This window comes from Haliotis cracherodii, unplaced genomic scaffold, assembly GCF_022045235.1.
Source record: "Haliotis cracherodii isolate W230 unplaced genomic scaffold, xgHalCrac1.p SCAF_27, whole genome shotgun sequence".
In the NCBI taxonomy this organism is placed as follows: Eukaryota; Metazoa; Mollusca; class Gastropoda; order Lepetellida; family Haliotidae; genus Haliotis; species Haliotis cracherodii.
In genome coordinates this window covers 336,515-575,409 of record NW_027266283.1, presented here as the reverse complement: position 1 = coordinate 575,409, position 238,895 = coordinate 336,515, and the positions used below count along the sequence as shown (strand labels likewise).

At 39.4% G+C, this 238,895-nt stretch overlaps 7 protein-coding genes, 1 long non-coding RNA gene and 2 pseudogenes across 9 annotated transcripts in view; 9 read left to right on the top strand and 1 right to left on the bottom strand.

Moving 5' to 3' along the window:
* Nucleotides 1–54,133: 54,133 nt before the first annotated feature.
* Nucleotides 54,134–61,505, top strand: LOC139473121 (uncharacterized). The gene is made up of 3 exons (XM_071255641.1): nt 54,134–54,290; nt 59,689–59,730; nt 60,222–61,505. The coding sequence occupies exons 1-3, from the start codon at nt 54,134–54,136 to the stop codon at nt 61,304–61,306; spliced, it is 1,284 nt and encodes a 427-aa protein (XP_071111742.1). The 3' UTR covers nt 61,307–61,505.
* A 285-nt stretch (nt 61,506–61,790) lies between these two features.
* LOC139473120 (serine/threonine-protein phosphatase 6 regulatory ankyrin repeat subunit B-like) lies at nt 61,791–82,704 on the top strand. Its single transcript, XM_071255639.1, has 13 exons — nt 61,791–61,982; nt 64,996–65,039; nt 65,203–65,272; nt 66,576–66,619; nt 67,729–67,918; nt 76,583–77,234; nt 77,507–77,543; nt 77,964–78,758; nt 79,051–79,111; nt 80,084–80,735; nt 81,008–81,044; nt 81,467–82,052; nt 82,676–82,704. Exons 1-13 carry the CDS (start codon nt 61,883–61,885, stop codon nt 82,702–82,704), a joined length of 3,297 nt encoding a protein of 1,098 aa, XP_071111740.1. The 5' UTR covers nt 61,791–61,882.
* A 180-nt stretch (nt 82,705–82,884) lies between these two features.
* On the top strand, nt 82,885–83,958 carry LOC139473119 (ankyrin repeat domain-containing protein 50-like). The gene is made up of 2 exons (XM_071255638.1): nt 82,885–83,589; nt 83,881–83,958. The coding sequence occupies exons 1-2, from the start codon at nt 82,963–82,965 to the stop codon at nt 83,956–83,958; spliced, it is 705 nt and encodes a 234-aa protein (XP_071111739.1). The 5' UTR covers nt 82,885–82,962.
* Nucleotides 83,959–83,960: 2 nt separating this feature from the next.
* On the top strand, nt 83,961–160,714 carry LOC139473118 (serine/threonine-protein phosphatase 6 regulatory ankyrin repeat subunit A-like; annotated as a pseudogene).
* On the top strand, nt 120,261–148,608 carry LOC139473219 (uncharacterized). 2 transcript variants are annotated; one of them, XM_071255745.1, is made up of 4 exons: nt 120,261–120,501; nt 144,216–144,268; nt 146,375–146,416; nt 147,026–148,608. In XM_071255745.1, exons 2-4 carry the CDS (start codon nt 144,250–144,252, stop codon nt 148,111–148,113), a joined length of 1,149 nt encoding a protein of 382 aa, XP_071111846.1. In that variant the 5' UTR covers nt 120,261–120,501; nt 144,216–144,249; the 3' UTR covers nt 148,114–148,608. The 2 variants fall into 2 exon arrangements, with proteins under 2 accessions (XP_071111846.1, XP_071111844.1); XM_071255743.1 differs by lacking the exon at nt 120,261–120,501 and adding an exon at nt 127,125–127,253.
* Nucleotides 160,715–167,636: 6,922 nt separating the features above from the next.
* On the top strand, nt 167,637–169,790 carry LOC139473104 (uncharacterized; annotated as a pseudogene).
* A 2,886-nt stretch (nt 169,791–172,676) lies between these two features.
* LOC139473116 (paraneoplastic antigen Ma2-like) lies at nt 172,677–173,354 on the top strand. Its single transcript, XM_071255637.1, has one exon. The coding sequence runs from the start codon at nt 172,677–172,679 to the stop codon at nt 173,352–173,354; it is 678 nt and encodes a 225-aa protein (XP_071111738.1).
* A 39,591-nt stretch (nt 173,355–212,945) lies between these two features.
* Nucleotides 212,946–218,430, bottom strand: LOC139473278 (uncharacterized). Its single transcript, XR_011653927.1, has 3 exons — nt 218,343–218,430; nt 218,007–218,088; nt 212,946–213,365 (listed from the first exon to the last, which is right to left on the bottom strand). It is a non-coding gene; the product is annotated as an uncharacterized lncRNA (long non-coding RNA).
* A 14,799-nt stretch (nt 218,431–233,229) lies between these two features.
* Nucleotides 233,230–235,813, top strand: LOC139473283 (uncharacterized). Its single transcript, XM_071255817.1, has 3 exons — nt 233,230–233,250; nt 234,055–234,096; nt 234,696–235,813. Exons 1-3 carry the CDS (start codon nt 233,232–233,234, stop codon nt 235,811–235,813), a joined length of 1,179 nt encoding a protein of 392 aa, XP_071111918.1. The 5' UTR covers nt 233,230–233,231.
* Nucleotides 235,814–237,357: 1,544 nt separating this feature from the next.
* Nucleotides 237,358–238,895, top strand: part of LOC139473115 (serine/threonine-protein phosphatase 6 regulatory ankyrin repeat subunit B-like) — a 15,458-nt gene continuing 13,920 nt past the window's right edge. Inside the window, exon 1 of the mRNA XM_071255636.1 lies at nt 237,358–237,457. Coding sequence (XP_071111737.1) covers nt 237,358–237,457 — 100 coding nt within the window. The remainder of the gene's footprint in view (nt 237,458–238,895) is intronic.

The following is a 238,895-nucleotide window of genomic DNA, read 5'->3' as shown; positions in this document are numbered from 1 at the left end:
ATTAGTATTAGTTTGCAGTATGGGTTTTAGGGATTTTAATGAAGATTTGATACAACTCCTTTTAACTTAGTTATGCTTGGGTCAGTCACTACCCTATCAGCTCCTTTGTGTCAGCCAGGGCAAATGTTCTGGTTGAGTGGTTGACCCTATTGTTTTCCTTAGGGTCAGCTTTGCATGCTTTTTAACCCTCACTTGCACCTCAGTCACTACACAGACAAGTCACTGACAGGCGACAGCAAGTGGGCACATTTTAAAGATTTTGTAAAGTCAAGGTATGTTTCCAATTTAATACTCAATCATATATAAATCTATCTTTTCATAAATAAGATTATATAAATAGGTGTATGTTAAATAAGGTATTTGTTATGATGTGTGTGAGATTTAGTCAATGTCTGATTCTCCTGGACAGAGTGTTGTTTGACTATGTTTATGAGGCTATTTTCATATATGTGTTAAATGTATTGTAAGTGTGTGGACATTTATGATAGTTTTAGGATGTTTAGTAATTTATTGTGTTTTATGGTAGTGCTGTGTTCAGATCTGTAAATATGTATAAACATTAGCACTGATTTGATAATAATGTCCACACGCGCAAGAGCATTGTGTAAGGAAGCTAGTTTTATTGTACATTTAGAATAACTTCCATATTTATAGGTACTTTGATGTCACTGTAGCCCTGACCATGTAGTCGTGACAGACTAAAGTGTCACCTACACCTAGAAGCCATACTTCTGGTATGTTTACTAATCACCACATGTAAATGTATATTATTATTATTATGTTTATCTATTGATCACGTTTTACACCACCTAAGAAGTATTTTGATTTGATGTATGCATATACTATATGTATGTATAATGTAATTGTAATGATGCATCATGTTCTGACGTATACATATCCTCTATAATATGTATAAGGTAATTCTAATGATGTATCATGTCCTCATTTTAATTGTCATAATTTACAAGATTCTTATTGAGTGTTATTGTGCATTTCAGGGTGTGAAAGAAAGGGTATACCACTCGTCATCTAATAAACGAATCACACCCGTAGCTGTGTTTTTTGACATCATTTACCGATGCACACACATAATTCTGCTACAAAATGGAGCCCCCAGTGAGGAGTACAGTATCATATTCATTCAGTATTATTGGTGTTATGTTTAACCTTGTAGTAGTTAGCCATGAAGTAACTTAGTCACATTAAGTAATTAAAGTTACTTATTCCTATACAGTTACTTAGTACTACTAATACCTACCTTAGATTGTGTTTCCGTTTCAGGTATCATACAATAAGTACAATGTGTTGCTGTCACAGGTATAACTGCATTACACTTCCTTAACCACAAGAGGGTGGTGAGGTGAAGTAATTGCTGTTATTAAGTGACAGTGTAATGGTGTGATAGTTCATTAAGAGGTGGTATTATCGGGTCAGAAAAGGTAACTTTTGAAACTGCTTTCACCTAAACTGTTCTATACTTACACTGTACAATGTACTTTGCTGTATAGTTGGACGACAACTATATTTACTTAAACCAATTTAAACCAAAATTAAACCATCTAATCCAATTTAAACCCAAACCGTACACACATACACACCGTGTGTCAACAAAACGACAGTTGTAACTGTTTTTCACTGTACGTTTATAAAACGACAGTTGTATCCGTTCTACACTTAGAATGGTTTTCAGTTTGTTTTAGTTGTTTACTCTGATAGTCATTGTGAACAATTCATTCTGAGTCTTGGACGAATATTTATTTATAAGGATGGAACTCACCGGTGATGAATTGAAGAATATTGTCCTGGCTTTCAAGAAGTTAGGTGTTAAACCCAAAGCAAACACCCCAGAGGACTTTGCAACATGGATGAATGAATACTCTGCAGTCGAATCAGAGAAGGAATCCAAGGAGGGAATAGCCCAAGCTACAGCTCCACAGCCACCATCAGGCATGCCTACCTACATGTATCAGAAGTTCCCCAGACTTCCAAATTTCAGCGGTGACAAATCCGGCAAAGATACATCTTATGAAGTCTGGAGATACCATGTAGATTGTCTCATTAACAACAAGGTTTATTCCTCTGAAGCTAAGGACCAAGCTATAAGGGATTCTTTAAAGGGGGAGGCGGCCAAGATTGCCGTTCACATGCAACCAGACGCCAGCACCACTGACTTACTTAGGAAGTTCAAAAGCGTGTTTGGTGTTGTGGAGAGGAGAGAGTGCAGTATGGCACTCTTCTACAGCGCTCGGCAGCAAGAGTGAGTGAGTGAGTGAGTCAATATTAAGCGTCACATCGGCAATATTACAGCCATACCGTGACGAGAAGTTATACACTAAATATACATATATTTATACTTTTTTTAAAAAAAAACCTGTCATCGAAGGACAGTATGATAACTAGAATATCACAGAAAAGGTTTAAAACTAGTTGAGGAATATCTAAAAGCAACAAACATAAGTTAACAACACAATATAAAAATGGGCTATAGATCGTCAGTAACTAAAGGGAGATCACCATACCAGGGACCAAGGGGACTTACAGTACCTTCGCTTCCTGCATGGACCCTGGCAGGATTTATATCAACCCTTCAGTCACTGACGATAGTTTACCAGTTAAGCCTTTTGTTAAAAATGACAAAAATACTACGTTTTAAAATTCTGGCATGCATAAAAATACTATGAATGATGTGGGACTTACATACCCTCTTAGAGGGACAATAATTTTACACTACTTCAACCCCCCTCGAGGGTACAGCCACTAACCATCTAAGTTATGAATGTGCACTACCAATTTATAAAATAATACATTAATACATTCAAAATTTATGAACAAGTTCAATTTCTTTTAAAAAACATAATATTAAACGAGAATTAACATCATTAAAAAGGTCCTTAATTGTTTTAACATTGAAATATTTATCCCTTGTGATGGAAAAATCAATACAGTCAAGCAGGACATGCTTGACCGTGATTCTTTCATCACAAGGGATACAAAACGGAGGATCCTCACCTTTTAACAAATATTCATGTGTATATCTCGCATGGCCAATACGGCATCGTCGCAAAATGACCTCTTCAAATCTGGACTGACAGCCCAAGTAGGTGTAACCGATATTTGGTTTAATTTCATGTAATTTATTGATACCTACCTGGGTGTCCCACTTCTTTTGCATCAGATCACGGATGTAACATCTGATGAGAGGTTTCATATCAGTGTATGGGAAACGAAGTGGTGTCACAGATTTGTTGAGTGCTGCTTTAGCAGCAGCATCGGCCATTGTGTTCCCAGTGATTCCAACATGGCTGGGTAACCAACAGAAAACGATGTCGCATTGGCCAGTGGCAAGATCATTCAACAATTCAACAATTTCTAATATAAGTGGATGTGTGGCTGAGATTCTTTTAATAGCCTGGAGGCAAGAAAGAGAATCGGAAAAAATTATGAACTGGTTATGTGTAGATTGTCGGTTGATGTATTTAAGTGCTGTTAAGATAGCATTAGCTTCTGCTGTAAAAATTGAACAGTTGTCTGGTAATCGGGATGAGATAATCCTGGATCCAATGACGGTGGCGCTGGCAACAGCGTCACCATCCTTGGAACCATCTGTAAATATAGATTTGTAAGTATCATATGTGCTTCGTAATTCGTTATATTGTTGTTGATAGATTAGTTGGTTTGTGTCAGATTTCTTTAGATTAGTTAATGTTAGGTCCACCTGTGGCTGCACAAACTGCCAGGGTGGAGACGAGAAAAGCTGAGTTGGGGCAATGTTTTCAAGATTTAATTTCGCAGCAGAAAGGTGAGATTGTATTCTTATTCCAAGAGGTGGAATAAGAGATGATTTCGTATGGTAGAGAGTACCATAAAGTGGATTAAAAACACAGTCATAAGCTGGATTGGATTTCGAAGAACGTAATTTAGATATATATTGCAAAGATAATTTAATTCGACGTTGATGAAGGGACGGTTCATCAGCCTCCACGTACAGACTTTGTATTGGTGAAGTTCGGAAGGTTCCAAGGCAAAGCCTCAGGCCCTGATGGTGAATAGGATCTAGAATTTTTAAATTGCTTGTACAAGCTCCACCATAAATGATGGAGCCATAATCTAGTTTGGAGCGGATAAGTGCTCTGTATAGTTGAAGGAGGGTTTTCTGATCTCCTCCCCACTTAGAGTTTGAGACAACTTTTAGTAAGTCCAGGGCTTTCAGACATTTATTCTTCAAATATTTAATGTGAGGCAGAAAAGTCAAATGGTGATCAAAAATTATACCTAGGAACTTGGCTTCTTTGACAACCTTAATAGGAGTGTTATCTAAAAATAGTTCCGGATCTTTGTGCGGTTTATATTTTCTACAAAAATGAATACAATTTGTTTTAGATTTTGAGAACTTAAATCCATTTTCCAAAGACCATTTTTGGATTTTATTTAAACAAAGTTGAAGTTGCCTTTCAATTGTATGCATGTTTTTGCCACGACAGGACATATTGAAATCATCCACAAAAAGTGATCCATCAATTGAATCATTTAAAACTTTAGAGAGACTATTTATTTTAATACTAAACAATGTGACAGACAAAATACTGCCTTGTGGGACACCCTGATCCTGACTATAATGATCAGACAGGGTAGAACCCACGCGGACTTGAAATTGTCTGTCAGTTAAAAACCTGGATATAAATTGAGGCAAACGGCCTCGCAATCCAAACTCATGTAAATCTTTTAAAATACCGTGCTTCCATGTAGTGTCATATGCTTTTTCTAGATCGAAAAAGATAGACACTGCATGTTGCTTGCTTATTATTGCATTCTTAACGAATGACTCTAATCGAACTAAATGGTCAATGGTACTGCGATTTTTACGAAACCCACATTGAATATTTGTGATTAAATTATTGGATTCTAAGTACCATGTCAGTCTATTATTGACCATGCGTTCCATGGTTTTGCAAACGCAGCTAGTCAATGAAATGGGTCTATAATTTGAGGGATTGGTATGATCCCGTCCCGGTTTTGGTATGGGAATAACTATGGCATCACGCCATGATGAAGGAAACTTATCAGATATCCAGATATCGTCAAATAGTAGCAAAAGAGTTTCTAAACAAGGTTCCGGTAAATGTTTCAAGAGTTCATAATGTATGTTATCAGCTCCTGAAGCAGTATCATGAGCTTGCCCAAGGGCAGTATGGAGCTCATGAATGGAGAATATTTCATTGTAGTCTTCCCCATTATCGGATTTAAAATTAATGTTTGTCTTTTCCTGTCGACGCTGGTATTCTTGAAATTTAGGTACATAGTTAGTCGAGGAAGAATGTGTTGCCAAAGTTTCTCCCAGTTTATTAGCAATATCTGAACTATCAGTAAGCAATTCATCCCCATTTTTAAGGTGGTGAATGCTGGATTTGGAACCCTTACCTTTGATCTTTTGGATCATGTTCCATACTTTAGACATTGGAGTCCGTGAATTGATTTTTGTAACATAGTTCTGCCAAGATTGTCGTTTATTTTGTTTAAAAGTTCGTCTGGCCTTAGCATTTAAGATTTTATATTTATTCAAATTATGGACCATAGGATGGCGACGGAAATAGTGTTCAGCTTTTTTCCTTGCCTTCCTAGCTTGTTTGCAGTCATTAGTAAACCATGGTTTACGGATGTGAGGATTTGCAGAGGACTTAGGAATACAGGTATCAGCTATTTTATTCAATTCATCAGAAAAAACTTGTATTGGATCAGATAAGTCAGTAAAAAGTGCAGGTGTTAATTTGTTTGAAGCAAGTATTTCAAACAATGGCCAGTTGGCTTTTGAAAAGTTCCATCTTGTTGAAGGAGGAACGTCAGATGGGATAACAGGTTTTAATATTGTCGGGAAATGGTCACTGCCACATAAGTCATCGTGAACGGACCATTCGAATTCATTAAGCAGATCAGAGTTTGTAATAGAGAGATCAAGCGATGAGTACGTACCTGTTCCAGGATGTAAATAGGTTTTAGAATTGTCATTGAAAATACATAAATCATTGTTAGAAATGAAATCTTCAACTGTCTTCCCTTTATTGTTTGTATTGACACATCCCCAAAGTGGATTGTGTCCATTTAAATCACCCATAACAATACAGGGCTTTGGGAGCTGGTCATACAGGGCTTGAAGATCAGCTTGACGTAGATTTGAAGATGGAGGAACATAAAGAGAGCATAAAGTAAAAACAATATGCATAGTGACACGTACTGCAACAGCCTGAAGTGGGGTATTAAGAGATACAGGACTGTGAATGATGCCCTGCCTCACTACAACAGAAGATCCCCCCGTAGCCTTATCACCTGGAGGGGAAAAGCTGTGATATGAATCATAAGATCGTAAATCTAATTTATCTGTTGTCTTCAGGAAAGTTTCCTGCAAGCAAAATGCTGATGGTTTAAAGTCTTGAATTAATACCTGTAAATCATTAAAATTATTCCTAAGTCCTCTACAATTCCACTGTATGATGTGATTAAAATTCATGGTGGTTCAATAGGTGTTCTGGAACGGGAAGGAAGTTGACTCCCATAATCCGTGCGAGAAGGAGTAACCTCCATCTCAAGAGGTTCAAAGGGATTGTGAACCTCAACAGTGATTGGCGGAGGAGGCACCTCCAGATGTTGGAGAGCCTTGGTCTTTTTCTTTTTCTGTTTTTGTTGCTTTTTTGGCACATGGGCATCGCCCTGAAGTGGTTCAGCTTGTTTCACTGACGTTTGGTCATCTTGTAGGGTCTCTGTTTGAGAAGAAGTAGACATAGAAAGAGGAGTTTTAGGCTGGCTGACTTTGATGGACTCATCTGAAATGATACGTTGACTCTGTATCCACGTTATATCTGTTTGACAGTGAGTTGAGCGAGTGAGAACTTTCGTAACTGGAGAAGAGACTGTGGCGGAATACGTTTTGGCAACAGTTGTTTGAGACAGGGGCTGAACTAATTTTTTTGCCTCGAGATAAGAGATGTTTTGTGTATATTTTATTTTTAGAATTTTGGTTTCATTTTGAAATATGGAGCATAATTTAGAAGAAGAAATATGCTCGCCATCACAGTTGCTACATTTGAGTGTGTCATTTGTGCACTCAGAGCTCTCATGAGCTCCTGCACAACGGACGCATACATTTTTGCGAGTGCATGATTTTGCACCGTGACCAAACTTTTGACACTGAAAGCATCGGAGTGGGTTAGGCACATAAACCTCCACTCCGATGTTAAAGTATCCAGCTTTAATTGAATGTGGCAATGTTTGAAGTTCAAAAGTGACAAGATAAGTGTTAGTTTTAACTATTGCGTCATCTTGTTTTCTGGTGAAACGCTTGACAGCAGTTACACCTTGGGATTTTAGTTCCACCACAATCTCCTCTTCACTCATGTCAGCAAGACAACGAGCATAATCTCTGATGATGCCTCGACACGAATTTAGTGTCCTGTGCACCGAGACAACAACCTTGGCGTTAACAAACTGCTGTAAACCCAGCAGATTAACAGATTGCTGCCTCCGTGCACATTCAACAAGTAGTGAACCGCTTCGAAGGCGAGTGACATTCTTAACTGTTCCACAAACGCTTTCAATGCCTTTGGAAATAGCAAATGGATTCATTTTCAAGGGGTTACCATCAGCAGATGTAATAACCAAAAACCTCGGCCAAGAATCATCATTTTGAGGAACTGCCTCTTCATCAGAAGAAACAGAGTCTACATGTCGACGTTTGTAATTCTTTGATGAACCAGATTGAGTTTGGTGAGCCATGGTGTAAATTATAAGATTCAGCATCCCTGCTCCCCACCCGCCATCGAGTGTCAACAAGGACGATGTTGTAGTGGAAGCCAGTCTGCAACATCAGGGCTACAAGGGTGCTATACTCCAGAAAATACAGACTTGAAAAGCTGTGATATCTTAAAGAAAGCATGCCAGGCTGGTTCGGCCCATGACACATTTCTAAAGAATACAGAAAACAGACACTGCAAACACGAAAACGTCGTTTTTTTCCGTATATGGTCATTGGACGGAAAAACGACGTTATTTGGACGTTTTCAAACCATCGTTTTTCCGTCCAAATAACGTCGTTATTTGACATCGAAATTTACTGGGAGAGAACGATAGCGTTAAGCTCCTCCCTTTCTTGATTGACATTGTCAATCAAGCAACAGCGTCTACCGGTATTTCTACTTCTCAGTTTTCATTGGTCAGTCCCCGCGTGTTAGATTACAGGCCCACGTTTGACGCTGCACTCGAAGCGCTTAGCGGAAGTACTGAAATCAATCGTTCTGCGCATGCGGATTACTTAATGCCTTGACCAAATTTTCCGTTCTGTGCATGCGCGATTTCGCGTATTGTTTCCTAGAATTAATGTCACCACTATTTTTACAATGGTTCATAAACACAGTCACGTGAAGGTTCGGAATCGTAACGAGTAACTCCATTTAAATTGAAGAGTATCCCCAGTGATATGGGAGATTCCAAGATGAAACTATTCTATGGCTATCTAGGCTGCCACCCAAACCGATCTAAACGGGACCCGATAGCTTATTGTATGCTATATAGTCATATGGAAGTGGACAAGAACTATACATTGTATTCCGGCCGATTGTTCTTGCATTTACTTATAAGTCAGGAAAATGGACTTAAAAGGGGAGTTGTTGAATGTAAATTTTTTAATTATTAAATGTTGCCTATACACTAATCTGGACGAACTTCTCATTGTTCTGTTTATGTCATCCTATATACTATTAGTATGTTACCGTTCTAAAGTCATCCTCTCACATAACATTATATTGTTCATAGTATCAAAGTTTAATCAACAATATCAAGAGCAGCGATTTAAACCACTGAAACACCCAAACACAAGGCTGTTATCAAGCGCTAGTGCAGACGTGATGCATCGTAAAACTGTATCGTGATGTCTTCAGAAATACAATTATACTACGAGATAGTACGGCTAACGCGTGACTCACCGGTGGAACAAAGACAATATCGCTAATACAGATATAACGTATTTGAATGTTAATACTAAAGACAAACAATCATTATTTTTGCAGTGACGATATAACACGTATACACGTTTATTGTTAACTTTCATCAGTTTTGCTCTTCATTTTAATAACTTTGTTTTCACATATATATGTAGCAATACCCGACAAGCATGTCATACATAATTATGGGGCAGTTTTCAATCTTGCACTGACTTACTCTGGTGTTAATGAGCGAAGTTTATTGGCTTGTGTGTAAAACCCCGTTTTTCTGGTAATCCTATTATTACTTAGTTTATTTCTATCTAATGACACCCTGTACTCTGGATCATGGCTCCGTGACTATCCATAACAATTAAGATGAACATTCAGTTCAAGTAAATGAATGAGTTTGTTTTGACGCTACAGTCAGTCAAAAAACCAATGCTGTGAGGTTTGATAACACACTTCCACCAGGTCGAACATCGTGGATCCTCATTTTCTGCCTAAAGAGAATCATAGTTCATATGCTAATCCATCTGCGAATACCCTCCCACTCAAGATGACCTTACTTGTTGCTGAATCTATCATCTATCCCCCCAATCTCACCCCCCCCCCCCCCCGCACGCACGCACACGCACACACGCACACGCACACGCACACGCACACACACACACACACACACACAAACAACTGACCTAAATAACCTGGACAGGAAATACTGCTGATAGCCTCTGGTCAACTCAGCCGCGCCACCGCAGAATGTCCGTCCAACTCTGCAGGGGGCATTCTCAGTGGCTTCAAACGCGCTGAAATGTTTTCGCCTTGCATCCACGATGGTGGACAAGTGAAATCGTATGAAATTTGGCTATTTTAGGTCTTATCTCTTTTTTGATTACCCAATAAAGTCAATTCATAGTTACACGGTTGTGAAGCTTACAACTTTATAAGACTTATTCATCTCATTCCAAAAAAGCTACTCGCGCTCACATAAAGTTGTAGTTATTATGTCACTGTTTTATTTCTTTAAAAATATATTACATGTTCAACAATAACAATTAAGATGAACATTCAATTTCCGATATTAGTAAATGAATAAGACATTAGTGTGTTTTACGCCACAATCAGTCAAAGACCAACGTTGTCCGGTCTGATGACACACAATCTACCAGGTAGCACATTGTGTACACCCTATCCCCATTGAAGTCTCCACTGTGGGTATTCCTGGGGACGAAAAGGTCCCATGTACCTAGGAATTTCATCAATACATTCATGCGCGGCATTCTCTGCCTAAAGAAGATCATATAGTTAACATGCTAATCCAACTCGAACTACCATCCCGCTCAAGATGAACATCCAACAGGCCCATATTTACGCACGCACGCACGCACGCGCACACACATATTTGGATTTACCAATCCCTGAATTGAGAAGACGTGCGTTACGAAGCTCCTCCAAGTCATCATCAATATCCGTATATGTCTGTGATATCATTACCCATCCAAAGCCGAATATACATTTATTGTGTTTTCTTGACAACAAATGTTATAATTGGGATAACACTTTCTGAGTTAAGTACAGATTCTCGTACTTTCTTTGGTTGAGTCCCGTCCGGGATTTGAACCCACACTGTGAGTGAGGCACCCAATCGCCAGAACACAATGTTGGCGATCTAACCCAGCCACCGAACCAAAAATGTTAGTCCAGATGACGTATACTTTGTGTACTCCTCTGACAAGAGGAAAATGGCACGGCTTCTATGACCGAAAGCTTTGAACCAACAATGCCTTTAAGAAAGTGGTCAACAGTAACACACATTATATTTGGATACCACTTTCTCAGTAAACTACATATTTTTAGGGTGGAGATAATAGACGTTGATGGTTGATTATCATGGACAAATTAAAGCCAAAACTTAACTTATGAATGATTGGTAATGGGAAATGGACAATGGGCAAACGGGAGGCGGGGTAATCAGCGCCATGCCAGTTATCTGTTGGCTTCCCTTGTTGCGTTCCCATCTTTGATATCTTTTTACTTTTGTTGTTCTTACAGGTACAAATATATGTTCTCTGCCTCATAGCATTTAATAATATGCACCTGATGAAGGAGAAAGTATATATTCCGAAACGCAGTGTTCCTCCGTTGACATCCATAAATATTTTTCCTTGTGTGTATCAGTTCTTAATGCCCTTCAAAGACTCAATCTAGCTTTGTTTTTAAATGTGGTGATATTTGGGTAGAATATAATATGGTCATGCCTATATACATTTGGGTCTTTGTCTACATAAGCATTTAGACATACAATTTAAAGCTAAGGACATTGCTAATTCTGCAGGCATGAAGTACACGCCATAGCAAGCTGTGATCTTTATTCATACTTTAGATATTCGTAATGGAGATCTGTAACTGAAGTTTACCGTAATCTTCCGCAACTCTCACCTCCTGACCAGTTGAACGTCTTAGTGCATTCAGATGCCATTGTAAAATTCCAGGCTGCCCCTCTTTCTGTGATGTTTTGACGGATGAAATCTATTGCGTTAATCTCTGTTTGCTGATATATAATATGTACATGTTGTAAAATATTTACGATATTTTAAACGTGTAATTCGATGCATATGCAATGCAGTGTGAACATAAGTGCGGATGCACGAAGGCGGTTATAGTCATAGTTATACTGCGATGGTTGTAGGGGAATGGTAGGGGGGTGTATGTATGTATGAAAGCACGAATACCGATACATGAGGGCGGATATAGTTATAGTTCGATGGATGTTGGGGAATGGTGGGAGGATGGATTATGTATGAAAGCATGCGCATGGATCCATGATGGCTGACGTAGACATAATGGTGGGTAAAGAAGAATGTGGTGTGTGTGTGTGTGTGTGTGTGTGTGTGTGTGTGTGTGTGTGTGTGTGTGTGTGTGTGTGTGTGTGTGTGTGTGTGTGTGTGTGTGTGTGCGTGCATGCGTTGTGATACGAGGGTTGGCGAACATGTTGTCAGATGATTGTGTGAGTAAGTTAAGTGGTTGAGGATGTGGCGGGTATGAGTATTCGTACATGCAGACTTGGGGTTTGTGGGACTGGGTGTGCCTGTACTGAGGTCTTTTGTTTCACTCACTTATAGTGTTTTCTTTCACTCAAATACTGTTTTACGCATTTTAATGACTGAAACTGTAGTGACTCAAAGGTCATACTGGCCAGGCATTCAACATATCTACCCCAACTATATACGTAGCCATTTTTATGGTGTACAATTCTTCTTCTACCTCTCACACACACAAACACACACACACACACACACACATACACACACACACACACACACACACACACACACACACACACACACACACACACACGCATTAATTGTTTTATTAAATGTATCTTCGAGAGTCAGTAAGAAACTAGAAATAACTGCCTTTGTTCTGTAAACCTCACCAAGTTTCAGCTTTCGCCTCTTCCTTTGTGGACTGAGGTTTCACATTTGTAAAATGATCTCTCTTATCTGTCTGTACCATCAACTTAACCGCCCTCACCCCCTGCAGTTTTCCCGTCCCATATTGCCAAGCAGGTGACCCACAAGGAGGAATACCGCCCTCCCTCAGTCCAGTGATACTGTTCCTAGCACAATATGTTGGGGATACGAAGCCTTGCTGTGGGCAAACATTTTGTAAAAATTTGGCAAACTTTGATATGTAAATAGCAAATATTATTCAGTTTTATTTCAACAAAAACGGAAAAAATCGGATCCTACTTATTTTGTGGATACCATAACAATAAATCAAGCCAATAGATCGTTTGAGCTGGCATGAATATAAAAAATAATTAGCAAGTCGATAGTCATAATTCCCTCTGTTGGTCCCACGTGAAATGTTCTTCACGAATAGAATAGATGGCTGATAGACGTTCGACCGAATAATATCATTTGCTAACTTCAACTGTTCATCTAATTTCCATGAATGTATGTTACATAGTTCATATGTTCATGGGCTTCTACACTGAATGTATAATGTGGAGGACTACTTCGCTTGAGGATAAGTAACATAAATAATGATGATAATTATGATAGTATTGCCATTATTATTCCTTCAGATTATTAAAAAAAAAGTTATTATGTTTTCATAGAGAGAAAGAGGTATGGAGATTGTGAGATTATTTTTAGCATCGGAATTGTTAACATAATTCTTAAAGATATTATGTTTTGTTTGTTTGTTGTTAAATGCTGCACTCAGCAACGTAAGGATATTAAAACATTACATTTAGGTTCAGTTGTATTTTTATATTTGTATCATTTTGCAAATGTTACAGAGACCTGATAAGGGATATATAATAATGTATAGTCGCTATTCTTAAAGTAAGAATATGTTAGATTTATCAACCAGAAATATTGCACACAAGAGGATAATCATATTTCATGACACTATTCAACGTCGAAGTCAACGATATTTGTGTATGTTATTGCTACATGACACGGATACGTCATGATAAAGCAATTAGAAATTGGCATTTGATGATATAAGATAGCTACGCGATAAATCACAAAGAACAAAGAAGGAAGCGATATTTATTTCACGATAAAACATTGTTCTATCATGACGTCATTTTTTGAGATTCGAACATGCACTCGCAACTTGAAAAGCAAAATTTGTAAATTTGACCTTATTTTTGAGAGGTATGTGTCTAGTGAGTTGTTCCCAATAAATGTTGCTGGAGAATCCGAAAGTGAGAGTGATATGACAATCGGTATTGGGAGAAAAGGTACAGATGATTGACGAGAAAATTGTGAGAATATGCGGGACCAAACTCAAATCCTAAAATGGATTTATCTAGCATGGCCGCTGTCGGATTCTATTCAAGGAATCATCATTATTTAAGTACGGGTAAATATTGTAAAGCGTGTATTTTTTCCTAATTTAACACCCTAAAAGAGGCTTACGTAATGTTGATATCTCATATAGAAATAAACGAGTCTCGGTCGTTGTTTATCGTACAATAAACAACTCCCACTCGTCGTTTGTTTCTTAATTACATGACCATATACACTAACTTTATATCTTTTCATGTTTATCGGTCAACAAAAGCGACATAAGCATTTCCATTATCATGAGAAACCCTTGCCAAAAGTAGCGCCAACTGCACCATTGCGACAACATCAGGAGCATGTTTCATGATTCACCATAATAAATGATGACACTGGATGCTCGCAAAAACGCGAGCTCATTCCGATCCACTAGTGGCACCCGCCACAAACACATCCAAAGGCAAGCCAATTGTTCACCCGAAAAGGCAGAGAATTGCATCTGACATCATTTTTGTCATTGATACGTCAAACCTGGAAATGCCGTCTACACGTCCAACACAAAGCCCTAGCCAGGACCCACATCCTTCAAACCGGGCCAAAGTTTAATTAATTACATACATTTCCCCCTAACCTTAAATAATCTCTACTAGTTCTGCCGTAATAATTCGTATTTACCCGTATGAATCGTCTTATGTAACAGTTATTTATTGCCGATAAACAGAATATGCACACTTTCTGAAAGTACTGTGTGATAAGTCACGCACCAAACCTATACTCTCGATATACATGCTGCTCTTACTTAAAAAAGAATAACAAGGGTTAACAGGATACGTATATTAAAGTACCATGCTTTCCTGATGTGCTCTCATTCTAATTTGAAATAATGGCATAAATAGTTACCACTCATCTTTCAATATTTTTCAAGGTTGGGTTAATCACGAACATATTTGAATATGTACAACATCTATACTTACTTATCTTTATACTTAAAGGCATCAGGTTTGTCTGTCATAAGACCCCGAAACAAATATGTTCAACACAGCCCAATATTTGGCTCTTGGCTCCTTGTTCTTATATTTTATAAGTATTGTTAAGTATTGTCCTTTTTCTGTAAAATATGTTCATTTCAGAAATTAGATGTTATTCTAGCATCAGGTCTGTGGTACGTTTACTGCATCAGCATTACATTAAAACGATATTACATTATATAAATTCATACAGAGGAAATGCTTAACATTTATCTTTTAGGGAAGAGTGCAGGACGACTTGCTTTATACATATAAATGTGGACATATATGTATGGACATTTGGATGATACAGATATACCTCCTTAAAGATAGTACAGTGTTCGTAGATGACTGTAGACAATGGAATAATTATGTGAGTAATCGGGTTAATACCACGTTCAGCAATATTTAGCCACATTGCGATATTGGTTTCCAACATACAAGACGGACCATGAAATTATGACTTGAATTTGGACCTGGCTTTCTGGTGTGATGTAACACCCCAGAATCTCCGGTAGAAAAAGGGCTCAAAGCACGAATTAAGATCACGAGATGATACTGATGTATGCATCTGGACACATATTTGCGTAGTATTACTACCTTAATTCATCAGTATATATGTATTATGCATAAAAGGATATTATAGGATCGACGCTGACGCGCATATAACCTATTCACCAGTGCTGTAATATTTCATTTCTTCTGACACATATCGACACGAGAAATTATATTTAAATTTAAAAGGAGCCCAAGTGGGATAGAAATTTGAGTCTGAACCTGTTGAACAAGGCTTGTTTCATTTTGGGCTATAGCATTGCCGCAAGGCCTGGGCGGAAGGGAACACCTGTTTGCACCCATCAGATACCAATCACAACTTCTCTCTCCAAACGAAAACAAAATACGAAAAATGTCGGAAGTGTATCCTTCTAATTTTCTATTTAGATACATGTTTTAACTTTAAAGTAATTATATGTATCTCATGTATTATTGGTATCTGTGATGCTGGTACCGTTTTGTTGCCATTGTGTAGCTTTTGTGGAGTTATTATGAATATCAAATACATGCCTTGAAATATGGACTTCCATGACGAAAGAATACAGAGTATACATAACTCGCAATTCTATATATTCAGCAAACAGCCCAAAACCGAAAATCCACAACATATCTGATTACACTGATTAAGGCTGTCCCAGTTCTCAATGCGATACTGACGCCTGTTCGTCTCCCAGACCATACAGAATAAATTTAAAAGGAATCCAGCTCAAGTCTAGAACGATTTGGCAAGCCTAGATTGCCTTAATTCTATCCATGAAAGTAAGCATTAATAAAAAAATATTGTTCTTGTCTGCTTCAGATTATATTTTGTAGATACTTATTTTAACTAGGAAAATTGTACTGACACCGGCGCTGTCCCTATTGAAGCTATCCATAAGAATTTCGAATTGCCGTCCATTGTTCGATGTCAATACATCAATGACAAGTGAGGATATCATAAAGTAATCGTTGATGCCGCGCTACACTTTGATAAAAATTATAATCAAGTTGACTGGTGTGTACATTACTACAGTGAACATGTACATGATCATGCCCTAATAATCAAATGCCGTAATGTCAAATACTAATTTATTATTGTGTGATGAATTTAACTGGATCAGTGGTAACATGTGATATTAATATTCCATCAATTTCTTTCCTGGTTGGTCCATCCATGTCTACAAAATGAAAATAATACAATTAAAATGGAGCATAGAACAATCCTTAATTTCAGGCTAGAGCTGTGGAAATCTAGACTTTCCCAATCATTATAGACTTGAGTTGGTCTCATGTTTTATATTATTCTCTTGGGTCAACGTCACAGCTCATACCATACACTAACAAGACCAGCTTGCCCCCGCCGGAGCTCCCGGATTTTGGTTATATCATCTAACATGGCCAACTCTGCTCTTAAGTAAACAAGAACCTAATCAGCGAGGGGTCCTTTATCATCCCTATGTGGCTGCTTATGAAAATCTGATATCTTTTCCCAAAGACCTGGTTAATAATATATTTTCTGCTGAATATTCGAAACAAATAGAGTGAGTTGGTATGTACATATGTATACGGTTCTATTTTAAATGACTGCAGCGCTCCATTATGAAAACAATTTGTTTTAACGCCCCTCTCAGCAGTATTCCAGTGATATATGACGGCGGTCTGTTGTATATGAAATATATGCAAACTGAATCTTGAATCTTGAAAGTTGTAACATTTCCGCAAATAAGTATCACATGCAGTATACAGTATATCAACTGCAATATACTGTATACATCAGTATACAGTGTGTCGCGAGCTCTGCGCTGGGCTGGAGCACACATTTCCTACACCTCTCCCTTCGGCAAACACATCACGAGGGTTGCAACGAGGTCACAGGTCAGGCGTGCACTCGTCAGTTGTCTAATACGGTCAAGAGTAAGATCTTCCGGAAGACCACTGCACTGGAGGTATGTGGATTATTGAGGAGGTACTACGTGTTTGGAACTGGGAGTTGAACACTAAGCACTTTTAGAGAAGAGCTCATAATAAAACGTTATGGACTCGCGGACGGACTTGTGTTTTCATTTCAAGACGTACATTTATCAGGTTGAACTTCCTAACTGTAACAATAACTGAACTTTACGCCTTTTATACACATTTGTGATAGGGCAACAATGCGACAACGAGACATATTTTGACCTTGAAAATGTCGCGTTACGGCATCGTCGCCCTTTTGTAAAATAAAGAAAAGGATTATCAAAGAGCGACAATGCGAACACGCGACAATGCGACAAATGGCCAATTGTCGCGCTTTTGTTAATTTTGACAGGTTTTGCTTGTTGTTGTAAAGGCGTCAATGCGACAATGCGACAACGAGACAATGTCCCTTCCATAGTAATCCGTGCAAATAAAACTGAGTAATGAAATAGAAGTCTGACATGCCAGTTAAAAGATAGAGTGTTGCAGCTTCTGATTTCATAGATCTTCAAGAAGGGGTTATCAATAATGGGATGGGTGATGAGTTCAACTGCATACTCTGTGATTAACAATAATGCTCCGAGTCAATACATTTTGTCAAATGTATGACATGTATTACGTGAATGAACATATTGTTTATACTCGTCCATGTTTTTGACGGACAAAATAATTTACATGCTCGGTAAAACTGAGGACGGGCATCATTGTGTGTTTCCGTGCTTTGTTCAGGTGAACAATTGACTTGTCCTTGCATGTGTTTGTGACGGGGGCCACTTGTGTGGCAGGATACGCTCACCTTTTCCCGAACACCCATTGGATGACCTGAACCACTTCGGATTTTTATCCCACAGCAGTCTGATACACCATGATATAACTGAAATACTGAAATACTGTACAGTTGAAAATGATGTTTAATGCGATTAACGTAGTGTGTTACTGCAACTGTTCATATTTTGTGCAGTGATGTTATGTAATATGTAAAAGAAAGCATATTCAATTATCCAATTGATTTGAATAGAATATACTTGCGTCAGTGTATTTTATTAACGACCCAAATCGTAATTTAAACACATAAAATAACAGATCATGCATGGTGCCTTGACTTACTACTAGATTTAATGGGCCACCCCGGAATAAAATAGTTCCCCCCCAAAGCGAGGAACATATGTTTTAGTATGTTTACAAGAAATATATTCCAAACAATATCCTCATAAGATGAGAAGATCTTTTGCAGAATTACCTCAGTAAGTCAATTACAATGACAGCGTCGTAATACATTTACATCAAGTACAATACGTCAAAATGGCCGACACGATAAACGTGACGGGAGATATTTTCGAAGTTGTTAATTAACCTGTGGCTATTTCAAGCCTTTGGCATCACTGATCAATTGGCCGATCATTGAAATGTGATTGTGAAGATGTGTCAAATAGATACTAAGGTAAATTCATTTTTCGTGTTTTTTTTCTCTCTGGGATGGGTTGTAGCGAGGGTATCCTTAAATGGGCTTGCAACCACGCTTCTGTATGAATTCGTACCAGGGAATTCCAAGGGTTTTCCCCAGGAATGTGGAAGTAGTCAGTGTTTACGTCTTTTCAAGAATACAGTCACGTGAAGAACGTCATGTGACCGACCTCGCGTCCAAGTCGTATATCTTGTAAACTTCACATTAAAAAATTAGTTATTGTTATAACCAAATGAAACACAACCCATTATCCGATAGGGGTAACTGTACATAGCCGTTACCACAATAAACTTAGTAACATTGTTTGGTTTGACTTCTTGGCGCGTGTCTGAATTCCATTAACATGTAACATATCCTAAAACTAGCTTATCAGCAAATCTCGCTGCACTGCGCGCGAGAGATACTAGAGCAAGGCATGCCAGAAATACGAAACCTAAAGCTTCCGAAAGGAAGCCTTGGACATCACGTGCGTCGGGGGACCAGCGCCATCTGATTGGCCGTTAACAGTTGTACAAGGCGGAGCAAAAAGCATCGTTTTTCCGTCCATTTTACGCTTGAAAAACTCGACCCTTTTCTGGACACTTTCTAGACGCTGACCAATTAATCAATTTTAATGAATTTTTAGTCGTTTTTCCGTCCAATGACCATATACGGAAAAAAACGACGTTTTCGTGTTTGCAGTGAGAGGTCCATATCACCAGATTGGCCCATGAGCCACCGCCTTCAGGCATAGGACTCTAGGCAAAAAGTCATTATATCATAATTCAGATGAAAAGATCCCCGACTAAAAGCTATTTGGGATATTAATGGTCTTGTGAAAATCAAATTTCCATGCACAGGGCATGACGTGACCAGCCGATTGATAGAATCGGGCCAATTCTACCACCCGTCTAGGCGAAGTAAGGGTCGAAGTGGTGTGTTGGGCAAAAGGAACACCGGTTCCTGGCTCCAATGCCCTCAACCACCAGAATTCCGTCCTCCGCCGACACAGGGGCGCAACCCACGGCAAACAGGTTGCCCACTTTGATCGCCTCTTACGACCAGCAATGGGGTGCTGTGGAAATATTCTACCCCGGTTCCACACGGGGGAAGAGCGATTAGCGTTACCCAGCACTCACCACGAGGAGGTTGCTCTTCACGAGTGCCTCGGCAGCAAGAGAAAGAGGATGTATCTGTATGGAGTTGTAGACTAGAGGAACTTCTTTCAAGGGCCATGAGGGATAACTCCATCACGTATGAGACACGGGATGAGATGCTCCATAATATGCTGTGGACTGGGCTTAAACCCTCTTTGAAAAATATATCTGGCCACAAGTTTGACAGCATCCATAACTTTGTGGACTTACTGGAAGCACTACGTGAAATCGAGGCAGATCAACATAGCGCCACATCAGCTCGCCAAGAGAAACAGGCTTGTACCGTCAAGAGAGCCATGGAGTCTGAACCAGAGTGGAAGAAGGAAATGTCTGATATGAAGACTATCCTACACCAACTTACTACAGACATGGCCGACATGAAAAACCAAAGAGGACAGAGTTGGAGAACATCCCAGGACTATCGACAAGCGCCAAGGGGAGATAACCAGTGGAGGAGTCGACAGCCCTCCAACTATTCTAACCCAAGACCAGAAGGCCATTCTGAATATTCGCCTTATTCATCCCAACGAGCAGGAAGTGAAGCAGCTGATCCAGAGTGTTGGCGATGTGGACAGAGAGGCCATTACCAGTATGGATGCCGAGTGAGACTCGAACACAGTCGTCGTGGGAGGACTTTAAACTCATGCAGGCCTATGGGCAGGGGCAAGCCATAGGTCCTTCAAGACAGCCCAGGAACAGAGTTCCTGAGGGATTAGTTGGGAATACGAATGAGGTTGATTTATATATGGGAGATACACAGGTCAGATCATTGTTGGATACAGGAGCATCAGTATCTTTGGTGTCTAGGTCCTTCTACAATTCTCATCTCTCAAGTATTCCTATTGAGCCCTTAGGAGATCTACTGGATATCGAATGTGCGGATGGCGAAACATTACCTTACGATGGTTTCATTGAGGTCAAGGTCAATGCAATAGGTTCTGGTACTAGTGAAGCTATTCCTTGTTTGTTACTGGTGGTACCAGATACACAGTACAATGGGAAAGTGCCTGTGCTATTAGGAACCAATGTGCTTACCCACTTCTTGAAGGATTGCAAGGTACGACATGGTGCCAGATTCTTGCAGCATGCCAACCTAATAACGCCTTGGTACCTTGCTTTTAGAACCATTACTTTATGTGAGAAGAACTTGGAGAAGAATGACTGGAGACTTGGACTAGTATACAACGCTGAAGGTTCCAGAGTTATCATACCAGCCAACAGCCGTGCGGTGCTTAGAGGCCACGTTACCAAAGGAGTCAGATGTCCAAGAGTTTGTGCCCTTTTACAGCCAACAAACAGTTCATCCATTCCTACAGATTTGGACATAGCCCCTACGATTATTGATTATGACAGCAGTTATCCTGGATACATAGACGTGCATATTGCTAATGTTACCACACGAACTGTTGTGATACAACCGAGAGCGATTCTTTGTGAACTCCAACCAGTTACTTTACAACATCTGTCCATTGGCAAGCCATTTGAAGGAGTTGCATTGACAGAGCAAGTTGAAATTGAACACAGTACCCTAACACCAGAAGAGTTTGAGAGAGGGATACAAGTCATCATGAAGTTTCGTGATATATTCTCAAAAGGTGAAGAGGACATAGGCCATTCAGATGCTGTCAAGCATAGGATAGATCTGGTTGATGATGTCCCATTTAAACAGCGACACCGGCGTATACCACCTGCCATGTATGATGAAGTCCGGACACACCTTCAACAACTCTTATCTGCTGGAGTGATAGGACATTCTCATAGCCCATGGGCATCGAATGTTGTATTAGCACGGAAGAAGTCAGGCCAGCTGAGGATGTGTGTCGACTTCAGACAGCTGAATCGTAAGACCATCAAGTATTCCTATGCTCTTCCCCGGATTGAAGAACTCTTGGATTGTCTCAGAGGGATGAAATATTACAGTGTCCTGGACATGAAGAGTGGTTACCACCAGGTTGAGTTGGAGGAGGACCATAAGCAGCGTACAGCATTCACAGTTGGACCGCTTGGATTCTTTGAATACCATCGTATGCCATTTGGTTTGTGCAATGCACCGGCGACTTACCAACGTCTAATGGAACAGTGTCTCGTTGGATTACATCTTGATATATGTTTAATCTATCTTGACGATCTGATTATCTTTTCAAGAACATTTGAGGAACATCTGGAGCGACTGGAACGTGTCCTACAGAGATTGAGGGAATGTGGTTTGAAGCTGGCCCCAAAGAAATGCCAATTCTTCAAAAGACGAGTGAAATATGTGGGATATATAGTATCTGAAGATGGCATTGAGGCAGATCCAGAAAAGATAAACAAGATTCAGGACTGGCCCACACCTTGCACACCAGAAGACGTCAGAAAATTCCTTGGATTTGCTGGTTACTATAGGAAGTTTGTGAGGAACTTTTCCACAATTGCCAAGCCTCTTTCAGAACTAATGCCAAAGATTCATCGAAAGAAATATCACATTCCTAAGAAGGAGCAAGTTCAGTGGCAGTGGGGACCGACTCAAGAGAGTGCCTTTCAAGAACTCAAGACGTGTCTATCTACACCTCCGGTTCTTGGTTATGTGGATTATTCTCTCCCCTTTGAACTGCACACAGATGCCAGCAGTCATGGTCTTGGAGCAGTGCTATACCAGCAACAGAATGGACAGCCAAGAGTGCTTGCTTATGCCAGCAGGGGACTTAGCAAGTCGGAGCGCCACTATTCTGCCCACAAGCTTGAGTTTTTGTGCTTGAAATGGTCCATTTGTGAGAAGTTCCATGATTATCTTTATGGACAGAACTTCACTGTACTGACGGATAACAATCCACTCACTTATATCCTCACTAGTGCCAAGCTGGATGCCACCGGACACAGATGGTTAGCTGCCCTTGCATCGTACAACTTTGACATCAAATACAGAGCAGGAAAAGCCAATGTCGATGCTGACATACTATCTAGGCTGCCAGAGTCCAGTGAAGTAAACGAGAAAGTGGATGTGATTTCTCAAGACTCCGTACATGCTATTTGTGGCACGATTTTACCTACAAATCTGTTGGAATGTGTTTGTTTTTCAGCAGATGCTCTGCCTGATGAAGAACTAAACATCACTGAAGAAACCTGTTCCATCAATGCTACAGACTGGCGGAGAGCCCAAACAAGAGATCCAGCTCTAGACATTATTATGACCCATCTCAGGAATCAGACAAGACCACATTACACAGACTACACTGGAAACACAGAGATGATTACTTTATTGAAGAGCTTTGACCACTTCAAGCTGAAGAGAGGTGTGCTCTACCGAGTAATCCAAGACAATGGAGAGGTACAAGAACAGTTAGTGCTACCAACAAGATGCCGTAAAGGAGCGCTGCATAGTCTTCATGACAGTGTTGGTCACCCTGGTCGAGATCGAACATCTTCATTGATAAAAGCAAGATTCTACTGGCCAGGGATGACAAAGGATATAGAGGGACATGTACAGAATTGTGAACGGTGTACTAGACGCAAGACTACCCCAGGAAGAGCCCCATTAGTGAACATACAAACATCACAACCTCTGGAATTAGTCTGTATGGACTTTTTGACACTGGAACCATCCAAGGGCGGACAACAACATATTCTTGTAGTCACCGATCACTTCACCAGATATGCACAGGCGTATCCAACCAGAAATATGACTGCCAAGACCACTGCTGATGTATTCTTTCACAACTTTGTGGTACATTATGGATTACCTGTGCGTATTCATTCAGATCAAGGTGCCAACTTTGAAGGAGCTCTTATGAAAGAACTGTGTATGTTGACCAACATGCAGAAGTCTCGCACTACGCCCTATCATGCCATGGGTAATGGCATGTGCGAACGGTTCAACAGGACACTTCTCAACATGCTTGGGACACTTGACCCAGAGAGTAAGAAGGATTGGAAGAGCCACGTTGGACCTTTGGTACATGCGTACAACAGCACCAGGCATGAGGCTACAAATTATTCACCATTCTATCTGATGTTTGGGAGAGCTCCAAGATTACCAGTAGACTTGGCATTTGGTTTAGACATTGAGCCAGAGAAGTCGAGATCCATGTCTAAATACATCAGGAACCTCAAGGACAATCTACAACAGGCTTATGAACTGGCATCTGCCAATGCTAAGAGGTCTCAGACAAGGCACAAGTCAAATTACGACTACCGAGCGAGAGCAACCCAACTGGAAATTGCAGATAGGGTATTGGTGAAAAAGGTGGCATTTGATGGGAAACATAAACTGTCAGACAAGTGGGAGGAGGATGTGTATATAGTAATTAAACAGCCAAATCCCAGCATTCCAGTTTATGTTGTACAGAAAGAGCGTGGAGATGGAAAAACCCGTACACTCCATAGGAATCTGCTTTTGCCCATCAGTTCCTTACCATTGGAAACACCGATTCCTAAGCCAAGACACTCAGACAGGACACTGCTTGGACCATCCCCCAAGGAAGACAGGAGCCCCTTGTCTGACGAAGATCAGGACCAGGAAGAAGAAACAGATGACATCACCATTGTTGTTTCTCTTGACCCATCAGACCCGTCAGTGTCAACTGATAATCCAGATGACAGGCCGACTGAGGGAGAAGCACAAGACAGTGCTGTTCTGGATGAGGTCGTGACAGGAGAAGAGGAAGTGGTAGATGCTGCTGAAGATGTCCACAGCTCTGATGCTCAAGGAATGGAGCAGGATGCAGACTCTTCACAGAACGAACCACAGACTCCTGAAGACGGTCCTGGTGACACACAGACCCAACCCAAGGTCGCAGTCCCACCTATACCAGCACCAAGGAGATCTACCAGAGAGAGAACAAGACCAGCATGGCAGACCAGAGGAGATTATGTAATGTCTGCATTATCTCCATCATCATCATCACCATCACCATCATCAGACTGGCTTGGTCGTGCAGAGTACCTCAGCTCCCTAATGGCTAAGGGTGTATTTGCAGGCAGATCAGAGAAGGCACTGGATGCGTTGGTCAACTTGGTAGCTGGTAAGCAAGAATGACGAGGACGTCATTAAACAGGGAAGGGAAGTGTGTGGCAGTTACAGGTTTTGTTTAACTGTCAACTAACCAGTAATATACCAGTAGTATATAGTGTATATAATACATAGTGTAGTTACTATTTAGTATTAGTATTTATCATTAATATTAGTATTTAGTATTAGTATTTAATATTAGCATTTAGTATTAGTATTTATTATTAATATTAGTATTTAATATTAGTATTTAATATTAGTATTTGGTATTAGTATTAGTTTGCAGTATGGGTTTTAGGGATTTTAATGAAGAGTTGATACAACTCCTTTTAACTTAGTTATGCTTGGGTCAGTCACTACCCTATCAGCTCCTTTGTGTCAGCCAGGGCAAATGTTCTGGTTGAGTGGTTGACCCTATTGTTTTCCTTAGGGTCAGCTTTGCATGCTTTTTAACCCTCACTTGCACCTCAGTCACTACACAGACAAGTCACTGACAGGCGACAGCAAGTGGGCACATTTTAAAGATTTTGTAAAGTCAAGGTATGTTTCCAATTTAATACTCAATCATATATAAATCTATCTTTTCATAAATAAGATTATATAAATAGGTGTATGTTAAATAAGGTATTTGTTATGATGTGTGTGAGATTTAGTCAATGTCTGATTCTCCTGGACAGAGTGTTGTTTGACTATGTTTATGAGGCTATTTTCATATATGTGTTAAATGTATTGTAAGTGTGTGGACATTTATGATAGTTTTAGGATGTTTAGTAATTTATTGTGTTTTATGGTAGTGCTGTGTTCAGATCTGTAAATATGTATAAACATTAGCACTGATTTGATAATAATGTCCACACGCGCAAGAGCATTGTGTAAGGAAGCTAGTTTTATTGTACATTTAGAATAACTTCCATATTTATAGGTACTTTGATGTCACTGTAGCCCTGACCATGTAGTCGTGACAGACTAAAGTGTCACCTACACCTAGAAGCCATACTTCTGGTATGTTTACTAATCACCACATGTAAATGTATATTATTATTATTATGTTTATCTATTGATCACGTTTTACACCACCTAAGAAGTATTTTGATTTGATGTATGCATATACTATATGTATGTATAATGTAATTGTAATGATGCATCATGTTCTGACGTATACATATCCTCTATAATATGTATAAGGTAATTCTAATGATGTATCATGTCCTCATTTTAATTGTCATAATTTACAAGATTCTTATTGAGTGTTATTGTGCATTTCAGGGTGTGAAAGAAAGGGTATACCACTCGTCATCTAATAAACGAATCACACCCGTAGCTGTGTTTTTTTGACATCATTTACCGATGCACACACATAATTCTGCTACATTAATAGTAGCAGACATTAGTTTAGTTGTTGTGTTGTAGTAGAAGCAGTGGCTGTGGGACAGTGTTACAGTTTACTGGTGGAGAAAGGTAGCATTAGTAAGAGTAGTCAGTAAATATTTATGTAAATATCTTTTCTCTTTGTAATAAATGATGTTTTAAAATTTTAAGTTTTCTGATTTCATTTCTACTTCCTCTTGTGCATATCGTGTGACACTACCCTCTAACGATACTATAATAGCACCAGCCCAAGCATGTCGACACTGACATTTATAGATTGTTTTCAGTGGTCCATTCATAAAAAGTTTACAGATATGTTGTCCTTTACGCAAAGTGGAATCTGTTTTGATGAATAATCTTAACTGGTTTTCTCTATGTTACCTCTTCTCCCCCAACACCCAAACCTTGAACAACAGGGACACACGTGCCTCACTCAGATAAGCACTGACACATTTATCCATTTGTGGTGGATAAGGTGAGTGAGTGAGTTGGCTTTGACGCCACTTTTAACAGTATTCCAGTTATATCAAGACGTGTCAGGTTAATGTGGGAGGAAAGCCCGAAGTGATGCAGGTCTCAGACGTTTACCACTTCGGTGAAACCCACGAGCACGGATATGGTGCGGACAAACCTAGAAACATAATCGGGGCGGACCGGGATTCGAACCCATAATCATAGGTTTCTGGCGTGCCCAATGGATGCAACTCTGCACAGCAAATCGGGGCGCCCTAGACGACCGTGCCACCTTATGGTGAATAAGGCTTTACTCAAACGTTGTTGCAGTGGAACCAAGAAGTGTCGGACAAACAGATGCAAGTGTCAAAACCTGAAACGCAACAGCTGTTGTCACAGTAGTTTGAACTCCCAACAACAAATAACTATTTGATTTGATCACCATATCCTGAATTGTTCCAATAGAAGATGTGAAACTTACTGATCTCAATAATTTTTCTACAATCCTTACACTGTAGATGTCATACAGGCAGAACACTCCTTCCTACCCTGGGGACAACTTGGTACGCACCCAGATGTGCAGCTGGGAGAACGTCTGAAGGGAGGCAGGCATGACCTACAACACGGTTGCTGTGGTCAGTGTAGATGTCATACAGGCAGGACATTCATTCCTACCCTGGGGACAACTTGGTACGCAACTAGATGTGTAGCTGGGAGAACGTTTGAAGGGAGGCAGGTATGATCTCAATACTTTTCACAATGGTTTTTAAATGTTTTTTTAGTCATTTCATGAACTGTTTGCCTTTAATTTTAGCCATTTCATGAAATGGCTAGAATGTTTATTTATATCATGAAACGATTGTCCCTTTCAAGCAGTTCATGAAATGACGGAACTTTTCATGCATTTCACGAAATGACTGGTTTCTCAATCTGTCTGTAACAATTAACAAATACACATTAATGAATTCATGAAAATAAACATTCGACGAATGATGTAACCCTAAAACGTATAAGAAAGATGTTCTTATTAATATTTCTCCTGTCACGATCCTTCTTATGGTCCGACATTATTTCATTATATAATCATCTCTCAATTGTGGTTTCCACTTATTCTCTAAACCCGCTCAGGTCCGGGTTAGAATTGATCTTCCGCAACCCATGCTTGCCGTAAGAGGCGACTAACGGGATCGGATCCGGATGTCAGGCTCGATCGCATGGTTGATGCATGTCATCGTTCCCAATTGCGTGGATCGATACTTATGATGTCAATCACTGGATTTTCTGGTCCAGTCTCTATTGTGTGACGGGTCTCCGCCCTCGAAGAACATGGCTGTTCTGTAGTTTGTTCGAAAGGGCCTTTGGACGCACTTTCCCACCCAGCTTCTGATGTATGTGCTTGTTTGATGTGCTTATTTCTTCTTTCAATACGATAAATCTCTATAGTCAAAAGCATATTTAATTGGCTTTAAATTTAAGTTTATAGTGTTAGCATTGAAGTTATACTGTATTTTAGGGTCGTCACGTTTCAACGCGATATCTTTCTCAGATTTAATTATCTGCAGTTCCAATGATTTGTTTGTTTGTTTTTTAACGTCACAATCAGCTTTATGACGGCGGTCTGTAAAAGAGCGAGTCTGGACCAGACAATCCTGTGAATAAAGTCCTTCCATGATTGTGTTTCGGATTATGGTTAATCTCTGAGGCAGAATTTATTGGGCTATGTGCTGGACCCAGCAATATATCTCTCTTTGCACGGATTATTAAGGAGGTGAATCAGGGTGAATTACGGACAGCGAGTATGGGACGCAATCGCTGAAAGGCCGGCATCTGAAACCGGTCCACACTTCTACACACACACACTCACAGCACCGGTATCTCAAATTGTCGAAACAAGAGGCGCACATAAAATATCTTCCTGCAGAGGAACTCTCCCAGTGGCATCCACCAGCTGCAGCAGCAGCCCAACACTCGCCAAAATTCTCAATCAAGTAATTAAAAGTGTTAAATCTAATCACACTCTAGTTTCTCTTTTGTTGTATCTTGTGTGCACAATATACTGAAACCGAGCCCACTAGTCCTTGCTTCATCGCTGGAGCAGGTCGCTTCACAAGGGAGAAACGTAAACAATGGCTCTTTGAATGACAGGGAAGCCGGACTTGCACAATGTCTAAACGTTACCATAGCAACAACCAATTCAATCTGAACTCTACATGAACAACGAATGCTGATCCTTGCAGTGGCAGACGATGACTCCAAACACATCACAGGATCTTGACACAACTAAGGGACGCAACTCCTTATAATGATGAGTGGAGCATGGGCAGCTGTCCCCGATTTTAGGGCTTAATATGTTACACAAACTTCACAATCATTCGTGTTGGATGGTATATCCAATCCAGGAAGAAGCATCATTGTTGTGGCTGGCATATCCAGATGGAGGGAAGCATCATCATGTGGACTGGTATATCATTATAGTGTGAGCTGGCATTCTGACTGGGGGAGTATGAATCACAGTGTGAGCTGGTATATATGTTACAGTCAATGTCTGACCCGTGAAGATCCGGGGTAGAATAGGTCTTCAGCAACCCATGCTTGCCGTAAAAGGCGACTATGCTTGTCGTGAGAGGTGACTGACGGGATCGGGTGGTCAGGTTCGCTGACTTGTTTGATGCATGTCATCGATCCCAATTGCGTGGATCCACATGCAGGGTAGGTACTGACTCAAGAGTATGGTGTCAATATGTGTTAAGAATCATATGTAACAGTACCTTCCTTTCATTCAGGACGTAAGAGGCGACTTTCGAAATCAGGTTGTCAGGCTCGCTGACTTGGTTGATTCATGTCATCGTATCCCAATTGTTCGGATCAATGCTCATGATACCAATCACTGGATTGTCTGGTCCAAACTCGATTATTTACGGACCGCCGTCATATAGCTGGAATATTGCTGAGTGCGGCGTTCAACAACAAACCAACCAACCAACAGTCAATGTCTATTATCAAGCAATATGTATATTGACTGAGAATGTAGTGACTACTTATGTATGTACAACTTGTAAATCACGGCTATATCCTACAATCGATACATGCTGCAGCTAAACTAAGTACACCATCTTAATAATTCCAATCTCATTTAAAACCATACTGGAAAGTTAAAAAAGTTGCATCGTACAATGCGAGTGAGTGAGTGAGTGAGTTAAGATTTATAGTCACATCGGCAATATTTCAGCCATATGGTGACTAAATCAAGTTATATATTAATACATAGAGACATTAAAATCTGTCGACAAAGGACAGTAAAAACACTAGACTATCACAGATGTAGATTTAAAACTAGCATATCATGATAAAATTCATAACAATTCAGAACAGTACACAATAAAAATGGGCTATAGATCACCAATAGCCAAAGGTAGGTCACCATACTAGGTACCATGGGGACTTACGATACTTCTGCTACCTACATGGTACTCCAGCTGGATTTACACCATCGCTCCGGCTACTGGTGATTGTCAGCAAGTTTAAGCCAAATCAGTTAAAAACAACAAGAATTCTACGATTAAAAACATGGAAAATGAAAAATACTTTGAATGAAATAGGACTTATGTACCCTCTCAGGGGGACAATTATTTTACGCTACTTCAACCCCCTTTGAAGGTACAGCCACTAACAAGCACAGTCATATAATCATTTTACCAAATTAAAAGCACATACTTTATACAATACATATCAAAATTTATCAATCAATTCTATTTCTTTTAAAAAAGCAATAATTAAATGAGAACTTACCTTAAAAAGATCCTTCATAGATGAAACCTTGAAATAATTGTCCCTTGTGATGGAAAAATCAACACAGTCAAGCAGGACATGCTTGACTGTGATTCTCTCATCACAAGGGATACAGAATGGAGGATCCTCACCTTTTAACAAATATTCATGAGTATAACGAGAATGGCCAATACGACATCGTCTTAATACGACTTCTTCAAATCTGGACTGACAGCCCAAGTAGGTATAACCAATATCTGCTTTAATTGCATGTAATTTATTTATACCCACTTGAGTGTCCCACCTCTTCTGCATTAGGTCTTTGATATAGGATCTAATAACAGGTTTATAGTCACTGTATGGTAGTAGAAGTGGTGTCACAGATTTGTTGAGAGCTGCCTTTGCTGCAGCATCAGCCATAGTGTTACCCGTGATTCCAACATGACTGGGCAACCAGCAAAAGACGATGTCGTATTGGCCAGTAGCAAGGTCATTATACAATTCTAAAATATCTAAAATGAATGGATGATGCGAAGAGCTAGATTTGATTGCCTGTAGACACGATAATGAATCTGAAAAGATGATGAACCGTTTACAACTGTACTGTTTTGGGATATATTCTAAAGCAGTTAATATTGCCTTGGCTTCAGCAGTGAAAATGGAGCTATGGTCTGGTAAGCGAGATGAGACGGTTTTGGATCCAATGACAGCAGCACTGGAGACTGTGCTGCCGTCCTTGGATCCATCTGTAAAAATAGAACGGTGGGATTCGTATTTAGCTCTAACTTGTAAATATTCTTGCTGATATACTAATTGATTTGTGTCTTGTTTTTTAAATTGTGTGAGAGTCAAGTCCACCTCCGGTCTGATAAGTTGCCAAGGAGGGGAAGACAGAAGCCTGAAAGGAGAAATATTATCTAAATCAATATGTGCAGCTGTAATGTGGGGTTTAATCCGAATGCCTAGTGGTGGGACCAGCTTAGGCTTACTATGAAAAAGGTCTCCGTAATGGGGTTGAAATATACAGTTATATGCAGGGTTTAACGGGTTAGAACGTAATTTTGCAATATATTGAAGCGATAATTTGATACGCCGCTGCTTTAACGATGGTTCATCAGCTTCTACATATAAGCTTTCTACAGGAGACGTTCGAAAGGCGCCAAGACATAGTCTTAGGCCCTGATGGTGAATAGAATCTAATTTTTGTAAATTGCTCTTACAGGCTCCACCATAAACGATGGAGCCATAATCTAATTTAGAGCGGATTAGAGACCTATACAAGTGTAGGAGAGTTGATTGATCACCTCCCCACTTCGTATTGGCAACAACTTTCAACAAATCTAGAGCCTTCAGGCATTTAGTTTTAAGATAGTTAATATGCGGTTTAAAAGTTAAATGGTGATCGAAAATGAGACCCAGGAACTTGGCCTCCTTTACAACCTTGATAGGAGTGCCATGTAAAACTAGTTCTGGATCTTTGTGGTGCTTGTATTTTCTACAAAAATGAATACAATTGGTCTTAGCTTTTGAAAACCTAAAACCATTTTCAAGACACCATTTTTCGATTTTGTTGAGACATAGCTGTAACTGTCTCTCGATGGTACGCATATTTTTACCACGACATGAAATATTAAAATCGTCCACAAAAAGTGAACCATCAACTGAATCATTTAAAACTTTTGACAAACTGTTAATTTTGATACTGAATAAAGTGACAGACAAAATACTGCCTTGTGGGACACCCTGATCCTGATTATAATGATCAGACAGGGTTGTACCCACTCGGACTTGAAATTGCCTGTCTGTTAAAAACTGGAATATAAAATGAGGCAGACGGCCTCTTAATCCAAAATCATGAAGATCTTTTAAAATACCATGTTTCCATGTTGTATCGTAAGCTTTTTCTAAATCGAAAAAGATCGATACAGCATGTTGTCTATTTACAATGGAATTTTTAATGAACGATTCTAAACGCACTAAATGATCGATAGTACTTCTGTTCTTCCGGAAACCACATTGTATATTGGTAAGAAGATTATTTGTTTCCAAGTACCACACTAATCGATTATTTACCATGCGTTCCATCGTTTTACAAACACAGCTAGTTAGTGAGATAGGTCGGTAATTTGATGGATCAGAATGATCCCGCCCAGGTTTGGGTATTGGTATAACAATTGCATTATGCCATGAAGGTGGAAACGTCCCAGATGTCCAAATGTCATCAAATATAGTCAACAAAGTTGCAAGGCATGATTCGGGCAAGTGTTTCTGTAGCTGATAATGAATATTATCAGCGCCTGCTGCTGTATCATGAGCTTGCCCTAAGGCAGTATATAGCTCATGTAGTGAAAATACCTCATTGTAATCTTCACCATTATCAGATGTAAAATTTACTTTTTTCTTTTCCTGTTGGAGCTGATATTTTTGAAATTCAGGAACGTAATTTGATGAAGACGAATGTTGAGATAACGTTTTCCCAAGGCTATTGGCAATATCAGACTTATTCGTTAGCAAAGTATCGCCATCCTTTAGATGGTTTACTGTAGAATTTGATCCCTTGCCTTTGATCTTTTTGATCATGTTCCATACCTTGGACATGGGGGTACGAGAGTTAATTTTTGAGACATAATTCTGCCAGGATTGACGTTTATTTTGTTTGAATAGACGCCTCGCCTTAGCATTTGAAATTTTGACAGTGTTTAAATTATGGACAGTGGGATGTTTACGGAAGTATTTCTCCGCCTTCTTACGACATTTCCTAGCTTGTTTGCAAGAGTCATCAAACCATGGTTTACGAACATGTGGGTTGACGGAGGACTTAGGAATTGATTCATCAGCAATTTTATTCAGTTGATCTGAGAACAACTGAATCGGGTCATTAACATTCTGAAAGGACGTAGGTTGTAATTTATCTTTGCATAAAGATTGAAATAAAGGCCAATCAGCCTTCACAAAATTCCATCGAGGTGAAGGTGGATCATCAGCGGGATTAATGGGTTTAAGCACCGTGGGGAAATGGTCACTCCCACATAGGTCATCATGGACAAACCATGAAAATTCATTCAACAAAACTGAATCCGTCAATGACAGATCTAATGATGAATACGTACCAGTTGCAGGGTGTAAGTAGGTGTCCGAGTCATCGTTAAAGATGCAGAGGTCATTATCAGAAACAAAATCCTCAATGACTTTACCCTTTTGATTAATGATAGAGCCTCCCCATAAAGTATTATGCCCATTTAGATCACCCATGATGAGACAGGGCTTTGGGAGCTGGTCGTACAGTTTTTGGAGATCATTACGCTGAAGATTTGAGGATGGAGGAATGTATAAGGAGCAAAGTGTGAAGGCAATATGCAGTGTAAGTCTAACTGCAACTGCTTGCAAATTCGTGTCAAGCGGAACAGGACTGTGAACAACGCCCCGCCGCACCAAAATAGAAGCACCTCCAGTAGCTTTATCTCCCGGAGGAGAAAAAGAATGATAGGAACTATACTGCCTTAATTCAAATTTATCAGTATTTTTCAGGTACGTCTCTTGTAAACAAATTGCTGATGGAATAAAATCAGTTGTTAATAACTGTAGTTCGTTAAAATTGTGCCTAAGCCCTCTGCAATTCCATTGAACTACATTTGAATGATTCATGGCGGTTCCACAGGAGATCGCTCACGTGAACGTGAAGAGGAGTCACAACTGTTGGTGTGATGTGAGGATGGAGTAACATCCATCTCTAAAGGTTCAAAGAAGTTGTGAACATCTACAGATGTTTCAGTAGGAGTCGGGATCTTTGTTGTAATTTTCCTGTTTTGTTTTTTCTTTTGTTTTCTTGACGTGTCAGCTGATGTTTGTACAGTAGCTGACATTTCTGGAGCTGCTAAAGATTGAGTCAAAGTTTCACTCATAATCTTAGATGGTGGAGAATTGTCACATGCTGTAGTAGCTAATTGAGGTGTCTGGCTTTCAGATGTTGTCGTAATAGGCATTGGATGGTCTGAATTTGTCCATGTCAAATCTGTTTGACATTCTATTGATCTAGTTGTGGAAGGGCGAGAGACAGCTGCAGCATAGGTTTGTGTTGATGGAGGAGACCGGCTGGCAACAAGTTTTTTAGCATCTAGATAAGACAAATTATTTTGACATTTGACAGTCAAAATATCCTTTTCCAGTTTCCACAGTGGACAGAATTTGGAAGAAGCAACATGTCGGCCATTACAATTAACACATTTGAGTTCAGCTGTACAATCAGAACCGTCATGATTGCTACCACAGCGGAAACAAACAGACGATCGATTGCATGTCTTGGACCCATGTCCAAACTTCTGACACTTATAACATCGGAGTGGATTGGGGACATACACCTCCACTCCGATGTTGAAATAGCCTGCCTTTATTGATTGGGGTATGGTTGAAAGGGAGAAGGTGAACAAATATGTGTTCGTAGGAACGAAGGTCTCACCGTCTTTTCTTGAGAAACGTTTCACTGACGTGACATGTTGTTCCTGTAATTCATCAAGTATCTCGTCCTCTGACATCTCAGCCAGACAACGGGCTCTGTCGCGGATGATACCTCGACTTGAATTTAGCGTTCTGTGCTCAGAGACAACTACTGCAGTGTTTGCAAACATTGTACACTTCAAAAGATTGATAGCTTGCTGTCTCCGTGCACACTCCACCAAAAGAGAGCCGCCCCGGAGCCGTGAAACATTTTTTACCTCTCCGCAAATACCTTCAATGGCTTTGCAAATTGCAAATGGATTCATTTTTAAAGGATGATCAGTTCCAGATTCAACTACAAGAAATCGTGACCAATTAGAATTTTGTTGAACAGAAGCAGCGTCAGATGAGAAAGTCTCAGCTTCTAAACGTCTTTTCTTTTCGTTGCGGTTTGAACCAGAGAGATTGTTTGCCATGGTGAAAGTAAATTATTCATCACCTCTGCTCCCCACCCACCATGGAGTGCTACAAAGAGCGATGTTATATTGCACCGGATCTCCAACATGCAAACATCAGGGATACAGAGGTGGTATACTCCAGTAAGAACAACATGAATAGCTGTATTTGTCTATCAAATAAAATGCCAGGCTGGTTCGGCCCATGACAGGAAATTGAAGACATACAGAACTCAGAGGTCGAAAGTACCAGATTGGCCCATGAGCCACCGCCTTCTGGCGTAAGACTCTAGGCAATTTATTCAATCCAAAATTGATAATATACACAAGATATGCACGGCCAAGACCGAAATATACATTAGAATACAACACATGTGTGCACATACATTATTACGCACAGGGCCTGGCATGACCAGCCGATTGATAAGACCGGGCCCATCTTACCACCCGTCTAGGCGAAGTAAGGGTCGAAGTAGTGTGTTGGGCAAAGGAACACAGTTCCAGGAACCAGTGCCCTCAACTACCAGACTCCCGTCCTCCGCCGACACAGGGATGCAACCCACGGCAAACGGGCTGCCCACTTTGGTCGCCTCTTACGACCAGCAATGGGGTGCTGTGGAAATATTCTACCCCGGTTCCACACGGGGGAAGAGCTATTAGCGCTACCCAGCACTCACCACGAGGAGGTTGCTCTTCACGAGTGCCTCGTACAATGCGACAACGCCGTAATGAATGGATCTATTATGGTATATCCCATGATAAAGAGGATGAAAATTACATTGAGTATAAAAGAGCAAAACATATCTTTAGGAAGCAGCATCGTCATTCCAGACAAAAACTGAAAGACGAAAAGTTTCAGGAAATATATGAAGCAGCAGAGAACCTGCGCCTCTTTGAGGTGAGTGGTTACGCTGACATTTTACATGGACGTTAAAGTCATCATCCAAGTCATAGAGTAAAGATTCACGTGTGTCGTCTAGCCAGTGTTCGGTAATAACCATAATGTCATCAAATCACACAAACCATCGGTTACATTTACTTGCGTTGTCAATCCAGATTTGAAGAGGTCATTAGCCGACGATGTCGTACTGGCCACAGCAGATACACTCATGAATAGTTATTGAAAGGTGGGGATCTATTATGGTATATCCCATGATACAGTAGAGTAACCAAGAGATAAAAAAGAAAGTAGGAACAAAACCAGATGCTTGCGTATAATGAGAAGTCCTGTAATACACAGGAAGAAATTTGTAATCTGTTTTCCAAATATTTCAAGGATTCGTCAATTCCAAATTATGATGTAAATTGTAGCTCAGATTTTACTGATTATGTTTATAGTCACATGGAACAGATTGAAAATGATTCGTGTAATGACCAAGGGGACAGTGACGTAAGTTCCGAGCTGTTATGTCCTTTCACATGTAATGAGTTATTGACAACTATAAAACGTCTAAAAAGCGGAAAGTCGCCTGGTCCCGATGGCATAGTTAATAAACATATCAAATACTCTGGTAGATCTATCACTCAAAACCTTGTTACATTCTATAATGAACACAAGACCAAATAGCGTCCATTCCAATTTGGAATGAACGTTGGAATGCTTTGGAAAGATCGCTCATTCCAAACTTTCCAAAGCTTGGAATGATCGATCTTTCCACAAAATCCAAAATTGGAATGGCAACATTTCCAAACATATTTCAAACACAGGAAATGTTTGGAATGACTTGGAATGGTTTGGAATGGTTTGGAATTTGTATGGAAATATGGTTAGAAGGAACAAATTAAAATATGTTTTATCAGAAATTTGAACAATAAAAAGACTATGAATTATTTATTGAGTTTAAACTATATATAATAAATAATAAATTTATCTCAGACATTCACTACTTGTCTGTCTAGTGAAGGGCTTTTACAGTCGCATTCTCCCTAAGGTGAGAGAGAGACCCGCACATAAGCTGTGTGTGTTTGGTGGTTGTTAGGTAAGGTAGTTTTGGTTTTATTATTTTATTTGGGGTTTAAATGCGACTGATTAGTCCTGTTTTAATTAGGTATAAACCTAAGGCTTTGAATTTTTCACATTTATTTTGTGGATTTAGGATTGATTCTAGTGTAAGTCTGGTGTTAAGATTTAGGGTGGTCTGTAGTGTTGATCGGTGTGTTTGGTAGTGTGTGCAGTGAATGAGTACGTGTTCTGGTGTTTCTTATTGTTTGCAATATGGGCAGTTTCCTTTTGTGTGTAGATTAGCTATTTTACGGTGATTATTTAGTTTGGTGTGGCCTGTTTGTAGTTTAGTAATTATTCTGTCGATTTTTTGGATGGGTGTAGTATTTTTGGTTTATTTAGTGTTTTTTTTAGTACTTTCCTGATTTGGCTATTTAAGTTTTGGTATATATTTTGCCATTTTTTGTTGATTTTTTGTTTAGTGAGACTTTTGATTTCTGATTTTGAGCTGGGTAAGTTTAAGCTTATTTCTGGGAGTTTAAAGGATAATTTAGCTGCTTTATCTGCTTTTTCATTTCCAAAGATTCCATGGTTGTTTTTATAGAAAACTTACGGTTTAAAAACACAATTGTTCTTATATAATGTTTTTAGGTTTGGTTTATAAATCCCGGCTCATAAGCAGAATACAGACAAATGAGGCCCCGTGATCAGCGGAGCGTGAACAACATGGATGCCGCCTTTCGGCCGTACCGAACAGTCAAGCTGCGATCACGGAACTAAATCCAATTGCAAGCGGAGACAAGATTACTTCCCTTACCCAAACATGATCGTTGCTCAGAAATGTTCAAATCTATCTTCAGTAAATCATGAAATTAATGCGAGCATGACATCTATGCGAAAAATGCGATCGTCAGTCCCTCTGATTATTTTGATATGTTTCATTTCATCATGATAAAAAAGTTAGCCTATAGATTTGATTGTCCAACCTTTAATTCTATTCAACAGGAGTCTTTTGAACAGTTTACTCCTGTTGAATAGAATTAAAGGTTGGACAATCAAATCTATAGGCTCCTCCCACCCCTTTCAATTTGGATTTAGGAGACGGCCTGGGGCAGAAACTGCCCTCTTTACATTAATGGAAAAGCATAGCTTATTATAACGAAAGACAGCCTCCAGTTGCCACGGAGGCGAATCATTAACACGTTAATCCAGACCAACCAGTGACTCATTATGTGAGCAACGTCCAAAGCCAATGGGGTAGGATGACACGCAATCAAACAAGTCACTGGGCCTGACAACCTGATCCATTTTACAGGGATCCAAGTTACAACATACAACAGGCACTGATTTCTGGAGACCAGTTCTAACCCTGGGACTGTATATGATGCTTATCTTTGTGTATTGATATCAGTTGATTGTATAATACGTGTCATTCAAAGAAATATTTATGTATTTTTACACCTTTAATTTAATTAAACAGTTTGCTTATGACCAACAACGTCCGATTGTACTGTGGTCTTGGCCATGATATCGTTCCAGTGTTCCGTTGGTAGTAGTCCCAGGTGATGATACGAGTCACATAGTTCCACGTGCCCACACATGAAGAGAGATTCAGTCCTGGGATCTGTTGCTACCTTAGACTTCTCTTGACTGATACTCATTTTATTGTATCCACACCAAGTGTTTAATAAGTCTAGTAGAGTCATAAGGTCCTCTTCATTTTCAGTCAGTATAATAATGTCATCCGCATAAGCTAAAACACCATCGTACAGTCAGCGCCTTTGATCTTTTAGCAGAGCATCTTAGTATGTACAAATGACGAGTCTTTTATTTCTTGTATGAGATATCAACAAGTTGCCTAGCCTCTTTATTGATGTAAATAAAATGTACACGCTCAACACGTATTTACCAGTATGTAAATAATGATGATTCCTTGGAGACAATTTGTGTAAAGTCGGACAAGTCCATTTCATGAACATGTTGGGTTTCGTTTGGTATTTCCCAGATATTCTCAGGGTATGTATCTGTACCTTTTCTCCCAATACCGATTGTCATATCTCTCCTACGTTTAGATCGGATCGTTCGGCAATGGCTTTTTCGGTGTTGCCCAGCTACATCTATGAGGAACGATTCACTCGACACTTCCCTCTAAAAAAATAATGTTATCCAATCTACGACGTCATCAGTTGCGAAGGCATGTTCGAATGACAGAACAATGTTTTTTTGTAGATAAACCACGCTTCGATCTTCAATGTTCTTTGCGATTTATCACGGAGCGATCTTATATTTGGATATAAATTGGTTTTCTGCCAAAATTCCCCGTATATCATATGGGAAGCCTTAAGTTTTAATTCTGTGAAAGCCTTATCCCTAAGCCTTTTTTCGCCAATATCAAATCCTTCAGGAGATGTACGAGTTGCCATTCGCCTTGTCTCAGAATGACACTAGTTAGTCACGAATGCGTAGCGTAGATTTGGTTAGCAACCAAACCCCATCCATGTTAACACTCTGAATCTTGTGATGTATACATGAAGCGTGATATAGCCCTGACATCTAATCTATCAATGAGTCTGAATAGCAATGAAGCGTGAAACCAAAACACCACATATTAACACATGTACAGCACCTCATGTGTCTGATCTGGAGATTCGCGGGCTATGCACGCCGAAACCCGGGTTTGACAATCTACATTGGTTTGTTTGTTTGTTTGTTGTTACTCGCCGCACTCAGCAATACTCCAGCTGTATGACGGCGGTCTGCAAATAACCGTCTGGACCAGACAATCCAGTGATTGACATCATGAGCATCGATCAACGCAATTGGGATACGATGATATGCATCAACCAAGTCAGCGAGCCTAACCACTCAATCCCATTAGTTGCCTCTTACGCCAAGCATAGTCGCCTTTTACAGCAAGCATGGGTTGCTGAAGACCTATTCTATACCGGATCTTCACGGGTCCCATACCTTGGTATCCGATGCCGTGGTTTTATGTGAATATTGATAACAGCGACGTAAAACCATATTCACCATTGAAATTTAGTGTGACTTTTGCAGAGTAAAAAATAAGGGATGATCTGCTTTCAGATGGGAGGAGCCTGTGAAATCTCCACATTTTACGCATGGTTTCTTCCGTGACGCTTGCAAACAAGTGTTTATTACTCGTGGGTCATGCAGAGTTGAGCTAAATTATATGTAAACGATCATGTACACAAAAAGACCGGGTATACACGAACGTTCGGTTTTCTAATGGCCAAATTCAGACACTTGAAATGTATTTAGTGTGACTAGTTCACAAGTTATAAAGGCATATAATCGGTGACATATTTCTGTTAAACAATTAGATCTAACTTGTGACCACCCTAAGACTTTGAGTAATCCAAAGCGAGGTCGGGATCATTTGTGACATGACAAGCAAGTGTCCGTACAGACAGCTTGATGTTTTGACGAGTTATGACAGTATGAATTGCAGCTGTGAGCAGCTGTGTGTACTGGATTGTACCAGATTGTACGAATGGATCCTTTTACAAAGTATTGGTTAATAAAGTTTTCCCTTACTGCTCTTCAGTAACATCCACTGTTCAACAATATATCATTTCAACATTGATACACCAGGGGAACATTTTCTTTCTATTCATATATCCTGAATTGCCATGTATCTGTCGACAATATATGCATGTAAAGTTGATCTAACATTTAAGAAATAAACGACGAATGGTACTGGTTTATCTTACAATAAAACACTGCAGGGAGAATAAACCATGAGGGGCGCATACGTTATGTGAGACATCAACATTTTGTATAGCCTTTTTAAGGATGTCAATAAATTGTACAAGGTTTACAAACATTTACCCGTAATGATGACTCCCTGAATACCTCGGCTCTTTTTAATGTACAGGGGGAGTAAGTTTGGTATTCTAACAACTTTCACGTCGATTATCTGCACCTTTTCTTCCAGTACCGATTGTCATATCTCTCCAACTTTTGGGGATGCGATCGTTCGTTCACTACGCTTTCCAGCTACATCTATGTGGGATAACTCAATAGACACTTCCCTCTCAAGACCCGTGAAGATCAGGGGTAGAATAGGTTCAGCAAACCAATGCTTGCCATAAAAGGAGACTATGCTTGTCGTACGAGGCGTCTAATGGGATCGGGTGGTCAGGCTCACTGACTTGGTTGATGCATGTCATCGTATCCCAATTGCGTGGATCGATGCTCATGATATCAATCACTGGATTGTCTGGTCCAGACTGGATTATTTACAGCCCGCCGTCATATAGCTGTAATAATGCTGAGTGTGGGGTTTAACAACAAACAAACAAACAAACAAAACAAAACAAAACTTCCCTCTCAACAATAACGTCGTCCTATTTACGACGTCATCAAGTTGCGAGGGCATGTTCGAATCTCCAGAAATGACGTCATGATAGAACAATTGTGAAATGAACCACGCTTCGTTCTTCATTGCTTGTAGTAGATTTTGTCTGTAATGGTGAGAACAAAGGGATTGTCCTGCCGCAGATAAGAGTTACTATAGGAATGAATGGGTCTGGCACAAACATCAGTGGCAAGAATATACCTTATGGGTTAAGTAAAAGAGAAGGCAAATCACAGCGTGGGGAGTTATGCGGTGTATATACATTGCAACCGTGAGTGGTAATGAAGATAATGACGGATGAAAATACCCTGCTTGAAGGTGAGTAAATAACAGAAGGAAAATCATTACGTGGGTTTCACATCAGTAACAACATCCTAACCATAAACACGTACTTGTGGAGTTGCTAAAGATCCTGTTTTGAATTAACGGATCTGACTGTTTAAAGAGGGTGAGAAAGAACATAATTATTAAAAAAACGTTGTTGTGTACATGAAGATAGAAAATGTACTATATGAGAAAATAACATATACTACTTTTCAATATCTGTTTATAGTTTGTATTTAGAAACCATGTCGAAGATGAATTTCTTCCGATGGAAGTACGTGATGTGAGCTAAAACAGGATTGACTGAAACAGTTATTCAACGTTCAAGTCAATGGGTTAAAGATAGAGACACTTGTGTTTAACATGCTAACTCTTCATTCACAGACTCGACTGGAAGCAGTAAAGGGATTATTGTGAAAAAGATCATCCCTATTATGGTTCATGAAATCGATGTGGTAACTCGAAATACCAACCTTGAGAATATGTTAACTGTGTGTTATGCTGTGCGGCTGACCAAAACGACTTACTGCTGGACTGGTCTGGGGTGTTTGTTCGATAGAATGGAAACCCCTCACACATGTAACACTTTAACAATAGATGTGAGGTGAGGTGAAATGGGGTTTAACGTCGCGTCCAAGATTATTGCACTTATATAGCAACTTGCATGCACGTGTATGTGTGTGTGTGTGGCTGCTTGTACTCGTCCGAACTGATGCCGATTTATAGTGCTAGCCCACTGAGATACCATGCCACAGTTTAACATGAATACCCCACTCAGACACAGCATACTGACTCCAAGCCGACCAGTCCTTGTTTGAGCCCCTAGATGGCGAGCGCCAGACAGGGTAACAACAAGTACCATATTTTAACGTCTTTAGGTATGACACGGCTGGGAATCAAACCCCGGACCTTCTGCTCTCCGGGTGGACGCTCTACCATTAGACCACGGAGGCGGTCACTTTAACAACAGAAGAAATGATATCAAGATATATATTGATACAGCTGGGCAAGAATTAAATGAAGATCACGTGATCTCTCAGTGTCTTGTCAGTATCAGTGTACAGACTTCCTTACAGATCAATGGAAAAATATTGTAACGAATCTAATTGTCAGACTATTTTACTTGCAAACTCGATTTGAATAAATCAAAGTTATTAACACTATACTGTCTTATGTATGTTTATCATAGAATATAAAGCATAGGTTCGATACAGTCTTTATCATTTGCATTTCTAGTGTGAGAAAGTGTGACAGTAAACTGCTGGAGGATGAAGCATATTACGGACGATCTAAGTTTCGATCAGTTTGACAGAAACGAGGTGATGATTATGATTTAAAGAAAATGAAGGATTTTTTTTAAAGGATGCTTACTCTCTACATAAACCAAAGAAACATCGTTTTCCCAGACTACGCGTACGAGTGAAAGTGTTATGACGAAATGTGGGACAGTGACCAAGTCGATGTCACTTGCTAGTCATGGGCAAACAATGGGGTACGTTGTTTATTGATAGTGATAGACATACTGCGTCGATATTTGTGGGTATCCCCCCTAAAGAACAATTAAACGACACAGTGGAAGAGGAAATGAAAACTATCTTGGGGAAGGACGAGTACCCAAAAGGAGTAATGTCGACAAAGGTAAAGAATTTGAGGGAAGTTTTATAAAATATATTGAAAAGATGGAAGAGTGAGTGAGTGAGTGAGTATGGTTTTACGCCGCTTTTAGCAATATTCCAGCAATATCACGGCGGGGGACACCAGAAATGGGCTTCACACATTGTACCCATGTCGGGAATCGAACCCGGGTCTTCGGCGTGACGAGCGAACGCTTTAACCACTAGGCTACCCGACCGCCCCGAAAAGATGGAAGACCTGAAAGCCAATGAGGCAGAAAGGATCATTCTCACACTGAGATCACTCATGACTAGATACTTGACACATAATAACACGCACAATTATATTATTATCAGAATAGGAACATAATTATTATCACATAACGCGTAGGAGTCTCAAAACATGGGCTCCACCTGATGTTACAAAAACTAATCAACTCAAAATTTGGTTTCATTTGTACATGAAACCTGATCTAACTAAGATTCAAAGGAAAAAGGAGTTTCTCAAATTCCATTCTAAAGCGGAGGATCTAGTGAGAATAAGTTATTTGTAGAAAACATTCAGTAAGGAACACAACTTACATTGGACCGAGGAGCTGTGTAAGGTTGCAGCACGAACTCGACGTCAGGGTTTACTCACTGCAAGATTTCCATGGAGAGTTTTTAAAGGGATGTTTTTACGAACAAAAGCTTCAAAAAGTAAACCTAGATTTAGAATATGAAAAGGTGCTAGGGAAAAAGCGAGAAAAAGGAAGAGAGTATAATTTAGTTCGATGGGCTGGGTGGCCTCCTAGTTTCGATTTATGGGTGGAAAAAAGTCAAGTACATAACATAAAGATAGTTTCAAAAAATAAACAAACCAATCACAATGGATAAGTACATAGTATTCAGCGATTCATATTCCAAAGCGTATTTTCCTAACAGCACTCCATATAGATTCCATAGTAAAGTTGATCTGAAAGATATCGACAATACTAACATTGACATATTGTGCAATCTGTGCAACAGTTCTCAAGTAGGTGAAAGTTTCATTCCGCTGCTGTGACGAATTGACTTGAGGGGTGCATCCAACTATCGTTTCAACCCATTGTGGTACATGCCTCTGATTGTGAAAGATATCAGTAATATAGAGATCTACATTAAGTGTGTCACAGGGGTTCACCACGCATTTCTCAAGGAGGACACGAACGTTAAACTTCTCTCATGACGCTATCCTTTCCTTGACTAACATCAATGGAACGAAAACTATACATTGCTGATCCCAAGAGGTTTATCCAGTAATTTGAGAATCAAAGTCAATTCCACCCTCCATGAAAAAGACACATAGGAACATACATGATGCCCATGTTATCAGATGAGAAGTAGTACTCCTAAAATAGAAGTGATGACATAAACTCAAGATGTAGAGTCATTGCTTCACAAAAACGAACCAAGGCTATAAAACGAAAAGCTGGAGATAAGATCGTCACAACTATTAAGTCTATCGTCAGAGTAAGACGGAAGGACCATATCTTCAGTTCAAGAACTCCCCTGAAGTCGGAAGGAAATATAGAATATACTTATCAAATAAAACATGTCCGTTTTAACAGAGAAGGTTTTTACCGAGGCGTTATCGAAATGCCTCCGTATCAAACGAGCAGATTGCAACCCTACTACGTGAATGTGCGCCCCCCTTTCCGTCATCACTGACTCGAGCCAGTTGGAATTTCTCATCTCTAACGGTGGAAGTGATTATACAGATCTTAGACGTACACGTTTCCATGTCAAACTGAGAGTCACTCATGGAGATGGAAGTGTTTTAGACGCTAAGGAATCCATAGGTCCAGTTAACCTGTTTCTACAATCTCTAGTGTACCTACAGGGGACAGCTGGTTAGTTCCAGTAGTGGAGGTTATCCTCGCAAAGCCCTGATTCAAACTTTGCTTGGATACGGTAATGAAGCCAAAACTAGTCAACTCCAATCACAGTTGTTTTACAAAGATACTGGTGACAGTTCGATTCAACTGATAAAAGTGGGGAGAGGTAATGATGGTCTCATCAATCAAGTACCTTTCATCACTCAAAGCGAGACCCTAACTGTGTCTCGTCCACTTTTGGAAGTTGTGTTTAATCTCAATTGTCACTCAGTCAATTGCGTCGATATCAGTATCAAACTCTACAGACCCCCCCCCCCCCCCCCCCCCCCCCCCCACCCCCCCATCCCAACTAAATTTGCATTTATGTGTGAGGCTAGTAGGAAAGAGAACACAATCATTCTAAATATGTGCACTCAAAAGTTTGTAAGCTGAAAATTAACAATGCGTTGATTCTTGATCTTACAGCTATGATAACCTGTTTCTGGACCAATGCCCCACCCGCCTCGTTGTTTGATTTGTGCGTGGAGAGGAAGTGAATAGTTCCTATACTAAAAACCCTTTCAACGTCCAAGGATCCAACATTAGAACAGTAGGACTGTACTTGGATGGTGTTAGTGTCCCGGCTCATCCTGTGGAGGCAGATGGCATTGAAGGTTATTTGAATGTACCAACACCTGGGGAGAAGATGAAGGCAGGTCTATTGAAGGAAATGAATATCAGTGTGGCGACGCCCTGTTCGTGTTCAGTTTAGAACCACAGTCTATTGATGGTCAGTTCCCTGAGCTTAGTCAATACAGGGAACCTCAGATGCAAGGTTGAATTCAAGACATAGAATTCCCGCCTCACAAATCTTTTTTGGACAAGGGACATAGTTTACAGATTCATACATTTGAAAAGGGGAAGATTAATTATCTCATAGTACATGTTTCTCCTAATTCGCATCCTGAGTATGGTCGTCTCCAAACAGGTATTTTACCTCATGAACTTTGTACCATTTATTTACTTACAGAAAATAGTTATGAAGAGCAGAGTTCAACATTGATATCCTTCAGTTAAGTAACAGCTGCGATATGAGCAAGATCAACTCCTGGAAGATTGTCAGCTTCATTCCTCAAATTGTGTCTGCCAGAGCTCACAAGAATATTTCAGAAGAATAAATACTGATAGAGTTTTTTACTAAAGAAGCATGCATAAACTCCTTCCAAGAAGCGCTAACCCATGCAGGTAATCTCCCAGACACATCATGCGCTTTTATCTATAAAAGGACTGAAATAATAGTGAAAATATGACTTTCAAAAGTTACTACATGAAACTGCAACGTCGAAAGCTTAAAAGTCATTTAACAAAGTCACAGTTTAAGGGTATCATAACTCTTCTTCACAATGTACTCATTGGACACATACTGCTAGAAGACGGATTTAAAAAGAGACCCCATCGTCATTGACACGTCATTCGAACACTGACGAGCAAACTGGAAAGTAACAGATAGTTCTAGCAGTGACAATAATTCAGATGATGAAACCTTTGATACTATCGTCTCGAGAGACCTGTCAGAGACTGGTACAGATTAGGGACCCCTCTCCGTCCACCATCGAGAATATACATCAAGTCCTACAGGAGGAGATGAAACCTCTACTTCTCACTCTGCATTAGACATAAAACAAAAACCATATTGTATGTATATATGCGTTGTTAGGCGCATGTTGGAACTGTCTACAACTATGGCGTACCGCCAGATATTAAGTCACACATCTTCTGCTGTGGGAAGCTAATGACTATAAATACCATCCTATTCTCCATGTATCTTCAGGCACAGGATGTTTATCATTAAGAAACGTCATGAATCACGAATGCTCATAAATGTTGAATTCTCTCAAGATTAACGTAGTTTGCTGATGTTATACATGTCTTTGAACTTTTGGCTAATTACCAGATGCAATAAATCTTTCAAACTATTGGAAAGTTTGAAATATAACCAGGTGAAAATTGAGTCATACATTGATCACAACACGCTGATTGGTCTTCAATACCAATGCCAATCAAGAGGTTCATTTTCATACTCCTGAAGATTGTGTGGCTGTCTATAAGCATATAACCTAAATGCTAACCTTCGTCTCACAGTTCAGGTATCTTTCCCAAAACAGTCAGGTTTGTTTTTGCAACAACTATTCACTGCACCATGTGCATCCTCATCTATACGATGTGAGTATCAAAAGAGTATGTGTGTTCACTAGGGAGTCACAACATTGCACTGTGCTTGTGACAACTGGTCCTATCAACTGCAACGTCAGGTCTCTTTCCGTGTTTCCTCCAATAGATGCTCATCTCTAATACATATCAGGGTTCAATAATCTTTGAGGGTGTAACGAGTGGTTGAAAATGTTATTGACTAGTGCCAGTTTTTGTAGCATTGTCATCTTGAAATATAAACACTGTTTCTCTATTAGCTTCAGGATTGAAACACAATTTACTAGCAAAGAGAAAGTTGATTGCAGTTAAGTCTCTAAGGATCTCTATTGAGAGGAAATATGGTAACTCGTCCTCCAGTGCATACTCCGCATACCTCCCCTTTGCCTTCTTCTAACTTACTCAACCGACAAGGGTATTTTCTTACCACTGACTTTTCATTCCTGCACTAAGGCAGGACAATCCCTTTTGTTCTCACCATTGCAGACAAAATCTACTACTATTGTTCTTTGCGATTTGTCGCATAACCATCTTATATATAAATATCCAAGTTACTACCGGTACGTCCTGATGAGTTAGTACACAACCACTGTACGTTACTCCAGATGATCACAATACTGGGTCGTATACAAAGAAACAGAAGAATCAATTGACAGAGTACTCAAAAAAGTATTGTTGTGACGAAATCGCATTATCGGTTACTTAAATTGGGGGGTGGTAAGAGGCTACTAACGGGAACAGGTGGTCAGGCCCGCTGACTTGGTTGATGCAAGTCATCGATCCCAATTGTGTGGATCAATGCTCATAATATTAATCACTGGATTGTCTGGTCCAGATTCGATTATTTACAGACCGCCGTCATTTTGCTGGAATACTGCTGAGTGCGGCGTTAAACAACAAACAAACATAAAATCCCAAATTATTCCCCTTTTTACCCATCTTTTTCAGCCCTCCCAGACCAAATCCAGACCTTAACTCCTTACTACTTCGATATATTTGGTTTCGAAAATGTGATAGAATTAAAAGGAAAAGGATAATTAATAATTATAAGAGTGGCATATTACAAATGATTGATATGAAATACTTCTGTAAATATATGAAAATGAAATGGATAAAAAAAAGTATAGACCAAAAACGGTTTATGTCAGCAATGAGCACATTACACAATCTACAAATTTGGCCACATCGCCATTGTCATCTTTCAAAAAGAATACCACCCAAAAATGGTAAAGGTAATAAGAAATATGTGCTTTCAAATTGAAACAGTTTAAAATTACCAGAAATACAAAGTATTAATGAACTCTTGTCCCTTCCTATATTAAATATATTAAATGGTATACCAGCCAGGGATATTGAACACGTTCTTATATGGTTTCAAAGTGGTGTTAGATATATGAAAGGTATTTTTACAAATACTGGGCGCTTTAAATTGAAATGAACATGTCTTTTCAAACAAATTAACCATACTCCACAGTAATGGATCACATGTTTAAAGGGTGAGTTTGTAGAAAGAAATGATGAAGATATACATTATCAGACATTCTCAGATATGTTGTTATCTAACGATTGTAAATTTATATATAAATAAATAAGTCAATTACCAGCCAACTCACTCGATATCCTTTGTGCAAAGTGGGAGTCGAAGCTAACTGGGACATAACACGAGACTATCTGTCAGATTGCTTTGATATGATTCAGAAATCCACTGTGGCTAATAAATCAAGAAATCAAATATCCGCAGAATGATAACAACTAACTCTTTAGGAGATGAATATTGGAACAAGTGAAGATGAATTATGTTCGTTTTGCAATAAAGGATGTGGAACCATACAATATCTTTTCATTTATTGTAATGAGATTAGAAACCTTATTTAAATGTCATTTCCTGGTATGAAGAAAATACTACTTAGACCCAGCATCTCGAGGGGTACGGGTGGCACAGTCGTCTAAGGCCCCGCGATTCGCTGTGGAGAGTTGCGTCCCTTGCGCCAGAAACCTATGATTGTGGGTTCGAATCCCGGTTCGCCCCGATTATGTTTCTTTGTTTGTCAGCACCATACCCGTTCTCGTGGGTTTCACCGAAGTGGTAAACGTCTTAATCACTTAATCACTTCTGGCTTTCGTCCCACATTAAGCTGACACGCCGTGATATGACTGGAATACTGTTAAAAGCGGCGTTAAACCCACTCACTCACTCACCCAGCATCTCGATAACGTGCAATTCCTACTTGAAGACCCCAACCTGAGCAGTCTCGAAAACCACCTCTGTATTATTTTGAAAACATATATAAACACTTAGATTAGATATTGCTATCTTAACATCCCAGCAACCCACATGCGTATGTAAGGGGTTGTGTCAATCGTGTTTTTATATTTTCAATGAAGGTGGTCAATCAGTGATAGCACTCACGTAAGTGTCATCAAGCTTGTTTGGTAAGGAGTTTATGAAACATGTACTGCGCAAGCTTGTACGGTTTTCAATCAATCAACTATATTTCTATGAGAGACCTGGGGCCTATATACAAAAATATACAAAACAAGAGGTTTTCCACTTTAGTGATTGGCAAACATTCACCATACTTAAGCATACCCGTGTGACATTTAGTGGTGAGAAAACGCACAGCTTATGTTACTATTATTTATCTTAAGTTACCAGATTTCAAGAGATAGTCCCGTTTTTTCTCATGAAGGGATATATTTCAGATATTTTTTTACGTAATTCTGCTTAGGCTTTGTCACTATAGGACACACTACCTGACAATACACCTGCATCAAGGAGACCCTTGAACATAAATGTACTGGAGCATAGAGCTGCTACTGTTCAACCAATTCAGAATATACACACTTAATAATGCAGACAGGGGTTTCTCGTGTGGCAGATAACATTCAGTGCAGATCTTACACAACACTGGACTCAAATAGAACCTGTAAACCTGCCGTGGCTCATACGTGGAATAAAAAGGTGTGGTGGTGTGTGTGCTGGCGTTGAGGCTGTGGCGTTGTACAGTGCTTTACTGGAGACAACGGAATAATTGTTTGAGTACGATTTGGGTAAGTTTAATCAAAATGTTCAAACTTATTCAACTACCCTGATCACTTCATCAGAAGCAGGAAGATTTCACTAGCTGCAAAGATCGTATCAGTCAGGCTAGTGTAAGGATCCTTGGTGGTTACTTGACAAAATAATCAAAAATCCCCTGATCAAACTTAGGTATTTTGTTATCTCATTAATTGGTCAAAAGAAGGTGAGGTGAGGTGAAATGGGGGTTTAGCGTCGCGTCCATGATTATTGCACTTATATAGCGACGTGCATGCACGTGTGTGTGTGTGTGTGCTTGTACTTGTCCGAATAATGCCGATTTCATTGTGCTAGCCCACTGAGATACCATGCGGCAGTTCAACCTGAACATCCCATTCAGACACAGTATACTGACCCCAAATCCTTGTTTTAGCCCCTTTAGGCCAGGCAGGGTAAAAACATGTACCGTTTTTTTTAACGTCTTTTGGTATGACGCGGCCGGGATCGAACCACAAACCTTCCGCTCTCTGGGCAGACGCTCTGCTACTAGACCATGGAGGCGGTCGTCAAAGTAAGTATGTCTTCAAAAGTATACAAGTAATAATCAGCATTGTATACCTTTTCAATGTTTTCCCTACCACTGGATTGTCTGTCAAGACTTGGTTATTTAAAGGATGTTGCGTATGGCAAGAATACTACTTTGCTGCGTTAGGCATCAAACTAATGCTTACGTTTTTGTGCAAATTGTGTGATTGGCGGTTGCCACCAGTAGAACAGGACATGCCTACCTTTTTCCACAAATACCTGGTGTCATCACTGATTTTCAGTGATCCATTCATATAGCTTACACCACTGCTTTGCCTTTGACGTCCAGTGGAATCGGCACATAATCGAGACTGATAATTCTCTCTTGCGTTGACGTTTAATTTACTCTTTCAAAAAGGAAACCTCACACAGACAACAATAAAAATTGGGTAAAACGTTAAAACACCGCAAACACGAAAAAGTCGGGTTTTTTCATATAAGGTTTTCTTAAAAGCGTCTACCGGTATTTCTATTTCTCAGCAGTCCATTGGTCAGCTCTCGCGTGTTAGAATACAGGCCGGAGTTTGACGAGCTGCTCGTAGCTGTTTCCGGAAGTGCTGTATGTTACCTTTCTGCTCCTGCATTGTTGAATATTTTGTTCAATATTTTTGAATATTTTTGTGGGTGTGCGATTTCGCGGATTGTTTACTTCACGTAATTGATGTAGCGCGTCGCAAATGCTGGAACCTGACACGCGCAATTCTCATAAACTGACGCAATGGATAATGATGAGAAAATTAGTCAAGAAAATTAGGAAAGCGCAAACCTAGGGACGGCTATAGAATAAAGTATAAACAACGGATATTACTTTTGCTGTCAAATATAACAAACAAATACACAAACTAATATATAACTGAAACTGAATAATTTGCAAGGATTCACAGCTTATCTGAATAAAATGACTTGCCAGAAAATATATGCAGATATTGGTTTCTAAAATTGCTTTCAAGTGAGAAAACTGTGTTTATTGGTTTTTATTGGTTTCTTCTGCCCTCTACTTGTCATCTGACCTGAGCACATTGACTTGGGATTCTCCTTTTCCATTTGCATACGCCACTTACCTAAAACCTAATACAGTGATCTGCGTAATATTAAAATGTAGTCGACTATGTATAACAGATAACGTCACAATCCCAAATGGCTGTTCTAGCAATATCAAGGCTGCCTGACAAACCGATCCAAGCAGAGATGCCAATGTTAGTCGTATGCATATGGTAGTGTTCCAGAATTTTAAAGACTGTATTCTGCAAGATTGTGTACCTACATTTACATCAGGATAAAATTACTTAAAAGGAGAATTGTTTATCACATATTACATACTTGTTGTTTCACACTTTTTTCTACTAATGTCATCGTGGCTATATATAAACGCCTGTTACCGTTCCAAAGTTTCTTCTAATATTGCATCTTTGTTGTTGTGTCAAATTTAATCAACAATATCAAGAGCAGCTCCTATTTTTCCAGGTTTTTTTTTTCTCTCTCTCTCTCTCTCTCTCTCTCTCTCTCTCTCTCTCTCTCTCGATAAGGGTTTACACTTGTAAAATGATCTCTCTTATCTGTCTTTACCGTCAACGTAACTGTTCTCAGCATGGGTCTCCCACTTTGCCAGTCGCTATTGTTCAGATATAGAAATCACGCAGGTGTAATGATTTATCTGTGAATCTATGAAGTCTCAAATTTCTTATACTTTGGGGAATATGGGTTTGCACTTGTAAAATGATCTCTCTTAACTGTCTTTACTATCAACTTAACTGTCCTCAGCACTCCCACTTTGCGAGTCGCCATTGTTCAGCTATAGAAATCACTCAGACGTGATAATCCCATAAACACTAGGATATCAGGTTATAGTCTGTTTCGGCCCATAGTCTATAGTCTTTGGCCATCTAAAAATAACTAGTAATTGTAAATGTCATAGTGATTTTCTTTATTCACATCGACCCGTGAAGATCCGGGGTAGAATACGTCTTCAGCAACCCATGCTTGTCGTATAAGGCGACTATGCTTGTCTTTCAAGGCGGCTAACGAGATCGGGTGGTCAGTTTCGCTGACTTGGTTGAAGCATGTCATCGTATCCCAATGGCGTGGATCGATGCTCATAATAGTAATCACTGGATTGTCTGGTCCAGACTCGATTATTTACAGACCGCCGTCACATAGCTGGAATATTGCTGAGTGCGGCGTTAAACAACAAACCAACCAACCAACTTTATTCACATCGCATAATTCTGGTGATGATATTTATATATCATTATAAATTCGTGCAATTATTTTATATTTCATTAACAAAATATCATTCGGTATTCATATTTTGTTCACAAATGCAGTAGCCAGCTAATCAATAATGCACGATACATTTTCTTTTTGGGACGGATGGAACTGCCCGAACGTAACTGGTACAGGGAAATTTCAACATTGGATTGTTCTTTCTTTTACAATTTTGGAATGTCATCCTTTTACGCCGTTGGTCGTACGTTGCCCTTGGGTTTCCAAGTGGTTCCACATGGAACGTTCGCCACGTTCGACCCACTGTTCTGTCACGTAATCATCAAAGTTTATCGGGTCGGGAGTGTCCCTTTTTGCATTTGCATGAATCCAAACGTCTCAACTGAGGTTATGCAAAGGCTCGATTGATGAAGGTGTGCATCCTAGTTTCGTTCTTAAAGGCATCTGTAGATGGTAGGATATCGCGTTCTTTCATATGGCTTGCTGGATATGGAAAAGGCAACCCTTTAGTTGACATTGGAAGACGATGCGTGCAGCGTTCTGAGATGCAGTCTGTGAAGGTGGTGGTTAGCTGAAGGTTGGTGTTAATGTATCTGCCCTTCTGTTGGATAGGGGTGAAGAACTCTTATCAGGCAATAAGGCGTACAGCAGAGGGCACATCTCTCCATCTAAAGCATGGAATGTGTAGATCTGGTAGAGGAGGATTGGGCACATGCTGAAGGTGCCATCGCAATCGTAGACATCAGCAGCAGCAAGTACACGGAGATGGTCTTCGGTGGCAATTACGAGTACTTTACAGCTGTCAGCAGAATGCAACAGGAAGTTTTGTCTGGTGCGTGTCTTTCTGTAAATTTCAGGAAGGATGGTTTCTTGTGATTTGACCAATAACAACATCACACACTGACTAAACCCACTCTGAAAGACGTTCAGCAGGTTCCTCTTTTCTTTTGGTGCCATTTTTGGCATATGCTTCGACAGCATCATTATGCTTTAGTCCCTATTTGAACAACTGTCGAAGTCATATGTGATTATATGACTTACAGCTTGATAGCAGTATGATACTGCTGAGTCTTGGCGGTCACAAGTAGTGAATTTTTTTCATCATGAGCTGCCAAGTCCATTTTCTGCAACACGTTCCTATGAATTGGTGTTCGTATAGGAAAATGAAATTGTTGGTGGTTCTAGAATTCATGACGTTTGTTAATAAGGTATTTCTATATACATTGTGATTACGTTTTTGAATTCTTGTGCTCTGTAATCCGTGCAAATAAAACCGAGTTATGAAAAAGAAACCTAACATAACCAGACACAATGTTAAAACACACTGTTACAGCTTCTAATTTCATCGCACATCATTATAAAGTTTATCAGTAACGGAATGGGTGATGGGTTCACACATATGCCGATGTGAGAATCTAAACGTTCTGATTCAAAATAATGTCGATACATTTTGCCAAAAGTTTGCAATATAAACTGACGTCCAACAGAGACTTTACCGGTGTTTGAAATCACTCTTGCTCAAAAACAACAAAACATACATGCATGAAGTATAGTGTATTCAGAAGGTCAACATATCAACATAATCAACACTGAAAATGACAATCATACCGCGACAGAGAATGACGTCAGAGCCCCCTAAATTTGGGTGTGGTACAAAACTCGAGCTTTCAGAATCATGGACAATAGGCGGAGTACATAAACAATCGCTCACGTTCAATAACAAGTCATTAGTCGCGAGTGTGACCACCAAATGCCTCAATACACGCACAAACTCTTCGACGCGCAGAAAAAGTCAGTCGTCTGATGAGGTCACGTGGGATTTGACGCCATTCTTCTTGGAGTGCCAAGATCAGTTCTTGCCGGTTGGCTGGAGAGTGTGGTCGTTGTCGAAAACGACGATCCATCAAGTCCCAGAAATGTTCTATGGGGGACATGTCGGGTGAGCGTGCAGGCCACGGCAGGACGTTGACGTTGTTGGCTGTGAGGAAGTTAGTGACAATTCTGGCTGTATGGGCTCTAGCGTTGTCATGCTGATTAATCACATCACGTGGCTGCTGTTGGACAACTGGACGAAGAATGTTATCCATGTAACGCTGAGCTGTCAAGTTTCCGTCAACGATGACCAGCGGTGTCCTCTCCTGCCCACAGATCCCTCCCCACACCATGACACGCCCTCCACCATATGGTATGACCCCCTGCACGCAACACGCCGCCGTTCGTTCACCCCTTCGGTGGTAAACACGATGTTTTCCATCAGCCCTAAACATACAGAATTGACTTTCGTCAGTGAAGTCACCCCTCTGCCAGTCACGTCGTTGACAACGTCGTACAGTCCGTTCCCATCTCAATCGCAGACGACAATGTTGCGCTCTCAATAACTGTTCTCTGTATGTTCTAAAAGCCCTGATTCCATGAGCCCTGGGTCTCCTGGCCACTGTCTGTCGACTAACCCTGTAACCTAAGGCATTTATCGCCGATGATGTCACTGTCAGGAAGCGATTTCGGAGGTGCAAGGTACGCAAGTACCGGTCATCATGGGGCGTGGTCACCCTGGGTCTGCCTGTTCTTGGCCTGTCAGCGGTCCGCCCTGTCTTTCTGTAACGTTGCATCAAGTTGGTAACGGCAACACGGGATCAACCGAAGGTTCGTGCAATATGGGCGTGGCTCCCATCTGTACCATACCCAAGACTGTGAGTTGTGGTCTTTCTTTTGTTTTGTTTTTATCACTGTGGATGTCTGACTTGCCGTTGCAATCGTTTTATACCCTTATACCCGCACGTGCATTTGCAGTTGTCCGTGGTGCACGTGTTTTTCACTTTTTCGCGTGTTATCTCGCAAACATTTTCTGCATACTCTATTGCTGTATTTAGGTTATGTGTTTTAGATAGACTTCATCGAAAAAAAATTATACTTTGTCTGAAATTTATATTTTCAGTTGGTAAAGATTCTTTTGGAGGTCAGTTTATTAACTGAAGGAACTAGAATATATTATTGGCACACGTCCATGTATTTGGTCGACCTTTCATGCTCGTCAATAATGAGTGTTGGTACCATAATGTTTCTGTGGTTTATTCAGGTGAACAGTAGACTTGTCTTGGTATCTATTTATGACGGGAATAAATGTTAACCATGTGAAGCCAGCAAAGGTTGAGTACCTTGTGATTCGAAACAAACACGTTTTGGGGAATGTTTTTGTTTGTATGATCGCTGTCTCATGTGTTCGTCTGCTAGCGATACGAGTCAGATGGAAGTTTCGTATTTTTCATACTAATTGTTTAGCAAATGTATGGTTGAAGAAATGATCATTTAAAGTTTTATTGATATTCAATAGCATATCTAATTACTACACACGTTAGAATTACTGGTATTTTGAGGGGTGTATGTACACAGCAATATCTGTATACCATCAAATATCGTATATCATGTTTTGTCTGGTCGATTTTGGCTGTCGCATTGGCTCTCACCAAGTAGCCTATGTCAACAGCCTACTTGCTACTTTGGATTTTTTATCTAAAACAAATGTTGAATCTTATAATCTTCTTTTTGATACAACTTCAAGGAAAAGGTTCACGAGCACATAATATATTTTAAGTATTTAAATTATGCAGCATGGATAGCATTGTCAGCAAATGTACAGTATGTATTGATTTTTTACACAGGCAATGACAGACACGTACTGTCTGATGGGAGTATTCCAGTTCATTACACACTTGAACGCATTTTCTGCACATAAAACGTCATCTTCAACGCTTTGACCTTCGTTTGCGACACACGTTATTGCTGAATCGATCAACAAATTCAGATTGGTATGCTTGAAAGGGATGTAAAGTCTCACGAAAGATAATTAACCCTGGAGTCCGAAGCAGTGGAATCCAGAGTTCTGAATACAGTGATTCCACGCCACACAATTACAGAGCCTCCGACATAGCGATTTCTCTTCACAAAACATGCATATACATAGCGCTCCTTTTGGTACCGATAGACGGCTTTCTGGTCATGAAAGGTTTAAAGGAGACTTGTCAGTAAATTGCGCACGTCTACAACAGTACAGAGGATGCCTTAGATGGTGTCTGCACCACGAGCCTGGAGATGACGTTGAATAAAAAATAGAGTGCATTGCAGGTATGCGTGGACCTAAACCGTAATTTATCAAGCGGTTTTTGATGGTCTGGTGATGTATCCGCCTATAGTTGGGAATGCTTCCGGCTGTTGTGGCAGTTTGAAGCCGATTGCGCAGATGAGTTAGTCGGATCCACCGGTCTTGAGCAGGGGTAAAGTGTAGACCAATATTTTGATATGCATATCAACAGGATAACGCTGATATCGTGTACGATGGCAACTAAACGGTTGTGCAGCCTTGGGATGAGTGGTACCAGATCGCAACATACCTAGTGCCATGTGACATTCATCGGAAATCAATCTTGACATGACGTCGTAGTCCGTGGAGTCGTGTAAAGCAAGTGGAAATGTGAACGTTTTGAATGCCCCTGCGTAGGCTTTATCTTTTCATCTCATTCAAAGACCTGATCAGGTCATTGATTACTTCAATCAGCGAATGAGAAACATGGCTAAAAAGTTAACCGTTTTTGTACGAGTGATTAAGCTTGTTCTAAACATGGTTCAGAATGTATTCACAGTTATAGATATTATAGTTATAAATTCAGAGTGTTTTTTGGGCCACCTTTATTTAACATTTGGACATTTGACATATTAAGTTTAATTTGGCATCACTGTCTAATTGTTCAAAACACCAAGAGGGTCACATATCATTTTGCTCGCAGAACTCTATTTGCGAAGGGGTGGTCGGGTAGCCAAGTGGTTAAAAGTGTTCGCTCGTCAGGCCTAAGACCCGGGTTCGATTCCCAACATTGGTACAATGTGTGAAGCCCATTTCTGGTGTCCCCCGCCATGAATTTGCTGGAATATTGCTAAAAGCGGTGTAAAACCATACTCACTCATTCACTCACTATTTCCAAAGTGACTGTGGTCTTCCTCCTCTTTTGTATGGGAGTGAATGTCTTCTTCATACCATATTCATCAACATTCCATATTCATCACTGCAGTCTGTACATAACCATGTGATTGATATAATGAGCAACGCCCTACGCCACCGGGTAGGATTACTTGCACTCAACCAAGTCACCGTAGCCTGACAAGCACATATAGGTTTCTGCGGAAATTTTTTTCTTGTTCGAATTAAATGAACATAATAAGTCAGTAATTGATGTAAACAATTTGGTTGCTACCATTCTTGGTGAAATGTCTGTCGAAATATATAACAGTAAATCAGTTTAAGTAAGTGCAAGTTGTTGATCAATTTAAGGATAACGCTCACCTGAAAAGCAAATGTATTATAAGCTTGTTGACACGCAATTAATTACTGTAATATGAATTACATTTCAGGGCGTGGTGAGGTGAAACAACACAATGCACAAGAATGAAAAGTGCTTATCATGGTGAGATCATTCTAATAGACAATATGGTTATTTGGATGTAAAAGTGACAAACAAAAGAACTCATATGTTCTTTTCAGTATTCATACTTGAAAATTGGTAACATGCATGAATATACTAAAGGTTCTTCTTTGCAATCAAACAGATGCTAGCATGTGTCTATTTAGCCTTCCGGTAGCACTTGTCGTGAGTCGTCTACCTCCAATTAGCCATATGGGTTTCCGGTAACACCTGTCGTGACTTGACTGCAACCTTTTATCCATATGGCCGACCGGTAGCACCTGTCGTGGGTTGATTGCCTTCATGTGTCCATATGGCCATCCGGCATTACCTGTCGTCAGTTGACTGCATCATTTTACCCATATAGCCTTCCGGTAGCACCTGTCGTTAGTTGACTGCCACCATGTGTCCATATGGCCTTCCGGTAGCACCTGTGCGTTGCCTGCATCTGTTGGAAACAGTACACGGATGTTTCTATTTTCTACCCTTTTCTGATATAGTTTCCAAACAAATATGTACTTTCGAGCTTGATGAATGCCAATGCATTGCCGCACATACCAGACTTCTTCAGGTTAAACGTCCACGAAAACAGGAACGTCCAGTTAACAATATGCGTGTTCTTGAGCTGGAAATGATTATGCAAGGCTCCCTGGAAGATTATTTGATCAAAGCATTATGATCGGCAACGTTTCGACTTTGGTCATCTACTTATGAAAAACAGCTAAACGGATTATACTTCATGGCGATGTTTAAGTTGCATCTCTTGTTTGTTCACAGATGGCATGTACAACGTTGAGAGTGAAACAGAAGAGTTGACAGGTATTAACCCTTACAATACTGGTTGTAGATGATATGTATGAATTGTGTTGAGGCATGAATACACAAGGCCGTGGTTCTACACAACTTTTATTGTCTTGTGAGACATATAGTCTGGTTATTTTATATAAAAGTAAATATGATCAAGTAAAATGTGAAGTGATTACCAAAAATATAGTGGATGTGAAAACCGTCAAGTCTGAATTAGACAAAAGCATGAGTATACAATTCACATATTCGCTGTTAGATGACTTCGCTCCCCTACAGGTCGCCTTGGTGGACAATGAAGTCCAATGGTGACTTCTAATTACTGCCCTGTGTGTACGGTCATTTTCAAATGCAAAATTTGCAGCATGTTTTCATGTTGAAATATTCTACTTCATTATGTATTGTATGACTGGGTGAATAGGACTGAATTCTTTGATCAACTAGTTCCTGGTACCAGTTCCAGTTCGAAGTAGAATATGATGAATATGTTTGGTATTCTGTTGCAGTTGGATGCCAAGTCTGCGCGTCAATAGGACACAGGTACGAAGACGAACACAATGGAGGTCCTCGACTCGCTAAGATACAACTACATGCAGAATACAGCATCATCAGGGGAAAGAAAAGCAAAGAAAAGTCGTCATTTCTGGGAAAAGTAGCAAAAACAGTGTCGGCGTTACGTAACAGTGGCGGGGGAGTGTTGCTTGTACACGTGGAGGGGATATCATCAGAAGATAAGTGTCTCGAATACTTTGATGAGTTTGTAGTAAAGACATTTACAAATCTACTGGAAGGTGGTGAACTTTATACTGACTCATACGAACGTTATTTTCTTAGCGATGTGCCGAAATTCACAGACGCAAGTGACGTCCTTGTAGTTAAAGTTAACGAGACTGCTGGTGTTGTTACGGTTGATTTCAACACTAAGGCAAACAACGATAATGAGAACCTGGTAATAAATTCATTGACCCTTTTGGAAGTATTGAATAAAACGGAAACAAATCCGAAGGACCAAGCTATTCTAAGGAACCTTCCCTGTAATGTTCACACTTTTCATGAGGATCGACATATACAGTTGAAAGGATTTAAAGACAACACTGAACAGATTCAGCGGAAACAAGCTGATGTGGGAAAACTGACTGATCATATCTGGCACACTCTTAAGCTGAAAGACAATATAACTTCTATGTCAAAGCTGGTTCAAGGCGGGTCATACTACTTGGGTGTTAACGAAAAGAAAGTTCTCACAGAAAGAGGTTATCAAACAAAAGTATCAGACATTGTTGGTTTCAAGCTACATGTGAATCAAGCATCCTTGATAGATAATATCTACAGGAAGGTTGAGACTGATCTGTGTGTACTGACAAAGCATGGAAAGTTTACCGACGCTCCTAGAAACCTGATAAACATAGCGTTTCATTCTACCCAAAGACAACATTTTGTTATGGAAGTAGCTATTCGATATTGCGATGGAGTTGTGTTTTATGATAGAGATGGGCCGAGATCCTACATTCTCGATGAAAAACTCAACACGGTAAGACGAATGAACAATGTTGAATGGCTTGAGAAATTCCGTAGCACACATGAATTCTAACTTGAAAGTAGTATTTCCTAAATAGTATATGATTTTGTGGAAAGCATTATCAAAACATACTGTTGAGTAGACATCAGCTGTACTCAGAAAGCACCAATCAGGAAGCACAAATAACACCATCAGCTGTACTCAAGTAGCACCACCAGCTGTATGCTCAAGTAGCACCATCAGCTGTACTCAAGTAGCACCATCATCTGTGCTCAAGTAGCACCACCAGTTGTACTCAAGCAGCACCAACAGCTGTATGCTCAAGTAGCACCATCATCTGTACTCAAGTAGCACCTTCAGCTGTACTCAAGCAGCAACAACAGCTGTACTTAAGTAGCACCATCATCTGTACTCAAGTAGCACCACCAGCTGTACTCAAGTAGCACCACCAGCTGTACTTAAGCAGCACCAACAGCTGTACTCAAGTAGCATCACCAGCTGTACTCAAGCACCACCACCAGCTGTACTCAAGCACCACCAGCTGTACTCAAGCACCAACAGCTGTACTCAAGCAGCACCAACAGCTGTACTCAAGCAGCACCATCAGCTGTACTCAAGCAGCACCAACAGCTGTACTCAAGCAGCACCATGTCCGACAGCAGTAGTGACACCTCAGTCGGGTCCAGCCCATACCAGTCTGACCAGGAAGAAATAACATTCGTCATGGTTGGAGAAGACACAAATACAGGTAGGAAATTAATTGTATGTGTTAATCAATCCTATGAATCATGCCCCCCAGGGATACAGGTAGGAAATCAATTGTCAATCCAAAGAATCATGCCCCCAGGGATACAGGTAGGAAATTAATTGTCAATCTTATGAATCATGCCCCCCAGGGATACAGGTAGGAAATCAATTGTCAACCCTATGAATCATGCCCCCAGGGATACAGATAGGAACTTAATTGTCAATCCTATGAATCATACCCCCCAGGGATACAGGTAGGAAATTAATTGTCAATCCTATGAATCATGTCCCCAAGGGATACATGTAGGAATTCAATTGTCAATACTATGAATCATGCCGATTGGGAATTATCAGTCAAAGGTGGAACCCGAAAAGATAAGGCGAGCCAGTTGGAATCCAGCCTTCAGGGAACAGCCAATCAATTCGCATTCAATCACACTATCATATGATTTAGATCAAAATATAATAATTATACAGTTGACAGAATATCACACAATATATGTGATTTATCCATTTGACAAGCGTATATATACTGAGCAACAAAAGTTCCTGTGACATTGAATAAGATTTAATGCAAAGTTTTGTTTTTTTGCCAAATCTGAAACAATTTTGGTTTGCGACAGATAAAAGACTCCTGTAAGTGTTCAAATGGTTTAATTTGCCATACTTACTTACAAAAATGAGTCATTACTTAAAAAGCCATGAACATGCAAAAATGTCAATTTACAAATCAATAGCGTGTGTGTCAACCTCTGGTTGCGATGCAAGCAACACATCTTAGTCTCATGGAATGGACCAGGCGTCGCACAAAGTCCTGTGGGATATCTGTCCATGTCTGCTGGAGCATGTTTCGAAGTTCCTGGAGTGTCTGTTGAACACGTGGTTGACGTCGAAGGCGCAGATCCATCTCATCCCACATGTGCTCGATTGGTGAGAGATCAGGGGAGCGAGCCGGCCAGGGGATGACATTCACGTTGTTTTGTTGAAGAGAATCCTGAACAAGCTGAGCAATATGAGGCCTGGCGTTGTCATGTTGAAAGGTAATGCCTTGGCCATGACAACGCAAAAACGGTATAACAACAGGGCCGATGATCACGTTGCGGTAGCGCTGTCCATTGAGGTTTCCCTCTACCAGTATGAAACGGGTCCTCTGTCCGCTGTAATCCCAACCCATACCATGACGCTGCCGCCCACGAACCGATTTTCTTCCATGACAAAAATGATTGACGTAACATTCATCTCGACGTCGGTACTCTCGAATCCGTCCATCGCTGTGGCTTAGGTGAAAACGAGACTCGTCAATGAATAGAACTTGTCCCCACTGCATGGCCGACCAGCGTAGATGCTGTCTCCACCACTGTAGATGTGCTTGACGGTGGGTCAAGATGAGATGGTCTGGCGGGTCCTCTGGCGACAATCCCTGCACATCTGAGGCGGCGACGTACGGTTTGTGAAGATATTCGTCGAAGACCAGGGATGCTTCTTGCAGTCACTGTTGCTTGCTGGAATCGATTTCGTAGGTGTGTTGTTCGAATCCAGTTGTTGTGTTTTTGTGACTTGATTCCATACATGTACTACAATGTTGAAAACCAAACTTTACTTGTTTGAAAAATACACTAAAATATTGGTGTCACAGGAACTTTTGTTGTTGAGTATACATCAACACATTTCATAGTATATAATTCCTATTTGTATGTGTTACCTACTGGCAGGGTAATTCCCAACAGTTTGCCCTTACTCAGGAGGATTTATAATATATATCAATCGTGTCTTAATTAACGGTATTTTGCCTGGTCTTTTGCGATTATCGGAATTACAAAGGTGATATTTTCCTTATTAATAAGCACGAGTGGTGTGTCATTTCCACCCCGAACCTTTCCCCAATTAGAAACACGTATGCCCAAATTGTTCAAAACTTATGGCGACACTTTTATATATTTCTTGGCAATGTGAAGCCAAACAAATCACCCCATATCTTCTTTTGGGAACATTGTTCGCCGAGAAATAAGTTCCCGGAAATCTACGATATGCGTTAAGAATATCTCAAACCATATGAGGGTATGTACAACAAAAACGAGTGTTGTATTTCATTATAAAGGTGGTGTAATTTTCACTTGTGGAACGGCTGATATATCCTAATAACATATTTTAGTTGGTGTCGCTGTCACTTTCGATGAACATTTAGGCGTCGTTTGACTGACACTGGAGGTCTAACAAGATTAATCGTTATGTTACACATACAAAACCAGCAAAAACAGCGCAAGCTTGGATGTTACTGTGTCTAATGTAAATGTAAATGTCTTGAATAGATACAAATTAAAAGTACAGACGTTGACAAGAAGAAAATCTGTCAGGCACCGCTTTCACATAAATCAAATACAAAAGTAATATTTCAAAACAAACAAATAATTATATTTTTTAACATTGGATATGTATTTGTTCATGCTTATGTGTGTACATGACACATTTTTATATATTTTTCATAGTTCTTCAACAACAAAATAAACATATTCCCTGATTACAATATATAAAAGGGGTGAAACAACTGACTATATTGTACAAAACGCACAACCAGAAAATCGTTAAATAAATCCGTACTTGATTAAAATGTAAACCTAGCAAAATTCAGATTTTACAGTGTTTCTCCTATTTCGAGAGATCCATCGTCTACTAGTTGCATACATTGGCATCTATCATATGCATGGAAATGGAATCGTAGTTATGATTAGGGAATTAAAAATAGAAACTTTTTACATTGATTTTGTAAAGTGAAAATTTTTAGGGTTTCCGTTCTGCTTGACGCCATGACTGACACAAAATCAAGACGACGGTAGTTATCTGCATTTCTGACCAGTTCTCTTGGTAAAAATGAAAAACTTTAAAAGCAAACGCAGGGTTGTCAGATTAGTTTCTGATTAGTTACATGATACATTATGTTGATACGATTCCTGAATAAACGAAATTCCTTCTCTGAAAATCCCGCGTACTAATGTCAATGATGACATTATTTACAGATTCAGGGGACACATGTGCAAGACACAGTGATGACAGTAACACGGTAAGGCAATACTAATAGACAGATAAAGATGTGCAGCTCGAACAAAGTTTAACTTTAAATGTGAATAATATTAACGAAACGCAATCTGTATATTCAGCACATCCTGCTTCCGTATAATTGTTATGTAAATATATGCAAACAGTTTGGATTTTTGTCATCACAGGTAAGACTTGAAGAGGAGGATAACAATACAAGTCTTGACGGAGCAGGATGTTCAACAGACAAACTTCAAGGTGCGAACGTTTCCATCATAAGTGTTTTGATAATAAGTCATCTTAATAAGTTCAGAATATACTTGTCACTAGATATACCACATACCAGTATTTACAATTGGAAACTCCAATCTTTGCAGCTGACAAAAATGCAAAAGGTTTAGGTAAGATTCAGATATTCTAATGCAGCATAGGGATAGTTGTATTCCGTCAATAATCCAATACCCGCAGACAAACTGAAACTGCTGCAACTGTTGCCAATTGGCGCTGAAGGTGTCGACAACAACAGAAATGTAGCTAGGTACCTTAGGGTATACCGAAATGAACCCTGAGCAATTTCGTGGGACCAGCGGTAAAGCAGGTTACGTTAGTCTGTTCGTGAACACTTGCTATCATTACTAGTTGATAATCATTCATGGACACATGCTCATGATATTGTCGAAATCGTACTTGGACTCGTTGATCACTTAGAGATCAATTTAAAATTTAATAACATCAACATGGCTTGACCTTTGCTGCTACCGTATCAGGTACTTTGAGGTACACGCTGTTTTGACTATTTGACATCATAATAGTGGTGTGTACTTTACAAGTCAACGTCCTGCAACCTGTTCGGGATGAGTTGGTGTCGTAAAGTTTGATTCGGTTTGTTGTTGTTTAACGCCGCACATAGCAATATTCCAGCTATATGACGGCGGTCTGTAAATAATCGAGTCTTGTCCAGACAATCCAGTGATTAATATCATGAGCATCGATCCCAATTGCGTGGATCGATGCTCATGATATTAATCACTGGATTGTCTGCGAGCCTGACCACCCGAACCCGTTTGTCGCCTTTTACGACAAGTATAGTCGCCTTTTACAGCAAGCATGGGTTGCTGAAGACCTATTCTACCCGGGAATCTGGTGTCGTAAAGGGAAAGGTTAGATGGTTTCTAATATGTGAAATATTGTGGAACTTTTAGAGAAACTGATTTCTTTCTGAGAATGTTACTTATGTTTAAAGCATCTATTCCGATATTTACAAAGTACAAATTCAGGAACATTTAGAGATTTAGTGGATCTTGTTTCAGGCTTGTGGGATGAAGGAACTGCAACGCGTTATTTAGCAACTTTAAAGATATAAGATCCGTATTTGAAATTGGCAAAAGGAACAGTTTGCGAATAAAGTCCAAAATCTGAATACATATTTTTTGTTTCGGTAAAGCGGTAATCAGAACGATCATGGTCTAACATATATTCGATACTTCTTGATGACCAATCAAAACGAAGGAATCTCTGTCAGAATATTACATGTTTCACGGAATGACTATTTTTTTCTCAGGTAGCATCATCAGACTTGAGGAAGAAAACATTCAACTGAAAAAGGTAACTGTTGATCAGAAATACAATGTTGAGGTGACGTGTGGTGAAATAGGGTTAAACGCTGCGTTCAAGATTATTTCAATCACATAGCGACGTGAATGAATGTGTGTGTGGATGCTCATACTAGTCTCGACTTGTGTCCGGGTTTATTGTGTCGAGACAATACCAATCGCCAGCAGGATAACAAGTGTCATCTTTCCATGTGATTTGGCACGCTGGCAGGGTCTCGAACCATCAACCATCCGCTTTCCAGTGAGATTCTGTATCCACTACCCCAGCAACACATTGATCAATCAGTCTTCAATAAATACTGAAAAAATTCAAAAATTCAGTCTAAAGATAACGCATCTTTGGAAAATAACCTTCGAGATAGTAATGAGTATAACAATCTTTAAATGAAAATAAAGAAAACATTTTGAACAAAAAAGGTAAACTTCAAAAAAATATTTTGAAAGAATAAATTTCAGTTCCTGTGAACCAAGATGATGGTAACTTAATACACACATCTGAAAGTAGTCCTGCACCATGACCGTGGAATATATTTATTTTATGAAAAAATAATATAGGTAATTTTATTATTTTTAGAGTCAAGAAGGATATTGTGTAATATAAGATTTCAGAGACTAAATGTTAGTCTAATCTGAAAGTAAAACCGAATAACAGGCACCTGGTTCATAGCAGAGTAATAAAGCAATAAAATATGCAAGTATCCCATTTTGTGAACGTATTTCCATATTTCTTCTCATTCAGTATATCATATTCTTAAGATCATATTTTCCTGGATAGCTGATTAGAGAGCAATATAGCTCTTCTTGGGAAATTGTTTATTTTCATTATCAAATAATATGTGGGGCCGACCATTGGAAATTCTCGTATGACCTGAAGATTTGGTTTTAAGAAGTAATCTCTTTTTGAAAGCACTCGAGAAAAGAGTTCTAGGGTTTTACAGAAAACATATTTTACTGGATGTGCTTGATCTTCTGCATAACATGTGTTTTTTGTAAAAAAAACTGTTTGGCTTCTTTCCAACAGGGATGTTACCCCCTTTTCTACATTTCTGACATTGATATTTACTCCTGATTTTGCACTGTTTGCATCCATAGAGAATAGAGGAGCTGGAGTACTTCAACCGACTGTTTCTTGCTTCTGGGGACAGTGGGTTCCGCAGTGAAACAAGCAGTCTGGCATCCTGGGGCAGGGGTCCGAAAACTCACAGACGTCAAGAGGTTAAAGTAGGCCATGTTGGCAAGATAAAAGACAACCTAAAGAGGCGTTTCAATCCTAGACCACAAAAACAGACAGGTTAGTGAATATGTGAGGTTAATATATCACCGCTTGTATCCCTCTTCAAGCAATATAACAACAGAAGAACCTCAAACTACTACGCAGGTGGAATGTCGAGGCTTCCTGTGCGTAGGCACCAGAGTGTGCCTTTACATTTCTAGTATGCATACCATTTCCTGGAGACCTGAATGTTTTGTTTCTAACCAATAACACAGAACTTATTAATTTTTAATGGTGGAAGTGGCAAAACATTAGTGGAGGTATGAGGACACGTCAGCTATCGGACTGAACTGGCAATACATGAGAGGGCGATACTGGGCTATGACCTTGTGTTAATAATGCCGAGGGGGACAGGATTGACTTATAATAAATATGCTTTGATATGTCATGTAGAAGGTTACTGTGATACGAAGGGGGAGCTTATCCCTAGGATGGTGGTGAGATGAAAACTGGGAAACACCGACTACACTGGGAGCTTATCTATTTTCGTTTTTCCATTGAAGATGAAGTTTTCCGCCCAACTTCAGTCTTGCGTGTTGGAAATGAAGGCGAGCAACGGATGCCAAATGCTACACAGATGGTGGCTGAACCAGTTCATGGTAAAGCTGGGAAACAAATAACTAAATGGACATTCAAAATCATCATGTATAAATTTGCTTCACTTGATAGGGGGAGGTAATTGTTACGACGTAAATCGTAATAACCCGATAAATTGTAATAAACTGAGGTAAAATGTAATACTGCGGTAAATTGTAATACAAACTGTGGTAAATTGTAATATTTTCACTGTGGTAAATTGTAATAAAAACTGCGGCAAATTGTAATAACTTAAACTGCGATAAGTTGTAATAAAAGATTATTCATTTGCAAACGTACAAAGAAAACTACATGAAGTTTAAAATGTTCGACTAAGCTGTTTGGAAATCAAAATCCGGACTTAGAAACGACTGTTGTACATTAAATTCTTGATATGTTTATTTACTCAGAACGGAATTGGAGTTGCAGTGTTTGTTTTACCTCAACAAAATCAATTCCAACCCCCAGCATGTTTAAGGAAATGAAAAAAACGATTTTCCTTCAATTGAAAGACACGTGCGGCAAATTGTAACAAACTGCGGCAGATTGTAATACCAAGTGCGGTAAATTGTAATAACATCTCGTAATCCTTCCGATTTCAAACTGATTTGAAGTTCCAGTGTGTGTTCGACCTTAACCAGATCAATTCCAACCTCCAGCATGTTTAATGAAATAAAAAAATGCGATTTTACTTCAATTTATGATATTCATATAGAAAGGCGTGTGCGGCAAATTGTAACAAACTACGGCAAATTGCAATGCCAAGTGCGGTAAATTGTAAAAAACATTTCTTAATCCTTCTGATTTCAAACTTGATGCGAGTTCCGGTGTTTGTTCGACTTTAACAAGATCAATTCCAACCTCCAGCATGTTTAATGAAATCAAAAAAGCGATTTTACTTTAATTTTCATCATTTCTATTGAAAGACAGGTGCGGCAAAAGTAACAAACTGCGGCAAATTGTAATGCTAAGAGCGGTAAATTGTAAAAACATTTCTTAATCCTTCTGATTTCAAACTTGATGCGAGTTCCAGTGTTCCAGAACAAGATCGATTCCAACCTCAGCATGTTTAAGGAAATCAAAAAAGCGATTTTGTTTCAATCTCCAGTGTTATTCCTATTAAGATGCAGGTGGATCAATTGCAAATAAAAATGTATTGGAAAACACATGTCTGTTGTTTTGTATAAATTGTATTATACTGTTACGGGTAAAACCCATTTCTTGAAACGCCAGTATTGTGAATTGTCCGAGTGGGGAAATGTCCTTCCTCAACACATAATAAAGCAAAGATAAATATTTACTGGAAGAGAAATTTATTTTCTATCCATACCGGTCATTAACGACATCGTCATAGGTAATGTCTCAATTCTACTCTCAACTCTACTTAACATTGCCCACTCTTACGATTCGTAATTTCATTTGTGTAAACAGATGTAACAATATAAACACGCTTTTGCAATACACATTCAAGAACGATGCAGTTATTATTTGTTTGAAAACCCGAGCTTTTAGTGATACCATATATAATTATGTATGTTGAATTAGTGGCCTATATCACATAGTGTTACAACAGAGAGACAGTGTTATTTTGTTCCATGACAGCTTTTCTTAGTTTTGCAGACTTATATACAATGCAATATTCTTTAAAATATCTTCATGTTTACTGGACATGAGGGTATAACATGCATTTATTGAAGGATTGACACAGACGTTTGTTGGAATGTAATAGTTCACAAACTAGGATAAAATGGTTATCAATGTATACACTTTGTTACACAGTAAATAGTACTCTCTCACATCTTGGTTGTTTGCATTGTTGTCCAGTGTCAATTCCTAACTGATGTTTTCAACATCTTAGTTTTGCAAGACAGTTTCTAAACTTAGAGATACTGATTACATTTAGATACATTTCAAGACCAAATGACGTTTTATGCAAAGAATGACTATACGTTTTAACCGTTTTGGAGGGCGTTAAGCCAGTTTTGTTCGTAGGAAGACTTGTAAATTCTGAAAGCAATACCGACAGATTGATGTTCCCAAGTAAAGCCAACATTTTCTAACGCTTGCATGCCGATAAATGAATCACCTCAATTTCTTTACAACGTTTTGAAATATGTCTCATATGGCAGGTGTTGTATTGCTGACAATATCTTGAATAAACCACACATAACCTTTTTTGTTTGCAACGTGGCATTTGCAACATTCTTATTCCATGACAAAGATTTAGAAAATATGATTCCAAGGTACGAATATAATGTAACACATTCTATTTGTAGGTTATGATAAAGTTCATCAATAAACGTTGAGAACAATAGTTGAATTAGAACGCACCCTCCTCTACATTTTATAAACATACCATAGTTTATTTCTGTGAACTAAATCGAACGCCTTTGTTAAAAACACAAGGCCACGCATAGCTTGCCGCATTCTTTTACATGTACCTCTGTATTATAGAGAGCAAAATAAGAAATTTGTCTGTGGTGCTGTAACCCTTTTGGAATGTTCCTTGGGATTCAAATATTCTATCATATGCCTCCGACCAAAATGTCCATTGCTTATTTAATATTGATGTGTATAATTTGCTTTAAATTATGAAGAAATGAGTCCTTATTGTGTTGGCGCAAAATGAACCTCTTCTTTACATTCCCTGCGGCGAAAGTCGCAAACGAATAGGTAATGGATATTCCTTGATGTACAGATCACAAATGAAGCTTTCCACTGTAGAAATAGTGCTTTTTTAATATCCATGTTTAATTATACTGCTAGTTTCTAACGTCTAGCACTAGCACAGTGCTATATGAATGATGTGAGGTTTTTCATATTGATGTTTTAATTAAACTAAACGCTGCAATCATTCCACTTAACCATACATCATATCCATAGGTCTTCTGATATTATCTTATGGAACTATATGTAACTGAAAACAGAAGTAACCAATGCAACACTGCCGCTGGTTTACTATGTAATGAAAAACATAACATCTTCAAGAGACTAATGTGGCCAATCCCAAAACTGGGTCAACAGACGAATGTATTGCAATATTCCTTAGCTTTGTAAAATCGTATAAAATAATGATATTTTGTATCATTAAACTATGTGCCCTACATCAAGAAAAATAGTGATAGACTGCATTAGATGATCCATGTACATAAAATGCATTTTTCTTTTAGTGATGCATTAATATTTTAAACTTACAAATTTCTTTTGTCATTTTACATTCACATTTACATCGTTTGTATATGATTGCTACAAACGTGTACTGAAATTTTTTGCATTTTATAAACGTTAATGCATAATCATTGGTGTGTTCATTAGTGACCATTATGAAATAATACGTTTGTTCATGTATATTGGCAGTGGTAGGTGTCCTGCATCACCGTACAAGACCGGAGTGTTAGATTAAGGATTAGCATTAAGAGCACTTTTCAAAATCAGAAAATGTACCACTACCATACAACGTAGCGGGAGACAAAGATATCTGTTCATGATCCAAAAGTGATATAAATGCAACGAATAAGTGTGTATTTTAGATTTTTTCCATGAAACACAAATATGTGAATATGCTACATGTACTTCAAGAAATATTTATATACGCATCTGATCTAAATATGTCAATATTTTAGCGACATTAACACTTCCATCTGTTGGAGCAGAATATGGTCACAGTGATGGTCACCACAATTGCCTTTTATGCATGTTTGATCGCATGATAATCCTGATTATTCTCTGACGTTAACGTTCAGTAACTACAATATTCCTGAAATCATCGATTCTGAACTGCAGATCTTTAAGCGTATCCGACAGTAAAAGTGCCATCAGAGTATGTTAAAGCTAGAATGTGTATGCAACCACCAACTGTTTTAACGTTTACACCTTTACAATAAAAAAACCCGTCTTTATGGGACTAGACATCATTAACGAACAATGACAAGACAACAGAGGCATATTTTTTACCCCGAATGATTGAACCTGGATTACTACCATTGTATCCAGTGCTCATTACCCAAGTGGTAAAACAGATTAATCCCGATCATACACCATCTGTCAGATAACTTATGAGAATATAAGACTTGTTGATCCTACTTCTCATTTTGGATGTAATTAGTTCAAAGTTCATTTTGCATTAAACACACGTTTAATTATTTAATTATATAAAACAGAATAAAGTATGTGACCAAGCTCTATATTAGCAAATTTTAAATAACCACATTGCACCTAATTCTGTAGATTAACTCTGAGTAATTCAACTAATTAGAACTAGTTAGATGTATTTGTTCATGACATTAAATGTTGATTTCATATATCATTTTTTATGAATTAATATCGTGCAAACTTCAAAATTCATGCCAAAACAATGAGTTTATTTACTCAGTTTGTGATCAAAGCATGTGTCAATACTGTCACTTATTAGATTCACACAATCTGGCTTTAGAGGTGTTGTTGAAAGTGAACCTGGGGCTTCCTTATTTGTGATTAACATCAACATCAACTGTCTGCAAACCTGACATGATTGAAAATCTTTGATTATTTATGGGTAGAAAACAACATATATATATAAAACGCTGTTGTGTCAGAGTAGAGAAATTTTCCCATTAACTTCGAATGTCTTTATTTATTTAATATTAAATATTCATTTTTTTAATAAATCAATGAGTTTAACGCCGCTTTTAACAATATTTAACACACGACTTGGCATTCGGGGAACATCTTTCCAGTGGATCCAGACCTACCTGTCCATGATCGTCATTCTGCAACATGCAAAAGTCACTATGGTGTACCACAGGGTTCAGTCCTTGGACCTCTGCTGTTCACAATTTACATCCTGCCAATTGGAGATATCATCCAGAAACATGCTCTTAACTTCCACCTCTATGCGGACGATAAGCAGATCTACATTTCCTTTTCGATTTCTCTGAACCTCGCCGCCCTTGAGCGCAGTATTGATGACATACGATCTTGGATGAGCTTCAATTATCTCAAACTCAATGAAGAGAAGACTGAGTTTTTAATCCTTGGTTCGCGACAGCAAGTAAGAAAGCTTCACCCTGACTCTGTATACCTTCATATTGGTGATACCACTGTAAACCCAACTGCCAGTGCCCGTAATCTGGGAATCACCTTTGATTCAACAATGGCCATGGACACTCATATTTCACTAACCAGCAGATCATGCTACCATAGCATCTATAACATCAGTAAAGTCCGCCATCTACTTGGTACTCCAAAAGTTTAAATGTTGATGCAATGTTTTGCTACTTCCAAACTGGATTACCGCAATGCATTGTATGCTAATCTTCCCATGAAAGCCATACAACGCATTCAGAACTCTGCAGCTAGATGCATCTGTAAAGTTCCAAGATCCAATCACACCAGTCCTGTCCTCAAAGCACTACACTGGCTTCCAGTCTCCTTTCGTATAAACTATAAGATATGTATCATCACTCACGACTGCCTCAACAATAGCGACTATCCAGACTATCTCAAAGATCTTATATCGCTGTACTCTCCAGAGCGTGCTCTCCTATCCTCTGATGGAACTGTACTGTATCAGCCTCTGTCTACTTCTGCTATGTCTGACCGTGCCTTCTCCTTTTGCAGTCCACAGTTATCGAACTCTTTGCCTTTGAATCTGAGAAACTCTGCTTCTAAGGAAACGTTTAAGTCTCTCCTCAAAACCCACTTCTTCACCTCAGCTTTTCAATATATCTCCTGATTGTTGGCATATGTACACAGACATTACTTTTTAACCTTGTCACAGCACCAGTGAGCAACTGTCGATGGATATTAGGCACTTTACAAATCAATTATTATTATTATTATTATTATTATTATTATTTCAGTTATACCAGAACTGGTCCATTACCACAGCGGGTAAAATTCATGTTTTAAAACCATCTCTACCCCACTGTCTAACAACTCGGAATTGGAAACTGGGAACTAGGGATTATTACATTTCAGCAAACGTCTGTGACAATCCTTCAATAAATAAATGTTATACCCTCATGTCCAGTAAACATGAAGGTAGTTTAAAGAATCATGCATTGTAGATAAGTCTGCAAAACTAAAAGAGCTGTCATGGAACAAAATAACACTGTCTCTCTGTTGTAACACTATGTGATATAGGCCACTAATTCAACATACATAATAATATGTGGTATCATTAAAAGTTCAGGTTATTAAAAAAATAATAACTGCATCGTTCTTGAATGTGTATTGCAAAAGCGTGTTTATATTACTACTTCTGTTTTCACAAATGTAATTACGAATGGTAAGACTGGGGAATGTTAGGTTCAAGATTTGAGAGTGTTTTATACATTACCTATGATGATCTCTGTCGTTAATGACCAGTATGGATAGACAATTTCTCTTCTCGTAAATATATATCTTTGCTTGAATATGATGTTTTGATCACGAGCCGAGGACATTTACCCACTCGGACAATTCACCATACTGGCTTTTCAACAAATGGGCTTTCCCCCAAACTAAATAATGCAAATGATATAAAACGGACATGTAATTTTCAACACATCTTTATTTGCAATTTGCTGCACCAGCCTCTCAACAGGAATGACAGAAATTGAAACTAAATCACTTTTTTGATTCCTTAAACATGGTGGAGGTTGGTATTGATCATGTTACGGTCGAACAAACACTGGAAATCGAATTCAGTTTGAAATCGGAAGGATTAAGAAATGTTATTACAATTTGCCGCAGTTTTGGTGCAATGTGCCGCACCAGCCTATCAATAGGAATGACAGTAGTTGAAGTAAAATCGTTGTTTGTGATTTCCTTAAACATGCTGGAGTTGGCAATTGATCTGATTTAGGTCCAACAAACACTGTAACTCGTATATAGTTTGAAATCGGAAGGATTACGAGCTGTTATTACAATTAACCGCACTTGGCATTACAATCTGCTGCAGTTTGTTACAATTTGCCGCACCTGTCTTTCAATAGAAATGATAGTAATGATCGGAAGGATTAAGAGATGCTATTACAATTTACCGTTCTTGGCATTACAATTTGCCGCAGTTTGTTACAATTTGTCGCACCTGCCTTTCAATAGAAATGATAGAAATTGAAGCAAAATCACTTTATTTATTTTTTTAAACATGCTGGGGGTTGGAGTTGATCTGGTTTAGGTTGAAGAAACACTGGAACTTGAATTCAAATTGAAATCGGAAGGATTAAGAAATGTTATTTCAATTTACCGCACCTGTCTTTCAATAGGAATGACAGAAATTGAAACAAAATCGCTGTTTGTAATTTCCTTAAACATGATGGAGGTTGCAATTGATCTGATTTAGGTCCAGCAAACACTGAAACTCGAATATAGTTTGAAATCGGAAGGATTAAGAGATGTTATTACAATTTACTGCACTTGGCATTACATTTTGCCGCAGTTTCTTGCAATTTGCCGCACCTGTCTTTCAATAGAAATGATAGAAATTTAAACAAATTCGCTTTTTATATTTCCTTAAAGATGCTGGAGGTTGGAATTGATCTGGTTAAGGTCGAAGAAACACTTAACTCGAATTTAGTTTTAAATTTGGAATGATTAAGAGATGCTATTACAATTTGTATGTTCTTTGTATCTTTGCAAATGAATAACCTTTTATTACAAGTTGCCGCAGTGGTTAATACAATATGCCGCAGTTTAAGTTATTACAATTTCCCGCAGTCTTTATTACAGTTTACCGCAGTGAAGTTATTACAATTTAACACAGTGGTTATTACAATATGCCGCAGTTTAAGTTTTTACAATTTGCCGCAGTTATTACAATTTACCGCAGTGAAGTTATGACAATTTTTCACAGCATGTATTACAATTTACTGTAGTATTACATTTTACAGCAGTGTTATTACATTTTACCACAGTTTATTTCAATTTACAGCGTTATTACAATTTACATCGTAATAATGATATTCACTATTTAGACTGACGGTGACAGGGTTCAAAGTCCTATATTGGGAGTAGATCTCATGTGTGAGGTAACATGTAAGTGGGTAACATTCGACCTTCTTACTATGTGGGCAACTGATGTACAGGGGAGACGTTGGCTTTGATGTTATTCTCTGTTGTGACAAATTAATCCTTTTCTTTTAGTGACACAGAACCACCTACATGCTGATACAGAGCTCTATCATGCCTGCAAGAAGGGATACCTGGACTGGCTTAGACGCATCTTCTATAAGTATCAGGTAGACGTTAAAAGTATCTTGAAGTACGGGAGGACACCTGTGATGGATGATGACGGAGACACCATCCTTCATGTTGCCTGTCTTGGGGGACATGTGGACAAGGTGAGGTATGTCCTGTTACAGATGGATGTAGACATCAACAGTAGGGGGAAGTACAGGCGGACACCCCTGATGGAGGCAGCAGAGAAGGGACATAGACAAGTGTTTGACTTACTTGTGAGAAAAGGAGCTGATGTATCATTAGTGGATGATGACGGAAACAACATCCTCCATGTGGCCAGTCTTGGAGGACATGTGGACATAGTGAAGTATGTCCTCTCACAGAAGATTGCAGACATCAACAGTAGGGGGCAGTACGGGCGGACACCCCTGATGATGGCAGCAGAGAAGGGACACAGACAAGTGTTTGACTTACTTGTGAGAAAAGGAGCTGATGTATCATTAGTGGATGATGACAGAAACAACATCCTCAATGTTGCCTGTATTGGAGGACATGTGGACATAGTGAAGTATGTCCTCTCACAGAAGATTGCAAACATGAACGGTAGGGTTGGTTGGTTGGTTGGTTGTTTAACGCCGCACTCAGCAATATTCCAGCTATAAGACGGCAGTCTGTAAATAATCGAGTCTGGACCACATAGTCCAGTGATTGATATCATGAGCATCGATCCACGCAATTTGGATCGATGACATGTATCAAACAAGTCAGTGAGCCTGACCACCCGATCCCGTTAGTCGTCTTTTACGACAAGCATAGTCGCCTTTTATGGCAAGCATGGGTTGCTGAAGACCTATTCTACCCCGGAATCTTAACGGGTCTGAACGGTAGGGGGCAGTACGGGCGGACCCCCCTGATGGTGGCAGTAGTTATTACAATTTAACGCAGTGGTTATTACAATATGCCGCAGTTTAAATTTTTACAATTTTCCGCAGTGAAGTTATTACAGCATGTATTACAATTTACCGTAGTATTACATTTTACAGCAGTGTTATTACATTTTATCACAGTTGATTTCAATTTACAGCGATATTACAATTTACGTCGTAACAGTGATCTTCACTATTTAGACTGACGGTGACAGGGTTCGAAGTCCTATATTGGGAGTAGTTCTCATGTGTGAGGTTACATGTAAGTGGGTAACAATCGACCTTCTTCTATGTGGGCAGCTGATGTACAGGGGAGACGTTGGCTCTGATGTTATTCACTGTTGTGACAAATTAATCCTTTTCTTTTAGTGACACAGAACCACCTACATGCTGATACAGACCTCTATCTTGCCTACAAGAAGGGATACCTGGACTGGCTTAGACGCATCTTATTTCAGTATCTTGTAGACGTTAAAAGTAGGTTGAAGTACGGGAGGACACCTGTGATGGATGATGACGGAGACACCATCCTTCATGTTGCCTGTCTTGGGGGACATGTGGACAAGGTGAGGTATGTCCTGTTACAGATGGATGTAGACATCAACAGTAGGGGAAAGTACAGGCGGACACCCCTGATGGAGGCAGCAGAGAAGGGACACAGACAAGCGTTTGACTTACTTGTGAGAAAAGGAGCTGATGTATCATTAGTGGATGATGTCGGAAACAACATCCTCCATATGGCCTGTCTTGGAGGACATGTGGACATAGTGAAGTATGTCCTCTCACAGAAGGTTGCAGACATCAACAGTAGGGGGCAGTACAGGCGGACACCCGTAATGATGGCAGCAGAGAAGGGACACAGACAAGTGTTTGACTTACTTGTGAGAGAAGGAGCTGATGTATCATTAGTGGATGATAACGGAAGCAACATCCTCCATGTGGCCTGTCTTGGAGGACATGTTGACATAGTGAAGTATGTCCTCTCACAGAAGGTTGCAGACATGAACGGTAGGGGGCAGTACGGGCGGACACCCCTGATGATGGCAGCAGAGAAGGGACACAGACAAGTGTTTGACTTACTTTCGACACAAGGAGCGGATTTATCATTAGTGGATGATGACAGAAACAACATCCTCCATGTGGCCTGTCTTGGAGGACATGTGGACATGGAGAAGTATGTCCTCTCACAGAAGGTTGCAGACATGAACGGTAGGGTTGGTTGGTTGGTTGGTTTGTTGTTTAACGCCGCACTCAGCAATATTCCAGCTATATGACGGCGGTCTGTAAATAATCGAGTCTGGACCAGACAATCCAATGATTGATATCATGAGCATCGATCCACGCAATTGGGATCGATGCTCATGTATCAACCAAGTCAGCGAACCTGACCACCCGATCCCGTTAATCGCCTTTTACGACAAGCATAGTCGCCTTTTATGGCAAGCATGGGTTGCTGAAGACCTATTCTATCCCGGAATCTTCACGGGTCTGAACGGTAGGTGGCAGTACGGGCGGACCCCCCTGATGGTGGCAGTAGTGAAGGGACACAGACAAGTGTTTGACTTACTTCTGACACAATTATAGAGATGATAGAAATTGAAGCAAAATCGTTTTTTTATATCCTTAAACATGCTGGAGGTTGGAATTGATCTGGTTAAGGTCGAAGAAACACTTAACTCGAATTAAGTTGTAAATTTGGAATGATTAAAAGATGTTATTACAATATGCCGCACCTGTTTTTCAATAGGAATGACAGAAATTGAAGCAAAATCGCTTTTTTGTATTTCTTGAACATGCTGGAGGTTGGAATTGATCTTGTAAAATTCGAACAAACACTGGAACTCGAATTCCGTTCTGAGTAAATACAAATATCAAGAATTTAATGTAGATTAGAATTGATCATTCAGTCGTTTCAAAGTCCGGATTTTGATTTCCAAAGACCTTAGTCGCACATTTTAAATTTTTATGCAGGTTTCTTTGTATGTTTGCAAATGAATAACCTTTTATTACAAGTGACCACAGGGGTTATAGTTATTACAATTTGAGCACATTTTATTATCATTTACCGCAGTGAAGTTATAACAATTTACCGCAGTGGTTATTACAATATGCCGCAGTTTAAGTTATTACAATTTGCCGCAGTTTTTATTTCAATTAACCACAGTGAAATTATTACAATTTAACGCAGTGGTTATTACGATATGCCGCAGTCTAATATTTTACAATTTTCCGCAGTGAAGTTATTACAGCCTGTATTACAGTTTACCGTAGTATTACATTTTACAGCAGTGTTATTACATTTTATCACAGTTGATTTCAATTTACAGCGATATTACAATTTACGTCGTAACAGTGATCTTCACTATTTAGACTGACGGTGACAGGGTTCAAAGTCCTATATTGGGAGTAGATCTCATGTGTAAGGTAACATGTAAGTGGGTAACATTCGACCCTCTTACTATGTGGGCAACTGATGTACAGGGGAGACGTTGGCTTTGATGTCATTCCCTGTTGTGACAAATTAATCCTTTTCTTTTAGTGACACAGAACCACCTACATGCTGATACAGACCTCTATCTTGCCTACAAGAAGGGATACCTGGACTGGCTTAGACGCATCTTATTTAAGTATCTTGTAGACGTTAAAAGTAGATTGAAGTACGGGAGGACACCTGTGATGGATGATGACGGAGACACCATCCTTCATGTTGCCTGTCTTGGGGGAGATGTGGACAAGGTGAGGTATGTCCTGTTACAGATGGATGTAGACATCAACAGTAGGGGGAAGTACAGGCGGACACCCCTGATGGAGGCAGCAGAGAAGGGACATAGACAAGTGTTTGACTTACTTGTGAGAAAAGGAGCTGATGTATCATTATTGGATGATGACGGAAACAACATCCTCCATGTGACCTGTCTTGGAGGACATGTGGACATAGTGAAGTATGTCCTCTCACAGAAGATTGCAGACATCAACAGTAGGGGGCAGTACGGGCGGACACCCCTGATGATGGCAGCAGAGAAGGGACACAGACAAGTGTTTGACTTACTTGTGAGAAAAGGAGCTGATGTATCATTAGTGGATGATGACAGAAACAACATCCTCAATGTTGCCTGTATTGGAGGACATGTGGACATAGTGAAGTATGTCCTCTCACAGAAGATTGCAAACATGAACGGTAGGGTTGGTTGGTTGGTTGGTTGTTTAACGCCGCACTCAGCAATATTCCAGCTATAAGACGGCAGTCTGTAAATAATCGAGTCTGGACCACATAGTCCAGTGATTGATATCATGAGCATCGATCCACGCAATTTGGATCGATGACATGTATCAAACAAGTCAGTGAGCCTGACCACCCGATCCCGTTAGTCGTCTTTTACGACAAGCATAGTCGCCTTTTATGGCAAGCATGGGTTGCTGAAGACCTATTCTATCCCGGAATCTTAACGGGTCTGAACGGTAGGGGGCAGTACGGGCGGACCCCCCTGATGGTGGCAGTAGTTATTACAATTTAACGCAGTGGTTATTACAATATGCCGCAGTTTAAATTTTTACAATTTTCCGCAGTGAAGTTATTACAGCATGTATTACAATTTACCGTAGTATTACATTTTACAGCAGTGTTATTACATTTTATCACAGTTGATTTCAATTTACAGCGATATTACAATTTACGTCGTAACAGTGATCTTCACTATTTAGACTGACGGTGACAGGGTTCAAAGTCCTATATTGGGAGTAGTTCTCATGTGTGAGGTTACATGTAAGTGGGTAACAATCGACCTTCTTCTATGTGGGCAGCTGATGTACAGGGAGACGTTGGCTCTGATGTTATTCACTGTTGTGACAAATTAATCCTTTTCTTTTAGTGACACAGAACCACCTACATGCTGATACAGACCTCTATCTTGCCTACAAGAAGGGATACCTGGACTGGCTTAGACGCATCTTATTTCAGTATCTTGTAGACGTTAAAAGTAGATTGAAGTACGGGAGGACACCTGTGATGGATGATGACGGAGACACCATCCTTCATGTTGCCTGTCTTGGGGGACATGTGGACAAGGTGAGGTATGTCCTGTTACAGATGGATGTAGACATCAACAGTAGGGGGAAGTACAGGCGGACACCCCTGATGGAGGCAGCAGAGAAGGGACATAGACAAGTGTTTGACTTACTTGTGAGAAAAGGAGCTGATGTATCATTAGTGGATGATGACGGAAACAACATCCTCCATGTGGCCAGTCTTGGAGGACATGTGGACATAGTGAAGTATGTCCTCTCACAGAAGATTGCAGACATCAACAGTAGGGGGCAGTACGGGCGGACACCCCTGATGATGGCAGCAGAGAAGGGACACAGACAAGTGTTTGACTTACTTGTGAGAAAAGGAGCTGATGTATCATTAGTGGATGATGACAGAAACAACATCCTCAATGTTGCCTGTATTGGAGGACATGTGGACATAGTGAAGTATGTCCTCTCACAGAAGATTGCAAACATGAACGGTAGGGTTGGTTGGTTGGTTGGTTGTTTAACGCCGCACTCAGCAATATTCCAGCTATAAGACGGCAGTCTGTAAATAATCGAGTCTGGACCACATAGTCCAGTGATTGATATCATGAGCATCGATCCACGCAATTTGGATCGATGACATGTATCAAACAAGTCAGTGAGCCTGACCACCCGATCCCGTTAGTCGTCTTTTACGACAAGCATAGTCGCCTTTTATGGCAAGCATGGGTTGCTGAAGACCTATTCTACCCCGGAATCTTAACGGGTCTGAACGGTAGGGGGCAGTACGGGCGGACCCCCCTGATGGTGGCAGTAGTTATTACAATTTAACGCAGTGGTTATTACAATATGCCGCAGTTTAAATTTTTACAATTTTCCGCAGTGAAGTTATTACAGCATGTATTACAATTTACCGTAGTATTACATTTTACAGCAGTGTTATTACATTTTATCACAGTTGATTTCAATTTACAGCGATATTACAATTTACGTCGTAACAGTGATCTTCACTATTTAGACTGACGGTGACAGGGTTCGAAGTCCTATATTGGGAGTAGTTCTCATGTGTGAGGTTACATGTAAGTGGGTAACAATCGACCTTCTTCTATGTGGGCAGCTGATGTACAGGGGAGACGTTGGCTCTGATGTTATTCACTGTTGTGACAAATTAATCCTTTTCTTTTAGTGACACAGAACCACCTACATGCTGATACAGACCTCTATCTTGCCTACAAGAAGGGATACCTGGACTGGCTTAGACGCATCTTATTTCAGTATCTTGTAGACGTTAAAAGTAGATTGAAGTACGGGAGGACACCTGTGATGGATGATGACGGAGACACCATCCTTCATGTTGCCTGTCTTGGGGGACATGTGGACAAGGTGAGGTATGTCCTGTTACAGATGGATGTAGACATCAACAGTAGGGGAAAGTACAGGCGGACACCCCTGATGGAGGCAGCAGAGAAGGGACACAGACAAGCGTTTGACTTACTTGTGAGAAAAGGAGCTGATGTATCATTAGTGGATGATGTCGGAAACAACATCCTCCATATGGCCTGTCTTGGAGGACATGTGGACATAGTGAAGTATGTCCTCTCACAGAAGGTTGCAGACATCAACAGTAGGGGGCAGTACAGGCGGACACCCGTAATGATGGCAGCAGAGAAGGGACACAGACAAGTGTTTGACTTACTTGTGAGAGAAGGAGCTGATGTATCATTAGTGGATGATAACGGAAGCAACATCCTCCATGTGGCCTGTCTTGGAGGACATGTTGACATAGTGAAGTATGTCCTCTCACAGAAGGTTGCAGACATGAACGGTAGGGGGCAGTACGGGCGGACACCCCTGATGGTGGCAGCAGAGAAGGGACACAGACAAGTGTTTGACTTACTTGTGACACAAGGAGCGGATTTATCATTAGTGGATGATGACAGAAACAACATCCTCCATGTGGCCTGTCTTGGAGGACATGTGGACATGGAGAAGTATGTCCTCTCACAGAAGGTTGCAGACATGAACGGTAGGGTTGGTTGGTTGGTTGGTTTGTTGTTTAACGCCGCACTCAGCAATATTCCAGCTATATGACGGCGGTCTGTAAATAATCGAGTCTGGACCAGACAATCCAATGATTGATATCATGAGCATCGATCCACGCAATTGGGATCGATGCCATGTATCAACCAAGTCAGCGAACCTGACCACCCGATCCCGTTAATCGCCTTTTACGACAAGCATAGTCGCCTTTTATGGCAAGCATGGGTTGCTGAAGACCTATTCTATCCCGGAATCTTCACGGGTCTGAACGGTAGGTGGCAGTACGGGCGGACCCCCCTGATGGTGGCAGTAGTGAAGGGACACAGACAAGTGTTTGACTTACTTCTGACACAATTATAGAGATGATAGAAATTGAAGCAAAATCGTTTTTTTATATCCTTAAACATGCTGGAGGTTGGAATTGATCTGGTTAAGGTCGAAGAAACACTTAACTCGAATTTAGTTGTAAATTTGGAATGATTAAAAGATGTTATTACAATATGCCGCACCTGTTTTTCAATAGGAATGACAGAAATTGAAGCAAAATCGCTTTTTTGTATTTCTTGAACATGCTGGAGGTTGGAATTGATCTTGTAAAATTCGAACAAACACTGGAACTCGAATTCCGTTCTGAGTAAATACAAATATCAAGAATTTAATGTAGATTAGAATTGATCATTCAGTCGTTTCAAAGTCCGGATTTTGATTTCCAAAGACCTTAGTCGCACATTTTAAATTTTTATGCAGGTTTCTTTGTATGTTTGCAAATGAATAACCTTTTATTACAAGTGACCACAGGGGTTATAGTTATTACAATTTGAGCACATTTTATTATCATTTACCGCAGTGAAGTTATAACAATTTACAGCAGTGGTTATTACAATATGCCGCAGTTTAAGTTATTACAATTTGCCGCAGTTTTTATTTCAATTAACCACAGTGAAATTATTACAATTTAACGCAGTGGTTATTACGATATGCCGCAGTCTAATATTTTACAATTTTCCGCAGTGAAGTTATTACAGCCTGTATTACAGTTTACCGTAGTATTACATTTTACAGCAGTGTTATTACATTTTATCACAGTTGATTTCAATTTACAGCGATATTACAATTTACGTCGTAACAGTGATCTTCACTATTTAGACTGACGGTGACAGGGTTCAAAGTCCTATATTGGGAGTAGATCTCATGTGTAAGGTAACATGTAAGTGGGTAACATTCGACCCTCTTACTATGTGGGCAACTGATGTACAGGGGAGACGTTGGCTTTGATGTCATTCCCTGTTGTGACAAATTAATCCTTTTCTTTTAGTGACACAGAACCACCTACATGCTGATACAGACCTCTATCTTGCCTACAAGAAGGGATACCTGGACTGGCTTAGACGCATCTTATTTAAGTATCTTGTAGACGTTAAAAGTAGATTGAAGTACGAGAGGACACCTGTGATGGATGATGACGGAGACACCATCCTTCATGTTGCCTGTCTTGGGGGAGATGTGGACAAGGTGAGGTATGTCCTGTTACAGATGGATGTAGACATCAACAGTAGGGGGAAGTACAGGCGGACACCCCTGATGATGGCAGCAGAGAAGGGACACAGACAAGTGTTTGACTTACTTGTGAGAAAAGGAGCTGATGTATCATTAGTGGATGATGACAGAAACAACATCCTCAATGTTGCCTGTATTGGAGGACATGTGGACATAGTGAAGTATGTCCTCTCACAGAAGATTGCAAACATGAACGGTAGGGTTGGTTGGTTGGTTGGTTGTTTAACGCCGCACTCAGCAATATTCCAGCTATAAGACGGCAGTCTGTAAATAATCGAGTCTGGACCACATAGTCCAGTGATTGATATCATGAGCATCGATCCACGCAATTTGGATCGATGACATGTATCAAACAAGTCAGTGAGCCTGACCACCCGATCCCGTTAGTCGTCTTTTACGACAAGCATAGTCGCCTTTTATGGCAAGCATGGGTTGCTGAAGACCTATTCTACCCCGGAATCTTAACGGGTCTGAACGGTAGGGGGCAGTACGGGCGGACCCCCCTGATGGTGGCAGTAGTTATTACAATTTAACGCAGTGGTTATTACAATATGCCGCAGTTTAAATTTTTACAATTTTCCGCAGTGAAGTTATTACAGCATGTATTACAATTTACCGTAGTATTACATTTTACAGCAGTGTTATTACATTTTATCACAGTTGATTTCAATTTACAGCGATATTACAATTTACGTCGTAACAGTGATCTTCACTATTTAGACTGACGGTGACAGGGTTCAAAGTCCTATATTGGGAGTAGTTCTCATGTGTGAGGTTACATGTAAGTGGGTAACAATCGACCTTCTTCTATGTGGGCAGCTGATGTACAGGGGAGACGTTGGCTCTGATGTTATTCACTGTTGTGACAAATTAATCCTTTTCTTTTAGTGACACAGAACCACCTACATGCTGATACAGACCTCTATCTTGCCTACAAGAAGGGATACCTGGACTGGCTTAGACGCATCTTATTTCAGTATCTTGTAGACGTTAAAAGTAGATTGAAGTACGGGAGGACACCTGTGATGGATGATGACGGAGACACCATCCTTCATGTTGCCTGTCTTGGGGGACATGTGGACAAGGTGAGGTATGTCCTGTTACAGATGGATGTAGACATCAACAGTAGGGGGAAGTACAGGCGGACACCCCTGATGGAGGCAGCAGAGAAGGGACATAGACAAGTGTTTGACTTACTTGTGAGAAAAGGAGCTGATGTATCATTAGTGGATGATGACGGAAACAACATCCTCCATGTGGCCAGTCTTGGAGGACATGTGGACATAGTGAAGTATGTCCTCTCACAGAAGATTGCAGACATCAACAGTAGGGGGCAGTACGGGCGGACACCCCTGATGATGGCAGCAGAGAAGGGACACAGACAAGTGTTTGACTTACTTGTGAGAAAAGGAGCTGATGTATCATTAGTGGATGATGACAGAAACAACATCCTCAATGTTGCCTGTATTGGAGGACATGTGGACATAGTGAAGTATGTCCTCTCACAGAAGATTGCAAACATGAACGGTAGGGTTGGTTGGTTGGTTGGTTGTTTAACGCCGCACTCAGCAATATTCCAGCTATAAGACGGCAGTCTGTAAATAATCGAGTCTGGACCACATAGTCCAGTGATTGATATCATGAGCATCGATCCACGCAATTTGGATCGATGACATGTATCAAACAAGTCAGTGAGCCTGACCACCCGATCCCGTTAGTCGTCTTTTACGACAAGCATAGTCGCCTTTTATGGCAAGCATGGGTTGCTGAAGACCTATTCTACCCCGGAATCTTAACGGGTCTGAACGGTAGGGGGCAGTACGGGCGGACCCCCCTGATGGTGGCAGTAGTTATTACAATTTAACGCAGTGGTTATTACAATATGCCGCAGTTTAAATTTTTACAATTTTCCGCAGTGAAGTTATTACAGCATGTATTACAATTTACCGTAGTATTACATTTTACAGCAGTGTTATTACATTTTATCACAGTTGATTTCAATTTACAGCGATATTACAATTTACGTCGTAACAGTGATCTTCACTATTTAGACTGACGGTGACAGGGTTCGAAGTCCTATATTGGGAGTAGTTCTCATGTGTGAGGTTACATGTAAGTGGGTAACAATCGACCTTCTTCTATGTGGGCAGCTGATGTACAGGGGAGACGTTGGCTCTGATGTCATTCCCTGTTGTGACAAATTAATCCTTTTCTTTTAGTGACACAGAACCACCTACATGCTGATACAGACCTCTATCTTGCCTACAAGAAGGGATACCTGGACTGGCTTAGACGCATCTTATTTAAGTATCTTGTAGACGTTAAAAGTAGATTGAAGTACGGGAGGACACCTGTGATGGATGATGACGGAGACACCATCCTTCATGTTGCCTGTCTTGGGGGAGATGTGGACAAGGTGAGGTATGTCCTGTTACAGATGGATGTAGACATCAACAGTAGGGGGAAGTACAGGCGGACACCCCTGATGGAGGCAGCAGAGAAGGGACATAGACAAGTGTTTGACTTACTTGTGAGAAAAGGAGCTGATGTATCATTAGTGGATGATGACGGAAACAACATCCTCCATGTGGCCAGTCTTGGAGGACATGTGGACATAGTGAAGTATGTCCTCTCACAGAAGATTGCAGACATCAACAGTAGGGGGCAGTACGGGCGGACACCCCTGATGATGGCAGCAGAGAAGGGACACAGACAAGTGTTTGACTTACTTGTGAGAAAAGGAGCTGATGTATCATTAGTGGATGATGACAGAAACAACATCCTCAATGTTGCCTGTATTGGAGGACATGTGGACATAGTGAAGTATGTCCTCTCACAGAAGATTGCAAACATGAACGGTAGGGTTGGTTGGTTGGTTGGTTGTTTAACGCCGCACTCAGCAATATTCCAGCTATAAGACGGCAGTCTGTAAATAATCGAGTCTGGACCACATAGTCCAGTGATTGATATCATGAGCATCGATCCACGCAATTTGGATCGATGACATGTATCAAACAAGTCAGTGAGCCTGACCACCCGATCCCGTTAGTCGTCTTTTACGACAAGCATAGTCGCCTTTTATGGCAAGCATGGGTTGCTGAAGACCTATTCTACCCCGGAATCTTAACGGGTCTGAACGGTAGGGGGCAGTACGGGCGGACCCCCCTGATGGTGGCAGTAGTTATTACAATTTAACGCAGTGGTTATTACAATATGCCGCAGTTTAAATTTTTACAATTTTCCGCAGTGAAGTTATTACAGCATGTATTACAATTTACCGTAGTGTTACATTTTACAGCAGTGTTATTACATTTTATCACAGTTGATTTCAATTTACAGCGATATTACAATTTACGTCGTAACAGTGATCTTCACTATTTAGACTGACGGTGACAGGGTTCAAAGTCCTATATTGGGAGTAGTTCTCATGTGTGAGGTTACATGTAAGTGGGTAACAATCGACCTTCTTCTATGTGGGCAGCTGATGTACAGGGGAGACGTTGGCTCTGATGTTATTCACTGTTGTGACAAATTAATCCTTTTCTTTTAGTGACACAGAACCACCTACATGCTGATACAGACCTCTATCTTGCCTACAAGAAGGGATACCTGGACTGGCTTAGACACATCTTATTTAAGTATCTTGTAGACGTTAAAAGTAGACTGAAGTACGGGAGGACACCTGTGATGGATGATGACGGAGACACCATCCTTCATGTTGCCTGTCTTGGGGGACATGTGGACAAGGTGAGGTATGTCCTGTTACAGATGGATGTAGACATCAACAGTAGGGGAAAGTACAGGCGGACACCCCTGATGGAGGCAGCAGAGAAGGGACACAGACAAGCGTTTGACTTACTTGTGAGAGAAGGAGCTGATGTATCATTAGTGGATGATGTCGGAAACAACATCCTCCATATGGCCTGTCTTGGAGGACATGTGGACATAGTGAAGTATGTCCTCTCACAGAAGGTTGCAGACATCAACAGTAGGGGGCAGTACAGGCGGACACCCGTAATGATGGCAGCAGAGAAGGGACACAGACAAGTGTTTGACTTACTTGTGAGAGAAGGAGCTGATGTATCATTAGTGGATGATGACGGAAGCAACATCCTCCATGTGGCCTGTGTTGGAGGACATGTTGACATAGTGAAGTATGTCCTCTCACAGAAGGTTGCAGACATGAACGGTAGGGGGCAGTACGGGCGGACACCCCTGATGGTGGCAGCAGAGAAGGGACACAGACAAGTGTTTGACTTACTTGTGACACAAGGAGCGGATTTATCATTAGTAGATGATGACAGAAACAACATCCTCCATGTGGCCTGTCTTGGAGGACATGTGGACATGGAGAAGTATGTCCTCTCACAGAAGGTTGCAGACATGAACGGTAGGGTTGGTTGGTTGGTTGGTTTGTTGTTTAACGCCGCACTCAGCAATATTCCAGCTATATGACGGCGGTCTGTAAATAATCGAGTCTGGACCAGACAATCTAATGATTGATATCATGAGCATCGATCCACGCAATTGGGATCGATGCTCATGTATCAACCAAGTCAGCGAACCTGACCACCCGATCCCGTTAGTCGCCTTTTACGACAAGCATAGTCGCCTTTTATGGCAAGCATGGGTTGCTGAAGACCTATTCTATCCCGGAATCTTCACGGGTCTGAACGGTAGGGGGCAGTACGGGCGGACCCCCCTGATGGTGGCAGTAGTGAAGGGACACAGACAAGTGATTGACTTACTTCTGACACAATTATAGAGATGATAGAAATTGAAGCAAAATCGTTTTTTTATATCCTTAAACATGCTGGAGGTTGGAATTGATCTGGTTAAGGTCGAAGAAACACTTAACTCGAATTTAGTTGTAAATTTGGAATGATTAAAAGATGTTATTACAATATGCCGCACCTGTTTTTCAATAGGAATGACAGAAATTGAAGCAAAATCGCTTTTTTGTATTTCTTGAACATGCTGGAGGTTGGAATTGATCTTGTAAAGGTCGAACAAACACTGGAACTCGAATTCCGTTCTGAGTAAATACAAATATCAAGAATTTAATGTAGATTAGAATTGATCATTCAGTCGTTTCAAAGTCCGGATTTTGATTTCCAAAGACCTTAGTCGCACATTTTAAATTTTTATGCAGGTTTCTTTGTATGTTTGCAAATGAATAACCTTTTATTACAAGTGACCACAGGGGTTATAATTATTACAATTTGAGCACATTTTATAATCATTTACCGCAGTGAAGTTATAACAATTTACCGCAGTGGTTATTACAATATGCCGCAGTTTAAGTTATTACAATTTGCCGCAGTTTTTATTTCAATTAACCACAGTGAAGTTATTACAATTTAACGCAGTGGTTATTACAATATGCCGCAGTCTAATATTTTACAATTTTCCGCAGTGAAGTTATTACAGCCTGTATTACAGTTTACCGTAGTATTACATTTTACAGCAGTGTTATTACATTTTATCACAGTTGATTTCAATTTACAGCGATATTACAATTTACGTCGTAACAGTGATCTTCACTATTTAGACTGACGGTGACAGGGTTCGAAGTCCTATATTGGGAGTAGATCTGTTGTGTAAGGTAACATGTAAGTGGGTAACAATCGACCTTCTTACTATGTGGGCAACTTACGTACAGGGGAGACGTTGGCTTTGATGTTATTCACTGTTGTGACAAATTAATCCTTTTCTTTAGTGACACAGAACCACCTACATGCTGATACAGACCTCTATCATGCCTACAAGAAGGGATACCTGGGACAGCTTAGACGCATCTTATTTAAGAATCTTGTAGACGTTAAAAGTAGATTGAAGTACGGGAGGACACCTATGATGGATGATGACGGAGACACCATCCTTCATGTTGCCTGTCTTGGGGGACATGTTGACATGGTAAAATATGTCCTCTCACAGAAGGTTGCAGACATCAACTGTAGGGGGAAGTACAGGCGGACACCCGCGATGATGGCAGCAGAGAAGGGACACAGACAAGTTTTTGACTTACTTGTGAGAAAAGGAGCTGATGTATCATTAGTTGATGATGACGGAAACAACATTCTCCATATGGCCTGTCATGGAGGACATGTGGACATGGTGAAGTATGTCCTCTCACAGAAGGTTGCAGACATCAACTGTAGGGGGAAGTACGGGCGGACACCCGCGATGATGGCAGCAGAGAAGGGACACAGACAAGTGTTTGACTTACTTGTGAGAGAAGGAGCTGATGTATCATTAGTTGATGATGACGGAAACAACATTCTCCATATGGCCTGTCATGGAGGACATGTGGACATGGTGTAGTATGTCCTGTCACAGGAGGTTGCAGACATCAACAGTAGGGGGCAGTACGGGCGGACACCCCTGATGATGGCAGCAGAGAAGGGACATTTGGGCATGGTGGAGCATGTCCTCTCACAGAAGGTTGCAGACATCTACAGTAGGGGGCAGTACGCATCGACACCCGTGATGAAGGCATCAAGGTAGGACCACAGACAAGAGTTTGACATACTAGCGAGAGGAGGAGCTGATGTATCATTAGTGGTTGATAACGGAACCAACATCCTCCATATGGCCTGTCTTGGAGGACATATGGATATGGTGAAGTATGTCCTGTCACAGAAGGTTGCAGACATCAACCGTAGGAGGCAGTACGGGCGGACACCCGTAATGATGGCAGCAGAGAAGGGACACAGACAAGTGTTTGACTTACTTGTGAGAGAAGGAGCTGATGTATCATTAGTAGATGATGACAGAAAGAACATCCTCCATGTGGCCTGTCTTGGAGGACATGTGGACATGGTGAAGTATGTCCTTTCACAGAAAGTTGCAGACATGAACGGTAGGGGGCAGTGCGGGCGGACACCCCTGATGATGGCAGCAGAGAAGGGACACAGACAAGTGTTTGACTTACTTGTGAGAGAAGGAGCTGATGTATTATTAGTCGATGATAACAGAAACAACATTATTCATGTGGCCTCTCTTGGAGGAGATGCAGATAGGTGAGGCATGTCCAAGCATTTGTGAACATCGAATGTGGTGAACATCGACGACAGAAATGACCATGATGATATAGTGTTTGGCCTCATGGTTGCAACACAGGGCAGTAGTCATGTCTGACAGGGAAGAATAAATCGTGACATAGTACTAGTTTGTGTGTTTGATTTCCTGTCAAAGCAAAAATATCTTGCATCGTTCTATCATGACGTCATTTCTGCACATTCGAACATACGCTCGAATCATAAATTGGACAACGTTATTTGTTTAAGGAAGTGTCTCGTGCGTTGTTCCCCATAGATGCTGTTGGACAACGCAGATAAACGCTATGACCAAACGATTGCAAATATGGGCGAGACATCTAAAGGGACTTATCGGGCCAGTCCAATGTCCATCTGCCTCCTCGTCGGAGATAATCGGTGAAGACCTTGGTATGATGTGGCTTGACATTGCCATCTAGTAGTTCAGACTTTTTGCAGATGATTCCAGCTAATAGTACAACATCGTTGGCGAGGGAAATATCCATTGACAATAATCAAATCTGTTCCCAATCCATGTGTGATACCGTCCCACACCATGCCACTACCATCCCCATGCCAATCAAATGTCTTGTAGTGCGAATGAATAGTTATGTAAAGGGATACACGTCTAGTGTCAGATGTGTATCTTGTAGTGGAGCGCGAGAACGCCACAGACCACCATTACACCTTAGGCCAAGGTTGGGCGCAACTACATGTACTTCATACTTTTTAACATTCGTGAATTGTAAAACTGTGTAGTTTATTAAAAATGTGAATGAATTATACATATTTGTTTAATGTTGTTTAGCATATTGTATATTGTAGATGTAAATATGGAGTAAAATTGCCAAAAAGGGTTTTTAAAAATATGATTTAGCCATTACTATTATTATTAGTGGTAGTTGTATGTACATATACACCAGTATGTATACAGTGTATTTAGACGAGTTCTAATTACTTTGAAGTAGTAGTGTTTGATGTGACTCCCAGCGACATCTGAACCATCTGATCCGGTGACAACTAGATGTGTAGCTTGGAGAACGTCTGAAGGGAGGCAGGCAGGACCTACCACAAGGTTGCTGTGATCAGTGTAGATGTCATACAGGCAGGACATTCCTTCCTACCCTGGGGACAAGTTGGTTCGCACCTAGATGTGTAGCTGGGAAAACGTATGAAGGGAGGCAGGCATGACCTACCACAAGGTTGCTGTGGTCAGAGTAGATGTCATACAGGCAGGACATTCCTTTCTACCCTGGGGACAACTTGGTACGCACCTAGATGTGTAGCTGGGAGAACGTCTGAAGGGAGGCAAGCATGACCTACCACAAGGTTGCTGTGGTCAGTGTAGATGTCATACATGCAGGACATTGCTTTCTACCCCGGGACAACTTGGTACGCACCTAGATGTGTAGCTGGGAGAACGTCTGAAGGGAGGCAGGCATGACCTACCACACGGTTGCTGTGGTCAGTGTAGATGTTGCCTTCAAAGTGTTGTATCAGAGTGTAGTGAGCGAATGTAGCATTCAGAGTTTATTGTTTGTTTTGTTCTTGTTTAATGCCGCTCTCAGCAGTAATCCAGCTATATGAGGGCGGTCTGTAAATAATCGAGTCTGGACCAGAGAATCCAGTGATTGACATCATGATCATTGATCTGTTGGGATAAGATGACATGCATCAACCAAGTCACAGGTCCAGAGTATAGTGAGTGAATGCAGTGTTCACTAATGAAATGTGGTCTTCAAAGATAATACATTGACCGAGGTCAATTCAACATTCCCATTGTTCGTCGTGGAGGACAATTTTCAAGTGACTATCCGTTATCTTTAACATTCCAAGTGTGTCGTGATAGACCGGAACTATATTTTGTTGTTGGACACTGCCCTTACACATGTCTGTTATCACTATATGATTGTGATGTGATATAAGATGTGATAGGTTTTATACCTGAACCTTTGAAATTGCATTGTGTGCATATGTAATTGTATTTGATTTGCTGTGGTATAGCACAACGATGGCTGTTGTACCAAGCTTGTATGTGTAGACAGGTAGTAGTGGTATTAGTATTAATAGTAGTAGACATAAGTTTAGTTGTTGTGTTGTAGTAGAAGCAGTGGTTGTGGGACAGTGTTACAGTTTACTGGTAGAGTAAGGTAGCATTAGTAGGAGTAGTTAGTAGATATATATTTATATATCTTTTCTCTTTGTAATAAATGATGTTTTAAAATTGTAAGTTTTCTGATTTCCTTTCTACTTCCTCTCGTGCATATCGTGCATACCCTCTAACGATAAAATCATAGCACCAGCCCAAGCATGTCGACACTGACCTTTATAGATTGTTTTCAGTGGTCCATTCATAAAAAGTTTACAAATATGTTGCCCTGTACACCAATGGAGACGAACTGAACATTTTATATGTGCAGTCTTATCCAATGTGAAAAGCTTTCACCAACATATTTACAGCGTTATCAATATCATAATGTCAAGAGTGCCAAAAGAAGCTAAAGCGACCCATGACCAAAAGGACTTGACTGGTGAGTTCTCGTATCGGGAACAAGTAAATCTAATCGACATACAGTCCATGTGTCAGGGTAGTGGATAATGGTTTACTTAGACCATCTCATCAAGCTCTGCATCATACGTCCCCTGATCTCAAAGTCAGCAGGAGAAGTAACATTTCAGCTTGTTGCCACTTACCTGACGTTGGGGGCTCAGCAAGCACCTTCATCTGCGACCACTGAACCATGTGAATCCTGGGACAACTGAACCATCTGATCCTGTGACAACTGAACCATCTGATCCAGTGACAACTGAACCATCTGATCAAGTGACAACTGAACCATCTGATCAAGTGACAACTGAACCATCTGATTCTGAGACAACTGAACCTTCTTATCCAGAACCTTCTTGACCAGAGACAAGATGCAGCTATCTGGTGCCAAAGCAGGGCTCAGGTGTTACATGGAGTGGCCATGACGAAGAGTTTCATTACATTAGTTGCGGTGAAACAGGGGAAACTGTTCCTGTACCTATACCACAGGTGGCAGAGGAGACCTTAGACGTTCGAACTATCATGGGCAGGAATGAAAATGATCACTACAGCTTTGGAACAAAAGGTTGTATCCTGAATGGCAGCTTATCAAGAAATCAATTTGGCATTTGTCCTTGAACAACAGGGACACACGTGCCTCACTCAGATAAGCTCTGACACATTTATCCATTTGTGGTGGATAAGATGAGTGAGTGAGTAAGTTGGGTTTGACGCCGTTTTAACAGTATTCCAGTTATATCAAGACGTGTCAGGTTAATGTGGGAGGAAAGCCCGAAGTGATGCAAGTCTCACACGTTTACCACTTCGGTGAAACCCACGAGCACGGATATGGTGCTGACAAACCTAGAAACATCATCGGAGTGAACCGGGATTCAAACCCACAATCATAGGTTTCTGGCGTGCCCAAGGGACGCAACTCTGCACAGCAAATCGCAGCGCCCAAGACGACCCTGCCCCTTTGTGGTGGATAAGGCTTTTTTCAAACGTTGCTGCAGTGGAATCAAGAACTGTCGGACAAACAGATGCAAGTGTCACAAAGCAAACATGAAACGCAACAGCCGTTGTCACTGTAGTTTGAACTCCAATACAAATAACTATTTGATACCTCTCTGATCACCATCTCCTGAATTGTTCCAACAGAAGATGTGAAACTTACTGATCTTACTAATTTTTCACATAATGGTTCAAGATAACAGTTTTAGTCATTTAATGAACTGTTTGCCTTTTATTTTAGCTATTTCATGAAATGTCTAGAATGTTTATTTATTTAATGAAACGATTGTCCCTTTCAAGTAGTTCATGAAAAGACGGAACTTTTCATGCATTTCACGAAATGACTGGTTTCTCAAACAAATACACATCAATGAATTCATTCACCGAATGATGTAACCCTAAAACGTATAATAAAGATGTTCTTATTCATATTTCTCCTGTCACAATCCTTCTTATGGTCAGACATTATTTCATTATATAATCATCTCTCCATTGTGGATTCCACTTATTCTCTAAACCCGTTCAGGTCCGGGTTAGAATTGATCTTCAGCAACCCATGCTTGCCGTAAGAGGCTCGATGGCATGGTTGATGCATGTCATCGTATGCCAATTACGTGGATCGATACTCATGATGCCAATCACTGGATTGTCTGGTCCAGACTCGATTGGTTGACGGGTCTCCGCCCGCGAAGCACGTGCCTGTTCTATAGTTTGTTCGAAAGAGCCGCTGGGACAAGGCATGCTGAGTTGGAGTGGGTAACAGTCGCTGTAGATTTCCATTACGAAAAAAACCTGGAAAAACCTGGATCACTTCTTCTCAATTTTCTTAGCGACTCTGGCTTCAGCTCGGAACATCCTTCTTTCATCGTCAGAATTGTAGCCAGCTCATTGTTCTAACATTGACGCACTTTTCCACTCAGCTTCTGACGTATGTGCTTGTTCGATGGGCTTATTTCTTCGTTCAGCGCGTGAAGATACTCCCCTTTTCTATAGTCAAAAACATATTTAGTTCGCTTCAAATTGTTTATAGTGTCAGCATTGAAGTAACACTGTATTTCTTCAGCAACCCATACAGGCCGAATAAGGCGACTATGCTTGTCGTAAAAGGCGACTAACGGGATCGCGTGGTCAGGCTCGCTGACTTGGTTGATACATGTCATCGATCCCAATTGCGTAGATCGATGCTCATGATGTCAATCACTGAATTGTCTTGTCCAGAATCGATTAATTTACAGACCGCCGTCATATTCCTGAGTGCGGCGTATACAACAAACAAACAAATACACTGTATTTTATGGCCATCACGTTTCCACGCGATATCTTTCTTAGATCCTAGATGGCTGGCCTCTGAGACCGGTCCACACATCTCCACACACACACACACACACACACACACACACGCACACACACACACACACACACACACACACACACAAAGCACCGGTATCTCAAATTGTCGAAACAAGAGGCGCACATAAAATATCTTCCTGCAGAGAAACTTTCCCAGTGGCATCCATCAGCTGCAGCAGCAAAGCAGCCCAACACTCGCCAAAAAGATCTTTCAAGTAATTAAAAGTGTTTAATCTAATCACACTCTAGTTTCTCTCTCTGTGTGCACAATATACTTAAACCGAGCCGACTAGTCCTTGTTTTATCGCTGGAGCAGGTCGCTTCACAAGGGAGAAACGTAAACAACAGCTCTTTGGTTGACAGAGAAGCCGGACTTGCACAATGTTTAAACGTTACCTTAGCAACAACCCATACAATCTGAACTCTACGGGAAGAACTTATGTTGATCCTTTCAGTAGCAGACATTGACTCGAACCAACACATCACAGGATCTTGACACAGTTTAGGGACGCAACTCCTTAGAGTGATGTGTGGAGCCTGGGCAGCTGTACCCCGATTTTAGGGCTTAATATGTTACACAAAAAACACAATCAATCAAGGAAGAAGAATCATTGTTTTGGCTGTCATATTCAGTTGGGAGGGAAGCATCATAATGTGGACTGGTATATATATTACAGTCAATGTCTGATCCGTGAAGATCCGGGTAGAATAGGTCTTCAGCAACAAATGCTTGCCGTAAAAGGCTACTGACGGGATCGGGTGGTCAGGCTCACTGACTTGGTTGATGCATGTCATCGATCCCAATTGCGTGGATCGATGCTCATGAAACTAATCACTGGATTTTCGGTCCAGACTCGATTATTTACAGACAGCCGTCATATAGCTGGAATATTGCTGAGGGCGGCGTTCAACAACAAACCAACCAACCAACAGTCAATGTCTATAATCAAGCAATATGTATATTGACTGACAATTTCAGTCAATACGTTTGACACACATCTTCCTGAGTGGCCCTGAAATACAATGTCCCAAAAGTGGCCCCGCCACTGCCACACTTGGCACTGAATACCTTTGAAACCAATACAAAATCACCATCAGTGGCTCTGTGAATTATTAAATATAGGCCTAAGTGGCCCTGAAATGTTTCAACAATAGCCCTGAGGGTCCCTCAGGTGAACAGAAAAAGGCCCAACATGCCTCCGGCAATAGAAGAACATACCCTACAACCAATTTGAATAGGCCTCAAAGTCTCCATCACTTATACACATGGCCCTCAAATTAAATGCCCTTTCATATTTCCAAATAGCCTTAGTGCCCCCATCACTACTACAATTTCCTGGGGACTCGAAAACGCATGGCCCTCAAAGGCCCTTTCACTGTATACATGTATGCATACAAACTGATCTTCCCATGTAACTGTAGTGACTACTTATGTATGTATACATGTATGCATGCAAACTGATCTTCCCATGTAACTGTAGTGACTATTTATGAATGTATACATGCAAACTGATCTTCCCATGTTACTGTAGTGACTATTTATGTATGTATACATGCACACTGATCTTCCCATGTAACTGTAGTGACTACTTATGTATGTATACATGTATACATACACACTGATCTTCCCATGTAACTGTAGTGACTATTTATGTATGTATACATGCAAACTGATCTTCCCATGTAACTGCAGTGCTGTCACACTAGCACCAGTCATGGAAGTAGCTTAAGACTGAAACTGAATGTGATGTTAGAAGGAAAAAAAGTGGTACCGGAATAGTTATTAATATTGAAATGCCACATCTTTTCGCAATGTTAACGACGGATGATGTCTCTTCAATTGCCTTTAAAATGACAATAATTAAATGATTAAATAATTAACTAAATTATTAAAAAGATCCCTGATTGATGATGATTTGAAATCACCTTGTGATGGTAAAATCAACGCAGTCAAGCAGGAGATGCTTGACGATGCTTCTCTCATTACAAGGGATACAAAATGGAGGATCCTCACCTTTCAATAACTATTCATGTGTGTATCTGCTGTGGCCAATACGACATCATCGCATAATGACCTCTTCAAATACTGGACTGACAACGCAAGTAAATGTAACCGATGTTTGGTTTAATTTGGTTATTTCCGAACACTTGCTAGACGACACACGTGAATCATTACTCCATGACGTGGATGATGACTTTAACGTCTATGTAAAATGTCAGCGTATCCACTCATCTCATAGAGGCGCAGGGTGTACAGTCATATTTATTCGTAAAAGTACATGTTTACAAGAAAAAGTAAAATAATAAGAAGTATGATAGAGTATGTGTTCAATCATCTCCAGCATGTTAGTAACGTTGTTGGTTTTACATCAGATACTGGAGTTCAATACTCAGTATCTGACCATTGTCCAATATTCCTATGTTGAGAACTGATCACCAGCCACGCCACTATGGCGGTGAACATCTTAACTGGCGTAAAGCTAATGACGTAGACTTGACGTTATTCCTATATGAAACTGAAAATTATTTTAAATGTGCTCTGTTTGACGAGACTTAGTACGCACCTGCTCATGAATACATTGAAATTTATCACGGCTATATCCTACAATCGATACATGCTGCAGCTAAACTAAGTACACCATCTTAATAATTGCAGACTCATTGAAAACCATACTGGAAAAAAGATAATTTAAATAAGTTGCATCGTACAATTCGACAACGCCGTAATGAACGGATCTATTATGGTATATCCCATGATAAAGAGGATGAAAAGAACATTGAGTATAAAAGAGCCAAACATATCTTTAGGAAGCAGCATCGTCTTACCAGACAAAAGCTGAAAGACGAAAGGTTTCAGGAAATATATGAAGCAGCAGAGGACTTTAGAGTAACCAAAAGAAAGAAGGAACAAACCCAGACGCTTGCTTGTAATGAGTCATGTAACACACATGAAGGAATTTGTAATCTGTTTTCCAAATATTTCAAGGATTCGTCAATTCCAAATTATGATGCAAATTGTAACTCAGATTTTACTGATTATGTTTATAGTCACATGGAACAGATTGAAAATGATTCGTGTAATGACCAAGGGGATAGTGACGTTAGTTCCAAGCTGTTATGTCCTTTCACATCTGATGAGTTATTGACGACTATAAAACGACTAAATAGCGGAACCCTCGCCTGGTCCCGATGGCATAGTTAATTAACATTTCAAATACTCTGGTAGATCTATTATTCAAAAAATTGTTACATTCTATAATGAAATTGTTTCTCATGTGTAAGTACTAAAAAGTTTAATGTTGGTAAGAGGTTCACCCATCCATAAAGGCCATGGTAAATGTAAAGACGGCCTCTCTTACAACAGAGGTATTACCCTCATTCCTGCATTAAGTAAACTGTTCGAAAGATTCCTGTTGAATAGAATTGAAGGGTGGACAATCAAATCTATAGGCTCCTCCCACCCCTTTCAATTTTGATTTAGGACAGGGGCTGGGGCAGAAACTGCCTTGTTTACATTAATGGAAAGCATAGCTTATTATAACGAAAGACAGTCTCCGGTTGCAACGGAGGTGAATCATTGACACGTTAATCCAGACCAACCAGTGACTCCTTATGTGAACAACGTCCTAAGCCAATCGGGCAGGATGACACGCAATCAAGCAAGTCACTGGGCCTGACAACCTGACCCATTTAGTTACCTCTTACAACAGGCATAGATTGCTGGAGACCAATTCTAACCCTGGGATCGACATGTTGCTGTTTTTTGTGAAAAGACATCAGTTGATTGTATACTGCGTGTCATTCAAAGAAATATTTAATATGTATGTATATTTTTCACCTTAAATTCAATTAAACAGCTACGTCCTATTTTACTGTGGTCTTGGCCATGATATCGTTCCAGTGTTCCGTTAGTAGTTGTCCCAGGTGATGATACGAGTCACATAGTTCCAAGTGCCCACACATGAAGAGAGATTCAGTCCTGGGATCTGTTGCTACCTTAGGCTTCTCTTGACTGATACTCATTTTATTGTACCCACAGTGCTTAATAAGTCGTGTACAGTCTTAAGGTCTTCTTCATTTTCAGTCAGTATAACAATGTCATCCGCATAAGCTAAAACACCATCGTACATTCGGCGCCTTTGATCTGTTAGTGAAGCATCTTAGTTTGTACGAGAAACAACGACCATGAGCTGTTTATTTCTTGTATGAGATATCAACATGATGCACAGCCTCTTTGAGGATGTCAGTAAAATGTATTTAATTGCTGGCGATCCCTAGCCCCGTTTTTATACTATATTGTTATTTATGTTGATATTTTTTTATGGTTCAATACTAGTTTTAAAATATACATCTATGATAATCTAATTATTTTACTGTCCTTTCACGACAGGTTTTATAATAACATTGTATGTATTTTTGCTGTCTCGATTTAGTCACGATATGGCTGAAATATCGCCGATGTGATTCACTCACTCACCCAGTAAAATGTACACGCTCAACAAATATTTACCGGTATGTAAACAATGATGTTTCCTTGAAGACAATTTGAAGGTAATGTCGGCCAAGTCAATTTTATGAACATGTTGGGTTTTGTTTGGTATTTCAAGGATATTCTCACGGTAGGTATCTGTACCTTTTCTCCCAATACCCATTGTCATATCTCTCCCATGTTTAGATGGGAACGTTCGGCCATGGCTTTTTTCGGCGTTGCCCAGCTACAGTTATGGGGAACAACTCACTCGACACTTCCCTCTCTAAAAATCACGTCGTCCAATCTACGACGTCAGTAGTTGCGAGGGCATGTTCGAATCTCTAAAAATGACGTCATGACGTTTTATCGAAGATAAACCACGCTTCGTTCTTCAATGTTCTTTGCCATTTATCACGTAGTGATCTTATATTTGGATATAAAGGGTTTTTTAGTCACGAATGCGTAGCGTAGATATGTTTAGCAACCAAACCCCATCCATGTTAACACTCCGAATCTTATGATGTATACATGAGGCGTGATATAGCCCTGACATCTAATCTATCAATGAGTCTGAATAGCAATGAAGCGTGAAACCAAAACACCACATATTAACACATGCACGGCACCTCATGTGTCTGATCTGGAGATTTGCGGGCTATGCAGTGCCTTGGACGGAAAATCTATCGTCACGCCGATACCCGGGTTTGACAACCTACATTGGTTTGTTTGTTTGTTTGTTGTTACTCGCCGCACTCAGCAATACTCCAGCTACGGCGGTCTGCAAATAACCGTCTGGACAAGACAATCCAGTGATTGACATGAGCATCGATCAACGCAATTAGGATATGATGACATGCATCAACCAAGTCAGCGAGCCTAACCACTCAATCCCATTAGTTGCATCTTACGTCAAGCATAGTCGCCTTTTGCAGCAAGCATGGGTTGCTGAAGATCTTCACGCGTCCCCTACCTTCGTGTCCGATGCCGTGGTGTAATGTGAATATTGATAAAAGCGACGTAAAACCATATTCACTATTGAGATTTCGTGTGACTTTTGCAGAGTTAAAAATAAGGGATGATCTCCTTTCAGGTGGGAGGAGCCTGTAAAATCTCCACATTTTACGCATGGTTTCTTCCGTGACGCTTGCAAACAAGTGTTTATTACTCGTGGGTCATGCAGAGATGACGAGCTGAATTATATATAAACGATCATGTACACAAAAAGACCGGGTGTACACGAACGTTCAGTTTTCTAACGGTCAAATTCAGACACTTGTAATGTATTTAGTGTGACAAGTTCACAAGTTATAAAGGCGTATTATCGGTGACATATTTGTGTTAAACAATTAGATCTACCTTGTGACCTCCCTAAGACTTTGAGTGATCCAAAGCGAGGTCGGGATCATTTGTGACATGACAAGCAAGTGACGTCATAATGTCCGTACAGATAGCTTGATGTTTTGACGAGTTATGACAGTATGAATTGCAGCTGTGAGCAGCTGTGTGTACTGGATTGTAACGGATTGTACGAATGGATCCTTTTACAAAGGATTTGTTAAATAAAGTTTTCCCTTACTGCTCTTCAGTAACATCCATCAATTCAACATTGATACACCAGGGGAAATTTTCTTTCTATTCATATATCGTGAATTGACATGTATCTGTCGAAAATATATACACATGTAAAATTGATCTAATATTTAAGAAATAAACGACGAGTGGGAGTTGTTTATCTTACAATAAAACACTACAGGGAGAATAAACCATGAGGGGCGCATACCTTATATGAGACATCGAACATTTTGTATAGCCTTTTTAAGGATGTCAATAAATTGTAAAGCTTTAAAAGCATTTACCCGTATTTAAATAATAATGACTGCCTGAATACCTCGACTCTATTTAATGTACAGGGGGAGTAAGTTTGGTATTCTAACAACTTTCACGACGATTATCTGCATCTTTTCTTCCAGTACCGATTGTCATATCTCTCCAACTTTTGGGGGTGCGATCGTTTGTTCATCTACGCTGTCCAGCTACATCTATGTGGGACAACTCAATAGACACTTCCCTCTCAAGACCCGTCAAGATCTGGGGTAGAATAGGTCTTCAGCGAGGTCTTGCGATGGCATGTTCGAATCTCCAGTAATGACGTCAGTAGAGGAAAACTTAGTAGTTCATGACAACTATAGCATTTACCTCCCAATTTCAAAGGAAAGCGATGAAGCGCGAGCCAGTGTACAATGGAGAGGGGTACTTGGATGTGCGTTAGATCGTTGCAACCTCCCTAAAGATGTGGTAACAATGGGGACAAAGGATGGTATTGATACAAGCGGAGTGAAGGTGTTGACACAGGTGCTCGTCGTCTGCTAGCGGTTCCCTCGTCTTCAACGGCTTAGATGCGAATAAGAAAAAAGTTCGTCTGCTTTAGGATAGTCGTCTGTTGGTTTTTGAGACTAAGGATGGTTGTTGTAAGTGTCTTCCTGAAAGTGAAGAAGTTAGACGGTGGGGATGAACCACATACCGCATCTCATCGTTTCAAGCATATTTTGATGGTGAATACAAATGTATCGGCAAACATATCGGTATTCATAAAAATCATATGTGCCCCAGTGTCATATCACGTCACGAGACAACAGTGTATTGTTTCAGTGGGGGAAGGCTCCTATGTGCCGTGTGCCGGGAGCCACAAAGAGGTGCCAGTAAGCGTGAACCCAGGGGAGAGTTAAGTTACATAGACTGGCGGCAAGTCTCCCTCGCCAGATCCCTTATTACGAGGCTGTAGAAATACGGGACGCCCCCAGCTCACCATCTGTCTCCAGAACTCTCACGCCGACTTCTTGATATTTTTTCAGTGTTCAGTACATTTTAATATCAAAATACATTTAGTGTTTGTCAGAAGAGTTAGTTACATATTTAATCAATTCTAAGTCGATTAAATGGTTCGTTTACGGTTGACGAAATTACATAACCATAGTGTCATTGCCAAACCCTTTAGTTCAATTCTAATTGATCAAGACTGCACAATATCGGGGGAAATCATCATTACATCACCAGTTTTTTGGTACCGTTAACGAAGGCAAAAAATATTGCATTAGTGTGTCACATCATGTATGACGAACAATACCCAATACATTACTAAAAATACAACATCTGGCCGATTCAAATGACGGTAATTGCTAATTGAACAACCTGTAAATACCTCCTATGGTCGTTGAGACGCCAATTATGCATTTCATATCGACGTGCGGCGAGGGGGTTAAGAAAAGTAGAACTTGACATTAAATCTTCAACAGTATCACAATCACAGAATTCACAAAAATCGTTTTTTAAGTGGACTTTTTATTTATATTTTTGTTTATGTATTTTTAACAATCCTGTTTCGTAAAAATGATTTCTTAGGTATGTTTTTTTAAACCTACATTAGTACGTTTATGGGTAGGTAGGCTGTCAGATCAAGACAGTGCCTTCTCACGTCAGCAATTTCCGACCCTCTTTGATGTTATTGTTAGAAATCGGGGAATTCGTAATTCGAATTGATAACGCAATCACGCGGCATGCGGACGTTCATTAGGAAATGAAGGACTATTGGCTTGGTGGTGTTCATGCAGGAGTGGTCACCCGCTACTAACAATATTAACCCGTGAAGCGCCGTGTTATAATTGGTCGTCAGCAACCCATGCATGTCGTAAGAGGCGACTAACGGGATCGGGTGGTCAGCCACGCTGACTTAGTTGATGTATGTCATCGTATCCCAATTGTGTAGATCGATTCTCATTATGTTAATCACTGGATTGTCTGGTGCAGGTTCGATCATTTATAGACGCCGTCATATAGCTAGAATACTGGTGAGTCTGGCGTTAAACAACAAACAAACAAATGCAGATCTCCAATCATCATTTATCACCATGCATTTAGCGTAGTCTACCGTGAGGACGAGCGCAGAATTCTCTGGAATGCCGAGAACACCGCAATCTATAAGTACAAAGCTTTGAAATTCATTTTGCCTCCAACATTTGAGAGAATTACCTATCGCATCCGCATTGTGCATTCATGCAAGGGGCTCTTGACGTTCAATGTGTATTGTGTAGTGCAGTGGAAGATCTGCTTTAGACTTCATTAAGTCATTGTTTTGACATCCAGGCTTAATGAACGTTTTACTTTTTGTGGGGTCAAAAGTTAGTCTTATTTATACAGAGGTCCGTATTAGGAATATTATAACAGATGATAACACATGTAAATGGAAACAAAGTTCAAAGAAGTGTTATTATTAATCGTAGTACATTCGGCACAACTTATATCGCCTTGTATTACAAATGCTGATTAGTGTGCGCGGTAATATTTGTAAATGCAATATGTGTGAACAAAATATGTCCATATTAGGTATAAGGTAGCTCAGTGTCTCAATCAAGTTTTGGCACCTCACGCCGAAACTGCCGAGCTCGATTCCTTTCATCAGGGTAATGTTTCGAATGAAGCCCATTCCTGCAGCCAGCCGACGCCGTGATGTAGCCGTTGAAGCGTATAACACCATACACGTGTATTAAGTGCACTTATAAACTTATTTCAAAAAATATTTTCACCTTCCTTAACTATTTAGGCAGAAAATAACGTAAAAGGAATCGCTCTGTACCCCGTTTGGATAACTATATAGCTTCCCTTTAAGACGGGAAGCTGTCTATGCAAACGTCTCTTTGGAAATAGCCTGAAAACTTAGTGGCACATCTGTGAGCCTAGCATTTTTCGCAATGAGAAGAAACTGTATGTGGTATTCAATAAACCCAAGTCAACATTTTTTAACAAAATACATTATTTTTTTAATTTAATACAAATACCATTGAGAAATTCAAAATAGTAAATTGTGAGTAACCCGGGCAAACATAGATAAAATACAAATATATATTTAAAAGAAAGTAATGTTAATAATTACAATGTACGTTTTTAATACCGAGGCAATTCTTCATAGTAATAAAAAGTATACATGTATGTCTAATTATTGCCACTTGCAACATGGACGCTAACAACTATATTTAGTACTGAATTAATGCAGTATATATTGCAAATGTATCCTTATAATTTGGCCTGAACATTTTGTAATGTTTGATATTTTTCTAACATATTTGGTAGGAACTATTCGGAAGCCAATCCGGCATATATACAATCGCAACATTGAGGCTCTTGATACTACATAAAGGAAGTGAGCAGAAAAATCCGCACGGCTTTATTCATTTAAGACACTAAAAATCCACATCAGTTTCTATGTAAAGGCGGTTTATTACGTCCAGAAGTGACACATCGACATTACCGGACCCTGTTTTTCGTTCTCTCGCCCACTTCACGGGCAGCACGTGCACGATGTGGTCGACAGATGGCCCCGCAAGCGGCGGTCAGCCAAGTGAGGTTGAGCGCTACGTACTTGGAGTTAAGTCCTTAATTAATTTTCTATTCTGTTTAATAATTACAGCTATTATGATATCAGTAAACAATAACAGTGTTTACAGAACTTGTCTCCCACGAACCTGGTGGATTAAATAGCGTTACACGTATGCAAATTAGAGAGAGGGCGAGAATGGACTATCTCACACAGATGGTCGCGTATTTTCTTCTTTCGCACAACGCTGCCTACTGAAAATTAAACTACCCAGTTGTCTTTTCACAATTTGAATTGATATTACATGAGATTACACTGATTAACTTTCTTTACAAATTCGAAATAAGTGTTTATTCGTTAGTTAATGTAAGCAATAACGTGATTTGATGTAAATCGTTCGTAACATTGCTCAAGGAAACCCTCAGTTCTAGAAATAGATAGTACTGATGTAAAATACAAACACACATAAATATTTATATCAGGATTCAATTATTATTTAAAACCCTAACTACATTTTTGACACAATGAAAGTGTAAAGCCTGTATGTTTGTTAATGTCCTCATTTGGGGGTATTCGTTCCGTTTATTTCAACCGACAACAGGTCTTTAAGTAACAATGTTTCTGAATGTTTGAAACCATTATGAAAAGAAAGCCATGATTCATATTCATATTCACTGAAGTTATCACAAATATATTTTGAAGTCTTCTTTCTCAATCTAACAAAATCCCAATTTGCTCATATTTCACGATAAAGAAAGAACAGTTTTGTTTAGATCATGCTTCAGTTATGACCACGGATAACTTCAGCAATACCGGTCAGTTTCAAGGAAAAAGCGGTTCTAGTGTACATTTGTCATATCAGTAAGTAACCGAACTGACAAATAAATCGCTTTTCACATACCGCGAGAGACAATAGCTTCATTACAGCACAACATTATACATTTATTCAATAGTGTAAGTGATAAAACTTTTAGAATTATCGATACATTTGTGGAAATATTATTTCGTTTGATCCGAGACAAATATCACAGACGGACTATGAACGATTTGTTTGTACTCTTATGACCTTGTATTCGTCTTACAATTATTTCAATATTTTTTTTCTTCCATAAACTTGCAGATTGAGAGCAACTTACTCGTATATGCATTCAAGATTATTTTTGGTACTATTAACGACAGTGCATGATATGAAAACGCTTCGAAGTTGTATTACAAACTATTTGTCATTCCAGATTTTTTTCATTGTACTTGTGACATTTTATGTGCATTCAGATAACAATGTTTTATATGTCAATTAATAGTAGCGAAGATTAATGTTTTAATAATATAAAAGTGCACAGCAATTAAAAAAGGCGAGTTTTAGTGGTCAGACAAAACACCTGATAGTGTAGATACTACTATTTTCATTTTTCAATATATAATTGTTATATATTAAGAGTCGGCTCAGAAATTTAATATCTCTGAAAAGGCGTCATATGACACATTAAATATATAAAAATATCTTCATGTTCAGAATTAATACCCTAAAATTATGTCCTTTTTCATTTCTGTAAAAAGCAGTAATGAAAATCCGAATTGAAATCCCCGCGTGTGCCGCCACAGCTGTAGCAGGGTTAAACAAGCCCGCGTTCTCAAGACCTATATTTTATTTACCTAGTCTCTCTCTCCAACAACGTGCTCGTTTCTCTGTAAATCACACCATTGACGAGTAAAAAATATCCCACATTGTAATTTAATTTTACCTCAACAACTGAGGAATGCAATTACTCAATTTAACCATGTAATTGAACAATGCTCCGTGTTCTTATTTGTTTATAGTACGTTTAGTTAAGTCAATGACAAACACGCGACGTGAACATTGTGCTGAACATGGTATAATAATGCTTTCGGGTATGAAATTTACAAATCCAAACGATTATTAAGTAAAAAATACCAAAAATATTAACAACTTACACAGGCCTGTTAAAAATGTTTGATATTAGAGAAAAATATATAAACCATTAGTTTAAATTTCCGAGCCGACTCTTAATTCCTGTGAATTCCTGTACGGTTCAAATTAAAATTCTTTTCATAACAATTATATATTGAAAAATGGAAATAGTAGTATCTACACTATCAGGTGTTTTGTCTGACCACTAAAACTCGCCTTTTATAATTGCTGTGCACTTTTATATTATTAAAACATTAATCTTCGCTACTGTTAATTGACATATAAAACATTGTTATCTGAATGCACATAATATGTAACAAGTACAATGAAAAAAATCTGGAATGACAAATAGTTTGTAATACAACTTCGAAGCGTTTTCATATCATGCACGGTCGTTAATAGTACCAAAAATAATCTTGAATGCATATACGAGTAAGTTGCTCTCAATCTGCAAGTTTATGGAAGAAAAAAAATATTGAAATAATTGTAAGACGAATACAAGGTCATAAAAGTACAAACAAATCGTTCATAGTCCGTCTGTGATATTTGTCTCGGATCAAACGAAATAATATTTCCACAAATGTATCGATAATTCTAAAAGTTTTATCACTTACACTATTGAATAAATGTATAATGTTGTGCTGTAATGAAGCTATTGTCTCTCGCGGTATGTGAAAAGCGATTTATTTGTCAGTTCGGTTACGTACTGATATGAAAAATGTCCACTAGAACCGCTTTTTCCTTGAAACTGACCGGTATTGCTGAAGTTATCCGTGGTCATAACTGAAGCACGATCTAAACAAAACTGTTCTTTCTTTATCGTGAAATATGAGCAAATTGGGATTTTGTTAGTTTTAGAAAGAAGACTTCAAAATATATTTGTGATAACTTCAGTTACTAAAATAATGAATATGAATCATGGCTTTCTTTTCATAATGGTTTCAAACATTCAGAAACATTGTTACTTAAAGACCTGTTGTCGGTTGAAATAAACGGAACGAATACCCCCAAATGAGGACATTAACAAACATACAGGTTTACACTTTCATTGTGCCAAAAATGTAGTTAGGGTTTTAAATAATAATTGAATCCTGATATAAATATTTATGTGTGTTTGTATTTTACATCAGTACTATCTATTTCTAGAACTGAGGGTAATTCGTTTCCTTGAGCAATGTTACGAACGATTTACATCAAATCACGTTATTGCTTACATTAACTATCGAATAAACACTTATTTCGAATTTGTAAAGAAAGTTAATCAGTATAATCGCCCTCTCTCTAATCTGCATACGTGTAACGCTATTTAATCCACCAGGTTCGTGGGAGACAAGTTCTGTAAACACTGTTATTTTTTACTGATATCGTAATAGCTGTAATTATTAAACAGAATAGAAAATTAATTAAGGACTTAACTCCAAGTACATAGCGCTCAACCTCGCTTGGCTGACCGCCGCTTGCGGGGCCATCTGTCGACCACATCGTGCACGTGCTGCCCGTGAAGTGGGCGAGAGAACGAAAAACAGGGTCCGGTAATGTCGATGTGTCACTTCTGGACGTAATAAACCGCCTTTACATAGAAACTAATGTGGATTTTTAGTGTCTTAAATGAATAAAGCCGTGCGGATTTTTCTGCTCACTTCCTTTATGTAGTATCAAGAGCCTCAATGTTGCGATTGTACATATGCCGGATTGGCTTTCGAATAATTCCTACCAAATATGTTAGAAAAATATCAAACATTACAAAATGTTCAGGCCAAATTATAAGGATACATTTGCAATATATACTGCATTAATTCAGTACTAAATATAGTTGTTAGCGTCCATGTTACAAGTGGCAATAATTAGACATACTCCTTGATATACTTTTTATTACTATGAAGAATTGCCTCGGTATTAAAAACGTACATTGTAATTATTAACATTACTTTCTCTTAAATATATGTGTGTATTTTATCCATGTTTGCCCGGGTTACTCACAATTTACTATTTTGAATTTCTCAATGGTATTTGTATTAAATTTAAAAAATAATGTATTTTGTTAAAAAATGTTGACTTGGGTTTATTGTATACCACATACAGTTTCTTCTCATTGCGAAAAATGCCAGGCTCACAGTTGTGCTACTAAGTTTTCAGGCTATTTCCAAAGAGACATTTGCATAGACAGCTCCCCGTCTTAAAGGGAAGCTATATAATTATCCAAACAGGGTACAGAGCGATTCCTTTTACGTTATTTTCTGCCTAAATAGTTAAGGAAGGTGAAAATATTTTTTGAAATAAGTTTATAAGTGCACTTAATACACGTGTATGGTGTTATACGCTTCAACGGCTACATCACGGCGTCGGCTGGCTGCAGGAATGGGCTTCATTCGAAACATTACCCTGATGAAAGGAATCGAGCTCGGCAGTTTCGGCGTGAGGTGCCAAAACTTGATTGAGACACTGAGCTACCTTATACCTAATATGGACATATTTTGTTCACACATATTGCATTTACAAATATTACCGGGCACACTGGAATCTGTCGAGACAGGACTTTAACTAATCAGCATTTGTAATACAAGGCGATATAAGTTGTGCCGAATGTACTACGATTAATAATAACACTTCTTTGAACTTTGTTTCCATTTACATGTGTTATCATCTGTTATAATATTCCTAATACGGACCTCTGTATAAATAAGACTAACTTTTGACCCCACAAAAAGTAAAACGTTCATTAAGCCTGGATGTCAAAACAATGACTTAATGAAGTCTAAAGCAGATCTTCCACAGCACTACACAATACACATTGAACGTCAAGAGCCCCTTGCATGAATGCGCAATGCGGATGCGATAGGGTAATTCACTCAAATGTTGGAGGCAAAATGAATTTCAAAGCTTTGTACTTATAGATTGCGGTGTTCTCGGCATTCCAGAGAATTCTGCGCTCGTCCTCACGGTAGACTACGCTAAATGCATGGTGATAAATGATGATTGGAGATCTACTTTGTTTGTTTGTTGTTTAACGCCAGACTCACCAGTATTCTAGCTATATGTAAATAATCGAACCTGCACCAGACAATCCAGTGATTAACATAATGAGAATCGATCTACACAACTGGGATACGATGACATACATCAACAAAGTCAGCGAGGCTGACCACCCGATCCCGTTAGTCGCCTCTTATGACATGCATGGGTTGCTGACGACCAATTATAACACGGCGCTTCACGGGTTAATATTGTTTTTTGGGGGTTTTTAAATTTTTATTCAGTCATTACACAGGATACATAAGCACTCGGGAAGCAATACAGCTTTATGAATATCGGTCTTTCTCAAAAGGATATGGTACAGAGGAGGCCCAAGGCATAATCCACATCATGGTACAGAAGAAGGCATAATCCACATCATGGTACAGATATAAGGCATATTTATGTATACAATTAAGAAGATGCGGTATTTATGGTACATCAAATTATGTTGCAAACATCAAGTGAATAAGTTATTTTGCAGTTTGAGGAAACAAAGCCCATTTTCTATTAAAGGCAGAGAAGTCGTTTTTTCTACGTGCAATATGATATTCAACGTCATAGATACTTCTTATTGTGTTCTTAAAAGCAACAAAGTCAACATTTTCATTCTTAATACACTGGACAAAGATAAATCTTTTAGCAGCTACAATCAAATGGTTAATTAATACATCAGAGGTACCAAAGAGGAGCTCGTTGTCAGTTATAAGGATTTTTCTATGCAAGATATGAGTCAAGTAAATACAGAAATCTGACCAAAAATTCTTAACAACATGACATTCGATATAAACATGAAAAATATTTTCTTTGTGAGTATGTCACATAGAACACTCATCGTTATCAATAAGTTTCATTCTTAATAACTCACGTTTAGTAAATATTACTGTATGAATAAATTGTTAATATTGTTAGTAGCGGGTGACCACGCCTGTATGAACACCACCAAGCCAATAGTCCTTCATTTCCTAATGAACGTCCGCATGCTGCGTGATTGCGTTATCAATTCGAATTACGAATTCCCCGATTTCTAACAATAACATCAAAGAGGGTCGGAATTTGCTGACGTGAGAAGGCACTGTCTTGATCTGACAGCCTACCTACCCACAAACCTACAAATGTAGGTTTAAAAAAACATACCTAAGAAATCATTTTTACGAAATAGGATTGTTAAAAATACTTAAACAGAAATATAAATAAAAAGTCCACTTAAAAAACGATTTTTGTAAATTCTGTTATTGTGATACTGTTGAAGATATTCAATCTTACTCTGGTCTTAGATTTTTGGAAAGATGTAGCTTCCATATATCTAATTTTATATACGTAGTAGTTGAAAAGCTTGTACATTAATTTAATGTCAAGTTCTACTTTTCTTAACCCCCTCGTCGCACGTCGATATGAAATGCATAATTGGCGTCTCAACGACCATAGGAGGTATTTACAGGTTGTTACAATTAGCAATCCCGTCATTTGAATCGGCCAGATGTTGTATTTTTAGTAATGTATTGGGTATTGTTCGTCATACATGGTGTGACACACTAATGCAATATTTTTTGCCTTCGTTAACGGTACCAAAAAAATGGTGATGTAATGATGATTTCCCCCGATATTGTGCAGTCTTGATCAATTAGAATTGAACTAAAGGGTTTGGCAATGACACTATGGTTATGTAATTTCGTCAACCGTAAACGAACCATTTAATCGACTTAGAATTGATTAAATATGTAACTAACTCTTCTGACAAACACTAAATGTATTTTGATATTAAAATGTACTGAACACTGAAAAAATATCAAGAAGTCGGCGTGAGAGTTCTGGAGACAGATGGTGAGCTGGGGGCGTCCCGTATTTCTACAGCCTCGTAATAAGGGATCTGGCGAGGGAGACTTGCCGCAAGTCTATGTAACTTAACTCTCCCCTGGGTTCACGCTTACTGGCACCTCTTTGTGGCTCCCGGCACACGGCACATAGGAGCCTTCCCCCACTGAAACAATACACTGTTGTCTCGTGACGTGATATGACACTGGGGCACATATGATTTTTATGAATATCGATATGTTTGCCCTCATAGGGAATAACATAACGTTTCGCAAATCGACATTTCTGTTACCTGACCAGGTAGCATTCTTTCGCGTTTAACAGCGGTCTCGTAGCTTTAAAGTGAGTGAGTGAGTGAGTGAGTTAACATTTAACGTCACATCGGCAATATTGCAGCCATATCGTGACGAGAAGTTGGTCATAAATAATGCATATATTTAAACTGTATAAAAACCTGTCATCGAAGGACAGTACGATAACTAGCATATCACAGATTAGATTTAAAACTAGTCGAGGCACATTAAAAAGAAGAAAGATTGAGTTAGATATAAAAATGGGCTTGAGATCGTCAGTAACTAAAGGGAGATCACCATACCAGGGACCATGTGGACTTACAGCGCCTTTGCTTCCTGCATGGACCCCGGCAGGATTTATATCATCCCTTCAGTCACTGGTGATTGTATACCAGTTAAGCCTGAAGTTAAAATGACGAAAATACTACTCTTTAAAATTCTGGCATGCATACAAATACTTCGAATGATGTGGGACTTACATACCCTTTTAGGGGGACAATAATTTTACGTTACTTCAACCCCCCTCAAGGGTACAGCCACTAACAATCTCAAATAAGCACTACCAATTTATAAAAGAATATCCTAAATACATCAAAATTTATGAAACAGTTCTATTTCTTTTAAAAAGCATAATATTAAACGATAATTAACGTCATTAAAAAGGTCCTTGACCGTTTTAACACTGAAATATTTATCCCTTGTGATGAAAAAATCAATACAGTCAAGCAGGACATGCTTGACCGTGATTCTTTCATCACAAGGGATACAATACGGAGGATCCTCACCTTTCAATAAATATTCCTGCGTATATCTTGAATGGCCAATACGAAATCGTCGCATAATGACCTCTTCAAATCTGGACTGACAGCCCCAGTAGGTATAACCGATATTTGGTTTAATTTCATGTAATTTATTGATACCTACTTGGGCGTCCCACTTCTGCTGCATTAAATCTCGGATGTAAGATCTGATTACAGGTTTATAATCAGTATATGGGATGAGAAGTGGTGTCACAGATTTGTTGAGTGCTTCTTTTGCAGCAGCATCGGCCATTGTGTTACCAAAGATACAAACATGGCTGGGTAACCAACAAATGACGATGTCATACTGGCTAGTAGCAAGATCATTAAATAATTCTATAATTATAAACTGTCATTTGGTAATCTGGATGATAGGGTTCTGGATCCAAGGGGTGGAACAAGCGACGGTTTCTTATGATAGAGGTCTACATGGTGAGGATGAAAAACGCAGTCATATGCAGGATTTGATTGATTTGAATATAGTTTTGTGATGTATTGTAAAGATAATTTTAGGCGGCGGTCTTTAAGGGATGGCTCATCAGCTTCAACATACAGACTAGATACAGGAGATGTTCGGAAGGCACCCAGGCAAAGCCTGAGTCCTTGATGGTGGATAGAATCAAGCAGTTTTAAGTTACTTTTGCAAGCTCCACCATAAATGATGGAGCCATAATCCAGTTTAGAGCGTATGAGAGCTCTGTACAGTTGGAGGAGAGTTTTCTGATCCCCTCCCCACTTTGCATTGGAGACAACTTTCAACAGGTCAAGTGCCTTCAGGCATTTATTCTTTAAATATTTGATATGTGGCAAAAAGGTTAAATGATGGTCAAAAATAATGCCTGAGAACTTGGCCTCCTTTACAACTTGAATAGGAGTGCCATCTAAAACTAGATTTGGGTCCTTGTGAGGCTTGTACTGTCTACAAAAATGTATACAATTAGTTTTAGATTTTGAAAATCTAAAACCATGTTCTAATGACCACTTTTGGATTTTGTTTAGGCATAATTGTAGTTGCCTTTCAATAGTATTCATATTTTTACCACGACAGGAACTATTAAAATCATCCACGAATAAAGATCCATCAATGGAATCGTTTAAAACCTTAGACAGGCTATTTATTTTTATACTAAACAGTGTGACAGACAGAATACTGCCTTGTGGGACACCCTGATCCTGAGTATAATGATCAGACAGGGTAGAACCCACACGGACCTGAAATTGTCTGTCGGATAAAAACTTGGATATAAATTGAGGCAAACGGCCTCGCAATCCAAAGTCATGTAAATCTTTTAAAATGCCATGCTTCAATGTAGTGTCATATGCTTTTTCCAGATCGAAAAAGATAGACACTGCATGCTGTTTGTTAACAATGGCATTCTTAACGAATGACTCCAATCTAACTAAATGGTCAATGGTACTACGATTTTTACGGAATCCACATTGCATATTTGTAATTAAATTATTGGATTCTAAGTACCATGTTAATCTATTATTGACCATGCGTTCCATGGTTTTGCAAACGCAACTAGTTCATGAAATTGGTCTATAATTTGATGGATCGGTATGATCCTGTCGAGGTTTCGGTATAGGAACAACAATGGCATCACGCCACGAAGAAGGAAATTTTCAAGAGGTACATATATCATCAAATATGAAAAGTAAGGTTTTCAAACATGATTCTGGTAAATGTTTCAGGAGTTGATAATGTATGTTATCAGCCCCTGAAGCAGTATCATGAGCTTGCCCAAGGGCAGTATGGAGCTCATGAATGGAAAAGACTTCATTATAATCTTCCCCGTTATCTGAATTAAGTTTAATAGGTTTCTGTTCCTGCTGCTTTTTATATTTTTGAAATTTAGGTACATAGTTAGACGAGGAAGAATGCTCAGCTACAGTTTCACCCAGTTTGTTTGCAATATCTGAATTATCAGTTAACAACTGATCGCCATTTTTAAGATGATGAATGCTTGATTTATTACCCGTACCCCTAATTATCTGAATCATGTTCCACACCTTGGACATCGGCGTACGTGAATTAATTTTGGAAACATAAATTTGCCAAGATTGGCGTTTGTTTTGTTTAAAAGTACGCCTGGTTTTAGCATTTACAATTTTGAATTTATTTAGATTATGGACCATAGGATGGCGGCGGAAGTACTTTTCAGCCTTTTTCCTTGCCTTCCTAGCTTGTTTGCAGTCGTTGGTAAACCATGGTTTTCGAATGTGAGGATTTGCGGAGGACTTCGGGATACATTCTTCAGCTATTTTATTCAGTTCGCCAGAGAAAAGTTGTATAGGGTCAGGAACATTGAGAAACTTTTCAGGTTTTAGTGTGTTAGTACAAAGTATTTCATATGAAGCCCAGTTGGCCTTAGTAAAATTCCATCTCGATGACGGAGATACATCAGATGGTGTCACAGATTTTAAGACAGTAGGAAAATGGTCACTCCCACAAAGGTCATCGTGGACTGACCATTCAAATTCACTTAGTAAATCAGAATCAACAACTGACAAGTCCAGACAAGAATACGTTCCAGTTGCAGGATGGAGATACGTTTCAGAACCATCATTGAAAATACATAAGTCGTTATCAATGAAAAAATCCTCCAATAATTTACCTTTGGAATTGCTGTCATTACTACCCCAAAGTGGGTTATGGCCATTCAGATCTCCCATGAGAACACAGGGCTTAGGGAGTTGGTCATACAGTGCCTGAAGATCAGACTGTCGGAGAGAGTACGTTGGAGGGACATACAAAGAACACAAAGTAAAAACAATATTCAATGTTATACGTACTGCTACAGCCTGAAGAGGGGTATGGAGAGGAACAGGACTGTGAATGATGCCTTGCCTCACCATAACAGAAGATCCCCCAGTTGCTTTATCCCCTGGTAGGAATCATATTGTCGTAAATCAAAATTATCTGTAGTTTTAAGGAACGTTTCTTGCAAACAAAAGGCCGATGGTTTAAAATCTTGAACTAAGAGCTGAAGGTCATTAAAATTGGTCCGAAGTCCTCTACAATTCCACTGGATTAAATTGGGAGAGCAACTCATGGCGGCTCAATTGGAGATCGTGAGCGTGGAGAAGGTCCTTTACGCTGTAATGACAGCAATGGAGTGACCTCCTGGGTGCTATACTCCAGCAAAAAGGACGCAGGTAGCTAAAAATGTCAAACAGGGTAAAAGTCAGGCTGGTTCTGCCCTAGACAGAAACCTGAAGACAAAAAGAACCCGGAGGTCAATAATGCCAGATTGGCCCATAAGCTACCGCCTTAAGGCATAGGACTCTAGGCAAAACATAGTACAGAACATGATATTTAAGATTTGTAGATGTCCTGATCAAAACCATTGCATAACATTGGAACTAAGTTATCCATGCACAGGGCATGGCGTGACCAGCCGATTGATAGAATCGGGCCCATTCTACCACCCGTCTAGGTGAAGTTAGGGTCAAAGTGGTGTGTTGGGCAAAAGGATCACTGATCCTGGCTCCAGTGCCCTCAACCACCAGACTCCCTTCCTCCACCGACACAGGGGCGCAACCTACGGCAAACAGGCTGCCCACTTTGGTCGCCTCTTACGACCAGCAATGGGGTGCTGTGGAAATATTCTACCCCGGTTCCACACGGGGGAAGAGCTATTAGCGCTACCCAGCACTCACCACGAGGAGGTTGCTCTTCACGAGTGCCGTAGCCTTAAAGAATATGCTTTGTTAATGTTGATTTTTTGTATATAATCATATCTAAATGTGTGATAAAGAATTGACCCTAAATGTTTCTCTATACCTTTGTTTATTTATTTTAAGATTTTGCAAACACGAAACTACTTTTTATGTTTCAAATGCAAGGGGCGGTGAACCGTCCCTGTGCGTTTGGTAGGGAGCATTTACATTTCAAAGCATATGATATTTCACGCAGCGCGGGTGATTCAAAATCCGGCTGCCTTCAGCGTTATAGTCAATGCAGGGTGACGTGACTACCTCGTTCTTGCGCGCTAAATGTAATTAAAGACACTGCTAGCTTACTGATTGTACAGTCTTATCTATTTCTTCTATGTTTTTTTATTTTTTGGGTTTTTTTTCATACAGGTTGTCTAACGTTCATGGTGTACAACGTGTAGACCGTACAAGATGGATTTGATCCAGCTAGACGTACATTTTTTCCCCCTATATTATCCGGCGTTTATAAAATTGACACAACCCGTCTCTATTGTGGTATGATGTACTTTCAACACACACCCTGTATTCATCAAACCAGGTCGCACGCTCTAGCGAGCGCGGTTTTTTTAATATAGGGCCACGTGAGTTGTCAAGCGCGCTCAAGTCAAACTGGGCTGCTTGTTTATTTAGGGCAGCACGCCATACATATAGCTCTATTGAATACCCTTTGCTTTTGTTTTCTTATAAAGGGTTTGTCGCCTTAAAACACACACAACTTTCATTCCCCCTCACCTGTGACGTGCTGTTGATGCATGAGTCATCCTATCTGACCACGTGACTTGGATCAGCCAATCACCTTCCCTATTTTCCCTCAACCTAAATCAACCAAAATGGCCTTCTGGCGACCCGTTATATACAGTCATATAGGCCTCGTATAAAGTGCGTATTCCAATAAAAATATTTAACTAACGCTAAATTTTCTGCTATTTATTTATTATACTCAGATACGTATGATCGATAAAGGGATACTGTTCCCTTCAACCGCAGTTTGGCAGTGTTTTACAAAACCGTACGTTTACTGACACTTCTACCATAGTAGAAAGGAGCATGTGTCTTGAAATTAACACTGTACATATAATTACTCCATTTACACAAACAACATTGATACCGGCTATATGTATCTACTAAACACATTGCTTTTTAAATCGCCTTACAATACACCGGGGCACTAGAGCCCTGCACGCGAGCCAGACACGAACCACGCACACATTTATACACTGCTAACCGCCTTACTGCCGAGAACTCGCGACAGGTACCCATGTTCACAAAGAATAAAAAAACACATTACAGAAAAATCAACATTTGTATTCACCATCAAACTATGCTTGAAATGATGAGATGCGGTATGTGGTTCATCCCAAAGGTCTAACTTCTTCAATTTCAGGAAGACACTTACAACAACCATCCTTAGTCTCAAAAACCAACAGACGACTATCCTAAAGCAGGCGAACTTTTTTCTTATTCGCATCTAACCCGTTGAAGACGGGGGAACCGCTAGCAGACGACGAACGGGAAACCGCTAGCAGACGACGAGCACCTGTGTCAACACCTTCACTCCGCTTGTATCAATACCATCCTTTGTCCCCATTGTTACCACATCTTTAGGGAGGTTGCAACGATCTAACGCACATTCAAGTACCCCCTCCAGTGTACACTGGCTCGCGCTTCATCGCTTTTCTTTGAAACTGGGAGGTAAATGCTATTGTTGTCATGAACTACTAAGTTTTCCTCTACTGACGTCATGATAGAACAACTGTGAAATAAACTTCGTTCTTCATTGCTAGTAGTAAATTTTGTCTGTAATGGTGAGAACAAAGGGATTGTCCAGTTGCAGATAAGAGTTAGTATAGGAATGAATGGGGCTGGCACAAAGGTCAGTGGTAAGAATATACCTTATCGGTTAAGTAAAGAAGAAGGCAAATCACAGCGTGGGGAGTTATGCGGAGTGTACACACTGCAACCGTGAGTGGGAATGAAGATAATGACAGATGAAAATACACCGCTTGAAGGTGAGTAAATAACAGAAGGAAAATCATTACGGGGGTTTCACATTAGTAACAACATCCTAACCATAAAGATGTACTTGTGGAGTTGCTAAAGATCCTGTTTTGAATTAACTGTTCTGACTGTTTAAAGAGGGTGAGAAGGAAAATAATTATTAAATAACAACGTTGTTATGTATATGAAGAGAGAAAATGTACCACCATGTCGAAGATGAATTTCTTTAGATGGAAGTACGTGATGCGAGGTAAAACAGGATTGACAGAAACAGTTATTCAACGTTCAAGTCAATGGGTTAAAGATAGAGACACTTGCGTTTAACATGCTAACTCTTCATTCACAGACTCGACTGGAAGCAGTAAAGGGATTATTGTGAAAAAGATCATCCCTATTATGGTTAATGAAATCGATGTGGTAACTCAAAATAACAACCTTGAGAATATGTTAACTGTGTGTTATGCTGTACGGCTGACCAAGACGACTTACTGCTGAACTTGGTCTGGGGTGTTTGTTTGATAGAATGGAAACCCTTCACACATGTAACACTTTAACAATAGATGTGACGTGAGGTGAAATGGGGTTTAACGTCGCGTCCAAGATTATTGCACTTATATAGCGACGTGCATGCACGTGTATGTGCGTGTGTGTGGCTGCCTGTACTCGTCCGGACTGATGCCGATTCATAGTGCTAGCCCACTGAGATACCATGCCACAGTTTATCATGAATACCCCACTCAGACACAGTATACTGACTCCGAGCCGACCAGTCCTTGTTTGAACCCCGTTAATGCCGAGCGCCAGACAGGGTAACAACAAGTACCATCTTTTAACGTCTTTTGGTTGCCTGGGAATCGAAACCCGGACCTCCCGCTCTCCGGGTGGACGCTCTGCCATTAGACCACGGAGGCGGTCACTTTAACAATAGAAGAACTGACATCAAGATATATTGATACAGCTGGGCAAGAATTAAATGAAGATACATGATCTCCCAGTGTCTTGTCAGTATCAGTGTACAGACTTCCTGCATGCACAACTTAATACAGAGCAATGAGATCACTCATGGCTAGATACTTGACACATAATAACACAAACAATTATATTATCATCGGAATAGGTACATAATTAGTATCACACAACACGTTAGAGTTTCAAAACATGGGCTCCAGCCAACGTAACAACAACTAATCTACTCAAAATTTGGTCTCATTTGTACATGAAACCTGCCCTAACTAAGATTCAAAGTAAAAAGAAGTCTCTCAAATTCCATTTTAAAGCGGGGGATCTAGTGAGAATAAGTTATTTGAAGAAAACATTCAGTAAGGAACACAACTTACATTGGACCGAGGAGCTGTTGAAGGTCGTCAGGGTATAACATGTACTCACTGAAAGATTTCCATGGAGAGCTTTTAAAGGGACGTTTTTATGAACAAAAGCTTCCAAAAGTAAACCGAGATTTAGAATATGAAAAGGTGCTAAACAAAAAGCAAGAAAAAAGGAAGAGAGTATTATTTTGTTCGATGGGATGGGTGGCCTTCTACTTTCGATTTATGGGCGGAAAAATGACAAGTACATAACATATAGATAGTTTCAAAATATATATAAACAAATCACAATGGATAAGTACATAGTATTCAGCGATTCATATTCCAAAGCGTATTTTTTCCTAACAGCACGTCATATAGATTCCATAGTAAAGTTGATCTGAAAGATATCGACAATACTAACATTGACATATTGTGCAATCTGTGCAACAGTTCTCAAGTAGGTGATAATTTCATTCCGCTGCTGAAACGAATTGACTTGAGGGGTGCATCCAACTATCGTTTCAACCCATTGTGGTACATGCCTCTGATTGTGAAAGATATCAGTAATATAGAGATCTACATTAAGTGTGTCACCGGGGTTCACCACTCATTTCTCAAGGAGGACACAAACGTTACACTTCTCTCATGACGCTATCCTTTCCTTGACTATCAACAATGGGACGAAAACTATACATTGCTGATCCCAAGAAGTTTATCCAGTATTTTGAGAATCAAAGTCAATTCAACTCTCCATGAAAAAGACACATAATAACATACATGATACCCATGTTATCAGGAGAGAAGCAGTACTCCCAAAATAGAAGTGACAACATAAACTCAAGATGTGGTCATTGCTTCACAAAAACGAACCAAGGCTATAAAACGAAAAGCTGGAGATAAGATCGTCACAACTATTAAGTCTACCGTCAGAGTAAGACGGAAGGACCATATCTTCAGTTCAAGAACTCCCCTGAAGTCGGAAGGAAATATAGAATATACTTATCAAATAAAACATGTCCGTTTTAACAGAGAAGGGTTTTACCGAGGCGTTATCGAAATGCCTCCGTATCAAACGAGCAGATTGAAACCCTACTACGTGAATGTGCGCGCCCCTTTCCGTCATCACTGACTCGAGCCAGTTGGAATTTCTCATCTCTAACGGTGGAAGTGATTATACAGATCTTAGACGTACACGTTTCCATGTCAAACTGAGAGTCACTCATGGAGATGGAAGTGTTTTAGACGCAAAGGAGTCCATAGGTCCAGTTAACCTGTTTCTACAATCTCTATTGTCCCAAATATCAGTGTACCTACAGGGGACAGCTGGTTTGTTCCAGTAGTGGAGGTTATCCTCGCAAAGCCCTGATTCAAACTTTGCTTGGATACGGTAATGAAGCAAAAACTAGTCAACTCCAATCACAGTTGTTTTACAAAGATACTGGTGACAGTTCGATTCAACTGATAAAAGTGGGGAGAGGTAATGATGGTCTCATCAATCAAGTACCTTTCATCACTCAAAGCGAGACCCTAACTGTGTCTCGTCCACTTTTGGAAGATGTGTTTAATCTCAATTGTCACTCAGTCAATTGCGTCGATATCAGTATCAAACTCTACAAATACCCTCCCCTCCCCCATCCCAACTAAATTTGCATTTATGTGTGAGGCTAATAGAAAGAGAACACAATTATTCTAAATATGTGCACTCAAAAGTTTGTGAGCTGAAAATTAACAATGCATAGATTCTTGATCTTACAGCTATGATAACCTGTTTCTGGACCAATGCCCCACCCGCCTCGTTGTTGGATTTGTGCGTGGAGAGGTAGTGAATAGTTCCTATACTAAAAACCCTTTCAACGTCCAAGGATCCAACATTAGAACAGTAGGACTGTACCTGGATGGTGTTAGTGTCCCGGCTCATCCTGTGGAGGCAGATGACATTGAAGGTTATTTGAATGTACCAACACCTGGGGAGAAGATGAAGGCAGGTCTATTGAAGGAAATGAATATCAGTGTGGCGACGCCCTGTTCGTGTTCAGTTTAGAACCACAGTCTATTGATGGTCAGTTCCCTGAGCTTAGTCAATACAGGGAACCTCAGATGCAAGGTTGAATTCAAGACATAGAATTCCCGCCTCACAAATATTTTTTGGACAAGGGACATAGTTTACAGATTCATACATTTGAAAAGGGGAAGATTAATTATCTCATAGTACATATTTCTCCTAATTCGCATCCTGAGTATGGTCGTCTCCAAACAGGTATTTTACCTCATGAACTTTGTACCATCTATTTACTTACAGAAAATAGGTATGAAGAGCAGAGTTCAACATTGATATCCTTCAGTTAAGTAACAGCTGTGATATGAGCAAGATCAACTCCTGGAAGATTGTCAGCTTCATTCCTCACATTGTGTCTGCCAGAGCTCACAAGAATATATCAGAAGAATAAATACTGATAGAGTTTTTTACTAAAGAAGCATGCATAAACTCCTTACAAGAAGCACTAACCCATGCAGTTGATCTCCCAGACACATCATGCGCTTTTATCTATAAGAGGACTGAAATAATAGTGAAAATATGCTTTTCTAAAGTTACTACATGAAACTGCAACGTCGAACGCTTAAAAGTCATTTAACAAAGTCACAGTTTAAGGGTATCATAACTCTTCTTCACAATGTACTCATTGGACACATACCGCTAGAAGACGGATTTAAAAAGAGACCCCATCGTCATTGACACGTCATTCGAACACTGACGAGCAAACTGGAAAGTAACAGATAGTTCTAGCAGTGACAATAATTCAGATGATGAAACCTATGATACTATCGTCTCGAGAGACCTGTCAGAAACTGATACAGATTAGGGGCCCCTCTCCGTCCACCATCGAGAATATACATCAAGTCCTACAGGAGGAGATGTAACCTCTACTTCTCACTCTGCATTAGACAAAAAACAAAAACTATATTGTATGTATATATGCGTTGTGAGTTGCATGTTGGAACTGTCTACAACTATGGAGTACCGCTAGATATTAAGTCACACATCTTCTGCTGTGGGAAGCTAATGACTATAAATACCATCCTATTCTCCATGTATCTTCAGGCACAGGATGTTTATAATTAAGAAATGTCAGGAATCACGAATGCTCATAAATGTTGAATTTTCTCAAGATTAACGTAGTTTGCTGATGTTATACATGTCTTTGAACTTTTGGCTAATTACCAGATGCAATACATCTTTCAAACTATAGGAAAGTTTGAAATATAACCAGGTGAAAATTGAGTAATACATTGGTCTTCATACCAATGCCAATCAAGAGGTTCATTTTCATACTTCTGAAGATTGTGTGGCCGTCTATCAGCATATAACCTAAATGCTAACCTTCGTCTCTCAGTTCAGGTATCTTTCCCAAAACAGTCAGGTTTCTAAATATGATAGAATTAAAAGGAAAATGATAATTAATAATTATAAGAGTGGCGTATTACAAATGATTGATATGAAATCCTTCTGTAAATATGTGAAAATGAAATGGATAAAAAAGTATAGACCAAAAACGGTTTATGTCAGCAATGAGCACATTACACAATCTACAAATTCCACATCACCATTGTCATCTTTCAAAAAGGATACCACCTAAAAATAGTAGAGGTAATAAGAAATATGTGCTTTCAAATTGTAACAGTTTAAAATTACCGGAAATACAAAGTATTAATGAGTTCTGGTCCCTTCCTATATTACATATATTGAATGTTATACCACCCAGAGATATTGAACACATTCTTATATGGTTTCGAAGTGGTGTTAGATATATGAAAGATATTTTTACAAATACTGGGTGCTTTAAATTGAAAGGAAGATAGCTTTTATATTTCAAACTAATTAACCATACCCCACAGTTATGGATTTATGTGTAAAGGGTGAGTTTGTCGAAAGAAATAATGAAGATATACATTATCAAAAATTCTCAGATATGTTGTTATCTAACGATTGTAAATTTATATATAAATAAATAAGTCAATTACAAGCCAACTCACTCGATATCCTTTGTGCAAAGTGGGAGTCGAAGCTAACTGGGACATAACTAGAGACTATCTGTCAGATTGCTTTGATATGATTCAGAAATCAGGTTTGGATAATAAATCAAGAAATCAAACTTATCCACAGAATTATAACAACTACTTTTTTTGGAAATGAATATTGCAAAAAGTGAAGATGAATTATGCTCGTTTTGCAATAAAGGATCTGAAACCATAGCATATCTTTTCATTTATTGCAATGAGATTAGAAACCTAATTTAAAAATCATTTCCTGGTATGAAGAAAGAACTACTAAGACCCAGCATCTCAATAACGTGCCATTCCTACTTGGAGACCCCAACCTGAGCAGTCTCGTAACCCACCTCTGTATTATTCTGAAAACATGTTTAAACACTTGTCTTTATATAGATAGTATTCCTGATTTTAGCCAAGTATTATATTTGATAAACAAATTATTACAACAAAGAAATATCTATCTATCTATCTATCTATCTATCTATCTATCTATCTATATATATATATATACAAAAATGAGGTAAATGTTCACTCGGTGTACATGTAATATATAATAAAATAATAAAGTCCACGTTAGTCTATCATCTTCTTTATATCAGTTTCAGACAACTGATATAAAGAAGATGATGGACTAACATGGACTTTATTATTTTATTTTATATACATATATATACCTCAGAAAGTTCTTAAATTCTTAACATCCCAGTAACCCACATGGGTATGTGAGGGGTTGTGTCAATCGTGTTTTTTTATCTATTTTTTATAAAGGTGGTCAATCAGTGATAGCACTCACGTAAGTGTCATCAAGCTTGTTTGGTAAGTAGTGTATGAAACATGTACTGCGCAAGCTTGTACGGTTTTCAATCAATCAACTATATTTCTATGAGAGACCTGGGGCATATGTACAAAATATACAAAACAAGAGGTTTTCCACTTTAGTGATTGTCAAACATTCACCATACTTAAGGACACCCGTGTGAGATTTAGTGGTTAGAAAACGCACAGCTTATGTTACTATTATTTATCATAAGTTACCAGATTTCATTAGATAGTCCCGTTTTTTCTCATGAAGGGATATATTTCAGATATTTGTTACCTAACTCTGCTTATGCTTTGTCACTATGGGACACACTACCTGACAATACAACTACATCAAGGAGACCCTGACACATAAAAGTACTGGAGCATAAAGCCGTTACTGTTCAACCACTTGGGAATATACACACTTCACACTTCACACATTCAGTGCAGATCTTACACAACGCTGCATTGAAATAGACCGGTAAACCTGCCGTGGCTCATATGTGGGATAAGAAGGTGTGGTGGTCTATGTGCTGGAGTTGAGGCTGTGGCGTTGTACAGTGCTATACTGAAGAAAATGGATTACCTTTCCTCGTACGATTAGGGTAAGTTTAATCAAAATGTTCAAACTTACTCAACTACCCTGATCACTTCATCAAGACTTCACTAGCTGCAAATATCGTATCAGTCAGATCCTTTGCGATTACTTGACAGAATAATAAAAAATCCCAAGATCAAACTAATGTATTTGTTATTCCATTAACAGGTCAAAGGAAGCTTAGGTTAGGTGAAATGGGGTTTAACGTCGCGTCCAAGATTATTGCACTTACATGTATATATTCGCTGTCAAATATAACAAACAAATACACAAACTAATATATAACTGAAACTGAATAATTTGCCGGCAATCACAGCTTATCTGAATATAATGACTGGTGACTTATTCAAATATGTTGCCGGAAAACATATACAGATATTGGTTTCTAAAATTGCTTGCAAGTGAGAAAACTGTGTTTATTGATTTTTTTTTTAAGTTTCTCCCGCCCTCTCCTTATCATCTCTGACTTGAGCACATTGACATGGGATTCTCCTTTTTCATTTGCATACGCTACTTAGCTAAAACCTAATACAGTGATCTGCGTAATATTATAATGTAGTCGACTATGTATAACAGATAAGGTCACAATCCAAAATGGCTGCTCTAGCAATATCTTGGCTGATACCCAAACCTATCCAAGCATGACAAAATTTACTTAAAAGGAGAACTGTTTAATGTTTCCATTACATATTACATACTTGATGTTTCATACTTTGTTCTACTTAGGTCATCTTGGCTATATATTAACTCCTGTTACCGTTCCAAAGCCTTCTTCTAATATTGCATCTTTATTCAACAATATCAAGAGCAGCTCCTCTTTTTCCTCTCTCTCGCTCTCTCTTTGCCAGTCGCCATTGTTCAGTTACAGAAGTCACTCAGACGTGATAAACACATATACAATAGGAAATGAGGTTATAGTCTGTTTCGGAGCATAGTCTATAGTCTATAGCCATCCAAAAATAACACGTAATTGTAAATGTCACAGTGATTTTCTTTATTCACATCGCATAATTCTGGTGATGATATGTATGAATCATTATAAATTCGTGCAAATATTTTATATTTCATTAAAAAATTACATTTTCTTTTTGGGACGGATGGAACTACCCGAACGTATCTGTTACTTACGGGTAATTTCAACATTGGGTTGTTCTTTCTTTATCAAGTCAGTTAAGTTGCTGACAATTTCACAATTTTGACATCACTGATATAATATATAACTTGTGGTAATTCTCGCCATTTGATAATTTTGTCCTGGAGCATAAATGTTGTTGACATTATTATATATTAAGCATTCGTCTCAATTATTTTAGTGTTGTCCAACGTGATCAAGCAATCTATTTTTAATCTCCAACCAGTTCTTTGGTTTTGGCACAGAATAATTGACAAGCTTGTTGCCTCCCCTGTACTATGAAGTTTTTTTCTCGTCTTCGCTAATACCACTGGTCTTTGATCGAATCTCCTGCTTTATTACGTTGTATTTGCTGAGATCTGACAACACTAAACGAAACTCATCCTTGGATATCTTACAATCAGCCAGTGCTGTTGAAATATGATCTTCAATGCTGTTGAACTTTGCTTCAGCGAGTAGCCGAATATTATCATGTTTTAATGCTTTCTTTTGCAACTTACGAGAAATAAATATTATTGCTATTCCTGCCAGTCCTGAGACTCGGGTGGCTACTTCAATACAAAGTATGATAGGCGTGGCGATTATAGTTGATAATAAACCAACACCAGCTACACCCAGTCCCATGCCAGCTGTTTCAAGCGCAGTGTCAACTCCGTCGAGAGCATTCACAGCTCTGCAATTCTTTTTATACGAAACCCCCTCAACTCCCTCTCCTTCTCTGTTCGATGTTTTATGTCGCGTATTTGATGTAATCGAAATCCATCAACAGTATCCATCTTTTCAAATGCTTCATCGAACCCGGATATAAACCCATAGGGTATATTATACACATGCACAAAAGTTAAGCGCCACCAACCATATTTGTGAGCTGTTACTTTTGGCACTTAATGATGACTATTATAACAAGATGTACGATCGTTATAAGCCGTATATGTAAACCTCATGTGATGCAAAAGTTGTCCCAAAGCAAGTTTATCTTGTGTTCCAAAAGAATGTGAGCAGAAAGGAATTTTACCAAAGACCAGAAATTGAAGGATTAGAAAACATTGAAAAACTTTTTATGTCATGATATCAGCAGACCATATCAGGTGTCACATAGACACCCTAGGGTGTGCAGAATCTATTGCAAGACAGAAACGTCAGTAACGTGTGTATGATCCATGGACAGTGACCACAGCTTCAACCCTACCCCTCATACTCATTACAAGTCGTTGAATGCTTCTCTGAGGCAAACAGATCCATTCTTCCTGAAGTGCGGCTTCAAGTCCAGCGAGATTTTGAACTGGGGGATCACGATGTCCGGTTTTCAGGCCAAGAATGTCCGAGAGATGCTCAGTCGGATTAAGATCCGGACTACAGACCGGCCAGGGAAGAGTGGCAATAGCTTCTTGACGCAAATAAGCCAAAACTGCCCGAGATCTGTGTGGTCTAGCATTGTCGTCCATGTAAACAGGTCTTGTCTGAAGAGGATGGTTGTCAAAATGAGCGACTACCACTGGATGAAGAACGGCATCTTGGTATTGTTGTCCATTCAGGTTTCCACGAATTGTCACCAGCAGAAGTTTGAAGCCAAAGGAAACACAACCCCATATCATGACAGACCCCCCGCCACATGCTAAGGTCTTCTGGATGTTCCTTGGTGCAAAAAGAGTGTTACGTTGCCTCCAAACATGTATTTGACCATCAACAGTTTGTAGCAGCATTCGACACTCGTCAGACCAATGGATCCTTCTCCAGTTGGCCAAGTTCCATCCACTATGGGCATGACACCATATCAGACGATTCCGCATGTGCCTCCCAGTCAGTTGAGGACGTTTTACTGGTCTCCTGGCGTTATAACCAGCCCCTCTGAGGCTACACCTTACGGTCATCGTCGAGAGTCTCTGATGGGTAATCCACTGCAGTCTTAAATCTGTTGAAATGGCAAATGGATTTCGTCTGAATATCCTGAAAAGACATCTATCTCACACAGGAGCAAAATGCAACCACGTGTCTGAAACTTGAATTTCGCTATTAATAGGGTAGGGGAACTGAAGCAACACGTAAAGCACGCTTTCCTTGTGGTATCTGGACAAATTTGGGTTCATGAAACTATGGAAGCCTAATTCAGTCATACATCATCATATTTCGTATTTCTGATTCCCACACATGAAATCAAGAGACTATGAATATGGTGGCGCTTAACTTTTGTGCATGCGTATATTATATCATTTAATAGTCTTTAATTGGTCTTGCTTCAATGTTTTGAGTGAATACATCAACCTTATTAAATGTATATTATACGGCATAAATATCTGAGTAAGAGAAATGCTATCACCTTTAATAATTTGGACCCCCTCAAGGGTTGCAACAGGTGACACTCCCATATAAATAATACTGCAACGTCGACGCTCGTGTTTCTTAAGCCATTTAATTGATAGACCTGGTAATATTCTGATGTACTCCAAACAAGACTTCAATAATAATTGTAGAATGATCAGGTATAACATTCAAGTTATCTTTTATATCATTGAATTCAGTAACCAAATTTAAACTAACATTTTTTTATGCCGGACGAATCAATAACATATCACCTCGGTTTTCTGACAGGGAGACTAACACACTTTTTCGTTTTAATGGGATATAAGCCCCGAGTACGATCCCACTATTTATTATCTTATTTAAATAATGTGCCTTACCCATCATCACATATGGTGGGGTAATGATGATATTCAATAGCCACTCGATTTTTTCTTCATCCATAGTCCATTTATTATCATGGTTGCGAGTAAGATTGTATGAAGTGTTTTTATTGAGTCTACTAACGTCGACATCGCTAACATCCCCTAGATTACCTGTGAATGTAACTTCTTTCTGCCTGTTTACATTATCTTGTAAGTGTAAAGCATATAACTTGCCGGGTGTACCGGGTTTACCGAATCCTGTGTCTCTGAGATCGGAAATCTCAATTGTATTACATTGGCTAAGGTTATACGATCCAGGGCCTAATGAATCAACCATTATTTATAATACGGAGTGTTACACTTAAGTATCCTATATGTACAGGTTGATGTTTCAAATCTAATACAGAAATGTTGAGATCCTGTTTTAATTTTTTATATTGTAATGTTGAGAAAGATTCCGTTCTACCGCAATTATATTTTTCTTCCTTGACTGGAATAGCTCTCAGCAGAGTTAAAGGACTTTCGATTTGAATAGTATCCGTTGTACTGATCTGATCAAGATGGATGCACAACTCTTTATAGGGAACTAAATCTGGTAATTTAACTCCCTGCTGTGTTTCGTTGGGTTGTATTACCGTCGTTGAGCTTCCAAGTCCAAGTGTATCTGCTATCTTCGGGGCAGGAAATATTTGATTTCTCCAGTGTTTAATTTCAGCTTCCCATTCGACTCATTTTGTGAGAGACTAACTCCCAAAGGCTTAAAAAATTCACCATTGAGTGAGCATACGCTGTAATACCCATCACATATAGTATAAATGTTATTGACATCTAATATATTTAGCACTATCTGATTATTTCTTCTCCCAGCACCTATATTGATCCACCGCGGGTAATACGTTACATTGCAGATTGCGACTTCAAGTTGACCAGCCGAGTTATTGATAGTATGAAGCAGTTGAATAGACAGACCATTTGTTATTCCTGGGAGTGTAACATACATATTAAATATACAAAGATATTATATCATAACTTAAATATGAAATTGACTTACATTACGAATCAGTCGATTTTAGTAAGTGTCTCTGGTGCTAATTTTTGTGTTAAATTCCCTGATATCTTTGAAAAATACAGGGTCACGGCAACTAGCGATAAAATGGTGCATGATTGGTTCCACAATCCGATGCAATTTTGGCCGAACCAGTTAAACTTTGCCATATGGTGTTCCACAACAGAATGTGGTGTATCTCTTTATGCCCCAGGATTTGAACTAAATAAGTCTGTTTTATCATTTCACATGTACTATCACATTAGACGTATTCTTAAAGAAATTAGTGCCCCATTACCGCATGATCGAGCATGGAATTCCACAAATAATCCATACGATAAGAGGGCCTTCGAACGTATTTGTCAGAAATGCCATGTTTCTACGAGTAAAGATTGGCGTATTAAAGGAATTAACCATGGTTTAGGCGTTCTTTACATAGGGAAAATAACCATCAAAGAAGAAAGCGATGATTTATTTAAAGAAGTTAACAAAGGTCCGTTAAATGCTTTTAAGTTGTTGCATACGAGTAAACTTTATATAAGAATGTATCATATTTTTTTTAAAAACCCATCATTGGTATACAAACTGGGAACTTTCAAATAATGATTGGAGAGGACATATTATGAGATTTAAGAGTGGTTTAATTCATATCATTACAAAATTTCTACAACTGAATGATACCACAAACCCTGGGAATATATTTCTTAATGATAAAACAGAAAATAAATTTACTAACCCAGGAGTTGTAAGAGTTAATGAATCAATAAGAACTTATGTATGGGCAATTCTTGGTGCACAATCGCAAACACGAACGGGAATAATTGGTTCTGGGACGGAGCTCGATGCACAAAAACAGTTTGTCGCAAACGTAGATGATGCTATTAATTCACCAGTTGACATACCATATTGTATAAAGCGTTATCAAGATGTATTACTGTGCGCTCAATCCAAAGTAGTCTACGTTTATGCGCTGGGACTATACATGTCTCCGAGTAATATGGAACTTTAGATCAGTCAAGTGATCGGTTATAATAATAAAATTATTATTGCTTCCGATCAACAAAAAAACAGGTATAAATTCAGATATTAATACCGAATTAATAACGCAAACAAACACAGGCATAACGGGAATAGTCAAGCCACAGTCATCCCAATAGCCATCTACTGACGCACAACCACAAGTGCCACCACATATTACAGATACAAATCAACAACATATCGATGAAAAACAGCGCTTATCGTAGGTGGAGTCGCGGCTGGTTTACTCGTGATTTGGATAAGTAGTTCTTAACAGATAAGTACAACAGCCCGGCAATTTTGACTAAGCCAAGTGGCAGTCTTAGCTAATAAATTCAATAGCCAGGAAACAATACTCCCTATTATACCTGGAAGTGCAGACGCAGCTTTCCAAGTGCTTCTCCTAATGCTTTTAAATGCTTTTTAATCCACTCTTTTACACCATTTTTATCACTAGGTGGTGTGGATGGTGTGGGTGGTCCGCTGCCACCGGTTAATGCGAGAGTCAAAGTCGATATAATAAATCCCAATGCGGTTAAAATACTTGCAATGGTTATCCCTTGTTCTCTGAACAATGTTTTAATTTTATCAGCCAGTGTAGTGTCATCGTTGAGGACTTGATCGATAGTTTCTCGAATTCGACTGATTTGTGAACGAAATGCCTTTCGAAGCCAGCTTCGAGCTTTCTTCCAAATCATCTTTATCTATGGCACTGAGTTCAGCAGGCACTGTCTTAAGAACCTTAATAGTCTTCTTAGAAAGTTTTCTCGTGGGTAGTCTACAAAACCTAATTTACTAGCTATTGTAGACAAGGCTAGGGGCTTACGAGTACGAGAATTCATAAGATCAAAATCTGGAGAGCCACACAGTCGCAATATTCCTTTACTATCAATCGTAAACTTTGAATAGTGACGACTTATTGGAATTTCTTTTAAGGCATCGTAATAATCAGTAACGGCTGGTTTCAAAAGTTCATCGTTAAGATTCATAAAGCTGGTTTCATTGGTACCCTCTTCGATTGTACTCGGATTATAAAAGTTATCTAGATTAAAATCATCAATTTTTATCCCCCTGGCATATAATGTGGGGGATATAGCGATCAGCCAGGCTGTCTGTCCGTCCGTCTGTCCGTCTTTCCGTCCGTAATCATTTCCTTTTCCGTGGGAGAATTCGAAAACCATTCGGTGTATTTGATCGAATCTTGGCAAATCTATCAGGCACATACTGAAGTGGTGCCTTTTGATATTTTGAGATTTTTCTAAAAAAAATTTTTTTCAATTTTTATAGAATGAAGTTGGACATTGACTCAACTGGGGATGGGGTTCGTTTCCGGGGCAGACTTCGAAAACCATTCGGTGTATTTGATCGAAACTTGGCAAATCTATCAGGCACATACTGAAGTGGTGCCTTTTGATATTTTGAGATTTTTCTGATTTTTATTTTTGCAATTTTTATGGAATGAAGTTGGACATAGACTCAATTGGGGATGGGGTTTGTTTCCAGGGCAGACTTCGAAAACCATTCAGTGTATTTGATCGAAACTTGGCAAATCTATCAGGCACATACTGAAGTGGTACCTTTTGATATTTTGGAATTTTTCTCATTTTTATTTTTTACAATTTTTATGGAAAGAAGTTTGGCCTAGACTCCATTGGGGAACGGGTTCGTTTCCGGGGCAGACTTTGAAAACCATTCAGTGTATTTGATCGAAACTTGGCAAATCTATCAGGCACATACTGAAGTGATGCCTTTTGATATCTATTTTTTTACGAATTTTTATTTTTTACAATTTTTATGGAAAGAAGTTTGGCCTAGACTCCATTGGGGAACAGGTTCGGTTCCGGGACAGAATTCGAAAACCATTCAGTTGGTAAACAATGTATGCTTCTAAAAGAATATTCAACTGTTGACTCATTACACACAGAATTGCACATTTACTAGTAGTTACTTTACTGACAGCTGCCGGTGGGATATGTCATCTTTCTGATGACTCTTGTTATATTAAACATAAGGTTACATGATTTCAATATAACAATGTCTTCGCAATATGGACGCAAGTTAAACCCACAACGCAGACTTCGGGATCCGTTAGGGGTCAAAGCAATTCGTCAGTCTGTAACTATAACTAATAACCCAAGTACCATCGATCAGAATCAAACACTACTGGTTCGCTTTCCTAATCTCGGCGCACACGATGTCTTAGTTCCAGGAACCGCCCGACTATTATTTACAATTAGTTTGAATTCTACCGACGCTAGCAGAGAGCTTGTTCAGAACATAGTTCGTGCAATTGTTGAGAAAATCGTCATTAAAATTAGCGGTAATGAGATTTTGAGTATTGACGACAGCGATGTATATATCTGTTACATGGATCTCTGGAGAACGGCTAAGGAATGGGAAAACTTACAGTACCAAGGCATTTGTAATCAGAACACATTGAGACTGCGTGTGGGTGCTGATAGTGGTGATAATACCGTTGTAGGAGATAAGGCTGTTGCTGATGCATTAGGTAACCGATTCTATATTCCGCTAGACTGAATTACTAGATAGTCACATGCCCGTTTATCAAGCATCACTAGGCGATAGGCTAGAATACGAACTCACTTTTAATGACTACAGCAATGTAATCAAAGCTACTGAAGATCCTACTAGCTATTCTATTGGCAATATCTCACTGGAGTATGATATGATAACAGATCCTGAATTAGCCAGACAAATTCGTAACCAGTATACCGGAAGTTAAGCCATTTTGTACGATCGCGTGCTTCCGACACCGAAAGATCACAAGGAACAAAAGAGAATACGACGTGGAATATCAATCTAAACGTCCCTGCTAGATCGTTGAAGGGAATTTCAATGTTGTCCGAGGACCCCTCTGAAGCATTTGCCAGAGATACCGAGAAGTTCTACAATCCCAAGATTACAAAAGTAGAATTGACTATCGTGGGTGTGCCTAATCAACTATATAGTCAAGGCATGCGAGCATATCAACAGTGGGATGAGATTAAAAAACTCCCTTCTATAAAACGAAGCCCAGAAGTAAACGCGGTCATGAAAGATCTGGGATGTATCGATGGCTGAATTCCTTACCACGAAGTATGCACTATGGTAGTAGGCGGAGAATAGAAAATGCCAGTGAGGGTGTTACTATACAGATAACGAACCTCTTCTTAAACATATATTTGTACGTGATTATGGACGCGCAACTTAATTTACAGAATGGAAGATTTGTGCAAGCGATCTATTAATAAGCTTTTACCTAAAGAACCTCAATCAAGAAGAACTTATATATTCATTATGCCTCTTCAGTGCGCTTAACATACGATTAGTCATATTCACCAAACTAATTATCAAACACTTTGAGAATACGTTCATCGTCGCCCTCACCTGGTTCATTATTCTCTCCAAATTAGGCAATGATTGACTTCATGTCGTACAGGGCGACGATTGGATTATTTTATGATAAATGTATGCCAACTTACCTCAGGCGTCACACTTTTACCAAAGAAGTATATATCCATTTCAAAATGCATTCCACGATGTACATACTGCACCTTTGTTTTGTCATGACGAATGGCCTATGCGTAGATATGAAATTAATCTCCCTCCTTCTATTGTTCATTGCTGGTGATATTCATCCAAATCCCGGCCCAAAAGAATATAACACAACCAATGATATAGGCATATGCCACTTGAATATTAGAAGTATCCGGCATAAATTGACTAAAATCTACGATGATATCTGCGATTTCGATGTGTTATGCTTCACTGAATCTCACCTGGACGCCAACATTCAGTCAGCCGACCTGCTCCTTGATCTCTTCCATGAACCTCACAGGAGGGACAGGGATTGTTTCGGAGGTGGTATAATTGTATATTTTTCTAATTCACTTAGTGTCAAGCATAGAACAGACTTGGAAGTAATTAATTCTGAATCTATGTGGTTTCAAGTTTATTCACCACAGCACAGTTTTCTGCTTTGTGTCACCTATCGCGCACCCAACACCCCTACCGCATATTGGACTGTTCTTGAGCACATGATAGAAACTGCACTTGATGTTTCCCGCGATATCGTCCTTGTTGGTGACCTAAATGAAGATCTTTTCAATACGAATATCCACCATTTACGTGACATAATAACACGCAAGAACTTACGCAGTATTATAAATGAAGCAACACGAATTACAACACATTCAGCTAAACTTATTGACCCTATTTTAGTAAGTAATGATTGTAATTGTTCCTTATCTAGTGTACTAGATTTTAGTTCCGATGTATCGGATCACAGGGGAGTTTTCGTGTCTATTAATGTATATCTTGATATAAAAAAGTCATATAGCAGAAACGTATTGCTCTACAAACAAGCTAACTTTGCAAAAATGAAAATACAAATTAAGAATAAAAATTGGAACGAGTTTTTTAAAGAATGTCTGGACGTTAATGAAATGTGTGACAAATTCCACTCCCAACTAAAAAATTACATGCACGACTATATACCCAATAAGTGTGTAACTATTCGCCCAACGGACAAACCATGGTTCGATAATGACCTCAGAAGGGAGCGTCGCTCCAGAGACCGCTATCGAAAAAAGGCATTACGAACTGGTAAACTAAGCGATCTTGTCAACTACAAAAAGCAAAGAAACAAATTTAATAATATGAAAAAGATAGCCAAAGAAAAATACTATAGCAACATTAACGGCTTGTTGGAAACACATCTGAACTCAAACAGTACCAACTACTGGAAATTATTGAGATTCATCATCAAAAATGCTAATTCACCAGCATGTATCCCCCGTCTGTGTACCGACCTTAGTAAACCCACAGCATTTACCGATGTCGAAAAGGCTGATGTACTCAATAATTATTTTGTTTCTATTTGTGATGTTGATGACGGAAATCAACCGCTTCCGGATTTCAGTCAACGTTGTGAAACCTCTCTCTCGGATATCACAGTTACTGAATTTGAAATAAGCGATCTCATAAAGTCACTACCATGCAATAAATCAAGCGGACCAGATAATATAAACCCTAGACTCGTAAAACCCTTGGCTGACAGTATTGCCATCCCATTATGTATAATTTTCAATCGATCTTTAAAAGAAGCAATCTTTCCAGAAAACTGGAAACTTGCTCACGTCATGCCATTATACAAGAAAGGTGACAAAGCATTACCTTCAAACTACAGACCAATTAGCTTATTATCTATTCTTGGAAAACTACAGGAGAGATAACCTATGCCCATCGTATTTACATGACATGTTACCACCCAAAGTATCAACTTTTAGTAGATATGAGTTACGAAATCAGAATAATCTGAATTTGCCGCAAGCACGAACAGTTACATACCAACAATCATTTATACCTTCTTCAATCAAATTATGGAATGAGTTACCCCCTGAATACAGAAGTGCAACATCATTATCAAATTTTAAACATATGATTAAAACAACCATTACAGCTCCACCTCCATACTTCTCAATCGGCAACCGTAGAGCTAATATTTTACATACACGCCTAAGGCATTCTTGCAGTTCCCTAAATGCAGACCTCTTTAAAATAAATGTATCTGATACTTTGTCCTTGTCTTGTGGAAACCCATGTGAAAACAACATACACTTTTTTCTTGAATGTCCCAGAAATATCATGTTCGCTAACATTATAAAAGCTGGAACTACATGTACAATACAAAATATTCTCTACGGTGATGTATCCCTATCTGAAAGTCACAATAACCTCATCTTCAACAGTGTTCAAAAGTATATACTGTCGACTAATAGATTCGAGTAACCCTTTATCATTAATACAGAATATCGCTCTGCGACCATGTATTATTAATTACGCCACCAGTGAATAAACTGCATGCATGTATATGAATACATGTGTATCTCTACCTCCTTCTGTAAACATAATGTTTACAGGTATGTATATCCTGGTGTATGTGTGTAAATATGTGTATGTGTATGTATATATATGTATGCATGCGTATTCAAGGGTATATGTGTATGTATGTACATGTAGTGTGCGTATGTAAGTATATGTGTACATGTACATAAGTGTATGTATGATTGTGTAATTATATATGTAGTCTTGCATGTATGTTGGATTAATGTGTATATACAAGTAAACTGTGTCTATAGGCAATTCTTATGCATGTCTATGTTAATCTTGCAAACATTATGTTTATGTTCTTGTGTAAAAATATTTCTCTTTCTTACTATAAATGTAATATGTGCATGTGTATTTGAGTATGTGTATGTATGTATGAGTATGTATGATTGTGTGTATGCATGATTGTGTGTAAAATGTATGTATTTCTGTATACGTATGTTTATGTATGTGTGTATGTATATGTGTATATATATGTATAATCAATGTCTGTACATATAGAGTAGGGAAAGGGCCACCTAAGTTGGATAACTTTTGCCCAATCCCGTTGACCATATATGTCAATAAAATATGTTTAAAACAACCTCACTGCGCCATCATCTGCCGGCAAACGGGTTGTGGAAAAACAGATTTTATTCTAGATATTTTACAAAGTCATCATCGAGATGTTTTCGACCACATTATTATTCTGTGCCCGACTATAAACATTAATAAAACATACATATTGAGAGATTGGGTAATGAATGATCCCGGGGTGTACAAAGTTGATCCGGGCGATCGTTTACAAGACTGTTTATGAGTATGTCACGAAAAATACAAAGGAGAATCAACCCTTTTCAAAATAGATGACTGCAGTGCGAGTAAAGAACTTGCTAAAAAGAAAGATATGCTTATATATTCTCCGGGAGACAAACTCAGCATAGCATTTGGTACTTACTCAAAAATACAACTCTGTCCTGAAAGGTCTCAGAGAGCAGACCAAATGGGTAGCCCTGTTTCATTGCAAAGACCGAGATTCATTTGAGGAATGTCTACGCGAAAATGATGTTATTTATACCTAGCTCTAACAAGATAAGTCAGAAAACTGTTAGCAGAAATGAAGCATTGTAAACTCGTAGAAAAAAACAATCAACCAGCTGCTTATGCAATTGCTTAGCAAAAATATAGCAAATGTAATGTGGAATGTCTACGCGAAAATGATGTTATTTATACCTAGCTCGAACAAGATATGTCAGAAAACTGTTAGCAGAAATGAAGCATTGTAAACTCGTAGAAAAAAACAATCAACCAGCTGCTTATGCAATTGCTTAGCAAAAATATAGCAAATTTAGCAACTGCTGAGCAAAAATATAGCACATATAGCAACTGCTAAGCAAACATATAGCAACAATATATAAACAATATAGCAAAAATTATGATAAATTGAACATTAGCGGTTATTATGTATTGTAACATAAATGTAGGTATGTTCCCTGATCTGATTGGTTAAAAAGTGTTGTCGAATGAGCATAACATCGCTGAATTTTTGGGGTCTCATCACCGTGTATGTATACATTAATTAATGGAACTATTTTTGAAATCATCAACATGGAGGAACAGATGGAAATTTACCCTGACTTCCACATCGGAGATTTCGATGAAATATTGAGTGAATGGGGCGACGAGACATTTTCTGAGATAATACAAGAATTTGAAGGTAAATGAAATTTACCTTTTTCCATTAATTACAAAATCATAATCATAAATAATGTAATTTTCTTGGGCTTGGCCAAAGGAAAAAACAAAACAAAATCAATTTTTAACAGAGTAAAAAACATTTATTGCAACTCTATAATGACTTTCTTACATCCACCTAATTTTGTTCTTATTATAACCTACAAAAAGCTGTTGAAGCTGAAAACCATTCTGAGATGGCCCCCGAACTAGGAAATACAGCCAGCGTTTCCGTAGAGCCCAAAGTTCAAGCGTCCAGTCACCGCTTCGCGTCCCTTGATACAAAAGCAGTACAGGACATCGTGTATAGGAACCTCTCCAAATCTACTGGGAGTTAAAATATTTCGACGTAAGCCATTGAAACATAAAAGAATACATAAACAAATAAAAAAAAATTCCTACGCAGATTCGATCAACATCAGCGAGAGTTACCTCCCTTACACCATTGCCATAATAGCAATGTAAAGCGTGACCAATGTGTCATCGCAAAAATTGGCAATAATATAACGAGATTGACCAAAATCTTAACATAAATTAAATATTTCGTTTTATAAGATTTGAGATATGTTATACTAAATGGATATACGGAAATTTCATTTAAACACGACACCGTAATAATAACGAAATACTCCCACTTACCGTCACATTTGTACCCTGAACACGGCAATCTTTTCACTTCCAGAATGGCTTGGTTTCCGAGGTTTTGAACCCACGTTCGAAGAGCTTCCTGCTTTTCAACTGAATGAGCGACTGAGGTTCTTTTATGCCGAAGTCAGAAATGCTGAGGGAGAACTTTACTCAAAATCGAGTTTTGTTGGGTTGCGTGCTGCCATACACAGGCACATCAGGGGGCCGCCATTTGAGCGCAGCATAAACATTATCCAAGACCGGGAATTTCACACTGCAAACTGCCGTCACTTTACTGTCAAACGCAGGTATTGAATCGCGAGATTTGCAGAATTACCGGCCACAAATCCGATGAATCGTTGAAGTCGTATTCCATTGACTCGTGCTCGTCTCAAAAACGACATTATTCGAACATTTTTCAGAGACAGGAGCAGCTCGCTAACGAACGTAATTTGGTACCTGTCATAGATACAAATATCCTGCCACTGTCCACTGCTCCCGTGAGTAATTTCCAGGTTAATTCTTCTGCTAATTTCCACGGCCTCTCTCACATATGTTATTCCACTGTAACAGTAAACAACTTTTTCAATCCCAGCTAAGCTGCATGTCTGAAATTTCGCACGTTTGACGTCTCTTGTCACCACCTCAGTTTCAGGCGAGTTGACACTATCTTGTACAGGGGCCAAACAGTATGTACGTCTTTTCTAATTTTGATTATTTGTATTTCATAGTTACGCATAACTACAAATTACAAGTAAGATGAGGAACTGTGATAAAGAATTGAATTTGTGATATTTCCTGTTGTTTGTTTATTTTCTGAGAAATGAGCTTGAACATGTGACCACCCCTTTCGTAAAATGGACCCTCATTATTGGAGTACCTCGAAACCATTGATCGGTTTCGCGGCACCCCATATCATGCATCTTTTCGAAGGTGAGCACGAGGAGACGTATTACTAACGACAGTTTTGTTGTGTCATGCGCTCAGTAAATTAGTTCCTCCTAAATATCGATTTAATTAACGTTCATGTTACAATGTCGATAAATATTTCGTTTTGTAAGATTTGCGTGATGTTATGCTGAATGGATGTACGGAAATTTTTCATTTGAACACTCCGCCTTACGGCGTCGTGTTCAAATGAAATTTCCGTACATCCATTCAGCATAACATCACGCAAATCTTACAAAACGAAATATTTATCTCCTAAATAATGTGGCTTGAAATCCTCATTCTTTCGCAACAGTTTATTATTTCGGGCTGTATTGGATATGTCATTTTTTATTTTGTTAAACTTAAATATCTCCTTAGGTATTACATTATGGAATGCGACGAACTTACCAAACAAATGCTTAAAGAACCTGATCAACATGTAGATCAACATGTAGATCAACATGTAGAGTAACATGTAGATCAACATACATATAAACATAGAGAAAGACTCGCGGCTTTGGTAGCCGTTGGAAAATATTCCCAATATTTGGGGGAAAATGATACCACTGTAAAAATTGATAACATGACCGATGAAGAAATTACAAAACTGTATGTGCGTTACGAGTCTAGACTGGGAGCTACCATGACTAACACAATAGGTTCAGTTATGTTACAACTATACACAGTCGTAGCTAGTACGTTTCTTCCATCCCAGCAGAACATCGGCCGTATTTATGCGAATCTCTAGAGAACGACCCATTCATCGAACACGCTATAAGCGCAGTAAGCTGTGAGTTTTATCATAGATACGGGATGTAAATTCATACACATGGGCCAATCACAAAATTGTGGAAAAAGTTGTAATGCAGATTTATGTGGAATCCATGGTAGTCAATCTTGGCATGGCGTCGTAGTCTGTGGAGTCGAATAAAGCAAGTGGGAATGTGAACGTTTTGAAAGCCTAAGTGTAGGCTGTATGCTATCATCTCATTCACAGACCTGCATGCATCGCACGTCTTCCAACGTCGAAACATGTCAATGGGCAAGGTCCTCCACTCACAAGTGTCTGGGTTTGAATCTCATGTTAATATGATTTATGATTTGTTAGTTGTATTCATATTTCCAATACACAGTTTCTCTTTTGGGATAGTACATAAGTCAATAATGTTCTAGAGCTGATCAGGTCATTGTTACTTCCATCAGCGAACGAGAAACATGTCTTTTGTTTTTGTACGAGTGATTAACCTTGTTCCAAACATGCTTTAGAATGTATTTACAGTTATAAATATTATAGTTATAAATTCAAAGTGTTTGTTGGGCCACCTATATTAAACATTTGGACATTTGACTTAAAAAGTTTAATTTGGCATTACTGTCTAATTGTTCAAAACACCAAGCGGGTTGCATAGCATTTTGCGGGTTCGATTCCTGACATGGGTACAAAGTGTGAAGCCCATTTCTGGTGTCCCCCTGAATATTGCTAAAAGCGGCGTAAAACCATACTCACTCACTCACTATTTCCAAAGTGACTGTGGTCTTGTTCCTCTTTTGTATTGGGGTGAATGTCTTCTTCATACCTTAGTCATCAATATTCCATATTCATCACTGCAGTCTGTACATAACCATGTTTTGACCAAATAAACCAGTGATTGATGTAATGAGCAACGCCCCACGCAACCGGGTACGATGCACTCAACCAAGTCACCTTAGCCTGACAAGCACATATAGGTTTCTGCTGACCAGTTTTAGCCCTCCAGGAGTAAATTCAGTCGGTTTGCTGTTCGAATTCAATGAACATAATAAGTCAATAATTGATGTAAACAAATACATGTGTAAGTTGATACTATTCTGTTTGAAATATCGAACAGTTAGCTGTTGATCAATTTAAGGATAAAGCTCACCTGAAAAGCAAATGTATTTAAATTCATTACTGTAATATGAATTACATTTCAGGGCGCGGTGAGGTAAAACAACACAATGCACAAGAATGAATAGAGCGAATCATGGTAAGATTTTTGTAATAGACAAAATGGTTATTTGGTAGTAAAATTGACAAACAAAAGAACTCATATGTTCTTTTCAGTATTCATACTTGTAAATTTGTAACACGCATGAATCAACTAAAGGTTATTCTTTGCCATCAAACGGTTGCCAGCATGTGTCCATGTAGCCTTGTCGTGAGTCGATTACATCCAATTATCCATATGGCTTTACGGTAACACCTGTCTTGACTTGACTGCAACCTTTAATCAATATGGCCGACCGGTAGCACCTGTCGTGACTTGACTGCAACCTTTTATCCACATGGTCTTCCAGTAGCACCTGTCGTGAGATGACTGCAACATTTTGGTTGCGGTAGAACCTGTCGTTAGTTGACTGCTACATGTGTCCATATGGCCTACCGGTAGTACCTGTCGTGAGTTGACTGCCACCATGTGTCCATAAGGCCTTCCGGTAGTTCCTTTCGTGAGGTGACTGCCACCGTGTGTCCATAAGGCCTTCCGGTAGTACCTGTCGTGATTTGACTGCCACCATGTGTCCATAAGGCCTTCCGGTAGTACCTGTCGTGAGTTGACTGCCACCATGTGTCCATAAGGCCTTCCGGTAGTACCTGTCGTGAGGTGACTGCCACCGTGTGTCCATTAGGCCCTCCGGTAGTATCTGTCGTGAGTTGACTGCCACCATGTGTCCATATGGCCTTCCGGTAGCACCTGTCGTCAGTTGACTGCAACATTTTACCCATATGGCCTTGTTGTAGCACCTGTCGTTAGTTGACTGCTACCATGTGTCCATATGGCCTTCCGGTAGTACCTGTCGCGAGTTGACTGCCACCATGTGCCCATAAGGCCTTCCGGTAGTACCTTTCGTGAGGTGACTGCCACCATGTGTCCATATGGCCTTCCGGGAGCACCTGTCGTCAGTTGACTGCAACATTTTACCCATATGGCCTTGCTGTAGCACCTGTCGTTAGTTGACTGCTACCATGTGTCCATATGGCCTTCCGGTAGTACCTGTCGCGAGTTGACTGCCACCATGTGCCCATAAGGCCTTCCGGTACTACCTTTCGTGAGGTGACTGCCACCATGTGTCCATATGGCCTTCCGGTAGCACCTGTCGTCAGTTGACTGCCACAATTTACCCATATGGCCTTGCTGTAGCACCTGTCGTTAGTTGACTGCTACCATGTGTCCATATGGCCTTCCGGTAGTACCTGTCGCGAGTTGACTGACACCATGTGCCCATAAGGCCTTCCGGTAGTACCTTTTGTGAGGTGACTGCCACCATGTGTCCATATGGCCTTACGTTAGTACCTGTCGTGAGTTGACTGCCACCATGTTTTCCATAAGGGCCTCCGGTAGTATCTGTCGTGAGTTGACTGCCACGATGTGTCCATTAGGCCTTCCGGTAGTACCTGTCGTCAGTTGACTGCAATATTTTACGCATATGGCCGGCCTTGCGGTAGCACCTGCCGTTAGTTGACTGCTACCATGTGTCCATACGGCCTTCCGGTAGTACCTGTCGTGAGTTGACTACAACATTTTACCCATATGGCCTTGGGGTAGCACCTGTCGTTAGCTGACTGCCACCATGTGTCCATATGGCCTTTTGGTAGTACCTGTCGTCAGTTGACTGCTGCCATGTGTTCATATGTCTTTCCGGTAGCACTTATCGTGAGTTGACTGCCACCATGTGTCCATATGGCCTACCGGTAGTACCTGTCGTGAGTTGACTGCCACCATTTGTCCATATGTCTTTCCGGTAGCACTTGTGCGTTCCCTGCATCTGTTGGAAAACATAGTACATGGATGTTTCTATTTTCTACCCTTTGTCATAGTTACCAAATAAATATGTATTTTCGAGCTTGATGAATGCCAATGCATTGCCGCACATACCAGGCTTCTTCAGGTTAAACGTCCAAGAAAACAGGAACGTCACATTACCAATATGCGTGTTCTTGAGCTGGAAATGATTATGCACGGCTCCCTGGAAGTTTATTTGATCAAAGGATTATGATTGGCAACGTATTGACTTTGGTCATCTACTTATGAAATACAGCTAAACGGATTATTGTTCATGGCGATGTTTAAGTTGCACCTCTTGTTTGTTCACAGATGGCACGTACAACGTTAAGAGTGAAACAGAAGAGTGGACAGGTATTAACCCTTACAATCTTGGTTGTAGATGATATGTATGAATTATGTTAAGGTATGAATATGCCAGGAGTTGGTTCTACAAAACTTTTATTGTTTTGTGAGACATATAGTCTGGTTATTGTATTAAAAAGTAAATATGATCAAATAAAATGTGAAGTGATTACCACAAATATAGTGGATGAGAAAAACCGTCAAGTCTGGATTAGACAAAAGCATGAGTATACAATTTACATATTCGCTGTTAGATGATATGCAATGTGGAAGTCCTTACCACCAGATCGAATGTATTCGCCCCTTACCGCAAGCACTTGGATCGGTTCTGACAACTTATTCTTAATCTGGATCTACGTGTACATGTTTTTGTAATCACTAGTGTTCTATAATAATTTATTGTTTTAAACTGCTAATTAAATTTGCTATATGTTTCTGTCAGTTATATCATCTCCGTTTTATGATCAGGTTAAGGGCTAACATATTCAGGACTTCCCTCCCCTACAGGCCGCCTTGGTGGACAATGAAGTCCAATGGTGACTTCTAATTACTGCCTTGTGTACACGGTCATTTTCACATCATTTTAATCCTTTTAATCATGACAATATTATGTTGCAGTTGGATGCCAAGTCTGCGCGTCAATAGGACACAGGTACGAAGACGAACACAAGGGAGGTCGTCAGCACGCTAAGATACAACTACATGCAGAATACAAGATCATAAGGGGAAAGAAAAGCAAAGAAAAGTCATCAGTTCTGGGAAAAGTAGCAAAAGCAGTGTCAGCTTTACGTAACAGTGGCGGGGGAGTGTTGCTGGTACACTTGGAGGGGATATCATCAGAAGATAAGTGTCTCGAATACTTTGATGAATTTGTAGTCAATACATTCACAAACTTACTTGAAGGTGGTGAACTGTATACTGACTCATATGAACGTTATTTCCTCAGCGAGAAACCGAAATTCACAGACACGTGTGACTTTCTTGTAGTTGACGTTAACAAAACAGCTGGTGTAGCAACAGTTGATTTCAACACTAAGGCAAACAATGATAATGAGAACCTGGTAATAACATCACTGAACCTTTTGGAAGTATTGAATAAAACAGAAACAAGTGCAAAGAACCAAGCTTCTCTTAGGAACCTGCCAGATAATGTGAAAACGTTTCATGAGAATCGACAAATACAGTTGAAAGCATTTAAAGACAACACTGAAGAGATTCAGCGGAAACAAGCTGATGTGGGAAAATTGACTGATCATATCTGGCACACTCTTAAGCTGAAAGACAATATAACTTCTATGTCAAAGCTGGTTCAAGGCGGGTCATACTACTTGGGTGTTAACGAAAAGAAAGTTGTCACCGATAGAGGTTATCAAACAAAGGTTGCAGACATTGTTGGTTTCAAACTACACGTGAGTCAGGCATCCTTGATAGGGAGTATCTACAGGAAGGTTGAGACTGATCTGTCTATATTGACAAAGCAGGGCAAGTTTACAGACGCTCCGAGAAACCTGATAAACATAGAATTCTACCCTATCCAACAATCTGAGCTATTTGTTTTGGAAGTAGCTATTCGATATTGCGATGGAGTTGTGTTTTATGATAGAGATGGGCCGAGATCCTACATTCTTGATGAAAAACTCAACACGGTAAGACGAATGAACAATGTTGAATGGCTTGAGAAATTCCGTAGCACTCATACATTCTAACTTGAAAGGAGCATATATTTAATAGTATATCATATTATGGAAAACATGCTGTTCAGTATTCATCAGCTGTAGTCAGGCAGCACCACCAGCTATAATCAAGTAGCACCATCAGCTGTACTGAAGTAGCACCATCAGCTGTACTCAAGTAGCACCATCAGCTGTACTCAAGTAGCACCATCAGCTGTACTCAAGTAGCACCATCAGCTGTACACAAGTAGCACCATCAGCTGTACTCGACTAGCACCATCAGTTGTACTCAGGTAGCACCATCAGCTGTACTCAAGTAGCACCATCAGCTGTACTCAAGTGGCACCATCAGCTGTACTCGACTAGCACCATCAGCTGTACTCAGGTAGCACCATCAGCTGTACTCAAGTAGCAGCATTAGCTGTACTCAAGTAGCAATATCAGCTGTACTCAAGTAGCACCACCAGCTGTACTCAAACAGCATCACCACCAGCTGTACTCAAGTAGCACAATCAGCTGTACTCAAGTAGCACCATCAGCTGTACTCACGCAATACCATGTCCGACAGCAGTAGTGACACCTCAGTCGGGTCCAGCCTATACCAGTCTAACGAGGAAGCAATGACATACGTCATGGTTGGAGAAGACACAAATACAGGTAGGAAATTAATTGTCAATCCTATGAATCATGTCGCCCATGCGGCCACAAAATGGTGGGGGCTGGATAGTTGCTCACATTTTTGATCAGCTGTTTTTTTTATTAAATTACTTTTGCTTTGTAAATAATTATTTTAAACGGAAGCAGATTTTCGTACGATCCTATAGTGTTTATGATATAAAATGGAGCAATCAGTTGCTGATCGGGGACCAACAATGTTGCACACCTCAGCCGATGTCAGGTCATATGACAATTTATGTAGAACTTCCATTTGATGCATTTTAGGACTCTTTTAGGACCTGAAAGAGATAAGGCGTTTAGGGAACAGCCAATCAATTCACATTCAATCACACTATAATATGATTTAGATCAAAATATAATCATCGCACAGTTGACACAATATCACACAATATATGTGGCTTATCCATTTGACAAGCTTATACACATCGAGACAGTTCATGGTATACAATTCCTATTTGTATGTGTTACCTACTGGCAGGGGCATACCCAAGAGTTTGCCATGACACATATGGAAGATTTCTAACAAGTGGTTTTTTTCTCTAATATTGGAAATATCAATCGTGTTATCATTACAAAGTTGTTATTTTCCTTATTAATAAGCACAAGTGGTGTGTCATTTCCACCCTGAACCTTTCCCAAATAAGAAACAAATATGCCAAAATTGTCCAAACCTTATGGTGACTAAAGGTGATATATTTCTTGGCAATGTGAAGCCAAACAAATAATGCCATATCTTCTTTGGGGAAAACTGTTCGCCGAGAAATAAGTTCCTGGAAATCTTCGATATGCGTTTTAGAATATCTGAAACCATATGACGGTAGTTACAACAAAAATGGGTGTTGTATTTCATTATACAGGTGGTGTAATTTTCACTTGTGGAACGACTGATATATCCTAACAGTATATTTTAGTCGGTGTGGCTGTCACTTTTGATGAAAATTTAGGAGTCGTTTGACTGGAACTGAAGGTATAACAAGATTAGTTACACATACAAAACCAGCAAACACATTCGCAAGCTGGGATGTTATTGTGTTCAATGTAATGTAAATGTTAATGTCTTGAATAAATATAAATTAAAAGTACAGACGTTGAACGTGTCCTTTAATTCGACCAGACGCGAATCTTCCAGGCACCGCTTTCACATAAATCAAATACTAAAGTAATATTTCAAAACAAACAAATAATTATATTTATGAATAATGGATATGTATTTGTTCATGATAATGTGCTTATTTCACACCCTGTCGTCTCGGATTTATTCAATGAAAGGTGCGAAAACCAACCTCTCTTTCATATGTATAATCGTATAAGTTTCGACCCTCGGTGTACATTTTTTATAATTATATACTTACATACTTTATATATCACAATTCTTCAACAAAAAAATAACCGGTTTAAAATATCCCGTGATTACAATATTCAAAAAGGGGTGAAACAACTGACTATATTGTGTAAAACACACAACCAGAAAATCGTTAAATAAATCTGTACTTCAGATTCAGATTTTACAGTGTTTCTCCTATTTCGAGATATCCATCGTCTACAAGTTGCATACATTGGCAAATTTCATATGCATGGAAATTGAATCGTAGTAATGATTATGGAATTGATAGAAACATTTAACATTGATTTTGTAAATTGAAAATTACTATCCGCAATTAGTTATCTGCATTTCTGACCAGTTCTCTTGGTTACAATGAAAAACTTTAAAAGCAAAAAACAATACGCAGGTTGTAAGATTGTTTCTGATTACTTACATGATACATTTATGTTGATACGATTCCTGAATAAACGAAATTCCTCCTCTGAAAATCCATCGTACTAATGACAGTGATGACGCCATTGAGTGAAAGTCGGTCACCAGAAGTGATGACATATGTAAACATTGTTGTACGATGAGAACAAAATAAGGGGTAGTGGGTATCATCAAGAAATATCTTCTGATGTATGTGGTATTGGCAAATAGCAATAATCTGATCATACCTGCTGGTGAGTAAGCGATCAGATCTAATGGGTTCAAACAGCTGGTTTACTGAGATGGTGGAGCACTAAGTCTTTAAGACGTCGGGGGTCAAATTCAAAATTGCCTTTTGCAGCCAACGGCACGTGTAAAACCATTTCTGTTGGCCAGACATGCACGAATTCTTCGAGCCATGCTTCTGACGAGTCGATCAATGTCAGCTTGACTCATGTTGTTCCATTCATCAGTAAGAGAAACACCAAGTTCATTGATACTGGTACGATTATCCTGATAATTCCACACAAAGGGAGGTTATTCGCATCTTTCATTGTTTATTCTGAGACGAAATAAAGAGAAACAACTACTATGTCATGAACAAATATATGCCCAATATTGATATGATATTCTGACTGCAGTGGTATATATGTTGGTAATCTCCCAGAAGATTTCCCCACCTTATTACATGGTAGATGCTGCCGATAGCATGTGTAGATTAAATCAACATATTGATATGTTATGTACTACGTTTTACAATAATTATGGCATGAAAGTGAAAAGACAAAAGATTAAGATCATGAAATCCAGAAGAGGTCGGCAACTTAAAACAACTGAAAAATGGAACTATGACGGACATATTTTGGAAACACTATCTGAATATATACATAGAGAATACTACATTTATTCTTGTTAGATATCTTTTTTATGAAACGAGTGGTTTTCGCTCGGTCAGATACCATAGAAAGTTCACGAGTTTCGTAAAAATGGTATCTAAAGAGAATGAGTGTGGTATTTTATTTATTACCCACGTCAAAATATGTATTTAAGTGTAAATACATAAAAAACTTTCTTTCGTTGACAGACCAAACTAAAACCGATTGCAACTCTGGTCGCACGTGAATATTGATATATGCCCATATATAGGCATTGTTAATATTTCTATGCATACGCATTAACAACATGTTTCTGCTGTTTCTGTTTGTGCAAAAATGATGGCATCAACGCTCAAGATCTTATTTAAAGATTTATTCAACTAATGGTTATTCAAGTGCATTGTTGTTGGTGCGCATGACAACTGTCGAACAAATTTAAAAGTCATTTAGCGCTGTGCTTTGAATCTTGGAATAACACTCGGTCCTTCGCACCGACGGGGTCCTGGCTGTGCGGTCAAAATGGTTCGATTTCCTTGATCTACCAGCTGAATTTATATCCTGTCGTCACCATTTTGGAAGAGGGAAATCAGAGTGCTCGCCAAAAGACGTTTATGTCGGCTTACATGTCAGTAACAGTTTCGAACGAAGGGCAAGGTCCCCATCGGAATAAGAAAAGACAACCGTCATCTACTCACAGCATTTTGCGCTTAAAAATAATAGGGAACGTTATTTTCTCATTTGTGATGTTTGGGCCACACAAAAAACAGAAGTCAGGTACACTTCCATGGAGTTTTTGAATGATTTGTATCGGAACTGTTCACTTTGAGTGATCGTAAAGTCGTGTATGTTCATTCATGAACGAACACCTTCGGAAGCCATGTCATAAATACGCTTCGAATGGGGGCACTGATGGCACAACCGGGGCATCCAATGTAAGTCTAGATATCTGACCAGGTACTTTAAACTGATTTCATTTCACCAGGCTTTACCGTCTAAGTTCAATCAAATTGAAAGTCGCGAAAGTAGTCGGGTGCGTCACGCTCATAGGGAACCCTCGATCTATCGGTAGTCGTTCATTGCATATGGATATGGCTGGCTTATATAATGTCTGTAGTAGCTCTGTGTTTAAATAATAAAGAATGCAAAGCTAATTTGATGCGTGTGACGACGATCTTGTTTGGTTAAGTAAAGTGTGTGTCAATGTCTCCCGCTTTCTTGAGATTACTTCCGTTCTGCCTAGTTGTAAAAATGAATGACGTCTCGTGACTTTTTTATGAATGCAAAAAGTAATTCCGGTGAGACTAAGGTCACGGTTATCCAATCAAAACGAATAAAACGACGTCAACCTTGTACGACACACGTGTGACGTACGGATTTAGTATCTTACCGTCTGTATCTTCACCACGTCGGTAATAAATCTTGGTATCTATGTCACAGCTACATGTACACTGAGATGGGGGAAAACCTGTCTCCACTTATCACAAGCTGAGAAAGTTACTCTTCATCTTTTAAGGTGTATTAAGCGTTATTAGCACAATGTAAATATATCAATGTTGGTGTTTGACAGAATGATCGCACCTATTGTAATCTACGCCTCAGAAGTTTGACGATATCATTATGTAACGTGTTTTTAAACGGTGCAGTTATAGGAGGGTAGATCTACCCGTTATTTCTACTGTATGTTATGAAAATGCATATCCTACTGGAAAAAACTGTTGTCCATGCAAAGCCATAGGTACCACGAACTTCGATAAACTATGATGCCGGAAGGCAAACAGGGGTCGGATTTGTTATAAATATTTAGTTTGAACATAGGTATGGATTCGTGTGGTTACATCTGGGTGTCGGGAAGGCGCAAATACGTTTAGTTTCTTTTGCTCAACGATTGAAAGATGTATCAAGTCAACATTGGTTTTGTATTATATATGGGAAAGTAAATATAAGAAATGTATGAACTGTGTAAATGTGTGTTACAAACAGAACAGTAGCGACTAAATATTAAGAGTCAGTTTTGTTTGTTTGTTGTTTAACGTCGCACTCAGCAATATTCAAGCCATATGACGGCGGTCTGTAAATAATCGAATCTGGACCAGACAATCCAGTGATTGACATCATGAGCATTGATCCACGCAAGTAGGATACGATGACATGCATCAACCAAGTTTTCTTTGTGCATGTTTATACCTCTCTGCCTTCTTTTGACGTCATAATATAAACTCGATTTCCCTCATTCATGTATCGAATATAAAACGTTATAAATACCCTTACAAATGTATTTTATATATCACAATGTCATTAAAATGTTAGGCAGTATTTTGTTCGTTTATAGTTTAAATGAAGCTGTCAAATAAACCTTTTGTGGCACAGTACTTGTTTCGATGTATGAGTAAAAGTGGCAAAAGATTGCTGTGTTTTTACGCATAACAAAATTTCAGTCTGTTTTTTAGATCAATCTTATATTTGCAATGATTGTACACACTCTGATAGGGAATGTAATATTCTAATTGTATAGATAGAGATAGATGCAGTGCCGCGCGACCACACTTCTCGCACAACGTTTACCTTTTCATCTCGGCATCAAGCGGGTTAAGCTGCAACTGTATGTGGCTAGTGATATCAGTGATGTACCACATAACCTTGATTAACCTCTACAATTACTTACAGTTTCAGGAGACACATTAATGACAGTAACGCGGTAAGGCAATAGTTATAGACAGATGAAGATCTGCTGCTCGAACAAGCTTTAAATGTGAATAATATTAATGAAACACACTCTGTATCTTCAGCACATCTTGCTTCCATATAATGGTTATATAAATATCACCAAATATATGCAAACAGTTTGGATGTTTTTCATCACAGGTAAGACTTGAAGAGCAGGATAACAATGCAAGCCTTGACGGAGCAGGATTTTCAACAGACACACTTCAAGGTGCGAACGTTTCCATCATAAGTGTTTTGATAATAAATCATCTTAATAAGTTACGAGGTTACTTGTCACTATAGAATAACCACATACCACTCATAATTAGGATTCAGTATTTACGACTGGAAAATCCAATCTTGGCAGCTAAAAAAAGTTTACGTTAGACTCAGATACTCTGAAGCGACAAAGGCCAGATCTAACCTTCCTCCTACATCCCAAGTAATGGGTTTGTACTCCGTCAAAAAATCCAATACCCACATACAAACTAAATCCGCTGCACCTGTTGACAAGTGACGCTGAAGGTGTCGTAGACCACAGAAATATATCTAGGTACCTTTATGTATACCGAAATGAACGCTGAGCGAATTCGTGGGACCAACTGTAGAGCAGGATATGCTTTCTTTTCGTGAACACTTGCTATCATCACTATTTGATAGTGATTCGTTGTACTTGCTCATGATATTGTCGAAATCGTAATTGGACTCGTTGATCACTTAGAAGTTAGAGAGTGTTAAAAATAACATCAACATGGCTTGACTTTTGCCGCTACCCTATCCCGTACTGTGAGGTAATGTCTAAAGCGTCACAATGTTTAGACTTCCCATCTGTAGAACTATATGACATCGTAATAGTGGTTTGCACTTTAGAAGTCCACGTCCTGCAAAACGTTCATACAGTTAAATGAGTTAGTGTTCGTAAAGGGAAAGGTATGATGGTTTCTGAAATTTGAAATATCGTGGAACATTTAGAGAAGCTGATTTCTTTCTGGGAATGTTACTTACAAATTCAGGAACATTTAGTGATCAAGTGGGGCCTGTTTCAGGCTTGACGGCGAAGGAACTGCAAAGCGTTATTTCGCCACTTTAAACATAAAAGATCAGTATTTGAAATTGGCAAACTGGTAAGTTTGCCAAAGGAGTAAAAAATCTGAAAACATCTCATCTGTTGCGCGGTTATCAGAAAGATCATGGTCTTACATATAATCGATACTTATAAAACGACCAATCAAAATGCAGGAATCGCTTTTTGTCATGTTAGAATATTACAGAAATTTTTCATGGAATTACCATTTTTTCTCAGGTCGCAACGTCAGGCTTGAGGAAGAAAACATTCAACTGAAAAAGGTAGCTGTTGATCAGAAATACAATGATAAGGTGACTTCAGGTGAAATAGGGTTTAATGTTGCGTTCGAGATTATTTCAAACATATATCGACGTGAATGAATGTGTTTGTGGACGCTCATACTGGTCTCGACTTGTGTCCGGTTTTATTGTGTCGAGACAATGCCAATCGCTAGCAGAGTTGCAAGTATTATCTTTTCCCTTGCTGGTGGCAGCACGTTGGCAGGGTCTAGACCACCAACCCCCCGCTCTCCAGTCAGATACTGTACTCCCCAGGGAGGCAGTAATAAAACGTTATACTTGCTATGAAATCACAGAAAACGTATACATGAAATAAAAACAACATATTGTTCAAACAGTTTTAAAACAATACTGAAAAAATCAAAATACTTAAAAACGACCGAGAGAGAAATCAGTTCAACAATCTTTTATTGAAAATATAGAAAATATTTTGAACAATAAAGATAAACTTCTATAAATGAGTTCAATATTTTAAAAGAATGAATTTCAGTTCCTGTGAACCAAGCTGATGGTAACCTAATCCACCCATCTGAAAGTAAATAGCAGGACCCTAGTTCTGATACTGTCATAGCAGAGTAATATGTCAACAAAACATGCGACCCGCGAAGATCCGGGTTGAAATAGGTCTTCAGCAACCCATGCTTGTCGTAAAAGGCGGCTATGCTTGTTGTAAGAGGCGATTAACGGGATCGGACATACTCGCTGGCTTGGTTGATGCATGTGATCGTGTCCCAATTGTGTCGATCGATGCTCATGTTATCAATCACTGGATTGTCTGGTCCAGACTCGATTATTTACAGACCGCTGTCATAAAGCTGGAATTTTGCTATTGCTGGAGTACGGCGTTAAACAAAAAACAAACAAACAAACAACAAAACATGCAAATATTCCATATTGTGAACATATTTCTTCTCAATCAATATGCTAAATTCTTAACATCATATTTTCTGAATAGTTGATTTCAAAGCAATAGCTGTTCTTGGTAAATCATTTAATTTTATTTTGTATTATCAAATAGAGATGGGCTGATTCTTCCAACAGTTTATGGAGCCGACTATTGGAAATTCTGGTATGACCTGAGGATTTGGTTTTAAAAAGTAATCTCTTATCGAAAACACTCGGAAAAAGTGTTCTAGGGTTTTACTGGATATGCTTGATCTTCTGCATAAAATGAGCTGTTTGTAAAAATAATTGTTTGGCTTCTTTCGAACTTGGATGTTACCCACTTTTCCACATTTCTCACATTTATATTGACTCCTGCTTATGCACTTTTGCATCCGTAGAGAATAGAGGAGCTGGAGCACTTCGACCGACTGTCTCTAGTTTCTGGGGACAGTGGCTATAAGAGTGAAACAAGCAGTCTGGCATCCTGGGGCAGGGGTCCAAGAGGTCACCAGGATAAAGCGGGCAATTTTTACACAATAAAAGACAATCTTAAGAGGGTTTTCACTCTTGGACGGACAAATCAGAAAGGTAAGTGAATGTCTGAGGTTAATATTATTACCACCACTTGTATCACCATTCAAGCGATATGACAGAAGAACCACAACATGGGCTCCTGGGGAATTAAACCCGAGGCTTCAGTATGACGAGAACAAGCTTCAACAAGTTGGCTACCCGGCCGCTCCATCTGTGACCACCAGAGAAAATATGTAGTGCATAATATACTACCATACTACATATTCGGAATGGTGATACTTACTGTGACCATGGCACCATAGTGTGCCTTTAAAGTACAACTATGCATATCATTCCCTGGAGAGCCGTTTGTTGTATTTCAAACAAACAACACAGTACAGGAGCGGCACAACACTGGTGGAGGTGCTAGGAGACAATAGGACTAAACTGGCAATACATAAGAAGGCGATACTGAACTATCACCTTGTGTTAATAATCAGGAGGAGACACAGGATTGTCTTACACTAAATAGGCATTGATATGCCATGTAGAATGTAACTTCGGTATGAAAGGGGAGCTTATCTATGGGATGGCGGTGAGACGTAAACTGTGAAACACGGACTACACTGGGCGCTTATCTATTTTATTTTATGCATTGCAGTTGAAGTTGCTCGCCATACTTCAGCCCTGTTAGTTGGAAATGAAGGTGAGCAAAAGATGCTACACAGATGTTGGCTGAACTAGGTCAAGGAAAAGCTGGGATAACTAAATGGGCATTCAAAATCATCATGTATAATTTTGCTTCACTTGATAGGGGGAGGTAATCTTCACTATTTAGATTGTCGGTGACAGGGGTGAAAGTACTTTATTGGGAGCAGGTCCCCAGTGTGAGGTAAGATATCCCTGGGTAACATTGGACCGTCTTACTATGTGGTCAGCTGATGTACAGGGGAGACGTGAAAGAGGACGTAGGTCACTGAGGTTGCACAGGGAGGTAAGTGTATATGGTGCGGAGCGAGCGACACTCGGGGCTAATGGAATACAGTGGGATCTGATCCACAGGGTAGAGGATCTACAAGTCGGAAGGCTACACCGCCGCCCACAAGAGTCAGTGAGTAAGTGAGTTGGGTTTAACGCCGCTTTTAACATTATTCCAGCTATATCACTGCGTGTCAGCTTAAGTGGGAGGAAAGCTCGAAGTGATGCAGGTCTCTGACGTTTACCACTTCGGTGAAACCCACGAGCACGGATATGGTGCTGACAAACCTAGGAACATAATTTGAGCGAACCGGGATTCAAACCCACAATCATAGGTTTCTGGCGTGCCAAAGGGACGCAACTCTGCACAGCAAATCCCCCCCCCCCCCCCCCCCCCTCCCACACACACACACAAGAGACTTTCACAGAAAGAATGTAGTACATAGCATACCACCAAACCACAACACATATGGGGAAGAGAATTAATGCATGTCAGCTTCTTTATTATGAGGAACACAACGGATTACATACTTACTCCTTCCCAATTGTTGTGTTCCAAAAAATGAAGACATTGACATGCATTAATTCTCTTGCTTATGTGTACCACATCTTATACCATTCAAATACTTAGTGATAATGTATACACGTCAAATACTTGCGGGAAAAAACTAACAATGCTTAATGTAAAGTGGTGTTAATGTAAAGCTGTTTAAAACAAACAAACATAACATTTGGTCTTTTGTCTGATCAATCATGATAAATTCATTGACAAAACCCATATAACAATGTCAATGTCGGTGTGACCGCGTTTTGCACTGATACAGGCGAGGTAATGGCAGCACATTGAAGACACCATATAATTGAAAATGGTGAATGTTGTTCTAATGTGATTGGACTAAGTGAACTGGTGTTGCCGACTGGTTCTGGTCCTGTCGTAGACGTCAGTCCATCTCATCCGAGACATGTTCTATGGGGAGAGGTACAGCAGCCCGTAGCGAGTCATGAGAACTGTCTGTAAAAAAGATGATATTATATTTCGATCAACATCAACATTTGGATATGCTCGAAGCGCACAATAGAGGTTTAAGTTCAGCCAATGAGGGCGAACTTAAAAAGGTGAGTCTTATTGGCGCTTAAAAATCTGGAATTTTGGGGAAACTCTACGTTTTAGTGGGCGATTGTTCCATCGGCAGAGGAGAAGGTCTTTACTTGTGGTAAACACATATGTGTATGGTATGAGTGGCAGGATGTTAGTGGGTTGAAATGAAGTGAGTGAATATTTGGTAAGTTATTTAGTTTGTAAATAGATTATTAATTCTATCTGGCTTTGTTATTCGCTGTTGTTACCCCCTACGTGCAGATACAGACCTCCATTTTGCCTCAAAGGAGGGAAACCTGGACCGGTTCAGACACATCTTATCGAAGAGTCTGGTAGACCTCAACAGAAGGGGCCAGTGCGGGAGCACACCCCTGATGATGGCAGCAGAGGAGGGACACAGACAAGTGTTTGACTTACTTGTGAGAGAAGGGGGTGATGTAACATTAGTGGATGATAACAGAAACAACATCCTTCATGTAGCCTGTCTTGGAGGACATGTGGACATGGTGAAGTATGTCCTCTCAGAGACCGTTGCAGACATCAACAGTAGGGGGCAGTACGGGAGCACACCCCTGATGGTGGCAGCAGACAAGGGACACAGACAAGTGTTTGACTTACTTGTGAGAGAAGGAGCTGATGTATCATTACTGAATAATGACGGAGACAACATCCTTCATGCGGCCTGTCTTGGAGGACATGTGGACATGGTTAAGTATGTCCTGTCACATAAGGTTGCAGACATCAACAGTAGGGGGAGTACGGGAGGACACCCCTCATGGTGGCAGCAGAGAAGGGACACAGACGAGTGTTTGACTAACTTGTGACACAAGGAGCTGATGTATCATTAGTGGATGATGACGGAGGCAACATCCTTCACGTAGCCTCTCTTAGAGGACATGTGGACATTGTGAAGTATGTCCTCTCACATAAGGTTGCAGACATCAACAGTAGGGGGCATTACGGGAGGACACCCCTGTTGGCGGCAGCAGTGAAGGGACACTGACAAGTGTTTGACTTACTTCTAACACGAGGAGCTGGTGTATCATTAGTGGATGATAACAGAAACAACATCCTTCATGTGGCCTGTCTTGGAGGACATGTGGACATGCTCAAGTATATCCTCTCACAGAAGGTTGCAGACATCAACAGTAGGGGGCATTACGGGAGGACACCCCTGTTGGCGGCAGCAGTGAAGGGACACTGACAAGTGTTTGACTTACTTGTGAGAGAAGGAGCTGATGTAACATTAGTGGATGATGACGGATACAACATCCTTCATGTTGCCTCTCTTGGACGACATGTAGACATGGTGACTGAAGGTTGCAGATACAACAGTAGGGGCCAGTACGGGTGGACACCCCTCATGGTGGCAGCAGTGCATGGACACAGACAAGTGTTTGACTTACTTCTAACACGAGGAGCTGGTGTATCATTAGTGGATGATGGCAGAAACAACATCCTTCATGTAGCCTGTCTTGGAGGACATGTGGACATGGTCAAGTATGTCCTCTCACAGAAGGTTGCAGACATCAACACTTGGGGACAGTACGGTTTGACACCCCTGATGGTGGCAGCAGGGAAGGGACACAGACAAGTGTTTGACTTACTTCTGGGAGAAGGAGCTGATGTATCATTAGTGGATGATAACTGAAAGAACATTCTTCATGTGGCCTCTCTTGGAGGAAATGCAGACATGGTGAAGCATGTCCAAGCATTGAATGTGGTGAACATCGACGACAAAAATGACCATGATGATATAGTGGTCTGACAGGGAAGAACAAATCGTGACATAGTACTGGTTTGTGTAGGTCTGATTTCCTGTCAAAGAAAAAAACCACTTGCAGCTCACTTATATACATACAGCTGTGATTCGAACCGATTGTGAAATCTTGAATAAGTACCAAGATGGCGGGGGTCACTCCTTGTCTCGATGTGTATAGAGGGGTGTTTTTTTCTCTCTATACAAATATATAATGTTATACACGCTATCAACGAGTTCCTGTGGTCCCCCCTTCTCCCGGGGACACACGTGCCTCACTCAGATAAGCACTGACACATTTATATTTGTGGTGGTTAAGGTGAGTGAGTGAGTTTGGTTTGACGCCGCTTTTAACAGTATTCCAGTTATATCACGACGTGTCAGGTTAATGTGTGAGGAAAGCCTGAAGTGATGCAGGTCTCAGACGTTTACAACTTCGATGAAACCCACGGGCACGGATATTGTGCTGACAAACCTAGAAACATCGGGGCGAACCGGGATTCGAACCCACAAGCATAGATTTCTGGCGTGTCCAAGGGACGCAACTCTGCACAGCGAATTGCAGCGCCTAACACGACTGGGTCACCCGTGCCCCCAAACTTCTCGAGAGAATGTTGTCTACAGACGATCTTATTGCAGCATACTCTCCCTGAAACCAGACAAGTGAAATTGCCACATCGTTGCAACGAACACGTGAAAACGCCACAACACCAGAATCTGAAGAGATCAAGGATGTTCCGGGGCTAAGCTGAGGACCACTAAACTGAAAGATCAGGGTCAAAGAGTTTACCACACATGTTCCTGAGTGGCCCTGAAATTAACACAATGTCCCAAAAGTGGCCCCGCCACTGCCACACTTGGCCCTGAAGAGCTCTGAAACAGATACAAAAGCACCATCAGTGGCTCTGTGAATTAAATATAGCCCTAAGTGGCCCTCAAATGTTCCATAAATAGTCCTGAGGGTCCCTCGGGTGAACAGAAAAAGGCCCAACTGATCTTCCCATGTAACTGTAGTGAATACTTGTATATGTATACATGTATACATGCATGATTATCTCCCCATGTAACTGTAGTGAATACTTGTATATGTATACATGTATACATGCATGATGATCTTCCCATGCAACTGTAGTGACTACTTATGTATGTATATATGTATACATACAAAGTGATCTTCCCATGTGACTGCTTATGTATGTATACATGTATACATGCAAACTGATCTTCCCCTGTAACTGTAGTGAATACTTGTATATGTATACATGTAACATGCATGATGATCTTCCCAAGTAACTGTAGTGAATATTTATGTATGTATACATGCAAACTGATCTTCCCTTGTAACTGTAGTGAAGACTTGTATATGTATACATGACCCATGCATGATGATCTTCCAATGTAACTGTAGTGAATACTTATGTATGTATACATGCAAACTGATCTTCCCAAGTAACTGCAGTGAAGACTGGTGAATGTATACATGTATACATGCAAACTGATCTTCCCATGTAACTGTAGTGAAGACTTGTATATGTATACATGTAATATGCATGATGATCTTCCCATGTAACTGTAGTGAATACTTATGTATGTATACATGTATACATGCAAACTGATCTTCCACTGTAACTGTAGTGAATACTTGTATATGTATACATGTTACATGCATGATGATCTTCCCAAGTAACTGTAGTGAATATTTATGTATGTATACATGTATACATGCAAACTGATCTTCCCATGTAACTGTAGTGAATACTTATGTATGTATACATGTATACATGCAAACTGATCTTCCACTGTAACTGTAGTGAATACTTGTATATGTATACATGTTACATGCATGATGATCTTCCCAAGTAACTGTAGTGACTACTTGTGTATGTATACATGTATACATGCAAACTGATCTTCCCATGCAACTGTAGTGAAAACTTATGTATGTATACATGTATACATGCAAACTGATCTTCCCATGCAACTGTAGTGAAGACTGGTGAATGTATATATGTATACATGCAAACTGATCTTCCCCTGTAACTGTAGTGAATACTTGTATATGTATACATGTAACATGCATGATGATCTTCCCAAGTAACTGTAGTGAATATTTATGTATGTATACATGCAAACTGATCTTCCCATGTAACTGTAGTGAATACTTATGTATGTATACATGTATACATACAAACTGATCTTCCCATGCAACTGTAGTGAAGACTGGTGAATGTATATATGTATACATGCAAACTGATCTTCCCCTGTAACTGTAGTGAATACTTGTATATGTATACATGTAACATGCATGATGATCTTCCCAAGTAACTGTAGTGAATATTTATGTATGTATACATGCAAACTGATCTTCCCATGTAACTGTAGTGAATACTTATGTATGTATACATGCAAACTGATCTTCCCTTGTAACTGTAGTGAAGACTTGTATATGTATACATGTAATATGCATGATGATCTTCCCATGTAACTGTAGTGAAAACTTATGTATGTATACATGTATACATGCAAACTGATCTTCCCATGCAACTGTAGTGAAGACTGGTGAATGTATACATGTATACATGCAAACTGATCTTCCCATGTAACTGTAGTGACGACTTGTATATGTATACATGTAAAATGCATGATGATCTTCCCATGCAACTGTAGTGAATACTTATGCATGTATACATGCAAACTGATCTTCCCATGCAACTGTATTGAATACTTATGAATGTATACATGTATACATACAAACTGATCTTCCCATGTAACTGTAGTGAATACTTATGTCTTCATATCTTAATTACCTTGTAAAACACTGGTGACTTGTTTCCCTATCACTCAGAAACTATGTCTCCATATCTTAATTACCCTGTAAAACACTGGTGACTTGTTTCCCTATCACTCAGAAACTATGTCTCCATATCCGAATTATCTTGTAAAAAACTGGTGACTTGTTTCCCTATAACTCAGAAACAATGTCTCCATATCTTAATTACCTTGTAAAAGACTGGTGACTTGTTTCCCTATAACTCAGAAAGAATGTCTATATATCGTACCTTGTAAAACACTGGTGACTTCTCTCCCTATCACTCAGAAACAATGTCTACATATCGTACCTTGTAAAACACTGGTGACTTCTTTCCCTATCACTCAGAAACAATGTCTACATATCGTACCTTGTAAAACACTGTTGACTTCTTTCCCTATCACTCAGAAACTATGTCTACATATCGTACCTTGTAAAACACTGGTGACTTCTTTCCCTATTACTCAGAAACAATGTCTATATATCGTACCTTGTAAAACACTGGTGACTTCTTTCCCTATCACTCAGAAACAATGTCTATATATCGTACCTTGTAAAACACTGGTGACTTTTTTCCCTACCACTCAGAAACAATGTCTATATATCGTACCTTGTAAAACACTGTTGACTTTTTTCCCTATCACTCAGAAACAATGTCTATATATCATACCTTGTCAAACACTGTTGACTTTTTTCCCTACCACTCAGAAGCAATGTCTATATATCGTACCTTGTAAAACACTGTTGACTTCTTTCCCTATCTCTCAGAAACAATGTCTCCATATCTTAATTACCTTGTAAAAAACTGGTGACTTGTTTCCCTATAACTCAGAAACAAAGTATCCATATCTTAATTACCTTGTAAAAGACTGGTGACTTGTTTCCCTATCACTCAGAAACAATGTCTATATATCGTACCTTGTAAAACACTGGTGACTTCTTTCCCTATCACCCAGAAACTATGTCTATATATCGTACCTTGTAAAACACTGTTGACTTCTTTCCCTATTACTCAGAAACAATGCCTATATATCATACCTTGTACAGGACTGGTGACTTCTTTCCATACCACTCAGAAGCAATGTCTATATATCGTACCTTGTAAAACACTGGTGACTTCTTTCCCTATCACCCAGAAACTATGTCTATATATCGTACCTTGTAAAACACTGTTGACTTCTTTCCCTATCACTCAGAAACAATGTCTACATATCGTACCTTGTAAAACACTGGTGACTTCTTTCCCTATCACCCAGAAACTATGTCTATATATCGTACCTTGTAAAACACTGTTGACTTCTTTCACTATCACTCAGAAACAATGTCTACATATCGTACCTTGTAAAACACTGGTGACTTCTTTCCCTACCACTCAGAAACAATGTCTATATATCGTACCTTGTAAAACACTGGTGACTACTTTCCATATCACTCAGAATTAATGTCTATATATCGTACCTTGTAAAACACTGGTGACTTCTTTCCCTACCACTCAGAAACAATGTCTATATATCGTACCTTGTAAAACACTGGTGACTTCTTTCCCTATCACTCAGAAACAATGTCTATATATCATACCTTGTAAAACACTGGTTACTTGTTCCTGGAAGTTGCAGAAGTGGAATGGAGTGAGGAAGCCGAGGGATCCCATGTTGAAGGCCATCACAGGAGGAACACTTTGCTGGGGAGACAACCACACTCTACACACAGCACTCGACATCATAATAACTAAATCACATCATGTACAACTTCATGTTGGCAGGTGTCCCGTTAGATCAAGGGGAGGTAATTTCAACAAACAGAACTCATAAGGCACAGACAAGCCAACCTGACGTCCATGTTCACCCCAAAACCTGACAACTGCAACTACTTTGTTTCAAATGGATTTTAACTCAACTTTTTGAATGGATTTGATTGTTGTCTAATTGAGGGAACCAGAGCTGAAAGCCGTCACAGTAGAGAGTGGGTTTGGCCTTACGCCGATTTTAGTAATATTCCAGTGAGCAAGGATAAGAATTTATATTTATAATTTTTAACTTCTTGATTACAAATAAGAGCGACGTTTCGGTGTAGATTCTAATACCGTTATCAAGCAAGTGACCCCAGAACTCTACTTGACCACCTGAATTCCCAAAACCCACGAATGCAATCGACAGCTCCCCTTCCTTGATGTGCTCGTACAGAAAGATAATAACGTCAAACTCCAGACCACTGTTTATCAGAAACCTACCCACTCAGATCAATACATATGTGGCAGTTACAGGTTTTGTTTAACTGTCAACTAACCAGTAATATACCAGTAGTATATAGTGTATATAATACATAGTGTAGTTAGTATTAGTAGTAATATTAGCATTAGTTATTTGTGTCAGTATTAGTATATAGTGTAACTAATACATACTGTAGTTAGTATTAGCATTAGTATTATTATTAATATTAGTATTGAATATTAGTATTTAGTATTGGTATTTAGTATTAGTTAGCAGTATGGGTTTGAGGGATTTTAATGAAGATTTGATACAACACCTTTTAACTTAGTTATGCTTGGGTCAGTCACTACCCTATCAGCTCCTTTGTGTCAGCCAGGGCAAATGTTCTGGTTGAGTGGTTGACCCTATTGTTTTCCTTAGGGTCAGCTTTGCATGCTTGTTAACCCTCACTTGCACCTCAGTCACTACACAGACAAGTCACTGACAGGCGACAGCAAGTGGACACATTTTACAGATTGACAAGCAGGGATTGTTACGTGTTGATCCTCTCATAAAAGAAAAGACAACACGAGGCATGGCATCCCTAGTGGTCCCGAAATCATTACAGCAAGAAGTGCTAAGGTTGAATCATGATGTCATGGCTGCGGCACATCTGGGAATGGAAAAAACAATCTATAGAGTTAAAACCCGTTTCTACTGGCATGGCATGGTACAAGATATCAAGTTGTATGTCAGCACATGTTCAACATGTAGCCGAAACAAAGGACCTGTATGACATGCCCGGTCACCAATGATCAACTTTCATGCAGGGGCACCCATGGAAAGAGTTCATCTTGATTTCATTGGCCCCTTGCCCAAAAGCAAGTTGGGTAATCGATACATCTTGATGATGGTTGACCAATTCACCAAATGGGTGGAGTGCATAGCTTTGCCTACCCAAACGGCTGAGGTGACAGCCAAAGCTGCCGTAGATGGTTTTTTCTCTAGATTCGGTTGCCCTTTCCAAGTATTTACAGATCAAGGAAGAAACTTCGAGAGCAAATTGTTCACTGAACTTTGCATCCTACTACAGATACATAAAACCAGGACAACCCCATATCGTCCCTCTGCTAATGGACAAGTGGAGCGATTTAATCGCACCCTCCTGCAAGCCATTCGTTGCCACATAGATGCAAATCAATCCAGGTGGGATGAATTTTTACCACAACTGGCAGGAGCATTGAGGTCTGCAGTTAATCGGCAAACGGGATATACCGCCAACATGCTGATGCTTGGTAGGGAAATCAATCAACCTGCAGAGCTAGTCTTCAGCGCCACGCAGGAGGAATCTCCATCCTTGAACCCTGACACATATGTGCATCAGCTAGCCTCAGCTCTTGGTGAGGTACATCGCCTTGCCCGTAATAAATTGCAAACTACCCAGCTCCAAATGAAGAGGGATTACGATTTGAGGATTTTGTCCCGGAAGTTTGAAGAGGGAGAGATGGTGTATATACTGGACACTGCCTCCATACAAGGAAAGTGCAAGAAGTTGTCTCCATCCTGGTAAGGACCCGGGATAATCACTACCAGGATTTCCAATACACTATATGAAGTCCGGACAAGGAAGACAACATCAGTACATCACCATGATCGCCTCAAGCCTTGTCGAGATCGGGTAATTCCAAGTTGGATCCAGAGGTTATCTAAGACAAAGAGTACTTCTGATACTCAAGAGGATCTCAACTTCGAGTGGCTCTTCAAGAAGCAAACAAATTATTGTATCTGTAATAAACCCGATGATGGACGATTAATGATAGGCTGTGACCGATGTGACCAATGGTTTCATGGAGCATGCGTTGGAATCACCAAGAGAACAGCAAACGCTCTGGATGAATACATCTGTCCTCACTGCACCACAGGAAAGGACAGAGTATCCTAGAGGGAAAACTCTAATGTTTCAGAAAAATGGTATTTCAAAGACGAGGACGCTCCAGCGAACGCCATGGAGCCAGGAGCAGGGATGCATCTACTTCCTACTGGGCTGGAGACATGTTATCTACGTCTTCGGGCTCCCAGACCAGCCTAGGAGCTCCAACATCTCCCGGAAGAAGGTCCCCTGCCCCTCATCATGAACGATCAATGTCAGATCAACCAGAGGTATCCCTGGGACATGTACCAGACCTATCCCCAACATCCAAGGATGGTAGATATCAGCTCCGGGCCGCGCCCTCCAGGAAACGAAGCCCTGAGGATCACATCAAATCTTCCAGGAAGCGAGCCTGTCAGAGCCCGGATAGACGGCAGGTGGCCTCTGTCGTCTATCTTCCTGTTGCCAGCTATGAGCCAAAAGTCCAACCACGCCCGTCTTACCGACAATCACGCAGGCAATCACCCAGGCGATCACCCCATCGTCAGGTGTCTGTATATTACAACACTGCAAGACACAGGCAGCACTCTTCCCCTGTAAGACGAGCCTCTCCCAGAAAGGAACGGCGCTCTTCACCCCGGCGACATGGCTCTCCAAGACGGGAACGACGACCTTCGCCCCATAGACCTATCCCAAGACGGGAAGTTCCAAGGCAGGAACGACATGTCTCCCCAAGACGGGATCGACGCCCTATGTCAAGGAGGCAAGCCCCAGAGCCAAGGCACCAGGCTTCTCCCTCACGACAGGTCAGGTCAATCAACCAAGGGCTGAGCGTCTCTGTCATTAACAAGGCCGCCCCGAAAATAGCAGCTCGATTCCAGAGTAGTCATCCCCACGGAATGGGATCGAGCTGCCCAATACGGACGTGCGGTAAAAGAAGCAGGACGCTGCGCCACCATGCCTACGGAGCTCACCTCCCCCCCTGTTTCCGTGACTCCGTACCAGCGTCACAAGAAACGGCAGTTGACATGATATCGGCCATAGAGGACCTTGCCCGGCAGATCTTGGGAGCAGGAGCTACCTGGACGGAATTACACCAGTTCGTCCTAAGGAATAGCCTTGTTCCCAAAGACACAACCCTAAGAGGAAGCTGCTACGGGCATATTAAAGAGCTGTGTAACATCAAAGGATGGCCGTTACCACTAGATGCCATCAACCTGTCACTGGATAGCCCTGCCTGTCTAATACATTGGAGGATCTTGGTAGCCCTTCTGGATGTCACTTCGGATGGAGTCCAAAACCATTTCAGGAACTTCGGGAACCCTCTGCCACTGCCAGGACCATCGCCATCTGTGCAAGCCACTCAAACAGCAGAGCTTCCCGGACCGTCCACTCGACCAACTCCATCCTCAGCGCCGCCGAATCCAGAGAGACTTCCCAGGGGTTTTGACACCCATTTCCACTCCGATAGGATGCGCAGCAGGCTCCATCTGGACGCTGCCACACCCCTGGAAGAGGTCCTGGACAAGGCTGGCCAGCCAAAAGAGGTAACCATCAACCTTCAGAAGGCGCTACAGATCTTTTGCGACCCACCAACCTGGCCCCAACAACCAACTTTCCATCAGTGTTGGAAGACAGCTGTCGGTTTCCACCCAAAGAATGTGCAGGCCATGGACCCCGACCAACTCGACAAGTTAAGGCACCTGCTATCATCCCAGGATGTAATCGCCTTCGGGGAAATTGGCCTGGACTTCACTGTGGGAAACTGGGAACGGCAAGGGCAAGTCCTAGGGCAGCTGTTCAAGCTGGCACCATCAACCAAGCCAATCATCCTCCACCTCAGGGGCACAACCGCAGACACTTACCAATAGGCTCCACTACAGGAATGCCTACAAATTGCCCAGGCTGCTGGAGTACCGTCCACCCAGAGATTCCATCTCCATTGTTTCTCTGGGTCATTTAAAGAAGTGGCACTGTGGACCAAGCACTTCCCTGAGAAGTGGTTTGGATACACCGGGATGGTGGCCAGCTTTGATGACCAACAACTATCAGCGCTGCGGTTCCTTAATGCCAAGCGCTTCCTTTTGGAGACTGATGCCCCATATCTGTTGCCTCGCCCAGGTCGCCGAGGAGTTAACAGCCCAAGACTACTGGGTGAAGTTGCAGCTATGGTGGCCGCTGCTCGACAGAGTACCACCGCCAACATCCTGGAGCGTGCTTATGTCAACGCAAGGCAGCTCTACAGAGTATAATTATTCACGCCAGCTGAATGGGATTTCTGAATCTGACTTGGTCAGGACTGGAACTGAGTCCACCGATCCGGTCTAGATTCTAGGATTCTCATAGAAACATTGTCCTAATCTGACTTGGTCAGGACTGGAACTGAGTCCACCGATCCGGTCTAGATTCTAGGATTCTCATAGCAGCTTTGTCGTCTATTTAAGTTACGTGAACCAACTCGGTTGCCACCAAACAATCTGGTTGGGGATTTTCTTATTTAAGGCATATAACTAATCTTAACCATGAGTTACGCGAACTGTCTCGGTTGATAGCACAAAACTGCTGCCCAACCCTGCAGGGATTTTCTCATGTTTTGGCAAGGTCACCTGTTAGATCCTCCATGTCCTCCTGAGACCACAAGGGGGGGCAAGTCCAGAAAAGAGGGAGGAATGTAGTGATTGGTGCTTCCACACTCGTACATTGGGTTACATCGGATAGGCCACCCGATGTTACTCGTATGTTTCCGGGTGTGATCGAGGCACGTGATCAACTTACCCGCCAAATCTGACAGGTGACAATCGACAGATTGAGACAAGACAGCAGACTGAACGGACAGAACCCACAGAAGCTAACACGATCTCGATCTCCCCTTCATCAAGCTTACGCTGTAAGGTAAGCACCTTTCCCTATCACTAGGCTTTCACAACAGTATGTTTCCAATTTAATACGTAAACATATATAAATCTATCTTTTCATAAATAAGATTATATAAATAGTTGTACGTTAAATAAGGTATTTGTTATGTGTGTGAGTTAGTCAATGTCTGATTCTCCTGGACAGAGTGTTGTTTGAATATGTTTATGAGGCTATTATCATATATGTGTTAAATGTATTGTAAGTGTGTGGACATTTATGATAGTTTTAGGATGTTTAGTAATTTATTGTGTTTTATGGTAGTGCTGTGTTCAGATCTGTAAATATGTATAAACAATAGCACTGATTTGATAATAATGTCCACACGTGCAAGAGCATTGTGTAAGGAAGCTAGTTTTATTGTACATTTAGAATAACTTCCATATTTATAGGTACTTTGATGTCACTGTAGCCCTGGCCATGTAGTCGTGGCAGACTTAAGTGCCACCTACACCTAGAGGCCATACTTCTGGTATGTTTACTTATCACCACATGTAAATATATATTATCATTATTATTATTATGTTTATCTATTGATCACGTTTTACACCACCTAAGAAGTATTTTGATTTGATGTATACATATCCACTATATATGTATAAGGTAATCCTAATGAAGTATCATGTTCTCATTTTAATTGTCATAATTTACAAGATACTTATTGAGTGTTATTGTGCATTTCAGGGTGTGAAAGAAAGGTATACCACTCGTCATCTAATAAAATGAATCACACCCGTAGCCGTGTTTTTGACATCATTTATCGATGCACACACATATTCTGCTACAAAATGGAGCCCCCAGTGAGGACCTTGATGATTGAGTGTGGATCTGACGACTACATGTGGGAATGAACAGTGATAGTTTTCCCGGGATGCCATAGTGCTTGAATAGTTGATTAATTCAGCCTTTCACGTTATCTAATATATGTATTGTCATATAGGCCTACGCGTTATCATGTTTATCGTGGCACGATTAATGACTCTTGATTGTAACATTCGTGAAATACATGTTCGGACTATTCGTTGTAAGTACGTGGAAACGAGATGCTTGGCCACTTTCACAGATCGCGGGATCTCCTTGACACGACGTGTTGTCGTGATTTGCAAATATACCGGTGATCACTGATTGTGTCGTTTATCTAATTTGATCCATTTGAAATATATTTCCTGTTGTTTTTATGCTTTGGTATACCATGGTTTATTATAGTCATGCTGGCATATTCAATCTCAGTTTCAAGTTTAGTGTGAATGAGTCTAGTGTTGTGAGGGAGAGTAAATAAATTATTAACTTTCATTCCAAAGAAACATAAATCTAACTTACACTAAAGTTACGTAAGTACTAATACCTTCACCTATATAGGCTAGTAGGTTTCCTTATTGTTTTTTTCTCATTGACAACAGACAGAACACTGAACTGAACAGACAATATAGCACATATTAATCACTCACCCTGGATACTAACATTTGCTCTTTAGTAATTTAGTATTGTTTTGGGTCATGTATTTCTAATAGGATTAATGTTTTATAGTTTGACCTTAGTTATTGGTTAGTCAGTGGGGTTGAACACAAATAGGATAGATATCACGGTACAGTATCATATTCATTCAGTATTAATGGTGTTATATTTAACCTTGTAGAAGTTAGCCATGAAGTAACTTAGTCACATTAAGTAATTAAAGTTACGTATTCCTATACAGTTACTTAGTACTACTAATACCTACCTTACATTGTGTTTCCGTTTCAGGTATCATACAATAAGTACAATGTGTTGCTGTCACAGGTATAACTGCATTACACTTCCTTAACCACAAGAGGGTGGTGAGGTTAAGTAATTGCTGTTATTAAGTGTCAGTGTAATGTTGTGATAGTTCATTAAGAGGTATTATCGGGTCAGAAAAGGTAACTTTTGAAACTGCTTTCACCTAAACTGTTCTATACTTACACTGTAAAATGTACTTTGCTTTATAGTTAGACGACAACTATATTTACTTAAACCAATTTAAACCAAAATTAAACCACATTATCCAATTTAAACCCAAACCGTACACATATACACACTGTGCGTCAACAAAACGACAGTTGTAACTGTTTTTCACTGTACGTTTATAGAACGACATTTGTATCCGTTCTACACTTAGCATGGTTTTCAGTTGGTTTTAGTTTTTGACTCTGATAGTCATTGTGAACAATTCATTCCGAGTCTTGGACGAATATTTATTTATAAGGATGGAACTCACCGGTGATGAATTGAAGAATATTGTCCTGGCTTTCAAGAAGTTAGGTGTTAAACCCAAAGCAGACACCCAAGAGGACTTTGCAACATGGATGAACGAATACTCTGCAGTCGAATCAGAGGGGGAATCCAAGGAGGGAATAGCCCAAGCTACAGCTCCACAGCCACCATCAGGCATGCCTACCTACATGTATCAGAAGTTCCCCAGACTTCCAAATTTCAGCGGTGCCAAATCTGACAAAGACACATCTTATGAAGTCTGGAGATACCATGTAGATTGTCTCATTAACAACAAGGTTTATTCCTCTGATGCTAAAGACCAAGCTATAAGGGTTTCCTTAAAGGGGGAGGCGGCCAAGATTGCCGTTCACATGCAACCAGACGCCAGCACCACTGACTTACTTAGGAAGTTCAAAAGCGTGTTTGGTGTTGTGGAGAGGAGAGAGTGCAGTATGGCACTCTTCTACAGCGCTCGGCAGGAAGAGAAAGAGGATGTATCTGTATGGAGTTGTAGACTAGAGGAACTTCTTTCAAGGGCCATGAGGATAACTTTGTGGACTTACTGGAAGCACTACGTGAAATCGAGGCAGATCAACACAGCGCCACATCAGCTCGCCAACAGAAACAGGCCTGTACCGCCAAGAGAGCCATGGAGTCTGAACCAGAATTGAAGAAGGAGATGTCTGATATGAAGACTATCCTACACCAACTTACTACAGACATGGCCGACATGAAAAACCAAAGAGGACAGAGTTGGAGAACATCCCAGGACTATTGACAAGCGCCAAGGAGAGATAACCAGTGGAGGAGTCGACAGCCCTCCAACTATTCTAACCCAAGACCAGAAGGCCATTCTGAATATTCGCCTTATTCATCACAACGTGCAGGAAGTGAAGCAGCTGATCCAGAGTGTTGGCGATGTGGACAGAGAGGCCATTACCAGTATGGATGCCGAGTGAGACTCGAACACAGTCGTCGTGGGAGGACTTTAAACTCATGCAGGCCTATGGGCAGGGGCAAGCCATAGGTCCTTCAAGACAGCCCAGGAACAGAGTTCCTGAGGGATTAGTTGGGAATACGAATGAGGTTGATTTATATATGGGAGATACACAGGTCAGATCATTGTTCGATACAGGAGCATCAGTATCTTTGGTGTCTAGGTCCCTCTACAATTCTCATCTCTCAAGTATTCCTATTGAGCCCTTAGGAGATCTATTGGATATCGAATGCGCGGATGGCGAAACATTACCTTACGATGGTTTCATTGAGGTCAAGGTCAATGCAATAGGTTCTGGTACTAGTGAAGCTATTCCTTGTTTGTTACTGGTGGTACCAGATACACAGTACAATAGGAAAGTGCCTGTGCTATTAGGAACCAATGTGCTTACCCACTTCTTGAAGGATTGCAAGGTACGACATGGTGCCAGATACTTGCAGCATGCCAACCTAACAACGCCTTGGTACCTTGCTTTTACCTTATGTGAGAAGAACTTGGAGAAGAATGACTGGAGACTTGGACTAGTACACAACGCTGAAAGTTCCAGAGCTACCATACCAGCCAACAGCCGTGCGCAGCTTAGAGGCCACCTTACCAAAGGAGTTAGATGACCAAGAGTTTGTGCCCTTTTACAGCCAACAAACAGTTCATCCATTCCTACGGATTTGGACATAGCCCCTACGATTATTGATTATGACATCAGTTATCCTGGATACAGAGACGTGCATATTGCTAATGTTACCACACGTACTGTTGTGATACAACCGAGAGCGATTCTTTGTGAACTCCAACCAGTTACTTTACAACGTCCGCCCATTGGCAAGTCATTTGAAGGAGTTGCATTGACAGAGCAAGTTGAGATTGAACACAGTACCCTAACACCAGACGAGTTTGAGAGAGGGATACAAGTCATCATGAAGTTTCGTGATATATTCTCAAAAGGTGAAGAGGACATAGGCCATTCAGATGCAGTCAAGCATAGGATAGATCTGGTTGATGATGTCCCCTTCAAACAGAGACACCGGCGTATACCACCTGCCATGTATGATGAAGTCCGGACACACCTTCAACAACTCTTATCTGCTGGAGTGATACGACATTCTCATAGCCCATGAGCATCGAATGTTGTATTAGCACGGAAGAAGTCAGGCCAGCTGAGGATGTGTGTTGACTTCAGACAGCTGAATCGTAAGCCCATCAAGGATTCCTATGCTCTTCCCCGGATTGAAGAACTCTTGGATTGTCTCAGAGGGATGAAATATTACAGTGTCCTGGACATGAAGAGTGGTTACCACGAGGTTGAGTTGGAGGAGGACCATAAGCAGCGTACAGCATTTACAGTTGGACCTCTTGGATTCTTTGAATACCATCGTATGCCTTTTGGTTTGTGCAATGCACCGGCGACTTACCAACGTCAAATGGAACAGTGTCTCGTTGGATTACATCTTGATATATGTTTAATCTATCTTGATGATCTGATTATCTTTTCAAGAACATTTGAGGAACATCTGGAGCGACTGGAACGGGTCCTACAGAGAATGTGGTTTGAAGCTAGCCCCAAAGAAATGCCAATTCTTCAAAAGACGAGTGAAATATGTGGGATATATAGTATCTGAAGATGGAATTGAGGCAGATCCAGAAAAGATAAACAAGATTCAGGACTGGCCAACACCTTGCACACCAGAATTCCTTTGATTTGCTCGTTACTATAGGAAGTTTGTGAGGAACTTTTCCACAATTGCCAAGCCTCTTTCAGAACTAATGCCAAAGATTCATCGAAAGAAATCTCACATTCCTAAGAGGGAGCAAGTTCAGTGGCAGTGGGGACCGACTCAAGAGAGTGCCTTTAAAGAACTCAAGACGTGTCTATCTACACCTCCGGTTCTTGGTTATGTGGATTATTCCCTCCCCTTTGAACTGCACACAGATGCCAGCAGTCATGGTCTTGGAGCAGTGTTATACCAGCAACAGAATGGACAGCCAAGAATGATTGCTTATGCCAGCAGGGGACTTAGTAAGTCGGAGCGCCACTATTCTGCCCACAAGCTTGAGTTTTTGTGCTTGAAATGGTCCATTTGTGAGAAGTTCCATGATTATCTTTAGGGACAGAATTTCACTGTACTGACGGATAACAATCCACTCACTTATATCCTCACTAGTGCCAAGCTGGATGCCACCGGACACAGATGGTTAGCTGCACTTGCTTCGTACAACTTTGACATCAAATACAGAGCAGGAAAAGCCAATGTCGATGCTGACATACTATCTAGGCTGCCAGAGTCCAGTGAAGTAAACGAGAAAGTGGATGTGATTTCTCAAGACTCCGTACATGCTATTTGTGGCACGATTTTACCTACAAATCTAGTGGAATGTGTTCGTTTTTCAGCAGATGCTTTGCCTGATGAAGAACTAAACATCACTGAAGAAACCTGTTCCATCAATGCTACAGACTTGCGGAGAGCCCAAACAAGAGATCCAGCTCTAGACATTATTATGACCCATCTTAGGAATCGGACAAGACCACATTACACAGACTACACTGGAAATACAGAGATGGTTACTTTACTGAAGAGCTTTGACCACTTCAAGCTGAAGAGAGGTGTGCTCTACCGAGTAATCCAAGACAATGGATAGGTACAGGAACAGTTAGTGCTACCAACAAGATGCCGTAAAGGAGCGCTGCATAGTCTTCATGACAATGTGGGTCACCCTGGTCGAGATCGAACATCTTCACTGATAAAAGCAAGATTCTACTGGCCAGGGATGACAAAGGATATAGAGGCACATGTACATAATTGTGAACGGTGTACTAGACGCAAGACTATCCCAAGAAGAGCCCCATTAGTGAACATACAAACATCACAACCTCTGGAATTAGTCTGTATGGACTTTTTGACACTGGAACCATCCAAGGGCTGACAACAACACATTCTTGTAGTCACCGATCACTTCACCAGATATGCACAGGCGTATCCAACCAGAAATATGACTGCCAAGACCACTGCTGATGTATTCTTTCACAACTTTGTGGTACATTATGGATTACCTGTGCGTATTCATTCAGATCAAGGTGCCAACTTTGAAGGAGCTCTTATGAAAGAACTGTGTAGGTTGACAGGCCGACTGAGGGAGAAGCACAGGACAGTGCTGTTCTAGATGAGGTCGTGACAGGAGAAGAGGAAGTGGTAGATGCTGCTGAAGATGCCCACAGCTCTGCCGCCCAAGGAACGGAGCAGGATGCAGACTCTTCACAGAATGAACCACAGACTCCTGAAGACGGTCCTGGTGACACACAGACCCAACCCAAGGTCGCAGTCCCACCTAAACCAGCACCAAGGAGATCTACCAGAGAGAGAACAAGACCAGCATGGCAGACCAGAGGAGATTATGTAATGTCTGCATTATCTCCATCATCATCATCATCATCATCACCATCACCATCACCATCATCAGACTGGCTTGGGCGTGCAGAGTACCTCAGTTCCCTAATGGCTAAGGGTGTATTTGCAGGCAGATCAGAGAAGGCACTGGATGCGTTGGTCAACTTGGTAGCTGGTAAGCAAGAATGACGAGGACGTCATTAAACAGGGAGGGGAAGTGTGTGGCAGTTACAAGTTTTGTTTAACTGTCAACTAACCAGCAATATACCAGTAGTATATAGTGTATATAATACATAGTGTAGTTAGTATTAGTAGTAATATTAGCATTAGTTATTTGTGTCAGTATTAGTATATAGTGTAAATAATACATACTGTAGTTAGTATTAGCATTAGTAGTAGTATTAATATTAGTTTTTAATATTAGTATTTAGTATTGGTATTTAGTATTAGTTTGCAGTATGGGTTTGAGGGATTTTAATGAAGATTTGATACAACACCTTTTAACTTAGTTATGCTTGGGTCAGTCACTACCCTATCAGCTCCTTTGTGTCAGCCAGGGCAAATGTTCTGGTTGAGTGGTTGACCCTATTGTTTTCCTTAGGGTCAGCTTTGCATGCTTGTTAACCCTCACTTGCACCTCAGTCACTACACAGACAAGTCACTGACAGGCGACAGCAAGTGGACACATTTTACAGATTTTGTAAAGTCAAGGTATGTTTCCAATTTTATACGTAAACATATATAAATCTATCTTTTCATAAATAAGATTATATAAATAGTTGTACGTTAAATAAGGTATTTGTTATGTGTGTGAGTTAGTCAATGTCTTATTCTCCTGGACAGAGTGTTGTTTGAATATGTTTATGAGGCTATTATCATATATGTGTTAAATGTATTGTAAGTGTGTGGACATTTATGATAGTTTTAGGATGTTTAGTAATTTATTGTGTTTTATGGTAGTGCTGTGTTCAGATCTGTAAATATGTATAAACAATAGCACTGATTTGATAATAATGTCCACACGTGCAAGAGCATTGTGTAAGGAAGCTAGTTTTATTGTACATTTAGAATAACTTCCATATTTATAGATACTTTGATGTCACTGTAGCCCTGGCCATGTAGTCGTGACAGACTAAAGTGTCACCTACACCTAGAGGCCATACTTCTGGTATGTTTACTTATCACCACATGTAAATATATATTATTACTATTATGTTTATCTATTGATCACGTTTTACACCACCTAAGAAGTATTTTGATTTGATGTATACATATCCTCTATATATGTATAAGATAATCCTAATGAAGTATCATGTTCTCATATTAATTGTCATAATTTACAAGATTCTTATTGAGTGTTATAATGCATTTCAGGGTGTGAAAGAAAGGTATACCACTCGTCATCTAATAAAACGAATCACACCCGTAGCCGAGTTTTTGACATCATTTATCGATGCACACACATATTCTGTTACACATACACTATGCCTCCAAACATCCACCTCAAGTCAAAAAATGAATTGTTTCAACCCTAGCAAGACAGGCTCACAACATCTGTCACTTGCTTGATAATGGTGTTAGAACCTACACCGAAACTTCGCTCGTCGTAATAAAGAAGTTGTTCATCCATAAATTCTTATCCTTACTTAGTACTCCAACTTCTAAATGCCTATCAAAGGAAATAGTCCAGTAATATCACGGGGGGCACCAGAAATGTCTGCACATTATACCCTTGTGGGGAATCCAACTGGGGCGTTTGGTATGATGAGCGAACGCGACATAATCAGGAAGCCGAATTATCTACAGTCACTACTGCTGTCCACTTTCAATGAAGTTTTCATGTACTTTACAGACAACACATGTATTTATTCCTCATCATTGTCTTCATGATGTGGAAGAAAATTTACAAAGTCTTTCCTTTGATGTACGCAATTGTGGGGAAGAAAAAATAAACTGACACTTAAATATTACATTTGAAAAATATAGCCACAAACCTCTTTAGCTTTCCAAATGAAGTAAGAATAGTGTCTATGATTAAAGTTCAGTTGGAATTCTGTGAACAGGTTTTAGAAACCATAGCTTGAGAATAATTTCTGCAGGTGAGCTAAATGGAAGGAAGGAAGGAGGGAGAGAGGGAAGGAGAAAGAGAGAGTCTCACATCTCTTGGATTCACCCTTCAGATCGGCTTACAGAGAATACTACACTCATTCTCGTTAGATACCATTTGTTTTAAACAAATGGACTTTCTAAGGTATGTGACCGTGCGAAAGCGAGTTTTAAAAAAATCATATTGAAATAGAATGAGTGAGGTATTTTATTTATTAACCATGTTAAATATGTAGTTAACTGCAAATACAAAACAACTTGCCTTTTGTTAACACACCAAACAAAAACCGGTTGCAACTATGGTCATTAAAGCCCATTGTTGTTAGTATGCAGGACCACTGTAAGAAAACTTAAAAAGTCAATGAGCACAACACTTTAAATCTCGGACCGACACTCTCACCGATGGGGTCCCTGCTGTGTGATCAAAATGGTTTGGTTTCTTTGATCTATCAGCCAAATTGATATCCTGCTTGTACCATTTAGGAAGAGGGAAATCAGAGTGTTCGCCAAAGACATTCATGTTAACTGTGCCACCCTATAGTGAAGACGTGAAAACATACAAACTCAATTCTGCTTGCATGCTAGTGACAGCTTCAAACAAAGGGAAGGACACCATCCGAATAACTGTGATTTACTCGCTCATCTACTCTACTCGTTTTACACTAGAGATCAATAGGGAGTGTTGTTGTACACATTTGGGATTTTTTATGGCCACAAAAGCAGAAGTCAGGCACACTTCCGTGGAGTATTAGAATGATTTGTATGGCAACTGTTCACTTTGAGTGATGTGATAGTGCAGTCGTGTATGTTCATTCATAAACACACACCTTCGCAAGCTATGTCACAAAATACGATTCAAAGGGGACACTGATGGCCCAACCGGAGCATCTAACGTGAATCTAGATATCTGTCCAGATAGTCTAAACTGACTTCTTTTCGCCATGTTTAACCGTTTACCTTAAATCAAATTGAAAGTCACGAATGTGGTTGGATGCGTCACATTCATAGGGATTTATCTGTAGTCGCACATTGCAAATAGATATAGCGCGATTATATGATGTGTGTAGTAGCTCCATGCATAAATAACATTGAATGCAAAGCGATTTTGATGCGCGTGACAATCTTGTTTAGTTTTAAAAAATGTGTGTACATAAATGTCATTTACTTTAATGAGATTATTTCAGTTCTGTTCCGTAGTTGTAAAAGTGAATGACTTCTTGTGATATTTTATGAAAGAAAAGTAGTTCTGGTGTGACAGAGGTCACGATTATCCAATCAAAACAAATACAACGAGATCAATCTTGTAGGACACACGTGTGGCGTACGGATTTTGTATCTTACAACCTGTATCTTCACCAGGTTGGTAATAAATGCATTGAGAGAGATTCACTTTTCAGATAGTCCTAGGCATTGACTACATGAACTTGAGAGTTATCTCCCTTGTTCTGATGTTGCCTTCCACATATGTGACTACATCATGATTCATTTCTTTCTCCCACAACAAACAGATGCTGGCACTGAACAGCTGCTCTCTACAATACAGCTCACTATATACTACCTTCCTCTAAGCTCTCTATGCTCCATCTGAATCCACTGCTTGAAATAACCCACCCTCTTTACAGCACAAAACATAATCCAGCAGGCAGGGCTAAGAACAATTCTACAATTCAACAGGCTAAAGCTTAAACTAACCACTTCTATGAAAAGCTACAAATATGTTTCCATTATTGCACAGGGTCCCGTTCAATAAAACGATCGCAGCATTAACACTTCCTGGATCCCATATCAAAATGTGGAACATATGATTATCATAGCCTTTATTATTACGTTGTGCAAGAAGAACCATGCACAGTTAACTGTTATGTCTACATCACCATCGTCTTACCTGAAATAAAGACGAAGCATAGCGCAGTACCCCATCACCACCGAGGCACACGGTGCAGACGTAAGATCTTCCTCACCTACAACCAACATCACTTACATAGCATGACTAATTCTCCAGAAGCAGGGAACTCGACACTTACAGCAGCAAACACGCGGTACACACGGGAAAGAGTTAAATGTTGACGTCATGATCACTGTCACTGCTGTTTGAAGCATATGATGTTCCCTAAGGGGATCTTTGGACCCTACAAACTGAATCAATTAATTGTCACTAATGTCACTGAGACATTGCACATTGCAAAATCAGGTGCGTGTGTCTCAAAATCCTATTCATACATCAAAGCAGCATGCCAATCACATCATCATATTACGGAATTGTTGTACAGTGACTGACCTTCTTTGAATGTCTGTATTTTGGACAGAAGATCCTGGCTATCCGTTCGGAATAGTTTACTCGTGTCTTCCAGAACCTTCTCGTCTACATACACCACCATATTCCTCTCCTTAAACAGGTCAGTCAGCATGGTTGGAGTCTGTAACAGCAAGAGTCACCATTGCTGAAGGCTACAGTAGTCTGTGTGAGAGTCTGTAACAGCAAGATTCATCATTACTGAAGGCTACAGTAGTGTGTGTGAGAGTCTGTAACAGCAAGTTTCATCATTACTGAAGGCTACAGTAGTCTGTGTGAGAGTCTGTAACAGCAAGATTCATCATTGCTGAAGGCTACAGTAGTCTTGTGAGAGTATGTAACAGCAAGATTCATCATCACTGAAGGCCGCAGTGGTCTGTGTGGGAGTCTGTAACAGCAAGATTCATCATTACTGAAGGCTACAATAGTCTGTGGGAGAGTCTGTAACAGCAAGATTCATCATTACTGAAGGCTACAGTAATCTGTGTGAGAGTCTGTAACAGGAAGTTTCATCATCACTGAAGGCTACAGTAGTCTGTGGGAGAGTCTGTAACAGCAAGATTCATCATTGCTGAAGGATACAGTAGTCTGTGTGAGAGTCTGTAACAGCAATATTCATCATCACTGAAGGCTACAGTAGTCTGTGTGAGAGTCTGTAACAGCAAGATTCATCATTACTGAAGGCCACAGTAGTCTTAGTGAGAGTCTGTAACAGCAAGATTCATCATTACTGAAGGCTACAGTAGTCTTAGTGAGAGTCTGTAACAGCAAAATTCATCATCACTGAAGGCTACAGTAGTCTGTGTGAGAGTCTGTAACAGCAAGATTCATCATTACTGAAGGCTACAGTAGTCTTAGTGAGAGTCTGTTACAGCAAGATTCATCATCACTGAAGGCCGCAGTGGTCTGTGTGGCAGCCTGTAACAGCAAGATTCATCATTACTGAAGGCTACAGTAGTCTTAGTGAGAGTCTGTAACGGCAAGATTCATCATCACTGAAGGCTACAGTAGTCTGTGTGAGAGTCTGTAACAGCAAGATTCATCATTACTGAAGGCTACACTAGTCTTAGTGAGAGTCTGTAACAGCAAGATTCATCATCACTGAAGGCTACAGTAGTCTGTGGGAGAGTCTGTAACAGCAAGATTTATCATTACTGAAGGATACAGTAGTCTGTGTGAGAGTCTGTAACAGCAAGAGTCATCATTACTGAAGGCTACAGTAGTCTGTGTGAGAGTCTGTAGTCTGTGTGAGAGTATGTAACAGCAAGATCCATCATCACTGAAGGCTACAGTAGTCTGTGTGAGAGTCTGTAACAGCAAGATTCATCATAACTGAAGGCTACAGTAGTCTGTGTGAGAGTCTGTAACAGCAAGATTCATCATCACTGAAGGCTACAGTAGTCTGTGTGAGAGTCTGTAACAGCAAGATTCATCATTACTGAAGGCGACCGTAGTCTGTGTGAGAGTATGTAACAGCAAGATTCATCATCACTGAAGGCTACAGTAGTCTGTGGGAGAGTCTGTAACAGCAAGATTCATCATTGCTGAAGGCTACAGTAGTCTGTGTGAGAGTCTGTAACAGCAAGATTCATCATTACTGAAGGCTACAGTAGTCTTAGTGAGAGTCTGTTACAGCAAGATTCATCATTACTGAAGGCTACAGTAGTCTGTGTGAGAGTCTGTAACAGCAAGATTCATCATTACTGAAGGCTACAGTAGTCTTGTGAGAGTCTGTTACAGCAAGATTCATCATCACTGAAGGCCGCAGTGGTCTGTGTGGGAGCCTGTAACAGCAAGATTCATCATTACTGAAGGCTACAGTAGTCTTAGTGAGAGTCTGTAACAGCAAGATTCATCATCACTGAAGGCTACAGTAGTCTGTGGGAGAGTCTGTAACAGCAAGATTTATCATTACTGAAGGATACACTAGTCTTAGTGAGAGTCTGTAACAGCAAGATTCATCATCACTGAAGGCTACAGTAGTCTGTGTGAGAGTATGTAACAGCAAGAGTCATCATTACTGAAGGCTACAGTAGTCTGTGTGAGAGTCTGTAGTCTGTGTGAGAGTATGTAAAAGCAAGATCCATCATCACTGAAGGCTACAGTAGTCTGTGTGAGAGTCTGTAACAGCAAGATTCATCATAACTGAAGGCTACAGTAGTCTGTGTGAGAGTCTGTAACAGCAAGATTCATCATCACTGAAGGCTACAGTAGTCTGTGTGAGAGTCTGTAACAGCAAGATTCATCATTACTGAAGGCGACCGTAGTCTGTGTGAGAGTATGTAACAGCAAGATTCATCATCACTGAAGGCTACAGTAGTCTGTGGGAGAGTCTGTAACAGCAAGATTCATCATTACTGAAGGCTACAGTAGTCTTGTGAGAGTCTGTTACAGCAAGATTCATCATCACTGAAGGCCGCAGTGGTCTGTGTGGGAGCCTGTAACAGCAAGATTCATCATTACTGAAGGCTACAGTAGTCTGTGCGAGAGTCTGTAACAGCAAGATTCATCATCACTGAAGGCTACAGTAGTCTTAGTGAGAGTCTGTAACAGCAAGATTCATCATTACTGAAGGCTACAGTAGTCTTGTGAGAGTCTGTTACAGCAAGATTCATCATCACTGAAGGCCGCAGTGGTCTGTGTGGGAGTCTGTAACAGCAAGATTCATCATTACGGAAGGCTACAGTAGTCTTAGTGAGAATCTGTAACAGCAAGATTCATCATCACTGAAGGCTACAGTAGTCTGTGTGAGAGTCTGTAACAGCAAGATTCATCATTACTGAAGGCTACACTAGTCTTAGTGAGAGTCTGTAACAGCAAGATTCATCATTACTGAAGGCTACAGTAGTCTGTGTGAGAGTCTGTAGTCTGTGTGAGAGTATGTAACAGCAAGATCCATCATCACTGAAGGCTACAGTAGTCTGTGTGAGAGTCTGTAACAGCAAGATTCATCATAACTGAAGGCTACACTAGTCTTAGTGAGAGTCTGTAACAGCAAGATTCATCATTACTGAAGGTTACAGTAGTCTGTGTGAGAGTCTGTAGTCTATGTGAGAGTATGTAACAGCAAGATTCATCATAACTGAAGGCTACAGTAGTCTGTGTGAGAGTCTGTAACAGCAAGATTCATCATTACTGAAGGCTACAGTAGTCTGTGTGAGAGTCTGTAACAGCAAGATTCATCATTACTGAAGGCGACCGTAGTCTGTGTGAGAGTATGTAACAGCAAGATTCATCATCACTGAAGGCTACAGTAGTCTGTGTGAGAGTCTGTAACAGCAAGATTCATCATTGCTGAAGGCTACAGTAGTCTGTGTGAGAGTCTGTAACAGCAAGATTCATCATTACTGAAGGCTACAGTAGTCTGTGTGAGAGTCTGTAACAGCAAGATTCATCATTACTGAAGGCTACAGTAGTCTTAGTGTGAGTCTGTTACAGCAAGATTCATCATCACTGAAGGCTACAGTAGTCTGTGTGAGAGTCTGTAACAGCAAGATTCATCATTACTGAAGGCTACAGTAGTCTTGTGAGAGTATTTTACAGCAAGATTCATCATCACTGAAGGCCGCAGTGGTCTGTGTGGGAGCCTGTAACAGCAAGATTCATCATCACTGAAGGCTACAGTAGTCTGTGTGAGAGTCTGTAACAGCAAGATTCATCATTACTGAAGGCTACAGTAGTCTTGTGAGAGTCTGTTACAGCAAGATTCATCATCACTGAAGGCCGCAGTGGTCTGTGTGGGAGTCTGTAACAGCAAGATTCATCATTACTGAAGGCTACAGTAGTCTTAGTGAGAATCTGTAACAGCAAGATTCATCATCACTGAAGGCTACAGTAGTCTTAGTGAGAGTCTGTTACAGCAAGATTCATCATTACTGAAGGCTACACTAGTCTTAGTGAGAGTCTGTAACAGCAAGATTCATCATCACTGAAGGCTACAGTAGTCTGTGGGAGAGTCTGTAACAGCAAGATTTATCATTACTGAAGGATACAGTAGTCTGTGTGAGAGTCTGTAACAGCAAGATTCATCATTACGGAAGGCTACAGTAGTCTGTGTGAGAATCTGTAACAGCAAGATTCATCATTACTGAAGGCTACAGTAGTCTTGTGAGAGTCTGTAACAGCAAGATTCATCATTACTGAAGGCTACAGTAGTCTTGTGAGAGTCTGTAACAGCAAGATTCATCATTACTGAAGTATGCAGTGGTCTGTGTGAGAGTCTGTAACAGCAAGTTTCATCATTACTGAAGGCTACAGTAGTCTGTTATGACATTGCCATGATTATGCGAACGTTCACGCTGTGAACATGCGAACTGTGGTCCGTTGTCGTTTTTTACCTTTAAATGTATGCCTTGTTCTCCAAAGACCTGTTGTACATGGTCCGTCTTTTTTCCTCACAACAAACAACTTTAAATAGTAATAAGTCTCACTTGGATTAGAATGTTCATGGGCGTTTGATTTCTGTGAAGGGTGGCAAATTCTGCATTTGGATATCAACTGATCAATAGCTTTGTTTATGTCAGTCTAAAAATTTCGCACGAAGCTAACACTTATTCCTTGATGAATGATCTTATTAGAAGCAATCCCATGTGTACACATTCAACATATGTCATGTAGTCAGGCTTTGTCTCATTAATTCTTATAATGCCATACACGTTTTTTTAATTTTCCAGTAAAGATGAACTTTAAAAACTAAGAAATGTCAGGGATATGATCTTATCACATCAAATAAATTAAGTGGGCTAAATCAAGCAATTGATGCGTACGTGAAATGCGTCTATAAGTGTCAACGATGTCCTTTCCAAGGCAAAGCTTTCCAATTCCCGATGGCACAGAAACGAGTGAGGGTACATTTCAAATATGTGTGCTGGTGATTAGGATCCTTACTCTGAAAATATGGGTTCGAATCCTGGATGGAACTACACCCAAAAAGTACCAGAATGTGTACTTTTCTAAGAAAGTGTAATCCCGAATATCAAATAAGTTTTATTATAAATATGCTGGTCGAATTCTTCTCCTTCCTAATATTAATATGTATAAAGACGCATATAATTACAAGGTGGCTGTCGTAGTTCCAACATGACATGTAAAAGTCTATGTCCCTTCCCTGGACATTTTATGTTGGCTACGTGAGGTATACTTACAGAGTTGGTTCCCTCAACACGCGTCAAACAGCACTGCCAACTATAAATAATAGGGAGTAAGGTTCAACTTTGAACAGTATTCAAGTTATTTCACAGTATGTCAAGCAAGTGTGGGAGAAACCTTTACCACTTTGGTGACGTCTACGAGCAGATATGGTGCCGACAAACTACTGATACTGATCAGGGCGTTACTGGGAATTGATTCAAACCATACGTGAATCCAGCAACGACCAAGGAAAGCAGCTCCAGAGAGCGAAAATCCAAAACCTTTTACAACTTTGGTGAAATGTACTAGCATAATGGTGCTTGCAAATAATTAATGATGATCAGGGCACTAGTGGGATTCGATTTGAGCGGCCTGCGGTCTGTGGAGGATTTTGAGTAGTTGATACCTTGGAAGATTTTGACCATAACACACATACTTTAAGTAGTAGAATGTTTGTTGCTGATGGTAATAATGTACCCCTGTGGAAAGAACGCCATGCGAGTGATACCTGTATGTATATATGCCCGACTGCATTGGTCGGTTGTAGCGTGAGACCACAACTGGTGCCATGCATTATGCTGAAAAAAGTCGCCGCCTTGCAGTCAAAAACAAAACCCGTTGGTTTGGAAGATTCTCGTGTAGCAAAGGAAAATCGCTGAACACCATTTCCCAGGTACCTGAACACATGCACATACAGAAATAATCTAAAATGCAATCGTTGCCGAAACATCATAGATAATGAACAAGTACAAAAGCATATAACACGTGTAACTGTACAACAAAAAGAGAGCGCCGTAAAAAGGTGCTAACCACTGTTGTGAGATAATCATTGATATTATGCATGTAATCAAATATCAAACCCATATTAAACATATCACTGTCGAATTATAGTGTGTTTCATTTTTTTACACCATCAAAAACGGATGTATAAATGCTCTTGCAGAGGAGATTTATGTTGGGGAACTATTTTAAACTGGAAACATTGTTCCAACTATATCAAGGCGAAATATGTTTAAAATGTCTTACAACACTAGTTGTGTTGATATTTCGACAGAAAGTTGTTTTCTTTCCGAATCAGTACTACAAGTTGCGTTGTTTTTTATGCCAAACGTACATATCATTTTGATAATGAAAACAATCTGAAAACAATCAACTGAAATATGAAACCGGGTTCGTTTCATGTGTGTAATTAATTAACACAAAGGAGATGAAGAAGGCAGGATGATAAGTTACGTCCCTTAGACCTGCAAGGATCCTATGATCATGGGCTCGAAATCAGATTTTTCTTCATTATCATACTTGTTTTGTCAGCACCACACCTTTACCCGCGGATTTCAAGAACGTGGTGATGGTTTGACACGTGCATCACATAAAGCTTTCCTCGCACTTCAAGCTGACACAACATGATATAGATGAAAGCAGCGTTAGACCCAGCGCACTGACTCACTGTGAATTGTGCACCACGTGACAGTTCGACACAAACTGTTTTCAGTGAGGGAGGAAACTCGTACGTGCATACAACCTGTGTTTTATCAATGCACCCGGCCTTACACGCCGCCTCCTATCGGGTTAGAGCACGGCCTCTCTCTCCCACACACACTGCTCATATCGATCTAGGTCAGCATGCAACCTACGTTGTCGCTTCACAATTCGCAAAACATTTTAACACCCAACGCAATACACCAGTGATCCATGTTATCTAAAGGACACACAAACCAGGATCTCATGCTCTGTGTTCGCCCTTTTATCTGTCACGCTAGACATGCGTAAATGCCCTGTATATCCGTATTTTTTAAATGTGATTGTATGCATGTTTTCGATAGTAAGCGTTGATTCCTGGTCAAAGTAACACAAAGGAGTGGTCGATATAATAATGCGTTTGCGGAAGGAAAAACGTTCACAGTCAGTAAATTTGTCTCTGACGGGTTTTCCGTCTGGTTTGATTAATATTTATAAACATCTTTCTGTCTTATTTGTTCAATGAACAATCTGCACAGTGATATGTACACAGTACTGCACGTTGGGATAAATATAATGTTCTCTCTTCACCAACACATGGAAAACTGTTTAATATTGAATATATATTTATCATTTAACTAATACTATCCGTGACATTAGCTTATCACCAAAAAACATGCACGTCATACACCATTGACATGAGCATGTCAATTAGATATGCAAATTAGATAACCAGAAGTGGGACATTTTTCGCCGGTGCACGTGGAGAGGTTTTTATAAACAACATGGATGCCTTTGGCCAACGTTTTATCATCGAAACACTATCATTCGAATGTTCGAATGTTCGCAGAGGACGAACACGAAGCCTAAAGATGCCCAAGGTAGACTCGTGGCTGTTGAGGATCGATGGTGTGATCCTAGACAATCAAAACCAAAACAAAACAAAGAAAACTTTGTACGATTTGAAACTGTTTGATAACTTTCTAAAAGTCCAAACTGAAATTCGCCAAATGCATGAAATACCCGCAAACGAACTAGACACACTTAATTGGTGTTCAAAAACAAATAAGGAAAATTGTGAACCAAACAGTCTGACGGGGTTTCAGAGCAGCATCGAGAGAGCACTAAAACGAAGGGGTATGACTATTCCCTCAAGCCATCCTTAGCATATTTACGATCACGGGAGGCATTAAATGGGATGAAAACTGAACCATAGAAAAATAAGAGCGGGGAAACATACCAAGGAGAGCCGACCCGATTAGTGATGAAGAGATCCAGTCCCTGTACATGTGACAAAAGGGATTGGGTGGTAGGCTCGCTGACTTGGTTGATGCATGTCATCGTACTCCAATTGCGTGGATCGATGTTCATGATATTAATCACTGGAAAGTCTGGCCCTGACTCGATTATTTACAGACCGCCGTCATATAGCTGGAATATTACTGAGCGCGGCGTTAAACAACAAGCCAACCAACCAATGTATTGGGAAACACTAATTTTCCTCTCTCATGAAAAATATGTGCGATGCCGTCAGTCACTGAACATGGAAACGATTCACAGGGCCCGCGTAAGCACCTTGTCAAAAAGTTGAATGACCAAAGTGTTCTGCCCAATCAAATAATGAAGATGGTCTCAAAAACATCCATTCTGTGAACAATAATTACCATATTAATTCTGACAAGGCAAATATTCAACATTATTTCACGAAACACTTTATCCCACCTACACTGTGACATCCCAGCTTGTTGACGAAACTCCCGTCTATCAGAGCGGCCCCTCCAAATCGCCAGTAGACAACACAGTCAGCGGTCTCAAATTATAAATGTTTCTGGTGGTGTCAACACTATGTTTGCTGGCAACATCACTGGTGAAAACATAACGATTAATGCCGTTGAACCTCCAAGCCCGGTTGCAGCCAAAAGATTGTCATTGAAAGTGACAGTGACACCATCTAAAGAATACTCTGACCTCTTCCCGCGAGACATTCTTCAAGTGAGAGTGGGGTTTGATTCGAAGGCTAAATAAACTACGCACTCTATGTAAGATTTCGACAAGTTTCTGATGTCTTTTTAATGCATTTATTTAATTCCTCGTCCCGTGTATCGGGATTTGCCTCACCAAAGGCTCGGCAAATACCGATTAACTGACAGTAGATTGATATTTCCCATATTAAAAAAAGACTCGTGATGACTCATCAATGATTTCCCATAATCATATGTTGTCATAAAGCTGAGCTTCATTAAAACACGCTCACACAGCGTGAAAAGATATTTTTTAATTAGTTTAAACAGCATAACTGCAATTTCTTAAATATATTTACAATAATTCATTTACAATAACATGTATCACAAGAAGGGATTGACAGATAAATAAAATACGAAACGAAAGTAGATATTGTCTGTAGACTCATACATATTTATTATCAGCATCTGAATTGCCATAAGAACCGCCTCCGTGGTCCAGTGGTAAAGCGCCCGCCGGGAGAGCGGTAGGTCCGGGGTTCGATCCCCGGCCGCGTCATACCAAAAGACGTTTAAAAATGGTACTTGTTGTTACCCTGTCTGGAGCTCGACATTAACGGACTAAAACAAAGACTGGTCGGCTCGGATTCAGTATACTGTGTCTGTGGGGGGTATCCATGTTAAACTGCGGCATGGTATCTCAGTGTGCTAGCGCTATAAAACGGCATCAGTGCGGACTAGTACAAGCAGCCACACACACGTGCATGCACGTCGCTATATAAGTGCAATAATCTTGGACGTGACATTAAACCCAATTTCACCTCACCTCACCCGAATTGCCATATTGATTTCGGTCATGTTAAAATATCATTTAACAAGTTTTGTTTATAAAAAAAGAACATAGGACAACCGTTTGTATTTTAACTTACATACAAGGATTTAATATCGATCGCTATAGGGATCCTAATTGTTATAAATGTCAATACAGTTAACTGCATGACAAATAATCACTTTGAAGAACTGGAAAATTGCTGATGTTGGGAAAAGAAATATTTATTCATTCATCCTTGACATATTAACAGTGTCATAGTGTATTGTTAGGTGTAACTCTTTAACAAGGGTGCTGGACCATGTGATTTCTGGGGGGAGGGGCAAGACACATATCATCTGTCAAGTAAAAACTTATGTCAAGGGTGTGGTTACATTTGGCAATTACATATCAATCTGAAGGGCGTGATTATCAGAAGTGACACAGACAGCGTGAGATGAAGTTTCATACAGTGCTTCTTCAAACATCTTCAAAATTGTTTCTGTCAGCCCACTCTTAACAGAAAACGTAATCGACAAACACTAATCCATTTGCCTTGTATGGAATCAGTTCTATGTTACCATCGTAACATAGTGTTATGTCATGGGGCGATAGACAGCTGGTTTATTGCTGCTGAGTAATGGACATGGTCACAAATAATGCAGAATACTTGTCATGAAATAATTTCTCTCTCTTCGAAAGAATGTAGTGTTATTAAATCTTTAGTTTATTGCATGGATATTGCTTAACGCCTCAGCCATCAATATTTCAGCTATGTGATGGTGGCATGTAAATGGTCTAGTCTGGAATACATAAACCAGAGGTTGATATTTTGACGAACGTCCAGTGACGTCCGGGAATGACGATAGCCAAGCTGCTCGATTTATTTTGTTGCCTTTTACAAACAGCAAAAATGCTAATTCACCAGCATGTATCCCCCCTCTGTCTACCGACCTTAATAAACCCACAGCAGTTACCGATGTCGAAAAGGCTGATGTACTCAATAATTATTTTGTTTCTATTTGTTATGTTGATGACGGCAATCAGCCACTTCCGGATTTCAGTCAACGTTGTTAAACCTCTCTCTCGGATATCACAGTTACTGAATCAGAAATAAGCGATCTCATAAAGTCACTACCATGCAATAAATCAAGCGGACCAGATAATATAAACCCTAGACTTTTAAAACCCTAGGCTGACAGTATTGCCATCCCATTATGTACAATTTTCAATCGATCTTTAAAAGAAGCAATCTTTCCAAAAAACTGGAAACTTGCTCAGGTCATGCCATTATACAAGAAAGGTGACGAAGCACTACCCTCAAACTACAGACCAATGAGCTTGTTGTCAAGATCGAGTTGATAACTACAGGAGAGATTAGTTTTTGAACGCTTATACAACTATTTCAATATGAATAGTCTCCAGTGCAAATATCAATCTGGCTTTGTACTAGGACATTCTACTACCTCCCAATTAATAGAAATTTATAACGATATTGTCTCATCTGTTGACAAGCACGAATACTATTGTATGGTATTCTGTGATATATCGAAAGCATTTGACAGAGTTTGGCACAAAGGATTACTTCATAAATTACTAAAATACGGTGTAACGTGCAAGCTATTACTTTGGTTAGAAAACTATATTAGTCAGAGGAGACAAAAGGTTTTTGTAAATGACAGCTTTTAATCTTTGAAATTCACCAGAGCCGGTGAATTAGGTCCCTTTTTGTTTTTAGTCTACATCAACGACCTCGCTGATAATCTAGTGAATTATTTTCCCCTTTTTGCAGACGATACTTCCATTGGAACATCATCTCTTCATTTACAAATGATAGAACACAGATTAAACAGTGATCTAGAGCTGGGCCAAAATATGGCTAGTTTAGTTTAACCCGGACAAAACAACATTTATTCTGTTCACTCATTGTAAAAACCGCACTGCAGATATTATTTATAACAATACCGCACTTAGCGCATCTATCTCGCACAAACATCTAGGGGATACTCTCTCTCTCATGATATGAAGTGGACAACTCACGTTGATAACATTTGCCGCTCAGCTTCCAAAATGATTTGTTCGTTAAGAACCGTTAAATATTTACTTGACAGACCAACCCTGTCCAAAATCTATCTTGTTTTCATAAGGCCTATATTAGAATATGCTTCAGAGGTATGGGATAACTGCAGCAAAGAAAATTCCGAAAAACTTGAAGTGATTCAACTCGAAGCCGCTCGCATAGTAACAGGTCTCCCTAAATTCTCCTCAAGATCGAGTTTATATTTTGAGACAGGATGGGAATCACTATCTTATAGAAGGAAAAATAAAAAGCTTTGTACAATCTAGAGTATTGTTAATAACCTATGTCTATCGTATTTACATGGCACGTTACCACCCAAAGTATCAACTTTTAGTAGATATGAGTTACAAAATCATAACAATCTGAATTTGCCGCATGCACGAACAGTTACATACCAACAATCATTTATACCTTCTTCAATCAAATTATGGAATGAGTAACCCCCTGAATACAGAAGTGCAACATCATTATCAAATTTTAAACATATGATTAAAACAACCATTGCAGCTCCACCTCCATACTTCTCAACCGGCAACCGAAGAGCTAATATTTTATATACACACCTAAGCAATCTTGCAGTTCCCTAAATGCAGACCTCTTTAAAGTAAATTTATCTGAAACTTTGTCCTGCTCTTGTGGAAACCCATGTGAAAACAACATACACTTTTTTCTTGAATGTCCCAATTACACCATTCCCAGAAATATCGTGTTCGCTAACATTATAAAAGCTGGAACTACATGTACAATACAAAATATTCTCTACGGTGATGTATCCCTAGCTGAAAGTCACAATAACCTCATCTTCAACAGCTTTCAAAAATAGATACTGTCGACTAATAGATTCGACTAACCCTTTATCATAAAAATAGAATATCGCTCTGCAACCACTCAGTGTATAAACTGCATGCATGTATATGAATTCATGGGTATCTCTACCTCCTTCTGTAAGCAAAATGTTTACGGGTATGTATATTCTGGTGTATGTGTCTAAATATGTGTATGTGTTTGTAAATATATATATATATATATATATATATATATATATATATATATATATATATATATATATGTGTGTGCATGCGTTTACAAGGGTATATGTGTATGTATGTACATGTATATTAGTGTATGTATGATTGTGTAATTATATATAATGTCTTGCATGTATTTTGGACCAATGTGTATATACAAGTAAATTGTGTTTATCATATAATGGGTAGGTTTCTCGACAGGATAAAGCCAACGGATAAAAACGATATCCGTTGGGGTCATATGCGGATAGAGATGCAAATATCAAAGGTCAAGTAGGACTACTTTCACTGTTTATAAACAAACATGGCGTCGCCCTCGTCATTCGGCGATCGAGTCAGAATTAACCATCGGGAATCTGGATAAACTACAGGGATAATTGCTATAATTATCAAAAAAACAGTCTAACATACTGAAAATCAGTGTCTAACTGTGACGTAGCTAAGGCATTTTATAAGTTTTGGCAACTTTGGAGATATAAATTTCGAAACAATTTTGCGAGGGCACGAGGCCGAGCCAAGCGGGATCAGTAGCCATATCTGTGCTTGTAGACCTCTGCGGCTTGAAACCTTCTCCCCAAATTAAAATAGTTGTATTTGGCCGAAATATGTTTGAATTGTTACCTTCTTTCGTTTTGTCGCCGTGTGTACATCTGACTACACTTCTTAACGTTATGACAGAACAGAGCGACTGTCAACTACATCTGACTGTGGCCGTCACGTCTCATAGACTAGGTTTAGAGTAGTTTCCCTTTGACAAAGGGCGGTTACTCTAGCGAATAGACCGATGGATTGCCGCGAAAGACAAATTAAAACAACTGTTGTTTTGCGTATATGTTGCTTCGCCACTGTATAAGAAAAAGATTTAAGTTGGAACTATGCTGGCTACTGTCACTGTCCGACTGACACATCACTTACCCTGTGACGTAATAAATATTAATGCGCGCATTCCAGGAAAACATTTCGGTAATGTTTGTGAGAGAGGGAAAGCGATTTTGAAACACAGAATTAAAGAATGACATTATATGATAAAGAGGTTATCACGCTTGTGTGTTTGGGGATGGTAAATATCCTGCATTAGGAACAAACACTATGTATTTAGCTCGCCAAGGCTCGCTAAATACATAGTGTTTATTCCAAATGCAGGATATTTACCATCCCCAAACACACTCGCGTGATAACCTCTATTTATATAGGCAATTCGTTTGTACGTCTATGTTATTCTTGCAAACATTATGTTTATGTTCTTGTGTAAATATATTTCTCTTTGTTACTATAAATGTAATATGTGCATATGTATCTGAGTATGTGTAGGTATGTATGAGTAGGTATGGTTATGTGTATATATGATGATGTGTATATGTATGTAATTCTGTATACGTATGTATATGTATGTGTGTATATATGTGTGTATATATATATATATGTCTAATCAATGTCTGTACATATAGAGTAGGGAAAGGGCCACCTAAGTTGGATAACTTTTGCCCAATCCCGTTGACCATATATGTCAATAAAATATGTTTAAAACAAAACAAACAGCAGAGGTTGTTGGGGACCAGTTGTGATTTGGAATGCCTAAGGGTTAATCTCTTTCGCGGACTCAGAATAATGTTATAACTCGGGGCATTTATACTTAATCGATTTTGTGAAACATTTCATTTGGTGTGACTCGATTTCTTGATCATGTAGTCATTTCGCAATGGAAAGAACCTAAAGTAGTGTATCAGTAATCATCCTTCTCAATGGACTACTATATACTCCCACAAAACCCAGATAAATAGTCACAGTTATAGTTACAAATGAAAAAAGAGCGTTCGTAGTAATATCAATGTGACAAACTGACCAAACGGATATAACCAACGTATGCCATATAACGTATGCTCAGATCAAAACGTGCCAAGAGACATCCAGTCCCCTTTTTTAAAATTTACATTTTCTGACAGTGGCCTTTTTCGTGTTTGCAAAAGTAGAGATACAAGCTCACGCCTAAACACTGATAACGCCATGTCAACATGCCATATCCATATGAGGATAGTATATCAACAATAGAATAATATTTGAGCTTTTTCATTTCAATACAATGATAAAGTTTGACCAACAGAATTCACTGGGGGAAATAAATAGCAGTAAGAAATGCTTATTAGGAAAATAAGCTCTATTTTTGGAAAAACATATTCTTTCATGGAACCAATGGAAAGGTGTGATAACATTTCATCATTAACAGTGGCGGAACCTTTAATCAAGGCTGATTGACAGAATATTCTACAACCTGACGTGTTGGGTATTTTAAGAACGGGGAAGTACTCCAAGACCGGTTTTGAAATTGCTTTTTCACAACCTGATGAGAACATTCAAAGCTCAACATTTGAACAAATAATATGATATATCAGCCAAAGAATAATATTTGAGGTTTTTTTAGTGCGATAGAATGATAACGTTCAACAGAATTCATTTGGGAAATAAATAGCAATAACAATTGCTGATGAGGAAAATCAGCTCTATTTTAAAAAAAAAAAAAAATTGTGGAAAGGTGTGATAACATTTCATGATTAATACTGGCTGGTCCTATAGCAAGCCTTGATTGACGGGTTTTGCTACAACCTTACGGGTGGGATGTATTACAGTTCTCCAAAACCGGTTTTGAAATTGCTTTTTTCACAAATTGATAAGAACATTTAAAGGTAAACATTTGAAAAAAAAATGGGATATAGTTATGTTGATGATGAAGTTTGATTGGATTTAATACTTACATTTCATTTGTTTCATATAACCACTGTCACATTTTTACTAAACAATCAAATCGGATAAATACATTAGTCAACAGTTGAACAGTTTATCCTTCATATCCAAAGCACGTGATTCTCGCTTTGTTTACGTGTCCGATATCATCCCACACAAGGTCCTGATACGTTCTTATAATACAGTAAAATCAACACAATCCAAACTTATCTGCCAAGGCACTCCCCTGTTAGAAGTAGAGGGGAATAACGTGTTATCACAAAGATGAAAGCATTACAGTGACATTCCCTTTTCCAACAAGGCAAAGATATTAATTCATTGTTATTTCATTGTGTGATTGATTCAAGAATAATTAATTATTTCATTGTTTGTTTGTTATTTATCCATTTTAACGACATTCAATTATTGACATTCCCTTACACACGGACAAATACCTTAACATGTTATAAATGATGATGATTTTTATAAAGAATTCTGATTTGAAAAAGAATATAAGTAACTCGACTCAACTCAAATGGTCAACTATTTTCATGGCAAATACATTTACCTTTTATGCATTTTTGTTTCCGAAATTATGTTTATTAGCAACATTTCAGTGTAAGGCGGTGACCCATTGATAATCGAGTCTGGCACAGATAATCCAGTGACTGATCCACCAATCCCAGGTAGAGACTCATTCCAAACTGGAATCCCAACTTGCTTGAAAATACCTTAACATGTTATAAATGATGATGATTTTTATAAAGAATTCTGATTTGAAAAAGAATATAAGTAACTCGACTCAACTCAAATGGTCAACTATTTTCATGGCAAATACATTTACCTTTTATGCATTTTTGTTTCCGAAATTATGTTTATTAGCAACATTTCAGTGTAAGGCGGTGACCCATTGATAATCGAGTCTGGAACAGATAATCCAGTGACTGATCCACCAATCCCAGGTAGAGACTCATTCCAAACTGGAATCCCAACTTGGGCTAAGTTTTGTCAAAGAAATATATTTTCAGTATTCAGATTGACGTATATGTTCGCAGCGTGCCTTGACAATACATGACCTCATGTACATCTGCGTACAACGGGGAAAATATGATTTATGAATAGAACACGGCCATTTTACCCAGAAGAGAGGGATATGATTTGTTATATTACCTTGAGGAAAAACTGTACAGCCATATATAAGAGAAGTTGAATGCTATCAGGGAAAGCTTGTACTTTCCTGCTAAATTTAACTGGTTGGATTTGGCCGAAATATGTTCGAATTGTTACCTTGTTTCGTTTTGTCGCTGTGTGTACATCTGACTACACTTCTTAACATTATGACAGGACAGGTCGACTGTCAATAACGTCTGACCGTGGCCAAGCCAATAACGGGATGCAGAAACACCAGTCTAATGTGAAAGGTCATGAGGTCCTGGTCGAGGGTTCACACTAGAAAGTGTTCCTGATTTGGCGGGCTGACCTGCTCCTTGGTTTCGTTGCATTGTAACATGGCTCATACGTCAACCGTCGTCCGTCGACGAGCTAAAATGTAGCTAAAATGTTTTGCGATTTTCCCCCGTAATCATTCCCTGTCCTTCCAAAGTCAAGTTTGGTTTCCATGACAACACAAACAAATAAAGCTAAGAGAGATCAGAATCGAATCCAATATGAACGCCTTAGAGAGGCATTTTCGAACCAGTGAAAAGTTATGAAGTAGGATGTACAGAAACCATTTGCAGAGCATTTTGACTTAAAGCAATTTGACATTATCTGCCCTTATGAGTCTGGACCTATGAGTCTCGAATTTCTATATGCGCCGGTCCTCAGAAGATAATAAGATGTTGTGTTCACTTGAGTGAGTGAAGTCCAGATGTCCGTTATCTAGCCTGTGATGTCCTGGCGGGTTTTGACTTAAACTTCAGTCTTCAGAGTTCTCCACATATTTGGAATGATGGATACGCTAAGTCACAAACCACTAGCTAATACATACTGGCTCTCCTTTGTCGTGTTATCTATGAATAGGATATTGCGTTAACTCAACATACTAAATCTCACTCACTCACTCACTCTACTTACTCACTAAGGATCAGTGTATCATGAACATGAGCTTAAGCCATAGTTTCATTGTGATAGAAAATGAATTTCCTCTCTCTATCTGTTGCCGACAGGACGTCACGTGTTTTCTGCCTTTTGTCTGTTGAGTTGCACGACCACATGACGTATTTGTATAGTATGTGGGGTGGGCTCACCCGGTCTTGTCATGTGACATATTGTAACTGAATGATAACAGTATAAAGATAGCGACTGGTGTAATGCGTTACTGCAGTTAGAGCGCTAGCTAGTACTGGACTCTGGCAGTGCTTGGTCACAGCTGGTAAGTATCGCTGATTCTTTACTGATGGAAAAGATGTAAATCATAATACTATGATTAACCATGCAATACAATCCATTAACCCGGGTGGATATGTTTGTAAAATCTCAACATTTGAACTGAAAATAATGAAGACAGGAGAGAAACAGATTTTACGTCTTAAATCACTTTATCATATAATGGGTAGGTTTCTCGGCAGGATAAAGACAACGGATAAAAACAATATCCGTTTGGGTCATATGCGGATAGAGATGCAAATATCAAAGGTCAAGTAGGGACCTTGTCATTCGGGGATCAAGTCAGAATTAACCATCGGGAATCTGGAGAAACTTCTGGGATAATTGCTGTCTTTATCAAAAGAACAATCTAATATACTGAAAATCAGTGTCTAACTGTGACGTAGCTAAGGCATTTTAAAAGTTTTGGAGATGTAAATTTCGAAACAATTTTGCGAGGCCACGAGGCCTAGCCAAGCGGGATCAGTAGCCGTACTGTGCTTGGAACCTTTTCACGAATTTAAGTAGTTGGATTTGGCCGAAATATGTTCGAATTGTTACCTTGTTTCGTTTTGTCGCTGTGTGTACATCTGAGTGCACTTTTTAACGTTATGACAGGACAGGTCGACTGTCAACAACGTCTGACCATGGCCGTAACGTCTCACAGACAAGGATTAGAGTAGCTTCCCTTTGACAAAGGGCAGTTTCTCTAGTGGACAGACCGATGGATTGCCGCAAAAGTCAAGTTAAAACAACTGTTATTTTGCGTGTATATTTTTTCGCCACTTTTAAGAATCAGATTTCAGTTCGAACAATATTGGCTACTGACACATCACTCACCTAATAACATAATAAATATTAATGAGCAAATTCCAGGAAATCTCACGTTGTTTCGGTAAGGTTCGTGATCATGAGAGAATGAAAGCGATTTTCAAGCAAAGAATTGAAGAATGACTTTAAAGGATAAAGAGGTTATCACACTTGTGTGTTTGAGGATGGTAAATATCCTGCATTAGGCATACACATTGTATTAAGCGAGCCTTATTTAGTTATTCAGCAACCCATGCTTGCCGTAACAGGCGATTATAGACACCTTTTACGGCAACCTTGGGTTGCTTAATACCTATTCTACCCCGGAATCTTCAGGGGTCCTGTCAAAAGTAACAACAAATGAATATGACCGAGATGTAAACGAAAAATATATTTACTCATGGCATAAAAACAAAATAGATATATAGGTTTTTAGTTTCCACAAAAAGCAGTAAATGCATTATCGTGTCACTTGATTTTTTGTCCATTACTTGATTCGCCGATCTCTTTAAAGACAATCGTCGCAAGGAAGGCAACATACAAAGCTTACGTTTATGCACATTTTGTGAGTGGCAGGTGTTACCGGTAGGGCAGGACATGTTAATCGTTCTTACCCATATCAGTGATCTATTCATATAATTTCCACGGCTATTTTGCTGTTACGTCCAATAGAATCTGTATTGGTGTATATTCGAGACTGGTTGTTCTCTGGTGTTGGTGTTTCATAACTATTCCAAAAATACTTTGTGCTGTTATCTGCTGCAGTGCTGAATTTAAAGGGTCGTGTCTATAAGATTTTACCACATCATACCACATAAGACCGTGATAATGTGTTGTGGTATAAAAAACGTTTTACCATACTAAGCCGAAAACGTGCTTTGGATTTATGCCGTAAAAGGAACAAAGTCTATGTGTGTTTCAACTCTAACGTTAATGACATGTAGCTCAATAGTCAGGCGTTCAATATCCCCAAAGTGTGGAATATATGTCCTGTTTTGGACACATAAATGACATCTTGTGAAGAAAAATTTGGTTGTGCTTTATTCTACTGTGGGGAGGGGATCCTCCTTAAATAAGCTTATTTTTAAGGGTTGGCCGCTACTCTATGCACAAGCTTCAAAAATATGCATCCGTATTTAAATATTGATTACGCCTTGAATAGAATCCGACCTCTGCAATGTTGGACAAGTCCAACTTATAAACAGGGGAGGTTAAATTTGGTCCTTCCATTCATATTCTCACAATTTGCACGTCGATTATCTCATGTTTTCTCACAATACCGATTGTCATGTATCTCCAACTTTTGGACGCGATCGTTAGGCCATTGTGTTTATCTACGTTGCCCAACTACATCTATGCGGAAACACTTACTTCTCTCTCAAACATAACGTAATTTCAGTACTAGTACTAATGCCTTAACAACACATGATCTTAAAAGAAACGCATATGTACACAACAGGGGCAATATGATTCATGAAGAGAGCAAAGTCATGTTAGCCGGAAGTTATGACAGGGATATGATATGTTATATTACCTTGAGGAAACTGTACAGCCATTGATAAGAGAAGTTGAATGCTATCAGGGACATCTACTACTTTCCTGCCAACCTCCATAAATGGAATGCTATGTTGCACATGTCGATTGAATGAGTCCGACAACCTTTTCATTCAACTGAAAATCCATAGATAAGAGATTGATTGACTGATTATTGTTTCACGACGCACTCAGCAACATTGCAGTTTAATGCCTGTGGTCTGTAAATATTCGATTCTGGACTAGACAATCCCGTGATTTACACCATAGCATCGTTCTACGCTGTGAATCAAAGCAAGTCAGCGAGCCTGACCACCCGGTCCCGTTTCTCGCCTCTTACGACAAGCATGGGTCGCTGGGATTTTATTTTATTGTTGCAAGGTTTTGTAGCTGTAGATAACAAAATAGTTGATCTAGTTACCACTCATCAAAAATTGTATACTCAGTCAGGTGGTTGGATACTCAGTCATTTAATGTAAGTGAACACTTTTCAGTCATAATGTACGTAAATGTGTTCTAATTTAGACAGTAAAAAATATATTTGCGTATTTTTGTTATTTCATTCCATGATTTATAAAAGGATATATAGTTCTCATGACAACATACATCGCACCTAATCGCAAGCATCCAAAGTAACGTGATCTTGACCACCAGTTGTCGGACTTTCATTGTTCTGGAAGCCTCAGTGGCTGTGTGGGTTAGATCGCTGACTTTGTGTGCTGGCGATTAGGTGACTCACTCTGGCAGTGTGGGTCGAATCCGGAACGGGACTCAACTCAAAAAACTACGAGCATCTGTACTTTACTTAGAAAGGGTTATCCCAAATATAACATTTGTTACATTTGACCACTTTCTAAATGGTTTTGCAAACACATGCTTTAAAATAGGAAATAAGTTTAAAACCCTGGGAGTACTTTTCTAATTTGTTGATGTCATGTTCTCTCCCTGAAATACATTCTCGGGCACTTTTATTTCAATCGGGAGCTATCTCCGTTGTTTTCGTATTTGCGAAAAATGATGTACATCATGCTGTACGTGGCCGTTGGTCCAGCTAATCCCTAAGGTAAACCCTATTCTTAATTAAATGTTGAATACATTTTATATTTATCTTTCCATTCGTAACTTGCAGAAAATCAAAAACGGTGCTTGACAATGAAATTGATAACTCGTAAATATTAGTTTTCCCCCAATGTGGGCCCACCCTATCTTCTTAGGTTTGTTTAGTGCTGATAATGTGGGCCCACTTCCCCCTGTCATATATGATGATCAAAACAAGTGGACCCACATTTGTATAGGACTACAGAAAAGTTTTATTAGGTTGGCATAGTGTTAATAATCAATTTCTAAATGTGGACAGACTTTTTGCCGTCATAGTGATTTCAACGGGACGGACTACATTTATAAATCGGGAACCTGTTCCATAAAAGGAATAACTCATGAATATAAATGACACAATTAAAACTCACAATACGTATTTTGTGTAAACAAAATGGTAGTTAATGATACGGGTCTGTCTACATAGAACATAATCTCGAATTAGTTTCGAATATTGGCCCAGCTGGAACCAGCTCGAAGCAGAGCTTGTTCCCTTCTCGAACCATCGAGAATGCGGTTTTGCCCAACTTTGTGCCATCTTCATCCAATGGATAAGTGCCATCTAATATGAATATGTGCAGCATGGTATATTCGTAGACTTCCATACTTTATTTTTCTGTCAAATGTTTGTAGTTGACGGCGTAATTATCCACGATCAGTCTTCTCATTTAATTCTCATGCACAGGAAATTGATTTACATCACGTGACAGATTGCAAACACGTGGTTTTTTTATGTTACCTTTTCCTTTCAAATTCATACAATTTCATTTACTATTTCTTCTGAAAAGTAACATTAAATGTAAATGTTTATCCTACCTTAACTTCATTTATTTAGCCTAAATTTAATTATAAATATTATGGGGTTCCACCATTTATATATTTTAAGCTGTCCATGTTTATTGCTGTTGGAATTATAACATATATTTATTGATAATTCTGCTCGAGTTGATAAATCTGCGTTGAATATCATGCAAGATGGTGGAATGTTTCATCAGGATTCCATTCCCCCAGAACACTTTCCCAGCGGAAGATTTGATCGTTTACATCCTCGTGTTCAGTTTCCAGTTTTATCAAATCAGCCGATCTGTTAGGCTGGGTCTCTATTATCATGTTTGTGTTGACGAATTTATTCCAATTCTCGTATAAGAAGTTAACACTGCTTTAGATCGGGCTGAGATTACATTTCCGTGTGCATAACCACCCGTCCTTGACATGCCTATTGATCTGGTCACACACCCGTGTGAACAATACAGGCATTCAAAGCAAAACAGGTTTCAAATATCACGACAAAGATTATATTGTTAGGTGGTAGAATTCCAGGAAAAGGAGTTACTGTACACAGAAGGACGTCATATAGCTAGACTGTTGCTGGAGAAACAACCTAACATGCATATTATGTAATCAGAATCGTACAACGGACTCCGATTCTTGTAGAAAGTTCTGTCGATGAAGCTGACACTCGTGATATGACTTAATACTGTTCGGCGTTAAACCCAATTCCCTCACTCACTATCAATGCATATAATTTCAAAGATATGTCAAACGCCACGTCATCATACTTATCTCCACTATGTATGTTTTCAACAACCATATGAATCCCTGCCATAAGTCTGGTTTCGTATATGTAACCGAACCTTGATATCTCGAACCCCGTTACCTTGAAAGTATCGATATCCCGAACCTATTCCCCGGTCCCGATCGCCCCACGATAGAAGATGCATAATTACAGATTTGATAAATATGATTCTCCTCCTGTTACTTTGTACTGGCGCGGTATTAACATAAGTCAGGTGACTAATTTATCAATCCAGGTTCATTTATTGAATAATAATATGTTTATATCACATATGTTAGATGGTAACACAACGCAAAAGTTCAGTTTTAAGCCGCGTTAGTCCCAACCCACTTAATCACTGTAACGTGTGCACCGGTGTTGTAGTTTAAGACAACAGGTACATGTGTACCAGCTATGTTTCATCAACAGACTGTTTGAGCACGGCCTCGCTCTCGCTCTGTCACACACTGCATGTATCTATGAAGGCCAGCATGCACCAGGTGTCCCCTCCTTGTTGCTTCACAATACGCAGGATATCTAAACACACAACGTACTATACCAGTGGTCGTTTAGTAGGCCTGGATTAATTTTAAAATGCGCAATATTGAGGTTTCAGGGTATTGATGTCTGTCTTCTCTGTTAATGAGAAGTGTCGGTGTAGCCTTGTGGTTATCAAATTCGCTCGTAACACCGACGGACAGGGTTTGATTCACCACATTGTCGTGCCCATGCAGACCCAGGTTAAAATATATTTCTTTGTTTATTTGTTGTTTTACGCAGCATTATTCCCGCTATATGATGGCGGTCTGTAAATAATCGAGTCTGGGGCATACAATCCATGGATCGAAATGATGAGCATCGATCCACGCAAATTGGATACGATGACATGTATCAACCAAGTCAGCGAGCTGACCACCCGATCCCGTTAGTCGCCTCTTACCACAAGCATAGTCGCCTTTTACGGCAAGCATGGATTGCTTAAGACCTATTCTACCCCGGATCTTCACGGGTCGGTCTATGTATGAGCGACAACATATGTGAATGTCTTGTCAACTGAAAGTTAACTCATTATCATCTCGTACAGTTGCTGCTTTCAATAGACCCTGACACCCTTTATCGGTCAGGGTAACTGTACCCTTGCCTGAAATAGGTTTATCTCAGAGACACTTCCTTTCTATTGTCACAGAGTGACTTAACTGCACTCTGGACAACGCAATTTTAAAAATTTGTAGCTTCTGATCAACATCCCTTTTGTACAATGTTGAGAAAATATCGTTTAGGAAATCTGGACTATTCAACATGATGTAATCCATGTGTAACAGCGGTCAGTTGTTCCATTGTCTTAACACAGCATTTCACATTATGACATTTATAGCCTTAATCCATTTTCCCCTGGGCCGTGACTGTAATCACATCGATAAGCCCCATGTCCAGGGCAACGCTATTGTCTCTTTGTCTGTCTATTGTCGTCCAATAGTGTATATATATGTTTACATCTTTACTGTTAGCCGGTACCATGGTGGAACAGGGAAATAGCAAAAGCTAGGAGAGTGAGAAAGAAAGCCCTAAATAGGCCAAAAAGGGATAAATCAGCCTTTGCCCAAGTCCGAGCAGCCAGGACGAAAGTAAGACAACTCATAGACGATTCTAAAAAAGAGTCATGGCAGACCTGCAAATCCCTTAATGAGAAAACAAATGCTAAAACAGTCTGGAGCAAAATACACGCAATCAGGGGTAAGCGGAAACCCACAAAAATTCCCAAGTTAGCCAACGCCTATACAGTCAAAGAAAAGGCCAACATTCTAGCTGAGCACTTCTCATCTGTCAGCAGCACCACAAATTGCAGCGAAGAATTCAAACAGGAAAAAATGCTTATGCCTAAGATCTCAAAACGGCCACAAAGCAAGCATCTGGTATACAATATACCATTTACTGTGACAGAGTTTGATGATGCGATACAACATAGAAAAGGCACAGCACCTGGTCTTGACACAACCAGTTACGAGATATTGAAAAACCTACCTGATCAAACCAAAGGCTTACTCACTGAGTTGCATAACACGATATGGTCCAAAGGAGAAGCCCCAAAAGCATGGAAACATGCTGCGGTTATCCCGCTGCTAAAGCAAGGGAAAGAAGAAGCCCTACCAAACTCTTATCGACCGATCTCACTCACCTCAAACATGTGCAAAGCCATGGAAGCCATGGTTACAAAAAGGCTCATGCATCATCTTGAAACTGGCAATCACATAAAACCTGACCAAAGTGGCTTCAGGAAGGGACACTCGTGTCTAGATCATATTCTAAGACTGGAAAATGAAATAAAAAAAGCCCAATTAAACAGACAATACCTAGCCGCAGTATTTCTGGACTTCAGCAAAGCCTTCGATATGGTATGGCATGACGGACTCCTCTCAAAACTATCACAAAATGGCAAACTTCACAGACAGCTTCCTGCAAGACAGGTCGCTATCAGTTAAACTAGGGAACAATCGATCGGATCCTATGGCACTGGACAATGGCACGCCACAAGGCAGCATCATAAGCCCAACCCTGTTTAATATCATGATCAATGATCTTTTTGACCATCCTTCTGTCATGTCAACTTCTAAGTTCGCTGATGACGGAGCAATATGGGTAAAGCACAGAGATATCTCACAAATCAGAAAAAAACTCCAGTCAGCCCTGTTCATCTCTAATACATGTCAGGGTTCAATAATTTTAGAGGGTTGAAAATGTTATTGACTAGTGTCAATAGTGTTTTTGTAGCATTGCCATCTTGAAATATTAACAATGTTTCTCTACTAGCTTCAGGATTGAAAAACAATTTACTAGCAATGAGAAAGTTGATTGCAGTTAAGTCTCTAAGGATCTCTATTGAGAGGAAATACGGGAACTCGTCCTCCAGTACATACTCCGCATACCTCCCCTTTGCCTTCTTCTAATTTACTCAACCGATAAGGGTATTTTCTTACCACTGACTTTTCATTCCTGCACTAAGGCAGGACATAAATCCCTTTGTTCTCACCATGTGAAGATCCGGGGGTCGTAAGAGGCGACTAACGGGAACGGGTGGTCAGGCCCGCTGACTTGGTTGATGCAAGTCATCGATCCCAATTGTGTGGATCGATGTTCATGATATTAATCACTGGATTGTCTGGTCCAGATTCGATTATTTACAGACCACCGTCATTTTGCTGGAATACTGCTGAGTGCGGCGTTAAACAACAAACAAACATAAAATCCCAAATTATTCCCCTTTTTACCCATCTTTTTCAGCCCTCCCAGGTCAAATCCAAGTAAACATATTTTCAAGACTTAACTCCTTACTACTTCGATATATTTGGTTTCGAAAATGGGATAGAATTAAAAGGAAAATGATAATTAATAATCATAGTGAGTGAATGAGTTAAAGCTTTACGTCACATCGGCAATATTTCAGCCATATCGTGACGATAATAATTATAAGAGTGGCATATTACAAATGATTTATACGAAATCATTTTGTAAATATATGAAAATGAAATGGATGAAAAAGTATAGACCAAAAACGGTTTATGACAGCAATGAGCACATTACACAATCTACAAATTCCACATCACCATTGTCATCTTTCAAAAAGGATACCACCCAAAATATGTGCTTTCAAATTATAACAGTCTTAAATTACCAGAAATACAAAGTATTAATGCATTCTGGTCTCTTCCTATATTAAATATATTGAATGTTATACCACCCAGAGATATTGAACACGTTCTTATATGGGGTGTTAGATATATAAAAGATATTTTTACAAATACTTTAAATTGAAAGGAACATATCTTTTATATTTCAAACTAATTAACCATACCCCACAGTTATGGATAACATGTGTAAAGGGTGAGTTTGTCGAAAGAAATAATGAAGATATACATTATCAAAAATTCTCAGATATGTTGTTATCTAACGATTGTAAATTTATATATAAATAAATAAGTCAATTGCAAGCCAACTTACTCGATATCCTTTGTGCAAAGTGGGAGTCGAAGCTAACTGTGACATAACTGGAGACTATCTGTCAGATTGCTTTGATATGATTCAGAAATCAGGTGTGGATAATAAATCAAGAAATCTAACTTATCCGCAGAATTATAACAACTAACTTTTTTGGGAATGAATATTGGAACAAGTGAAGATGAATTATGTTCGTTTGGCAATAAAGGATCTGAAACCATAGCATATCTTTTCATTTATTGAACTGAAATTAGAAACCTAATTTAAAAATCATTTCCTGGTATGAAGAAAGAACTACTAAGACCCAGCATCTCGATACCGTGCCATTCCTACTTGGAGACCCCAACCTGAGCAGTCTCGTAACCCACCTCTGTATTATTCTGAAAACATGTTTAAACACTTGTCTTTATATAGATAGTATTCCTGATTTTAGCCAAGTATTATATTTGATAAACAAATTATTACAACAAAGAAATATATACACATATATATATATATATATAATATATATATATATATATATATATATATATATATACAAAAATGAGGTAAATGTTCACTCGGCATCATCTTCTTTATATCAGTTTCAGACAACTGATGATGAAGAAGATGATGGACTAACGTGGACTTTATTTTTATATATATATAAGTGTTAAGATAAACGAAAAATCGTCAAGTTTTAACTTAGATTAGATTTTGCCATCATATCTCGTCCACACCCTTCTCGGCCTCACTATTGAAATAAACTCTTAACATCCCAGTAACCCACATGGGTATGTAAGGGGTTGTGTCAATCGTGGAAGCTTAGGTTAGGTGAAATGGGGTTTAACGTCGCGTCCAAGATTATTGCACTTACATGTATATATTCGCTGTCATATATAACAAACAAATACACAAACTAATATATAACTGAAACTGAATAATTTGCCGGCAATCACAGCTTATTAAAATAGAATGACTGGTGACTTATTCGAATATATTGCCGCAAAAAATATACAGATATTGGTTTCTAAAATTGCTTGCAAGTGAGAAAACTGTGTTTATTGATTTTTTTTTAAAGTTTCTCCCGCCCTCTCCTTGTCATCTCTGACTTGAGCACATTGACACGAGATTCTCCTTTTTTATTTGCATACGCTACTTAGCTACAGTGATCTGTGTAATATTATAATGTAGTCGACTATGTATAACAGATAAGGTCACAATCCAAAATGGCCGCTCTAGCAATATCTAGGCTGCCACCCAAACCTATCCAAGCATGACAAAATTTACTTAAAAGGAGAACTGTTTAATGTTTCCATTACATATTACATACTTGATGTTTCACACTTTGTTTCTACTTAGGTCATCTTGGCTATATATTAACTCCTGCTACCGTTCCAAAGCCTTCCTCTAATATTGCATCTTTATTCAACAATATCAAGAGCAGCTCCTCTTTTTCCTCTCTCTCGCTCTCTCTTTGCCAGTCGCCATTGTTCAGCTACAGAAATCACTCAGACGTGATAAACCCATATACAATAGGAAATGAGGTTATAGTCTGTTTCGGAGCATAGTCTATAGTCTATAGCCATCCAAAAATAACAAGTAATTGTAAATTTCACAGTGATTTTCTTTATTCACATCGCATAATTCTGGTGATGATATGTATAAATCATTATAAATTCGTGCAATTATTTTATATTTCATTAAAAAATTACATTCATATCATTCTGTATTCATACTTCGTTCACAAATGCAGTAGCCAGCTTATCAATATGGCATGATACATTTTCTTTTTGGGACGGATGGAACTGCCCGAACGTAACTGTTACTTACGGGTAATTTCAACATTTGGTTGTTCTTTCTTTATCAAGTCAGTGAAGTTGCTGACAATTTCACAATTTTGACATCACTGATATAATATATACCCTGTGGTAATTCTCGCCATTTGATAATTTTGTCCTGGAGCATAAATGTTGTTGCATTATTATATATCTATGTAAGCATTCGTCTCAATTGTTGTAGTGTGGTCCAACGTGATCAAGCAATCTATTTTTAATCTCCAACCAGTTCTTTGGTTTTGGCACAGAATAATTGACAACCTTGTTGCCTCCCCTGTTCTATGAAGTTTTTTTCTCGTCTTCGCTAATACCACTGGTCTTTGATCGAATCTCCTGCTTCATTATGTTGTATTTGCTGAGTTCTGACAACACTAAACGAAACTCATCCTTGGATATCTTACAATCAGCCAGTGCTGTTGAAATATGATCTTCAATGCTGTTGAACTTTGCTTCAGCGAGTAGCCGAATATTATCATGTTTTAATGCTTTCTTTTGCAACTTACGAGAAATAAATATTATCGCTATTCCTCCCAGTCCTGAGAATCCGGTGGCTACTTCAATACCAAGTATGATAGGCGTGGCGATTATAGTTGATAATAAACCAACACCAGCTACACGGAGTCCAATGCCAGTTATTTCAAGTGCAGTGTCAACTCCGTCGAGAGCATTCACAGCTCTGTGATTCTTTTTATACGAAACCCCCTCAACTCCCTCTCCTTCTCCGTTCGATGTTTTATGTTGCTTATTTGATGTAATCGAAATCCATCAACAGTATCCATCTTTTCAAATGCTTCATCGAGCGCTGGATATAAACCCATAGGGTATATTATACACATGCACAAAAGTTAAGCGCCACCCACCATATTTGTGAGCTGTTACTTTTGGCACTTAATGATGACTATTATAACAAGATGTACGATCGTTATAAGCCGTATATAAAAACCTCATGTGATGCAAAAGTTGTCCCAAAGCAAGTTTATCTTGTGCTCCAAAAGAATGTGAGCAGAAAGGAATTTTACCAAAGACCAGAAATTGAAGGATTAGAAAACATTGAAAAACTTTTTATGTCATGTAACTGTCATGATGTCAGCAGACCATATCAGGTGTCACATAGACACCCTAGGGAGTGCAGAGTCTATTGCAAGACAGAAACGTCAGTAACGTGTGTATGATCCATGGACAGTGACCACAGCTTCAACCCTACCCCTCATACTCATTACAAGTCGTTGAATGCTTCTCTGGGGGAAACAGATCATGATTTTCAGGCCAAGAATGTCCGAGAGATGCTCAATCGGATTGAGATCCGGACTACAGACCGGCCAAGGAAGAGTGGCAATAGCTTCTTGACGCAAATAAGCCAAAACTGCCCGAGATCTCTGTGGTCTGGCATTGTCGTCCATGTAAACAGGTCTTGTCTGAAGAGGATGGTTGTCAAAATGAGCGACTACCACTGGATGAAGAACGGCATCTTGGTATTGTTGGCCATTCAGGTTTCCACGAATTATCACCAGCAGAAGTTTGAAGCCGAAGGAAACACAACCCCATATCATGACAGACCCCCCGCCACATGCTAAGGTCTTCTGGATGTTCCTTGGTGCAAAAAGAGTGTTACGTTGCCTCCAAACATGTATTTGACCATCAACAGTTTGTAGCAGCATTCGACACTCGTCAGACCAATGGATCCTTCTCCAGTTGGCCAAGTTCCATCGACTACGGGCACGACATCATATCAGACGATTCCGCATGTGCCTCTCAGTCAGTTGAGGACGTCTTACTGGTCTTCTGGCGTTATAACTAGCCCCTCTGAGGCGACGCCTTACGGTCATCGTCGAGAGTCTCTGGTGGGTAATCCACTGCAGTCTTAAATCTGTTGAAATGGCAAATGGATTTCGTCTGAATATCCTGAAAAGATATCTATCTCACACAGGAGCAAAATGCAACCACGTGTCTGAAACTTGAATTTCGCTTTTAATAGGGTACACAGCAAAAAAAGTGTAGGTTTCCGTCTTCCGGAAACCTTCCGGAAACCTTCCGGATACCTTCCCATTTTGGATCCGGCCCAGATACCTTCCGGAAACCTACCGGAAACCTTCCAAAAAAAATGTCAAAATTTGGGGGGTGCATTTTGTTCACTTAAGTGTGAAACACATAAAAAAATTAACTTGAAAATACCAAGCAATTTGAAGGTTGTTGAAGGCATCTGGAAGGTTTCCGGAAGGTTTCCGGAAGGTATCCGGATGCAAATTTTCTTCATGACTTGCTTCTGGTAAATAATGTTAGCCTGTGCATTACAGATACCTGTTGTAATATTCTGTGTTATTTTAATGGTAAATATCCTCCTAAAACATTTTTGGAGAAGAAAATTGTTCAATTTCATATTTTGTCCTTTTTGGATGTTAATGGTATTTAATGAACAAACATCAGTTCTTGTATAATGATATCCTTAAATTTCATGTCCAGACTTCCAGTTTGTACTGAGAAAAAGAAAAAGTTACAGGTACCTGTTGTAATATTCTGTGTTATTTCAATGGTAAATATCCTCCTCAAACTGAGATATGTGGGCATGCATTGTTCACAAGTTGTTTTGCGACATGGGTCCAGTGTGTGAAGCTTATTGCTGGTGTCCGCCACCATGATATTGTTGCAATATTGCTAAAAGTGGCAAAACAGCATTCTCACTCAGAAAAAAATGGAAAGTCATTGGCTATGTGCTTTGGCATTTGGCCCTGGTGAGATTAACAGATTAGTTTGAAACGGTATCAGTACTTGTTATATCGGGACAGTGTAGTTTCATGGGAATATAAAACAGAATACAATTGTCCCAAATTGGTGCATAAGACTAATGGCATCCATAGAAAACACCTAAATAAAGTACAGAAAAAATATCAATGTCATTTGTCTACTATGGTGGAACTACAACTTTTGTTAAGTATTTATAGTAGGAAAACATTCAGGGCATTAGTACATTTCATATTTGTTCAGCACCTATGTTATGGCTGATCAGTATTATATATCTTTATGCTAATGAAGCAAAACAAATCACGTTTTTGGAAAAAAATCTTATTTATTGATTATATGGCATTTCATTGGTACATATCACAAATTGAAATTTGATCAAGCAAGAAGAGGAACTAGCATAAAGTAACCAGTGGTGTTTGCAAGGCCTTACAGAACAGACGCTTCAATGCCATTTTCTAAATAAACAAATTAGTCAAATCTCAGAAGAATTTTATTGAAGAAGAATATCTAAAGTCAATTATGTTTCTGCAGTAAACCACAAAAGTCATTCAGATTTGTATGGTCAGCATCGGTGTACACAACCTGGACATAGTCACAGTGCTTTGGCATAAATTCATTCAGACTTCATTAGTGTCATAATAAAACCACCTACAGTCACATTAGTGGCATTATTCATTCAGAATCATCACTTTCTGAGGTGAATCTGTTGGTTGTTATCAGGAGTACTGTTCATCTTCCGGCGAGTCCCTTGTCTGAATTGTGTGAGCAAGATCTTCTTAAATGTAGCTGGTGTCAGATTGTGAAATCCAGGTACCTGAAACATTTCATAACATCTTTAGAAACTTGTTAGTCAAAAGTTATGAAACACACACATATTTACAAATGTTTAAAGTTGTTTTCTCAAACAGTGAGGTATTGACAATTTATCTTGCAACTGATATTTAACCAATCTTTGAACATGTAAATAAGCCATTGCAAACAGAAAAGAGTTCAGAAAATACAAAAATGTATGCGGTCTTCGAAAACAATACCACAAGGTTCACCTGAATTTTGCTTGAGTGTTTGCATTACATCAAAATGTAAGGAAGGGTAAACAAGACTATGCAAAACTAAGTTACATAGGTTCTTATACATAAATACATAAATGCAACTATTCATAATTATCAAAACACATGTCATGTAAGTGATCTCAAAATACAACATAATGAGCGAGTGAGTTGGTATAGTTTCATGCAGCTTGTTAGCAATATTCCAGCTATGGGCTTCACACATTGTACCCATGTGGTGAATTGAACCCGGGTTTCAGAGACTGTTTCATCCACTAGGCTACCCTTGCACACCAAATACAAAAGAAAGTATATAAGGAATTCAGACAATAGATATTCTCACCAAATTCATTAATTCATTAATGGAAGCTATATTGAAATCCAAATTTTGACAAATTAGGATGAGACTGTAGAAGCATTTATCTAAGTTATTATGGATATTAAATATCTACCGTTAATTGGTAGTCCATCATAGACAGTGATAAGAAATTCAACTGAAAAGTACAACCTGAACCATCAACTAAAAACTATGTATATTACATTAAAGGGGCCGGTCACGTATTACCGGTATGTTCTCATTCATTTTTGACACAACCCTCACTGAAAGAAAATGCAAAGCACTTTATATTTTATTGTCCATTTTGTCAAAAGTCTCCCCTAGAGACTCTCACATTTTGGGGTGACCCTCCCTGTTTGTTCTGATCTGAATTCAAATATTCATGACTCATTATCATATTTTATTATTCATCCTATCTTTTTTGAAAATTAAATAAATGAAGATTAACATGCAAATCTGCCAAAATATTGGCCTGGCAAAGTTTAAATTAATCATAATTACTGTTATAAAGTTTTGGATAGATCGTCTGTTTCTAAATACAGTGAAACCCAACTTTGACTTGTGTGGCATTGTTGAATCATCTACCCAATGTTCTTTATGCATTGATATGCATCTGCACAGAGTGGTCAAAGTCTGTGTCTGACACATAGTGTGCTACAAGGGAGACATCAGTTTGTGTCTAGCCAAACTGTCTGATAATCTCAAGGGCTGCCTTGGTAGCATCAAGGGATGTAGCTAATCCTAAATAAACATAAAACAAGTGACATCATCTCTTCTACAGAACACATGATCAAAGCCTGCCCCACCTTTGATGTTTATTACCTTGCTACTCTAAAAACAGCTAATTAGCAAAATGAACTCAATGTCAACTCATTGTGGACTAGGGATTAACAGGGCAATTAGTGTCGGGTGGGTATTAGTACTTGCAATTGTCTGTTAATTACTTAATTGAGTAGTGACGGCTTAGTCAGTTGTGCCTTTACAACTGCTATTCAACTTATCGAGTCAGTTTACTATGTAACATGCTTCTTGGGACCAAGGAAATGTATCTTGCTGGATAACAGTTTTTTTCTAATTTATCAGAGATCAGAAATAATAATAATGACGTTTTTGATGTGCATTTCTTTGTTGTGTTCACTAGGATGATGGTGATGGTGTTTGAATTATTAGACACTATTTATTCCAAAAGAGGAATAGGGTTGGTGAAGAGGCAAAGCTTATTTGAACAAAATATATATTGAATAAACAGAAACTGTACAAAACACAGATTAACTGTATCTACAGTTGAAACTATCATGATGCAAATTTTCACTGAATCAAAGTCATATCTTTTCAAGACTCAGATCAGGTTGTAGTGATTGAAGGTCACATTAAACTTGCTAATTTCAAATCATTCATCCCACACTTATGATTTGGTTTGCTGTTTTATGCTGCATTCAAGCAATATTCCGGCTATATGTAAATAATCGAGTCTGGACCAGACAGTCCAGTGACTGACATCATGAGCATCGACCCACACAATTGGGATCAATGACATGCATCAACCAAGTCACCGAGCCTGATCGCCACCTGATGGCGTTAGTCAACTCTTTAGACGAGCATTGTCGCCCGTTACGGAAAGTATTGGGTTACAAATATCCCTTGTAAAACCTTTCAACATGTTCAAATGACACATCGAAAGGCCATTGTGAAAAATTGCACCATGTTAGGATTCTTAAATACAGTTTCAGCTTGACATTGAGTACTTTAAACTTTAAAGTGAAAAATACATTCACAACAAGTGAGCTGTGTCTGCCAATCAGAGTCAGTGTGTAAATTGGAGTAGGGGACTAATATCGAAGGTAAACTTGTTTCAACGTTTAACAACTACATGCATTTGTGTTTGTATGAGACGATGTGTGTTTAATTCCATATATTTTACTTCAAAGCATGTTATCACAATAAATTGAGTCGGGTATAGGATAAGTTGGAGTAGAGGCTAATTTCTATTGTAAACTTGTTTTAACATTTCACAATTATTGGTCTTTGCAAGTTATCAATCCTAGTTTAATTTCATTTATTTTACCAAGGTAAAAAAAAAAAATAAGGTGTCATTTTCGTCAAGTAATAATCGCCGTTTTCGCTTTCGGCGAGTATTTCGCCGGTCAGTGCTGTTTTGCTAAGGTGTCGTTTTAGCTATAACCCGCTTATTGCACATTATTAGTTTCAATTTATATTTTTAATCATTTTAACCACTGTAATAAGTAAAAAATGAAATAAAAGTATATAGAAAATAAACAAGCACTTGTTATAAAATGTGCATCCGCAGGCAATATTTATAAGATAATCCTGCATGTAGCTGTGGCCATCACACTGAAGATGCACTTCACTTCTTTCTCATATGTCCAAATTACAATGATTTAAGACAGAATATGTACTATTATGTTAAGGGATATGATCTAAATTCAATTCTATTAGGTAATCCTGAAAGGACGTCAAAAATAAACTTAGAAATTCTTAAATCAGTAGAAGACTACATTCAGCTATCCAATAGGTTTTGTGATTGTACATAGCATCTTAAATTTATAATACTATTCTTTGCCGTATATTGCAATACACTATTACTACTAAAAATGCGACCTGACAGCGCCGACAACGTAGTTTCTATAATAAGAACATGTATATAATTGTATTCCTTGACTGTACTTTTGTCATATCATATTGTATTCTAATTCTGGAGCGGTATTCAAATAAGTTTTTGCTTGTTTACCCATCCAGTTCACATATAAATGTTTAAAACAATATTTAGTAAACAAATAATTTAAACTCATGCAACAACATAGTGTGTGGAGACGATAGACCACTGAAAAGAGCATATATATGCACATCCAATGACCCCTGACATCACTATGCATTGTTTTGCCAGTGTGCCAGGCAACAGAATACTACTAATTACATCACAGGATACTGTGACCTGTTTGAAAAGTTAGGTACTGTATTCTAAGGGTAGGCCCAAAATTCTAGACAATCCAGTGATTAATATTGTGAACATCAATCCACACTGTTAGATGGTCACTGTCAGATGCCATGAACCAGGTCACTGAGTCTGATCACCTGATCTATTAGGTTATCTCTTATGGGTGAGGCTAAAACGGCACCTCAGCAAAATGTCACTGATTTCTCCAACGAAAACAGCACCTTGATTTGGCAAAAAAGGCTACTAATTGTTGTCTGTTATCTGGAGAGACATGTTGATTCCTGGCCGAAATATATATAAATGAAATTTCTATAAAATTACTATTTATTTCCTACTTACTAAAATAAACATGACATATATAGTATACCTGTTGTCAAGTTTCTTGACATTTTCGCCAGACTCAGGTTCAGCTTGACATTGAGCTAATCTGAGTAAAGCTACTTAAAACTTCAAAGCATGTGATCTTTCAATGATAAGTTTAGTTGCACCTCCCAATCAGAATCATGAGTAAATTTGAGCAGAGGCTAATTTCTAATGTAAACTATTTTTAGGTGACTAACATTTAACAATTATTTGTGTTTGCAAGTTTAATTGCATTTATTTTACTTCAAAGAAATCAAAGCATATCATATTTTCACAATAAGTTTAGTTGCATCTCCAAATCAGAGTCGGCAAGTAGATGCTAGTTTTTAATGTAAACCTTTTTGAACATTTCTCAGTTATTTGTGTTTACAAGTGACCATGCAAGTTTAATTTCATGTATTCGGGCATATTCAGACCCAAGGTAAAAAAATAACAAGGTGCTGTTTTCACCAGGCAATAGTAGGCGAGGTACTATTTCCCTTTATAGTATAACCCTCTCTTACAACTAGCATAGGTTGATGGGGACCAATTCCAACCCGGAATCCCCAAATGAGTGGGTATGGTTTTACGCTGTTTTTAGCAATACCACAGCAAGGGACACCTGACATAGACTTCACACATTGTACCCATGACAAGAATCGAACCTTGGTCTTCAGCACTTCAACCACTAGGCTACCCCACCGCCAAAATTCCCAACATGATAAAGTTGTCATCACGGTATTCTTCAACAAGTTCAAGTGAAAATATCCATACCTTTCAAATGTCTTATCTTCCACTTCACAATGTTCACTGTTGCAAAACTCCTGTCATTTAATTTGTTCTTGATTATTCACACCTGCAAAAGTAAGTTTAGTCGATACGGCATGAACTAAAAAAATGAGTCACTATAGAGTATCTAGATAAAGGAATATAAATAAGCAAACATATTTCTACATCATATACATTAGCAAGGATTAACATAAGTTAGGTAGATTGCTTATCCTACAAAAATTAAATCACACATTTACTAACAGATATAAAACAGAATAAGTGGCTTACAGAAGATAAATAACTTTAATACGTGATCAATATTATTAACATATTCCTTACCTGAATCAGAGACCATATAACAGTCTATGTATTATGGTCTCTGTCTGAATATGTCACATCTTCAGCTCCCTGCAATCGAGGTTGTGAAACATTTCTGCTGTAGGAATATTACATCCGCTGGGATATCTCTTGTCACACTGCCTGGCATGGTAGGCAAACGCATATTCCATACACCACATAGGTATACTTCCTAATATACACTGTCGAAATCCCCGCGGCTCCCAATATGGCCTGTATGAACTGTAATCGGCCAACCTCGTCTCTTTCCGTAACTGCTGCAGAAATGACCGCTCGTCATTCGTGACCAACTCGTGTTATTCCGGGACAAGCAAGTCTACCCATAATTCCCTGTATGGCCGAGGGCGCCATTTTGGAACACAGATGTAAACAAACGCTCAAACCTCGTGTAATCGATTTACACCGTGATGCTTGATTGCGATATGCTTACCTCGTGTATCGATACATTGTTCTCAATCACCTCTAACTCGGAAATCCCGGTCGAAATCCACCTGAGCCATCCACAACGAGGACGTCAAGTATTTCGAAAACTCGATTGACAGCCGAAGGAAGGAAGAGCAGCTTGCAGATGCCAGGTACGTAGCAGGGCTTCGAGACATAATGTTCCATGATTTCTATACAGAGATCTTATGGAATGGATTGATTTAGATATTTTCCTGATCTCCATGTTACTACTGTAAACGTCAAGGGCCCTTTTAGTTTTGTTGTTTTCGGAAACCCTTTGTTATTATTATGATCAAGTGTTTGTTGTGACATGGTATTTCTATTTGGGATTGCATAAGAGCTACAGGTGCAGGACTTTTAAGGGTCGTGTCCTTATTCTCAACATAACGCTGGGATTTGATGATGAGGGTTAGTTACCAAGGGTATAACTCTGGCAAAGTGCATGTCAAACAAAACGTGGCATTCAATTCCAATCATGTGTTGCCACCTGAACCACCTGAAAGTGAGATATGGATTACAATGAATAATGAAAGCTTATCAATCTTTAACAAATTCACACTGAAACATTGAAAGGATAAAGACAAGTTAGTTGTTTTCTGTTTCAGCATGTTCAGGGTTTGTGGGGAGGTTCACAGACATCCTCAGGGAGGATGCCAAGTATTGAGTGAGTATTTTTGTTTGTGATAAATACAAACTACATGTATTCATCATGGTATATTTCAATGTAATGTGAAACATCACACTCACAATAGTCCAGCTCTGTGATGGCAGCCTGTAAATAATTGAACATGGACCAGGCAATCTAGTGATTGTTATTTTCAGCAAAGATCCATGCCCTCAGAGTATGATGACAACCTAGTCTGACCACTCAATTCATTAGTTGATTATTGTTTGCAGCGGTAGAAACTAACACTTTCAGTCCACTAGTCCTAAAATGATAGCATATAGCAAAACCTTTAAAATGTCAAAATGACTAGTGCCAATTTCTAACCCTGGTGTTTGGATGTTGTGTTTGTGTGTGTATGTATGAGTGTATTTAGGTTGGTTTGTTGTTTAGCGCCGCACTCAGCTATGACGGCGGTCTGTAAATAATCGAGTCTGGACCAGACAACCCAGTGATTTATATCATGAGCATCTAGCCACGGAATTTAGATCAATGACATGCATCAACCAAGTCAGAGAGTCTGACCACCCGATCCCGTTAGTCGCCTTTTACGACAAGCATAATGGCCTTTTACGGCAAGCATGGGTTGCTGAAGACCTAGTCTACCCCGGAATCTTCACGGGTCGAGTCTATTTAACTTAAATCATGAATCTTTTACTTGTTTCTCTGTGCTTTTACTATGTAACCCAAATTTTCTCTGGAATAATAAAGTATTCTCTTATTTTTATCATTTCTGAACAAAGTGTCATATCAAGGTTAGATCTCTGTCAAAACAGTGCCATGGAAAGCCAAACAAATAGCCTAGAAATAAAAGTAAATACTGCATTGCATTAATCTGCATTTCAAGAAAATGTGGCAATAATTCATGGAATGATATTCACCTCGGTGAGGATCTCTCTGCATTGTCGAACAAGTTATTTCCTATGTAATGTATGTGTTGAATGACCCTGACTTTGTTGTCAAAATATTGTTTTAACATTTGTTAAATATGGGGATAAATGTCATCTCTGAATGTTTGACATGAATTATTATGATTAGGGTAGTTCTAAGTCGGAATCACAACCGGGGTCTTTTCATTTGAATCAAATGTACAACATGTACAGTTTGGACATTTCTGTGATGTGAATGCTACTTATGTTTGTAGAATGTCCGGATGAATAAAAGAGACAGTCATCCGTGCAGCATCAATGCAAAGAAAGACCATAGAAGAGCAACAGTGAGTGGTAAATATTTTGAAATTATTCTGTTTGGTTCATATGGTTATTTTGCAAATATGTCTTCAGTTTGTTCCTTATCGCTGTAGGCACGGATGTCCTATTATCTAAGGCACTACAATTTTCTGTGCAAAGTTGCATCTCTTGGGCTTAGCAGAAACCTATAGTCATGGGTTCAAATCCTGGTTCTCCCCGATTATGTTGCTAGGTTTGTCAGCATTATACACATACTCGTGGGATTCATCAAAGACCTGCATCACTTAGGACTTTCTTCCCACATCAAACTAACATGCGGTGATATATCTGGAATACTGTTCAAAGCAGTGTTAAAGCCAACTCATTTATGTAACACTGCATCCAGCAATAGTTTGGCTATATGACAAGGATTGTGAATATATATTTTTCCATGTTGATGAGTTGAAACAATCACTAAATGACATCTCTTAAAAAGATTCCCAGCATTCCAAGCCTAATTAATAGATAAGGTTGTGATTGAGTAGGCTCATTGATCACATGTAATCATACCACAGTGATGTAGGATATTGTCCATAATAGTTATCATCGGTTTGTCTGGACCGAGTTCATAACATTAGTCACTGGTTTGTCTGGTTGAGATTTGAGATGTGATTATCTTAAATGCATATAACAAGACTCACATATGACAACTTAAGTGATTTTGCTGCCTTCTATCTGTAAGTACATGTGGCAACAATTCTTTTTGATTGCTAAAATCCTTTTACATAATGCTGCAGAAACTGAAGTCCTGCTTGAGATCCCTGGATGAGTACTCCAGGTTGACAGTCTGGAAGGACCAGACAAGGGAGTCCTAAACAGAGGCTGCACCCCTTCAGATATCAGAGGTGATTTGCAGACAGCGATGATGAGGGTCCTGTTATTTCAATGGAGGCCGACCGAGAAATTGTATGCCAAATGGTACTGGGACACACAAAGGCTGGTCTGGCTAATGTGAGAAGACCAACCAATGCCAAGCTGGAGTGTAATTCTTCCAGGACATTCAGGAAATTCTTGTAAACACTTGCAAGGAATGATAAATGGGACTTATTGTCTTTAAATGTGGACCCAAACACCAAATGGAAAGTTCACAATTCTACTAACACAATGCAGCAGAGATAGAGTCTAACTGTTATCCCCTCATCCTGGTTCCTGTTCATCCATGGCAATATAGAAAGAAAAGAAGGATTGAGGGAAAGTAAGTTATCTGAACTGGTGAACATAATCCGTAGGTACTGTCAAGCGAACAGTTATCACACTCTGTTATGAGTATTGAAGAATAGGATGAAATTGCATACTGCATCAGGAACCATCATGTGAACACTGTTCAATGTGTGATATACTATAGGCATATGAATAAAAGAAATTGATAATTTGATTGTTGCTTATGTTTCATTTACCAGCTGTGTAATTGGGGATGTTTCATGATTTTGCCTCAGTTTAATAGCCACACTTATCTTATGAAACCATGCATTGCTTGGGCATCTCAAGATAAATAACACATGTTTCCTTTGCTCTGAAAACGTCTGATGACACATTGATCTGTTATGTCAAAGGTTAAAGTCACAACCAGACAAAAAGTTTGTTTGTGGTCTAACTCTTCCTTTGGGCAGGGGTCGAAGTTGGAAAAAGGTCGTGTGTGATCTATATATACTACATTTTCCCTTAAATTGCCTTTTCTACAGAAGTCTTAGTAACTCTTATACATATACTGGTTACATTACTTCCATATTTTGGTCAATGATATGTTGAATTCTACCAAAGGACTGCATATTTGGTTTATGTGCTGGATAGCTCTTTGAAATGGTTTTGAAATATTTATCACTGATATTGAAGGTCAAATTCACACTCAAAAGTGATAACTCATGAGGGGTTGAAGTGTAAGATCAAGGCAACAGTGAAGGGGTCATTCATAAAGTATTTCTGCAATTGTAACTAAAATGCCTATTTCTGGAGATATTTGTGAAGTATTAAGCACATCGTTGTTATATTATTTGAATACACATATATGTACAGTGGTTACAACTCCAGTGTCAAATTAACTGTCAATCCCTTTTAATAAAATAATTCACAGTAACTGAGGAAGAGCTTACTGTAGTACCATACAACTAGGGTGGGGCAAATGTCAATGAAGTTAGTATTTTGGATATAACAAGTACATGTACCGTTACAAATAGTCTTATTATCATCTCACTAGGACCAAAGGCCCAAGTGAGCACATTGTCAATGACTTTTTCTTTTTCTCAGTACAAACTGGAAGTCTGGACATGAAATTTAAGGATATCATTATACAAGAACTGATGTTTGTTCATTAAATACCATTAACATCCAAAAAGGACAAAATATGAAATTGAACAATTTTCTTCTCCAAAAATGTTTTAGGAGGATATTTACCATTAAAATAACACAGAATATTACAACAGGTATCTGTAATGCACAGGCTAACATTATTTACCAGAAGCAAGTCATGAAGAAAATTTGCATCCGGATACCTTCCGGAAACCTTCCGGAAACCTTCCAGATGCCTTCAACAACCTTCAAATTGCTTGGTATTTTCAAGTTAATTTTTTTATGTGTTTCACACTTAAGTGAACAAAATGCACCCCCCAAATTTTGACATTTTTTTTGGAAGGTTTCCGGTAGGTTTCCGGAAGGTATCTGGGCCGGATCCAAAATGGGAAGGTATCCGGAAGGTTTCCGGAAGGTTTCCGGAAGACGGAAACCTACACTTTTTTTGCTGTGGTAGGGGAACTGCAGCAACACGTAAAGCATGCTTTCCTTGTGGTATCTGGACAAATTTGGGTTCATGAAACAATGGAAGCCTAATTCAGTCATACATCATCATATTTTGTATTTCTGATTCCCACACGTGAAATCAAGAGACTATGAATATGGTGGCGCTTAACTTTTGTGCATGCGTATATTATATCATTTAATAGTCTTTAATTGGTCTTGCTTCAATGTTTTAAGTGTATACATCAACCTTATTAAATGTATATTATACGGCATAAATATCTTAGTAAGAGAAATGCTATCACCTTTAATAATTTGGACCCCCTCAAGGGTTGCAACAGGTGACACTGCCATATAAATAATACTGCAACGTCGACGCTCGTGTTTCTTAAGCCATTTGATTGATAGACCTGGGCCTGGGATCATGAAAGTGGTCTTAGCTCAAATTTTGCTAAGCACGAATTTTGTCTTAAGTTTTTAAGATTTTGCTTAGCTAAAATTTGTTCTAAGACTGGATCTTGAAACGGTCTCAGCAAAATCTTAGCTAAGTCTAAGTCTAAGACCGTCGTCATAGGGACACGCGCACGTAATATCGCACTACTGTAATCATTGGATGCCGAGGTTATTTTTCTGACGCACATTTTCCTAAGATCGAAAAAGAGAAGGTTGTGCGAGAATTGCGCTCACTCGGCACTGGATCTACCTCTGGCTATAAAATTACGCAGTGATGTAGAATATTAAATTTCCCATCTGATGGTGTAAATTTAACTGTAAATATTAAACCGGTTTGAAAAAAAGACGCTGCTAAGTTTTGTCCGAGAATTTATTCTGCGTCGAAAAACAGGAAATTTCTCTGCTTTTTAGCGTACACCAATAAACTTACTGTGCGACAAAAGAAAAATATTTAGCAGCTTTACCGAAACTGTGAGCGAACAAAATACTGCCTAATATTTGAACGACATAAATATATATCAAATAGAGTTATATGAGTATGTATAACGACATAAATTCAATGCAAAAAATAGCCTGCCGTAAATGACGAAAACTGATTTACCGCTCTGACATCAAAAGGCGACAGAGAGGTTACACGCGTGCAAAGGAAAGGGGGCATAACTCTGCTATGCTTAGCACTAGTTTATTGTAACTAGGGTCACTTGGTGAGAATTAGCTGTGGGTAAGGACAGTGTATTTTCGTGGTGTTTTGTTCACGAGGAACCAAAATATTCCAACACAAATATTGATATTGAAACTGTATACGTTTAGGCATAAAAATCCATCAGAAATTATGAAATTATACTTCATAAAAAATGAGTGATAGCGAAATGGATGTCCCTATGTAAACCATAAATTAGTCCTTAAATTCCAACATTCTCCTGATTGTGCAAGTGTAATTTGACTAAAGTTGCACCTATCTAAATGGATCACTAGCAGTATCATCAAATGTAATTAATTACTAAGAAAATGACTCAATTCTATTTGACGTCATGGCTGCTTGTTTGTCTTTGATAAGGTCGGAGAAAGACGACACTGTTATTTTGATTGATATATATCTGCCCTAATTTTCGTTCATGACATGGAAAAAGTCCATGTGTTTAAAACGGAATTTGACGCTTTTTCGACACAACATAAAAAGACTGCGTTTACCATGTAAATAATGTCTTGAATAGATAAACAATTCGAAATTGTACAGTGTATCTTAATTGGACAAGACACGCACCTGTTTGGCATCAATTTTACGTAATCATGCAAGTACTCAAAAAATTATTTCGAACCAAACAAAATTATTATTCAATATTGTACATGTATTTGTTCATTATTATGTATTAATATTTCTCATCAGCTTGTCTCAAAATTATACCATAAAAGATGCGAAAAAGCTCTCTTGGTATAGAATTAACAGGATAATCGTATAAGGATAATCGTCCACCTACGGGGTACATGGCACGGGTTATATTTTTAAACTTTTTACAATTCTTGTAGAAATATAGTAAACAGTTTAATATCTTGTGGTCAAAATATTTGATAAAGGATGAACCCATTGATTATATAATGCAAAACTAGAGAAATAATTCTTAAGTCGTTTGTGACTAACGCGCACCTGGCGAATCGTTAGATATCACTGTTCTGTATATCAAACGGCATAAAAAAAATTCCAAGACAAGGACAATTCTTCTAGAAATTTGTGCATATATTTTAACGAAAAATAATATCAATTTTCATTAAGTTATATCTTCAGTTTAGTTATACAGCTATTCGTGGACACTGTTTATATGAACTTATAATATTGACTATTACACTCCCTATAAATACATACATGTTGCAGTTGCATTTACATTTCATCTAGTATCACTTGTCCAAAATAAAGAAATATCGTATACGACACTATAAACTTATCAATTTCATGTGTAAACATTGTTAAAAAAAACAGGATATTATTAAAGCTTCATACATGTTGTGGCCTTTATCTACTTATGATATCATATTGAACATTGATTAATATCCAAAGTGAAATTAAATGTGTGAAAAAATGTACTCAAGACATGCACGATCTACATCATAATTGAAACTGTAAATAGCCTGCTAGGACACAATGATCGTGTGTACTTTCATTCAAGGACCTTCACCTCAAAGAAATTACCTAATATGTACAACATATGTTGACGTATGACATCACTACCGGTGACCGACTTTTACAAAATGGCGTGTTGACTGTCAACAGTACGCGGGATTTTACAAGGGGACTTTCGTTGATTCAGGGATCGTATATACATAAAAGTGACTTGTAAGTAATCAGACCCATTCTTACAATCTGTGTACTGTTATTTGTTGTTTTATTTTTCATTGAAACCAACGGAAATTCCGATAAATACTGATAAATACCGTTGTCTTTATGCGTGATTTTGCGTCAGACATGGCGTCACACTGGACAAGTTCTGTTGAAAATATCAAATCATTGCAATGTATATATTCCCTAATTCTCCCTACGATTCTCTTCCCGTGTATATTCTGAAAATGCTGAGCCAATGTACTCAACGAATAGACGAATGGCTTTGTTTACATTTCCAACAAGTGCACTTTTTTCAGCGTTCGTTTTCACGACTCATTTATTTTGCTTCATTACATCTAGACAATTTGTATTGGTGACAAAGACCATTTGGCATTTGATTGTAAAATGTATGAGGAATTCAAGGATATAGGTATCGCAGCTGATTTTGAAAAATACGTGATGGTATTTGCGTCTCATTACCGGTGTACGTATAACGTGATTTTGTAAACACTATCCAATATGGCTGACACAAAGCGACTGAGCAACTGAAGGTGAAAAGCCAAAATAGCAAAAAACTGAAGGAATAACAAAACTTGAATAATAGGTGTGGAAACGCTGAGTGGGGTAGAATCTATGCAAGTTCATCACCGGTTAGACCAACGATGAAAAAAATGGTAGGACGACGAAATCTATATCTCTCAAAGAGCTCTTCGTCGTTGTACAGATCAAGAGGGTTGAATCGGTCTCGAAATGTCCGATGATTTGCTATTTTGTCCTGTTTAGCCCCTAGGCGACGCATGAGGGGAACAGCCTCCGCCATCTTTCTTCCTACAAATTTTGTCTTAAGTCTACTCAGGGGATACTATATCATAACTTAGATATGAAATTGACTTACATTACGAATCAGTCGATTTCAGTAAGTGTCTCTGGTGCTAATTTTTGTGTTAAATTCCCTGATATCTTTGAAAAATACAGGGTCACGGCAACTAGCGATAAAATGGTGCATGAGTGGTTCCACAATCCGATGCAATTTTGGCAGAACCAGTTAAACTTTGCCATATGGTGTTCCACAACAGGATGTGGTGTATCTCTTTATGCCCCAGGATTTGAACTAAATAAGTCTGTTTTATCATTTCATTTGTACTATCAGATTAGACGTATTCTTAAAGAAATTAGTGCCCCATTACCGCATGATCGAGCATGGAATTCCACAAATAATCCATATGATAAGAGGGCCTTCAAACGTATTTGTCAGAAATGCCATGTTTCTACGAGTAAAGATTGGCGTATTAAAGGAATTAACCATGGTTTAGGCATTCCTTACATAGGGAAAATAACCATCAAAGAAGAAAGCGATGATTTATTTAAAGAAGTTAACAAAGGTCCGTTAAATGCTTTTAAGTTGTTGCATACGAGTAAACTTTACATAAGAATGTATGATTTTTTTCTAAAAACCCATCATTGGTATACAGACTGGGAACTTTCGAATAATGAATGGAGAGGTGATATTATGAGATTTAAGAGTGGTTTAATTCATATCATTACAAAATTTGTACAACTGAACGATACTGCAAACGCTTGGAATGAATTTCTTAATGATAAAACAGAAAATAAATTTACTAACCCAGGAGTTGTAAGTGTTAATGAATCAATAAGAACTTATGTATGGGCAATTCTTGGTGCACAATCGCAAACATGAACGGGAATAATTGGTTCTGGGACGGAGCTCGATGCACAAAAACAGTTTGTCGCAAACATAGATGATGCTATTAATTCACCAGTTGACATACCATCTTGTATAAAGCGTTATCAAGATGTATTACAGTGCGCTCAATCCAAAGTAGTCTACGTTTATGCACTGGGACTATACATGTCTCCGAGTATTATGGAACTTAAGATCAGTCAAGTGATCGGTTATAATAATAAAAATATTATTGCTTCCGATCAACAAAAAACAGGTATAAATTCAGATATTAATACAGAATTAATATCGCAAACAAACACAGGCATAACGGGAATAGACAAGCCACAGTCACCACAGTAGCCATCTACTGACGCACAACCACACGTCTCATCACATATTACAGATAAAAATCAACAACATATCAATGAAAAACAGCGCTTGTAGTAGGTGGAGTCGTGGCTGGTTTACTCGTGATTTGGATAAATAGTTCTTAACAGATAAGTACAACAGCCTGACAATTGCTAAGATCGGTGCCCACAAGTTTTGAATAAGCCAAGTGGCGGTCTTAGCTAATAAATTCAAGAGCCGGGAAACAATACTCCCTATTATACCTGGAAGTGCAGACGCGGCTTTCCCAGTGCTTCTCCTAATGCTTTTAAATGCTTTTTAATCCACTCTTTAACACCATTTTTATCACTAGGTGGTGTGGATGGTGTGGGTGGTCCACTGCCACCACTTAATGCGAGAGTCAAAGTCGACATAAGAAATCCCAATGCGGTTAAAATACTTACAATGGTTATCCCCTGTTCTCTGAACAATGTTTTAATTTTATCGGCTAATGTGTTATCATCGTTGAGGACTTGATCGATAGTTTCTCGAATTCGACTGATTTGTGAACAAAATGCCTTTCGAGGCCAGCTTCGAACTTTCTTCCAAATTATCTTTATCTTGGGCACCGAGTTCAGCACACACAGTCTTAAAAACCTTAGTAGTCTTCCCAGAAAGTTTTCTCGTGGGTAGTCTACAAAACCTAATTCATTGCGAACAGTGTTGATGCCATGTTTACTAGCTATTGTAGACAAGGCCAGGGGCTAACGAGTACGAGAATTCATAAGATCAAAATCCGGAGAGCCACACAGTCGCAATATTCCTTTACTATCTATCGTAAACTTTGAATAGTCACGACCTGTTGGGCTTTCTTTCTAGGTATCGTAATAATCAGTAATGGCTGGTTTCAAAACTTCATCATTAAGATTCATAAACCTGGTTTCATCAGTACCCTCTTCGATTGTACTCGGATTATCAAAGTTATCTAAATTAAAATCATTAATTTTTATATTAAACATAAGGTTACATAATTTCAATATAACAATGTCCTCAATATGGACGCAAGTTAAACCCACAACATAGACTTCGGGATCCATTAGGGATCAAAGCAATTCGTCAGTCTGTAACAATAACTAACAACCCAAGTACCATTGATCAGAATCAAACACTTCTGGTTCGCTTTCCTAATCTCGGCGCACATGATGTGTTAGTTCCAGGAATCGCCCAACTATTATTTTCAATTAGTTTGAATTCTTCCGACGCTAGCAGAGAGCTTGTTCAGAACATAGGTCATGCGATTGTTGAGAAAATCGTCATTAAAATAAGCGGTAATGAGATTTTGAGTATTGACAACAGCGATGTATATTTCTGTTACATGGATCTCTGGAGAACGGCTAAAGAATGGGAAAACTTACAGTATGAAGGCATTTGTAATCAGAACACATTGAGACTGCGTGTGGGTGCTGATAGTGGTGATAATATAAGGCTGTTTCTGATGCATTAGGTAACGATTCTATATTCTATACTGAATTACTAGATAGTCACATGTCCTTTTATCAAGCATCCCTAGGCGATAGGTTAGAATACGAACTCACTTTTAATGACTACAGCAATGTAATCAAAGCTACTGAAAGTCCTACTAGCTATTCTATTGGCAATATCTCACTGGAGTACGATATGAAAACAGATCCTCAATTCGCCAGACAAATTCGTAAACAGTATACCGGAAGTTAAGCCATTTTGTACGACCGGGTGCTTTGACACCAAAAGATCACCAGGAACAAAAGAGAATACGACGCGGAATATCAATCTAAACGTCCCTGCTAGATCGTTGAAGGGAATTTTGATGTTATTCGAGGACCCCTCTAGAGCATTTGCCAGAGATACCGAGATTACAAAAGTAGAATTGACTATCAAGGGTGTGCCTAATCAACTATATAGTCAAGGCATGCGAGCATATCAACAGTGGGATGAGATTAAAAAAAATTCCCGCAACTTAATTTACAGAATGGAAGATTTGTGCAAGCGATCTATCTATTAATAAGCTTTTACCTAGAGAATCTCACTGCACCATCATCTGCAGGCAAACAGGTTGTGGAAAAACAGCTTATATTCTAGATATTGTACAAAGACATTATCAAAATGTTTTCGACCACATTATTATTCTGTGCCTGACTATAAACGTTAATAAAACATACATATTGAGAGATTGGGTAATGAATGATCCCGGGGTATACAAAGTTGATCTGGGCGATCGTTTACAAGACTGTTTATGAGTATGTCACGAAAAATACAAAGGAGAATCAACCCTTTTCAAAATAGATGACTACATTGCGAAGTAAAGAACTTGCCAAAAAGAAAGATATTCTTTGATATTTAGAATTCTCTGGGGGACATACTCAGCATAGCGTTTGGTACTTACTGAAAAATACAACTCTGTCCTGAAAGAGATTAGAGAGCAGACCAAATGGGTAGCCCTGTTTCATTGCAAAGACCGAGGTTCATTTGAGGAATGTCTATGAGAAAATGATGTTATTTATACCTAGCTCGAACAAGATAAAGTCAGAAAACTGTTAGCAGAAATGAAGCATTGTAAACTCATATTAAAAACCAATCAACCAGCTGCTTATGCAATTGCTTAGCGAAAATATAGCAAATTTAGCAACTGCTGAGCAAAAATATAGGAAACATAGCAACTGCTAAGCAAACATATAGCAACAGTATGTAAAAAATATAGCAAACAATATGATAAATTGAACATTAGTGGTTATTATGTAATAATGTGGCTTGAAATCCTCATTCTTTCGCAACAGTTTATTATTTCGGGCTGTATTGGATATGTCATTTTTTATTTTGTTAAACTTAAATATCTCCTTAGGTATTACATTATGGAATGCGACGAACTTACCAAACAAATGCTTAAAGAACCTGATCAACATGTAGATCAACATATAGATCAACATGTAGATCAACATACAGATAAACATAGAGAAAGACTCGCGGCTTTGGTAGCCATTGGAAAATGTTCCCAATATTTGGGGGAAAATGATACCACTGTAAAATTTGATATCATGACCGATGAAGAAATTAATAAACTGCACGTGCGTTACGAGTCTAGACTGGGAGCTACCATGACTAAAACAATAGGTTCAGTAATGTTACAACTATACACAGTCGTAGCTAGTACCTTTCTCCCTATCCCAGCAGAACATCGGCTGTATTTATGCGAATCTCTAGAGAACGACCCATATGGCAACAATTGCGATGATATTCGGTGAAGCTATTGTTAATGCTCTAGCTTTTTTGGGGAGTATTTTATTTTCTACTCTGAGGGAATCAAACACTAAAGAAGTTGGAGAGGAGCGTAAAAGACATAATAAGGCATTAGAACAACTCGAAACAGCCAAGTCACTATGGGCCAGGTGCAGAATGGAGAGATTAGATTTTATTAGTGATGAGCTGCATAAAGAGGGGCATTCAATTCAAACGTTTAAGGATGTTGAATCTGGCATGCACGAATACCTCCTTGTTTATCGAAAGAAACTTGACCCAATACCGAGACCAACAATAAGTCAGTTTTTATACACCGTCAGAGGCTCAGAAAGACTGTGAGATAGCATTTATAGTGTGGTGATTGACTGGTGTGTCTATATTTAGGTATGTTATTATGCATAAGCCATGACCTATTAATTAATCAGCTATTAATTACCCTGACTACTCAGCTATTAATAACCCTTACAACTCAGCTATTAATCACCCTGACTGGCTGACTGCTCATGTTAAGCTGGGCAGGCCTCAGCTGACAGCACCCATTTAGAAAAATGATACAAGAAGTGTATATTATCACAATGCCGAGAGGCACATCAAGATGTAAATTCATACACATGGGCCAATCACAAAATTGTGGAAAAAGTTGTATTGCAGATTTTTGTGGAATCCATTGTAGTCAATCTTGGCATGGAGTCGAATGAAGCAAGTGGAAATGTCAACGTTTTGAATGCCTTAGTGTATGCTGTATGCTATCATCTCATTCACGGACCTGCATGCATCGCACGTCTTCCAACATCGAAACATGTCATTGGGCAAGGTCCTCCACTCACATGTGTCTGGGTTTGAATCTCATGTTAATATGATTTATGATTTGTTAGTTGTATTCATATTTCCAATAGTTTCTCTTTTGGGATAGTACATAAGTCAAAAATGTTCTAGAGCTGATCAGGTCATTGTTACTTCCATCAGCGAACAAGAAACATTTTTTTTTTGTACGAGTGATTAAACTTGTTCTAAACATGGTTCAGAATGTATTTACAGTTATAAATATTTAGTTATAAATTCAAAGTGTTTGTTGGGCCACCTATATTTAACATTTGGACATTTGACATATAAAGTTTAATTTGGCATCACCGTCTAATTGTTCAAAACACCAAGGGGGTTGCATAGCATTTTGCGGGTTCGATTCCTGACATGGGTACAATGTGTGAAGCCCATTTCTGGTGTCCCCCTGAATATTGCTAAAAGCGGCGTAAAACCATACTCACTCACTCACTATTTCCAAAGTGACTGTGGTCTTGTTCCTCTTTTGTATGGGGGTGAATGTCTTCTTCATACCATAGTCATCAATATTCCATATTCATCACTGCAGTCTGTACATAACCATGTTTTGACCAAATAAACCAGTGATTGATGTAATGAGCAACGCCCCACGCCACCGGGTGCGATGCACTCAACCAAATCACCGTAGCCTGACAAGCACATGTAGGTTTCTGCTGACCAATTTTAGCCCTCCAGGAGTAAAATTCAGTCGGTTTGCTGTTCGAATTCAATGAACATAATAAGTCAGTAATTGATGTAAACAAATACATGTGTAAGTTGATACTATTCTGTGTGAAATATTGAAATGTATAAATATGTATGTTGATCAATTAAAGGATAAAGCTCACCTGAAAAGCAAATGTATTTAAATTCATTACTGTAATATGAATTACATTTCAGGGCGAGGTGATGTAAAACAACACAATGCACAAGAATGAATAGAGCGAATCATGGTAAGATTTTTGTAATAGACAAAATGGTTATTTGGTAGTAAAATTGACAAACAAAAGAACTTATATGTTCTTTTCAGTATTCATACTTGTAAATTTGTAACACGCATGAATCAACTAAAGGTTATTCTTTGCCATCAAACAGTTGCCAGCATGTGTCCACGTAGCCTTGTCGTGAGTCGATTACATCCAATTATCCATATGGCTTTATGGTAACACCTGTCGTGACTTGACTGCAACCTTTAATCAATATGGCCGACCGGTAGCACCTGTCGTGACTTGACTGCAACCTTTTATCCACATGGTCTTCCAGTAGCACCTGTCTTGAGATGACTGCAACATTTTGCCCATATGGCCTTGCAGTAGCACATGTCGTGAGTTGACTGCCACCATGTGCTCATAAGGCCTTCGGTAGTACCTTTCGTGAGATGACTGCCACCGTGTGTCCATAAGGCCCTCCGGTAGTACCTGTCGTGATTTGACTGCCACCATGTGCCCATATGGCCTTCCGGTAGTACCTGTCGTGAGTTGACTGCCACCGTGTGTCCATTAGGCCCTCCGGTAGTATCTGTCGTGAGCTGACTGCCACCATCTGTCCATATGGCCTTCCTGTAGCACCTGTCGTCAGTTGACTGCAACATTTTACCCGTAAGGCCTTGCGGTAGCACCTGTCGTTAGTTGACTGCTACCATGTATCAAAGCATTATGATCGGCAACGAATTGACTTTGGTCATCTACTTATGAAATACAGCTAAACGGATTATACTTCATGGCGATGTTTAAGTTGCACCTCTTGTTTGTTCACAGATGGCACGTACAACGTTGAGAGTCAAAAAGAAGAGTTGACAGGTATTAACCCTTACAATCTTGGTTGTAGGTGATATGTATGAATTATGTTAAGGTATGAATATGCCAGGAGTTGGTTCTACAAAACTTTTATTGTCTTGTGAGACATATAGTCTGGTTATTGTATTAAAAAGTAAATATGATCAAAAAAAATGTGAAGTGATTACCACAAATATAGTGGATGAGAAAAACCGTCAAGTCTGGATTAGACAAAAGCATGAGTATACAATTTACATATTCGCTGTTAGATGATATGCAATGTGGAAATCCTTACCACCAGATCGAATGTATTCGCCCCTTACCGCAAGCACTTGGATCGGTTCTGACAACCTATACTTAATCTGGATCTACGTGTACATGTTTTTGTAATCACTAATGTGCTATAATAATTCAATGTTTTAAACTGCTAATTAAATTTGCTATATATTTCTGTCAGTTATATCATCTCCGTTTTATGATCCGGTTAAGGGCTAACATATTCAGGACTTCGCTCCCTACAGGTCGCCTTGGTGGACAATGAAGTCCAATGGTGACTTCCAGTTACTGCCCTGTGTACACGGTCAATTTCACATCATTTTAATCTTGACAATATTATGTTGCAGTTGGATGCCAAGTCTGCGCGTCAATAGGACACAGGTACGAAGACGAACACAAGGGAGGTCGTCAGCACGCTAAGATACAACTACATGCAGAATACAGCATCATAAGGGGAAAGAAAAGCAAAGAAAAGTCATCAGTTCTTGGAAAAGTAGCAAAAGCAGTGTCAGCTTTACGTAACAGTGGCGGGGGAGTGTTGCTGGTACACTTGGAGGGGATATCACCAGAAGATAAGTGTCTCGAATACTTTGATGAATTTGTAGTCAATACATTCACAAACTTACTTGAAGGTGGTGAACTGTATACTGACTCATATGAACGTTATTTCCTCAGCGAGAAACCGAAATTCACAGACGCGCGTGACTTTCTTGTAGTTGGCGTTAACAAAACAGCTGGTGTAGCAACAGTTGATTTCAACACGAGGGCAAACAATGATAATGAGAACCTGGTTATAACATCACTGAACCTTTTGGAAGTATTGAATAAAACAGAAACAAATACGAAGAACCAAGCTTCTCTTAGGAACCTGCCAGATAATCTGAACACTTTTCATGAGAATCGACAAATACAGTTGAAAGCATTTAAAGACAACACTGGAGAGATTCAGCGGAAACAAGCTGATGTGGGGAAACTGACTGATCATATCTGGCACATTCTTAAGCTGAAAGATCACATAACTTCTATGTCAAAGCTGGTTCAAGGCGGGTCATACTACTTGGGTGTTAACGAAAAGAAAGTCACAGTTGGAGGTTATCAAACAAAGGTTGCAGACATTGTTGGTTTCAAGCTACACGTGAGTCAGGCATCATTGATAGAGAGTATCTACAGGAAGATTGAGACTGATCTGTCTATATTGACAAAGCAGGGCAAGTTTACAGACGCTCCGAGAAACCTGATAAACATAGAATTCTACCCTATCCAACAATCTGAGCTATTTGTTTTGGAAGTAGCTATACGATATTGCGATGGGGTTGTTTTTTATGATAGACAAGGGCCGAGATCCTACATTTTCGATGAAAAAAACAAAACTGTAAGAAGAATGAGCAATGATGAATGGCTTCAGAAATTATCAAGTACTCGTGCATTGAATGCAACATTTCCTCAGCTTCAGGTGTGTCCATGATGTGAAATCGTTCAAAAACAAAGAAAGAGCAATTTCCCTTCCAGTGATTGTTCACCTGAACAAGACCAGTGAAACATCTCTTTCATATAATAGATGCACGCATACAGATTCAGAGTGACATAAATCTCTCTACAAAACTATATGACAAGAGGGATCAACTTTCCAATAGTTAACTTTTTTCCCATCATCTGTACAGAAGTAGCACCATCAGCTGTACTCAAGTAGCGCCATCAGCTATAATCAAGTAGCACCACCAGCTGTACTCAAGTAGAGCCACCAGCTGTACTCAAGTAGCACCGCCAGCTGTACTCAAGTAGCACCATCAGCTGTACTCAAGTAGCACCATCAGCTGTACTCAAGCAGCACCACCAGCTGTACTCAAGTAGCACCATCAGTTGTAATCAAGTAGCAGCACAAGCTGTACTCAAGTAGCACCATCAGCTGTACCCAAGTAGTACCATCAGCTGTACTCAAGCAGCACCAGCAGTTATAATCAAGTAGCACCACCAGCTGTACTCAAGCAGCACCACCAGCTGTACACAAGTAGCACCACCAGCTGTACTCAAGTAGCACCACCAGCTGTACTCAAGTAGCACCACCAGCTGTACACAAGTAGCAACATCAGCTCTACTCAAGTAGCAACATCAGCTGTACTCAAGTAGCACCATCAGCTGTACTCAAGTAGCACCACCAGCTGTACTCAAGTAGCACCATCAGCTGTACTCAAGTAGCATAGCACCACCAGCCGTTTCAAGTAGCGCTATCAGCTGTACTGAAGTAGCACTATCAGCTGTACTCAAGTAGCACCACCAGCTGTACTCAAGTAAAACCATCAGCTGTACTCAAGAAGCGCCATAGGCTGTACTCAAGTAACACCACCAGCTGTACTTAAGTAGCAGCATCAGCTGTAGTCAAGTAGCACCACCAGCTATAATCAAGTAGCACCATCAGCTGTACTCAAGAAGCACCACCAGCTGTACTTAAGTAGCACCACCAGCTGTACTCAAGTAGCACCATCAGCTGTACTCTAGTAGCACCACCCGCTGTACACAAGCACCACCACCAGTTGTACACAAGTAGCAACACGAGTTGTACACAAGTAGCACCACCAGGTGTACTCAAGTAGCACCACCAGCTGTTTACAAGCAGCACCACCAGCTGTACTCAAGTAGCACCACCAGCTGTACACAAGTAGCACCATCAGCTGTACTCAAGTAGCACCATCAGCCGTACTCTAGTAGCACCACCAGCTGTACACAAGCACCACCACCAGCTGGACACAAGTAGCACCACCAGTTGTACACAAGTAGCACCATCAGCTGTACTCAAGTAGCACCATCAGCTGTACACAAGCAGCACCACCAGCTGTACTCAAGTAACACCATCAGCTGTACTCAAGTAGCACCATCAGCTGTACACAAGCACCACCACCAGCTGTACACAAGTAGCATCACCAGCTGTACACAAATAGCACCACCACTTGTACACAAGTAGCACCACCAGCTGTACTCAAGTAGCACCATCAGCTGTACTCAAGCAACACCATGTCCGACAGCAGTAGTGACACCTCAGTCGGGTCCAGCCCATACCAGTCTGACGAGGAAGTCATGACATACGTCATGGTTGGAGAAGACACAAATACAGGTAGGAAATTAATTGTCAATCCTTTGAATCATGTCGCCCATGCGGCCACAAAATGGTGGGGGCTGGATAGTTGCTCACATTTTTGATCAGCTGGGTTTTTTTTCAAATTACTTTTGCGTTGTAGATAATTCTTTTAAACGTGCGATCCTATAGTGTTTATGATGTTAAATGGAGCAATCAGTTGCTCATCGGGGACCAACAATGTTGCACACCTCAGCTGATGTCAGGTCATATGACAATTCATGTAAAACTTCCATTTGATGCATTTTAGGACACAACTTTTTTGGACACCAACTCATTTTCTGTTTGCTGGTCTGTTTGATAATCTTGACGCCACTCACGTTTAGTCCTGTTCATCATAGTTGGTGGGACCTGAAAAAGATAAGGCGACTCAGTTGGAATCCAGCGTTTAGGGAACAACCAATCAATTCACATTCAATCACACTATAATATGATTTAGATCAAAATATAATGATCGTACAGTTGAAAGAATATCACACAATATATGTGGTTTATCCATTTTACAGGCGTATATACATCGAGAAAGTTCATGGTATACAATTCCTATTTGTATGTGTTACCTACTGGCAGGGTAATTCCAAAGAGTTTGCCATTACACATATGGAAGATTTATAACAAGTGGTTTTTTTCTCTAATATTTGAAATATCAATCGTGTTTTTATTACAAAGTTGTTATTTTCCTTATTAATAAGCACAAGTGGTGTGTCATTTCCACCCTGAACCTTTCCCAAATTAGAATCAAATATGCCAAAATTGTCCAAACCTTATGGTGACTAATGGTGATATATTTCTTGGCAATGTGAAGCCAAACAAAGAACACCATATCTTCTTTGGGTAAAACTGTTCGCCGAGAAATAAGTTCCTGGAAATCTTCGATATGCGTTTTAGAATATCTGAAACCATATGACGGTAGTTACAACAAAAATGAGTGTTGTATTTCATTATACAGGTGGTGTAATTTTCACTTGTGGAACGACTGATATATCCTAACAGTATATTTTAGTCGGTGTCGCTGTCACTTACGATGAAAATTTAGGCGTCGTTTGACTGGAACTGAAGGTATAACAAGATTAATCGTTATGTTACACATACAAAACCAGCAAACACAACGCAAACTGTGATGTTATTGTGTTCAATGTAATGTAAATGTTAATTTCTTGAATTGATACAAATTAAAAGTACAGACGTTGAACGTGTCCTTTAATTCGACCAGACGCTAATCAGTCAGGAACCGCTTTCACATAAATCAAATACTTGAGTAATATTTCAAAACAAACAAATAATTATATTAATATATAATCGATATGTATTTGTTCATGATAATGTGCTTATTTCACACCGTGTCGTCTCGGATTTATTCAATGAAAGGTGCGAAAACCAACCACTCTTTTATATGTATAATCGTATAAAGTTCGAC

Coding starts and splice junctions, on each gene's coding strand:
- LOC139473219 (XM_071255745.1), top strand. Junction 146,417..147,025: donor TGAAACAGAAGAGTGGACAG/GTATTAACCCTT, acceptor ATTATGTTGCAG/TTGGATGCCAAGTCTGCGCG.
- LOC139473120 (XM_071255639.1), top strand. CDS start 61,883: ATGTCCGACAGCAGTAGTGACACCTCAGTCGGGTCCAGCCCATACCAG. Junction 78,759..79,050: donor TTGCAGACATGAACGGTAGG/GTTGGTTGGTTG, acceptor GGTAGGTGGCAG/TACGGGCGGACCCCCCTGAT. Junction 79,112..80,083: donor CAGACAAGTGTTTGACTTAC/TTCTGACACAAT, acceptor CTTTTCTTTTAG/TGACACAGAACCACCTACAT.
- LOC139473283 (XM_071255817.1), top strand. Junction 234,097..234,695: donor TCAAAAAGAAGAGTTGACAG/GTATTAACCCTT, acceptor ATTATGTTGCAG/TTGGATGCCAAGTCTGCGCG.
- LOC139473121 (XM_071255641.1), top strand. CDS start 54,134: ATGGAATGTGTAGATCTGGTAGAGGAGGATTGGGCACATGCTGAAGGT. Junction 54,291..59,688: donor GCAACAGGAAGTTTTGTCTG/GTGCGTGTCTTT, acceptor GTTTGTTCACAG/ATGGCATGTACAACGTTGAG. Junction 59,731..60,221: donor TGAAACAGAAGAGTTGACAG/GTATTAACCCTT, acceptor ATTCTGTTGCAG/TTGGATGCCAAGTCTGCGCG.
- LOC139473119 (XM_071255638.1), top strand. CDS start 82,963: ATGGATGTAGACATCAACAGTAGGGGAAAGTACAGGCGGACACCCCTG. Junction 83,590..83,880: donor TTGCAGACATGAACGGTAGG/GTTGGTTGGTTG, acceptor GGTAGGTGGCAG/TACGGGCGGACCCCCCTGAT.
- LOC139473116 (XM_071255637.1), top strand. CDS start 172,677: ATGGAACTCACCGGTGATGAATTGAAGAATATTGTCCTGGCTTTCAAG.